Here is a 288,358-nt window from a genome sequence, read left to right on the forward strand (position 1 = left end):
TGGGGCTTTTTTCTTAGAATGAACATCATGCTCTTCTATTTTTAAGCACTTTTTTTCACCTTTTCTTTTTCACTTTCACGTCCCCAGGTTAGGGTGGACTATTAGAGTGTCCATACCGCCGGGGTATAGTCCTGAAGAATGCCTTGGTGAATCTATACCACTAGTACGGCAGAAACATGTTGACTGATTAAATTAACTCTGTGGTATTTAGCTGAATTTAACCAAATCCTAACAACCTTGGCACGTAAATTCAGACACATATACCACTTACCTGTGTCTTAGGGATCACTCATTAAAAAAGTTTTTTGATACCCTCTTAGGCACTTTTAATTATTTTTCACTCACATCACGCCCTCCCCACACGACCAGCTCCGCAGTCTTTCTGGCGTCGTAGCACACCGAAGAGGCACTCGGTCTCTTCGGTGGGGCCCGATGATGAAGCATGACACTGACTAGGTCGGTGTGTGAGGGCCTTCCTACTCAAATAGAGTGATTGTGTTACCCTTCTTTCATTTGCTCCAGCTCCATGGCAGTCTGATGACTGACCAGACCTCTCTTCTTTTGTTGAAATACATTTAACCGGGGATTAAGAGAGTGTCCTCGATTCTCCCTACCTCTCCCTTTGTTGAAATAAATATTTTAGTTTCACCACAATCCAGCCTCTACTTCTGCCCTCTCTTCTTTCCGACAATAGCTTGCCTGGCATGAAGTTAGAAAAAGTTATCTGCTGCCAGAATATACATTTTCACATATTTTTCATACTTTGTTGTTACTCTGAAAAGCTTATCCTGGTTTATCTATGGCTCCTTGTCTCTGGGGGCCCTGGGATATTTTCTTGTATGCTGACAAGTGTAATTCTTGCATCTGTGTAACCAATATTTCCAACATACCAGAGCCTTTCTGAGTGTTAAAGGGGCTAGAAGGTCTGTCAAACTCAAGGGACAGAGTTAGTAAGCTAAAGTCTTAGTTGCTGGCTCTACCACCTTCTCCAGCAGACCTGCAGTTGGGAGTTGTCAGATGTGGTATCAGACAATAATAATGGTGCATACACAGAGGACGTCTTGTACCTTTGCTCCTGCTCTCACCCTCTCTGTCTGCACTTAACAGGGAGTGGCCTTTTCCTCTTCCTTCTTTGTCTTTTTAATTTGCCCGCAGTTGCCTCACTTGGCCACAAACCACTTCTCGCCTCCTGACTTATTCACTTCTCTTGTTGGGTTAAAATGCACCATGCAATCAATCCAGTGTAAGGCCTCCTTGGAGTCTTAGATCAGTTATGGACCGAACTGCTAATTCCCTGACCCAAATAGTCTAATAAGTTTAGGGAGATGTAGGGGACAGGAAGTAACTTCAGCAGGGGTAATTGGGTAGGGCAACCCTCTAATAATTACTTAGTCAGTCTTGATGACAATGTGAATCAGATCTGCTGCCTGATGCAACTGTGACATCAAGTCACTGTTGCTGCTGACTGGGATGAGGTGGGCGAGCCAGAACTTTAGCAGAGAGAGTTGTGCCAGATCCAAGCATAAGGGTCTGGCTTGGTTCTAAAAGCCCATACACCAGCAGGGAAGTAAAAACATTTCAAATGTAAATCATGCAACAAACATAAAAATATGAGATTGTTGCTGTCAAAAAAAGTGTATTTGTTTAGTATGCGGACGCATTTCACCTTAGTTCTTCAGATTATATCTCTGCTTTGAGAGGTATTTATTTTAAGCAATTGTAAATAAAACTCAGAAATATTCATGCCTCCACCCACCCTGATGACAATGCCACAACTTAAATTAGAGGCAAGTCAGTTGTCATATGTACCCCTGTATGTGGCCTAGAATATTATTGGGGTAGCAACATTATAGTCTGTTAAACATAAGGCGTTTCTGTACTATGCACTTCAGGAACTCACATATGTGAAAGTACTCTCATTTGTGGTAATAAAGAAATAGAAGTTTCTGTGAAACCAAATATTTGCCTAGGATCACACAATATTTTCAAGTGGTGAAGCTGCATTTGACCAGAGATTTTCTTGCTTCACATTTTGCACTTCAACTACTAGATGGGCATCTTTTTCTCTAGCTCATTTTACATCAAAGATCACTGCTTTGTCATTAATTCTTGGCTCATCAGGTTAGAACATGGGGACAGGCAGACAACATATGCTCTCATTTGGGTTTCAAGTACTGTCATATGCAGACAATACTCAAATTATTGTTTCTATTTCCAACAACCTGCCTTTGGTGGCAGGGAGGTTCAACCAGTTCATGTCCAGCATTATCTGCTGGATGAAGGATAATTCCCTGAAGTTCAAGCACTTGGTGGCCTCTCCCAACCCCCCATCAAGTCAGCGAAAAACCTTGGGGTTATATTTGATAATTCTCTGAGTTTTGATGCACAGGTCAGTCTCATTATAAGCACTTGTTTTTACATCATTAGGACCCTGAAAAAGTACTTTCCTTACATTCCATCGGAATTGCACCAGACAGTCACTATAGGACTTGTCCCCTCGCGGTTGGGTCACTGTAATGCATTTTACCTGAACATCAATAGTTCCTCACTGAATAAACTTTAGGTTGTACAGAATGCAGCAGCTCGCCTCATTCTGAACATTTCCAAGCAGCACTCCATTGGAGATGGGATTCGTTCCCTTCATTGGCCCCCTGTCAGGAGGCATATTTCCTTTAAGGCCTTGCACCTAGCTTTTAAGGCTCTTCATCACAAGGGCCCCATTCAAATGAATGTTTTTTTCCCTGGCATACTCCTGGCAGACCACATAGATCCTCATTCTGTAAAAATGTAGGATCCCCAGATTTCAGAACACTAGATAGGGTGGGAGCTCTCTTTCGGGAGCAGTGGTCAAACTATGGAACACTGCCTACAACTGAGAAGTGGGATCCTTTTTTTCCTTTAAAAAACATCGGAAAATGTGACTCTTCTCATCTTAGAAACCTTGGTCTTGGCTGCGCTGCTCCTGCTGACTCATTAGGTCCTCTATAGCGCTTTGGCACCTTCGGGGTTTAGTGCACTCTATACATTCTATCCTTATTATTTTTATCGTCTTTTTATTATTCCATGTTTGTACTTTTATGTGTGATTTTATGGTGTGATACAAAACTGAATAAAGCTTTTCTGAAATGTAACATGTCCAACTTTTAATACACTGCACGCTGCCCTATGGGCTGATTAGGACCTACCCTAAGGGTGACTTTTATGTATTTAAAAGGGAGGTTTAGTTATGGCAAACAGTATATTTTGCAAGATAGAAATGGCTATTTAAAACTGCACACACACTGCAATGGCCGCCTAGGACATGTTTAAAAGGCTACTTGAGTCGGTGGCACAATCAGTGCTGCAGGCCAGTTAGTAGGGGACCCAGGCCCTCGGCCTGTAGTACCACTTTACTAGAGACTTACAAATAAATTAAAGGTGCCAATTGAGTGCAAGGCAATTTTACCATGTTTAAAGGAAAGAGTACAAGCACTTTAGCACTGGTTAGCAGTGGTAAAGAGCACAAAATTCTTACGTCAACAAAAACGAATTCAGCAAAACAAGCTGACAGGTCTTACAGTCCTACATTTACATCTATTAAGCAAGGCTTTAAGTAGGATGAAAAAATAGGAGTTCTCCAAGTGGGTTGAATTTGGGCATGGCTTAAGCAAATAAATGACATTTCTGTGATTCCCATAGAGTGCCACCCATCAGGTAATTTGCTTCCTCTCCAAGATTTCTGTTACTGAAGACAAAGGCATAACACAGCAAGCAACATACACCTTAAACCAGTCAGGATTATTGGCTTTGTCAATGGTCGTTAGAAGTTTAAGATAAATGAGTAACAGTGACTTTTTTTCTGAATAATATTGAAAATGTTTCAATTTTGAAATTGTGAGATTGTTAATTAAACATTACTGAGGGCTTGTGGAAGGTGTAGTGGTCTTCAGAGTGTCTCAATCACTTCTAGTATTGTCATTCTATGTTAAACCTGTACGCCCTTTTTCTTTCCACATCTCCTATGTCTGCATATCCTAAACCTCCTCTCTTTCATCTTCAACACCCTCTTTTTGATCTCTGTTGTATGTACTTCCTTGCATCTTCTTCACGTCATCACCTCCCAAACACCCTGCCCACCCACTCAACTGTAAGGAATGCATTATCTATTATTTTCACCTTGTCAATATTTTGACAGCTTTGTACCTCCTTCACACACATTTGCACACAATTACAACTGGAACTGGAATATGTGACCATTTCTCTATGTGCTCTGCAGAGAGGCCAAGGATTGGAAGGCTATGTATTTTTTAACACCTTTTGACCCACTGACAGGTAATGTGAGAAACTGACAGTTCCTGAAGTCTCAGTTACAGAGCTGTCAATCATGAACCGCTATAAACACATGGAGGCGACTCAGTTCAAAGTATGCACTATAATAAAGTAGTATGCTGCACAAAACAAAATACAAAGACTCAACATCCTGGAATTAGCTAACACCCCTAAGCAATGCAAGATTAATTGAAACGTGAAATATAAACAGAAATGTAATAATTTACATGAATTTCCTTAACGTTTTTACATTTTCAGTGCAGTGGTATAATGTGATGTGTTAATGTCAAACCTTCCACGTTATAAATAAATACACTTATTTGAATTTTGATGAGGTTGTATTATATTTTAGTTGGCTTATTGTATGATTCACATAGAAAACATCTCGGGGCTTGGCTCGTGCAGGGGCTCTCAGAGCCGAGCTAGACTCTTGGCTCTGCTCTCCTTGTTTATTTGTTGGCTCCCACCTCTAATGGTTCATCAGACACGTGCCACGTGTACCTCTCACGGTGATGGTTGAATAACAATTGTCAGGAAGATACATTAAGGGGAATTGATACAGAAACAACATTATATGACAGAAAGATAGGGGGCGGTATAAATCCAAGAGTAAGAAGGTAGGGTTTGGCCGTGCCCTATTGTCAGGAGCGTTCTGGAACTGCATTAGAGGGTAAAACCATCCTCAGGGCAATTCCAACGACCTTGGATATTTTTAATTCAAAAGAGCGTATTACGTTTTAATCAAGCTCGCTTCCCACCACCCCGCACTTCTGTTGAAATAATTTACATTCCAGCTGTGTCACGAGGGCAGTTGTGAGCCAGCTAAGCTCTCAAATATAATAAGTATCAGGAAATTGTCCTGCATTATTCATGTTAATTATGCAGATCCAAACACCGCGGACAGGGACATGTATTTCCCATTGAAATATTTTGCCTCGCGTAGATTTTTTAAATTGATTGTGGCGAGTTTCATGTCCCTGATTAAAGCTTAAGGCAGCTGGAGACGCAGGAATTCAGAGAGCTGCTGAGGGCAGAGCTGTTCTTATATGAAATAAATATTGTCATGCTTTAGGAACTTATGATGGGCAGTGTTTCTGAACGTCTGGGAGGGTTGGGACGGAGTCAGTTACAGTTTATCCACATTGGCGACATGGAGCAGAGTTCATTCTTACACTAATGTACTTATTTTTACATGGAATCTTTGGACCTGATTGAATCAGCCATTTATTTACGTGTGTAAATCTAACATATATTTGCACAAATGGCAGGGTCTACGGTTTGAAAGCATTTACCGAGCGTTACCTTGCGGTCGCAAATCCTTTTATTCATGTACAAAATGACCCATAGACGTAATCTGGTGCAGGATTAAATACCACTCACGTGGTGGAGCCTGGCTATTTTAGGGCCTGGTTTTACTGGAGCGTTTTTGCAAAGCATAAACACAGGAGTTTGTAGGTGACATGCGTAGCGCAAGAGTTTGGAAATGTTCGAATATTTGATTCTTTCAATGTTATGTTATGTTATGTTATATTGATTTTCAGGGTAGAGCAGAATTGATCCGAAGGGAAGGAGAAGATTTGCAAAATCTACAACACCCAAAATAAACACATTTTCCAAAACAACTTTTTTGAAAATAAATTTCACAAATTGATATCATGTTCAACAAGTCAAAATTAATTTGTACAATTTAGTATTAATAGGAGCTCCAAGATTGAGTGAAGGAAAGCAAGTGCTCATGCGAGGTAAGGGATGAAGATAAAGGATAACACAATATTAACATTTCGTAATAGAGACTTTTTTGTGGAGCACAAGGAGTAATATTTCATCCATAAAGAAAAAATTCCTGCCATTTCTCGAAAGTAATGGCATTTCCGAAGGTGTAATTGTACATCATGTACAACTACAGCTGCGAAAATATGAAAGAACAGGTAAAACCAGCAATTCACAACAGTTGTCCTGAGTAAGCCTCGAAATCTGTTACTGGCGAAGCTTTCCAGTTATACTTGAAGAAATCTTGATAATTCTTAAATGTTGTAAATCTGCACCAGCAGAATGGGACAAACTCTGTGGGTGTAGAGTTCTACATTTTCTGAGAACTATGCCCTTTGTTTGAAATCTGATAGTGATGCAAATTCAACATCCTACCCTTGGAGTTTCATAACAAAGAAATGTGGATGAAGCACCACATGCCTTGAGACACTTTGAACTGGAATTGAGGTCCCATTCCTGCTCAGGAGCAAATGGAAGACTAATCAGTTTAGACAAGCGTTTAACTATGAATACACAACTTGACAGGACATCCCCATAAAAGCCACAAATAAACCAGTCCTTACCAATCTTTGTGCTAGCCGCACAAGCCTATAGGATCCCTCAGGGTCAGTGTCCCATTATGGCATTCAAGGAAGTGCCCTACAGTTCTACCTCAAACACATGGAATGTAAATGCTCTAGGAGGCTCAAACGGAAAAAATATATATATTTTTAACAGAGGGCTCTGCAAAACGCTTGAGCCAGAGCTATCTGGCAAAAACCACATGGTTCATGCTTTAGGTTAGTAGGAAGATTCTGTAGGCTTTGGTGTCCACATTCACCTGTGGTGCACACTTCAACTATTTAATGCTGACTGCCTTCATTGCTTTCATTGCATTATGCCTATAACAGTATAGGCATTTATTTGGTTGTGTTTTGTATAGTATGAGGGGATGCTTCTCTGGCAAATATCCATATATATCATTGTGCTTAGCCTAGGTCTTATATTTTCTTATGCATATGTTAACATATAAGACTATATGTATTGTCATGAGATCCTTTACAGGCTGCATCACAAATTACAGGGACTCCTTCTCATGTTCGTCCAGCAAAACAGTTGAAAAACTATGCTTTGAGCTTTCTGAGACGCAGAGGTTTGGATCTATTTTTTTTGTTTCTCTAATTACAGTTGCTAATGAGCTAGCTGGCATCTCACAGACAAAGCCTGACCTTGGGAGCCAAGGGTGACTTGATCTTACCATGTATGCATGATGTATTCCACCTATCATAATTACAGGACTCTGTATATTTCTTTCATGACAAATATGTTCTTTTTATTGAGTATTGCCACCATAATTGGCATAGATGCTTCTGTTATTTTAGACTTATTCTGTACAAATTATTCTTCTGATAAAAGTCACTAATAATTCTAGCCAGGATATTTGTATGTGTTCACCATGTGAAAGGATGAGTAGAACCCAGAAAAGTATACATGTTGTTTGTGGCTGGTTTGCTTGTTCCCAATGAGAATGGTATAGGTCATTCTGGGAGAGGTTAATGAGGCAAATGGTAAGTTGGTGCACCTGCATTGCCTCGGGGCCAAACGAAATCTACAGGGTGTGACCAACACATGCTTAGTGACACAACATGTTGTCCCAAAAGTGGTCCAGACCTGAAATTAAGGCTCTATAAATTAAGTACCATGGGGGCCACACACAATGCTTAGGACCTGATTTAGAGTTTGAAAGCCACAACAGCAGAGTACCCTGACCTCTAAACTCTTGGTCGACCTATTCACCACATTTCGAGGCAGATGGACCATAGGGTTCTTGTTGATACCTTTGGTCAGGTAGCTTCTTCCGACAGCTCGATGGAGGAGCGGCCTTCAGAGGAAAGGCATTACACCGCCTGACCTATTAAGGGTGGGTAGTGTAATGTTCATTTTTATCTGTTTCCCTCACCTCCAGGAAAAACCTGGTGTTGAGGTACAGAAACAAATAGTAATGAACCCCACACTCTGGGAGAAAACTTCCAAGATCTGGCGGTCATTACTTTTTTGCTTTTCAAAAACAAACTCCCACCTTGGAAGTGTCACTTTGAACAGTAACAACATTTTTATTTTTCAATGTTTGGTGGATGGCTGTCAAACTTGACAGAGGCCGTCCACCTAGCCTTGTGTATCTTGAAGGGAACTGCTGTGCCGACTTATGAATCTTGATCATTAAACGGAACCCTCATTGTTCAATTAAGTTTTGAATTGAATCTTAAATCTGTTGTAAAATGGCAGATGGAAATGTAGTGATAAGGGCAAATTTGAGGTGTCCCTCGATTCATCATATGATGTCACAAGGCTTCTTGGCACATGGAGGAGAAATTAGTTACTTTAATAATGGTAAATGATAAATTAGTTGCTTTGTTGAGGAAATGTTTTGCATTTCAGTTTTTATGTATTAATAATAACATGAGCAATATGGTTTTACAATCAATAACACATGCACATGATAATAAATCCTGATGTCTTTTAAACAAGATTCTTATCATGTACAGAAGTCTGTTTTCCTGTCTCTTGTTAACTAGGCCTTTATTTGGGTCTAGCAGCCATCTTTTACTGAATGGATGTCTCTCTTTTCTTCCCCCTGGCATTTCACTGTTTGTTATTTCTACATCTCAAAGACAAGCAGAATCATATTGTTTCATTTGCAATGTCATTGTTCAAGCTATTCATTCGCGATGAATCTTTCTCTGCTCCTTTAAAACACAGTATCTGTTTCCAATGTCCTTCTGTTGGTTCACTGTACCCTATTTAATCATAAAAGTTTGTTATTGTCCTTGTATCTAGTTTGTTCTACCATCACCGGATGGCATTAGCATTGAGTGGGACGAATAATTATTCATGTAGTGGGATAGTGCTTAGGCGCTAAGGTAATATGACACTGACTGGAATTATGCTCTTATTTGCTATGAATGTAACATATTTGATCATACCGCGATTAATTCACAGTTTTACTAATTTCATATGCAAACATAATGTATAAAATACTTGATTTTGTGGGTGAACCAGAACTTCCCAGAGATCTTTCCTTTGCTGCCAGCGATACTGTCTGTTTCTCTCTTGATGTTGCTCCCCACTTAAGATTTAGAAAATGATGATCTTGCACTTTTCTGTAAAACCCTACTTGCTGAGAGCCTTCATGGCATTGACTCTGTATTGCCATACTTTTGAATTTTGTAATAAAACCATTTAACTATTCGGTTGATCTAGAATTCAGTTATTGAGTGGGGACTTTGGCCTCCTTTGGCCTTGCCACTATGTGATGGACTTGACTTTCAGCACTGGGAGGCCTGTTGAGGAGCCATGCACTTTACAAACCCCTAACATAATATAATATAGCATAACATAACTTTTATTAAATTAACTGTTTTGTAATATTTTGATGTGTTGGAAGGTGCCTTACCTCAGGGGGCCTCATGAATCAGCTTTTAACACTGTCTCTGGTTCATCCAATTGTGGGTGTCAAGTAAAGTAAATTCTTGGGGTGTCAAAATTGTGTGGCCCATGTGTAAGGTTTGACACAGTAGAGGTAGATACTGGCTTTTTTGCCAGATTTTAATATATAGGACCTCTTACAACATCTGTTCCTTATGAAAGTTCCCTTATATTTTCAACTGCCCATGCAGCGATTTAATCTTGAGTTACCTCCTGTTGCAGAATGACTTAGAATGACATGTCAAGCTTTCCAGAGCTCTCATTAGTGGGATAAACTCTAAAGTCCACATTTACTAACACTTTGCATCAGGTTTTTGTAACACAAACTCAGTGCAAAGTGTTGTAGGGCTATGAACTCCCCAACTCAAATCGAGATGTGCATTGGAAAGTTGTCCAAACTAAAACAAACTAGCCATATGCACTAGTGTGATTACTTTGCATCTAGAGGGTGTTCCATGGGTGTTAATAGAACCACTCAGGGGTTTTGATACAAATCCCTATCTACTGACAATTGTAGACAGGGAATTGTATCAAAACCTTTCAGCTGCTCGAGGCAGGACTAACAGAGGAGAACTGTTTTAATGTTGCCATACCTTTCAAACTTTGCATGTGTGCTGCATTGTATATCACACGTACACACTTGCTAAAGTTTTTAAGCATAGTTTTTGTATTGGAAGGATCCATTTCCAGTACAAAACCTATGCTTAATAGAATACACACACCCTTGTATATTATGTTTTAAGGGTGTCTGCGTGGCTGTATGGCTACCAAAAGTGAGTTCATGTGGGAGAGGGGAAGAGAAACAGCTACATCTCTTGGTAGATATGTTACTGTTTTACTTTCTCTCCCTTTCACTCAACACAGAGCAACAAGTTAGTAAACTTCTCATCTTCCTCCCCAACTGCAATGGGGCAGTTAAATGTAGATCAGTTGAGAGCCATTTTAATAAACACAAACTGATAACAGTTTAAAGGTGACTTTGACAAAGCATGTTGCAAGCACTGAGAACTAATGAGAACACAACAGTTACAAATGTGAACCAGCTATTGCGCTGGGTGCACCTGCACTTACAATAAACCTGTAGACTATTTATGTAGCAAAGGATAAGGTAATCACCAAGTAGGATTAAGCACCCTTCTTGATTGACGATAAACCCACCCAACTAGATGTGGTGCACCCTGAGATGACAGCCCATGAAATCATAGAGCATTGACTTTGGGTCCTATTCACTATTGACTTCCAAACTCCGAAATTTACTTCAGCACCTTGCTGGTGTAAATCCCTTCCAGGAAGGTAATGGGGAAATGATCCCCCAGATTTTTTGGGGGTGTAGCGTAAGAGCTTTTTCTATAGTAAAAAATATGTTCCCTTATGGAGAAGAAAAAAAAAAGAATTTGCACAGGAGATCTGCAGCTAGAGAGCAATAGGATCCTGGTGGAAAGATTCCATGATCTTCCCTGGATTACGGCTGTAAATCTTTACCTAATGAAGTTTCCCTGTGTATTGCAAAAATATTTTTTTTACATTTAGCAGGAGGCACAGATCTCAGCAAGTAATTTCATTACATTTTTTGTGACTCAGGCCCTGTTTATCTTGTCATGGAAGCTGGATTACCAGTTGAGGAATGTGCTACTTGAAAACGTGTATTTGGTAACATAGACGCCATTATGTACGGGACTCTCTCTATAGCGGTATTACAAGAGGGGTATACACCTGTTACAACGCATTTGTTACAACGCACTACCGTTATAACGCGACTTTTACAACGCATACCATTACAACGCATTGCGCTGGGGGGCGCTCTAGGATAGGGAATAAGTATAATTTACTATCCAACACCTTCCCTAGGGTCCACGGGGACTGGAGTTAGAATAGTAAATTATACTTACCACTATCCAGCACCTCAAAGCGCTATGCGTTGTAATGGTATGCGTTGTAATGGTCGCGTTGTAACGGTAGGTAGTTGTAACAGTATGCGGAGTAACATGGTACATCCTACAAGAGGTTCTGAAGTAAATACTGAACAAGCATGAAACAGCTCCAGCAGTCACATTGGGGAATGAAATAAATTATAATTTTTGATACTCTCTCTGAGAATATTCTTAATAATATTCTCTATGAGAGAGTGCTTTGGCTAAATACCAGGGGCTTTATTTATGAAGGCCTTGCGCCGCCGGTGCGTCACTTTTAAAATGGGAAAAAGTGACGCACTGGTAGCGCAAGGCCTTCATAAATAAGGCCCCAGCCTCTTACTATGGTACTGTTTAATCAGAAAGAACATAACTTGCCTAAAATAGTTCAGAAATGTGTACATCTATGAGCTGAGATACCTCAGGTTACATGTCTATTGAAACCACAACTCAAGTCGAAAGCAGAGGGGACCTCGAGAGATAAAAGTCAAGGGATAATAAAAAACAAAAGTGCGAACAAAAAACTCAACTGGATTGCCACATCAGAGAATATCCATGGGGAGTTATCAATTGAGGTTTTGTAGAACTTTTAACTAGCATGATTGATATAAGTATTCTGATGAAAGTTTTACATGTTATTCAGAAGAGCCTTTGGATAGCACATCCTCACATTGATGCTCTAAAGAAGAACTAAGGGGAATATTTACAAGAAGTGGCGGAGCGCGGTTTTAGCCTCCTTGGCTTAATGGTGCGCTCCGTCACTTCAGAAACGCAGGGCTGCACCATTTTTACAATATTGTACAGCCCTGCACTGGCGCTAAATTTAGCAGCCTAGAACCAATGGAGGCAACCTTGGACCATGGTGCAGGAGTGTCTGTATTGGGGGTAAGATTGTTTATGTGCAGGAACGTGTCCCTCCATGCACAAAAACAATCTTTAAATGGCGTTTTGTCATCTAAAGTAGCGCACATAAAAGTTACAAAATATCATTAAAAAATATTGTTTATATGCAGGAAGGGTCACCTTTTGCTGTTTCTATGTGTGCTAAACACATGAAAACAGCAACATTGAGGGGAAATAAAGTATTTCTCCTTGTTTCGCCTGTTTAGGAGCAGTTTTTCCCGGGTTAATTTTGGCGCTGCATTCTATTTACACTGTCCTTGTAAGTAGGGGGCCATCATCAAAATCAATGGGTGTTGCGGTGGAACGCCCACCATAACACCCATTGCCCTCCCCTTTTACACTCAGTACAGCATAAAAGGGTGTCTTATTTACAAGGCAATGGGAAGTTAAGTTAAGTGGCCTAACTCTGCCTTGTAAATAAGGTGAAGCACATATCGCCACAGGAACATCACTAAAAAGGATGTTCCTGTGGTGATAGGGACTTGTACATATGCCCCTAAAAGTGACATTGTGGGGACAATAGGGGCTTGTAACTATACCCCTAGGTATCATAGAAACTAAGAAAACTCTAGAGGGAAAGCTCACAAAAGTCAGCCTCAGTAGCAGGACTCCTATCAGATTTAAAAAACAAGGAGGTGAGGGGTTTGAGTCATAAGGCTCACTAAAAAAAACTGTGAAAGGCATCAGGAGAACCATCATTTCCCAGAGTAATATACTCCTTTGTTGAGTGGGAAATGAGCAATGGCACGTTTAGGGAGCACATTCACAGACCATAGGACAGAAAATCTATGAAGAATGTGAAAATACGTGGGAACTGTTAGCATGGAGGGCAATAGCACAAGCAGTAGCCAATACTGTTACAGAAATATGGAATTAAAACAACCAGTTAGTCATAGGGTCATCGAAAATGGGCAGTCTTTTTGTAGGTTACTTTAAATATGTTTAAAGCGAGCAAGCAATTTGAGAAAATAACAAACTAGGCAGTTTATAAGTACTTGTCTAATCTATAATAGACAAATAAGGGACCATATAATTAATAAAAAAGGAAGAGTTATTTATCATCCAATAACTCTTCCTTTTTTATTAATTATACGTTTTTGTAATAATTGATTTGTCCTTGTTTACGCATGTCCTTTTATGAATACACTATTGTATGTTTTTATTTAACTTTGTAATAAAAACATGAGTTTTTAACCAATTTTTGTTAACGTTCTGACATTTTGAATACTGTGCTCTTTCACCTGCATTTGGTCCCTTATTTGTCTATTATAGATTAGACAAGTACTTATAAACTGCCTAGGTTGTTATTTTCTCAAATTGTTTTTCCCTGACCTAGGAGTCTATTCATCTATTGTTCAGGGGGTCCTTTTTTTTACGATAAAGCGAGCAAGCAACCACTCTAGAAAGGGAAGATATGTACTTCTTGAAGGATATAGAAATAGCCTCACTCAGTCCTGTACAGGCAGCTCAATTAATAAGCCCAGTCACTTAGAATTCATGGCTGTAATGCGAAATATGGCCGAAGGGGAGGCCGTAATAGAAGACGAATGCCCGCAAAATGATATTCAAATAATATTTGCGGAGTTACAGAGGCCTCTTTCAAGTTTATTTAATTATATCTCAGCAGAGGGAATGTTCGAGAAACCTTTTTAAAAAGAGGTTTAGTTAGTATTCACAAGAAGGAGAGAAGCCCGCTTCTTCTCAATTCAGATATTTCTATAACATTATTAAATACCGACTACAACGTTTTCGCTAAAATATTGGGGAAACCGGCTTTCTGTCGTTATTTCACACCTAATTCACGCCGATCAAAACTGATATATTCCAGGCAATCAACTATACACACCAACACGCACGTCTTAGCAGAAGTGATAGATTTCTAAAGCTCAACCAAAACTGAAGCTATTGTTATTTTGATTGACGCATAAAAACTGTTTAATTTTGTTGGGTGGGAATTTTATGGCAAGTGTTACAGAAAAAGGAAATTCCCTATACAATGGGCCAGAGCCTTCAAAGCTAGTTACGAAGTGGGCTTAACATCACTGGCAGTAAATTGCATATCAATTAATCAAATTAAAACCACTTTGCTCTCTGCTACCTATATCGAACCCCCTCGTCATGCCAATACAGCCAATAGGTCCAGAGGCACCCAAATTAAAACTCTATGGGGATGATGTGGTTTTATAGTGTAATCTGTTGGGTATAAAATATAAGGAACTAGAACAGAGATCCTGCTGTTTAATACCATGTGTTAATACGTACAACCTTGTTGTGCAAAATTACAAAAGAACACTTAGGCATGAGGGTATCAAAAATACAGGCGAGATATTTAGATAACATTTTCAGCCTGTAAAAGAAAAGATACGAAAGCTTCCGGATAGGTGAAATAGTCTTCTACTAGCGATAGTCGGTAACATTGCCCTGTGGCTTCACTAGGGTTGGTGTCACCCGGTGCGGGTAACTCATGGTGTCACCCCCTCACAACTTACCGGATGGAGCAACTCACCCTCTGCCTGCACCATGTCCCCTCTGCCTGAACCATCTCTCCCTCTGTCTGCACCATCTCCCCTCCGCCTGCAGCTTTTCACCCCCTCCCTGCCCCATTGTTCCCTCAGCCTACACCATCTCACCCTCTGCCTGCACCATCTCCCCTCTGCCTCCACCATCTCCCCTCTGGTTGCACCATCTCTCCCTGTGTCCACACCATCTCCCCTCCGCCTGCACCATCTCTCCCTCTGCCTGCACCATCTCTCCCTCTGCCTGCACCATCTCCCCTCCACCTGCACGATTTCTCCCTCTGCCTGCCCCATCTCTCCCTCTGCCTGCACCATCTCTCCCTTTGTCTGCACTATCTCCCCTCTGCCTGCATCATCTCTCCCTCTGCCTGCACCATCTCTCCCTCTGCCTGCACCATCTCACCCTCTGCCTGCACCATCTCCCCTCTGCCTGCACCATCTCTCCCTTTTTCCACACTATCTCCCTCTCTGCCTGCACCATCTCCCTCTCTGCCTGCACCATCTATGGAACTCTCTGCCGCTGGCCCTGCGGGGTGCCACTAGCTTATTGGCTTTTAGGAAAGGCCTTAAGACGTGGCTCTTTATTCAGTAGCCGTTCTTTTTGGTATTTCTGGCTCACTACTCTTTTAGCTTTTCATTTGGTGTTATGTTATTATGTTGCAGTTTTCTTGCTTTCTCCAATAAAAGCGCCGGGACACTCTTTTTGAGTAGCCGTGCGCTATAAAAATGAACCAATAACATAACATAACATAACATAACATCTCCCCCTCTGCCTGCACCGTCTCCCCTCTGCCTGCACCATCTCTCCCTCTGTCTGCACCATCTTCCCTCCGCTGCACCATCTCACACCCGCCGGCACCATCTCTCTCTCTGCCTGCACCATCTCACCCTCTGCCTGCACCATCTCCCCTCTGCCTGCACCATCTCTCCCTCTGCCTGCACCATCTCCCCCCGCCTGCACCATCTCACCCTCTGCCTGCACCATCACCCTCTCTGCCTGCACCATCCCTCCCCCTCCGCCAGCACCCCCTCCCCCGCCTCCTGCTCTTTTAACCCTTTCCTCGTCACCTTCTCAACCCCCCCCCCATGGTTTCTCGCATGACCACAGCTGCTAGAACCTGCAACCTTCGAAAAGGAATGACTCATGGCACAATCCTTCTCAGGAAACGCTACCAGAAGACGCAGCTCCTCCCTCCCAGCCTACCTCCACTACATCACCGGCGAGTTCAAAACGTAGCTGTAGGCCTTTCTCCGTGAAAGACACTTAGGGGCATATTAACAAGGGCTCTATCTCTGCTTTTTTGGCATTAAAAGCCAAAAAAAGCAGAGATAAAACTAGAGCCCTATCAGCAACAGAGTGCTAACACGCAAATTTGCATGTTAACTCCCTTTTACTCTACGCCTCCCCTTGCATCTCTAATGAGATGCAAAGGGGGCGTTCCAGAGTAAAATAATAGGAGAAATGTCGCTTATTATCAAGGATATCGCTAACTATGGTTAACGCTGATTTTTAACATCTGGTATTTTTCTGACTTAGCCATGATATCCTATGTAAGGTGGATATCATGGCTAAGTATGTCTATCCCTATCAGCAAGCTATCGTCAAACCTTGTGGGATTATTTCTGAATTTCCAGTGATAATCTCACAATTTACAGCTTGCGCTCTGCATTTTATCGCTTTGGAGATAAGCGTTGCCGATACCACGCTATCTCCGTGATAAAATGCAGAGTTGGCCGGCGATAATTATCCTAGCGATAAGTGCGCTGAGTGATAATTATCGCCTGGCCTTGTTAATATGCTCCATAGTTAGTGACAACTTAGCTAAACTCTCCAGTGGGAACTTGTAATCTCGCTGCTATGGTTTAGCCTCTGACAATTGCCCTGGTATTCACTGCTCCACCACCATTGTATAAGTCATTTCACTGCCGCAACTCACACTGCCTACATCCTCAAACAGTTGTAATTCTAGGCCTAACATGATCTGCTTGTTTGCAAATTTGAAACATAACCACCTTATGTAATGATTGCATATTGTGTAAATTGGGGTCCTTATGTTACGACTTATGTTTTACTGTAAAGACCTTAACTTACCAAAGTGTGGGCCTTATGGAATGACCTATGTTTATTTTAAAGCGCTCGAGCACCTTAAGGAAATGTTTGCGCTGTATAAAAATGCATAAATAAAATAAATAGGAATATTCTAGTTCTTTTAAACATGTCCATCTGTGCAAGCGAAGCACCCCCTGCTTCCAAGCCTTCCTCGTACTCAGCGCCCAGACAACCTGTTGTGGCCTCGCAGCGCCTTTCTCCAAGTTTTCATCATCCCCAGCGCCTAAACACCCGTCGTGGCACCCAAGCACTGATTCTCTGGCCCTGCCTCGTGTGATATATGGGCGCTTCGGATATCTAGTTTCCCCTCTAGTTGACCGTGGTGGCGTGCGCTTGCGGCTTGCAATGCACTCATGTCACACACTCTCAGAACTGACTGAGCTCTCCTCGTTCATGTAACAGTCTAGGCAGAGGGGCCCGGCCCCCGGACCGTATATGACCAATGTCAGCTCTGCCCCGGGCCCGCGGTTTTAGAATAGGTAGGCAGGCTCAGGCTGCACTGCAGAGTGAGCCACGGAGCCAGCCAGCGTAACTAACCAGATTGGTGTCACCCCCAGATGGGGTGACACCCGATGCGGTCCGCACCCCCCGCACCCCCCTAGTGACGCCGCTGACATTGCCATCATTAAAATAAGTATCTTACCACTGCTAGTATATTTATTTTGCCTGTAAAATGTGAAAAGTTCTTAAAAGAAATAGACGGAATTATATTTGTTTTTTGTGGCAAAACTGTAGACTCCGAATCAGTTAAAACAACTGGAGTTATCTAAAGAAGGAGAACATTCTCTTCCAGACTTCAGGAGTTATAATCATGCAGCATATTTATTACTTTTCCCTGTTGGCATAAATGTAAATCAGCCACCACAAATTAATATTTGATTTCTTTTTTTTCATCAAACCCATCCCTGACCATACTAAGACTCTCACAAGAAATGGATACGGAACCCCCAAACTTATGAGATATCGACTTGAGAACATGTATCATATGAAATATAAACAGCTCATTCGGTTTTAAAAGTTGCCTAGCATACATGCTGAAATAGATCTCTTAGCCATTCATACATAAATTACATATAAGAGTTTAAAACATGGGAAGAAGATGGATTAAGCAAAGTGGGAACTTATTTAATCAATGGACGTATAGTACCATGAGAGGTGGTTAAGGGCAGAATTATTTCCAAAGTAGGGTGGTATCAATTTGCATATAGACAACTACAGAGTTCGATGTCAAAATTAGCAATTTCAGAGATTGCAAGTACTTGAAAAGTGGCGATGTGCCTCTTTAAGGAAGGTACAGTCCATCATGGCATAGGATATTGAGCTTCATCTGTTCTTTGATAGATAACCTTGGTATAATTCAAGGACAAATTACAAGGAGCTTCTATCATGAATCTTGTATTATGAATGGTGCAACATGGAAGGAGGCATCAGAGCATATTGTGAATGCGTTAAGAGGTGCAGCTTTTAAATGAAAGCAGTTGTTTGCCCAATAGCTACTATATTATACTCCTCTCTCTCGACATGAAAGATGCCTTACGATCTCTATCATTTGCCAGAGATGTCCAGGAACTGGGGACTGGGTACAAATGTTGTGGTCATGTCCTCAATCGAAAGACTAGTGGGACTAGTGGACTTAAAATCTGTAAAAAGTTAATGCAATCTTTAAAAATCCAGTTTAAACCAGACCTTATTTCTATACTGATAGAAGTACAACTCTTGTATTATCGATTACAAAAATATTGTTGTAAGAAATATCGTTTACAAAAATATAGTTGACAAAAACATCGATTTATTGATAATATTATGTATTTTAGTGTTTTTAATAAGAATTGTTTGTCATTTTATTATATGTTTTAGAATTTTACTAGTTATTAATTTATTTTAAATGTAATTCTGTGTTTTTAGTTCCGTAGCGGGTTGTGGGTTCATAGGAGAATAAGGTGGGAAGTAATTTAATTATATAGATTTAAATATTATTTTAGTAGTCATTTTTTTTTTATTTGAATTTTTCGTTTTTTTCAGTTCTGTAGCGGGTTGTGCGTTTACAGGGGAATAGGGTGGGAAGTAATTTAATTATATAATATGTATTGAATAATTAATGTGTTAATTGACTGATTAATATTAGTTTAATAATTCGTTGTTAATTAATTTCAAGTAGTCAATTATGAATTAATTATGGTAATTGTTTAATTAATTTTAGGCGTGTGTTGTATTTACATGTGTAAATAATGTAAAGGGTTGTAAGTAATTAATGTTTTATTGATTAATTATTAAATATTCTTAAATGAATTACCATTAATTAATTTGTAATTATTAATTGTAAATGTGTAATTAATTTTAGGTGTGTGTTGTGGTGTTTATATGCATAAATGGTGTGAAATCTGGTAAATAATTATTTTTTTTTATTGATTAATTAATACATAATACTATAATGTTTATAAAAAGCCACTGCCAGCAATACTATGTTGAGCGTGCTGGCTTTCAGCTTTTGCTTTCATACCATTTAGGCTTACGTCTTTACGAATTAAAAGACCCACTTCCCGTCGGTAAGTATGGTCTAGTCCTCCCTTATACTTTATCTGTGGAGAAGGCACGAGCGGCGTCTTCTCAACACCGGATCACCGAGCGTTTGGGGGGTGGCTTTTTATAATCATTTGCCCTGAAGAAATTGCCTGAAATCCTACCATGGCAATGAAACATGTCGGCAGTAAGCTGAAAGCGAATCGATAGGTAGTATTCGCTTCTCTCCTCTTTTAAGTATATATGTTTACTGTGGCAGACAAGAGGATACAAATAAAAAGGTTCTTGTTTCTTGTTTGCACAGTATCTGTTGCGTTATATGTTGAATGTTGTTAGTCCTTGTCACATATAAGTTTGTGTACACTGCACCATTCACTGTCTCTTTACTTTTGGGAGTTGGACACGTTTGCGTTAAGCTAGTTGACACCGATGATGAGAACAGGGCTAACCTGGTGAGTACCAACCAGGAGCCCCTTTGGTGGTGCGCCCGTGAGGTGTCTTCTAGCTATTCACACATTTTTTCAAATGTCGTCTTTCTAGTAAATGTTTGTACTGTGTTGTCTAGTGTTAGACTTATCAGAGAGTGGCTACTTTTATTACCTTTTTTGGCAAGTATCTTGAGCACGACACCTACTTCTATATTGAGGTGAGCTATTGGAATGATCAGTTGACAAATCCAAGCATGCCCATAGATTTATAATAATTATTGCCTTTGGGACTAGGTTTCTGTGATTTGTATTGATATTTTTACATCAATATTTTTTTCATCAATATTTGTTACATCGATATTTAAACATGGAACCCTGTTTACCAACCGACCAGGTGATATTGTACATTTATTTGCATTTATTCATTGATTATGCATTAGAAAGAGACTCTAACTGTTTACTGTAAATCTGCATAATTACAAGAGAATTTACAGACTGTGTTGATTCGATGGGGCCGATTACGATGGCGGTCGGATCGCCACAGCCGGCCCGGCAATGAGGACCGACGGCCTGGCGGTGGCGATCCGCCTGCCATCAACCTCAATATTTCCACCGCCAAATTAGGATGGCAGTGGGAATGGGAATGGTACCGCGGCGGACGGAAAGACCGTCCACTGTGGTCCCGCAAGGCGGTCCTTTTCTGCCCGCTTTCCGGGACATTGTTGAATGGGGGTATTCTGGCGGTGACTTTCAGGCACCGCCATGTGCATTTGGATGCCTGGATCCCACCGCAAAATGTCAGACGATGAATGCCTTTGGGGGACCGTTGTTGGCCCCCAGGGGGGTGGGAGGTGGGGTGCTGTATGTGGGGGGTACCTATGGTACCCCTGTACATTTGCATGTACAAGGTGGCAGGCACCGCACGGTGCCTGTCACATTGTACATACATATGCAAAATATGTATTTTTACATTGTGGCGGATGCTGCTGCCTGCCACAATGTGAAAATACGGGATGCGCCCACCAGTGTGGCGGGCGCATCCGAATTTGTATTGCGGGACTGCCACACCTATGGCGTGCGGTCCCTTTTGCCTATGCGATGGTGGGCGGACAACATCGTAATCGGCCCCTATGTTCTTTACTGCCATCCCAGATCGTGTATCAACTATAGAGGGTTAAACCAAATTATGGCCAAAGCTTTCATTCTGAAGGAAAATCTAGACACTTTCCAAGTACCTGTTACCGGCAGGGTGGCACCCTGACTCCTGCAAGTGTCACCCTTTCTTTGGGAAATCATGATGGTAACAAGAGGATGCTTCACTGTGCTCAGTCCTTGATAATGAGACTCTCAAACAAAGCCTGGTCTTGAGAGCTTAGGTTGGCCTGCCTTTAGCAAGCAGACGTGCAGTGGCGCCCCACACCTGTCACGATAGCAGAACTCTTTAGATTCTATTTCTTATTAGCAGAGACTGAACAGGAAAATTAATTCTTTAGAATACCATGGTATTTCTTCCCATAATATATGTATGTTATGCATATTTTGTATTGGCACTATAATTCCATTATAGGGTAGCATTCCTTCACACATGTTCTTTACTTGTTTGGCTTCTAATGAAGGCCTCTAATAACTCTAGTTCAGATGTTTCGTGTTTGTGCTGACTCTGAGAAAAGGGTTAGTGAAAGCTAGAACATTATAGTTGCTATGTTTGCCTGGGTAATCTGTGCATAATGTGGTTATCTTCTTGGTACGTTTGAGAGTGTCTCACGGGACTCATCTCCATTTTCCTGGCTCCACAAGGTAAGTTCTTATAACTGTATTTTCTCAGGCATAATAGAAATCTCCCATTTTGACCAAGATGGCTTTGATGAAATGGTGAGTTTATGAACACGAATTCTCCATAGTTCCATTCATTTCTATTAAGTACTGCCACATAAGTGCTCTAAAGCAACATGTGAGCTGCAAGATGTACTGTACAAGACTCTACAATAAATACATATTAGACTTTTCTGAAACTCATTTTTTAATAATGAACAAATAAAGATGACTACAATATTCTTATTCCGGGAACCTCACCAGGTCTCTTATTGAATTAATATTTAGCAGTGTTAAGGTTAAAAAACTTTCGGCCTGAACTAGAGTTTGGTGAATGTGCATAGGCCATCAAAAACCATCTGTTTACCCATCTGCCACCATGGAGGTCTGTCTGTCCGATTTAGAGTATGGCTAGTTGTTTTGGAGGATATAGATATATAACCTGCCCACAACAACCACAAAACCTCTCAAGAAACATGTCCCTGCTAATGCAAGGTTCGGGCCTCTATCTGGCAGTGCTAGATAAACAACAGCACAATCTCCCACACAATAGAAGATACGTGAAACTTTTCTAAATGCACCATGTTAAGTAGAAATGCAAGTACATGTAACTTTATGAACCCCAGAACGTTTCTGGCTGCAATTTACTCAGTCTCCCTGTTTGGATAAGTCTCACACCCATATGAAATACTCACCTAATGCAATTTTACTACCCTCCACCCTTCAAGTCCGTACATGTAAGTTAATTAAAAATAAAATATTTTCACAATTTCATGTACTTTAAACACCTTTTAACTACGTGTTTCCCAAAGAAATATGCTAATATTATTTAGCATTTAAATGTTTATTAGAAAACACAAAACTATTCAGTGTAAGCTTCACCCCACTTTACTCTCTTCACACACACTTCACTTTCACATCAATCAACCATGTACCCTTAGCACAGATTAACACTACCCAGTCACTGATATGTTGGTATGAAAATGTGCTACATTATATCAAGTGCTGGACAAACACTCACATGCAAGACATTGCACTCATATCCTTAACCAAGGTGTCGGAATACATAATCTATGGGATGGACTACATGTGAACCAAAATATCTAGCTATTCCTACATTCACTGCATAAACTATTGTTTTTAAAGTTGTCACACACACCCCAGTGTGCCTGTCACTTACAGTAGGACCACACAAAAACTCTACCACGTTTTTAATATATGTGGGAAAGAGTCTCAACTGCATCTCCCACAATGTAATGCATGTTAAACAGGAAGACCTGGGAATTATAGTAAATGCTTATTAATGTACCATATTGGAACCTGCAATCACGTGTGGTGAGAAAGTGGATTATTATTTGCAGTGGACAATCACCTACTTCAAAGAATAATAACACTAACTTGTCAGGATAACCTCATAGTTACTAAATCAACCTGAGCTCAACAACCTAGTAGATATGGCACACAGAAGACAGGCTTAACCTAGAGCATTCTTTAAAGTATATATGAATTATGAATACAGTAATGAAGTCAAAACATAAACCCAAAGAATTCCAAAACAAATCTTAAAAAAGTGAAAGTTCACAAACAAAATGAAACCAAAACAACAAACATCCAATAAGGGGAATTGGAGATAAGACGTCAATGATAGTCTACAGAAGTGGCTGCCCAAGCCGTAGGCGCGATTTCTGGCCGACTGCAACAGAGCATGAGTCAGATACAAGCAGGTTCATCCCATTCAATATTTTACCTTCTGTCTTAAAATAATGCAGTTATTTGCCCAATGTCTACTATAGTATACTCCTCTCTCTCTTTACATAAGAAAAATCCTAGTTTCTCTAGTATTTGCCTAAGATGTCCAAGAACTGGGCACTGGGTACATATCTTTTAAGCACAGCCTCAGTTGAAGGACTAATCGGATAACATCTGTGACCAGTTAATGTGATCTGCAAACATCCAGTTAAATCGAGACATAGTTTCTCTTCTGATAGGAAGTCCAACTCACTTGAGCATGAGTCTTAAAACTAAGCAAAGATGGAGCACAAACTCCACTCTCAGAACAAGCAGTGCAAGCCTGAATCTGTATCTGAAATAGTTGCTTCACAGAGTTGAGAGATCAGTTGTCTCAAGCTCTTACACATTAAGACCTGTCTCTTGATTCAGGACACACAGTGAAGGAAGACGTGAGAGATTTCACACAGATAAAAAAATAGAATTAATAAAGAGTGCAGAACCAGTTAAACTCCAGATTAAACTAGATACAGTTTATCCTGGAACTTGACAATATAGTTTTTTACGAGAAGCAGAAGAAAGAACGAAGCTCGCCACAGAAAAGATGTTAGAGCAGGTCTTGGTAGTCCTTTACAACTCAAACGTGCTGGGCATTCAAATAACAAGTGGAAAGTGGGGAGTAGTACAAGATTTTAGGAAAATAAATACGATTATAGTCCTATTTTGTCCAACCGTACAGAATCCTACAGTGATCTTGTTTCAAATTCCTGTAGATGCTGAATGGTATGAAGTCATTGACTTATGCCAATTGTTCATTTCCATTCCTCTTCACGAGGACAGTAGATATCTTTTTGCATTTCAATTCACCAATACAGTTTTCATTTGGTGTCGAATCCCACAGGGTTATAGAGAGAGTCCTTCAATCTTTAGTCAGGAAGTTAGAAAGACTTGGAAAGTTTGCAACTGCCTTGTAACTTAGTGCAGGTGCAATATATTGATGACCTTTTAGTAGCATCAAAGATAAATGAAGATTGCAAGTTGGATACAATTGTACTTTTGAACCATCGTGCTGCAATGGTCATTAAGTTTGACCTACAAAAATGCAGTTTTTAATTGTTGTAAAAGAGAAGTGATCTCTGTTGGTCACCATACTAAAAGGTGCAAGGAAGGTATCCAAAGAATGCATTTCTGCAATACTGAAGATACATTCTCTGACTACAGAGAGGGAAGAGAGGATTTTCTAGGGAATAGTTGACTATTGTTATCAGAGGATTCCAAAGTTTTCCCTGATTTTAACGCCTTTATGAAGGCCTATACGCAGCAATGTAGAGGATCTGGTGTCAATTGCTGAAGAATGTATGAAGACGTTCACAGAGCTCAGAGAGAATATCTGTAGCTCACATGTTCTAGGATTACCTAATTATGCTACAACATTTTTATTCACTGCCAAAAAAAGAAGGTTGAGCTCTCTCAGCCCTAGTTCAAAAGAGGTCTGTCACTTACTTCTCTGCTACATTACATCCAGTAGCTGAAGCTCTTTCTGGTTGTCCGGAGTCCCTAACAGCTGTTTACTTGGCAATTGAACAGTGAAAGAATTCTTACGGGTCATACACTTATTGTGTTAGTCTCTCTTTCATTTGATATTTTGCTTACTCAAACTCGAACTCAGAATCTGACAAGCAGACGTCTTACAAAGTATGAACAAACAATACTGGCAGCTGACAACATTTCAATAAGAAGATGTGATGACTTAAATCCTACTTATTCCAAAAATGACGAAGATGAAGAGGAAGTCCCAGATCATGATTATATCAATGTAAGAGAAATGTGTAGAAGGCCGGACTGGCCGTAGTGGGCACCAGGCGTTTCCCCTGTGGATTGGAAGGGTTGGGCCAGGTTTATTCTAGTGGGAGCCGTTTTGCTGCTGGGGGCTGCTCTTGCAGCAGTGTTGCAAAACTGGCCTATTGTAACAAAAGTGCAACAACAGTATAGCAGCAGTGTTCCCGCCCTGGCAATTATGTCCAACATCCCCCACCCAGGGCCTGTCAGACATAATTGCCAGGGCTGGTTTGTGATCCCTGTGCATCTGAGAGACTCATATTTGTCTGATACAATTTCAGCACAAGTAGCTGAATTATTTGCCCAGACAAGAGCCTGTCATCTAGCCAATGAATGGAGTGTGACAATTTATACAAACAGCCAATATGGATTTGGAGTGGCAAATGACTTCAAGCAATTTTGCTTACAAAGGTGCTAGATAATAACCTCTAGTACCCCTAAAAGCATTGATTCATATATTTGAATCTGTTAGAAGCCATACAGCAACTTTGACAGATATCAATTGTAAAGTGCATTATTCATTAACCTGGAGATGACATGGTCCCCATGAGCAATTACTATGCCCTCTGCCAACCAGGTTGAAAATGACTGTACTCTTGAAAACATATCTAATAAATAAAATGAGCAAAAATAAGAAAAAGAATCATAACAACGTGAAGCTAATATAAACGTTGAGGATGCAGGTAATGTGATTAGTTTTTTATTGAACCCATTACAGGCAATGTTGAGCGAGTCCGAGGGTTGTAAGAGGAGGTACCAGAGGATGAAAAGAAAGGGTGGGAAACAGCAATTTGTACGAGTAGGTATAATGATCGTTCGGCAACTCCAGATCATCAGTACGTTCTTCCAGATTCTGTGCTACAAGGAATGGCCAGACACCCCCATGGACAAACTTCCATATGGAGAGACCATTTGGTCAAGAACTATAAAACATAGTGGAACAACACAAAGTTCAGAAGTGTAGATAAAGATTTGTGTCAAAGGTGCATGACTTGTCAGAGAATTAACCAAGGTAAACGCTCATTAGTTACTATCAGTCATATAGGAAAATCTGAAGGGCCATTTACTAGAGTTCAGGTAGACTTCATAGAGATGGCTGTTTACAATGAGCTCAGATATATTCTTATGATTGTCTGATTGTTTTCTAAATGGGTTGATAACTATCCAACCAGGATAAGTGACAGTATGACTGTAGCCAAACTCTTATTGTTTTGAGGTTTCACATGCCTACTTCTATTGAGACAGATTGTGAAACTCATTTTAAAAATGTGTACAGCCTTACAAACATTCTACTGCAGTTACTGACCAGAAGCATCAAGCGTAGTTGAGATGATGTATGGCAGTAAGCTCCTCCTCTTGTTTTGATGAGCATTATGAGTACTCCTCATAAAATCCTCAGGAGCTGATCACAAACATTCCTTTAGCAGCATTTGTATCAATAACTGATGACATCATATTGGATTACTGTAAAGGTATGGCTGATGTGTCGAAATCTGTCTCTCATCATATGAATTTGACAACACCATCAACAAAATAAATGCAGGGCCATGCACTGTAGCTAGGAGACTGGGTCCTGCTGTAGAAACATGTCCACAAGAATTGCTTGGAGTCACAGTGTAAGGGGCCATATTTGTGACTAACAGTGCTGTCAAGTGTGCTGTATTTCTTCAGTTGATCCTTGCAGCTCACACGGAGAGAATGAAGAGTCCAGAAGAAGTTATAACAACAACCACTGATTCACAGTGTTAAACTGAGTTCTCTGCGTAGATCTGGGGGTGGGGCGGAGAGAAGATTGAGATCCTAGTGAAGGTTTGAGTTGCCAAATTGTAAATCAACGAATCGGAAATCAAGAAGAAACGCTGTTGCAAAGTCATGAGCAACAAGAAGAAATAGAGGCGGTTGTCCCAGTTCGTAAATAAGCCAAGTTGAAAATCTGAGTCCCAAAAACCCAAAAGGTAAGGCAGTTCACAGTGAGTCAATTTGCTGACATCAATCAAAGCACCAGTTTAGCTGTGAGTGGAGAAGATTCAGCAGCAGTCACCAGTGAGGAAATAGAATTTGAGAATACACACCGAGGAGACCAGTGGCCTGTATCTGTGGAAAGCAGCAATATTGCTCTGGAAGACTGAGAGATCAGAATGTACCGGAGAGGAACTGGAGACAACCAATGCTGATTCTGAGACTAGTGAAAGTTAATCATCTGTAGCTAAAAGACCAACAGGAAAAAGAGTGCAAAATAGAAATTATTCATCGACAAAGTGAAACTATCTGTCTACACATGAAGAGTCAGATATTGAAGTTATGATGTTATTTATGCAAGCTAAATGAGACTCATTTGTATATGGGTATGAATCTAAACATCAATATTTCGGAAACTGTTTTGCTTTCAGAATCCAGATCTTGGAGAAGACAAATACATTGTCAACATAAAGCAACAGCTTTTTATTGTTACTCCCCTTCTCTAAATTGCTTTTATCCCCATTAGGATTTTGGAAGTAAATTGATGTACAGCAATTGAGAGAGAACAATTCATTCCTACATGGTTGCCCTATGTAGATCAAACATCTTCAAGTGAGACTGAGTCATAATAATCATGTTATTGATTTGAATTAGAGTGGCCCAGTTTTACTAACTCTATGTGCCCTTCCAAAGTGAAATATAGTGATGCATTGCCATTTACTTTCCAGAGTAAAAGGTATTGTTTGCTAAAAAGGTGCCCTTTTCTAAACACAAAAATGTATTTTATGCCCATAGGTTTTGACAGTAAGACTGATCTACTACAATTGCCAAACTGGGTTTTGCATCAACATTCATAATTCTTCTTAAATTAGGTGTTAACAAGGATAAATGTGTTTTCTTGCACAGGCATGTTTATTCTTGAAATGAATTGTTGAGTTAGTCATATGTTCTCTCTTTGATAGAAAACCATATTGTATTGCCAAATAAAACATAGTCTAATTTTGCCTCACCTATTAGAGAACCCTCATAAGCTCGTATGATTCCCATCTGGAACATACCATTCTTAATTATTGGAATCATCGTACCCTCATACCAGGGAGTTAAACTACTGCCAATCTTTTCTTCTCTTTATAGTAACCAAATTTAGTCTGTCGTAAACTTTTTATCTAGCGCTCTCTTCAGCCCTCTTGTATATATCGACAACTGTATCAATCCCTGCTTGAAATCTGCTATTAATGGAGCCTCTTCCCAGTTTGGTCCATTATTGTAGACAATCATGAAAGTCACCGCTTCTCTTAAAGAAGGAGCACTAACTCTTCATCCTTGCACTTCACATTAATTAGGTAATAAATATGTCATATACAACTAAAATAGAAAACTATTTCGTTATGAGGAAGGAAGAGGTACATCATAAAAAGCTTGAGATTCAATCTCTGTTGCACAAATGTAAGTAGCTTAATCCTAAACGCCATTCGTGCAGGGACAATAAAAGTCCACAACCAATCCAGCAGCTGTGCCATCCCTGACACTTTTTGGTTTTGTCTAAGATTATCCTTGATCATTACTTATTTGCTTAGTTTACTGAGTCTCTAATCTTTAGGGACTCTTCAAACTGCACATCTCTTGCCACTTAGAGATGTCTTTTGGTTTCCATGAGGAGGCCCTGGATTGATATCCACACCTTGTACACTCAAGGAGGCAAGGAGGTAGCCCCCGTTCTTTTTTTCTCATGATACTAATTACAGATGTTTATTGTTACTCAGCAGCTAGGTACTCATTTTAATCCACCGTGATTCAAACCTGTGACCGAAGTGCCGAACACAGATCCCTCCAATGGAAACATTAATCCACAACTTAGCTTGCTTGGACTGGTGCTCATGGTGAGGGCCAATGCTAGTGAAAAGCTTTGCGGCACTCTAGGCAAAGTGACATTTTGGTGCCCCTCCTCTCACAACAGAACTATATTTAGTGCTTCCTTGGAGTAATCTGGCAGTCCAAAGCTGGTGGTACCCCAGGTGCTGCCTCGTATTGTCCTCCAGTAGCCAAGTTGGGTGGTAGAGAGGGCACCTCCGCATCCGCCCAATTTTTTTAATTGTCTTTTGGTCATGGATATTGCCATAGTTATTTATTAGAAACAATGTGCTTGGTTGTAGTGGTCTAGACAACCAGTAGAGTACACTGACAGCTTACGACTTGCCACTAATTGTTTTTTTAAATAAATTATTTTTATTAGTTTTGAACAGTGTTACAATACATGCCAGTTCATCCTTTTAAGTAACACACAATACATTTCACAATATAGCTGTGACCCCTTGATAACGGCACTTTCAGGTATATTTTCATCCGAGTCCTTCTCTATTTCTGTCCTCTCCTGCTAGTTCAGGGGATGGGGAGACGTAGATTTCTCCTCTGTATGAGTTCCATTTTCTCCATTTCTTATTCCACTTTTTGGGGCAGCTTCTACTATTAAAGACCTCTTTCTCTGCTACCATACATTTATCCATTTTTTTCGCCCAGTTTCTCATTGTTGTTAGGTTCCCAACTCCCCAACTCATAGCTATACTATGTTTAGCTAGTGTAAGCCCCAGGGTGGCCCATTGTTGTCCAGTGCTAGTGAGACCTGTGGCGTCCCATACATTGAGCAGTCCGAGTTTGGATGTGAGCGTGATTTCTTTTCCTATTGCGTTTTGCATTTGTTGTGCGATCTTTTCCCAGAATGGTGATATGTTGAGGCAGCTCCATAGCACATGATGGAATGTTGTTTCCCCATGCTTTGCCGGAGACAGTGTGCATTTTCCCTGCATTCAAGTTTCGTTAATATGGCTCGGTTAAATACGTTTTGTGTAGAATTTTTATGTTTTATCAGACGGAGTCTTAGTGGTCTGGCAGCTTCATGGGGATAATAGTGCAGTTTGCCCCTCGTCATCTTCGAGTGGCCCTATGGAATCCTGCCAGTGTTTTTAGAGTCGTGTTAGTGGGTCTGGTAGGCTATTGCACAGTTTTTGTATGTCATGGATATGGCCTTCTTAGTCATGGGCTTGGACAATAGTCTATCCTCTAGTTGGGACGCTTTTGGTACCTCCCCCTGTGTGGGTATGATCGCATTGAGTGCTTGTCGGATTTATTGGTACGCTTCCTGCTGGGCGAGATCGTATTCCATTTGCAGGTCAGAGAAACAGAGTATTGTTCCTTTTTTCCACAGATCACTAATGGCTGAAGTTCCGATGGTGTCCCACTTATCGAAACATGGCTGGGTGCACAACATGCCCAGTTGTTGTGTTGTCCAAAGTGGGGTAGCTTGATTTATTGTTTCATGCCATCCGAATATTTTGTTTGCCTGATGCCATATACTAACCATGAGGTCCGTGGAGGGTGTTTGGCATCTATTTTTTGGTTTGGAATATAGGGCCCCATTATATCCTTCCCTTCCCATGTGTAGTCTATCCAAGTTCTGTTCGGGGACTGGATGCCCATTTATTGATAACAACTAGCTTGGCTACCCAAAAATAGTCCTAAGTTGGGAAGTGGTATTCTGCCTTCATACCAACTTCTTGTGAGTTTATGTATGGCAATGCGTTGAGTCTTGACATCCCAAAGTAATGTTCTAAGTTCATTTTCCTTTTTTTAAATAGACATTGGGAACCTAGAATGGACTGTTTTGAAGGATATATAGGAAACACGGCAGAGCCAGCATTTTAAACAGTGCTACCCATCCGAGCAGCGACAATGTCAGCGTTCTCCAATATCGTACATCATTTTGCAGTCTGTTCAGGGGATTCGCTAGATTTTTTGTATAGAAAATTTCTGGGTCTTGGGTGATGTATATACCTAGGTATTGGAAACCCTCCTCTACAATTGTAACATCACATTCTTTTGGCAGTTTTGGATTTAACCCATGGAGTGCAAAGATTACTGATTTGGACCAGTTTATGGAATATCCAGAGTATTTGCAAAAATTTGTGAATATGTTGAGGACTCTGTTTATCGATCTCGCCGGCACCGCAAGATACAACAGGATATCGTCAGCATAGAGGTATATTCTGTCATCGTGTCCATCTGCCCCTTTTCAACAGAGGTTGGATCTACCCTGATTCAGGTTGCGAGTGGTTCCAACATCAGGGAGAAAATCAATGATGACAAGGGGCATCCCTGTTGAGGGAGCACCTTTTAATCCACCTAGAACAAGTCTTTGATGGCTGCAGCATTTTTGAAATTTTTTTGGGTTCAGTAGCTGTCTGACATCGAACGGGGTAAAGCAGTAGGCTTCAGATAATACATGAATTTTCAAGGTCTTCTTAAATAGAACTGGATCCTGGATGGTGCGCAAGACCAGAGGAATAGCATTCCATGCAACCACTGCATTCACTGCAAAGAGCTGCCTCCTATCTTCTGAGGCTTGAAACGTTGGACCTGAGCATAGCGCACGGTGGGCCAGAATCAGAAATTAAAATGTTACTCTAGCCACCATGGGCAGCCAGTGGAGAAAGCGCAGCGGATGATGCACACTCTCACTGGCCCACAAGCCCAAAAGGATTCTAGCTGCAGTATTTTGAAGCACCTGGAGCTTCTTCAAGAGGTAGCCCGGTATACCAGCAAAAAGGGCATTGACGTAATCCAGCCGAGACAAGATCAACGCTCAAGTGACCATTACCCTCGCCGCCTGCTGCAAAGGGGGAAAAAATCATCTAAATGATTTAAGCAGGCTGAAGCAACCGCCAGTCAGCTTCTTGATATGTACTGAGAAGGAAAGACCTTCATCGAACTGACATCCACGTTTTTTACTGGCTGCCCTGTTGAGGTCGGTAGTGAGTGCTCGGGAGGCCAGAGCTTCTCTCTGAAATCAGAAAGAAATTTGCCAAAAAGCAGAATATTCCTTCGTTACATTTGGCTGTGCCTCCCCCAGCCATTTGAAAATAGATGAGAGGCAATGTTGGACCAATAGAACAGAGCCCACGTCTTTGTACCAAGTAAAGAGCAGCTGGGTGTCATCAGCATAGGCCAACACCTTAGCCCACAACCCCTCTGCTAATTAGAGCAGAGGAGTAACATAGATATTAAATAAGAGGGGACTAAGGGAGGATCCCTGTGGGACACCCATTTTTACTGGCTGAGGGGAAGAGGAGGACGGCGGAATCCATATCTGCTCGGACCGCCCTTCCAGGAAAGATCGGAGCCAGCCCCACACAGTGCCCGATAGACCGATCTTGGCCAGACGTGACAAAAGAAGAGAGTGCGGGACCGTGTGAAACACCGCCGAGAGGTCGAGCAAAATCAGCGCTGCCCTCTCGCCAACATCCATACACTTCCGAATGGCCTCCGCCACCTCAACCAACACCGTTTCTGTGCTGTGTGATGCCCGGAGCCCAGACTTAGCTGGATATAGGAGTGCCTCCTTTTCCACAAAATCGGTGAGCTGTTTATTTACCAATGCAGGAAGGAGGGAAATAGGCCGGTAGTTCCCCAGGCAGAGGAGGTCCAATGACTGCTTTTTCAAAAGAGGCAGGATCTTGGCCACCTTCCACAATAGTGTAACCACCGCTTTCTGAAGGGACAAATTAATGATGGAGTTCACTTCTACGTTAGCAACCTCAGCCACCGCTGCCAGAATCCTAGCAGGACAGGGGTCCGAAGGCGATCCCGACTTTAGACCTTTAAGAACTTTGAGACATTCCAGAGGCTTGACTGGCCTAAACTCTGACAGTGCCTGGCCAGTATCAACAGGATGACACTCCAGCATTGTCTACGTATTGATACTGCAGGAGGTAAATGCTGCTTGAATAGCCAGGATCCTATCCCTGAAGTAGCAAGAGAGGATGTTACACCAAGAAGGTGAAGATGATGAGACACTTGCTTGGGCCACAGGAGACATAAAACTCTGGACAATTGCAAACATTTCCTTAGAGTTATTGTTGGCTGTTTCGATATGGGTTGAGTAGAATTGCCCTTTAGCCAGCTCGATAGCTGCTTATTATGTCTTCTGCTTATCTGTGAGCTTTCTCTTTACAGCTGAGCAATAACCACCCTTCCACCAGGCCCACTCAAGGGTTTTACAATCATGCTTCAAAGCTTTAAGAGATGGAATAAACCAAGGTTTGGACAGGGATTCTCTAACCAACCTGGTGGAACGAGGAGGGGCCACCGTAGCAACTGCATTCGAGACCCAGCTAGAAAACCTGCAAGACGTTCCTCAAGCTCTCCTGCCATTCTAGGCTTGAAGGCTGCTAGGCCATATGTAGCTCAAAAAGATCAATTTGGCTAAAAGCTGATTTGTAGCCTAAATATACTAAAGGCTCAGTATTGGGCACTTCCCATGAGAAGTGGGTTATAAAATGGTCCGACCAGGTGACCAGACAAGGATCCTTTAATTGAATCAGGAAGTTGATACGAATGGGGTCAGGTACATTTTCAGCTTGATGCATGGGAAGAGTGACGTGCTGGTTGAGCTGTGCCAATCTTAGCACATCAAGCAGGTCTCGTGCATCCTTACTGTCAGATTGGTCCAAATGAATATTAAGGTCACCCAGGACCATATAATGGGCAAATCTGACCTCTCTGGTGGGAACAACATCTTCCCAAGCCTGAAGAAAAGGCCCCACTGGGCCAGGAGGCCTAAAGAGCAATGAGCTTCCTAGTGTAAAGTGAGCTGAGAGGCGAATACTGAAGTCTAAGGCTTTGCAACTACCCCAAGAAGTAGCCTCTTCCCTACGGAGATCCCATTTATTTTTATATGTAATCACAACCCCACTCCCACACCCTACCGGGCGATCAACTTGGGAAATGTTATAGCCCACAGGAGTTGCAAGTGATCAGTCGGGTCTGAAGAGGGATCGAACCAGGTTTCAGTTAAAAACAATGGAGCAAATTTACAAGCCCCCTGGGCCACCAGTACGTCACTTTTGTGATGTACTGGTGGCGCAGGGGGCTCCTCCATATTTACAAGGAGAGGAAAAGCCACCCTGCATGACTTTTCCTCTCCTTGTAAATATGGCCCCTTCACACGCAGCACTGTGCCTGGAAGGGGCGTTCCATGGGTGTTGCTGTGGGTGTTACCAAGCAACACCCATGGAACAAAACACATCTCCAGATTTATGAGAAATCGTAAATCTGGAGATGCGTGTGAATGCCTAGAGGTGGCGTAGCGTAGCAAGGTGCAAAGAGGAGAAATGTTTTCATTTCTCCTAGTTTTTTCCTCTTTCAATGCGTGCTGCATTCTACAGCACGCATTGAAAAGGAAAAAGCCTTGTGTGAGTGTTTTTGTGCAGGAAGGTGTCCCTTCCTGCACAAAAACAATCTCCCCACGACGCAGGCATCCTTGCACCATGGTGAAAGGGTGCCTGCGCCGGTGCATGGCTGCAGTTTGTGCGCCAGCCCAGGGGAAGCACCGATATGCGACATATTCGTGTAAATATGTCGCTTCTCTTTGCTTTCCAAACTAACGCAGCACGGTGCAGCAAAATGACTTGCTGCACCGTGCTGCGTTCCTTTGTTGTAAATCTGCCCCAATAAGTCTAGTGAGTTGTCCTCCAACAGCTCAAAGAAATAGGCATGGTTTTTCCGAAGAGAGCGTACATTGATAGAGGCAGCCTGAAAAAAGGGAGCCTTGGACGGCTGCCCAGATGAGTTGTCAGTGTTATCTGAAGAGACATGACCCAATGCCAACTTAAACCCACAAGAGTGACACGCCTGTTTTGGTGTCCCAGCCACATCCCACCACCCAACATGGCAGTGAGGAGTGGAATCAACGGCCCGTAGAACGGCCGCTGTATAACTCAATCTAATCCCTGAGGGCTCCCAGGCAGCATGGCTGGCGCTGGCCGCTTCCGGGATGCTGACAGGAGCAGATGGGCTTGCCTTAGGCAGGCCTTTAGCGCTCCAGCTGCGTGCCCACGCAGCACGCATCGATATAGCCAGAGGAACTAGAACACCAACTGTCCAAGATGGCGGTTCCTTGTGGCACCAAGGGAAGGCAGTTAGAATCTGTGCAAACGAGCAGTAAGTATTTTTGTAGTGAGGGTATGAGGAAACAATTAAAACAGAGTAGCATGCAAAATTTAAAAAAATAGCAGCCTTCATCAGAGGAGCAGATTGAGTGCGAGGCACGAATACCCTCTAAGGCGCTCACCTCTGACTAGCTTGCAATGATATAACCCCAAGTGTCAGAGGAACTAGAACGCTAACTCTCCAAGAGAGGTGCCTACAGGTTTCCCTTTGAAACATCTAGTTATGATCAACAGAAAATGAGCGATTGGTCAATGTTTCACAACAACTATTGAGGCATCTGTTGACATGGTTACCAGTAGATATTCACAAATATTTCCTTTAGTAAGAATGATAATTGCCAGGTGGAGGAGAATAATATCTCCATCCTTCTTTTATTGCTGCTTTGTTTCCAGAGCTATCATAAGGGAATAATGAAGGTATCTTGAGAAAGTATTTTCCTTGCAATGTGTACCTGTTTTTCCAGCTGTAGACAGTAAACATTGCTCTACCTTCTGGTAAAAGTACCATCACAGATGGGGAGAAACCAGTCCTAGGTTGCTTGTGTTCTAGTTGAGGGAGGATATGGCCTGGCAGTTCGGGCAGGGCTGTCCCCATTGGAGCAAGGTCAAAATTGATTTGCAAATGGCTGGGTCCAGAGGGGTCATGGTATGCAAAATAGCAATTGACCCAGATGGTGCCCTGTGTAATTACCACTGACTTAGATTATTTCATGCATTCCATCCATCACTTTTTGTGTATTTTATTGTGGCCCTTTAAGTGTCACAGTTACACCCAGACATGGGTACTGTGCACGCTGTGTCCCTGGAATGAAGCTATACCTGACTGATGAGCCCTAATTTGGGTGAAGCTGGTCCTAAGTTGCTTGTGTTGCAGTTCAGGGAGGATCTGGCCTGACAGTTTGGATGGCACTGTTCCCACTGGTGCAGGGTCACGACTAATTTGCATATGGATGTGTCCTAACTGAGGTGGTTTGGTGTGCAAAATAATGATGAACTGGGATTCGCCAGAATAATGACCAGTGGCTGAGGTTAATAAAAGCACTACACCCATCACTTTATTTGCATACTTTCTTATCTCACCCTAAGTGGAATGTGTATGTCCAGATGTCGGTCCCGTGCACACTGTCACTGGAACCAAGCTATGCCTGGCTGATGATCCCTAATTAAGGAAAGCTGGCCCTTAGTTGCCTGTGCTCTGGTTAATGGAGGACCTGGCCTGACAGTGTGGGCCTGACTGTTCTCACTAGAGCAGGACAAGACTGATCTGCATATGTCTGGGTCCAAACCGAGGTGGTATGGTGTGCAAAATAATAATGGCCTGAGTGAAACCTTGATCTCCTGTCTAGGTCAGCTCTCTCCCCCGCAGCTCCGCATCTCTGACACCTCGTCGCTGCACCGAGTCCTCCCCCTGGTGAGGATTCGACCCGGCTATACCCTTCCTGACTCCTGCCTTGAGCCGCTCGCTCCTGGCTACGCTTCTCGCCCTCTCACTTCATTGTTTTGTCCCTCACCCTCTTTTCACTATTTCTCGCCTCTTAATTTATTTGATATTTTCTACCCTGCCCGCTATTCCTTTGCTCTGCTGTTTTCCCGCCGCTGCTGCCCCTGCAGACGTGCCCCCTACACAGCCCCTGCTCCCCCCTCCCTACCTCGTGTGCCACCCCTCTCCCCTACTTAATGGCAGCTGCTGCACGGTCACACAGTGGACATACGCAGCAGGCTTGCCAAAGGCAAGCCATCTGCACCCACCCGCCACCCAACTGTGGTCAGCACCAGGGAACCCCACTCCTACACCGCCACCGACCTCCTCGCACTCAACCCCGGGAGAAACAACCACTGTCAGAGATCGACACCAAACACCACCCACGGCCAGTTCTCCTGCCAACACTGCTGATTGTCCTTCATAATCAACAGCTCCCCCGCGACTTCAGAACCCACGATGCACACCCGTACCACCGAAGCCTTGATGTTTCTCCCCTCAGCGTACACTCCCTCCACAGACACGCCATTGAGATCTGGGACCTGCTCGACGGTCTCTCGCCTAACGTCGCCTTCTTCACGGAGACATGGACCAACGCCACCTCTGCCCCGACATCTCCACCACCATCCCTGATGGATGCACGATCCAAATAAAGGACCGCCCCCTCTGTCCAGGAGGAGAACTGGCATTGCACACAAGAGCTCCCTCCGACTCCCCACCTGAAGCATGAGCGACCCCCTCTCCAACACTGAACACCTCCACTTCCAGCCCTAGAACAAGGCTGCCCGGGACCCTCATCTACAGACCCTCCGGACCCGGAGCCCCTTCCACCACCACCATCACCATCACCGACCTTGCCACACCCCACGCCATTGCCTCCATGGACTACATTCTCATCAGAGACCTGAATTTCGACCTCGACAACCGCAGCAATCCAGACTCCACCACCCTCCTCGACATCCTTGATGACCTCGGACTGAAGCAGCTCGTCACCACCCCCACTCAGAGAGCCGGACACACCCTGGACCCCATCTTCACAGGAGGGACTACCATCCACTTCAGCCACACCAGGGAGGCCCTCCGGACAGACCATCACTGCGTACACTTCACCTTAACCACCACCGCTATCTCACCCAAACCTGCCCCTCACCTGTCATGGAGAAACTGGAGCAAGATTTAGAGTAACTCCTCAACACCACCCTCCTCCACAAACCCTCTCCGCCACGACTGACGCCAATGCTGCAGCCAAAGAACTAAACCGCTAGATCATCAGCTGCGCTGACAAGCTCGCACCCCTCCACCACCTGTCAAACAATGCCCCATGAAGGTCGCCTTGTTCACTACCGACCTCCAAGAAGCCAGGCGCTCCTGCAGACATATCGAGAAACTCTGACGGAACAGGAAAACCACCGAAGACCAGAACCACTACAGAAATGCCATGAACTAATACCACCAGCACATGGGAGCCACCAAGCGGACCTTTACCAAGAACAAAATCCACACCAAACCAAGCAACGTAAAATAACTCTTCAATGTCATGCAGCAGTTCACCAAACCTCCAGCACAACCACGGACGCACACCCTCTCAGGACCTCTGCAACAAGCTCAGCTCCTACATCCACTTGAAAATCAAGGCCCTCTACGACAACTTCAGCAAACAGACTCCGGACACCGCCCCCCACCACCCGCAACCAGACAACCATCACCACCTGGAAACCTGCTACCACTGAAGACACCACCACGACCATGAAGAACACCCACTCAGGAACCCCCTCGGACCCATGCCCAGCGCACATCTACCACAGAGCCGCCGCCATCATAGCACCCGAGCTAGGCCAGAACATCAATGCCTCCCTCGATTCTGGCATCTTCCCCAATGACTGCAAATGGGCAGAAGTCAAGCCCCTCCTCAAGAAACCCTTGGCGGACCCAACAGACCTGAAAAACTACCGGCTCATCTCTCTCCTTCCCTTTGCAGCCAAAGTCACTGAGAGATTCATCAATGCCCAACTGACCACCTTCATCAAAGAGTCCTGATTTTATAACAACCACAGCACGGAGACCTCCCTCCTTGCCACGACCGATGACATTCGCATGCTATTTGACCAGGGCCATATGGCGGCCCTCATCCTACTCGACCTAGACTAGAGATGGGGAGGAGCCACAGGGAGAAGATGGTCGCATCCTAAAGCGGCTCCGACCGAGCTCACCCGTAATTGGGAAAATCTGCATATAATCTGGTGAAACTGATGACCAAGTAGTTTATTGCGGCAGCTGAACACACTGGGGACCCCCCGTCAAGAAACTGAAAAAATCGGACTAGCTGAAGCGAAGATCAGCTTCACTGCGAGGCAGCATGATTCAGCAGTAATGTTCCTGAAGTGGGAGAGGGCGCTTGACTCCCCCTCATCGATAAGAACAACGGAGCTCCGATATAGACATGTGAGTGTGGCTGATGGGGAAGCAGATTTAAGATTGACCTGGTTGCTGCCCATAGCGACTTAAAATAAAGAGGCAGGGAAGAATCCAAGTCCCCGGTGGCCACGCGGAGCACTGGCCTATTCAGGAATGGCGCAGTTATCAACGCCCAGTGGGAGTGCGCATACGGGCTGACTTGCAGACAGTAGAATAGAGAAGGACCGAGAGTGCCGGGGTGGAGAAGACAGGCTGCAAGCTACCGGTGACAGGGTAGTGAAAGATCTTGACTAGCTGGAGATCGGAAAGAAGCGCCGGCTCACATGGATATATGACCACTATCGGGACCAGACACAAGCATCCCATGGAAGTCAGCAACCACCATCAGCGTGGAACCTGAGTGCGACGGAGGGAGTGAGGGCAGCTGCGGCGTGGCACTAGGGGTGCAATCTCCTACATTCCCCAAAACCAGTGGGTTGTCATAGCGAGAAGAGGGGTTGCACTGAATGTGGCAAGGTTAACCCACTCTTTGCCGCCTGACCCCAAGAGGGCGCTCAATATGCCCAGCAAGGGAATATCCACATGATGCGCCCAGTGAAGAGCCTGATGAAGCGTTCGGAATATGCACGGCCCCCCTGGGCCCCTTTAGGAGAAGTGGCAAGTAAAACTAATGTGCGAACAATCCTGGGCAACTACCCTTGCCTGACCTCAAGAAGATGGCATTTAGTACTGCTATCAAGTGCATATTATCCCAACAGCAGTTCTTAGCTTCCCAGTAACTCCGGGATGGGTGCTGCCAATTTGTCCTTGACAATACCCCCGGTCGGAAACCTTGATCATGGTACATTCCACGGAGCCGGAATCTACATAACCCATTCCTGATGGAACTTTCGATAGTCCATTCACGATGCCCCCTGGGCAGATACCAAAACTGTTGGTACTTACCTTGGTTCACGAGCAACTGTGGCCGATACCCGGTGGAGCTGTCATAAGCAGCTATAGAGGAGTCTAGCCCTGGTTTCACCCTTCGACTGTCACCTATCCAGCCGCACATCTGACACTGTTTTCCTTCATTTCCTCATTGTGTTCTCCTTCCCTCTCCCTCCTTCTCGCTAATTGATGTGTAACTATGTAACCGTACCTACCTCTGTGAACGAGCAACCTTAGCTGATGCCCGGTGGTGCTGTCCTATGCAGCTTTAGGGGAGTCTGGCCCTGGTTTCACCCCCTCGGCCATCACCTACCCAGCCGGTCATCTGACATTGTTTTTCTCATTTCCCCGTTGTGTTTTCCTTCCCTCCCCTCCTCCTCCGTCCACGATTCCTTGATTTAATTGAAGTAACTATGTTAACCTGTAACTCGCTAATCCCCATGTAAAGCACCCTGATACCTCTGTGCACGAGCAACCTTGGCTGATGCCCGGTGGAGCTGTCATATGCAACTAAAGAGGGGTCTGGCCCTGGTTTCCCCCCTCTGCCGTTACCTACCCAACCGGTCATCTGACATTGTTTTTCTCGTTTTCCCATTGTGCTTCCTTCCCTCCCCTCCTCCTCCCTCCATGATTCTCTGATTTAATTGATGTAACTATGTAACCAGTAACTCGCCGATTCTCATGTAAAGCGTTCTGATACCTCCGGGTCTAGCCGGCGCTATATAAAGCTTTTCAAATAAATAAATAAAATAAATAAAGAACTCACCGCAGCCTTTACCACCGTCTCCCACCGGACTCTTGCAACCAGACTCCATGATGCCGGTATGCAGGGAAACACCCTTGACTGGATGAGCTCCTTTCTCTCCAGCAGAACCCAAAGGATCAGACTCCCTCCCTTCCTCTCCAAACCTACTAAGATCAACTGCGGAGTACTCCAAGGATCCGCGCTCCGCCCCACGCTCTTCAACATCTACATGGACCCCCTCACCGCCATCATCAGACAGCATGGGCTCAGCATTGCATTCTACGCCGATGGCACCCAACTCATCCTTTCTCTCACAAAGAACCCCAAAGGCACCAGGCTCAGCTTCCAAGAAGGAATGAAAGATGTCTCAACCTGGATGAGCAACAGCTGCCTAAACCTCAACCCAGAGAAGACAGTGGTCCTTGACCTCGGACCCTTCCCCACTGCGTGTGACAGCTCCTAGTAGCCCCCTGCCCTCGAAAACCCTCTCACCCTGATGGACCACACCCGGAATCTCTGCATCATTCTAGACTCCTCCCTCATCTTGACCCACCAGATCAACGCTGTCGCCTCCACCTGTTTCAACTCCCTCCGCAGGACTTTCAAGTGGATCTCCCCGAATGCAGAAAGACCGTCAACCACGCACTCATAACCAGCGGATTGGACTATGGCAACACCCTCTACAACAGAGTCAACAAAACCCTGCTATACAAGCTCCAAACCATACAGAACACCGCAGCCAGACTCTTCCTCGGAACCCCACGACACAAGCACATGGCCCAGCACCTACAAGACTTACACTGGCTCCCCATCGAGAAGAGAGTGACCTTCAAGTTACTTAACCATGCCTACAAATCCCTCCACAAAATCGGACCGAAATGCCTCATTGAAAGAGTCTCCTTCCACGCACCCAAGAGGAACCTCCACACCAACGACCTTTCCCCTGACCCCAAACATATGCAGATCAGAGCAGGCAGAAGAGCTTTCTCCTACGTCACAGCAAAGACCCAGAACGAGCTCCCTGTCAACATCAGAGGCTACCCCACTCTGCACACCTTCAGGAAGTGCCTCAAGACCTGGCCCTTTAACAGATCTGGAGCTGCACCCCCCTCCAGTGCCTTGAGACCCTCGCGGGTGTGTAGCACGCTTTACAACCCCCTGATTGATTGATTGATTGATTGATTGTGGCCCAAGTAATTACCAGTGGCTGAGAACAATTCAAGGATACATAACATTTTTGTAAACTTTAATGTGTCATCCTACATGGGACTGGTAAGCCCAGATGTGAGTCCTGTGCACAGTGTGTCATTGGAATCAAGCTATACCTAGCCAATGAGTCCTCAATAGGGTGAAACCAGTCCCAGGTTGCTTATTTTTTGTTTCAGGGAGGACCTGGCCTGGCAGTTTTGGATGGACTCTTCCCATTCGAGCATTGTCAAGACTGATTTGCATATGGCTGGGTCCAAACTGAGGTAGCGTGATATGCAAAATAATGATGGACTGGGAGGCAGCCTGAGTAATTGCCATTTGCTGGCTTTTATTCAAGTATTCCATCCATCACATTTTTGTATATTTTAGGGAACTTTTGGTCCAGCTGAAACACACCTTCATCAAATATTTCCTTGTTCTCTGGAGGTCATTGGTGACAAAACGTGCCTAAGTTCCAGGTCTTTCAGGGTGTTAGGAGAAGTATACTTTGAAAACAGCCAAGGGTCTCAGGACCTCAAGGACAGCACTTAGGCATCCAGCAGATGCCAGCAGTAGTGTCCAGGGCAGGTCCAGTTGGAATTGATCTGCTGGGCTCTTCAGGAAAAGAGATTCTAGAAGCTTAGTATGTCCCTGTAGCTTAACAGGAGGTCAGTCAACCGACCCTTAGAGTCCACATTTCTTCCTGACAATAGATGAAAGTGAGGGTTACTGCTGGCCCCACCCTAACCAATAGGAACATTAATCCTTGGGGTAACCCTACAGAACTTTGCAACAGTTCATGTGTGCCCTACTGTATACATCTAACAGTGCCATTCTCTACCTAAATCCAACATGATGAAACCTTTGTTCCTGTGTGCAAAACTGGCTCTCCTGGAGCTCCTTTGCCACTGGAATTGATGCCTGGTTGACTAGAGGGAAAAGGGAGGAGCCAGGCCAGTTGTTAGCTACATTTCCCTGTGATAGAGTAGGCTTTTTTTTAAAGTCATTTCCGTTCCTGGGCACAGCCCAGATGGTCATACTACCAGAGGAAGAGAACGCCTCTTCAAACCCAAAGCCTTTGTCTCAGAAATGTCCAATGTTACTTGTTTGTTAAATAACCAATCTCAACTCAGGACATCTTTACATCATATTGAGAAAACTGTTGAATTTCAACGCGTTTTAGTTTTTTTCCCTCAGCACTGGGCTTTTGTCCTGGCTTGTGAAGTTTGTGGGACCACCCAGTAATAGCAAAGATGAGATTGTATACATTCCATAATGATACGCAAGCTGAGACCTCCAAAGCCTCCCTGACATACTTGGTAGCAAGGAGGTGCAGTTAGGGCTGGGCAAAGGAGAAGTTGGTGGTGTAAAGGTTGAGACTAGATTTAGCATAAGACAGTTGTTGTAGATTCAGTAAAGATGGAATGTGCCTAAGTAGTGTTACATAGCTATATAAAAAATATTTTATAACACGTTTAATATATACATAAATTCATGCCTATAGATAATAAAAAGTCAAACCAAACAGTAAACGTCACACAAAACAATACATACACAATGTATCAACAATGTATACACTCTTTCAACACTTGGTAGCAAAATTGCAAATAAAACCTATTGTTGTTGATCATTACAAAGATCAAAATCATTGTGTTGTTTGTAATCAAAGCCAAGACCAGTGAAAGAGGATCTCAGTTTTAATAGTCCCACTACAGACATAATTCCCTCTTTACTGTTCGTGATCGCCTCAGTGATTAAAAAACACTGTTCACCATATGCAGACTGTGATCTACTCTCTCAAAAAACACAAGTCTTATGTGTTGTGAGACAGTCTTAATCCCCACTCCACTCTTTGAAATCTTATATCTTTCATTCAAGTGTTTACGAATCACTGGGTGATCACCATCACTAGTAACAAAAGTCTAACCAAAAACATAATATAATGAGGGCAACCTGTGGGTAACCTTAACAAGACATTAACACTTTACGTTTCAGAGTTCTTGCTGCTTGCATTCAAGAGGTTTGTCCAGTGAATGTGTCTAGTACATTACTGAACCCAAAGTATTGTTTTTATCTGTTATTTCTTACACTATTTGTTACACTCTTTTTTCTTCTTGGTATGCTTGTGTTGATTGCCTGTTTGTTTCGATGGTTGCAATTTGAACCTATTGTTCTGGGCCTGAAGAAGTGACATTAAAGTTGTGAAACATGTGTGGGTCAGTGTTTGTTGATAGTAAAGATAGAGGATTCATAGCAAGGCATTTGGGTTTTTCCTTTCGCACCAGCATCTTTTGCTACAGACCTCAAATTGAGTTTTGTTTTTTGCATAGCCTACTAGTGACAGCAAAAGGGAAGGCACTGCACTTTATCGTGGTTGTTTCTGTCTTGACATAAGGGCCTCCTGTTTCCCCTCTCCAAGTATAGTATGAGATCGATCAGGCAGCTGTTATTATTATTATTATTATTACAGATTTGTACCGCGCTGGGAATCGACTCCCGAAGGAGTATCTCCGCGCCTCTGGCGTCATCTTTGAACAGAGCAGGTCCTGCAAAGTAGAGATATTACAATAAGGTGTATAACTAATATTGGAAGAAAAAAGTTTTTAGTTTCTTCCTAAAAGGAAGATGATCCCTACATTGTCTGATCTCTCTGGGGAGAATGTTCCACAGCCTCGGGCCAGCCACTGACAAGGCCCTACCCCCTTGCCTTGCCTTCTTAATCCTAGGAACACATAGGAGTTCTTGATCTCCCGATCTAAGAGATCGGGAGGGAACGTAGGCATTACATTTTTTTGTCAGGTATTCAGGGCCTTTCCCTGTAAGGCACTTATGGATGACACAACATGTCTTAAACAGTACTCTCTGTTTCACTGAAAGCCAGTGAAGCTTAGTTAACAGGGGTTTAGATGGAGTACGTGCAGGGACATTGAGGACAAGGCGTGCAGCAGTGTTTTGCACAACCTGCAGTCTGGATATGACCCCCTCATTGGCAGCTAACAGCAATCCATTGCAGTAATCAAGCCTGCTCAGCACAAGCGCCTGTACCAAGGTTTTTCTAGTGGTATCAGGGAGCAGGGGGAACACTCTACGGAGAAGCCCAATGACATGGAAACAGGAGCCCACCACTTGGTTTCCATGTTGTTTCAATGAAAGCTCCTGATCCAGCTTTACTCCAAGATTTTTCACACACTGTTTGGGTTCAGGGACTGGGCCTAGATCTTGCGGCCACCAGTCAGGAGTCCACAGGCATTTGGCTTCCCCAAAGAGCATCACCTCCGTTTTGGAAACGTTGCATTGTAGATAGTTTGAGGCCATCCAGTGGGCCACTTCTTTCATACCCCGGGCAAAGGAGTTTCGCACTTCAGATGTCAAAGTTTTAAATGGAAAGAGGAGTTGAGTATCGTCCGCATACGATACTGGACTAAAGCCGTGAGATCTCATGATGTTCGCCAGGGGGGCCACATAGATGTTAAATAAAGTGGGGCTCAAACATGAGCCCTGTGGCACCCCCTTAGAGATCTCCACCTCCTCTGACCGATACGTCCCCATGGTGACACTTTGGGTACGATTAGTGAGAAAACTCCTTAACCAGGACAGCACTCTGCCTCCCAGGCCGATGTCAATTAGTCTGGAGGTCATGATGTCATGAGACACCGTGTCGAACGCCGCTGACAAATCTAAAAGCACCAGGATAGCGTAAAAACCTGCATCCTGTAGCATACGAAGATCGTCAGCGACGGACAACAGGGCAGTCTCAGTGCTGTGCCTAGGTCTAAACCCAGACTGGGAGGGATCCAACCCCCCTGTACTTTCAATGAAATTTGATAAATGCCGATTGGCAAACTTCTCCGTCAGTTTTCCAAAATATGGAAGGAGTGAAATGGGTCTTTACCAGTGCCCGTTTCCAATCTAGGGGGACTTCCCCTGTACTCAGGGACAAGTTGATCACCTGCTGGATTCCTGTGGCCAAAACATCAGCCACGGATGGCATAATGCGTGCCTGGATGATGTCAGAGGGGCACCCGCTCTTAGTCTGGTTAATCAAAGTAATTACCTCCTCTGTTGTTATAGGAGGAAAATCTGTCATCTTATTGGGGTGGATAATATCTATATGTACTCCCGTGGCTAGGTGAGCCATGTTGTCCACTATGTTCTTATCTTTGGTAGCTAATATTTTGTCATATATACCCTTGATCTTATTATCAAAAAATCGGGATATATTGTCACAGAGTTCCTGGGATGCTATCTCGATGGTCTCACAGGCAGCAGGTTTAGTGAAGGTTTGAAGAACTTGATACAAAACCCTTGCGTTGTTTCCTGCTGCTGATAGTTGTGCTGCTATGTGTTGTTTTCGTGCAGCGCGGATGGCTTTGTGGTAGATATTTTGAGAGATATTATAGTTCACCCTATCCTCTGCCTTGTGAGTTCCCCTCCAGAGTTTTTCTAATTTTCTGGTAGTTAATTTTAATAATCTTAGGTCCTCTGTGAACCATACTTCTTGTTTAGAAGCAGGTCGAGATTTGAAAGTTCTCAAAGGTATGACCTCCTCTATGGCCACTGACAATGCTTCCTCGAAGTTACATAACGCAGTGGTTACGTTGGCTGCACACTTGCCACAACTGGGTTCAATGTATTTCCCCCTAAAACCATCTGATGTCAGTTTATGCCAGGGTCTCCTGGTATCTGCCATCACCCTCTGAGCGGGTTGCGGTTTGTGGTTAATGCTGGTATGAAATGTGATGATGGAATGGTCTGTCCATTCCACCTGAATGGGAGGTGTGCATATTATAGCATTTGAATTAGACAACACCAAGTCCAAAGTATGGCCTGCCCAGTGTGTTGGTCCCTGATTGATCTTTTTAAGCCCCAAAGTGTCCAGGTCTGTCAATAGGGTCATGGCCTCAACACAGTTATCTAGTTCGCTATGGATGTTGAAATCCCCTACCAGAAGAAAGTCTGAGTTCTCCTGTACATATGGTGGCAGGGCCTCAACCAACAGTATGGAGAAGTTTTCACATGGACCTGGGGGGCGATAAACTACCGCTCCCTTTCTATTTTCTTTAGAGCTAGAGTTGTGGTCAGTGAATTGGCTGATGATGAGATTGGCAAGTGGTATGCTGTTATATGTGATCTCACGATTTATAGGCTTTGGCTTTGGTACGAAAAAGTTTATGACTTCTAAGGAGATGTCCATTGCTCCGATGGAAATTTATGCATGCAAATTCAGAAAAGTCTGAATATTCAGTGGAAAAAATGTACCACTGTTGAAAGATTATTTAATTTGATATTGGAGAAAGGTTAGTTTTACACAGTGATAGTACTTCAGGTGTCCAGGGTGTGTAGATGCCGAGTGTGGATTCAGTTCCCTGAGGAATGTTTTCATCAAAGCTTAAACGTCACTTAGTAATCACTATTTTAAAAATGTAGTACATGTAAATTTGCAAATTTTTTTACTTTTGCAGCTTCACATAACTAAGAACCAGAAGAATGACTACCTAACCTCCAAAGGTGTCTACCAAAGGACAAATGGATGATTTTTTCAGACAAGTTAGCATCTGCAAAGTTTCTGAGCATTCTAGTTTGCCAGTGGACACAAACAGATGAGTCTTCACATTGGTATTAGTCAGAAAACGGGTTCCTAACTTCAATTTCTGTGTGGAAGATTGTGATAAAGACTGGCACATCACTCTTTACTCACTTGTAATCGGTGTCTACTTAGTTGGATTCACAACCAAACCTTGGGTCAGACTATTTCTGAATCTGACTGGTTATTGTAGGAAATGTAAGGGGGGCATGAGACCATAGTTGCTCCCCACCACCTCTAACTCTGACTACAAAGAAACAGCCACAGAAGGGTTAGGAACTGCTGAATATCAGAAGGCCTTTGAAACTCCTATATAACAGACTTCTTACTAAAGACAGCTCTACAGAACACCAACAGATGCCTTTGAGAAAGGAGATGGTGCCACTATGCCACAAGTCAGTGAAAAGGAAAGAGAATAAAGGGGGACTTTTGTCATTGTCTCATGCCTAAAACACAGACTGGGCTGAAATTGAAACAGCAAGCTTCACAATTGTTTGAGCTTCAAACCACTTCTATCTCTATTTTCTGGAATATTCTTTCAAAGTCTAGGTGGCCTCAAAATTGGACAATGAAAATGAAAACTGAAAATTAAAAGTTAGCGGACTTACCACTCAACTCCTACGGTGGTAAATCTCACTAGAAGGATGGGACTTCACTGTAGAACTTAGGGCAAGGCTATCACAAGCTTACAGTTAATTTATTTCTTGAGCGCTCATCAAATCACATGATGGGAATTTCGTTGATGGGAGTAAGCAGAGATCACTCTCATCTCATAGTTGGGATGAAAGATCTTTACGGCAATATGAATTGTGTTATCTTGCTTTCACTTTGTGCATTATGTATAGTGGGATAGAATACCAAGCACATTCGCAAGAGTTCTGTCTGGTTTCTGTAATTACTCTAACCATGGGTGGGATTTCTGTAAAGGGATGAAAACATTCCAAGTTGAGGATTGCCACTTTGGCTGTTTGTGGCAATCAATCATTGACAAATCGATCAATGGCTCATAACTGGGATCCCTCCAATGCCTTTGAGTGTTGTGTGGAGCATGTGGAGTGTTTTTCATAGTAACCATATGGTTGCTGTATTTTTAGAGACTTCTCCCCAAATATGTGTCCTGGTCTAGGCATTGTCCCTTGCAACACACTCTGAAACTCTGGTTTCACTTCCAAGGCTGATGTTCTCTTTCTGCCCATTGGATCCCAGTAGGCAGGTGTGCACCCTGAATATTGACCCCAGAATATCAATGAGATCTAATATTGAGGACAAAGTATTGAAAACAAAATATAAACAGATATGTTTATATAGATTTTCTATACCCAGCTACACATATATGTACCTACGTGGTACACATATCTTCAAGGTGAATAGATGTGGATTTTGTAATAGTAAATCTATACTTACCTGTATGCACTTACTTACCTTTCGATATTTTGAGCCTCAATATCATGTCCTCGACATTTATGTACCAGGATATTCTGGGGGTCAATAATCAGTAGTACAGTCCAGTATCCATAAACCGAAGGTTTCCTAACAGCAAGGAAACAGGAATCATGGGCACAGTTTAGTGTCCTTCTGAGTCCATGAGGACACAAGCAGAACAAAGACAACTAGAGCACAGACATAGTACTGTCTGGGTTGTGTAGTGAATACACATCCCAAAACATTTGATGCCGTCCCTCTTCTCCAGCACAGTATCATCCTTAGTGAAGAACCATAAAAATGCTCTTTCAAATGACTGGACCGTAACTTGTGTTTCAATGATGGTAACCCAAGTGACTGGGTTCTGGCCTCCCCTTTAGTGTGTGCATCTTTGGATATATGCAAGTGCCCATGGCCAAGTGTTTTAATTTACTTTGACCTTCGAATAGGCTCTTTGCATTTGCATTAAGGAAGGTGACCAAATACAGACCTTCAAAGCAGTGACCCTTTTAGCCATGGGCAGCTCTGGAAATGTGCAGCTGCCCCAGCTCATCCTGGTGTTATACATTGCGAGGAAAAATACTTTTGACATAGCTGACAGAGACCTCCTGGGCTCCAGTACAAATTATCCATCTATACCATGGAACCATTAGGGCAATCCCCCATGCACTGAGCCTTCTGGGGTGCTGGCTATTATCATACAGGGTCCACTGACAATTCTGTACTTTGGAAAAGACTACAACCAAGATCCATTAAGGATTTGTGATGCCAAGGCAAATCTTTTAAAGTGATTCACAAAGGTATGCAAGAGGCTATTTGCACTGCCTTGCATGATTTGTAAAGAAATGTAATAGAAAGCAGCCACTTGCCTTATGGTAGGTGTGAGCAATTGGGTTGTTGGTTGAGGGGGTAGAAGCTCCACTCAGTCAACACTCATAGTCCTAGTCATGGAGAACCACAAACTAAATTAACTTTACCTGTGCTTAACCCTCTAGTAGCTTTACACTAAATCAGTAAGTCTTAACTCAGAGGCAATGTGTTAAGTAGCACACAAACAGTAATAAAGTGACAACACAACACAAGAAAACTCCCCAGACCAGTTTAGAAAAATAGGGTATAGTTTAACCCCTTCGATGCTTGTGACGGAACCATTCCGTCATCAGTCACGGTTGGGCTGTGCTGATGACGGAATGGTTCCGTCACGGCCACACCCATTAACATAGGGGCCCAGCACAACAGGATAATCTCTTTAGCAGCCAAGGTGTTAATAAATAAAATATTCCAGAACAACAAAAGTCCAATCAGTAGAAGCAGATATATTTTATTTTAAAGTTTCAAAAGAAGATAGCACCTATTAGCACAAAGTGCCACTTGTGGTCATCTGGCCACGCAGGACCAGGGGACACAAGTTCAGGTCATCCGCAGTGGAGTGAGGGCAGATACAGGGACCAGGCTAGTCCAGCTGAAATCTTACCTTCCAAGTATAGTGCTAAGAGTCTGTCTGTGAAGAAGAGGCTGAACAACGCAGACTGTCATTGCTGTAGTGAGAAGAGCAGGTCAGGCGTCATGGACGGTCATTATTGTAGTGCGAAGTACAGGTCTTGCATTGCCAGTCACATCAGAAAGTCATCAGCGCAAATAGTAAATTTCACCTGAGCTTCATGTTGGTGGTCTACAGAGTTTCAGCGCGAACAGGCTCGTACTCAGTCGCAAGGGAATCAAACTTCAGGATTTTCACCTTCACTGCCGGAGAAGTACACTCTGGTGCCTGCCAAGGTTCCAGGACCTGTGGGGCACCTGTTTGGGAATTCAGACTCACTCCAGCAGAAATCTGCAGCAGGACTTGCACAGACCCAGTTGCAGTCCAGGCAGGTCAAGTTGCAGGAGGTTAGCTGGGCAGTTGCAGGGAGGCCTCTGAACATTGTTATTTTCCTATAGCTCACGCAGGAGGTAAGCTAACTGACCTTTGGGGTCTCTCTGGGTAGCTTGGAATGAAGGCAAGCAGGTCCAATCTTCCTTCTCAAACAGCAGTGCATCAGCATAGCATTCCTCTGGCAGCAGTGAAGCACCTCTTTTGTAACTTCAACAGGTCAAGGATATTCTGAGAAGTGGGTCCGGACGTCCAAAATGTATACCTGGTGTCAACCTGTGTGTGGTAGGATTCCCTGTCCTATCCTCAAATCTGGTTTCTGAAAGTTCTTCCCTTTCCCCTGTCAAGACTCCAACCCATCTGGGATGACAAAAGGCAGGACAAGCCTGGTGTTAGGTTAATTTCTGTGTGAATGAGGCAAAGCCATTTGAAGTGTAAATGGGTTTGAGTAAAACCTCTGCCCATTATCCTGTTAAATTGGTCTACCTTAGCCAAACCTAAGCCCCCTTTGTGTTACTATATGTAAGCAACACAGAACCCCTGACAATATAGCCAATCATATTCATATGATTCAGGACATTGGCAGAAAGCAAAGTTGGTTGGGGCAAGAAAATTCACATTTTCAAAAAGTGGCACTTTTTGAATTGTAACATAATACAACTTTATTATTAAAGAGGATTTTAAATTACAATCCATTTGAGTGTAAACCACATATCTCCATCTGCCACTTATCTGAAGTCTTCTCCATCTGCGCCTTATCTGAAGTCAGCATTAATTAAATGTAATAAGGTACCCAGTGTTAGTCAATTGGAGAGATAGGCCTTGAAACAGTAAAAATGACTTTAGGAGTTCTTCACTGCTAAGTCATGTAAACCTTAAGTACACATGTCCTACATTTTAAATATAATACATCCTGACCTCCGAGTTTTTAGGACCTAGTTAGGGTGACTTATAAGTATTAAAAAGGAAGGTTTAGGACTGGCAAAAGGTTTCTTTTGCCAGGTCAAAGTGGCAGTTTAGTACTGCCCTACATGCTGCAGCGGCAAGCCTGATATGCTTTACAGTGCTGCTGCCCAATAATATTCAATTTACAGGCCCTGAGTATATGTAGTACCCCTTACTAGGTACTTACAAGTAAATTACAATTTACCATTCAGGTATATGCCAATTGTAGCATGTTTTAGACAAAGAGAACAAGCATGTTACCGCTGGTTAGCAGGGAAAAAGTGCACAGTCCTAATGAAAAAAAAAACTAAACGGATTCAGCAACAGCAGGTAAAAGCTGGAGAGTGACCCTGCTAAAAGAGCCAGGTCTAACAGTAGGCTTTACATGGGTGGTGAATGGGCCTTCTCATGCATCTACCAATGGAATGTGACACAATCTCAGATTTTCTAAAGGTAATAAACCTGGGATTGCATCGAAATGGTGCGCCTCCCACAGAGAGGTACAACAACGAGGAATATGTTTATTTCTCCTTCTTACTTCCCCTTTCAATGCATGATGCATTTTGCATCACACATAGAAAGGCAAAATTGCTTCTTATTATTGATTTTGCGTCCCTTCTTGCACAAAAACAATTCTGCCTGAAATGCAGGCATCCTTGCAACATTACACTAGAGTATCTGTGTGGTGCTAAGCAGACTCAAGTGCATATGGTCCGGGATGCCCGCCACCCCTTCCACCACCAATCCCAATGGTAGGAGACAGACACAGTTTGAACTTTTTGAAGGCAGGGGGGCCTCACGACCCCCCCGGCCATATTTATTAAAATATGAAACAAAATGTAAAACTTTAAATTAACCGCATCGCTGCGGCGGTTATTTTTCCGCTGTGCGGATTTTTTCAAAAAGCCGCGTTAGATGACGAGCTCAGCTCGTCATCCGCACATGACCACCGTGGCTGATGACGAACTGAGCTGAGCTTGTCATCAGCAGTGAAGGGGTTAAAAATGTTTCATGTATCATGTACAAAATTCGACTTTCATTACATTTGATGAAGACAGGTATCCAGGCTAACCTTAACAAATCTCTAATACAAAGATTTTCCTAACCGAGTCTAACATCATGACATAATGCATTGCATACGAATTTTGTACATCCTATCGTTAGGGGCCAACGGCAAGGTCTTAACCGGTGTCAGATCCCTATCACCAAATTTCCACCCTCACGTGTGAGTGGCGTATGCGCAGAGGAATTTACCCTCGTAGCCAACTGTAACTTCCCTTGTCATGGGGGCCCCCTTTCACTCGGCGCCATCTTAAGGTCGTCCGAGTTCCCGTGCGGAGTATCCGTAAGAAGGACAGCGTGGACCCTACCCCCTTTCCCCGCACTCTCTTCCGCCGGAGCGGATGTCCGGCCCCCGGGAAATTCGTGGGAGGGGCATATAGCCGTCTCCCCCTGGGAGGGGCCTATGACCGTCTCCCCCTGGGTGATCCCATCCGTAATGGGTGCCGCCCCCCCGTGGGAGGGGCCAATGGCCGCCTCCCCCAGGCGCTCCCACCCATAATGGGTGGCGCCCCCACTAGGGACCTTGAAATCACTGCTCACCAATCATGACCTTACCGCCACAGGCCAGATAGTTGACTGACTATCTGGCCCCCCCACACCTTCTATAGGTCATGTCTCCTCAATCCCACTAGCCAAGCTATCATGTCTCCTATCAATAAGTCATTCCCCACCCTGGACAGGTGTACCCCATCATCTGAATAACAGTGGTCCCCCCAGATGCGCTCATGAGGTATGCTTTGAAGATGAGCAGAGTGAAACAATTTCTCCATTTTATTGTTGACCCTCTTTACCGAATGGTTTAACGCTGTTGTGGACGATCCACCCCTCCATACCCTCCTCGTAATCATGTGTGACCAAGCTATTGTGCACCCCGGGAGTGTCTTTGCTAACCAACTAACTGCTGAAAGTATGTGCTCGATTAAAGCTCGTCTGCCCAACCTTACCAAGTCATTGCCCCCAATGTGCACTATGACTACTGATGGCGGTGACCTGTGCCGCCCTAACAATTCTTCCACAAAACTTTGCAGTCGGTCAATACAAAGGCCGCCCTTCCCATGGAAGGACACCCTGAAACCATATTCCTCAGATGTGTGGATCGCATCACCTGCCTTGAATATGTCCGCTGCACGCCTCAGGTATGAGTGGCCCACGACCCAGACCACTCGTCTTCCATTCCTTGTTTCTGAAGTGGTGGTTAACTGATACTGGGCCGGTCCCAATTTCCGCACTGCGTCACAGGCTCGTGAAACTGTAATCCAAACAAAAGAAAACAAGCATGAGTGCACTTCTTCAGTAACTTACAACATGTGCAGCCGCACGTACCGCTTGAAACAATTCGAAGACCAGCGGCCTAATTGTTTAACATTGTCTGCCTGCAGACCCCCCGTCTGTAGCGGCCCCTATCCTAAATGAATGAGTCCCAAAATCACTCGGGTTCAAGCCTGCAGCTGCAATCGTGATTGCCAGCACCCTCTGGAACTGAAACTTTGTTAACTGGGTGCCGTCAGCATGTCGCAGCAAGGCCCCCCCCACGTTGTCAACCTTTGTTTTAGGTATGCCTCAACATGCCTCACTGGACAACAGGGACTACCTGGAGCGCGCTGCAACACAATGCTATTCCCCTGGGCCTCCTGGTCTGTCTTTGACCTGGCTATCGTGATCAGCAGGGAATTCCCCCTCACTTGCGTGTGGTCCCTGCGCAGACCCCCCTCGGTATCCTTTTTATTGGCAGCCACTAGTTCGCTTACCCGCAGGGCCCCATAAAACGCCAACGCAAATGCTGCCCGGAATAGGACGACCTCGCTAGGTGAGGAGCATGTCTCCTCCAGTTTAGCCAACAAGGAGGTCAATCTGTCAAATCCTATCCGGTGCCTGGTATCCTTTTTGCGACCCTCTAGGCGCCGCCAGCCGCGCAGCGCCTTTCTGACTATAAAGGAATCCGTCGGTCCCTGATCCCCTGGAGCTGAGCCATAAACGACATGGCGGCCTTAAACCGACTGGCGGCTGCCAGCGACCGGCCTTCCTCATGAAGTGCCACTAAAAATTGGGTAAAGGACCCCTCCTGACCCCATCTATGCTCCCATGCAGGGCCCAAAAAGGTGCAGTACGAGCAGAACGCCCCTTCATAAGCTTTTCTTGTCCTGGGCACTAAACTGGCTGCCACAAGGTTTTGTAGTCCGGGGCGCCGATTTGCCATAATGCTTCGGGAAATGGCGCTGCCACTAGCTCCGCTGAGGGTAAACAATCCCTGAAAGCCTGCATTTTGAAACGAGAGAGCGCATCAGCTGCATTATTCAGTACTCCCGGCACATGTTTTGCCCTGAATTGTACATTTAGTCTCAAGCATTTCAACACAATTTCTTTCAATAATCGCAATATCCACTTGCAGCGTGCTGCCTGCTGGTTAATGCACTCGACCACGGACATGTTATCAGACCAAAATATCACAGAGCGGTTTCGGAACTCTTCTGGCCAGGCCGACAGCGCTACCCAGATGGGGAATAGCTCTAGAAAACCAATGTTGCTCGTCAAACCACTTGTTTCCCACCATGCTGGCCATTTCTGGGCCGACCATCGGTTACCAAGGATCGCGCCAAACCCCACACTGCCCGCAGAGTCGGTCCATAAACCTAATTCTGCTGACGAGGCCGGGGCTTTGCACCAGACTACTCGGCCGTTGAAATCTACCAAGAATGCCAGCCAAATGAGCATGTCCTGGGGAGCCTCTGCCGACAGCCTCGTACAATGGTGCCCTTCCTTTAGGCCAACCATGGCCTGGGCAATCGATCGGGAGAAAGGGCGAGCCATCGGTATAACCCTCAATGCAAAGTTAAGCTGTCCCACTGTTTGCTGGAGTTGGTGCAGTGTCACTTTGTCGTTCCGGAGACATTGCAACAAGGAGGCCCTGAATTTGGCGATCTTCACCGCCGGCAAACGGAAGCAACCCTCCACGGAGTCTAGTTCGATACCCAGAAACTCCAGGGAGGTAGTTGGACCCATCCTCCTACCTGGTGCCAACGGTACCCCGAAACCCCTCATGAGCACGCAGAAATCTTGCAATGCCCGTGCACAGTCCCGAGAGCCCACTGGGCCGAGAAACAGGAAATCATCGAGATAATGCATCACATGTTGGTGCCCTGAGGCCTTCGAGAATACCCACTCCAGAAATTAGCTAAACATTTCAAAATAGGCACACGAAATTGAACAACCCATCGGCATGCACTTATCCATGTAGTACTTTCCCTGAAATGCAAAACCCAACAAGTGCTGATCCTGGGGATGCACCGGAAGCAACCTGAATGCGGATTCAATATCCAATTTTGCTAACAATGCACCGGGGCCTAGGCGATTCAACATTACCACTGCGTCATCGAATGATGCATACCTCACACTGCAAATGTCTGCGTCGATCGCCTCATTAACAGAAGCCCCCCTTGGTGCAGATAAATTATGAATGAGCCTGAATTCTCCCGGCTCCTTCTTGGGAAGTACCCCTAATGGGGAACACACAAAATTTGCCGTTGGTGGTTCACCGAACGGTCCTGCAACCCGCCCCAAGCGAACCTCTTTTGCGATTTTTGTGGCGGTTGTGCTTAACAGACAGTTGGTTTTTGCATGAGGGGGCCCCCTGAAAATCACCCGCCGGGATACTGAAGCCATACGAGAAGCCATCTCGCAGGATCCCAGCGGACACGATCAGGGTATTTGTTCAGCCAGGGAGTCAAAGCCAGAATATAGACTGGCGATTGTTTGGACCTCCGAGGCACCGTGTCAATCCTGCTTGGTACCCCCTTTTCCTCCAGTACTATTGTCTCTGGATCGGCAGCTAGTTTCGGGGTGGGAGGTGTTAGCACAACCTGCGCAGGCATGCCTGAACCTGCAGGCTCCCTGCGGCCTGCTACACGTTCCTTTGTTAAAACCCCAACATACTCCTCGCTTATTCCCATTCCCGCCCGATCTAGACGGAGTATCTCCCCCATAGGTTGGTCGAAAGGGCTGTGGATGATTCTGCTGAAAGGCCCTGGAGCCGTTTGCACTCGACCCTGATCCACCTGCCGCGCCCGGCAGGAACTGCGCATGCCAAGATACAGTATTTAAACAATCCCAAGTCAGTGTTTCATTAAACTCTTTGGCTTTTCTAAATGCCACGTCATACCCTTTCCATTCTTCCCCTCCATACTTCTCATGGAAGCCCGTGATCCTGCTCTGGTAGCAAGCAAGGTCTCCAAACAGTTCTGGTGATCGCTCACCCATAATTGCTACAAAAACAGAAAACGCCCTGATCCAGTTCATCATGGACTCTTCTACCCTGAATTCTGCCATCTTTGCCCTCCATACACTGGGGTGCCATAAATCCTTCTGAGTCTTGGCATATTCTAACTCACGATTGTCTGTCAACAATGAAAACATATTGATATATTTATTTGCCCACACCATCTCTTTTGTTGCCATAGGGACATGTAGCGCCAAGCATTCCCGCCTTGAGGGTACAGCGCCCTCCCTCATTATTGGGAGCGATCTCTTACCGGCTTCTGTTGTACCTACAGTCGTGTCCGTCGACTTATTCCGATTTTCGACCGCGGCCACGCTCGCCACCTGCGGAGAAATAGAAGGCACGTTCGCTGTCCCAGCGCCCCTTGTCTGCCTGAGCTGCTTGATAATCTGCCTAGCTTCTTCGGCTGGGTCTTCCACAGCCGCGGATCCCCCCGCTCCCTTCTTCAACCAGGGTAACACAGCCGCCAACTGAAGCGCTAGTTCGGGAGGCATTTGGTCGTCATCCAGCGGTGTGATAACCACAGGGATTGGCAATCCCCCATCCGGTGTGGGTACCGGGCTGGACGCTGGTGCTACTGGGACCAGTGGGACCTCCATCGGGACTGGGGCCTCGCTAGGACACGCTTTCCCCTTCCTCTTTTTCCCCTTATCCCCCCCGGGGTAATGTTTGGCAAAGCAGGCCCCACGATCCTCTTAGGTCTCCCTGAGGGCCCCGCTTGGGCCTCCACTTGTTTGCGGAGGGCCGCTAAGCCGCGACCCAGCTGGTCTACTTTACCAAATTTTCTGTCCATTGCCGACACTTGGTTCACCAGTGTGCGCAGCATTCGTTCCATCTCGGAGCTCTTTCCACTCTTCTTACCAGGCATATCTGCGTTCTGTTTTATCTCTGCCTGTTTTCCAGTAGCGACTCGAACTCCAGCTAGGCCTTGACGACTGAAACAGAAAAACAACGATTACACATTCAAAAACTGCAGCTTGTTCCCTTGAGGGCTCACGAGCGACGAGTGGTGCAGCCTTCAGAGCGCAGGAACAAGAGGACGCTTGCCTGGATTCCCGCGCCTTTTATCTTGCAGCAGGAAGGCGGGGCAGCGTCCCCATCCCGCCCAGAGGTGCACGGACTTCCGGGCGGGTGTTAGGACAACCCTTTTAGGTGGCGGGGGCGTGCTCCAACCACGCCACTATGGGCATACCGGCCGGGACACGCCCCCCGCCCGCAAAGGTTTACCGGGGGATCGGGGCACCCAGCCATACGTTCGGGGTGACCGAGTGGTCTCCCCTTTCCACCAGCACAGGTAGAGAGCTGAAGAGTGCCATAGCTAGGTAGCTATAGCACTCTTTAGATCTCTCCGGTTCACACACCACAACACTGCAACTTTGCTTCCTGTTGAGCCTTGCACGAACTTTTAGCAAATATACCCCTACATTGTGTCTTTAACTTTCATTTAGGGTCATGTGTGTTCTAAATTATCTTGGACCTTTATCAACCATAAAGGACTTGGGGTTATCAATTCCAGTTCAGTAGTAGGTTTTAGTAGTATTCAGGTGTTTGCAACCACCAAATTCTGCTACTTCAACTTACTGCCTATGATTTTGCTACAGACTCACAGAGACACTGTTGTGCCAATTCTGTTTTAAAGTCATAGCTGACAAAAAAACTAATGTTTGTATAACAATTGACATACACCATTGGGTGACTTCCTCTGATCTCCCGATGGACAGCTATGAGTGAAAGACAATTTCAATACACTCTTCTGCATTCCTGTTCCTGATGGATCTGTCTGGTTAACATTGCTTATAAGCACCATTTCCGTACAGTTTAAGTGGGACTTGGGCTCAATGTTACGGTGCCAGTAGGACCTAGAGGCGGGGACCAAGATTGTGCTAGGGCCTTCTGGCCTGCTTCATTGATCATTAGTTTTAGTGCACTATAGTATGCACTGTAATGAAAGAGCTGCGTATTTTTTAAACTGTAGCTTTGCTGAACAACAACCTTTACTGAGCAATATTTGAGTGTGCCAAATTGTTGAGCGTTCTTAACCCATGTATGTATCTGATATATCTTGATGCTCAATCATGTGACACCCAAATCCCAAATCTGAAACTTTGGCACTTTTGAGCAGTGTATTAGATCCAAAAACCTGTGACACAAGTGGTGAAAACTTTCACTCACTGTTGCATTACTTGGAGTAATTGCCAGATACTCAGAGCAAAGGTCTTTCTCCTGCTAGCTGACATTCCAGTTATTACCAGTGGCACACCGCAGTGGTCATAGCGACCATGCACCAGTTACTTTCAGATTAATTGTTTTGTTTCAAAGGTCCCCCTTGCAGACATGTCTGACAGAACTCCAGTTAAGGAACTAGGACATATCCTGGCCATAGGCACTGAAGCAAGCAAGACTGTCCATCCTCTTCGGGGCCCAAAAAGGCCTGTGGAGGGGGGCCGTAAGAACTCTCCCCTTTTATTACATGTTGGCCTTGGGGGCTGGGGCCCCATTGGCCTAATTAGGCACAGGGAGGAGGCTGCATGCCCCCTCCCTTTAATAATTACTCGGTCCTAGAGGAATTGTTCCCTGTGGCATAATGAAGCTTGGGGAGGGGGGCAGCATGCCGCCTCCCTTTTTTTTACATTTGCCCCCAAGGGATATGAGTTTCGGGGCCAGGGAGGCGGAGGAAAAGCCCAATCCCCTTTTTAATTAGCTTTGGCCTTGGAGGAAGGGATCCCCTGGGGCAATGAAGGCTTGGAGAATGAGGTCACACAGTCCTCTCCCCTTTTTTATTGGTAGGACCCAAGGGAAGAGATCCCTGGAGCCTACAAAGGTGTGCAGGTTGTATGGCCCCCTCCTCTTTTTTATTATATTTGGTGCATGGCATGGGGTCCCCTGGGACTACTAATGTTTGGGGAGGGTGCTGCATGGCCCCTCCCCTTTGAGTCTGGCCAAACGGGATGGGATCCTCCAGGGCCAAATAGGCTTGGGGAGGTAAGCTGAGCAGCCCCCTCCGCTTTTCTTATTGTAGTTGGCACTGTATGATGTGGTCCTTGAGGCCCATTAGGGCTCAGGGAGGGAGCTGCATGCCCTCCTCCCCAGTTTAATTGCATCGGGCCCCCGGGATAGGGTCCCCGGGACCTTTTAAGGAAGGAGGAGGGGGCCACAGCCTATCCCTAAAGGCCCATACACCACTTTGGATTTAGAAAGCAAACGTTCCTCCTTTCTATAACTCCAGTGCCTTCTGGGAGAAGCAGCAGCCATGTCAAATTGCTGACTGCGGCACAGTCCAGAGAGGTAGTCCTCACCAGAGAGCTCCTCCCCTGCTGACTCTACCATTCTGAGAGGCTCAGTCACCTCCCAATCAATGCCTGCCTGAACAGGCAAATTTTTTTGCTGCAGACATGGAGTCTGGGCTGAGTGTGATGGACGTGGTGGCATAACAATATGTTCCTCTTCCGTAGCTCTACGATTTTCTAGAAACTACTTGAAGTATTGGTATACCAATGCTCAGGCGTGACCCAATGAGGCTTCTTCCCAGGATCACTTATTGTTGCTACTCAGAAGTGGAGTCGTGGGGCTGACTTGGCTGGGCGCTTTTGTTCTTCGTGATTGACCTGCTCGTCGTTGGATTTAAACGCTTTTCCCTTTGGACGCGGCTCTCCTCAGAGAGTTGCTGCTGCTGACTCCAGGACCCGCCCTCACCGCCCACACCGCTGCGGGACTGCGAGGCAGTCTCTACACCTGTAGCCTCTTCCCGCAGCGGCCCCGCCCCCCACCCGGTGCTCCATAAACTTTCGCAGCACCCGCTGCGCGGGTGCTACTCAGAAGTGGAGTCGTGGGGCTGACTTGGCTGGGCGCTTTTGTTCTTCGTGATTGACCTGCTCGTCATTGGATTTAAACGCTTTTCCCTTTGGACGCGGCTCTCCTCAGAGAGTTGCTGCTGCTGACTCCAGGACCCGCCCTCACCGCCCACACCGCTGCGGGACTGCGAGGCAGTCTCTACACCTGTAGCCTCTTCCCGCAGCGGCCCCGCCCCCCACCCGGTGCTCCATAAACTTTCGCAGCACCCGCTGCGCGGGTGCTAATCAGAAGTGGAGTTGTGGGGCTGACTTGGCTGGGCGCTTTTGTTCTTCGTGATTGACCTGCTCGTCGTTGGATTTAAACGCTTTTCCCTTTGGACGCGGCTCTCCTCAGAGAGTTGCTGCTGCTGACTCCAGGACCCGCCCTCACCGCCCACACCGCTGCGGGACTGCGAGGCAGTCTCTACACCTGTAGCCTCTTCCCGCAGCGGCCCCGCCCCCCACCCGGTGCTCCATAAACTTTCGCAGCACCCGCTGCGCGGGTGCTAATCAGAAGTGGAGTTGTGGGGCTGACTTGGCTGGGCGCTTTTGTTCTTCGTGATTGACCTGCTCGTCGTTGGATTTAAACGCTTTTCCCTTTGGACTCGGTTCTCCTCAGAGAGTTGCTGCTGCTGACTCCAGGACCCGCCCTCACCGCCCACACCGCTGCGGGACTGCGAGGCAGTCTCTACACCTGTAGACTCTTCCCGCAGCGGCCCCGCCCCCCACCCGGTGCTCCATAAACTTTCGCAGCACCCACTGCGCGGGTGCTACTCAGAAGTGGAGTCGTGGGGCTTACTTGGCTGGGCGCTTTTGTTCTTTGTGATTGACCTGCTCGTCATTGGATTTAAACGCTTTTCCCCTTGGACGCGGCTCTCCTCAGAGAGTTGGTGCTGCTGACTCCAGGACCCGCCCTCACCGCCCACACCGCTGCGGGACTGCGAGGCAGTCTCTGCACCTGTAGCCTCTTCCCGCAGCGGCCCCGCCCCCCACCCGGTGCTCCATAAACTTTCGCAGCACCCGCTGCGCGGGTGCTACTCAGAAGTGGAGTCATGGGGCTGACTTGGCTGGGCGCTTTTGTTCTTCGTGATTGACCTGCTCGTTGTTGGATTTAAACGCTTTTCCTTTTGGACGCGGCTCTCCTCAGAGAGTTGCTGCTGCTGACTCCAGGACCCGCCCTCACCGCCCACACCGCTGCGGGACTGCGAGGCAGTCTCTACACCTGTAGCCTCTTCCCGCACCGGCCCCGCCCCCCACCCGGTGCTCCATAAACTTTCGCAGCACCCGCTGCGCGGGTGCTACTCAGAAGTGGAGTCGTGGGGCTGACTTGGCTGGGCGCTTTTGTTCTTCGTGATTGACCTGCTCGTCGTTGGATTTAAACGCTTTTCCCTTTGGACGCGGTTCTCCTCAGAGAGTTGCTGCTGCTGACTCCAGGACCCGCCCTCACCGCCCACACCGCTGCGGGACTGCGAGGCAGTCTCTACACCTATAGCCTCTTCCCGCAGCGGCCCCGCCCCCCACCCGGTGCTCCATAAACTATCGCAGCACCCGCTGCGCGGGTGCTACTCAGAAGTGGAGTTGTCGGGCTGACTTGGCTGGGCGCGTTTGTTCTTCGTGATTGACCTGCTCGTCGTTGGATTTAAACGCTTTTCCCTTTGGACGCAGCTCTCCTCAGAGAGTTGCTGCTGCTGACTCCAGGACCCACCCTCACCGCCCACACCGCTGCGGGACTGCGAGGCAGTCTCTACACCTGTAGCCTCTTCCCGCAGCGGCCCCGCCCCCCCACCCGGGAGGATATAAAGAGTCAACTCGTCTCGCGCAGCGGGACGCGCGCGGGACGAAGCTCGGGGCGAAGACCGGGCAAAGAGCGGGCCGTTTGAGGCCGTTCGAGAACGTTAGAGACTGGACTGGGACACTACACTATACTAGGATATCCCCAAGCATCCACTTTTGATTTCACTAAGCTATCGCCCTCTCCCCAGATATCCTTGAGCCATATTGCTCATTGCTCATTATGAGCAAAATGGAGACACGGAGTAAAGCCAGCTTGGCAGCTAATGGCCCCACAACAACTGCCCCCAATTAAGGTAAAATTGACAACTATTCTCTGAAGGCAGGTTCCCTCTTGATAGACGATATCACCCTTCTAGAAAGGCGAATTTCACAGGAAACAGAGTGGGTCAGGAGGTCATCGATGGGCGTTATAGCGCTGGCAAAAACCCCTGAGGATAGGAGGACCACAGATAGTTCACAGCTCGGTGCTTACGGTGGGGTACAGCGAACCACTAGTATAGGCCTCTCTGAGGAAACACTAAGCGACCTAGAGGACATGAGTCTTCTTTCACTGCCACTGACGCAAATCACCCAACCACCAAACATAATAAATACGGGGGAGGAAACTGACCTAACCACCCAAAGCCCCATACTATCGAGGGAAGAACCTCCCTTAACAACCGACATCCCAAATTTAGCAGGGACTTTGAGTGTAGATAGGGGCTTAAGGGAGGGTGCCATACAAAAGAGGAAAATGGGGAAACAGTGCAATAAGGAAAAGAAGCTGAAAAAACTAGGCAAAAGGCAGGGCCAACACACAACACATCTAGCACAGATCATACTATCCAGGAAAGAATTGCACCTGTCATATCGATTGACCCCTCCCAGGAACTCCCCAGTGACACCCTCACTGATCTGCCACCTCTCACTACTGAACACAATCCAGAGGCAGCAGAAGAGGATATAACACTAGCAGACATAGGTCATCTCCTCAAATCAATCTTAAGCCCCCTAGAAGCACGCCTGATGAAAATGGAGGCGAGACTAATTAAAATTGAGAAAACTGCCTCATAGTTTATGGACTGTTGTAAATCAGGGGCCCTCCCCCCCACAGTCCCCAACAACGATCCAAAACACAAAAGCAACTCGGATCCTCCTAAGCCTGCAAAAACAAGCGAGGCAGCAACAACTTCATCGGGCGTTAAAAACACTAAAGCACCTAGTAAACAACCAGCAAACCCAATAGCTAAATCATCAACGTTAGCGACTTCTGTAGGCGGCCCCAAAAAGCAACTTCCCACCCCACAACAACAACCATCTTTAGCTAATGATAACACGCAGTTCAATCCCAAACATAAAAGTCCCCTCAAACCCCCCTTGACTACCAATTAAAATGTACCAGATCTGGCCAATCCAGCGGTAAAACCACCCAGATCAGTCACTGTTAACCTCCCACCCGAGGTAGCTCCATATACTGTTACTCTAGTTGGGGTACCCAAATTAAAATCAGATTCAAACGAGACAGGGGAGTCATTAAAAAACAAAGTACTCAATTGGCTCTCAATACACAGACCTCTTCCCAGAGGTATGACCATCGACATTCGCATGGTTAGGAGAGTCTCGTGGGTAGGCAAGAGACCTAAAACAATCAGCGGTGACTGTATACTGGTGAGTTTTAAAGAACCAGGAACAGTTTCGTTCATCTGTAGTTCCTTTCTGGAGGACGAAGGAAGTACCATCCACCCAGTCCCACTTTCATTCTTTTATCCAGCTAATGACCACACAACTAGCGACCAGAGAAGAGGATACCACCAGAACTCACAGGGAAATTGGGAGGGTAGCCAGGGAAGGAGGAGACTCCCCTTAAACCAAATGAGAATTCCCCATGATCATCAGACCATGTATAACTACTGCAGGGGATGGGAACCTGTACAGCGCAGAGGAATGGGAAGGGATGGATTTGATAGAGAGGTGCCATGGCCCCCAAGATTTTACCAGCCACCATTTCTACCGCTGTCTAATCGTTACGACTGCCTTGAAATGGTGGACTGACAGCTGGCCTCTGTAGAAGGGGCACATGAACAACCACCAGGGGCGGAACAAGGCAACCATGACTCCCCAAACCACAGGGAGGAGGGGCCCACTACTGGGAACTTAGACCTACCCCATGAGACAAATAATAGGGAAATTGCCCCGGAAGGCCTACTCATGGTTGAAGGGCATACAGATAGTGCCCTACGGTTAGACCGCATAAGTCACACGGTTAATCAATCTGGTACGCAGATTGCCCCACAAACTTTAAAATTACTCTCCTGGAATGTGGCAGGCCTGGCCAACAAAATAGACTCGGAGTTATGGCTAGAACTAATACTCCCAAAAAGTGTTTGTCTCCTTCAAGAGACTTGGACAAGGGATGAGATTTCCTTCAGGGGCTTCCAGACATTCTCAATTCCAGCTACCTGGGGTGGGAAGGGCCGACCATCTGGAGGCTTGGCAACCTGGGTGGCTTCCGACTTAGGATGCCAAGCGTCAAGATATACAGTAGACTCGGAAGACATACTGGCCATCCTTCTCGAATGGCCGGGTCCTTTTAAACTACTAGTCATAAATATCTATTCCAGGCCAGTACAAATAGCGTCCATTTCCAAAACCATAGAGGCACTGTCGCTCCTACTAGAAACCATCCCTGGGGATATCTCTTACCTAATAGGAGGGGACTTCAATTCTCATTTTGAACCACTACCTGGACTACTTGATGGACCCTCCCTAGAGGAGGATTCAAGTTGGCAGGTCCCCCAGACAGAAGGGCCCCCTCCTAGAGCATGGACACTGCTGGCCATCCAAATAAATACATTAAATCTCACCTATGGCTTGAGAGCCTGTAACGGCCGCACTAGGTCTGACATCCCGTCCAAATGTACATTTAATAAAGTAGGGAGAGAATCCAGATTAGACTATTTTATGGTACAAATGCAGACATGGAAAAGGGTAGTGGATTTCAAAATAATACCCAGGCATGACAGTGACCACAATGCCCTGGAGTTAGAGTATGCCATCCCCTCTCAGTGGGTGACTGCATCTAGCGAACAGGAATTGATAGGGGGACACCTGTTGGACAACAACAGGAGGCGGATAAGATGGGAAAACCTTGTCTCTAGCGAAGTTAAGCTAGCCTCTCTCTATGCCGGAATTATCCCTATCCTCGAGGAGGCATTTGACCTATGGAATTTAGACTCCATACAAGAAAATAGCGAGGACTTAGCACAAGTACACGATCACCTAACTAAGAAGCTTGAAGTTGATCTTTTTAGTACAAGGCGACCAAAAATCCAGGGAACAACCAGGAACACTTGGTATAATAGCACATGTCGAGTGGCAAAACAAGACCTCCTATCCACTATAAAAGAAGGAGGTCCTAGGGAAGAGATTCGCTCCAAAAGGAGTGCTTACAAATCACTTATAGCTAACGTTAAAATAGAGTGGGACGTGCAGTATTGGGAGAATCTATCGGAGTCGCTAGCCAAAAAGGACTCCCGTAGATTCTGGAGATTAATCAACCATGGGAGTGGGGATCTTCCCTCGGCTATCGAACCCAACATTGCAGCAAACGTCTGGCAAGACCACTTCCAGCAGCTATACTCCCCCGAAAATAAGGACTTAGAAATAGCAACGCCTATTACTCTTGCCACACACACTGCTGTTCCCTTTACCATAAGAGAGATCAGGGCAGCAATAGCGGGGCTTTCCGCTGGAAAGGCGCCGGGCTTGGATGGGGTGCCGGGTGACCTCTTCAGGCAGGAACCTGGGATTCGGGCACCCTACTTGATGGTTTTATTCAATGCAGTGCTGGGAGGAATGAAAATACCGGATACTTGGCTGGGAGCAGAGGTGGTCCCGATATTTGAAAAAGGGTCGCCAATGCTCCCCGCCAACTATCGCCCAATCAGCCTCATTGATGTATCCCAGAAGTTGTTTGGCAGACTAATCCTAGATAGGCTGCAAAGCTGGATGGAGGAGACAGATATTTTAAGTCCCCTCCAGGCGGGATTTAGGAAGGGAGTCTCAATAGTTGATCAAATACTCAGACTGAACATCCTGTACTGGAAGACGGTGCATCTAGAAGGAGGGTCACATTATGCGGTCTTCGTGGCCTCCGTGCCGCCTTCGATTTGGTCCCTAGGGCCAAATTGTGGGCGGTACTGGCTGATCTGGGCGTCCCTGGAGACATCCTCCAGATCATAATCAGGCTACACACAGATAACTATGCCCGAGTAAGATACGGCAAGGGCGGTAGGCTGACAGATAGGTTTCCTGTCCAAAGAGGGGTAAGGCAGGGTTGAGTGTTGGCGCCGACCCTGTTCTGTCTATTCACGAACGGGGTGATAGAGCATCTGTGCAGGATCCCTAATATTGATGCGCCGCAATTGAACAGCAGCAGGGTGCCAGCGATAATGTTCGCGGATGACACCCTGCTGTTGTCAAAAACATCAATGGGGCTACAGAGAGTCCTGGATGGATTCTTGGAGTTTTGCAATGAAAGGGGACTGGAAATAAACCCCTCCAAGACTAAATTCATGATTCTCAATCATAAACCCAAAAGTTGCCCAAATCCCCGCTTGGGATCCACATCCCTAGAAAGAGTCCATGTAATTGAGTACCTTGGGATAACCCTCAATCAGAACCTATCTTGGCTGCCACATAAAACAAAGGCAACCACAAAACGAATTCAGAGGGCGGGTGCGATCACAAGAATCGCTAAAAAATCTCCTCTTCGCCCACTGGCCCCCGCCATACACATTTACAAAGCCCAAGCTAGGGGAGGCATTACCTACGGGGCCGAGTTGTGGGGACATACACCGCTACAGACTATACAGGTCGCAGAGAACAACTTTATTAGACAACTGGTGGCACTCCCACCGAGTACTCCTCTTCTCCCTCTGAGAATGGACTTGGCATTACGACCAATTACCGAGGAACTGGGCCTCAAACCTTTGACCCACTGGAGACGTTTGTGGAGTAGTCAGGATTTGGTCCACTACAGAAAAGAATTGCAGGAGCTTCTCAGGTCAATTCACGTGGCTAAAATCCCATGGCTGAAGTACATCCGGGACATGTGCACGACCCTTGGAGTCCCAGAGCTATGGAGTAACCCACAAGCAATGTCCGTAAGGCTCTCGAGGAAAGAACTTTCTAGACTGTTTCACAGCTTCATGCTCCAGAGAACTCTGAGCTCAATCCGGGAAGGTTCCCTAACCGATATGTTTATCAAAGTAAAAGACTCCTACAGTCCTGAGTACGTCTTAGATGCTATGACGTCAGTGTACGTGAGAAAGATCTTCTTGCAATGGAGATACGGCTCTCTCCCCCTGAGGTCCCTTACTAAATCCTGGGCCGGTAATTTGGATTTGGGTAATTGCCCAGCATGCAACTACAAGCTTGAAAGTGATCTGCATGTGGTACTGTTCTGCCGAGCCTACAGTAGAATCAGGAGCTATTGGCTGGTCCCCTATCTAAGGAACTTGGGCTTTCGAACTTATGCCCCAGCCTACAGAGTGCTCAAAACAGATTTAACACCTCCAACTGTGTTTGTAATGGCGAAATTTTTGACAGCAATGTGGAGAATACGCGCAAGAATTATAGGGGATTCTAATACTGCATGAACCATTAGTTCTTAAACTAAAATGTACTATTTTAAATTTGATTATAATCATGAACTTTTGTATTCTAAAACACTGAACTCTTTTTTAACGCTTTTATGTGGCATTTATTTGTACATCTTTTATGATCTCTAATGATCGAAATAAAGATTATTTGAATTGAATTGAATTATTGTTGAAATTTCCTGTCCAATTGTAGCTTTCCTTTAAAGAATTGAGAATCACAGATCTGCTACCTCTCAAATTTTGAACTGAAGGAGGAGAAAGCTAGGAACAGTATAAAGGACTAGCACGGAAGGTTTTAGTGGAGATGAGTGAAACATTGACTGAACATTTCAGGTTTGATGCAACTGATGTACGATGGCTACAGGATATATGCGCTGAACTATCTTGAAAGGCCAATAACATTGTGGTTTAAACTTGTTGGCAGTTAAGTAGGAAGGTGGCAATCTTGATGCGAGCCACGCCCTCTCTCTGGTTTTATACTGGATCCGGGAGTACAGCGAGAGTCAGCATGTTGCTTCAAAGTATTGTTCTAACTCCTAAGATTTTTCTGATTCTTAATGCTTACTGTTTTCAAGTTTTTGAGGAAATTAGTGGCCACAGACACCAGATGGTTTTTTAGAACTGTGGATGGAAGAATTTGAGGAGGAATACCATGGAAGCAGTAAAATAAAGACATCTGCGTGGCACTGTGAACAATCTTATTATTCAGCCTAGGCCAATTGTGACGACCAGTTGCTCTGAGAAGAATTACAGAAGTAGCATAGACATTGTTCCTAGCTGTGCTTCTCATGTTCAGTCTGGCTGTTAGTTCAGAAATGATATCCAAAGGCCATTCCAGTGTGAACTTGAAGAATTTTCCAGAATGCCTTCCAGAACTGTGAGCAGTACTGTGTACTCTGCCCATAAATTATTACTTGAGTGAGTCGATGAAACCTAAACATTTCTTGCAAGAAGATTTGTTGCATGAGTCTGGCAGAATGTCTACTCTTCAGAGCAGTGAGGTGGGCCACCTAGGAAAAGAATTCTACAGTAACCATACAGTGACCATAATGACTTGGTTACCATTGGACTGAGGTACAGCCGCAATAAAGTTTGTGAGCCAGGGTTCTGGGGGAAGTGGTAAAGGTTGAAGTTGTCTTGAAGGTTTGGAATGAAGAGACTTTCCTTTCCTTTGTGCCCAACAACATATGAATCCTGACATATCAGGATGACCTCCAATCTCAGAGTCTGGATAGGAATGAATAATGCTTGTTATTTTAGGCAAAGGTTATCTTGTTGAATCACTTTATTTCTGATACTTTTTCAGTCTTTGTTGGCACTTTGTATAATTCGTTGGCATTATTTTGACGAAGGAATGAACCACTCCCAAGACTTTCTCCGGTTGAATAATGTGCTGATTGCTGGAGGGGGGAAACTTTGATATCTGCAAGACATGGCACCAGCTAAGATTTGTTTTAAGCCAGGTATGTTTGTTATTGTGAAATCATATTGGTTTAGAGGTTATGCCTATCAGACTTGGTGACGTTTCCTAAATGCATGCTTCTTAGGCACTGTAAATTACAATGGTCTCCATATATTTCAAAAGCTTCTGGTGCCCCCATAAGTAAATGTCTCCACTAAGTACAAGCCACTAAGGAATCTGTCCTACAAACGGGGCCACACTAAATCAAATCGAAAATTCAATGAGGGAGGAAAATTCAGTAGTAGAAGAGCGTGTGGGTACTGGGATCCTAGATAACCCACCCCTTGTGGCAACGGGGCAAGGAAGTAGAGCAACTGAAGTCTGTGTGACCACTTGGCCCCTAGATAACCTACCCCTTACAGTATCGCAGCACGTAAAGCGAGAGAAAAAAGAAGAAAAAGTTCCAACTAATTCGATCCTTAAAAAAAGGATTGATGGGAGTCCAATTAAATCAACCCAATTGATAATTCCTCATCAAATTCATAGTGCAAATGTAATAACAGAAAAATATTCTGAAACAACGGTGAGGGAGGAGGTGATAAGGTCTTCAAAACTACCTGAATGGGAGCATCTGCTTATTGAAAACAGGGAAGAGGTAAAAAGAATTAGCTACAAACCTAAGCAATTTAAAGCAATTGAGGCCGATAACCATCAAGTACTCAAAAATAATGAACAACTTATATTCACACCGGAATTCGAATCTAGAGGTAGGCATGATATATTAAACCGTGGGAATTTACTTAGAATATTTAAAGCAATGACACCATTAACTAATATTGTAAGTGAAGATATTGTCTCAGTTGAGTTTATGCTAGGGAAAGAAAGCACACAGGCTCCCACACTAATAACATTAATATCTTCAACAATAGCCGAACATATTTTGAAGGAGCATACAACATTTAAGGCCTGGGGCATATCAGTAACTAAACAAATCCCAGAGGTCTACCCAACTCCGTTTACCAGGGAAGAAATAAAACCACATCACAAAAAATCAAACACACAGATAGCTCCAGTCCAAAAAAATGCACTTGGTAGATCCCCGATGAAATTAGGAGAGACAACTCCGCAGAGAAATATAAAAAGGAAGTTAGAAATAAATGAAAAATGGATAAACATGGCATAACATAATAATAGCAAACAATGAGCCGATAGAACTGAGCAAGTACCCGTTAATAACAATGACAGGGGAGAAATAAGAATGTGGTCGTGGAACATTAATGGTTTGGGAAGTAAGATTCATAATGCACAAATAAATTCTATAGTGTGTCCATGCCAGAAACATGGGAAACAAGCAATTTATGTTACATGGATACACAGGTTACTATCAATACGCGAATAAAACACACAATTTCGGATGCCCAAGTGGCGGCCAGGCAATTTTCATTTCTAACTCCATACAGGCATACCATGAGCAAATTGACTCAGGTAGTAAGAACATCTTAATAGTTAAACTGACCTATAAAACATCAAACCAAGAATACAAGTCTTTATATTTAATTAACATATATAAGCAGCCAACACGGATGAGTAGGGAAGCAACCAGCGTAACCATGAACAATATTTTAATAAACCAAATTGTGGATGATCCGATAGCAGACTATCTGATTACGGGGGATTTTAATCTAAACTTAATATCATCGCATATAAGAGATGATATAACACAATCACAAGACCACCAATGGTCAATTCCCCAGCAGGACCATGGAAAATAAATTACTTCCACTACGAACAAAATGGGTACCCAATTTGTTAAAGATATGGAAGCGATGGGTCTTCGTATTCTTAACGGCCGATTTAAAACAGATGTACCTCCAGCATATAGCTATTTTGGGAACAATGCAAAGTCCAGGATCGATTATACCATGACTTCGCTAAACATGTTTCAGAGCATTATCTCGTATCAGTTACAGAAAACAACAGAGAGTGATCATTGTCAACAGATAATAACACTGAATATTAAAAGCAATACAAATCAAGAATACCAAACCGTCCAGGGGTGCATTGGAAAAAAAAATTGGAATGTGGGAAACAGAAAAAGAATAAAAAATGAACAGGTTGAGAGTCTTTTGGAGAATTGTTTTAATGATATAACATCGGAAACAGTGATAGAACAATGGGTAAATGTTACAAAGAAGTTCGTTAAACCCCAATCGCAATCAAGAAGAAATTGGAATACTAAGCATCGTAAAGAGGAAAATAAGGAAAAGGAAAAATCTTTATAAACCTCCCATATACAATAACAAAGCTAAAAAGAGCCCGGAATAAAATCATCAGGCAAACAAAGAAACAAGGTGCAAAAGAAGAAACTTTGGGCAAATTGAAATCACTAAACCAAAATCTGAAAAAACTAATATGGAGTGAGAAAAACCAAGCAAAACAAGCAATTTGGGCTAAAGTTTTTCATGCTAGTAAACGAAAGAATCCAAGAGAATTCTGGAAAATCATCAACGGACTTGCAAGACCAAACAAACAGGTGGTCTCATCTCCATTAACTGAGCACCTAGTAAACAACCAGCAAACCCAATAGCTAAATCATCAACGTTAGCGACTTCTGTAGGCGGCCCCAAAAAGCAACTTCCCACCCCACAACAACAACCATCTTTAGCTAATGATAACACGCAGTTCAATCCCAAACATAAAAGTCCCCTCAAACCCCCCTTGACTACCAATTAAAATGTACCAGATCTGGCCAATCCAGCGGTAAAACCACCCAGATCAGTCACTGTTAACCTCCCACCCGAGTAGCTCCATATACTGTTACTCTAGTTGGGGTACCCGAATTAAAATCAGATTCAAACGAGACAGGGGAGTCATTAAAAAACAAAGTACTCAATTGGCTCTCAATACACAGACCTCTTCCCAGAGGTATGACCAGCGACATTCGCATGGTTAGGAGAGTCTCGTGGGTAGGCAAGAGACCTAAAACAATCAGCGGTGACTGTATACTGGTGAGTTTTAAAGAACCAGGAACAGTTTCGTTCATCTGTAGTTCCTTTCTGGAGGACGAAGGAAGTACCATCCACCCAGTCCCACTTTCATTCTTTTATCCAGCTAATGACCACACAACTAGCGACCAGAGAAGAGGATACCACCAGAACTCACAGGGAAATTGGGAGGGTAGCCAGGGAAGGAGGAGACTCCCCTTAAACCAAATGCGAATTCCCCATGATCATCAGACCATGTATAACTACTGCAGGGGATGGGAACCTGTACAGCGCAGAGGAATGGGAAGGGATGGATTTGATAGAGAGGTGCCATGGCTCCCAAGATTTTACCAGCCACCATTTCTACCGCTGTCTAATCGTTACGACTGCCTTGAAATGGTGGACTGACAGCTGGCCTCTGTAGAAGGGGCACATGAACAACCACCAGGGGCGGAACAAGGCAACCATGACTCCTCAAACCACAGGGAGGAGGGGCCCACTACTGGGAACTTAGACCTACCCCATGAGACAAATAATAGGGAAATTGCCCCGGAAGGCCTACTCATGGTTGAAGGGCATACAGATAGTGCACTACGGTTAGACCGCATAAGTCACACGGTTAATCAATCTGGTACGCAGATTGCCCCACAAACTTTAAAATTACTCTCCTGGAATGTGGCAGGCCTGGCCAACAAAATAGACTCGGAGTTATGGCTAGAACTAATACTCCCAAAAAGTGTTTGTCTCCTTCAAGAGACTTGGACAAGGGATGAGATTTCCTTCAGGGGCTTCCAGACATTCTCAATTCCAGCTACCTGGGGTGGGAAGGGCCGACCATCTGGAGGCTTGGCAACCTGGGTGGCTTCCGACTTAGGATGCCAAGCGTCAAGATATACAGTAGACTCGGAAGACATACTGGCCATCCTTCTCGAATGGCCGGGTCCTTTTAAACTACTAGTCATAAATATCTATTCCAGGCCAGTACAAATAGCGTCCATTTCCAAAACCATAGAGGCACTGTCGCTCCTACTAGAAACCATCCCGGGGGATATCTCTTACCTAATAGGAGGGGACTTCAATTCTCATTTTGAACCACTACCTGGACTACTTGATGGACCCTCCCTAGAGGAGGATTCAAGTTGGCAGGTCCCCCAGACAGAAGAGCCCCCTCCTAGAGCATGGACACCGCTGGCCATCCAAATAAATACATTAAATCTCACCTATGGCTTGAGAGCCTGTAACGGCCGCACTAGGTCTGACATCCCGTCCAAATGTACATTTAATAAAGTAGGGAGAGAATCCAGATTAGACTATTTTATGGTACAAATGCAGACATGGAAAAGGGTAGTGGATTTCAAAATAATACCCAGGCATGACAGTGACCACAATGCCCTGGAGTTAGAGTATGCCATCCCCTCTCAGTGGGTGACTGCATCTAGCGAACAGGAATTGATAGGGGGACACCTGTTGGACAACAACAGGAGGCGGATAAGATGGGAAAACCTTGTCTCTAGCGAAGTTAAGCTAGCCTCTCTCTATGCCGGAATTATCCCTATCCTCGAGGAGGCATTTGACCTATGGAATTTAGACTCCATACAAGAAAATAGCGAGGACTTAGCACAAGTACACGATCACCTAACTAAGAAGCTTGAAGTTGATCTTTTTAGTACAAGGAGACCAAAAATCCAGGGAACAACCAGGAACACTTGGTATAATAGCACATGTCGAGTGGCAAAACAAGACCTCCTATCCACTATAAAAGAAGGAGGTCCTAGGGAAGAGATTCGCTCCAAAAGGAGTGCTTACAAATCACTTATAGCTAACGTTAAAATAGAGTGGGACGTGCAGTATTGGGAGAATCTATCGGAGTCGCTAGCCAAAAAGGACTCCCGTAGATTCTGGAGATTAATCAACCATGGGAGTGGGGATCTTCCCTCGGCTATCGAACCCAACATTGCAGCAAACGTCTGGCAAGACCACTTCCAGCAGCTATACTCCCCCGAAAATAAGGACTTAGAAATAGCAACACCTATTACTCTTGCCACACACACTGCTGTTCCCTTTACCATAAGAGAGATCAGGGCAGCAATAGCGGGGCTTTCCGCTGGAAAGGCGCCGGGCTTGGATGGGGTGCCGGGTGACCTCTTCAGGCAGGAACCTGGGATTCGGGCACCCTACTTGATGGTTTTATTCAATGCAGTGCTGGGAGGAATGAAAATACCGGATACTTGGCTGGGAGCGGAGGTGGTCCCGATATTTAAAAAGGGTCGCCCCTGCTCCCCGCCAACTATCGCCCAATCAGCCTCATTGATGTATCCCAGAAGTTGTTTGGCAGACTAATCCTAGATAGGCTGCAAAGCTGGATGGAGGAGACAGATATTTTAAGTCCCCTCCAGGCGGGATTTAGGAAGGGAGTCTCAACAGTTGATCAAATACTCAGACTGAACATCCTGTACTGGAAGACGGTGCATCTAGAAGGGGGGTCACTCTATGCGGTCTTCGTGGACCTCCGTGCCACCTTCGATTTGGTCCCTAGGGCCAAATTGTGGGCGGTACTGGCTGATCTGGGCGTCCCTGGAGACATCCTCCAGATCATAATCAGGCTACACACAGATAACTATGCCCGAGTAAGATACGGCAAGGGCGGTAGGCTGACAGATAGGTTTCCTGTCCAAAGAGGGGTAAGGCAGGGTTGAGTGTTGGCGCCGACCCTGTTCTGTCTATTCACGAACGGGGTGATAGAGCATCTGTGCAGGATCCCTAATATTGATGCGCCGCAATTGAACAGCAGCAGGGTGCCAGCGATAATGTTCGCGGATGACACCCTGCTGTTGTCAAAAACATCAATGGGGCTACAGAGAGTCCTGGATGGATTCTTGGAGTTTTGCAATGAAAGGGGACTGGAAATAAACCCCTCCAAGACTAAATTCATGATTCTCAATCATAAACCCAAAAGTTGCCCAAATCCCCGCTTGGGATCCACATCCCTAGAAAGAGTCCATGTAAGTGAGTACCTTGGGATAACCCTCAATCAGAACCTATATTGGCTGCCACATAAAACAAAGGCAACCACAAAACGAATTCAGAGGGCGGGTGCGATCACAAGAATCGCTAAAAAATCTCCTCTTCGCCCACTGGCCCCCGCCATACACATTTACAAAGCCCAAGCTAGGGGAGGCATTACCTACGGGGCCGAGTTGTGGGGACATACACCGCTACAGACTATACAGGTCGCAGAGAACAACTTTATTAGACAACTGGTGGCACTCCCACCGAGTACTCCTCTTCTCCCTCTGAGAATGGACTTGGCATTACGACCAATTACCGAGGAACTGGGCCTCAAACCTTTGACCCACTGGAGACGTTTGTGGAGTAGTCAGGATTTGGTCCACTACAGAAAAGAATTGCAGGAGCTTCTCAGGTCAATTCACGTGGCTAAAATCCCATGGCTGAAGTACATCCGGGACATGTGCACGACCCTTGGAGTCCCAGAGCTATGGAGTAACCCACAAGCAATGTCCGTAAGGCTCTCGAGGAAAGAACTTTCTAGACTGTTTCACAGCTTCATGCTCCAGAGAACTCTGAGCTCAATCCGGGAAGGTTCCCTAACCGATATGTTTATCAAAGTAAAAGACTCCTACAGTCCTGAGTACGTCTTAGATGCTATGACGTCAGTGTACGTGAGAAAGATCTTCTTGCAATGGAGATACGGCTCTCTCCCCCTGAGGTCCCTTACTAAATCCTGGGCCGGTAATTTGGATTTGGGTAATTGCCCAGCATGCAACTACAAGCTTGAAAGTGATCTGCATGTGGTACTGTTATGCCGAGCCTACAGTAGAATCAGGAGCTATTGGCTGGTCCCCTATCTAAGGAACTTGGGCTTTCGAACTTATGCCCCAGCCTACAGAGTGCTCAAAACAGATTTAACACCTCCAACTGTGTTTGTAATGGCGAAATTTTTGACGGCAATGTGGAGAATACGCGCAAGAATTATAGGGGATTCTAATACTGCATGAACCATTAGTTCTTAAACTAAAATGTACTATTTTAAATTTGATTATAATCATGAACTTTTGTATTCTAAAACACTGAACTCTTTTTTAACGCTTTTATGTGGCATTTATTTGTACATCTTTTATGATCTCTAATGATCGAAATAAAGATTATTTGAATTGAATTGAATTATTGTTGAAATTTCCTGTCCAATTGTAGCTTTCCTTTAAAGAATTGAGAATCACAGATCTGCTACCTCTCAAATTTTGAACTGAAGGAGGAGAAAGCTAGGAACAGTATAAAGGACTAGCACGGAAGGTTTCAGTGGAGATGAGTGAAACATTGACTGAACATTTCAGGTTTGATGCAACTGATGTACGATGGCTACAGGATATATGCGCTGAACTATCTTGAAAGGCCAATAACATTGTGGTTTAAACTTGTTGGCAGTTAAGTAGGAAGGTGGCAATCTTGATGCGAGCCACGCCCTCTCTCTGGTTTTATACTGGATCCGGGAGTACAGCGAGAGTCAGCATGTTGCTTCAAAGTATTGTTCTAACTCCGAAGATTTTTCTGATTCTTAATGCTTACTGTTTTCAAGTTTTTGAGGAAATTAGTGGCCACAGACACCAGATGGTTTTTTAGAACTGTGGATGGAAGAATTTGAGGAGGAATACCATGGAAGCAGTAAAATAAAGACATCTGCGTGGCACTGTGAACAATCTTATTATTCAGCCTAGGCCAATTGTGACGACCAGTTGCTCTGAGAAGAATTACAGAAGTAGCATAGACATTGTTCCTAGCTGTGCTTCTCATGTTCAGTCTGGCTGTTAGTTCAGAAATGATATCCAAAGGCCATTCCAGTGTGAACTTGAAGAATTTTCCAGAATGCCTTCCAGAACTGTGAGCAGTACTGTGTACTCTGCCCATAAATTATTACTTGAGTGAGTCAATGAAACCTAAACATTTCTTGCAAGAAGATTTGTTGCATGAGTCTGGCAGAATGTCTACTCTTCAGAGCAGTGAGGTGGGCCACCTAGGAAAAGAATTCTACAGTAACCATACAGTGACCATAATGACTTGGTTACCATTGGACTGAGGTACAGCCGCAATAAAGTTTGTGAGCCAGGGTTCTGGGGGAAGTGGTAAAGGTTGAAGTTGTCTTGAAGGTTTGGAATGAAGAGACTTTCCTTTCCTTTGTGCCCACAACATATGAATCCTGACATATCAGGATGACCTCCAATCTCAGAGTCTGGATAGGAATGAATAATGCTTGTTATTTTAGGCAAAGGTTATCTTGTTGAATCACTTTATTTCTGATACTTTTTCAGTCTTTGTTGGCTACTTTGTATAATTCGTTGGCATTATTTTGACGAAGGAATGAACCACTCCCAAGACTTTCTCCGGTTGAATAATGTGCTGATTGCAGGAGGGGGGAAACTTTGATATCTGCAAGACATGGCACCAGCTAAGATTTGTTTTAAGCCAGGTATGTTTGTTATTGTGAAATCATATTGGTTTAGAGGTTATGCCTATCAGACTTGGTGACGTTTCCTAAATGCATGCTTCTTAGGCACTGTAAATTACAATGGTCTCCATATATTTCAAAAGCTTCTGGTGCCCCCATAAGTAAATGTCTCCACTAAGTACAAGCCACTAAGGAATCTGTCCTACAAACGGGGCCACACTAAATCAAATCGAAAATTCAATGAGGGAGGAAAATTCAGTAGTAGAAGAGCGTGTGGGTACTGGGATCCTAAATAACCCACCCCTTGTGGCAACGGGGCAAGGAAGTAGAGCAACTGAAGTCTGTGTGACCACTTGGCCCCTAGATAACCTACCCCTTACAGTATCGCAGCACGTAAAGCGAGAGAAAAAAGAAGAAAAAGTTCCAACTAATTCGATCCTTAAAAAAAGGATTGATGGGAGTCCAATTAAACCAACCCAATTGATAATTCCTCATCAAATTCATAGTGCAAATGTAATAACAGAAAAATATTCTGAAACAACGGTGAGGGAGGAGGTGATAAGGTCTTCAAAACTACCTGAATGGGAGCATCTGCTTATTGAAAACAGGGAAGAGGTAAAAAGAATTAGCTACAAACCTAAGCAATTTAAAGCAATTGAGGCCGATAACCATCAAGTACTCAAAAATAATGAACAACTTATATTCACACCGGAATTCGAATCTAGAGGTAGGCATGATATATTAAACCGTGGGAATTTACTTAGAATATTTAAAGCAATGACACCATTAACTAATATTGTAAGTGAAGATATTGTCTCAGTTGAGTTTATGCTAGGGAAAGAAAGCACACAGGCTCCCACACTAATAACATTAATATCTTCAACAATAGCCGAACATATTTTGAAGGAGCATACAACATTTAAGGCCTGGGGCATATCAGTAACTAAACAAATCCCAGAGGTCTACCCGACTCCGTTTACCAGGGAAGAAATAAAACCACATCACAAAAAATCAAACACACAGATAGCTCCAGTCCAAAAAAATGCACTTGGTAGATCCCCGATGAAATTAGGAGAGACAACTCCGCAGAGAAATATAAAAAGGAAGTTAGAAATAAATGAAAAATGGATAAACATGGCATAACATAATAATAGCAAACAATGAGCCGATAGAACTGAGCAAGTACCCGTTAATAACAATGACAGGGGAGAAATAAGAATGTGGTCGTGGAACATTAATGGTTTGGGAAGTAAGATTCATAATGCACAAATAAATTCTATAGTGTGTCCATGCCAGAAACACGGGAAACAAGCAATTTATGTTACATGGATACACAGGTTACTATCAATACGCGAATAAAACACACAATTTCGGATGCCCAAGTGGCGGCCAGGCAATTTTCATTTCTAACTCCATACAGGCATACCATGAGCAAATTGACTCAGGTAGTAAGAACATCTTAATAGTTAAACTGACCTATAAAACATCAAACCAAGAATACAAGTCTTTATATTTAATTAACATATATAAGCAGCCAACACGGATGAGTAGGGAAGCAACCAGCGTAACCATGAACAATATTTTAATAAACCAAATTGTGGATGATCCGATAGCAGACTATCTGATTACGGGGGATTTTAATCTAAACTTAATATCATCGCATATAAGAGATGATATAACACAATCACAAGACCACCAATGGTCAATTCCCCAGCAGGACCATGGAAAATAAATTACTTCCACTACGAACAAAATGGGTACCCAATTTGTTAAAGATATGGAAGCGATGGGTCTTCGTATTCTTAACGGCCGATTTAAAACAGATGTACCTCCAGCATATAGCTATTTTGGGAACAATGCAAAGTCCAGGATCGATTATACCATGACTTCGCTAAACATGTTTCAGAGCATTATCTCGTATCAGTTACAGAAAACAACAGAGAGTGATCATTGTCAACAGATAATAACACTGAATATTAAAAGCAATACAAATCAAGAATACCAAACCGTCCAGGGGTGCATTGGAAAAAAAAAATTGGAATGTGGGAAACAGAAAAAGAATAAAAAATGAACAGGTTGAGAGTCTTTTGGAGAATTGTTTTAATGATATAACATCGGAAACAGTGATAGAACAATGGGTAAATGTTACAAAGAAGTTCGTTAAACCCCAATCGAAATCAAGAAGAAATTGGAATACTAAGCATCGTAAAGAGGAAAATAAGGAAAAGGAAAAATCTTTATAAACCTCCCATATACAATAACAAAGCTAAAAAGAGCCCGGAATAAAATCATCAGGCAAACAAAGAAACAAGGTGCAAAAGAAGAAACTTTGGGCAAATTGAAATCACTAAACCAAAATCTGAAAAAACTAATATGGAGTGAGAAAAACCAAGCAAAACAAGCAATTTGGGCTAAAGTTTTCCATGCTAGTAAACAAAAGAATCCAAGAGAATTCTGGAAAATCATCAACGGACTTGCAAGACCAAACAAACAGGTGGTCTCATCTCCATTAACTGAGCATGAATGGGTCGCGTTTCTGAGAAATCATCTAAACCAAAACAATACCCGGACTAGGAAACCAGAAATGTACCTCAGTTGTACCATTAATACGGATCCAGAAATAAGAAGCAATTACAGTGACACGGAAATACCTATACAAATAACAAAGAAGGAAATAATAACATTAATAAAAGAACAGAAGGATGGAGCTCCTGGACCAAATGACATACCATTTGCACTTTATATAAAGAAAATCCGGAACTTTGGGCGTTGTATTTAGAAAAACTATATGGAGAAGTCATTCAAAAAGAAATCATACCTGAGTCATGGCGAGGATCTCTAATCACGCCAATCACGCAAATTGGGCACTCACAGAAAATTATAGGTTGATTACATTACAGGACACAGACACCAAGTTAATTGCCAGGATTTTGCTTACGAACCTTAGTGAATGGGTTCTCGAAAATAAGATACTGCCTTTGAACCAAACGGGCTTCATACAAGGTTTAGAAACAACGACAAACATATTAGTTCTGTCTCTGCTTATGGATAAGTCAATCAGAGTCAAACAACCACTCTACTTATGTTTTGTAGATTTCAAATCTGCATTTGACTGTGTCCAAAGAAACCTATTATGGAAAAAACTCCAGGAACAGAAAATACCAGTGGTCCTTCTTAGACTGATTCGTCTACTATACAGTAATTTGTGGGTCAGGGTGAGGATGGGGGATGGAGAAACGTTATCAACGGAAATCCCCGCAATTGAAGGACTAAAACAAGGATGTGTTTTAGCTCCTCTCCTTTTCAATTTGTTCCTGGCTGACCTCACTGGGATATTGGATGAATTGAACGTTCACCCACCCAAACTAGGTGGAAAGCACATCTCTAACTTGCTGTACGCAGACAATGTCATCCTTCTGAGCCACACTAAAGTTGGATTGCAATGTCTAATTACTCGGACACAAAAGTACGCAAAGGAAAACGGGATGGTGATCAATGAAACAAAAACCAAGATTATGGTAGTCACCAAGAATAAGAAAATAAGATATAAAAGCAAATGGTACATGGACAAAACCCAACTGGAGCAAGTAGATGTATATAAATACTTGGGTGTGCTTTTCGATGACAAGGGAAATTACCAATTACAAAAAAAGGACATACAACGGAAGGCTAACGCATTGACTGCAGTGTTTAGAATTGTACAAAAGTCACTTAGCAACCTTACATATGGGCCACTTCTGAACATTATAGGGGCAAGACTCCTACCAACTATTACATATGGTAGTGAAGCTTCAGTGGGAAAGGATACCGAAGTAATAAATAATGCCCTCACAAGAACATATAGGGGGCTATTCCAACTCCCAGGGAATGCATGATCTGCACACATTAGGTTGGAGTTTGGACTAACCAACCAACGCTATGCAAGAAAAGGTCACTTTATTAAAATTTGGAACCGTGGAAAAACAAACATTATAGTAGACTGTGCAATAAGGTTGAGGAGAATATTCTCCACCTATTATGTATTTGTCCTGAACTGCTAAATGAGAGAAGAGCTTTACTTAAATCACCACTGAATGTACATGGAATAAGGACATGCAGACAGGCCCTGATACGGTGCCTTTATTCAGATGACATAAGTTTGAACGCTAAGGTTCCTACTAAAAGTGGAAAGGAAATTAGGAGAATAATAGTTTTAAAATGTAATTTATTATGAAACAAACTAATTTTAATGATGTAATGCTACTTTTAACTGTTTTTAAACTTAATCTGGTTATTTCATTGCTTTTGCATCTGTAATATTGTAAGATTTTAAATAATCAAACAATAAAGATTTACTTACAAGCCACATCATTTCTTCCCAAGACTGAATAATTCCTTTCAAAAAATGTAATGAAATAGTTTTTTCAGTTTTTTCAGAGCTTGTTTATCTGTGGAATCACCAACAAAACCTTTGCCGAAGATTCTCCTTCTATACGATTAGAGTAATGTCACTAGTGATCTGGCATAACTTCCAATACATTGCTAGCAGAAAATGGCAAAGCCCACAACGCACTTGGTTTTCTTGATGTTGGAGGGAATGGGCCAACCTTTTGGGAATCCACCTTTATTAGTTCCGTCTGTAAACACATAGTGGCATTAAACAGGGCTGTGTACTTGCCCCAATGTCTTTTTACCTCTTCATGACTGACTACAATATTATCTGCAAAATGTTAATGTGCCCTCTCCATATTTCGAAGGCATTGCTGTAAAATACTTGCAATATGCAGACAACACCATATTGCTAAGCCACACACCAAGAGGGCTCCAAAGATTGATAGTCATTTAACCAATATATCGTAGCAAATTGTCTTCAAATGAATATTACAAAAACAAACATTTAGATGATAGGAGAAAATAAATTGGACAAGAAATTATGGAAAACCACTCGGTTAATCATCAAATCAGTAAAGCAGTGTAAATACTTACGAATTATGCTTGATGATTGAATGAAAATTAAACAACATTTTATTAAAGCTTAAGCAAATTCACTCTCCTTTGCCCTTAGATTACTGAGAAATAAACTATAATGCCTGAGGCATAAAGATTTATTGAAGGTAATGAAGGTAAAACTGACTACCTCGCTCTCTTATACGTCAATTATTTCCTGGGACAAAGATAGCAAACTTCTTGATAACTTAAGTAAAAGTTTTTAAATCAACATTTAGGGTTTGGAGAAACGCAGGGCATGCTAATGTTAGATTAGAGTTTGGCCTGTTGAATCAATCTTTGGTGAGACAATCTGCGTTTCTGAAAAATAAAATTCATTTTATATCCCAGATCCCGGCTCTCTTGTAGATTTGTACTAGCAAGAAATAAATAAGAAAAAGTATGCCAGCGCTTGGAGTTTATATTTAATGGAGAGTTTAAACACTTTTAAGCTCCTGCCATTCGAACATCTTGATAGAAATAAAATTGTTTTAAAACAAACTTTAACTCAATCTACTATAAATTTAAAATTTTTATTTAACCAGGAGACGATTGCACATAAAAAACATGCTTGGTCGATTATTAACTCATTTAATTAAATCAAGCCCCAACCCTACTTAATAACTCCTTTAAAACGGCTATGACGGATAGACTTCTCATGTTAAGGTTTGGCCGCTATCCATCAAAGGCTGGAATGCCAAGATGGGTACAAAATTGTCAATCACAACACTGTAGACTATGTGGTTATGTCAATGAAACGTTACTGCATTTTGTATGCATGTGCCCTAGATTGTGGCAAGAGAGGCCAACTCTGTTAAAATCAATTTTTAAGGAAATAGTAGTGGGAATGTCCCGCCAATCAATTATAGCATGCCTTTTAGGGCATAACATCAACCTAACAGTGCATTTTGTCAAGTTCATCCTGATAGCTGAGAAAAAATTTATCCAGGATGCTGTTTTGTCCACGCTATAGGAGTAAGCAGGATATGAACGCCCCCATGTTGATGTACCCGTGTTGCTGTTACACCAGTATACTATGGGCAGAAAATAAGGGAAATCCTTATTGCGTTCCATCAGTAATTCTTACTAGGATTAGTTATTCTTATTTCGTTAATATTATGAGAATGGAAGCACATAGACATTTGAAAGTTATTAAGGAGCACCAGTATGGGTAGTTTCCGTGAAATGTTTCGAAACATACTTTTTTCGTGTGTAAAACTTTCATAGGACTCAGTTGAACACTGAGAATAGGCACGAATGCACCTTATAGATTAAGTTATTCTTTATTATTACTATATTTGCTATGTGTTTGCACTAAATATAGCTCGTTAAAAGGGTCGGTGCAATGGCACTTTAATTGCCGGGCTGGGCAAGACAGTTAATGTTATTCGTATGGCAGGTAATATCTTGCCATAGACACATTATCACTAACAATTAAATTTGATGTTATTATTCATATGAACAGACTATTATTTTTATGATGTTCTCTGTGATTTCAATGGTTCTGTATGGCATGTTATCTCCGTTTTAAGAAAACTGCTGATTTTAATTTTCATGATTGTGATGATTTTCTTTAACTGAACAATACATATTTTCATTCAGTCACTTATACTACTTGTGTATTTAGTCTAAAACTCAAGTATTCAACCTATATATAATCAAATTTGCACTTTTCATATTTGCAATTGAGGTTCTTTTACTGCAATTTGCTGAGGGCTTGATTTAAGTGCTGATGGTTTTTCCATTCTTTAACATAGATTAAGATGTCAACAACTACAAATTGATTATACTGGAAAGAATGTAGTCCATAAATCTCCGGAATATTTCCTAGTTATTGCATAACCTGAAGGCTATGATCCTATGTTCATAATGACCAAGAGGAATTTGGAAGGCAGTCGTCCACTTGTCGCTGCCTTTTATGTTTAAAAGGTGGTAAGCACCCTGAAGAGCTAGTTTGATTAATATTCTGATTCCTCTAACAGATTCGAGGATATCCTTGATGAGTGGAAGAAGCTAACAAACCTTGATTGTGATCTTGTTTAACCCCCTGCATTCTGTATATAGCTTGACTTTATACAAAAACCATTGAAGCTCCAGCAGGAGAAAAACGATGTACAATCCGGCCGTTCATTAGATTTCCATCCAAGTATTGTCTCAAGGCTTCCTTTACAGCTTCAGATGAGGAGTAAATGCTGTCGAAGAATACTGAAACCTCTGGTTCCAAAAGCATGGTGCAACAGAACTCCAGGTAAAGGGGTCAAAACGAATTCTTCGGTATTACAAAGATATCTGAGTATTGTTGGTATGTAGCTTGTATGGACTGTAGAGCATTGATTGTGCTAGGACCCCATAGTTTATCCAGGACTTATTATTTGGGAGACCAGCAGTGTAGCATTTTCCTGCAAAAATAGTTGGTAAAAAGAGAAATTGTCCTGGTTATCCAATTAACTTATGGGTAGCCAGGAGATGCCCAGAGTTATAGCTGTAAGCAATCTTTAGTTTGGCATTGTGCTATAAAAGACAGAAAGCAAGTAAAAATGTAACAAGTACAAGATTGTATATAAAAAAACAGTGATAAATTAAAATTAGCATTCTTCTCCATAAGCATTAAAACAGTAAAGCGTTTAAAGCCTTTTAAAACACAATACAAATTAGGTCAAAACAACTTAACAATATGATTGTACATGTGTGTGTTAGGTGACCTATAGGCATTTACTTTCCAATAAACGATTTAAAATAACATATCCCTGTGCATATCTTAGACAGACTATATATTTTTCACACTATTTTCAGAATTATAGCATTAAAGGGAGTATCTATTATATGGAAAGACTATACTTCCATATAGCATCAGAAATCATAGCAAAAGTCCTTTCTTTGGTGAGGCCTGAAACCAAAGATCTATCATCCACAGTTTAGACCTGCTAAGGAGACTCCTTGAAAATGTGTGGAATTTTCTTCTCAGTGGCCCGCCTGTCATCCATGCAAAGTTCCCTGACACCACAATCCAAGAGCAGATCTATTTAAAAAGTTTTTTCTTCATATAGCATTGCCAAAACAGGAAGTAGCAATAAGTATGAATGGGAATCTCTGGGTATTCCAACAAAGAGGATTCAATGTTCCTCTATCCCAGCATTTCCCAAATTGTGGGTCACGACCCACTAGTGAGTCACAAGCTGATTTTTGCTGGATCAGGAAAGTCCAAGCAATAAATAAAGATGACTTTCAATTCTGTGTTCATCTTGCAAATGTCATCCTATGCCTGCTGACAAAATGGGGATTCATATTTTGTTTTCTTTCTCTGACTGTAAAGTGAGTGGAATGTTTAAAGTGAATTTATGTGAAAATCTTCGTGGAGTACAGGAAGTGTGAAATGAAAGGCTGTAGGATGTCATGTGTTTGCTAAATGCATCAAAATATAAATATCTGTATATAAACAATATTTATTCAGCATTTAGGAAAGCAAACATGAACCACGTGTTTTCGTAATTCTGATGGGTGATAGAAACAGAGATTTTAATAGGATCAAACTAAGTCAAGACATTTTACTTGGTGATGCACAAATGATAAATATTCAAAGTAACCCGATTTCTATATGCAATAATTTGTGTGCTATATATTTTTATCAATAAAAGTGTGTTTGTGCAAATTTAGTGGTCATTTCAATGAAAAATGTGCTGTCTATGAATGAGAATGCTGTACCAAACAATGCTTCAGTTACATTAAAAAATCACCTCGCCTTAAGTCCATTAAAGGTAGGTGGCTTGCAAAAGTTTGCTGTTCTAGAAAGTTTGGGAAGCACTGTTCCTTATAGAGCAAGAGGTTCCTGGGAAAGTCCTTGAATCACCTACAGTTGGATTGGTTCAAGACTTTTGTATTTCTGACCGCCGCTTTATTCAGGTCTCTAGAGAAGTTTGGAGCGGTAGAAAATAAGGCTGGAAGGCCAGCCACTCTTGCAATCAAGGCCTGTCTCAATGTCAAGTTTTCATCTCTCAATTGTTGCAGCTCCTGGGTTTGCTGCTGAATGGTCTGAGCTAAAGCTTGTGACAGACCCATTGAAACTCCGTACATAAGATCCCTATATACTTCATGACTATAGGCTTGTGGGTTCCGCAATCTGACAAACTTTTCAACCAGCTGGCGCTTTTGTGGTCCTATATTCTTAATTCTGGTCTCCCAAGGGTAAACCCTTTCCAATTGCCACAGTGCTACTGACGCTAGATAGTGCCTGGGAGCAGGTGCCTTCAAGAATGCAAGGAGGAAAAAGCCAGTCTGTAAAAAACCTTCAAATCAGATGAAGTCGATGAAAGCTTGGTGGAAGCGAGGAGCCTGCAGACCACAGAAGTGAAGAACTTCAGCAGGATTGAGTATGAAGTATCAGAGAAAAGATCCTGGAAGAAGAGTGGGACAAATTAACCAGGGACTGAAGCATGCAACACAAAATACTTCCTAAACGAGTTTCACCCAGGATAGTGCCAAGAAACTCCTCCTTATATAAAAAGTCATCAGGAAGCTATGTCACAATTCAGTTTTCTCCATCTTAATTTAGGATAACCGGTCTAGCCATAAAGGCTCATCCACTGTCTTGAATTGTGAAATCAAAAGCTCCTCCTTCCTGAAAATCCCAGTGCCTTCTGGGAGAAAGGCATCCAAGTCAGACTGCTGTATGTTGCCTGCTAGTAGGACTGCACTGTCCAAAGAGAGAGGGAGGCATGTAAGGGAGCCCACACGAGGCAGCCGACTGGTGCTGGGTATGTCCTCCACTGCTGACACCAGCATACTGCCAAGCTCATCACAATCCAATATGTGCCCAAGGCTGGTATTTATATACTATGGATGCAGAGTTTGGGCTTCGCAAGGCAGACGCAGTGGCATAACAGATTTAGCATTAGCACCTATATTAACTCTATTAATATCAGATGCCATGACATGCCAGCTGCATTCACCAGCTCATGATTCTTCTGATTGAGGAACACATGAATGTCTACAGGATAGATAGAGCATGTCTGCAGTAAATGATCATGTTGGATACAAATACAAAAGGTCTTAAGGCAACACAGTAGCCTTCACCAAGCACAATGCCACAGGTCCCCCATCAAACCCACTGCAGCACTCACATTCTACAACTCCTGCATGAATACATGACTCGAGAAACAGAACGTGAAAAAATAGGTGAGTAAAATAATGCGATGGAAGTCATTGTCAGATGTGGAAAATGAGGCCTACCACAGAGCACTGACACATCTGAGAGAAAGTGTAGACGCAGGGGTCAACCCGCTTGTTGAAATTGCCTACTAAATATAATTAGACTCTCTGTCCAGATGTCTGAAACTATCTTGCCTTACCCCTCCTGGCATAATCTGGGTGCACATATATCTTATTATGAGCAGAGACAGCACTGGCCCGTGTCTGTTACAGAAATTCTTTTCAGTAGTCAGTAATAGGAGCAGCAGAGAGGAAGTCAAGGCATGACCCACAGCATGCCTCCTTTCTTGTAAGAGAAAGTTTCAAGCACTGTACATATCCTACCATTTAGCTATGATTTGATCTCACCCACATTGACAATACCTTAGAACTGGGAAACATCAAAATGCAGCCCTAGGCCGCATGCAGCCCTCCTGAGCTTTATATGCGGTGCCCTGTTAAACAGCATAACTGGACTGCTGATTACTTGAAAGAGCACAAACATTCAGAAAGGGGGCAGCATGTCTTTAAACATCAACTAAAGTAATGGTAAGGAAACAAATAATGTGTCCTGTACAGCCTAACTTTAGGAATACTTTTATTGTTAAAGACATTTTGCACTAATTATGAATAAATATAAGAAATTCTCTACAAATTTAAAAACTTGTATTTTATTAACATGCAGAAGTGTGTCACCTTAAGACATCAGATTATAGCACTGCATTGAGAGGAATTTATCAGATGTGATAATTTTCAAACATGAACTTTGTCACAGTCAGTAAATTCATTCTTACTTTGTCGGAAGTTCTCCCTGATGAAGAGCAGGATATGCTCGAAATGCATTGGAGACAAAGTCAAGGGAAACACAATGAAACGATAACGATATGAGTTCAATCACTGCTTCAACATAAATTAAATGCTTGATATGAATGAATACATTCAACACAGAATTTCAATATAACTTTTTGTCATGAAATTATTTTGAAAATTTGATTGAAACCTAAAGAAAATCAATTTGCCAGGAGGGCCCCGAAGGGGGATGCGACCAGATTTCATGGAAGCACAAATATTCAGTTGAGTTTAAAGACGTTCCGGGACGGAAACGTCACCCCAGGGTGCACCCACTCAATAATTAGTATCCTATTGGTTAACCATTGAAAACTAAATTCTCAAAAACAAGGCTGTGCGCTAAATCCACTGTTCCATATATTAGAGTTCCCTTAGGTCAGCACACCAACATCTAATAGTCATACCTAACTGTCTCAGAGCCCGCCGCGGCGGCCGCTCATTTCAAGTGCAAGTGGCTAGATTTTGGAACAAGAAGCCACTTCCACTCAGGCAGGCCACAAACATACTAGCTTTCAGGAAACAACTGAAAACCTGGTTGTTCCAACAAACAGCATAATGGCTGACACGCCGGTATTGGAGTTTGCATTTCTGGTCCACGTATCTTCTGTCTCAGCGCCGGGACACTCTGTTGAGGAGCTGCGCGCGTTACAAGTCCTTTTTACCATGACATAACATAACATAACAAATGAGTTTTCCACATTTTACACCAAAAGTTAAGGCTTTTCCTTTCATTATTGGAGCATGAAGTTAGAGCATGGGTGGCTTCTCTCCCTCCTGTAAGCCGATAGGCTTGTTTTACTTTCAATGAATCAATGCTTGGGGGCATATCACAGCCCCGAGCACTGATTCTCCTGGGTGAGGTATTGTTGGAAGAAGGAAGATCACCCCTTTTCAAGTGTACCTCTGCACAGTGTATCTCTGTTTTGGGACCACCACAGGAGAGTGATCCCCAATAGCCACATGGGATGGGGGAAAGGTCCTTTGATGCAAAGGCGTGTTCTCCCCCTTGGCAAATCTATTGTCAGACTTTTTGCCCTCCCCGGGGGGGGCATATGGGAGCAATTGCCCCCAATCTGACCCTCCAGGGGGCTGAAAGCCCACTACATACTAGTTGTTTAAATATAGGCTTGGGGGATGCCCAGCATGGGCTTGACAAGGCGCCCACCCCCAAGTAAATAGAGCAATTGCCTTTTTGCCACCCTGCAGGGCAGATGAGGGTAATTAACTCCTATTTGTACCCAGAGGGGCCGAAAGTCCACTATGGGCATGGCTATGCCACCAACCCCAACAAAATGAGGCAATAGTCTTTCTGCCCTCCCTTAGGGATGGGGGTACTTACCTATGATCTGCCCCCCAGGGGAACAGAAATCCCACGAGATGCCAGGGAAATTTCTTATATGGGCAGTACTATGCTCCCACCCAACTTAATGAGGCAGCAGTCTTTCTTGCAAATGCAAGGAAAATGTGTGATTTCAGGCAAGGTTTCAGATTTGCATGCATTGTGGGTAAGAAAACCTCATGAGATCTATGCATGATGCTCCACTCTGAATTCCCCTAGTTGTCTAGTTGTAAACAATTGCGGATTTGCTGGATTTCGCGAGCTGCCAGCCGAGCTACCGTCCAAAATCCACAGCCACCCACATTGGAAGAAAAGGGTCAGTTTTTAGTGGAAAAATGGGATGCATCTATATTTTGCTTTGGCCGTTTTCTGCTGCAGGCCTTAGATCTACCCATAGAACGGTGGCACTATCATTTTCAGATTGGAAGGAAGTTTGTGGCTCCCCACAGATTCCAGAACTTCCTTCACAGAAATGTGAGGAAAATGTGTTATTTAGTCAAAGTTTGAGGTTTGCAAAGGGATTCTGGGAAAAAACAACATGGTGAGAGTCAGACATGTCCCCTTCCTGGATCCCTCCTGCTTCTAGTTTTCGAAAATGTGAAGGTTTGTCAGGTTTCCCTGGGTGCCCGCTGAGCTAGGGCCCAAAATCCACAACTACCGACTTTGCAAAAAAATGGTCTATTTTGAGTGGGAAAATGTGATGTAACCAAGTTGCGGTTTTGGCTGTATCCTGTCGTGGGCACTAGGCCTACCCACACACGTGAGGTACCATTTGTCATAGATGATTTGGGGAAATTGTCTGGGTGGAAGGAAGTTTGTGGCTCTTTGGAGATTCCAGAATTTCCATTCAAAGACATGTGAAGAAATGTGTTTTTTAGTCAAAGTTTGGGGTTTGCAAAACCTGGTTAAAGCCTCACACATCACCCCACCCTAGATGCCATTGGATGTCTAGTTTTCAAAATTGTGCAGGTTTGCTAGGTTTGCTTAGGAGCCAGCTGAGCTAGGTCCCAAAATCCACAGCTACCCTCTGCAAAAAGTGTCAGCCTTGAGTGATAAAACGTAGTGTATCCATGTTGCGTCGTGGGCTGTTTCCTGTCATGGGAACTAGGCCTACCATACAAGTGAGACCATTTTTATATGAAGACGTAGATGGAAGTTGGTGGCTGCCTGCAGATTTCAGAACTTTCCATCACAGCCGGGGACTTCTCCGGCAAGAAGGCACAAGAAGGCCTTTCAGTAACCACAGATGCAGCTCTGCACAATGCGCTAGAGTTTGCAAGGGCAAGGGGCATTAAGGTACTCCTTGGGGAGCACTGGGTGCACCGGTCCAGGAGTACAGCAGTAGTCCAGCACACAGGGCCCTTTTGGGCAGGTCATCACAAAAAGCAAAGTCCTATGATCGTTCCTCCTGGTAGCACAATAGCTTCTCCTGGCAATGTGCAGTTTGTAGAGCCAGCAGCATCTTGTTACAAGTGCGAAAGTGTCTGAAATCAATGGGTCACAGCCCCAGTATTTATAAACACAAAGTCTTTGTTCTGGGGCCACTTCAAACAACTTTAAAAGTGCACTACACCCCCATTCAATCCCCAGCCCTGACTCCAGAAACACTGTAGGGGGCAGAGACAGATTTGTGAAAGGCAGACACAGCCCTATTCCAGGGCAGGTGACAACTTCTCCCACCACTCTAAATGCAGCTTGGGTCTATTTAACCTGCTATGAGTCACACAGGAAAGGCAGGACGCACCTCAACCCTTCTTGTGACTGTCTAGAGTTAATACACATCCCCTGCTCCTGTCAGTCGAAACCAGTCGTTGAATACACAACCAGGCATGGCACAGAGAGTCATAAAGACACAGAAATGCACACTTCTAAAAGTTGCATATCTAAAATAAATCCGCTTTCACCAGTAAGCAGAATGTATCACCACTATTTCAAACATACTTGGCCATTGCCATATCAAAAATTATCACTGAAACACATATCAGAGAATTTCCAATGTAAACCTATGAGGTGAGCAGCCTCACAGCAATGAGAAACTAAATAGGCTATTTAAAACTACTAGGACATGCCAGATAATAAAGGCACATGTCCTACCTTTTACCTACACAGCACCCTGCCGAAAGATTTACCTGGGGCTTACCTTAGGGCTGACCTATATGGAGTAAAAGGAGATACTGCTCTGCGAACCTGCTAACCTGGACGGCGTAGCTGTGTGCTGAAGACTCCCTTCTTCGAACCCACGCCTTGCGGAACCCGCTCCGCGGGTCCCGCTTCGGATCTCTTTATACCCCTGGACTTTGCAGTGGGGTCTGTGCGAGGCAGCAGGGCTGCGAGCGTTACACCGGACTCACTTTCCCAGGAGTCCCGGTGGCAGTGGCCGAGTCACCTGGCCCTGCTCTCCCTGACCGCCTCGCCCCACCTCCATCACCTGAAAAGGGGCGAGGACTCACCGTTCTGAGGGATACTGCTCTGCGAACCTGCTAACCTGGACGGCGTAGCTGTGTGCTGAAGACTCCCTTCTTCGAACCCACGCCTTGCGGAACCCGCTCCGCGGGTCCCGCTTCGGATCTCTTTATACCCCTGGACTTTGCAGTGGGGTCTGTGCGAGGCAGCAGGGCTGCGAGCGTTACACCGGACTCACTTTCCCAGGAGTCCCAGTGGCAGTGGCCGAGTCACCTGGCCCCGCTCTCCACGACCGCCCCGCCCCACCTCCATCACCTGAAAAGGGGCGAGGACTCACCGTTCTGAGGGATACTGCTCTGCGAACCTGCTAACCTGGACGGCGTAGCTGTGTGCTGAAGACTCCCTTCTTCGAACCCACGCCTTGCGGAACCCGCTCCGCGGGTCCCGCTTCGGATCTCTTTATACCCCTGGACTTTGCAGTGGGGTCTGTGCGAGGCAGCAGGGCTGCGAGCGTTACACCGGACTCACTTTCCCAGGAGTCCCGGTGGCAGTGGCCAAGTCACCTGGCCCCGCTCTCCCTGACTGCCCCGCCCCACCTACATCACCTCCATTCATTGGACCAAGACCTACAAATAGTGGTGCGCCACGCTGCGCGGGAGCGCGCGGGAGCGACCGGGGCGAAGACCGGGCAAAGAGCGGGCCGTTTGAGGCCGTTCGAGTACGGCAGAGTCCGGCCTAGGCCCACTCCCCCTGGACGTCTAGAAAACCACCCAAAATGCCATTAAGATCAGGGAAGGAACGTACTGTTCAAATTAACACATCCAATGGCGTCGTTTCTGGTCCCCTGGACGCTTTTATCACACGGGCCACTGGTATCTTAGAAAAGGAAATTGCCATGGTTGAGAAAAGGCTGTCAATAGACCTAATTAGTGGAAAACGATCCTCACTGGGGGCTTTAGCTACATCGATCTCCCCTGCACCCTCTGTACCCCATGCTGCCTTCAACTGTGTCCATACTACCTCTACGGACGCTATAGTCCATATAGAAAATTTTGGGGGTAGCCAGACAACAAGGGACAAAATAAAGGAAGAAAGGAATAGTATTAACGACTCCAAAGATACACAGGGGGTTGGGATGGAGGATAATGACTCCGTGATTAGTGAGGAGCAGGATCTTAGCCAGTTATCCGGAACTCCTCTCCTCAATCAGTCCAATATTTCTAATCCTGTTGAAAAGGTTAATCCGCCTATATCCAACTCTGGCCCCAATACTAAAAAGAGAAAACAGGATTCTAGAATGTCAGGGGAAAGAAATCTGAAACCCAACGAAGCAAATATAGTTCAAGGGGAATGGTGTCAGGGGTCTGAGCCTCATCCAAACCCGCTAAAATCCTCTGTGCCTAACAATATGTTATGCCCCTCACTCTTGGCTTTGGGTTCCTCAACCACATGTCCCATGTGCCTCAATAGCGATGAGGTTTTGCTGGCAAAAATGGAGGCCATGTTTAAAACACTACTCTTACCAGTCCTGGAGCGGACTAGGCTCATGACCTCTAAAATCGATAGCATGGAGGATTTGATCAAATCAAACCATACGATGCTACAAGTATTATGTGGCTCTAATAATAAGGGTACTGTTAACGTACCAGCACCAAGTAAGGCACCCAGTAAGGTTACTAGTAAGAATATGGAAAACGACAAAAATTTCCCTAATAAAATAACAGGAATGAATAACACCACATCTAAAGGGGGACAAAAACTAATACTACCTCTACCACCTCTTCCAAATCAGGAGCTAGTTCTCAGACTCAGGTACTAAAGCCCCAAACGAAAACAGAGGTTAAACAAAATATGGTTGGGCGTAAAAACATGGGTCCCCAAATACAACCTAATTTAAATCGTCCTTCCCCAAGTACTTCAAGAACCCAAAATACTGCTTCCACCAATTACAGGGAGGGGGGGCGTAAAAGGCCAAATATTCCCAGTGTTGATCTTCCACCCGAAGCGGCCTTACACACCATCGTTCTGACAGGCGTAGCACCATTAAAACCAGGTTCAAGGGAATCCTATGGTGACCTTCGCAACAAAGTCACTTTTAGGCTAAACAAAAATCGCCCGCTACCCCCCTCCACCCCCACGGAGATATTGTATGTGAGGAGAGTAGATTGGGTTGGGCCGGAGGCAAAAGATCTAGAAGGAGACTGTATCCTTATATCATTCAAAGACTCATGGGTGGTAGATGCTATTAAACGAGAACCCAGATTTGCAAGGCAGGGGGATGTACAAACATTAGCTTTATCCTATTTTTACCCGCGCAGGCATATACCTTTTCAAACTTATCCTTTGTTTCGTAAAGGTCCTGCTGCGAGACATCCCCTGGCATTAACCCCGATTGACTGCCAGCGCCCCTTTCTCTTCAATCATTTTGGCCCCCTTTCTGGCTTGGAGGCTATAGATTGACTTAACGATCCCTCTAGCGAGTCTCTGGTTGGTAGTGTGATAGCCCAAGTGCCCAATGAGTATAATAGGGTGTGCCCAATCCAATTAACCAATCTAGAAGACGGGGAAGGAGGCCAAACATATCTGCCAATCAGCCCTAGACCACACGTAGTTACCCAGGGGTCTCTGACCGAGGAGAAAATTATTGCCCCTGTAGATTGTGTTAAGCACTTAGTGGTCAATGATGATATAGGGGTGTCTCATGGATCTGTACGGCCCCTACACCCTCTGTTGCCAGACAACTTGAACGACCATCTAAAAATTTTGTCCTGGAACATAGCAGGTATTAAGGCGCGCCTTGCGTCTACAGATTGGTCAAATTTTATGGACAATTACGACATTATCCTGTTGCAGGAAACATGGGCAACGGAGCCTGTCCATAAGTTGGGCTATATCAACTTTTACAAACCCGCAACCAAAGGAGGTAAAGGGCGGGCCGCAGGTGGCTTGCTAATCTGGGTGAAACAATCCCTGGGCTTCTACCCAACGGAGTTCCCGGTGGAGAATCAGGATCTCCTATCCATTGTAATAAACAAAGGGAACAAGCAAGTTATGAACATTATTAACATTTATGCTAGAGGCCTTCCTGGCGGTCGAAGCCCACCCCTGTTGAACCTTGTTGATCATATGATAACGAAAATGGACGGAGGCATCACTACCATTCTTGCTGGGGATCTAAATTGTACTATAGAACCCGTGCTAGATATGGGAGATACCTGGACTATGGCAGATGATTCTGTATGGGGTATCCCAGACTTACAAGTGGAGAAGAGGGCTAAAGCTACAGAGGCTGCAGTGTCCTGGATGGCCTTTTGCCTACAAAATGGGTTCCGTGCATTTAATGGCCGTTCCGCCTCTGATGTGAAGGGAAATTGTACTTTCGATAATGGCCAGAGGCAAAGCCGCATTGATTATATTTTACTGGACATGGAGCATTGGGCTCTGCTAATTGACATGGCAGTCTTAGAGCGCCCGGAAAGTGATCACAACCCACTGTCCCTATCATTGAAGACACCGGATTTAAATAGACACGAGGAACCATCTGCAACCATTACAGGGGACGTCCAACTTACCAACGACAGGAGGAGACTGAAGTGGTCACGGGTTATGGAAGATGAGTGCTTACTAATTAATATCAATGATGTGGTGGGAAATGCACTTAATGAAATGTTGCAAATAGATATGTCGGGGGTGGATACTGGAGCAGCAAATAGTGTGATGGGTATCCATATTAAGTGTTTTGACAGCTTAAAAACAATGCTATCTAAACCATGTGGGAAGGTTGCTACTAAAACTAATCCTTTACCCCAAAAATGGTACAATAGGGACTGTAGAGAGGCACATACAGCTCTTATTTCTACCATTAAATCTCGGGACATGGTTGGAGTGAGAGCTGCTAGACTCCATTACAAAAAAACCCTTAGTAAAGCTAAACGGGAGTGGGAGGCTGAGTTTTGGACAGATCTTCTAGAGGCATCATCCTCTAATAACCAGAAAAGGTTTTGGGATCTGGTTAAATGGGGTAAAAACACAGACTCTTCTGCCCCGGGAAATAATGTGCCACTTGAGGATTGGGTTTCATTTTACTCGGCCCAATTTAGAGCTGGGGACGATGAGACCACAAATTCCTTAGGTAATGCACCCATGCAGACCCCAGAAAGTGAAAAACTCACCTTTACGGTTGCTGAGGTTGAGCTGGCATTGGCACTTACTCTCCGAGGTAAGGCCCCCGGTATGGACCTGATCCCGGCTGATCTTTTTAAATCTAATCCCACTTTGTGGCTCCCGTATATTACTAAAATAGCTAATACTTTGGCTCTTGGAGCAACAGTCCCGAAATCTTGGAAAGGGGCCGAAATTGTTCCAGTCTATAAAAAGGGTGATAAATCCATTCCAGCAAACTACCGCCCTATCAGCTTAATCAATTCGATTCAAAAGATAGTGGCGCGTATGGTTTTGGGACGGGTCCAGGGTTGGATAGAAATGGAGAATATTCTGTCACCTATGCAGGTGGGCTTCAGATAGGGAATGAGCACCATAGATTAGGTTTTTAGATTCTGCCTGATCTATTGGAAGGAGGTTTGGTTAGGTGGTGGTAACATCTATGCTGCATTCATCGATCTGAAGTCCGCCTTTGATCTAGTGCCCAGGGACAGGCTATGGGGTGTGCTGGAAAATTTGGGGTGCCCACCAGAACTATTGGACCTTATTATAAGACTCCATGAGGACAACTTTGCGAGGGTGAGGTGGGGGGGTCAGGGACAAGTGACAGAAACATTCCCCGTAACCCGAGGTGTTCGCCAGGGGTGTGTCCTGGCCCCTACCCTCTTCCTCCTTTTTATCGATCAAGTTGTGAAATTCTTCTTGGATACCCCCACTGATGCACCAATGCTGGCAGGGATGAGGTTCCCGTTACTCATCTTCGCAGATGACACTCTAATCCTCTCAAAAACACGCAGCGGACTACAGCGGGCTTTGGACCGCTTTGAGGAGTTCTGTGCCATCAACAACTTGGTAGTCAACGTGGGGGAAACAAAATTTATGGTCTTTACAAAAAACCACTCAGTCCGGAGTTCAGTGAAGATGAATGGAGTAAACCTTGAACAGGTTGATACCATGACCTATCTAGGGGTCACCCTTGATAGCCGCTTAAGATGGAAAGATCAGATCAATATGCAACATCTTAAACTTGCTAGGCTGACTGGTTGTCTCGTTAAAGAGCAGAAGGAATCAATTACTAAACGGGTCCTGCCGGCCCTTAAGATTTATGATGTAAAAATCTCTACAGCCATCTTATATGGCGCGGATCTATGGGGCCACATGGACTTGTCTAATCTGTACAAAACTCAATGTAGATTCCTTCGAAACCTAGTGGGCCTTCCACAGTCTACACCCTTGCTCCCCCTCTGTTTGGATCTTGGTTCCCCCCCTATCAATGAGATGGCAAGATTTAGGTTAGTGGCATTGTGGAGACGAATATGGACATCCCCAGACCTATCCCTCTTTGCAAAAGAACTGTCGGAAGTTAGGTCTATCAGGGGATCTGGGAAAATACCATGGCTCTCTGCTGTCAAAACAATTCTGAAAGACATGGGTTTGGAACATCTCTGGTCATCCCCACAATCTAACTCTTTCCCACCCAAAGATGAATTCAAATCTCTATATTGGGCCACTATCCGCCTAAAAAGAGTGCTGTTGTCCAACAAAAACGGCCTTACAGGCAGGTTCTTAACATTCAAAATTGACCCATTGAGAGAGCCATACTGGGATGTTATATCTCGAACTCTGGATAAGAAACTGTACCATCAGTTTAGAGTGGGCGCTTTGCCATTAAACATCTTTCTGAACAAACGATCCACAGGGATATCACCTCACTGTACTTGCTGCTCAGGTCATATTGAATCAGAAGGCCACTTCCTTTTTGCCTGTCCTAGGTACGGAGCACCTCGAAAAAAATGGCTAAAACCCTTGTTTCAAAACTTACCATTTAAAACAGCGAAGGAAGCCATACAGGTACTCAGGACCAACACTTCAGAACTCTTTGTGGTAGCTTTGGCAAAGTATTTGGGATGGGCCTGGCTTCTTAGGCTAAAAAACCGTGCGATTTAGCGCCAAGTATAAAGGTTGTTCTGTAATCGGCCATAATTTGTTTAGCTTGAGTATGTAATTGCTAAACCACCCTACGACCATGTCTCATTATCTGCATTCATTGTTCGCAATATTGAACTGTAATCCTGACCTTTTTAATGCAATGTTTTTCCTTAATTTTATATAAAATATTCAGGTCTCTTTATTCATCAATTGAAATTTAATCCTGTTTTATCCATTTGTTACGAATGTTCCTTTGTTTGTACACTTATGTATTTTGTGAGTGCTTAAATATCTTCTATTGTATTGACTTTCTTTGGATATTTTAACTGAATCAGTTATATTCTTTTGTATTTTTATGTGTCTTTTATGATTTGCTAATAATCGAAATAAAGACTTTAAAACCTGAAACCTGAGTAAAAGGAGTGTTTCTGACTTCGCAAACACTATAAATGCCACATCACTGTGACAGTAAACTGTGCACGCAGGCCCTGCAGCGGCTGGCTGAGACAGGTTTGAACAGCTACTTCTGTGGGTGGAGCAAGCAGCCCTGCAGGCCCACTAGTGGCATTTAATTTACAGGCTCCTGGGTACATAGGATACCACTATACAAGGGACGTATAGGTAAATTAAATAAGTCAAACAGGTGTAGACTAATCTAACCAAGTTTACAGCAGAGAGTACATACACTTTAGCATTGATCAGCTGTGGTAAAGTACCCAGACTCGTAAAACTAACAAAAACAGGTCGGAAAAAAAAATACAGGCGGAAGGCAAAAAGTTCTGGGTTAACCCTGTAAAAAGGGCCAGATTTAACATTTCCCTAGGTTCCAGTTGAGCTAGCACCCAAATTCTATAGCAAACTACTTTGGAAAAAAGGGGTCAGTTTAGTGTGGGAAAATGTGAGGTATTCATGTTGCGTTTTGGGCCGTTTCCTGTCATGGGCACTAGGCCTACCCACAAAAGCAGGGTACCATTTTTATCAAAAATCTTGGAGCATTGCTGGGAGGAAGAAAGTTTGTGACTCACCACAGATTCCACAGAAATGTGAGGAAAATACATTTCTTTAGTCAAAGTTTGAGCTTTGCAAGGGTAAAAAGACCTGGTGAGAACCACACAAGGGCCTTCATCCTGGGTTCCCCGAGGTGTCTAGTTTTCATTAAAGTGCAAGTTTGCTAGGTTTCCTAGGTGCTGACTGAGCTAGAGTCAAAACTCCACAGCTACCCACATAGTGTTTTGGCCCGTTTCCTGTTGCGGACACTAAGCCTTCCCACATAAGTGAAGTACAAATGTAAGCCAGGGTGTAGGAAAGAAGACATTTAGAAAAATACCCTCTAAATCATGCTAGTACGGGTACCTACAAACTCAGAGATGCAAAAATAACCACGGCTCCTAAACTCCATATCTTGTGTCCATTTCAGAAATACATAGATTTCCTTGATAGCCATATTTCACTCAACACATTTCACCATGTCAACTCATCTATACTCTGTACATAATAAAAACCATTATACGGTGCAGCTCAGTTTTTGGCTTTGGGTGCCTTGTGTTTTGGAAGAACCTACACACCACATATAAACTTGCAACCGGAAGGGCCTAGGAGATCTAATGGTATGTTGCTTTTGTAAATCGGTCATTGTGAAAAAAGGTACAGATAAAAATGTCACAGATGGTAGATTATTCCTAATAATTTTCAATATTTCATTATTTCAACAGTTAGTTTATTTGGGAAATCCTTGAGCAATCTTCACATATGATCCCTTGTTGAAGTGAGAAGTTTGTCTACTTTTCAGAAATGTTTAGCTTTCCTGGATCACCCATGGGTTTCATAATGATTCCTCCACAACCTGGAAATACGTTGCACAGAAAATACCAAAAATGGGGTAACAAAATAGGTTTTTCATTCAGCTCCAAATGTTCCTGAAAGCTGGGAAAGTGGTGACTTTATCACATCAGACTGTTTGTTGATGCCATTTTTTAGAAGAAACCAGACACTTTTATTTTTCTATATTTTACCCAAAAACTTAAAATTTAGCTATATTTTACCTATTTTTTCCGTACCCTCGAGGGAAATCCACAAACCCTGGATACCTTTAATATACATAGGAATTTGGAAGAAAGCATGCAAATTTGGCATGGATAATTTATGGGTAAAACAGTTGTGGAGCCCTAACCGCAAACTAAGCCTACTAGCTAAAAAAGGGGGCTCAGCACCTGGGGGAATAGGAGAGAGGGGCAGTGCTTAATTTGTGCCTGTGGTTTCCGGTGCTTAGCACTAGCACTTATTCCTCCGGGCCATGTCTACTGAATTTTTCTCCCCCAGGAGGTGATCTCAGTCATTATTAAAAATACATGCATCTGTCCTGTTCAGTTTGGATGTTTGCCTGGTATGGACACTAGTTTATTGCCAATGCTTGATAGCCACCAAGTTACACTGGGCCTCATTTATGAAAAGTGACGCATCGCTGCATGAAAACAGCAATGCGTCACTTTCATTGCACCATCCTTGTGACATGGTGGATGCGTCATATTTACAATATGATGCATCATGTCGCAAGGAGTTACAGATACGTCAGTATTTCTGACGTATCTGTGGGCGAAAAAATGACGCATTGCTGGAGTGTGTCACAAAAGTGATGCAACTTCAGCAATGGGCCATTTAAAATGGGCAAGTCCCATTTAAATGTGCCTGCATCAGTCTCACGCCTGCTGTGAGGCAGGCGTAAGATAATGACGCATTTGCATCCTGAAAGTGACGCAGTGGAATCTCATAGATTTCACTGCGTCATTTCTATGAGGCTTACTTGCGTCAAAACGCCCACCCTGCATGCATTGTACCTAGCGCAGGTATAATGCGGGGCAAGGGTTTACAAAGTGACGCATCTACCTAGATGCGTCACTTTGTAAATATGACGCACCATGGCACATTTTTCCCCTTGCTGGTGTCACAAAAAGTGACGCACCAGCGGGGCAAAAGTGACGCAAGGGCTCATAAATAAGCCCAACTGTTTTTATGGTCTAATTTCTATTTCTCTTGTCTCACGATATTGTCTCTGCCTTAGAACAGTTCAGTTTTAACCAGGGGCGTAGCTTCATCCCTTCCCACTTTTGTCAGGGTAAGAAGCTGTACTCGGGCCCAGTGCTTGAGTAGCATGTAAAGTGTGCTGTCTCTGCATGCCAGTGATTTTATCCATAATTAGAATTTTACTTGTGCATTATGGGAGTGCTGTGCTTGCTTGTGAGAAGGCAGGAGGGCCAGGTAGGTGGGAGAGAAAAAAGCTCTTCAGGTGTGTGTTTTGTACATTTTTGTCTTCCAAAGGCCACGTTTTCACCTGCCATGTATATGAATTTGACTTATTTATGAACTTTGATTTTTGAGTTTCATGTATGTATGCATTGTGTTGTGCTTTGAAGTGGCTGTCAGTTATCAGCAGCAATGTAAGAAAGTCAGATAAAAAAAAGTGAATTCTTACATGATTCTGGGAACAGGCATTTAAATTCTAAAGCTTGAGCATGTTGTTTTTGATGAACAACAACTAGGCATCGGGCAGGGCCGGCTTTTACAGCGGTGAGCACCTAGCGCTGAGCTATGGGTGCTGAGTTGGGGCCACTGGGTTATGAAATAACTTGGATTACAAGTCCCTGCTGCAGAGTTCCTTGTGTGTTAATTCAGCTTTCAGGCAACAATAAAAAAAATGGCAAAATAACGTTGCACACTGTCGATAAAATGTTATGTTCCTTCTGGAGAGAGATCAGAGTTTTCTCTACTGGTAGTTCTGACTAAAGCGTAGAAGGTTAATGTGTCTTCTGCAAAGAATGTGTACCATGCAGATGACAGAACTGTATTTATGTGGACAGGTCAGTGGGTTTCAGTTTTTGTCACAGAGATTCTTTTGTTATTCACTGTTAATAAATAACAATCCTAACATAGCACAGACCGTAGACGCAATTGAAGCAGTGCTTTATTAGTTCAAAAGTGCATGTAGAAGCTTCTGTGAATGGAGTTGAATGTCTGACTTAATTTTGAAATAGGTGGCTGTGGGATTTTGTGTCTTTTAGCCTGATCATTTAATAGAACTATTTGTTTAAAGCATGCCAGACAGATTCTCCATCAAAGCTTAATCCCAAAGGTATAACTGGCACTTTGTTATCTTTTATCAGTAATACTTATTGTGATGACCAAAATACTTCTTTTGATGGCATAAAACCTTAACACTGTTAATGAATTGCTATTGTGTCTCTGATAAGACAGGATAGGAATGATACAGCCCTGTCACCCCTGAACTTTACATAATGAATTACTGTGGTGAGTCACAAACTTCCTTCCTCCCCTTCAGAACTCACCCCTTCCCTTCTCTCCAAACTTCCTTCACTTTCGGCCCTACATCTGTGTTTCCTCTCAATCGCCGCCTCCACTCATTAACTGCTTTTCATTTCTCCCCTTCCCATCTTTCCCTTCGACTCTCCTTTCATGCACTCCCACTGTCTTCAATTCTTCCCTTGCCCTTCTCATCTTTACACTTTTCATTCTCATCATGTTCCACTCTAATCTTGCTATCCCAATATATGCTTTACCCACTTCTCTTCACATTCTTTGTCTACCAAACCTATCTTTTCTGCAAACCTCTCCTCCTTCCTCACTCACTGTCCCTTTCTGGGTTTCCTTCTTGCACATATCTTTATATCCACTCTGGTAATCTATCTTTGATCTCAGGGTTATAAATGTAAATCTTGGTGTAGCCACTCAGTCTTTCATCTTCCTGAGGTTGATAAAATTAATGCCATTGAGCTGGATAACTTAGACATAACAACATTTTTGTGTCTCGCCTACGCAGCATGCATGCGCTGAATAAGAAAGAGTCCTTTTGCCATCGGCACAGCTTTGGGGGCAAAAACGTGCATGCGTTGCATTGCTTCCAATGGCAACGCGTGCAGGTCTGGCGATTCCCTTGCGGGAGCGAGTGGTGCCATATGGTGGCACCATATGGTCACAATCATCGCGCCATGCTGCTCGTTCCCACAAGGGAATCGTGCAGGCCCCCTCCCCCTGCTGCCGCACGAGGCGCGCCGTGCTGGTGTCAAATGTGCCATCCGCCTGCCTGTGCGCCTTCCCTTTCTTTCCGGCCATATAGAGGCCATGAGGCGCCTCGCGCCTTTGCTTCCCTGTACTTACGCCCATCCTTCTCTCTGGGTTTCCGACACTATCCCCTCCTGGGTGCCTCTCCTTCCACCCTTCCTCCCTCACCAAGCCCTTCCCCCTTCCTGGTAGTCCCTCCCCCTCCCTCCTGCCCTCCATTTCCTGCTCCTCCTCCTCCCCAGCCTGCCTCCATTTTACAGTTCCTGCCTCTTCCTGTGTAACCTGATCTCGGCTTTCTAGTGGTGGCGGTAGCGGCTGCGCAGCCCAGCCCCTTTAAAAGGCACAGCCTGCTGCTGGGAATCGGCATCAGCCTAAGAACTGTAACTCACCCCCGATCAATGAGCCAAGGGGGCTGCTACCTGCCTCAGAGCCGCTTTCAGTTTCTCTCTTCCAGGAAGGAAAACAAACAAAAAACATTACCACACACACTCTCAGAGCAGACGAGCAAACACCAGCCTGACGTCCTTCTCACTTTCCCAAACACTATAGGCTTCCTCCCCTCCAGGGAAAGGGGGCCTGCTTTGGTGGGGGATCAGGGATGCTCCTGAAACAACTTCTGTCGCCCCGGGATGCCCCTGAACTGAGGGTCCAGAGGCAGGAAAGTGCAAGAAAGTGCGACAACTTCCTGATTTCTGCGTGAGTCATGTCTGAGACAGCTGCTACCCACTTTTGCATCAAGGTAACTTCTCCCTCCTTGTTTTAATCCTCTGGTGTGTGGGAAAAAATGTGCGCCCCCCGAAAAAGGCTAGCAGGCGGAAGTTAGCATTTTGTAATCTGTGGATATGATTTTATGCAGAGCATGTGATGGTAAAGAAAGCCTTGCGTCTTTGCTGCAGCCTTGCAGCAAAAGCTAGAGTGTTTTTCACCCAATTGCAAAGGACTCTGTCTCGTGGAGACAGGATTGGTTTTTAACGTTTCTTTCATCGTAGGAATACTGAAACGGGGCGCTGTGGACCGAGTTGCGGAGGGGCTTTCGGTGGACGGCGGAATCAGAGGACACGGGCAGGCTTGCATTTCACTGCTTCTGGCGGGCCGCTTGGCTAGAGTTCGCTCGCCCAAACACCCAGGCTAGCTGGGTGTGCGGTCACAGTTGCGTGATGCTTACGGCCAGCCTGTGAGCCTCCAACTTGGATCAGGTACAAGGCACATTGTGCCCATAATTAACATATTGGGCTGTGCAGGTGCTAGAACAGTAGGTATGCCTGTAAACGTGGTGCAGGGAACTCGCGCATGGAGCTAATGTTTCAAACCATGATGCGCAGAATGTCAGCAATGGACAAGAGATTGGGGAAGGTGGATAAATTGGGAAAGACTGTGGCGGAATTGGGTGCGAGGGTTGAGGCGCAGGCAGGGCCATCTGGGAGGCACAAGCGGATAATAGTGCCACCTAGACCGAGGGGGGAGTTTGAGGCTCCACCCAAACGAGTCAGAGCTAAGAAGGGTGGTAGTCGCCCCCCAAGCCCCGTGTAGTAGGGGGTCCCTGGGGCCAGTCCCTAGCAGTGCGCCTACATCACCTGAGATGCTCACACCAGCCCCGCCTAACCCGAGAAGCGCACCAGTAGCACCGGCTCCAGCCACGCAGCCTATTAACATAGCCCCGACAGCGGTCCCGCCCGAAATTCCGGTCAGCCCGCCTCTTGGGGTGGGTCAAGTACCCCCAGAATTGGCTGCACAGATAGCGGCAGTGCTTCCATGGTTGGCGATTGGGGGAATGGTACCTTCCGCTGCTGACCCCACGGCCGAGGCCCAGAGAATGGTTGCAAAAAGCATGGTGGCTAGGGGCGAAGGTAGCGTGCCAAGCACACCAATTTCTCCCCAAACAGGTCCAGCGAGCAATGTGGGCACAGTCAAGACCGTAGAACCAACGCAACTCGCTGAAAGTGGTAAGGAGGTTGCCCTGCCGGTATTGGGCGAAGGCAAGATACCATCCAGGGGGGAGGATTTGGCACATCATGTATCACAGAGTGTGAAAGAGTTGACTTGGGCAGACACATATGTGAATATTTTCTCATTGCTGATTGACAACAGGGAGTGGGAGTATGCCAAATCACAGAAAGATATGATGTTGCCTAGTGAATGGCGGTCTCAGTTGTATAAATTCAGGGTGGAGGAGACACTCATCAACTGGACCAGGGCTTTTTCTGTGTTTATGGCGATTACCGCTGAACGTTCCCCCTCATTGATGGCGGATATGGCTTGTTACTAGAGTAGGATTACAATGTTCAGTGAGAATCATGGGGGGGACGCTTGGAAAGAATATGACATAGCTTTCAGGAAAGCTAGGGAATTTAACAGATCTTTAGCCTGGGACAAAGGAGACTCAATTTCCTGGCATTCTCAGTTTGAAAGGGGGCAATCTGCAGGCGCTAGCACTAACTGGAACAAAGGATATTCGCCCAAGCCACAGCAGCCCTTTCAGCAGCCCTTTCGGGCAAAACAAGGGGGGGAAGTAGCCAATAAAGCTAGAGGTAATATGGGCGAGAAGAGCATGTGCTGGGATTATAACAGGCGAACATGCACCAGGGCACCGGGCACGTGCAAATTCAGACAAGCGTGTTACATATACGGCCACCCTTCCCACCCAGAAATGACATGCCGGTCAAAGGGTAGCACTTCAGGTAACAGGGGGAGAAGGAAACCAGAATAGCGGAGAACAGCCCCAGGTCGCAAACTCCCCCATTGACGTGTCAGCAATGATTCCTTGGCTCAACAGATACCCAGATCATACCTCCGCAAGGATGCTGCAAGAAGGTTTCACACACGGTTTCCGGATTCCAGCTGGGGGTTATACTGGGACATTGCAGTGTAGAAACCAGTCATCAGGGGTGGTAGCAAAGAAAATCGAAAAAGAACTGCGCTTAGGTAGAGTAGCGGGTCCTTTTCTTGACATCCCAGTACCAAATGTTGTCTGTTCACCTCTGGGAGTGGTTCCAAAGAAAGAGAAAGGCAAATTTAGACTCATACACAATCTGTCAGCACCTAGGGGCTCATCACTGAATGATGCAATTGACAAGAGCATTTGTAGAGTGAAATATGCGTCGTTTTACCAGGCAGTAGAGATGTTGAGAGCACTGGTCCCCGGGGCATTGATGGCAAAATCAGATATTGAGTCAGCATTTAGACTACTGCCAGTGCATCCATCTGACCAACACCTGCTGGGTTTTTCTTTTCAAGGCAAATATTATATGGACATGTGTATGCTCCATTTCATGTGCTTACTTTGAGACATTCAGCTCTTTCCTAGAATGGGTTATGAGGCAATCTACGGGCCACCGTCATGTGATGCATTACCTTGATGACTTTCTTTTGCTGGGGGTGGCAGGCTCACAGGAATGCGTGTGGGCATTGCGTGAGTTTTGCGTGCTCATGCGTGCTTTTGGGGTCCCGCTGGCGCCTGGAAAAACAGTGGGGCCATCTACATGCCTAGAATTCTTGGGCATTGAACTTGACTCCGTAGAGGGTTGTTTCAATTTACCCGAGGAAAAAATTGCGAAGTTCAGGGCAGCCCTTCAACAATGTTTGGGGAAGGAGAAAGTCACATTACAGCAGTTGCAGCCAACAGTTGGCCAGCTGAATTTTGCATTGAGGGTCATCCCTATGGCACGCTAGGCGTGGGCGGAAAATCCGTTCCGCTCGCGGATTTTGCGGATTTTCGGGAAATCCGCAATCCGCGAGATTTGCGAATTTCCCGCAAAATCCGCAAATCCGCGAGCAGCGGATTTTGCTCGCACTGCTCGCACTGTTAGCGTGAGTTCGCGCCCCGCGAATAAGTGCAAAATTGCAGAAATACGATCTTGGCAAAACTGAAAGTAACTACTTACCAGGTTCAAAAGTTCAGGCACATCATTAGTAGCCATTTCCTGTAGTGCTTCCTGAGGGGCCCCTCCAGAGTTCAGTTGCCAGTTGAAACTATTATGTGACCCTGCTCTGAACCTCAGAATAGTTACACATATGCCACAAAGGTCCTGAATTACAGCTAAGGGAGACAAGCAGGAGCCAGGCTGGAAGTTAAAATCCATTAATCAGCCCCTAATTCATTATTGTCAGTTGGGGCAGGGCAGGTGTTGTAACTAATTTTGCAACAATGAAAGCACTTAGCAAGTGCAAAAGATCACTAATCAGGGCGCACTAAGGAAGCAGGTGCCAGCTAAAAAAATATTCTGTGACACATTAATCAGCCCCAAATTAATTCAGGTCACTTGAGGCAGGGAAGGTGTGCTTTGCTTTGCCGAAAATAATGTACACTGGACAACCAGAGGGTGTAGTGATGAAACAGAGGGTGGCATGGGTGGGCCAGAGGGTGGCATGAGTAGTCAGAGAGTGGCAGTGGTGACAGAGAGTGGCAGTGATGAAGAAGAGTGTCCCAAACAGGCTGGACACGTAGAAACAACAAGTTCGCAAAACTTGCGACCCGACAGGTAAGTTCGCAAATTGCGAAATTGTAAAAACCCTCGCGAACTGGCAGAAACACGGGCGAACACAAAAAAAAAAAAATCCGCAAATTCGCGGGAATTCGCGGATTTTGCGGATTGCGAATCCGCAAATCCGCAAAATTCGCGGATTGCCAATCCGCAAAATCCGCTCATGCTTATGGCACGCCCATTTTCCCACTCAATTGCGCAAGCCATGCAGGGCCTGCACGATAAGCACCACCACACGAGACTGTCAGTCGAGGTACGCCAGGACATGCGGATATGGATTGCATTTCTGGAGGATTTCAATGGCAGAGTACTGTGGGGTGCCCCCACTGTGACCTCAGCAGAGTTAGGACTATGGACCAACGCTGCTGGCAGTGTAGGGTTTGGCGCCATACTTGGCAACAAGTGGGTGGCATAAAGATGGCCCATTTGGTGGGAGGAAAGTGGTTTGACAGCAAACATTGGATTCCTTGAATTGTTCCCAATCTTGGTTGCTTTAAGGGTCTGGCCAGATCAATTGTCTAATCGATCTGTCATTTTCTGGTCGGACAACATGACTTAGTGGAATGCATCAATCAACAGGCAGCACGTTGTAAGTTAATACTCCGCCTTATGAAGGAGATTGTGCTAAGATGCATGAAGCTGAACATGCAATTCAGGGCCAAACATGTTCCAGGGGTCACGAATAATGCAGCAGACGCCCTTTCTCGCTTTAAGATGCAGGTATTCAGGGAACACCTACCGGCTGCAGAGGCCTCCCCAGCTCACTTCCCATCAACACTTTGGTAGATTGGTGCCCCCAACTACAGGACCTCGTGGCAGCCAGCCTAGCTCCGAGGACCAAGACAGCTTACGAAGGGGCGTTCAGGTCTTACTGTAATTTTCTGGGACAGGATTGGGAGACCAAATGGGATCAGGAGGCACATTTTACTGGGTACATGGACACATTGTACAGGGAGGGGCGCTCAGCTGCGACTGCTAGCAGACACAAGGCAGCTGTTTCCTTTTTCGCACAGACAAGGGGGGCCAGTGATTCGACGAAAAGCTTCTTAGTACAAAAGGTGATGAAGGGGTGGCGGCGCCTACAGGCAAACACCGCCGATGGCAGAAGGCCAATAGGCCTAGAACGGTTGGCAGTGGTATTGCTCGCCCTCCCTGACACATGCAGCTCTGCGGGAGAGGTACTCCTGTTCACAGGCGCTTTTTCCCTTGCATTTTATGGGGAACTGCGGGTAAGTGAACTAGTGGCTAGAAACAAACTCGACAGGTTAGGTGGCCTACAGCTGACAGATACCACTATACGGGGCGACTCAATGTGGATTACCATTTGTATTTGTATTTGTAATTGAATTTATAGGGCGCGCAGCTACCCACAGGGGGTCTCCCGGCACCAGTAGAGTTAGTGGTTATGCATCGCAGTTGTTATTGAGAGAAGAGCCAGGTTTTAAGGTCTTTGCGGAATTTTAACAGAGATGGTTCGCGTTTCAGTGTAGCCAGAAGAGAATTCCACAGCCTGGGGGCAACACAGGAGAAAGAGCGTCCGCCCATTCTCGTCAGTTTGAAGCGCAGAATCAGAAAGTTGCCATGAGCTGATGATCTGAGGAGACTGGATGGAGAGTATTGTTGGACAAGGGCCTGGAGGTAGCCTGGGGCCGACCCTTGCTTGATTTTATGCATAAGACAGAGGGCCTTGAATTTGACACGGTTAGCGATACGGAGCCAGTGAAGGTCTCTAAGAAAGGGGGAAATTGGAGATCTCCACTGGACCTTGCAAATTAGGCGGGCGGCTGAATTCTGAACAAGCTGAAGTCTCCTCTGAAGCTCCAAGGTAACTCCTAGGTAAAGCACATTGCCGTAGTCCAGGCGAGAGGTGATTAAAGCCTGGACCACCAAGCGTCTTGTCCATACTGGGAGCATCCATAAGATTTTACGGACCCACCCCAGGATGGAGAAGCAAGTGGCTGCCACCTTAACTACTTGACGTCGCATGGAGAGCGAATCGTCCAGGACAAAGCCAAGGTTGCGAACCTGGGTCACTGGAAGGGGTGGTGGGCCCATTTCTGACGGCCAGTGTGCAGGGCTCCAGAGGTGCTTTTGCTTGCCCAGAATGAGCACCTCCGTCTTATCTCCGTTCAGTTTCAGGAGGTTCGCCTGCATCCACTCTACCACTCGGCTAAGTCCTAGTTTAAGAGCAGATGGAGCGTTTGCTGCGGCCGAGGAGAGGGAAAAAAGGATCTGAGTGTCATCTGCGTATGAGTAGAGGGAGAGACCAGAGTCTTCCACGATGGTTGCTAGGGGTCTCACGTAGATATTAAAGAGAATAGGGCTCAGTGAAGACCCCTGCGGGACACCATACGCAGATGAGCGAACAAAGGAGGAAGAGCCGGAAGAGACAACCTGAAAAGTGCGGTGATTTAAGAAAGAGGCCAGCCAAGTAAGGGCAGGGCCAGTCACTCCAGCCGTTCTCAAAGCTCTCAGAAGAATGGAGTGTGAGACCGTGTCGAATGCGGCGCTTAAATCTAAAAGAATAAGCGCAGCGGTCTCACCGTGATCAAGACGGGTGCGCAAGTTCTCGGTAACCCCCAGGAGGGTTGTTTCCGTGGAGAAGTGGGAGCGAAATCCCGACTGGGATGGATGTAAAAAACCTATATTCTCCACATGAGAAGTGGGGTGTATGTTAATATGCCTCTCCAGGATTTTTGAGAACATAGGCAGCAAGGAGATGGGCCGGAAGTTGGCGAGCGTCTTGGGGTCTGCACCGGGTTTTTTTAAAAGTGGCATTACCAAGGCTCTTTTCCATTCATCCGGGACTATAGATTCCCACAATGAGGAATTCAGGAGCTATTGAATGACTAGTAGAGCGTCAGGGGAGAGCTGGCGAAGGATATTCATAGGAATTGGGTCCAGGGGGGAGCCTGAGTTGACCTTTGTTATGCAGGCGAGCAGCGAGTTGGAGTCTAGTAGGGGCCATTCAGAGATCTGTGTTTCCTGAGATTGCGGGCTCAGTGAGTCAAGTCAAGTCAAGTCAAGTCAAAGAATTTATATAGCGCACTACATACCCGGAGGGTTTCAAGGCGCTTAGGAAGGGGAGGAGGATTACTTGTCAAATATCCACGTTTTAAGTTGCTTTCTGAATGCTAGGTGGTTCTGGGTAAGGCGAAGGTAAGCGGGGAGTGAGTTCCATGTTTTAGCAGCCAGGTATGAAAAGGATCTGCCTCCCATGGTGGTCTTGTTGATGCGAGGTACAGTGGCGAGGGCTTGGCTGGAAGAACGTAGTTGGCGGGAGGGGGTGTAGAAGGACAGTCGTGATTTGAGGCATTCTGGACTGATGTCGTAGAGTGATTTGTGTGCGTGGGTGAGCAGTCGGAAGGTGATCCTCTTATTGACGGGTAGCCAGTGGAGGTCTTTAAGGTGACCAGAGATGTGATCGTTGCGTGGGATGTCTAATATGAGTCTGGCTGAGGCGTTTTGGATTCGTTGGAGTTTCTTCTGGAGTTTTGCGGTAGTACCTGCGTAGAGGGTGTTTCCGTAGTCCAGTCGGCTCGTGACCAGAGCGTGGGTGACTGTTTTCGTTGTTTCGGAGGGGATCCAGCGAAATGTTTTTCTGAGCATGCGAAGAATGTTGAAGCAGGAAGAGGATACGGCGCTGACTTGTCTGTTCATTGAGAGTGAAGAATCCAGGATGACGCCTAGGTTCCGTGCGTGGTCTGTCGGGATGGGTGCTTTTCCGAGGGCTTCCGGCCACCAGGAGTCGTCCCATGCGGAGGGGGATGTACCTAAGATGAGGACTTCTGTTTTGTCTGAGTTCAGTTTCAGACGGCTTTGTTTCATCCATTCGGCAACTTCTTTCATTCCTTCGTGTAGGTTGGTTTTGGCGGTGCTGGGGTCATTGGTGAGGGAAAGGATCAGTTGAGTGTCATCCGCGTATGAGATGATGTTGAGGTTGTGTTGGCGTGCGATGGCCGCGAGGGGGCTCATGTATACATTGAAGAGGGTGGGACTGAGTGAGGATCCTTGTGGTACGCCGCAGATGACTTCAGAGGCCTCGGACTTGAATGGTGGAAGGCGGACTCTCTGGGTTCTTCCGGTGAGGAACGAGGTGATCCATTCAAGTGCTTTTCCTTGGATTCCGATGTTATTGAGGCGTTGTAAAAAGGTGTTGTGGCAAACTGTGTCGAATGCTGCAGAGAGGTCGAGGAGGATGAGGGCGACTGTGTCTCCGTTGTCCAGTAGAGTTCGAATGTCGTCTGTTGCTGCGATGAGGGCGGTCTCAGTGCTGTGTTTTGCTCGAAAGCCAGATTGTGAGGGGTCGAGGGATTTGTTGGCTTCGAGGAAGGCGGCGAGCTGGTTGTTGACAGCTTTCTCGATGACTTTGGCCGGGAATGGAAGAAGCGAGATGGGGCGGTAATTTTTGAGCTCGGTGGGGTCCGCTGTGGGTTTTTTCAGAAGGGCGGTGAGTTCAGCGTGTTTCCAGTCTTCCGGGAAGGTGGCGGAGTTGAAGGAGCAGTTGATGACGTCTCGGAGGTGCGGTGCTATGACGGAGTCTGCTTTGTTGAAGATGTGGTGAGGACATGGGTCTGTGGGGGATCCTGAGTGGATGGAATTCATCAGGCGGATGGTGTCTTCAGTGGAGATTGGGTTCCAGTCGTTAAGGGTGTTCACGGGCGGAGAATGTTCAGCAAATGGTTGGGTGGGTTGGTCTCCGGGTTGGTTGTCGAAGCTGTTGTGGATGTCTGCAATCTTGTTGTGGAAGAATGAGGCAAGGGAGTCGCAGAGGGCTTGAGAGGGGGTGATGTCGTTGGAGTTGGCCGAGGGATTGGAAAATTCCTTGACGATGTTGAAAAGTTCCTTGCTGTTGTGGGCGTTGTTGTCAAGTCGATCCTTGAATGCTGTTTTCTTGGCCTTTCGGATTAGTTGGTGGTGAGTGCGGGTGGCGTTTTTGAAGGCGTCCTTGGTGCTGGTGGTTGGGTCTTTTTTCCAGGCCTTTTCAAGGGAGCGGCAGAGTTTCTTGGACTTCTTGAGATCATCGTTGAACCATGAGGCCTTCTTGCTGCCAGGTTTGTTTTGATGTTTTTTCAGTGGTGCTAAGGTGTCAGCGGTGTTGGATAACCATAGGGTGAGGTTGGCGGCAGCTTCGTTGGCGTTAGAAGAGAGGGCTGGGGTGTTTTGAAGGAGCGATGCGGAGATTTGGTCCGTGGTGATTTTGTTTCAGTTCCTTTGCAGGGTAGGTTGGAGGTGGATGCTGGGTTTTGGTTTGTTGTAGGTGAAGTGAACGCAGCTGTGGTCAGTCCAGAGGAGGTCCGTAGTGTGGCTGAAGGAGACATGGTTGCTGGATGTGAAGATGGGGTTGAGTGTGTGACCTGCGATGTGGGTGGGGGAAGTGACTAGTTGTTTAAGTCCGAGGTTGGCGAGGTTGTCCACGAGGGTGGCGGTGTTGCGGTCGTTGATCTTTTCGAGGTGAAAGTTGAGGTCTCCCAGAAGGATGTAGTCTTTGGAGGGGAGCGCGTGTGGGGTGATGAAGTCCGTAATGTCTTCACTGAATTTTGCGCGGGGTCCTGGTGGTCTGTAGAGGAGGGTGCCTCTGAGTGTGGTTTTGGGGTCGATGTGGATCTGGAAGTGAAGGTGTTCGGAGTTGGCGAGGTTGACGTCAGAGCTGGTTGATATGCGGATTGATTTCTTATGGACGATAGCGATTCCTCCTCCTGTGTGGCTGGTACGGTCTTTGCGAGTGATCTTATAGTCTTCAGGGATGGCGATGGTGATGTCTGGTGCGGAGGAAGCATTCATCCATGTTTCCGTAAGGAAGGCGATGTCCGGAGAAATGGTGTCTAGTAGATTCCATAGGTCAATGGCGTGCCTGTGGATTGATCGGGTGTTGAGAAGGATGCAATGTAGATGGTTGGGGTCGGGAATCTGTGGTGTGGTCGTAGCGGAGATGTAGTCGGTGCCGCTGAATTTGCAGGAGAAGCAGGAGAAAGGTCCATGGGTTTGTCCAGGGGCGGCTTGGACGCAGTTGGGAGTGTGACCGGGGTTAAGGGCTAGGAGGGTGGCGGCATCGTAGGTAATGCGGGAGGGCTGGGCAATGCGAGGGCCAGGGGGTATGGCGCTGGGCGCGGTCCAGGCGCGGACGGGCGTAGACGGGCTTACCTTTGGCGCACCTTCGGCGCGGATTGGGCGCGGTCGCTGCGCGTGAACGCTGCACGCGGGAACTCCTGTCATATATGGATAGTGGGGGGGGAGGGGCGAGGGCGTCTCAGCTGGGAGGCGGGGCGGGCTACGGAGGACAACAATCAACAAAATGGAGGCGGAGGGGTCTGAAAGCCGAGAGCGCTTGGGGGAGAACGCAAAAACAGGAATAAAGTTGGCAAATAAACAACAATGCAACTAACGCTGGCAATTAAACATGTAATTGGGCAAAGCGGCGGTCAGAGCACACAGCTGGCAGTCGGTAAAGGCAAAGCGCTGCAAGTAATGGAATAAAGTTGGCAAATAAACGACAATGCAACTAACGCTGGCAATTGAACATGTAATTGGGCAAAGCGGCGGTCAGAGCACACAGATGGCAGTCGGTAAAGGCAAAGCGCTGCAAGTAATGGAATAAAGTTGGCAAATAAACGACAATGCAACTAACGCTGGCAATTGAACATGTAATTGGGCAAAGCGGCGGTCAGAGCACACAGCTGGCAGTCGGTAAAGGCAAAGCGCTGCGAGTACGATACCACAGTCACAGGGGGAGCGACCACTCTGCTGGGAAGCGGAGATTGAGTCCAGAGTAGGGGGATCGGGAGGGGTATGGGGGAGGCTAGGGACAGGGCATTGTAGATGGTTTCGACTTTGGATATAAAAAAGTCAGCAATTTCATTGCATTCCACTTCCCCTAGCGCAGGTGGAGTGGGGGCGGTATTTGAGCCAGCTAGCTTCTTGACCATAGAGAAGAGGGCTTTCGGCCGGTTAATTGCCTTTTCAATAGACTCTGAGACAAATAGGGCTTTTGCCTTTCGACAGGCTTGATGGTATTGCCTGAGTGCTGAACAATAGGTTAATTTGTCATTCAGGGCGTAGGTTTTTTGCCAAGGTCTCTCCAGATGTTTGCATTCGGATTTAGTTGCTTTTAAATCGTCCGTGAACCATGGGGCTCGGGCGAGTTGCGGGATCGGTAGTCTAGGACGCGTAGGCAGGTGGTGATTAATGTTAGAAGTTAACCAGTGGGATACTTCCTGAGCCAAAGAGGTGCACCCAAGTTTGGTATCGGGGCGGGTGGCCATAAGAGAGGCGTTGAATGTCGAGATGTTCAGCTTAGACCAGGCTCTATGGTTGTTCCTAGTGCCAGGAAGGGGCATGCACTTTGTAGTATCAGCAGGCAGAGTGAAGTGAATGGCATAATGATCAGACCAATCGAGGGGGAGGGCAGGGGAGGTACAGTCAAACAGAATATTGGAGATGACAGGATCAAGTAAGTGGCCTGCCTGGTGGGTAGGGCCTCGGTTGCGCAATGTTAGGTTGATAGCCTCGCAGTCGGATAAAAACATTCTGCTTAGTCCGTTCTGCGAATCCTCTAGATGGAAATTTAGGTCTGCCAGGATGGTGAAATTTGCTGCCTTCATAGCGTGGGGGACTACGCGTTCAGCGAATGAAGTTAGCCACTGTGTAGGCTTGTCAGGGGGGCGAAAGATTAGGATGCCCGATAACGTCAGTCGAGGGGAGACTGCTATCTTGAATAGTGCGGCTTCACAGTTCGGGAAGGGAACTGCGTCCAGAGAGCAGGAGTAGATATCTTTAAAAATAATCGCTATCCCCCCACCATTTCCTGTGGCTCTGTCTTGCCTAACTATGACATATCCAGGTGTCAGGGCACTTGCCATGTCTGGACCGGAGCTCGCATGGAGCCAGGTTTCCATTAGGAACAGGGCATCTGGCTGGGTGGAAGTCAGTAGATCGACGACGTGGTCTCTGTTTTTAGGCAGAGATCGACAATTAATACTCCAGAATTTGTAGGGAGGGGTTAATGGCGCTGAAGGTGAGGTGTAGCAGGAATAAGCAAAGTTGCAATGTGGGCATTTTGACGACGTTTTGACGAGCAATCAAGATATATACAAGAGGGAAGGGTATTGTTCAGGCGACGAAGCTCCTCAGAGGAGTAAGTGATTAAGCTGCAGGATGTCGGCTCAGAATGGGCAGAGTGCCTGGCCGCCGGGTGCCTCAGGGCGCGGACGGGCGCAGACGGGCTTGCCTTTGGCGCGCCCGCTGCGCGGCCAGGAAGTAGCGTGTGTTATATAGGGGTAGGAGAGGGTGGGACTCATCCCAGCACAGGTGCGCTGAAAGACTCAACCCCCAGCGGCGGCAAGCCCTGCCTCCAACGTGTCAGATTCTAGTCGTCTGCGCGAGGAGCGGGCAATGAATGCGGCGGGGCAGGGTGAGTAAGAAGCTTGTATTTAAAAGACACAAATTACAAGTTTTACAGTGAGCAAAAGAAATCATACAAGTTAAAAGGTTGTGGCTGTCTGTCCTCCGGCTTCCGCCTCAGAGGAGTTGTAATCACTAAATCTAAGGCGAGCGGGGAAGCGGGAGATTAAGTAGGCGAGTGGGCGGGACTCGTCCCAGCACAGGTGCGCTGATAGACTCAACCCCCAGTGGCAGCAAGCCTTGCCTCCAACGTTCAGATTCTAGTCATCTGCGCGAGGAGCGGGCAATGAATGCGACGGGGCAGGGTGAGTAAGATGCTTGTATTTTAAAAGACACAAATTACAAGTTTTACAGTGCGCAAAAGAACTCATACAAGTGAAAAGTTTGTGGCTGTCTGTCCTCCGGCTTCCGCCTCAGAGGAGTCGTAATCACTAAATCTAAGGCGAGCGGGGAAGCGGGAGGTTAAGTAGGCGGGTGGGCGGGACTACCATTCGGAAATCTAAGACTGATCAGGAGGCCTAGGGGAGAGAGTTTGGTGCTACACCGGGCACCAAACAACCCGTGCTGCCCATTGTCGCATGTGGAAGCATTCATCAGACAAAAGGCGGGTGAGGCAATGGGGGCATTGTTAATACATGCAGATGGTACCCCATTGACCAGGTTTCAGTTCCAAAGAGTGTTAGCAATGACTATTGCCAGAGCAGGTTTGAACCCCAACGAATTTGGAACACATTCTTTCCGGATAGGGGCGGCCACCGAGGCCACTGCAAGAGGTTTGCATGCCAATAGTGTGAAGAGAATTGGGAGATGGTCTTCCAATGCCTATAAGCGTTATGTGCGGCTGCACATGTTGTAAGGGTCAGTTCACCTCCCCTGACACCTGTCTTGATTATGTTTATCTTTAAACGTGCTTAATTGGTTGTGTTGATGCATATTTACTGGTTTTCTCCTTAGGCCCTTTTCCCTTTACAGGTTTCTAATTGTCGTATTTATTGCGTTGGTCAGGCGGTAAGGTCATAATCGGTGAGCAGCAATTTAAGGTCCTTAGCGGGCGGCACCATTAGCGAATGTAGTTGCCCAGGGGGAGGGGCCACTGATCTCTCCTAAAACTTCAGGGGCAGGATATCCGCTTGCTTGGAAGGGTGCGGGGGAGGGAGTCACGCTTTCCTCGGGCTGGTAGCCACCCTGCACATACACTATAATGTCAGCTAATGGCGCAAGTGTAAGGCCCTCCTTTTTGGTTAAATGGAGTTCACGGAGCGTACAAGGGTAACCAGGAGAGGGCCGAACTCTCCCGGTAACCGGGCCCTTGTCGCGCATGCGCACTGAGACGTAAGGGCGTAGCTGGGGAAAGGATCTGACCAGGGCCGGACTGGGAACCAGAACCGGCCCTGGCAAAGTGCTCGGCCGGCCCCCCACCCCCCTCCGGGAGGAGGAGGGGGAAGGGGGGCACGACAGCGCTCTGTGCCCGGGACGGTTTTCGGCCGTTTTTGTTACAGGGCCGTTTTTGCTGCAAAAACGGCCCTGTAACAAAAACGGCCCCAGGGGGCCAAAACCGGCCCAAAACATGCGGCCCACCGGGGGATTGCCCGGTGCCCGCAACAGCCAGTCCGGGCCTGGATCTGACACCGGTTAACCGTAGGCCCAGAAATTATTAGAAGGCAGAATTGAATGTAGGATGTTAGATTCAGTTAGGAAACACGCTGTATTGGACATTTGTTAAGGTTAGCCCATCATACCCGTCTAACTTGCTGTAAATCTAATGTCTGAATTTAGCATTTAATAATTATGTAAATAATGTTTATTTGAATCATTTTTAATTTGTTTTCATATTTTAATAAATACGGCAGGGGGGGGGCATGCGACCCCCTGCCTTCCAAAAGAATTCTCTCGCTGACTGATTACTATGTGGATGGTAAATATTGTTGCATGATGAGGGGGGGGGGGGTGGTCGGTAGTCCCAGACCATGCTGTAACTCACCCCGATCAATGAGCCAAGGGGGCTGCTGCCTGCCTCAGAGCCGCCTTTCAGTTTCTCTCTTCCAGAAAGGAAAACAAACAAAAAACATTACCACACACACTCTCAGAGCAGGAGCAAACACAAGCCTGACATCCTCCTCCCTTTCCCAAACACTGTAGGCTTCCTCCCCTCCAGGGAAAAGGGGCCTGCTTTGGTGGGGGATCATGGATGCTCCCCGGGATGCCCCTGACCTGAGGATCCAGAGGCAGGAAAGTGCAAGAAAGTGCGACAACTTCCTGATTTGTGCTTGAGACATGTCTGAGACAGCTGCTACCCAGTTTTGCATCAAGGTAACTTCTCCCTCCTTGTTTTAATCCTCTGGTGTGTGGGAAAAAATGTGCGCTCCCCGAAAAAGGCTAGCAGGGGGAAGTTAGCATTTTGTAATCTGTGGATATGATGTTATGCAGAGCATGTTACGGTAAAGAAAGCCTCGGGTCTTTGCTGCAGCCTTGCAGGTGTGTTTCTTTTTTTCTCTAACCCTTCCGCCTCCACGTACGATTCCAAAGCCCTCCAATCTACGGGGAGGTATGCAGTTATTTTATTGCTCATCTGCAATTTACGCTGACTTTAGGAAATGTGCAATCTGCTCATCAACTTTTTACAACTCTTTCTAGAAAAAAATGGCCCTATTAGGAACAGAAGACGAGTTGTGATGTGTTTAGTGAAGAAAAGGCAAAGTGTTCTATTTTGGAAATTTGTTGTGGGCAGGAAGCCCTCGCCTCTGGACTCAGGAGAGTGACCTGTCGCTCAGCCTAAAGTACAGTGGCTCTGACAGCATCACTTTGCTTGCCAAGACTGGCCCACCAGTCTGTTTGTATTGGCTCCACTGTGGTCAGCCGTGGGCATTCTAATGTTTGCAGACAGGGTGATGATGTATATCATTCTGCTGTCACCGTGGCACAGGGGATATCTTTCTGTGTTCTCAGATTACGAGCTTTCAGTGTATCCATGTTAATGTGTAAAGAGGGTGTTTTGTGCAGCGTCAGACGCAGCACGAGCTCGTGGGTGGTCTGAATGTTATCATGGCTTTCTCCTCATAAAAGTTGCAGTTTCATTTCTCTGGTTTGTTGGGAGTTCGGAATTATCGGTTTTCCAAAAATACGTCATGAATTGTACATGTTTGGTGCACAAGTCACTTGCAGTCAGTAAGAAACACTTTGATTAGAATCAGTTCCCACCCGTGCTGTACAAATAAATGAATCCAGTCACAAGCAGTTCACATAGTCACATGCTAGTCTGTGGGGTAGGATGGGTAGGATCACCTTTGCATCACTGTTGGTTAATGTTACTTTGTGGTCTTGTCCCCCTAGCCTCATACCTCGGAATGCTTATTAATACAGGCTTGCCACCATTATTAAAGAATTCATATATTACAATACCAGTAAGGATGCTAAGATTTGACAGGTAAGCGAACAAGGAGACAAGAAAATAAAATCACTTGCCGAGGATCACACAGTTCTGATCAAGAGCTGCAGATATTGAATCTGGATGTGGGTATAGGGCACAGTTTGTGTTAGTGCTTTATACATGTTTACTCGCTCGCCAAACAGTATTAATGACAAGTATTTCAGGCTGCCCGGGTGCCACGTGGTCGGAGTGGCACAGAGGGAACCCACACTTGCCTCAGTTCCTCTTTAGGGAGTTCGGAGAAGGAGCGAGCTCTTCTCCTCTTGCCCAGCCCATGTCATAACAAGCATTTGCAATGCAATAGGCCTCACATTTGCGAGAGTTTAAGCTAAAAGTATTTTTAAATGACAATGCTTTTTATTTACATTTTAAAACCCAAAACCTAAATAAAAGGCATTGTCATTTACAATGCCAATAGCTCAAATTTACGTAAATGCGAGACCTATTGCCTTGCAAACGCTTGTTAATTCGGTGTCAAGGCCCCCTTTGGTGAATATGTGGTTTACAAACATATATGGTGTGTCAAGGACACAGAAATTAATTTTTTTTCAGTTCAAAAAGAATTTTATTAGTCATAAAATAAGGCATCAATACATAGTACATGAAAAGAATTGGGGGGAATAAGGGGAAGGGAAGGGGAAACAAAGAAAAAAACAAAAAATAATCAGGATATACTTTACAAGGGATTAAGTGCAAAAACTGATCATGGGGAGCAAGATTAAATATAAGGGGTGCAATAATTATACATCAAAAGCAGAGGCGAAAGAAAACATATCAGGTAGTAATGCAGAAAGAGAAAGGAAATGCAAAGGGTATCAGGGGGGATTGGGGACTTCCTGCTGGGCAGGTAGTGGGTAAAATGAACGAGTCGTACAGTTATCTAAATACATCGTAACAGGAAGCCATAAGTCTGCACGTTTTGCTGCCATTTGGGCAGGAAAAACAAAAGCAGAGTCTAGCCTGTGATTATGACAAACATTGTACCACCACGCTCTAAAAGAAATGTTAGAAGAAGCCTTCCAATTGATGGTAATCTGTTGGAATGCAACAGCCAATAGCAAGTCAACAATACGAACATGTAGGTCAGTCCCCTCCCAACAAGGTGAAAGACTCATTAGAAAGAGATGAGTGTGAGACAGGGGAATACATGTGTGGAAAATTAGATTAATTTGAGCCCAGACCTGCAACCAAAAATCATGTACATGCTTGCAAAGAAATAACATATGGAACAGGGTAGCGTGAGGCAAGGAGCAAGACCAACAAGCGCCCGAAACAGTAGAGAAGCTCTTATTAAGGGTAAAAGGAGTATGGAGCAATCTGTTGTAAAAGAAAAATAAGGATTGCGTCAAGGACGCCGCTCTAGACGTTTTACGAACCTTTGTCCATATCTTGTCCCATAGGGATACTGGCCATGATGTAGCAAGGTCATGTTCCCACTGCTCTTCCACCTTAGACTTAGGCCTAATAGAAGCATTGGCATGAAGGTGCTTGTAAATAACAGAGGCTTTAGGAGTAGTGTGTAGGAGAGAATGAAGTCGGAGAGCAAGATCAGGAGAAGTGGGGGGAGGTTGTGCCTGCAGGAGTCGAGTGTAGACTCCCATGACCGCTGCTTTAAGTAGAAGATACTTGGGAGCAAAGGAGAAGGGCAAATGAAAGGAGGAGCAGAGGGTGTGAAAAGGCAGCAAAGTGGAGCATGAGAATAACTGCAAGATCCAAATCAATACTCTGTTCCTCCAGGATCTCCAGTAAAAGGGTTTATAATGAATTAAAAGATACTTGTTATGCCAAATAGCGGAGGAAAGAGAGTCAGCAATGGTCGCAGGGGGGGGGAGGATTGGAGGATAAGAGAAGCTTGGCAGTAAATTTATGAATAGGAGTGGGAATCAAGGAGGGTTTGCGTGAAAAAGAGATGTATTCAGCAAAGGAGAATGGGGAGAGGAAAAGGCGCTCAACCTTAGCACACAATGGACAGGGGGAAGTGGGGTCTTGCAGCCAAAAGGAAGCTTGGCGTAACAAAAAGGCCTTTTGATAAGATGGAAAGTCCGGAAAATTAACTCCACCTTCAGAGGTAGGGCGAATTAGTCTAGGAAGGAACATTCTGGGTTTTTTGTTATGCCACAGAAAAGAGGATAATATCGAGTTGACATTTTGGAAAAATTTGGCTGGGATGAAACAGGGATATTGGAGATTGTGTAGAGAAGTATGGGGGATAACATCATCTTAATGGTGTTGAGACGACCACACCAGGACAAATAGAGAGGATGCCATCTAGCCGTAAGATCAGATATTTTTTAAGAGCATTTAGTCAAACAGAGGGAAATGGTGTCTGAGATGGAGGGGGTGATATGCAAACCTAAATATTTAATATGAGAGGGACTCCAGGTAAAGTTGGAAACAATGAAATCAGGTTTAAAAGTAAACTTAGTCAGGGGTAAAATCTCACATTTGTCGTTGTTTAGCTTGTAGCCAGAGATTGAGGAATAATTCTGTACTTCTTCCAGGAAAGCGGGGATGGAGTCTGTGGGGTTAGAGTTGAAGAGTAAAATATCATCCGCATAGGCAGCAAGTTTTATGGTAGACTCCGTGGTCTGAAAACCATGGATGTCGGGATTCTGACGGAGCTTGGACAAAAAGGGCTCTAAAGTGAGTTTGAAAAGGAAAGGTGAGAGGGGGCAAGCTTGGCGAACACCCCTACCAAGGTCAAAATAGGAGGAGATCTGACCATTTGCACAAACCGCAGTGCGCGGGTGAGAATACAACAGTGAGACTACGGAAACAAATTTGGGGCCAAAGCCAAACCAACTGAGAGTATGGAAAAGATATGGCCATTCAACCCTATCAAATGCCTTCTCGGCATCTAGGGCAATCGCTGCAAGGGAATGTTGGAGGCGCGATGACTTTGATAATATATTAAATAAAAGTCTGGTGTTATCGGTGATGTATCGACCTTCAACAAAACCAGACTGCTCTTCACCCAAGAGGTCAGGAAGTAAATGGTCCAGCCTTATCGCCAATGACTTAGCGAAGATTTTATAGTCAATGTTGACAAGGGAAATAGGCCTATAATTTTTGCAATGCTTCGCATCCTTTCCTTCTTTGGGTATTAAACAAATGTGTGCATCGGAAAAGGTCCCTGAGGAGTTGCCTAGAGGAGCAAAAGTGTTTAGGAGAGAATGGAGTTTTGGAATCAACAGCTTCGAAAAGTGAAGATAAAACTCAATGGTAAAACCGTCTGGCCCAGGGGCTTTGTTGAGTTTGAGATGCCGAAGTGTAGTAAGCAATTCCTTCTGCAAAATGTCAGTTTCCAAGAGGGAAAGATCAAGAGGGAAGTGTTCGGGTTTTTGAATAGTAGAGAAGAAGTGTGTGAGAGATTGGAGAGAGGGTTGGGTTTCAGAGGTGTAAAGAGTTTTGTAAAAGCGGGAGAACTCAGTAAGGATGTCGGCATCTTTGTGCTGTAGGTTAGAATTAGTATCATAAATGGATTCAATGTTCAGCTTGTTGTGCTTGACCTTCAAATAATTGGCAAGAATGTTTCCCGCTTTGTTCCTACCACCATAGAACTTAGCACTTGACTTTAGCAAATACAAGGAGGCATCCTCTGTAGATTTCTCATAAAATTTCATCTTGGCAGCGACAAGAGCCGTCAGACTATCTTTTGAATGCGAAGTGAAGTAGGCGTGTTCCAATCTCCTAATGTCACAGAGGAGATGTTTAGTGAATTGACGTGCAATCCTGTGCTTCTTTGCGACATAACCGATAACAAAGTCGCGTGCTGCTGCCTTAAAAGCATCCCAAATGGTATGTTTCGGGTTGGAAGGGGCATCATTAAACAAGAAAAATTCATCAAAAAAAGGCAGCAAAGGAAGCGGTGAATTTGGGATCCAGGAGGAGGGTATTGTTAAAGCGCTACCTTTTGGGCCCAGCAATCTTAGGAAGCACGTCAACACTAACTACAGCAGGGGCATGATCTGAGAGTAAAATCCGACCAATTTCAGCAACAGTAAGTGTTTGGGCAGGATTATGTGAAACAAAAATATAGTCGATCCACGACTGGGATCAATGAGACGGAGAGTAAAAAGTAAACTACCGCAAGGTCGGATTACACAGTCGCCAGGAGTCGACAAGCTTATGTTGGGAGATGGCTTGCGTAAAAAGCCTGTGTGATTTGTTGGGAACATAAGTGGCATCGGAATTCCTGTCACCAAAAGGATCTAGGGGTTGCTTACTATCCCCAGCGAGGATAACATTTTCATCCATAAATTGGGTGATACGTTAAGAGAAGTCAGCCCAAAAAAGAGGTTCACCATTGGTGGCAGCATAGACATTAAGAAGAGAGATTGGAACACCTCTAAGAGACAGTCTGACATATGTTCATCTGCCATTAGTATCCGACTCTTGAGAAATGATTGTGAGAGGGAGAGATCGGCAACATAAAATTGCTACACCTTATGAATAAAAAACATCACCCACCCAACCTCTCTTAAGCTTTGCAGACTCTATGTCAGAGAGGTGGGTTTCCTGGATGAACGCCACATCAACATTTAATTTGGCTAGGTGTGACAAAATGCGCTGACGCCTAATTGGAGAATTAATACCCTTAACATGCCACGATACTATGTTCAATGACATACTACAAACAGTAATACCTAGGAAACATAGTAGGCAAAATCAGGATAAAGACCCATGAATGAGGATGAAAAAAGAGAAGAGAAATATGTAGTAGAAGTTAGGAAAAGAGAAAGAAAGAAGAAATTAATGAGAATGTAATAATGTGCAGGAAAAGAGAGCAAAGTGGAATGTGGAGATAGGCTCAAGAGGGTCAGATTGAGAAGAGAGAAGGTATAAAGATAAGTACAACCTGAATTATCGCTCCTGCACAAACAAGGAAGCTGAAACACAAGAGGAAGGATAAAAACAACAACAACAAAAAATGAGATAAGAGGAAGAAACAAAGGAAGAACATACCTACAAAAGGAGAATACGAGAAGGAGCTGAGGGGGGAAGGGACCACATAGGTAAGGCAACACATCCGAGGTCGGCTGGGCAGGAAGCCAGGGAGACATCATCAGATGGGGAAGGATTCCTGTGGAAGCAAAGAGGGGAGAGACGAGAATGGATTACAAACAAAGGTCAAAAGAGAACAGAGAACAGTCAAAAACAATGCAGCTTAAGGGAAGCAACAGTCGAAACAGCAAAACGTCATAGAAAGGCGAAACATGGCCAGAAACAAGAGCATTAGAAAAACAAGCAAGACTTCAGCTCAGCCAGGACGAGAGGAGGACGGCCCAGAGGAGTCCATGGCGGTAGTCTTATGTGCTTCGATGAAGCTCTGTAGTTGCACTGGATCTTCATAGGTAGTCGTCTTGTTGTTGTAGGTGAATTTAAACAAGCAGGGATGATACAGGCCGTATCGAGCACCCATGGAACGAAGGTCCTTTCTCATGCCTAGGAAGGCCTTCCGACGATTGGCAGTAGCCTTTGCATCGTCCTGAGCGAAGAATAGAGAAGAGCCAGACCATGTTCATTTTGGAGAAGCCTTGGCAGCCGTTAGAACCTTCAGAAGGTCAGTGTACTCTAAAAAATAGAGAATGACGCCTCTTGGTTGTTGTGGTAAGGAAGCAGATGTAGTCGATGGGTACACTGAATGTTAAGAGTCGTACATTCTGGTAGATGGAGTAATTTCGGGAGGAAAGATTTGAAGAAAGCAAGTGAGTCCGAGCCCTCAAGACCTTCCGCCAGGCCATAAATGCGAAGGTTGTTCCGCCTGTTTCCATTTTCCAACTCCTCCACCTGCCTCTGGAGAGTGCCCACCTGTGAGGTTAGATAAGAAACTGTGGTGCTAGTTTCCTGAAATTATGCGATGTACTGTTCAATTGAAGAGACTCTCGTTTCAATTTGTGACCAATTGTCTGTAAGAGCTTGAAGCTTGATATTAGTTTCCTCCATAAAAGGATGCAGGGTTACGATTTCCTCCAGAAAAGGGCGAAAAGATCTTATCTCTTCCAGCAAGAGTTCCATGGAGACAGGCGAGGATTGTTTGAGTGGTGAAGGGGATCCTTTTTCAGTCTTTTGACGTTGGTTTTCCCCGGTATTGGCTGAGAAGGTTCCATGGCTATGTCTGAGCCAGACGAGGCGAGAGAATCCTCTAATTTAGAAAAAAAACAGAAAATACTTTGGAGTTTTTCACAAAGGCCACCTTTGTTGATGCTTTGGAAGGTATGTGCGACATAGATTTGAGTCGTCCCATAAAAAGCAAACTAGAATGGAACAGCTGCGCAACATGCGCTGTCTGCGCAATGGGATGGACGATGACACAGGGAGGAGTGAGAGAACTTTGAAGAGAGTCCCTGAAGCTAGGAGAAAAGCAATGTTGTCGTTGAGGGGAATCACTCATTGAAAATACCAAGGACAGGGCGCATATGGGCGACTGACAGGGTAGAAGCTGAGACTAAAAGGTGAAAATTATATCATCACCCTGAGCCAGAGGACGTCGTTAATGGGTGTATATCCAGAAGTAAACATGCGTAATTAAACACAGAGAGCCACACAATGGAGAGAAATAACAGCTCACAGGCAGAGATATGTGCAGTTCATCAGGGAGCTGAAGAAAAATAAGTAGTCCAGAAGGTACTCCTGGTATTGAGAAGTAAAGTGCCCAAATAACATTCAACATATGTAGGGAGGTACAATGGCAGTCATTCGTACATCTGAAAGCAACAGAGTCTTATTCAACATATACGCCAAAGTAAATGCTCCCCACAATGCTTAGAGTCGAAGTCATCATTCATCACGACATCAGCAGGGTCAGAGACAGCGCTAACCAATGATAATTGGGCAAGAGGCAGTAACTATTGGCAATCAAACTTGTGCACCATCATCAGGAACAGAATAGGAGGGTGTTGGAGGAGGCATAAAATGGCGAATAAGAATAGCGTTGAGGCGGTGAGAGTTTGTTGTATTCTTGAAGCGGTAGACCAGACAACATCCAAAGGGCAAGGAAAAATATCTTGGTGGCTCTGCCCACCTCTATATCCAGTGAGAGTAAACTAGGATAAGTAGCAGGGCAAAGGCGTGCTGTCGTGCTAAAGGACAGAGTAGTCAATCACCCCGTCACTAGTAAGCTCATAGCCAATGCTCTGCAACAAGTCATGAAGGAGAGGCATTGATCGTAGGCACTTATACGCCATACCAGTGAGCAATGCGAGAGAACACTAGAGGGCTCGCAAAATGGCGGTCGGGGAAGTGCAAAATGTAGCAGTCAGTCACAGTAATTCTGAGGTAAGGGGAGAGCCTGTCAGCGACACAAAAAAGTATTGTAAGGAGTCTCAATGAAGCTATGAAGCTCCAGTAGGAGAGTAAATTCAGTCACAAATAGAGCCTCATGAGGTGACAGGAAAAGGCTGGAAATGCGCGGCGCCTCAAAATGGCGGCCGCGCCGGTACCTGAAACGAAGTAATCCACTGTGGTAAAGTTCTCCGTCCCAGAGCCATGCAACGGAGATTCAGTGGTCGCGCTGGCATCCAGGAGTGGTCAGACGATAAAACATAGCCTCCAACCAGGAAAAAACGAGCTGCAGGCAGTGCGTCTCCCGGAGCTCCAGCCGAGCCTCGCACGGGCGCCGCCATTACCGTCGGGTGCCAAGCCATGCCCAACTCAGAAATGCAATTTAATCTTTTGTTTTTCAATTTCTTTGCGATAGTACACTGTCATTATTCCCTCTGTCCATCCTTGACCCAGTACCTTTCATACCCGTATCTATTCCCCTAGCATCCTGTCTTTCCTTTGTCCCATCTTTGTCCTGTCCTTTTTCTCATCCTCAGCAACTCCAGCCATGCCTCATTTCCTCTTTCTATTTCAGCTTCCTTACCTTCTCATTCATTCCCCATCCTTTGTCCATCGTTGCATTTCTTCCTTCTTCTGTTCGTTACTTACTTTCTTTTTTCCTGCTCCTTTCTTCATCCAATACAAAACTAGCCAGGTGGCACCCCTAGTTAGCAGGCATATCACCAAAATGCACTTGCTCTGTCATCTAGGGTCAGGGTACAGCTTTAGTGCTGCATGTTGTAGGCTCAATTGTCTCCACCGTCAGAAACCCTATACTAGAATCCCATCCACCACAGGTCCATTAGAGTCAGCATGTCAAAAGGCGTACACTGCGTAAGGCAGGTCTTTGGATGCATATTATTTTTCCTCCTGTGCCTGTTGGTAACAGACGGGGGAAATCATAAATGTTTTCCTGGGGCAGAGAGACAACGTCCTGCATTTCAGTGTTCTTGCTTTTCTTTTTTTTTTGTTCTTATTTACATTTAATTTTCTATTAGATTTGCACCAGTAACAACCGCCGGCGCCGGGCCCTGCACCTTTCTTTTTTTTTTATTTCTGTAATTTTTTATTGTATATAAAAAAAATATATATTTACATGGAGCATACATGAGTGGCGGAAAGAAAGAGGGAAAAGAGAAAAGAGAAAAAAGAAGGCGCCGGGGGGGGGGGGGGGTGGGTATATACATGCTTCAGAATGATAGAAAAGCATGCCAAGCAAACTCTCAAGATATGTGGGTGTGACAGGAATGCATTTTTCCACTACAAAGGCTTAGTTTGTGATGAAGAGGGCACTTTTGGTGAAAATTTCCCACCAACATTGAGGGGAATTTAAAATACAGCAAGTGGTTCTCTTCCAACATTGTGAACCACCCTTCCCTAGTGTCTCATTTATGATCATATTGAAGCACCACTACACATCTGAGTTATCCCTTACATAAACGCTCGCTATTTCTAGAAATGTATCTTATGGACATTTGAGAACAGGATCACAGACTCCAGAACTATATATACATTTTTTAAACATGTCTGAAAGATCATTTTATTACAAACTTGGCTGCATCTGTATGAAATGTTCTATCTATGGGGTGCTCTCCCATCAGCATTTACAAGATCCGAAAGGTTTACAGCTAATTAATTTTTTGAAATGCAAGCTGAAATCACACTCAAATTGAAGCTGATCATTGTAGGCGGACGAGGAGGTGGAAGGGCTTGTTGTCTCCTGTCCCCTTCGTAGCACAAAAAGATTTTGAAAAAGCAGCAAAATTCAGACAAATGTTCCTGACACATTTTGAGCGTGTCACCTTCTATCATAACACTGTTGGTGCAAGCGCGCATTACCGCAGACAACCCGCTCTCCAGCTCAGGCAAATAGGGCTGCGTGTTCACACCTTCCTTCCTGTATGTATCAAGTTAGAAAAGTCCTTGGGGTAAGACGTCAGGGGTCTGCTGGAGAGACGGGAGATAACGCAGTGTCTTTTTAATTGGCAGGACTTCCTGTGTCACGTCACAACGGGAAGCCTTAATGAGAAGGATATTATTAAAATCAAAGGAGCACATGACAATTCACGTATTCGTTTATTGAAAAAAAAAATCCTTTTCTCCGTGTGCGGCTCGTGGCCGGATGAGCAACTGATCTTAAGTTGTTATTTCAAAATAAAGTGTCGATGGATTACATGTTTAATGCGGATAAAGGTATCCTTAGATTGTTCTTTTTTCATGTTTATTACTTGTAGATGTTCTTAACACCGAAGACAAGAGATAGTATGCTAGCAAATATATATGTCAGACAGAGTTGCCACCTTTCCCAGAGAAAAATACCCAGCGATGGCAGCCGTGTACCGAGGGTGGGCGGGGGCACAACACATTTTTTTTAAAAATAAACATAACTTCCTTTCTTCACCGCAGCGATGTCCTCCTCCCTCCGGCGTCTTCTGGAAGCCTGGAAGCAGGAAACTGCACTACCCAATCCTGGCGCTACTTTCGCAGCATGAAAGCAGCGCCAGGATTAAATAGAGTGGCCTTTCTCAGCGCTCCTAAGAGCACTGGGGGCCTGCACTTTCTCTAACCCAACTGTCTTAGACAGCAACGTTAGAGAACTTTAAAATGCGCATGTCTGGCTGGCCGTCCCAAGATGGCCGGCCAAAGACACATGCACATTTTGAAGCGCATAGCTCTCTGCTACTGCCACCCAGCAGTGCTGGCCCCAACCCGTCCTGACACTTACTTCAGGACAGGTTGGTGAAAAATTAAACAGTAATAAATAAACTTAATTACCTTTTTATTTTTGAGCTCTGGGACTTGTGGGGTGACACTCCTCTGCACAAGTGGACCAATACCAGCCATACGTTCATGTTTAATATTCTGCAAAGGCCCAGACATGAAACTAAAGAGGAACTTTTTCAAAAAATTATGTTTTGATTATTAACATGGCCTTTCTGTCTTTCATTACTTTAGTTAGCATTCAGCGATCAGTAATGCACCTCCGGAAACACATTTTAAGGGCTCTCATCTTATATTTACAACTTTGAGTATGTGTGGACATGGGTGGCATGGGCAAAAATACCTGCTTTTAGGTGATTTCCCACATTTGTGTACCAGCCTGGATGTTAAAGTAGTTGTTATAAGGTAAAAGAAACACTCAGGTGGCACACAATATCCAAATTATGCAAGACTACTTGTATGTAAAATAATAATCGATCAACTTGTCAATTGCCACCAATTGCCTAATACACCCATATACTCTGGGATCCCTTAAATTGAAGGTCAAGGTCTTTCAGCAGGAAGGGTGTGGAGTCATGAGTGGCATAGTCATGAAAAACAGAGTTTTACAGTAATGTATATATTTATTTATTTTTAAACTTTTAAAACTAAATTGGCAACAAGGAGGCATGTGATACTAAATCTCTTCAGCTTACTTAATTGGTTAAAAAATATCTGCATTTTAAAATGTATTAAAGGGGATAAGACACATGCTTCATTATGGGACCAACAATTTTCAGGGAAAGGTAATGACAGCAGAAAGCGGCAAATACCGAGCGGACGGATAAGGACGTGACCTGGGGATTACACCCTGACAAACTGAAATTCTGAAACAAACCGGATATTTTGAAAAATAGCCCGCATTATGAAGATCTGTATATGAACACATGATATTGTAAATAGCCTTGAAAAATCCCCGACGCAAATCGCCATAGGGGGCGAAACACGTGTCGGCTGTTCATGTTTTAACCTAAATTAATAAAAAAGTAATTTTTCTACATTAAAATGGACTCTTGATTCTGATTACATGAGCAAGGATTCAGCCTAAGGATATCAACAATTTGGTCAAACACACTCATCACCCCCCTCAAAGACTTCATTGTTATAAAACTCAAGCGGTCCAGAGTTTTTTGAGTGTGTTTCCTCTAATAACAAAACGTGAAAACTGATATAGACTTGGCATTTCCTGTGGACCACTCCTCTTCCCTAGAAAGGTAATGACAGCAAAGTAACTCTGGAGATTAATGCACTTATTGGAGAGATCCGTGTTTTGTCTACTCACAGTTTTAACTCATCATAAGTCAAGAGAGGGTAATGAGCCTGCTGCAAACCACAACACATGAAATGCAGATTAAGGATTAGTATTTATATAGAAAGTTCAGAGAAATGCTTACTTTTGTCACAAAGGTCTTTTTGATGCTTGCAGTTCATAAATTATAATTCTTCTGATGTGTCATAGTGAGGCATGAAGCAGCATGAGGAGCTGAACAGAAACTGAACGACATAGGTTTAAGACCTTACTGTTTTTTTCTCAATCTTTCTGTAGGAAAATGCCCCTTTTTGTGTGGTCACCCCCACTTTTTGCTAGACTTTTCTGCTGGATTTTGGACTCTGCACGCTGGGGCACTGCTGTTCGGGGCTAAGTGTATTTGCTATGGCCTCTAAAAATGTGTCAAATTGGTATACACCTGTGTAATGTCAGTAAGGGACTGCAGCACATATTGTGCCACCACTAACATGACAATTCAAAACATGACTGCAAGCCTGGTTGTTCTTGGTTGTGCATGCTTAAACTTCAAATGTGACCTGTCATATTACAACCCCTTTTGGCAGGTCTAAACTCTCCTTTTAAATATGAATAAGTCACCCATAAGTAGGACTCAAATCCTCATTAGTCAGGTTGCATTATAACTAAACCTAGGACCTTTAAAAGTTTTATCTTGAACATTCCCCTACAGTGACAACATCCCAAAAGTTATTTTCACTGTAGTAGGCTACGCTGTTCAATCGGAAAGCACTGAGTTACATTTGTAAAAGTAAATAATGTTATCTCCACTTTGGAATCAGATAAAAATGTAATTCTTGGACTTTTAAAAAGTTTTATTATAAATCCAATTAATTGGTAACACCAGATTTGTACTACATATTTTAAAAAAGCTACTTTAAAAAAGTCACTGTCAACCTTCCTAAAGCCTATTGAAGACCAAGCGCCTTAGTTTCAAATGGTCACCCAGGAGCAGAATAGCGCCATGATGAGGTGTGAATGGGCTCTCAAAGCAGAAAGAAAGACCTTTGGTGAGGGAGTGGTTTTCCTTCCCATGACAGGATTTCCTGGGGGCTGTGACCAGCCACTTGAATATCTTCAAATTATGCCCACCCAATCATCGGGCAGATATAGTGCTCACCTATGTCTGTCTCCCAGTGAGATAGGAGCTGCCCCCAGAACCAGTTTTGAGTGACCACAGAGGAGGGGGATGCTCATTTCTCTGACCACACCAATAGGGTGGGCACAGGAACTCCAAACAGGGGAATAAAGGTGCTGCCATGTTGGATATAGGGAGAGAGCACACTCAGGAATTGTTTGCAATAGGGAACATAGGAGTTGCTGCATAAAAAGGGGTAGGGTTACCCCAAGGAAACGTGTTCCTATTGATAAGAGAGAAATCAGGAGTCACCCTAACCCACAGGTTAGTGTCAGGCATAAATGTGACACCACTAGATACCTTCTTCAGAACACTACTAGACCTGTGGAAGACAGCAGAAGCACTGCACCTGCTGTTTTAGATCTGTGGGCAGAACTATAACAGCTGGACCTGCTCCCACTTGTATTCAAGAAAAAGAAGTGGACTCAAAGGGTTAGATGGCTGACCTTCCCTTAAGCTACAGGGACTCAAAAGCTGCAAGAAACCCACTTTTCTGAAGGAGTCCAGCTGACCTGTTTCAACGGGACCTGTCTTAGAACTGACTGGTGGCTCCTGTTGGAATGAGTCCTAAGCCCCAAGTTGTGCTCTCTAGGTCCTGGACCCTTGTCTTCTGTTAAAGTGTGCTTCACCCGTTCCTACTTTGGAAGAAGTGGTGACTTAGAAACCTTTGGCCAGCACTCTGTCTGGAGAACTGATGGATACTGGGGTCAGCGCCGGAGCTACAGCCATCGACATCAAATCACCAATCAGCCTTAACTTGCCAGCTTGCCCCATTGCCAGTGATCCAACATTCAGAAATGTTTCTAAGTCCAAACGTGGAGGGGTTTACCAGGACCAATAGAAGTTGTGCCCTTCTTGCACACAGATTTTGGACTTCACCTGCTTTGAACTTTTCTCCCTTCATCAGCGCTGCACCAGGACCTCATTCTTCAGCAACCCAACATCGCCAAGCCCTGCTTTGCATTCAGCTTGGAACTTGCCCCACAGATGACTTACGGATAACCACTTTTTCTCAGTAAAGGCTTTCAAGTGAGAAGTAAACTTTCCACGGGGATGAACCTGATTCCAGTTTGTGGATGGCGATCCATTGCGGTCAACCTGGATGTTTGACTTTGACCCGGTCTAACACAACCAGTTGCTCGCGGTTGACTGTTGGCATTGTACTCTTTTTACTGCTACTTTTATTTAAATCTTTGAAAATCAATATCTTTACTTCCCCTTATTGGATTTTTGTCATCATTTGTGATGTTGTTTTGTTTATCACATATTCTATATTTTATTGACTTGTATTTTTGACTTTTTGACTGTTGTGGTACTTCTAAATGTTTTACACATTTTTTTATGTTAAGTCTGTCTGTTCTGTGTCATAGCTACCAGGGGTTGAACTCAAGTGTAAGTCATTCAAACCTTTACCAGACTTAATAATACTAGTACCATTACTACTTTTGGTGGTTACCATCCACCCTAACTATTTTTTTTTCTTTTTTCTTTTTTTTTTTTGTCCTCATTTGCCTTTTCTTCAGTAAGGAGCATACCAACCACCTTGCACGGCTTGTAGACGTGATTTGATATATTGGTAGTAGAGATGTCCCATAAGAAGAATTGGAGATGTTTTACTCAATCAAGGTGTCTTTCAACCTGTAGGACCTTTAACACGACTTGCCTGACCCTGGTCCAGGAGTATAAAAGGCATAATCATTGGACCCGGGAAAAAAAACCAAAAAAAAAAAACCCGGGTTTATTTCCAGTTAATTAATAGGTTCCAAAAAGCCATATGCCTCTTATTAGTTGTTCTTTTAAGGTCCATTTTAGAGGTTTCATATAAGGAGGAAAGCCATCGAGAGTGTGATGGAGGTGTTTTCTCTACCCACTTTATACAAATTTGTCTTCTCGCCAGCAAGATTGCGTGGAAGAGAAAGGACCTTGCCAATCCTTTGATGTTATCTTCTAATCCAGAGTTATTTCTAAAGAAGTATTTAAGATAGAGTTTAGAGTTTCCTTCACATTGCTCCAAAAATTCTGGATGTCTGGACATTCAAAAAACATGTGTTTGTCACAGGCCCCTGGCCAGTTGCATTTATTGCATTTTTTGTTTGGTAAGAATTTAGATAGTTTTAGTGGGGTTTTGTATGCACGATGTATAGAGAATAAATGGTTCCGTCTTAGCCATGAAGGCTTTACTGTTTTGTATAGTAGAGAAAAAGAATTTTGCCATCTCTCCTCACATGAGGTACCAATTGCCGTTCTCCATAGATCGTCTGGGAGTTGAAATTCCCCGTCAATTTCCTCTAGCAGCTGCCAATACCAGATTGTTACTTCCTTTCCCCCCATAGCTCTTTCTACCAAGTTTTGTTCTATTAAGCTCATTTTCCCTAGGTTCGCATCAGTACGAATCTGAGATCTCACCCAACTATTTAGTTGAATATATTTGAATCTTGACAATCCTACACCAACCAATTCATATAACTCTTCCCAGGTTATAAGTCTGCCTTCTTTGAGTAGTTGACCCCATCTTATAATACCTGATTGTTCAATTATGGTGGAAAGACTATTCCTCAGACAAAGTGGCAATCCTGGTGAATCCCAAATGGGGGCGTAGTTGGAATAGTATGAGAGACCCAGTTTCTTTCTGATGTTATACCATATTTCTGCCCATGATTGTACGACTTTTAATTTGATGTTCTTAAAGTATTTCTGACATCCAAATTTAAACATAAAACTATCCGATGTTAGATTAGCCCCGATTAGCATAACCCTATACATGGAGTTAGTTGCGAGGATAGATGGCATCTTTAAAAGCATTCTTGTATGTGATAGTTGGAATGCCCATGAATAGTAGAGTAGATCTGGCAGTGCTAGGCCTCCTTTCTCTCTCCTTCTCCTTAGCTTTTTCCACGCAATTCTTGTGGTTTTGTAGTTCCATATGAAGGAATTTATTTCTTTTTGTGAATTTTCAATCATTTTTGAGTCAAAGGCAGTAGGAATAGCATTGAATAAAAAGGTGCATTTTGGGAGGATACACATTTTAACCAGGTTCACCCTTCCAATGGTAGAGAGTGGAAGATGTGACCAAGATTTTAAGAGTTTTTTGGTCTCAATGTGTATCTTTTCCAAATTAAGGTGTCCAATTCTCGCCACGTCTTGGGTTATTCTAATTCCCAAATAGCGCATCGATGTGGATATTTTTGCCCACAGCTGGATATTGGGTATGTTCCAAACCATTATCTCACTTTTGCTGGAATTGATGTCATATCCCGATAGTCTTCCAAATTCTTCTGCCCGGTGGATAACTGCTCGATATGCTCTAGCTGGGTCAGATGTAAAGATCATGATATCATCAGCGTACATTGCTACCCGCCTTTCCCACTCTCCAAAGCTAAAGGATGGAATATTAGTTTCATCCCTTAAAAGCTGAGCGAATGGTTCAATATAAAGATTAAATAGGAGAGGGGAAAGCGGGCAGCCCTGTCTTGTGCCTCTTGATATTTCAAATGGTTCGGTTAAAGATCCGTTAACCAGTAACCTGGCAGAAGCAGTACTGTATAGCTGTTTAATTATCCTACAAAAGTTCTCCCCGAAGTTGAATTTTTTCAAGACAGCGTTAAGGTATAGCCAGTTAACCCTGTCAAATGCTTTAGTAGCATCTAGGGTCAATGTGGCTAATGGTAGCGAGAAAGCCGTAGCAATATCTATAGCTCCCACAGCTTCATGTGTAAGCTCCGCTAGTTGTCTGCCCTTGATAAAACCTTTTTGGTCAGGGTGAACGATTTTTCCAATGACACTAGCCAGTCTTGTAGCTATTATAGTTGTGAAGAGTTTGTAGTCGTTGTTTAGTAATGATATTGGTCTGTATGACCCACAGTCTAGTGTTGATTTCCCTGGTTTCGGGATAAGCACGATTGTTGCTTCTCCCCAGGTTTTTGGGGGCTGCTTCCCTTGTATCAATATGCCATTGAAGAGTGACGTATGCACTGGGGCTACTATATCTTCAAGAGTTCTATAAATTTCTCCCGGCAGTCCATCTGGACCGGCCGCCTTTCCTTTTTTTGAGTGGCGAATTGCTTTCTTGACCTCGTCTTCAGTGATCTCAGCCTCCAAAGAGTTGCTCTGGCTTATTGATAGAGCCGGGAGGTTTATGGCTTCTAGCCAACTATCCCTTGCTTTCTGATCATTAGGGAGATTTTCTTTATAAATCTCCAGTTTGTGGATGGCGATCCATTGCGGTCAACCTGGATGTTTGACTTTGACCCGGTCTAACACAACCAGTTGCTCGCGGTTGACTGTTGGCATTGTACTCTTTTTAGTGCTACTTTTATTTAAATCTTTGAAAATCAATATCTTTACTTCCCCTTATTGGATTTTTGTCATCATTTGTAATGCTGTTTTGTTTATCACATATTCTATATTTTATTGACTTGTATTTTTGACTTTTTGACTGTTGTGGTACTTCTAAATGTTTTACACATTTTTTATGTTAAGTCTGTCTGTTCTGTGTCATAGCTACCAGGGGTTGAACTCAAGTGTGAGTCATTCAAACCTTTACCAGACTTAATAATACTAGTACCATTACTACTTTTGGTGGTTACCATCCACCCTAACTATTAATTGACTTTCTCAAAGCATCAAAATCTGTCTCCAAATCATAGTTTGTCTTAAACAGGTGTTAAGTCATAACAAGCAAAGTGCCTTTGTTTCATCCACTGCATTGGCATCTTAGCATTAGGGTCTAGATAGCTCCCAACCAGGATGATACTCAAGTAAAAGGACTGATGTTCCTTTAAGTGAGGCATTTTTGTTGAGCTCAACTAGAAGGCAAATAAAAATCCACCCTCAAACCCTGCAAGTAGCTGCTCTGAATGGTAAGCAAACATGGGTGCACTACTGAATGAGTGTCGATGATGGCAAATTACATTAGAACAAATCCAGCATATTTCACTCAGGTTGACCCAGATCCTGAATCCATCATATGAGCTACAGGATCCTGCTGGACACCCCTCATTTTCTGCACTACCTTCACAAACAAGCATTTGCAATGCAATAGGTCTCGCATTTGTGAGATTTTGAGCTATTGGCATTGTAAATGACAATGCCTTTTATTTATGTGTTTAAAAACCTGCAATAATAAAAGGGATTGTCATTTACAATACCAATAGGTCAAAGTTTCGAAAATGCGAGACCTATTGCATTGCAAATGCTTTTTTCTTTTGTAACTGGTCTAGTTTCTGACACTTTTTGATTTTATCATGGCAGAGACTGCTGAATGAAACTAGTGGCACTACTTCCATCTTAAATGAGAGTTATTGCTCAGTCAACTTTTTCAAGTCAAGGGCATGTGCTTAAGGACTTGTGTCCCTAAACTCAAACAAAGTGACACCCACCAGTATTTGTCTGCTGACATCTGGGTGCGGCACGTCATTGTGCAAATGTAAGTACTGTCATGTTAGCCACCTGTGCTGATCCTGAGAATGCTGCAAAGAGGTATTTGTCCAGTTGGGGGCGAATTGCCTTTTGCAGGGTAGTAAACATCGCCAAAATAAAAAAAAAAGGGGACACCCTCTACACTGTATCATTATAGTGCGCTAAAATGAAATGTAAAAATTGGTGTGCTGTTGGAGATGTATTTTGCATAAATATAAGCAATAGCCTTTATTAAATGGCTTCCTGACCGATGACTCCCCTGCAAAAGTACCTATTGCAGTTTATGGATCATCATTTTCATACCAGTCCCTTATGCATGTACACCGACCCCTGTGCATGCACTCAAGTACGGAGTTAACTGTGCAGCTGAAACAATGGCAAGACAACTAACCAGATGGAACTATTTCGAAACGACTTATGGCATATGTTGCAGAAAGGAAGCTTTCTTTGACTCATGTTGCACATTTAAAGAGTACTCATGAAAAATGTGCTTTTTAAGTATGGTTAAAGTGTAATGCGCCTTTGTCTATGGCTGAGCTACACCTAGCAGTGCAGAAGGGTTGTTTGTTAAATTAATATACAGTTTCCTAAAAAGCAACTGGCATGAGAGAAGAAACAGCGAGAAACTTAAAAACATACCCTCGCTGTTCTTCAAGTTGCAAACAGGAAACTGCTGGAGTTCTTGGTCTCAGCAGTGGAGCAGACACTGTGCGGGGCAATAGACCAGGTCGGACCAGTCTCCAGTAAGTCAAGTCAAGTCAAGTCATAGAATTTATATAGCGCACTACATACCCAGAGGGTTTCAAGGCGCTTAGGAAGGGGCGGAGGATTACTTGTCAAATATCCACGTTTTAAGTTGCTTTCTGAATGCTAGGTGGTTCTGGGTAAGGCGAAGGTAAGCGGGGAGTGAATTCCATGTTTTAGCAGCCAGGTATGAAAAGGATCTGCCTCCCATGGTGGTCTTGTTGATGCGAGGTACGGTGGCGAGGGCTTGGCTGGAAGAACGTAGTTGGCGGGAGGGGGTGTAGAAGGACAGTCGTGAGTTGAGGCATTCTGGTCCGATGTCGTAGAGTGATTTGTGTGCGTGGGTAAGCAGTCGGAAAGTGATCCTCTTATTGACGGGTAGCCAGTGGAGGTCTTTAAGGTGACCAGAGATGTGTTCGTTGCGTGGGATGTCTAATATGAGCCTGGCTGAGGCGTTTTGGATTCGTTGGAGTTTCTTCTGGAGTTTTGCGGTAATGCCTGCGTAGAGGGTGTTTCCGTAGTCCAGTCGGCTCGTGACTAGAGCGTGGGTGACTGTTTTCCTTGTTTCGGAGGGGATCCAGCGAAATGTTTTTCTGAGCATGCGAAGAATGTTGAAGCAGGAAGAGGAAACGGCGCTGACTTGTCTGTTCATTGAGAGTGAGGAGTCCAGGATGACGCCTAGGTTCCGTGCGTGGTCTGTCGGGATGGGTGCTTTTCCGAGGGCTTCTGGCCACCAGGAGTCGTCCCAAGCACAGGGGGATGTACCTAAGATGAGGACTTCTGTTTTGTCTGAGTTCAGTTTCAGACGGCTTTGTTTCATCCATTCGGCAACTTCTTTCATTCCTTCGTGTAGGTTAGTTTTGGCGGTGCTGGGGTCGTTGGTGAGAGAAAGGATCAGTTGAGTGTCATCCGCGTAAGAGATGATGTTGAGGTTGTGTTGGCGTGTGATGGCCGCGAGGGGGCTCATGTATACGTTGAAGAGGGTGGGACTGAGTGAGGATCCTTGTGGTACGCCGCAGATGACTTCAGAGGCCTCGGACTTGAATGGTGGAAGGCGGACTCTCTGGGTTCTTCCGGTGAGGAACGAGGTGATCCATTCAAGTGCTTTTCCTTGGATTCCGATGTTATTGAGGCGTTGTAAAAGGGTGCTGTGGCAGACTGTGTCGAATGCTGCAGAGAGGTCAAGGAGGATGAGGGCGACTGTGTCTCCATTGTCCAGTAGAGTTCGAATGTCGTCTGTTGCTGCGATGAGGGCGGTCTCAGTGCTGTGTTTTGCTCGGAAGCCAGATTGTGAGGGGTCGAGGGATTTGTTGGCTTCGAGGAAGGCGGCGAGCTGGTTGTTGACAGCTTTCTCGATGACTTTGGCCGGGAATGGAAGAAGCGAGATGGGGCGGTAATTTTTGAGTTCGGTGGGGTCCGCTGTGGGTTTTTTCAGAAGGGCGGTGAGTTCAGCGTGTTTCCAGTCTTCCGGGAAGGTGGCGGAGTTGAAGGAGCAGTTCACGTGCAGAGCCGCCCGTGCGCCATGGAGAAGGAAACCAAAGCGGCAGCTGCCATAGTAAAGTCTAAGTGCCCTGTGTTTAAATAAACATGCATCATGCATGCATGGAAAGGTGAATCACTGCACCCGCCTGCAAATACAGGCAGCAAGGTGAAACATAGCATGGCGCCCGTCTTCATAAGACGTATGCATGGTAAGCGAGTGCCTTCCTCGCGGCATAGTTAAATTAGGGAGGGAGCCCACCCCTCTGGTGCCTTTAACTCACCACCGCAGCCCAGGAGTTTGTTGAAGTCCCCGCCGGGCCGCCGCACTGCCTGCGACGACCCGGAAGCGGTTGGGCAGCCGGCCAATCCCATCGCGGCCCCAACCGGAAGTCCCGCCCCATCGCGGTGAGAGAGAGAGAGAGAAACGACTGCCCGAAGAGCCACGAAGGCACCTGATTGAGTCCCGGTCCCGAGATGGGGGACCGGGGGAAGAGCGGCCGGGCGCATGGGGAAGGCGGGGCTCTCATGTGGTGAGAGAGCCCCGCAAAGCGCTACCGCCGCCCAAGAGGCAGAACCGCCGCCGAGCACCGCTAGAACCGGTGAGTGTGTTGAGGTAGAGGAGGGGTGAGTGGGGGTGGGGTGTACGCGTGTGTGTCTGTCTGTTTGAGTGTGTCTGTTCGTGCGTCCGTCTGTCTGTCTGTGTGCGCGTGTGTCTGTTTAAGGGGGGTGCGTCTGTGTATGCAGTGTGTGTATGTGCGCATGCGTGAGTGAGGCTTTCTTTGCGCATGGGAATATGAGGCACGGCGACGTGCGCGCTCACGAGGTACAATCTCGGCAAGAAAAAGCGCGTGGCACTTTGCTGTCCACATTCCCCCAAAAGTAACTACATAAGTTGTCTCACCCTAGACAGCAAAGCTTCGCTTTGCTTTCATCTAGGCGAGACCGAAAAATGTGGTAGTTGATATTTTGGTGACGTGCATACATTCAAAGTATGCAGACGTGGAGTTAAATATGATAAACTATACATAGATATCTATACTTACGTTCATGATGTTGTAGCTGTCTATGGTTCTAGAAAAAATATTTTATTTATTTTGGCACAGTTACCATCGACTCTTCTAACCATTTTACCAAGTTATTACAGCCCACATTGTGGCAGGACGCTTAGAAATGTAGTTTAGTATTAGCAGTTTAAATTGATAGATGTTTTGCTAGATCTATGAAAAAGTCCTCCCCGAGGTTTGTCAGTTTTATTTCACTTCCTCTCATCCATGCTGGACCTCCTCAGTGTGCATCGGCACTTGTCACTCTGTCAAAGTAGCTTATGTTCTCACAGTGTCTTTCCTTGAACTTGCCCATGATCTGCCTATGTACTCGAAGACCTTCACCTGCTGTTCACGACTGGAATACTCCTCACAGTCTTCAAACATTTGAAATGTTACATTTCTTTTCCATGCACTTCAACCTCTTTTCAGACAGTGTCTATTTTACTCAGTGGCCTTACACAGTATGTCACTGCACCCCAAGCTTCATACTCTGACCTTCTCACTCCGTATCCTGCACCCCAAACGTCTCACACTGTTGATCCATTGTCTTTATACTACATATAGTTTCTACTCATTTGTCTCAGCTCATTCAAATGCCCATGTGCCCATTATAACGTGCATGAAATTTCTTGCATTGTCCGTGTGGTACTCTGTTACCAGAGAAAGCCCAAGCAGTGCCTGCTCTAAAGAATGTTGTAATATTCGTCCATGTTTTCAAAAATGACCCAAAGCTCCTCAAGTTGTCCATTAATTATTTCAATGGGTACCAAACTCATACGACCTCTGCCTAGTGTGTAAGAGCTCCTCACTAACTTTTCACGTGCCACATCTTTATTCTGTATGAACACACAGCACCACTAACTGTTTGAGCAGTTGCCTCAAGTGTCTCCAATTGACTATCGGTGGGTCGGTCGCAAGCGCTCAACAGTGTCAGACCATATGCCTAAAGGTCCTTGTGCTGGCTCATAATGTGCAACAACCTAGTCAGATTCTCTTCCCATGGGGCCCTCGTGTCACACACTGTCTAAGTGCCCCAAGCTCCTCACACTGTCTGTCTATGTGCCCTAAGCTCCTCAAGGTCATCCTGCACTGGTCTGCTAAATCTATTTATAAGTCACAAAAGAAGTATTCAAGCTATCCTCGATAAGGCAGGTACCTTTATCTACCACTAGGTGTCTCCACAAACCCAATAAAGAGCAAACCATCACGTTTGTGACTGAGCTCCACAAAAGGTTCTGTCAAGCCTGCAGTGACAGAAGCGCATCACATGAAAGCCAGGTCCTCTCAGGTGGAAGGCTGGGCTGGGAGCAAGAATTAATCCTAGATTGAATCATTCAGATCAAAAGTACGATTTTCTTTATCCTGGCCAGTGTCCCGGGTGCCTCTGTTGGCACTAGGTTTGATTTGACCTCCAAAAAAGACACACAATAATTTAATGGGGAGGCAAGCGAAGTGGAAAATGTATTACTTTTGAGGCACTTGGCGATGTGATTTTCTTTAGAGATTTTTTAGGTTTTCCAAAGAACTCAAGAAATAAGAAGTTCAAATTATTGTTTGATCTGCAAGACTGAAATTGAAAGATTGACTATGATTCACGCAGAATAAACACGTCTTCTTTCTCTGACTTAAAATAAATTGAGCCTCGGGGCAGGACAGTTCCGAGAAAGAGCACAGGAAACCTGTCCAGAACTTCTCACATAAGAAAAGAGAAGAAGGCTCCCCGACTGTGCTCAGTGGGTACCTAAATAAAAGAAAAAATTATTATTCCTTTTTGATAATTAGCAGCAGCAGGTGTTTTTCTAACACTTACGTACGACCAGTCAAAAGGATATTACTTTGAGGGCTTAAAGATCTAGATTGATAGTGTTTTTTTTAATTTCAGGCTGATTTTCCATATATTAAAAAGCTTGTGAAGCGACAGAAATGCAAATAGTTTTTCAAAATAATTATTGGCAAGAACATGTAATGAAGAAAGCCTGGGATCAGATTGATGCACCCAAACCTCTCGGTTGGTGCAGTGAGGTGGCGCATCATGCAAGGAGATGCAAGGAAACACCCCTTCTCCTGAGAGAATCCTCGAATGTGAAAATAGGGACAAACAGTTTATCACAGTTCCATCTCTCCACTTAGTCCACAAGTCCCCACATGCTCTAGTAATTCTGAGCAGGAAGAGAAGATAAAAGAAAACAGTGGTTACAATTTTTAATAGCCTTGTTGCCTAGGAGTTATATCCATGCCCGACCACCTGCGATTTTAGACGAGATGGGAAAGTCCAACTGGTGTTTTAGTCATGTTATGTTCTTTTCAGTGCTTAGTTTGATTTAAAAAAAAATGTGCAGGGTCCAAGGTATTTCACGGGAGTGCGCTGCAGGGCCAACCTTCCATATTTCTCTTGATCCTGCAGTGGGTGCTCAATGGCGACCAATCCTGAACTAGCCAAGCCTGCGTGGGCTCCCGAGAAGGGTTCCAAGAAAGCCCAGTCGAAGCCACCCTAGAAGGAAGCGAATAAGCGCAAGAGGAACAGGAAGGAGAGCTAGGTCATCTACATTTACAAAGTGATGAAGCAAGTGCACTAGGACACTGGAATCCCCTCAAAAGCCGTGAGCATCATAAACTTCTTTGTAAATGACATCTTTGAGCGTGACTGTGGGGAAGACTCCTGTCTGAATCACTGCGGAGATCCAGACCGTCAAGCTTGCTTATCTGTGAGTACTAAGGCTTTACCAAGTACACTAGCTCCAACTAAAGCTTTTAGGCGGATCACCGACTACCAGCCACAGACAGCGCTGCCAAATGCCAGTGCCATTGATACCTAATGGCCATCACACTCCAACAAATGTGCCAGTTTCAATGATTTCATCTCAAGTAAAGCTGTGTAAAAGTCTTAGGCAACCTAGTATTTTTTTTTGTTCATATTGCATTCTTACACACTGTCCCTGATATGCTCTGCTAAACAATCAGACAGATAGCTCCACCATGTGGTAGACTGTAAAACATAAGTGCTGGTGTTAAGAAATAGGTGCCTGTGCCTGTGTCGAGCCCTGGAAAAAAGTATCACAAATTAAACACTGATTCTATTGTAACTTGTATATAGTACTTTCTCCTATCGATGCAAGTTAATTTGAAAGAGGTTATTTATTTTCTTGTGAAAAGGTGAAGATGTCCTACCTGCGGAAGTGTAATCAAACCTTAGATGTAGGCAAAGAATCTTGCAGAGAGAAGGCTTTGGAGAATAGCAGCGAGATAGCTAGAGTAACGCTGGGGCTCATGTGAGGGCTGTGAAGCACAGGAACGAAAAGGGAAAAAAGGAATGGCCCAGCAGGGCTTAGATTGTGCCAAGTTCTGTGTTTCTGTGAACCACGAATCTCTCTTTACTAAAAGCTCTGGATCCTGGGCACAAGAATGTTTGGGTGAAAACCACACACACTCTAAGAGCCAGAGAAACTATAAGTGAGGCTTGATGAGAATCTCTTGGAAACACATGCCAGAATCTGGTAATCGACCTAAATTCACTGCATGATCAATAGGGGTTAGGGGGTATTGTGGCAGGGAGAGGTCATCACTATCTAAAGAATGAAGCAAGCATTATTACAGGGAAGGATGCTCTGCAGAGACAACACTCCTAGGGATTGCACATCTGCACTCAAAAAAGGATCACTGTCAGTGTCCACAGTCTTTGGTGGAGGGTATCTAGAGGATTTCTGGACACACTGGGTCAAAGCTTTTGGTCTCCAGGTTCTTGCTGAGGGGTCTCTACACAAGTAAGTCGCCAGCACGGTTGCAGGTATAGTAGTAGGGCTTCAATCAGAGCCTCAATATTTGTCACAGTCTTTGGGAAAACGGGGAGCACTCAGCTCCAAAATGTCCTGGAAAAAGCATTTTCAAACAGCATGTGTCATGATGAGGTTATTCCATTCCAGAAGGCAATCCTCATGCTTTATACTCAGTCCTTGACCGCTGGGCGAGCAATCCACTACCAACCAAATATCAAGCAATGTTTAATGTGTGGGTGCGAGACAATCAAGTTCTAGCTGATTTTCTCTTTCTCTGAGGATTTTGCTCTGCGTTCCATGATAGCTCTCACACAGCATGGAAGTTGTAGCTGCACAGGAAGCCAATATTGTCCTATTACCTGCCCCAATGGCTGGCTTTGCGGCGTCCAGCTAGGTTGGCAGAACTGCAGAGGATGATTTTCTTGCTGGATGCTTTGGGAAAGTGTTGTATACTGAAGTGACCCTGTTTTTTTCTATAACCTACCTCTATTTTACACATTTATACAAAGGTAGGTGTCTGGACTTGTTCTTGGCTGCCTGTAGTTTTCATCCCTGTGATGCTACCATGTGGCATCCAAAATAAAACATGCATTGTCAACTGCAAGTACCCTTATATGGAGGAATTTTGGATTTTTCCTCAAAATAAAGTGGCAAATGTTTGCAGGATAGGAGTTGGTTGGTGGTAAGTTTAAAGGATTTCTCGGTATACTTCTTCTAAAGGGTGATCGTTAAACTAAGTTGTAGAAGGAAACACGGAGATACTGTATTTGTGAACTGGAAAGTAAGCACCCAGCAAGGACTTTCAAAATCAAATGAAGGTTGCAATCTCACCACGACAAGCACATTGTGATATACTAACCAGAAGAATCAACTTGAGGAAGTGTAATCTGACTAGGACCTACCTTGACTGTATAAAGGTCCTGAGGAAGACCTCCATAGAAACATACGGTCAGATGTACTAACCTCATGTTGGCAAAATGCACACCTACTTTTTGTAACCAACATTTTATTTTGTGAACCAACTTACATACCAATATGTCAGTTCTCAAAATGAGTAATCACAAGGTGTTGGAACCTGCAGTGTCTTGCTGACTGAAAATATGCCCCCAGCCAGACAGAACTACCGCTCCCATCAAGGGCAAGTGATTACACTCGCTGTATAACCCATGCTCACCCTTGAGTAGCTTGACACTAAGCAGTCAGGCACTATAGAGGCAATGTGTGAAGCAAAGGCACAACAGTCACTCGCAATAAATGCACTGAGCTTCACAAAAGGGACTTAACACAGGATGTATGTAAAAACGTACACACACATATTCAATCATTAGAACATGATTATCATATACTTTTGGTCATAAAATCCAATTGAAAATATTACTAGCAGTACTAGGCCCATTCGTATTGTTATGATTTCACTAGTTTGCACACTGTGGACAATTCCTAATCTAAGTCCCTCCCCCCGCCAATTGAGAGAGAGCACCCTTATGCAGTGGTGCACGATAGCAAGAATATGTACATACACAAAACATAGAACACTTTTCAGCAGAACAGCTGGGCGAAACCATGTGGGAGAAACCCAATGTCAAAAGGTATTGTGCTTTTGGCACCAATCAACGTGTAAGGCGGCACTGCTAGGCAGTGTTGTGAATCACAGGTGGTCCACACGCGATCGCTCCCACTCACACACACTCACCCTGCACACCTATGTGGTGCGAGAGGTATCAGCCGGTCTGTACAGCATGCTCTTACAAACACAAATACACTCAGCACCCTAATGCAGTACCACTAGTACCCAGCAGGGATATGATTCACCCTCTGCAGACTCAGTGGCTCAAGCCTCCCTCCACCCTCCAGTTCACCCCCATTGCCTTATATCCCCGGATGAAAGATACCCAGCCCCGCATCCCGGACACTGGGCTGGACATGGTCGAAGTCACACTGAGTCTGGGTCCTTGGGAAGCAGGTGGGAATATCTAACAGTTTTAAATAGGAGGTAAATGTAAACAAGGGCGAGGTTAGCAGCCACTCAGGAAGCTCACCCACAGGTCTCAAAACACAAAGGAGTAGTCTTTTGACCTGCTTACGAATTGTCTCAAAAGTTTTTTTCCACGACCAATTAGTCTCTCTTGCTACTACCTCATGCCAAGATGTCTTCGGGAATGGCCAGGTGTGGAGAGGGCAGTTGAATTTCTGCAATGAGGGTCAACAAGTGAACAATCAATGATTGGGGGGTAACACAGGAGAGCCTCTTAGTAAGATTGAGGCGCCCAATCAGTGCATAATGAACTAGGTCATGCCCAGGTGATCCCAGCACAGCAACTGATGTGCATAGTGGTGAATCACACCAGGCACTTAAAATTTACAACACGATGAGTTTCAAATTCTGCACCTCCCTGGTAAGGAGGCACAATGAACGGTCTATGTCGAGTTGGGTTGCACCAGGCAATTCCAGTCACCCACACACAGCAAAGAGTTCCAATTCCGTACCTCTCTGGAAATATTGTACAATGTCTGGTGCACGATGATACAGGTTACACCAGTCCAGTAACACGCAAACATGTGCAAGTTCAGCAGAGCCACATAAGGTAGAATGAGGCACTACTCTGTGTACACCCCCACCTCCGAGGGTTGAACCCTGAGAATCGGACACTGCATGCAATGAGCATGCAGTCAGCATGAGGCACAAGAGAAATGAGGCATGATCGACAAAATGGGCCATGCGTGATCAACATTTAATAGGAACACATCAGTCATACAGATTATTTTCTTTAGGCAGACGGATAGGACCCCTGCTGCATCCACGATTTAGAGGCAGAAGTGGATAAGTGCATGTACGGTGTGGCGACTAACATCGAGACAGAAATAACCACGTCTTAAAGGTAGAATCTAAGAGTGTTAATAGCGTTATGCCACAGGCAACGCGTTAGAGTTAATAATTAAACTTAGACTATTGGCATCTTGCAGGATCTTTAACAGACACAAAGAGAAGGAGTGAACCCCGGAAACCTGCTACAAACTAGAACGAAGGTACACCTTTTGTAACTAAGTAGCACAGTGCAATATAAAAGGGAGGCTAAGAAGGTATAGACCAACCTATTTCTTTTTTTGCACACAATTTGCAGATAACAAGTGATAAAGCCCTGATGAGAACCCGTAAAATGAGATAACGAGTTCGAAACGCGTCGGCAAAAAGGAGTCAATTAATTTCTAGCAGAAAGGAGCAAATTAATCTTTGGATTGACTAGAATATTGAATAATTCGTATAGTCAAATATATTTGTCTTTATTAAATTTGTTTCTATCTCCTTTTGAATGTAACTTTATCCTTTAAACATTTGTTGAAACACAATGCAAAGATTGAATATTTGCTGCATAATAATGGTGCATTGTATATAATGTGCATAGAATGAACTGTTGCTTTAATGTATGATGTTATGAATTAAGTATGTGTAATGTCTAAATGTTATGTTTTTCTCATGTAAATAACTTTCTATTGACCAAATGAAAAAGTAAAGAAAAAGTAAAGGGTATAAATAAACTATACCGAACAAATCTAGAAATAAGACTGATTTGGTGCTCTAACTAAAGAGCTCTAATAAACAAAAGGTAGGGCCAGCACCCTGTTTTTCAAAAAATATAATCTATAAGTAGCATTTCTAAGCAAGGTATGTCAAAATCCCCTTTACCAATGGAAATGGTTTGGCACTCCAAATCCATTGATATGAAACCCTGCAAACCACTATTGCAGTGCAAAGTATTGTCAACCACTACCCAATATTAACTTACGGGCAGAGCAGGGCTCATAGGTAGCGAAAACACACATAGGTATTCCTCACTACTTGGGCACACATGTACTATTGTGCACCCTGACCTGCAATGGCAGGCGAGACATAGTTCCCAGCACCAAAGGTGCCAGTGTGCCCCCAAGTCTGCACAGCACACTGGACATGGGTTTAACCGATACGTGTGTCTGTATGCACACACTAACCTGCATTTGCAGGTGGCACATCCAATCACGGGCACCATAGGTGCGGGTCACAGCTGCCTACACTGGCAAGCTGCTCATGCTTTTACCCACAATAGATACAAGTGCACCTGCTGGTAGACAATGACAGATTTGCCAGTGTTTCAGAAAATGGAATCAGTGACATTTCCCAACATGGATAGGAAGGGCTTGCACACTTTCACTTGGCAAAGAAAGCCGGGCACATGGCTTACCCAGGCCAGAGCACCTTTGGTGCCAGTACGCACATACCCCCCTGTTTTGCCCAGATGGGCATGGGTGAACCCCCTCACGGGTATGCCTGCACAGCAGATTGGGCGCCTTGCTGCTAACACCATTGATGCAAGAACGCAGATGGGCCTGCACCAGCAGACTTGTCCCACAGGTTAGAACACCAGGGTTGCACCTATACGCTCATCAGCCTGCGATGGCAGGCCAGGCACCAATACACCATGCCATTGGTGCCAGGGCACATCCTCCCGCCTGTCACAGCTGATGTGACATGTATTTAGTTATTTGCTTATATAGCTCCTGAATCACCCCCAAAGGGATATCTCTGCGCTTGCGGGCAGGTAGGGGAGGATGCCGATACTTAGGGAAACCTCTAGAATAAAAATGTTTTCAAGGACCTCCTATAGCGAAGGTAATCTGAGCACTGCCTAAGTGCTAACGGGAGCGAGTTCCAATTCCGAGGGGCAAGGTAGGAAAAAGCCTTCCCCCCCGGTCCTAGCTTTGTAAATGCGCCGGACTTTAAGAAGTGATTTTGTGCTGGATCGCAGGTCTCTATGGGGAGTGTAGTGACTCAGTTTCTCCGTCAAGTATGTTGGCCCGTTGCCATATACTGCTTTATGGTTAATGCAGCAGATCTTAAATAATATTCGCCTACGCACCGGGAGCCAGTGCAGTTTCTGAGGCAGCAGATTCAACGGAAATCTTAGGGGGCGTCCAATACCAGACGCGCGGCTGTGTTCTGCACTACTTGCAAACGATCCAGTGCAGCTTTCTTAGCTGAGATTAGTAATGCATTACAATAGTCCAGTCGACTTATAACAAGAGACTGGACAAGGGTCTTCCGTGTGTGATCAGGAAGATATGGAAACACACGCCTCAAAGGGCCTAATTCATAGAAGCATGAGCAAACTATTTGAGACTCCTGCTCCTTCATGTTTAGGCTCTGTTCGATGCGTACCCCAAGACTCTTTACTCATGACTTTGAAGCGGGGGGCACACAGCTCCCTGGGCCACCATTCTGGTGTCCATAACAAGGTGTATCTGGATCAGTATCAGGGCCGGTGTGCACGCTCCAGTTTGCATTGACTGACCAGCCCATGTTTCGAAACAGCGCATCAGCGCCTCTTCCAAAGCTGTGTAGGAAGGCGCACGCACGTCGCCATGGATTTGACAGTGAGGATGTGGGCGGGCCCAGAGTGTACTCCAGAGACTCGGTAACTCCCCAGGAGTATCCCTGGGGAGAGCCAAACTCCACGGTAGGGGAAGCTCCATTGAGTGGTTCTTCACTTCAAGGGCTGGAAACATCTTTATGTACCCACCCAGCTTTCAGCCTACCACCCCGGCAGTGTCTGTTATCCCCCGGGGGGGTGCCCTCATGGTATGGGATGACCCACTTCTGGTTGGGCGAAGTGTAAATAATGACAACTTAGGCAGGGGTACAATGGCACCCCACAGGCCTCCCATGGCAGACCCGATATAGGTTTGACAGCTATCCAGTGGGAGATGCACTCAGTGTTACTTACCTACCACTACTAAGGCCCAGGTCGGGCCTGCCACAGGGCACACTGAGGTACGGCACTAAAACCCCATTGTATTCGTACCTCCAGCCCAATGAAGGCAAGGCAGGCGTGCACACCTTCCCTCTGCCAAACAGGGGGAAGGTGCCCAGTTTTCTAAGGTTATGCAGAGAAAGGCAGCTAAGACTAGGAGGAAAAAGCAAAAGCTTTTGGGGCCATTTCCCCTAAGGAGGCCATGTCCAGCATAAGGGGTTGCATAATAACGTGCCTAATTAATGTTCATTAGATAGATTACAATTTGCAACCCCCTGCAGTTGGCTCAAATCACAGGGATGGCAGCCTGCAAGAGACAGCAGATCATCCATTTGATTGTATTTCAAAACTGCAAACTTAATTTTTTTATTAAATCAACCTGAGTTCCTTAAAAACAACGATGTTGCTTAAAACAAATGTTTTCCAAAAGTTTTCCAACTTGGGAAACTTCAGTGAGAGCAGGCAATAGTTCCAACGAGGATGCCATCCCAATTTACTAAGGGGCATGGTTCAAAGGGGACCTCTTAGTCTTTGTAAAGTTTTCTTAGACCTGGTTTTTCCAACGAGTTTATACCCAGACTTTTTTATGGGCAGCAGGATGGGCTATTGGTTCTGCCTGGAGGAAGGGTGCTTTCCACGGAGGGCAGCAGTGTGTCTTCAAGAGGTCTGTCTCCAGAGGAGCTGGAAGACAGAGACTGAGAGAAGCAGAGTGCATGAGTTGGAATATGACTCGTTATTTCGCATGCAATTAGCTTGCATGCCATTACTACGCGTTTTTTTCTTAGCAAAAACCGTTACTACGCAAGTTTTTAGTTTGCATACCATTACATTGAAAGTGTTAATGTATGCGAACTAAAAACTTGCCTTGTAATAATAAAACCCAACACTACATACAAATACACTACACTACACATCCCAAAGTTAAAAACACTTTCCACACCCTCAAAAATACACTACCCTACACTACTAAAACACCACTACACTACCCTAAATACTAAATCACTACCCCCTGCAAGACACTGCCCCTAGCATGAGTCCTGTCCCTACTCCCTAACACTACCCTGAACGACCCCCAACACTACCCTAAACCCTGAAACACTACCCTACACTACACAAACACTACTACTCTACCCTAAACCCTATACCATTACCCCCAGCACGACCCTACCCCTACTTCCAGTCCTTCCCCTTCTCTTAAACACTACCCTGCACGACCCCTGACACTACCCTAAACCTTAAAACACTACCTTACACTACACAAACACTACTACACTACCCTTAATCCTAAAACACTACCCCAGCACGACCATGCTCCTACCCCCAGTCCATTCCCTACACTGAAACAGTACACTGCACAACCCCCAACACTACCCTAAACCCTAAATCACTACCCTACACTACACAAACACGACTACACTACCCTAAACACTATACCATTACCCCCAGCACGACCTTATCCCTACTTCCAGTCCGTCCACTTCACTTAAACACTACCCTGCACGATTCCCTGACACTACCCGAAACCCTAAAACACTACCCTACACTACACAACACTACTACACTACCCTAAACCCTATACCATTACCCCCAGCATGACCCTACCCCTACTTCCAGTCCATCCCCTTCACTTAAACACTACCCATGCATGATCCCCTGACACTACCCTAAACCCAAAAACAGTACCTTACACTACACAAACACTACTACACCACCCTTAATCCTAAAACACTACCCCAGCACGGCCATACCCCTACCCCCAGTCCATCCCCTACACTGAAACACTGCACTGCATTACCCCCTGACACTACCCTAAACCCTAAAACACTACCCTACACTACACAAACACTACAAGACTACTCTAAACCCTAAAACACTACCCTAAGCACATCCCTGCCCCTACTCCCAGTCCTGCCCCTACACACAAACACTTCCCTACACGACCCCCTGACACTACCCTAAACCCTAAAACACTACTCTACACTTCACAAACACTACTTCAGTACTCTCAACCCAAAAGCAAAATCCCAAGAACGATCTTGCCCCAACCCCTAATCCGCTCCCTACACTTAACCCTTTCGATGCTGATGACGAGCTCAGCTCGTCATGATGCACGGTTGAGCTGTGCTGATGACGAGCTGAGCTCGTCATGAACAATGGAAAAGTGGAGCCTGCAGCACAGGAGGGGAAAACACCTAGCAGCCAAGGTGTTAAACACTACCCTGCACGATCCCCCGACACTTCCATACACTAAATAAACACCACAACACTACACTAATCCCTAAAACACTAACCCCTGCATGACCCTACCCCATCCCCCACTCCTGTATCTACACACAAACACTACCCTACACGACCCACAACACTTCCATTAAACTAAAAACACTACTCCTCAAACACAATCCCTACAAAATTAAACAGTCCCTTTTACCTGTATCTCTTCAGTGGGCGCCCAGAGCCGTCATTGCTGCCTCCTCGACTCCCATATTACTACGCATGTGTTGTAACAGCGCATGCGTAGTAATGGTACGCGGTGTAATGACCACGTACAAAAGGTTGTTTCCCATGAGTTGGAGTTTGTAAAGCTCAAGCTGGGGAACGAGGTTGGCATAGAGGATAAAAAACTGGAGTAAGAGGGGTAGAAATTGGTCCTAGAAGAAAAGAGGGTGATCTTTGAGCATGGGAAAAGTTTGAAGGAGCTGGACATAAAAGCCAAGAGTGTGGAGTCCAGTTCCAATGGGGGCAGCTTGTCGTCAGTGCCTGGGAAAGGGATGGTGTACATCTCTACAGAAGTGATCAAGGATTATGTGAATAGTGATGACATTAGTCAGTGGTTCAAGAGGTATGAGGTAGTTATGAGGTACCAAAGAATCACTGACACGGACCCCCATTTTTAACATTGGTGGCAGCGGTGGGATCGCAGTTGGAGGGATCAACGCAGTGTTGTTGATGCTGCATCGAGAACCAACCAACTCCTATCCTCATGCATCGCACCGGGTGGCAATTCTACATCAACCCTGGGACTGCAGTAAGAAACCGACACATCACCTCCCCTTCAGTAAGGAACCGATGCATCACTCCCCCGCATGGCAGCAAGGATCAGACTCATTACCTCCCCTGGAGCAAGCTACCAACGCATCACCTTCCCTAGGCATAAGGAACTGATGCATCACCTTCCCTGTGGCTGTTTTTGTTTATGATTTTGACACATCCAAGGTACTTTGTGTTGAAAGTGTCACATCTTTTGTTTGATATAGACAGAACTGCTTTTACCTTCTAAAAGTCATATTTTGATTATTGTTTGGGGATTTTTCTCGTTTGGTCTTGTTTGGTTTAGAAAAAGAATACGTATTTTTCTCGTGGAGTCCATTTGTAATGTTTTCACTGTATTACTGTATGTTTGCACAAATGCTTTACACATTGCCTCTGAGATACGCCTGTCTGCTCGTGCCAAGCTACCAAGGGGTTGAGCAGGGGATATTTTAGAAGTGTATTCCCCTTACCCTGATTATGAAGAATGGTCCCTACTTGGACTAAGGTGCAAACCATTGCCAACTGGAAACCACTATTTCCAATTCCATCCCACCTTGCGAGTCAGTAACTGATCAATAGTTTGTGAACAGAATTATGTCTGCAAACCGTTGATAAATAAAGGGACATAGCTTAGTAAATAATATTAGGGGTATGTCAGACTGAGACTTTCCAACAAGCGACTTAGTGTATCCAACTGACAAAGACAGTGGATGGCCTGGAACATGGTTTCATGTAAACTAAGTTAGTGGCATTTGTTTGGTGTTTGGAGAAGTAAGGACAAATCTTGGCAGCATTATTAAATGCATACAACCACAAGTAACAACATAATTTTGCACCCTAGAGTATATTACAAAGACCAGTTCAATAATAATAAATTAATGCTTGATAATTGTATAAGTCAAGTAGATGATACAGTGCTACTTTTTACAAAGTGACACAATGCTATGCTACTATCATTTGTAAGTAGGCACATAATGTAGAGCATTATGCTGCTCCAGTACTATATTGTGTGCTTTGCTTGAGCGATTGACTTTTGCATTTTTTGTACTACCTTCTTTAAAACAGATAGTAGTTTTAAAAAGGACCAATGCAAGTTCACAGGTCAAAAAACTGTGCTCGACATTTATGGGCTCCTGATGTATGCTAAGACAAATCTTTAATAAATGCACCTTGGGGTCTTTTCTCTAATGCTCATACCCTGCCTCCACCATCTCCTCTACAAATTCAAGGTATTGACCTAGGCATTCGGTCCTGCTTTGATATTTGCTATAGAAGTGTTTGCTGGCTAGACATTGATTCCTTCACTTTTCTGAACTCAGTTGAAGTCTGCCTCTAAGATCCCATTCTGGTGGTAGGCCGGCTAGGTAGCACAGGGCTCAATTGAAATAGTTTGGCAACAAAAGGATAGCCCTGCTCCCCACTGCTTGAAAACAGCAGAGTATTAAGGTGCTGGAGACCTGACTGAATGTTAGGTCAGGACAATACAGGAAGAACAGAGGAAGATGGATATCTCATCCCATGACTCCCTAGATTGGCTTCAAACAAAAGTCAGAATTTTTTATTCTGTCTGAGAAAAAAGCTATTTTGGTGAGAGATATAGGAAACCCCAATAGTCACATAAGTTTTGTTTGTGACTCAGACCATTGTTGGGTGTGGTATATTACATGGCGTCAATGTGACAGGGGTGTGTCTGTGCACAGCACTGATTTTAGATTACACCTGCCCCCTGCTAAGCCTGGGCGGAGTTCTGACAAGTGACCAAAAAACTCAGCTGCGATACGTGGAGTTCCACAAGTGGCAGGGTGCGCTTACTGACGCTTGTTGGCGTTGATTTTCAGTTCTGAGTGTTTGCTCTTCACTGGAAAATTAACACGAACGGCACAATGTGCAGAGCAAGAGGGTGCTGATTCTTTTTTGCTACTCATGTAGATTTTTTACTTGAGCGGCAACTGTTTCAACGTGAATAGAAGGTTTCTCAATGCGAGTGGTCGTGACCTCCCGCGACCTCCCACATTGAGAAATCCGACCACCGGCGTTAAAAAATCTCGCCGGGAGGTGGGTTTTTCTCGCTCGCCAACTTGACATTGGGGAGCGGGAGCAAGGAAAAAACTCCACTCCACTATGCAGAGCGGGGTTTTTCAGAACTCTGTGTGCTTCGCGGAGGACAGAGTGTGGAAAACTCTGCAAGCTCTGTGAACAGAGTGTTGTTTACCGCCCAGGCTTACTCCCTGCCTTTTCACAACATTGTACTCAGTTAAACAGTCACCCTGCGCGTAGTCAGACACCTGGGGCATGTCACCCAACTGACTGTAAATATTGGGGAGGTGTTACCTCCTCGGCCCCCCACAGCTAGGTCCTTGGATGATTGCCATACCAATTCGCAATTTGGAAAGAGCTCCCCTTACATGCCACTTCCAAATTAAGGTTCAGTATGTGTCTGTAACCCAATTTTGCAATACAGGAAGCCTTTTCTGAGTCATTGATAGAAATCTGGAGACCTCAGATAAATATATTTTTATTTGGTAAAAGGCTTTCTCAAATTTTCTTGAGGTTAATGAGGTTGTTCACTTTGGTATCTTTAGGCTGTGTCTAGGACTTTCAGAATCTGATTCACCAATGCCTGGAAGAGGCAGAAGTGGAGATTTACTCAAAATTACATAGACTAACAGTGATATGTGCCATTTAGAGTGAACAATAGTTTTTTCTTTTGCAGCAGGTGCCAAAATGAGCAGCCTCCAATTTATCAGTTATTGAATTTGCTCCAGGAAGGGGAAGGGTATCTCTTTTGGTGATGGCCTGAATCCCCAGCAAACAACAAAGAAACACAGTCCTTCAGCCTGCTTACGCACAACCTCCATTCAGATAGCGTATGTGTTCTGTGAGGGTCCAATAATCCATAAGTTTAGTATGTTCATTACGTTGATTCTAACAGATTCCAGGAACAAATCAGACATACAGTAGGTTTCAAATCTGGAAACAGTGTCAGATTTGAGGTTGCACAAGTCAGTCCTGTTGTGAGAAAAAATTATTCAAAGGATTGTCTTAGAAGGGCATTACATTTGCTGTTGAATGTCAATGTAAATGTATGAAACTTATATAGCGCAGGACTTACCCTGGGGCATCTCCACGCTTGCTTAGGGAACCCGTCCTGGTATTCCCCTGTGAGATAACCCTGGAAGGGTATCCACAAGGTGAAAGCCAGGCATCCCGCCGCGAAGGGCCAATGTGGAGATTAAGCAATCTATTGCCCAGAGTTGCAGAGTGTGAACCCGTGAGTCGAGAAGGCACCGGAGCGAGAATTATCGAGTCCATGGGATTATTGAGCCCAAGACCCGCCGAGGCAGGGAATTGAACCCTGGTCCAGGGCCGAAACTCAAGCTCCAGGTCTGCCGCCTCTAACCCCTGAGCCACACTTCTCCACTGTAGGCAGGATCTGTTATCCTGCTCTTGAGCTGTTGCAGTGAGGACGTCATGAGCTAATGTCAACAGAAATGTCCTTGGCATCTGAGCAAAATTAGTGATTGGTGCATTGAAGCTTTTATTCGATATTCAAGATATCTTGTAAGCGTACACAAAATACAGCAATTTACAAAACTAGAAAAAGCATTATTTTAAAAAGCAGTATTAAATGCACATTTAAGAATGCTAAAAGGACATATAATGCCAAAATAAATTAGCTAAAAATGAATTAAACCACTAGTGACAATCTCTTGCATCGGATCAACCAAAATTGGTTTAAGAATTTGGCTACACCACAAACAATGGGGGGGGGAAGTGTCCGTCATTAGGATGCGCAGGGCGACTAAATAGCTACGCGTGCCCATATTGCGACAGAGGGGTTTAAGCCAAAAACTCCTGGGTTTAGCATAGTCCGGACATTCGAACAAGATATGCGTAATGGACTCTATCCTAATGGAGCAACATGCACAAAAAGGGGACGTGTGAGCACCTGATTTCCACTTTGACACCAGAGCCCCAACTGGAAGGGAGCCCACTCTGAATTTAAAATACAATGCTCGATCAACTGGAAGGGTTATTAGGTCCAGATAAGGCTCGTAAACTACTGCATCTTTTACTGTTAAAAAGGCAGCTGTAGATTTACAATGTCCAGTGTTTTTAACTAACTGATCCGCAACCCAATTCCAGTATAGTCTTTTCAGAACCTCTTTTGGTGGAGCCGATCTTAATACTCAACAGTCCCCCAGTCCAAGTTCCTCCAAAAGTTTTTTGGTATCTCTGAACCACTTGATCTTTGCCCAACCGCCCAGGCTCATTATCTCAGCCAACCCTTCAGCATACGATTTTAGCTCTTCACCCCTCCAGATACGTGTCCATAGGAGGAGTGGGCGAAGCCGGGCTTGGTCTTTAATGTTCTTACATCCTGTGTCCAACAGCACAGGCACTGATGGAGTGCTCGGAGGGATGGCGATTAAGGATTTCAAGAGCTTGCTCTCTGCTGTTGCCAAGGAGTCCAGACAGCAATGCTCCCACAGTTCAGCCCCATACAAGGCTGATGTTACTACCTTAGCCTTGTAGATGTCAATTACTGGGGCAAGCGACCTCCTCGGTGATGCCCGGAATTCCCTCAGAAGGGCACCTCCTACTCTCTTATGGTTCAGGACCATCTTGGCAATGTGGGGTGACCAGTTCATGTTATCCGTGATCCGGATTCCAAGGTAATCAAATTCGGATACTTTCTCCAAGGCAACAGAATTGAGAATAGGAGGGCGGCCCAGTTTCCTTGGAGGATTTAGGACTAAAAACGTAGTTTTATCCACGTTGATTACTAAGCCCCTTGCAACACAGAAGTTTTGGAAACGGGTTAGCAATTTCTGGAGGCCTTGCGGAGTCTTAGAAATCAAGAGCGTGTCGTCCGCAAAAAGCAGGGTAGGGATCCGCACTCCTCCGAGACAGGGGGCGTCGGCTGGTTCTTGCTGGAGATATTCCACCACCCCATTCACATATAGTGAGAAGAGGGTGGGCGCTAGGACGCATCCCTGTCTCACACCCCTAGACACTGGGATTTTCTCTGTTAACTCTCCATTTCTTCCCCAGCGGACCTGAGCAAAGGTGTGGGCGTGAAGGCTAATAAGGAGGGACAAGATGTAGGGAGGCAAACCCAACCCATAAAGCACCCTCCATAACTCCTCTCGGGGAACTAGGTCAAAGGCAGTCCTCAGGTCTATAAAAGCCAGATATAGACTGCCCTTGCCTAGCTCCACCACCTTCCACCCAAGAAGTGCTAACCTGTTGCAGTGAGGACGTCATGAGCTAATGTCAACAGAAATGTCCTTGGCATCTGAGCAAAATTAGTCTCATGCAGGTTCTTGATTTGGAGAGGGGTAAGCTCATTTTACAGACCAGCTTCTTCCCCATTAGATTGATTTAAATTGAGGCAGATGCTGTAAAGGTTTTACTAATCAAGGAGGAATTTGCTTTGTCAAATATTGGTGAGGTTTTTGCAATTTAAATGGTCCAAATTTTTGGATGTGGAAGCAAAGCGACCAGACTCCCAACACTATCATTGAGAGTGAGAGTGGCTTTAGGAAAGCTTGAAACTTGAGGATGGATTGAAGTGCAAAGCCTGAGGGTGAATCATTAGTTAGCAGGTTCTTCTTTGAAGATATTTTTTGGCTCCAAGATACATGGTTAGCTATTCCTAGCGATATTTTATGGAATCTCATTTACCTGGTTAATTGATATAATTTGGTTCTATAGAGACAGTCAACCTTACTTGGAATCTATCTTTCTTATAGGACTCAGGAGAGATGGATCCTCCTTTCTTTAATGTTTAGAACCCTGTCAGCAATTGGCCACTGATTCTACTTGTAGTCAAACCTATCATGATTTGGATGTTCTAGTTTCTTTTTCAAACCATGTAAAACAATTCTAAATACTACCAACAAGAACAATTTAGTAGTGAAATTAGCATTTTATCATCTGTTTGGGCAGCCATTACAACACTTTGGAAATTGTGACTTTGTTATTGTTCATTTAATTGTGCAATACATTTAGGCAACAAAAGGTTTTCCACCACATGATCACTTCCTTAGGCTGAAATTCAAAATGAAACAGCGATCATAAACAGCTTCGACCTCAACATAATTTTGAAAACAACCATGAATAAACAAACTTTTATAACTATATTTTTAGTTTCATAAATCAAAACCTACAAACTGTAAATCAGAGATTGTTGGAGCAGGGTCATCCTCAAACATTTTGCCTTAACCCTCCTGTGTTCTAAATACTGTTTTGTAGGCCTTTAGGCCTCTGCTCCCTTTACCTTTGCTAATCAGTGCTAAATTGGTTGTGTTCTATCCTTTAAACATAGTAAAATTGGTGTACACCCAATATGCATATTTAATTTACTTGTATATCCCTAGTAAAGTGGTACTGCATGTACCCAGGGCTTGTAAATTAAATTCTACTAGTGGGCCTTCAGAATTTATTGTGCCACCCACTTTAGTAGCATTTTTAAACATGCCCCAGGCCTGTCACTGCTGTCTGTGCATGCAGGCTGAATACCCTTAATTCACCACTTGGTAAGGCCCAAACAGCCCTAAGGAGAGGGTGAATTGTAATTTAATCTTTGGACATTTACTCTATTGTGAAACTGTCTTGGAGGAGCACACAAAGGCCAACTACACCTGGCCATGTGTCCCAAGAACAGGCACTAAATGGTTAGAACATGAAAATACCAACTTTCTATAAGTGGTATTTTGGGAATTGTGACTTAAATTCCAACTTTACCGTAGGGTCCTAGTTCTAAAAAGGAGCCACCCCCCACTTTTGGACCCTATATATCTGACCTTCTTAAGAACTGCATACCGTTTCTTATTACGATGGAGCACTACCTACCCCTGGAAATGTCTAACTTCCACCACCAACTTTTGACTTTTTTTAGATTGGTAATATTTCACCTACGGTTGTTTGGGAATAGTGTGTGGCATAAAAAGTCAGAACTCCGTGGTGCGTGTGTAATAATACCTCTTTCTGTGGCACCATGCATATTGTGCTCATCTGCCCCAGATTGTTGAGCCTATTATTTCCTTGTCGAGTCATAAAGGGAACTTAATATATTAAAAAGGTGGAACTCCTAAGTGGTTGGAATTTAAGCAGCAGTTGTATAATCATTGGGTGAAATAATTTCTAAAAGAGTAAATACAAAGAGCTTGTAGTTTTGCAAAAGACGGGCTGTACTGTCTCCACTGGCATAATCGAGGTGGGAGAGAGACAACAACTATAAAAGCCTACAGTTGAGCTGTCGTAACATTCTCATCCACCTTTATTCACAAATAACTGCAGGCCAAGAATCATCCATGAGGTAATGCAGATGGAACTCAAGGAAAAACTCAATCAGACATACTAGGTGTGTAGACGTCAACAACCACAATGCAATATCATGATGAAATATATAATTGGAGATCCCAACTAAAACTGATTTAAAAAGAAGTAAACTGAATTAAATAGCAGCCCTGGAAAATATAGAAAATGGTTTTGCGAAAGTGTATTAAGTGGAAGTGGATGGTAGTTCTCTTCAAGTTATATTGTCACCATTCCTTACTAGGTCCAGTTAGGTCTGCATAATTTAAACCTGAGCTGAAGACTTGGCAGCTGTAGCACAGAGAAGATAGGCCTTAGATATGATTTTTCAAAGTTCTAGAAGTTTCTAGTGCCAAAAAGCGCAAAGCGCCATCCGAGAATCTCTGGGTCAAAGTCAAAAGTTAAGACGAAATGTGATGGATTTTGGGTCGGATACTGAGACAGGGTTTTGTCCGGTAGAAAGTTTTACCTTCTGATTTAATCTCTGGAATGGAAGTTGAAAATCCTCAGCGGGGTGAGGCAGCGAGCTGTAGAAATATGGTTTCTAGGAGGCCAGGTGGCTGTTGGACAAAGCTCTGGTAAAGCAGTTGACAGAGTGGGAGAAATGTGAAATTCACCCCAAGGAAGGTCCTTTGACGGCAGGATACTTTTGGCACCTTTGTCCAGTGAAGATTTTTGTTTTCAGGCGTAGAAATTTTTTGGAAGTCAGCATCTTTTCAGCGGGGCAAACCAGCAAAATGAACCCAACGGGCAGTGCGATGTAGGCTTAGGTAGGAATAGCACACTCTAACACTTATCCAAGTGCCCAGGACCTTAGGGTTACCACTTGGGGGTCAGGGCTCATTCCAGGGTCCAGTATAAATCCAGTTGGAACTATGTCAGCTTGACCTTAAGATAGGTGCATTTCTAGCAGATTTTTGTGTACCTATAGGTTCACAGGAGGCTAGCCAGATTGCCTTTGGAGTCGAATCTCTCTTCTGGGTTGAAGTGGGAGCAGGTCTAGCCCTTGGGGTTTTACTCCAAAAGTCACAGTAGGTGCCGTCCTCTCTCAGAAGTGTAAAGAGTTCAGCAGGCGCAGTCCTTCTTATGGCTTTCTCAGGGTAGCAGTGTTCTGAAGAAAGTATCCAAGGGTACCACTGTTACCACTCTAGCTTGTGGGTGGGATAAACTCCCTGGCCTATGGGTAAAAAGTTCCCAGGGGTATTCCTACTCACTTTTACATCATTTCCTGGGAAGATGGCCCAATCCCACATTTTCCTCCTCTGACAAATGGGCATTCAGGGCCTAATTTAGGGATGACATATACATATTAAAATGAAAGATGTAGGCCTGGCGAAATGTATATTTTGCCAGATCGAATTAGCAGTTTTAAAACTGTACACTTAGACAGCAATGGCAGGCCTAGAGTGATGTTTTCACTTTTCACTTTAACGGTGATGCAATACATGTTGCAGCTCTATTAGTGACATTTACCTTACCGGCTGTAGATGCACAGGATACCATATACTAGGGACTCATAGGCAGGGTAAATATGGCAATCAGGGATTAGCCATTCTACATGTTTTTGGGGGTCAGCGCACATACACAGGGCGACGGACGGGAGAGTCCCAGTCTTCAGAGTACATACACAGCAATAAAAGCTAGCAAACAGTGGGGGGATGACCATGCCACAAAGGGTATTTTCTTACATAAGTAAGAAAAAATGTAAATACAGACATATCGAAAGTAGTTCAATGGGGATGAAAATCCCACTTTGTGGTAGAAAGCATTCAGACTCTGCATCTAAAATAACAGACTCTAAGCACACAGTTGTTCTATTACCAGCATGATGAGCCCTGTGCCCTGATCCTTCAGTTGCATGAACAGTTATAAAAACCACAGTCCTTTGCTGCAAGGACCTCTTTTGTTGCTTCCCAAAAGAGCCACTTGCTGAGCAGGCAACTCTTCAGTTCCCCTCTGGATTAAAGTGGAGACTGCGAACATTCTTTTCTTTTCAGTGCTTCCAGGCACTTGTTCTTACAACATGGTGGACCGAAGTCTCCATAGAAAGGAAGTTGTACCCCACTGTTCCTCTGGATTTGCTACAGGATTGCCAATCAAGCCCTGCTATTAATCCTTCACTCAGAAGAGACCTAGCCAAGTAAGAAGGCTCTGATGCTAAGCAACCTATTGGATACCCCATCATTACTCAACACAGATGTTTTTGATGACGTTGCACAGCATGACACTAAATATCAATACTTATTATTTGGTTGGCATAAAGTTTAAGCTCATAGGCTAGAAGTAATGAGGGGTTGGGAATTTACTTTCTAGTAGTAACAATCACATGAAACACATCCTACATAGATTTAATCCTCGTTTCCATGAAGCTGCTACTACCCACTTTAGTACTCTGCTGGCTGTTGTCCTTCCAAGGCTTCTGAGACACCTCCTGCTTAATGAAAATGTAAGTATGTTACTCAACGATTTATGTATCAAAGGCAACTGAATGAAAATAATGTTATCAAAGGTAGCATTTGCATTTATATGGAAAGTTGGCCCCATCTGAGGACATGATGTGACTCTGTCGGCGAAAGACCGTTGGCCATGTGGATAAGGCAGTTATTGGTGGTGAATATTCAATCCCAGCAATTTTAACATTAGAGGAATTTCATTTTTTTCATAAACCTCAGTGGGTGAGGTGTCAATTGGAAGTCACTGGGTGCTTAGATTTTGTCTATATCTGCTGCACCAGAGAGGAACAGGTCTTAGATCATAAAATAGTTTTTGCATTAATACATTTATCCAATGAAATCTGAGGGAATTCAAAAAGTCACAGAGTTCCATTCTGCCCATACCAAGTCATAGTTTTTTCTTTTCTTAGTTGATACAATTAGTATTATTTAGATAGTCACCACCTCGTATATTGAAAAGTATAAAACAAATATTATCTCTCCTAAAATAGTGATCTAGAAATGTTGGCCTTGACTGTTCACATTTCTTTAACAATGTGTTTTGTTTGCCTGAGGTGGGTGGGGTTACAAATGAGTGTTCACCGTATCACCCACAAATGTGCTTAGAGGCAGTTTTCCGTGTTGAATAGGTAGTTATTTATGTGTAAAATTGTGTTGGACAAATTATTTTAGCCTGACCCTAACTTTGCCAAACAGGGGAAGGCATCTTGATTGTTGGAGCTAGTGGGTGTTGTGAACCATTATCGAAGGGTATATCAAAAGCGACTGGATTGATTGCAGAACCATGCTACACATGGAGGCATTTCTAATGTTTTACACTTCTCAGACTATCTGTGTAATTAATCATGGGCCTGGAAAACTTAGTGGCAGAATGGGAAGCTTAGCAGAAGGGTTGTTTCTGTTTTCTGCCTTCATAAATAATTACAGACAAATTATTTTCCAAATGTATTCATGAGTAAATCTGAAAGTCTTTATCATACAATATTGACGTACTGAAAGTCTACAGAACTTTCAGTTTTCCTGGTTCTATGTTTGAGTAGCTTTATAAGTTTATTTGTGTTCTGTACTTTAGAAAGGTTGTTGGAAAGTGGATTATTAGTAGTGGTAAATGTATATCTGCCACTGGCAATAAGGCTACTAACACAGGATAGGGCTCAGAATAGATTTAGAAAATTATTCCTATGCTCAACCCTTGGTAGCTTGGCTGCAAGCAGGTAGGCTAAACTTCAAAGACAGATATGTAAAGCATTTAAAACCACAAACTCAGTAAAGAATTAAGACAAAATGCATAATAAAAATCCAACACCAATTTATAAATAAAGGAAATATTTATTTTTAAAATGACACCAAAATGACAAAAATCCAATGTAGGGAACCGGAGATATGAATTTTCAAAGATTTAGCAATTTCTAGCACATAGAAACCTATAGCGCCTTATCGGGACATCTGGTTGTGATACACCGGGTCACAGTCAAAGTTTCAGGCCGACTGCAATGGAGCCCTGCTTGGCTACCACTTGCAGTAGGTATAGGTCACAGTTTTTACCTTCGGACTTAGGAACTTTTCTGGAGCTTTTCTTCACAGGGTCCTTCGATGCTCTTTACCAGGACGGATTCGGTGAGCGTTCAATGGCATTGGATTTTGCCTACTCCCAGTCAAACTCTGGAAATAGGACCTACGGAGCTTTTCAGGGGGATGAACCTAGATGGAAGGCCGGCTCGCCGTTGAAGGCAGGCAGCTTGGCTGGCCAGGTTGAGTCGGTCCCCTTATGAAGCTTTTTTCCAAAGTTGCTCCAAAGTTCTCCAAACTCCTGGAACCATTTCCTGAAGTTCCTCAAAGGGTCCAAAAGTGTCGCAAACACACTCCAAGGGTCTGGAATCTTCAACATGGTCCTTAAAAGTTGAGGACATCAGTTCCCACAATCCACTTGGACAAAGCCCTTACAAATCCCCTGGTAGTTCTCCAGGTTGAGGATTCTTGGTGGTGATGTTCCATGTGAGCTTGGTTAACCTGTAGCTTGCAGGGAGTCCACCCTTTAGTTCTTTTACAGCAATGTAATCCACAGGCTGTAGTTTCATATGGTGCAGAAGGTGCAATCTTCAGAGTGCAGGCCTTAGAAAATGCACATCAAACTTCTCAGCATGGTCCGTCTTGTTTTCTTTGGTTTCAAGCAGCAATTCTGAGAGGCTCTGCCCCTCTCAGATACTGATTCCAAGCTCTCTGGGTCAAGCAGGAGGTCACTCCTGCCCAATGGGGTTTAGGGTACTGCCCTAAGGTCTGAACACTTCCTGCAGAGTGTGGCACTAGTTTGTCCTAGAGTGCACCAATTCTTCTAAATTCACAATGGCTGATTTTCCAGCAGGGAGAGAAGAGCTGGCTAAACACACCCCTAGGATGTCTAATCTCCATAGTCTCTCCCCCTTGCACCTGCTCATTCCTCCCTTAATCTTAGCATCTGGATGGGTTAAAAGAGTAGAGTTGTAAATGACACTTGTGTCTTCCCCTTCCCTTGAAGTCAATTGTTTACAACTCCTACCCCTGCTTTGTCATTCCTGTGTAACAGAACAATGCCCTCCAAGCAGAGCTGGCTCAACCCCGGGGCTCGTTATCACCTCTTCAAAGAAGCATGGCTAATCCACTTAACTCTGACCAATCAGGAAGGCTGAATCAAGACTTACAAACAAGAAATTCTTATAACGTCCTGTATGTACATTTTAGAAGAAAGTCAACAATATCATATTGTTGAGTTAATTAATACCATTCTGGGATGTCTTTGAATGGCACTTTTAGCCTTCTCCTATCAAGAGTTATTAGTTAATAACTTCTTGCTATGTTAATCTATGTGGCAGGGGATTTGCAATGGGAAAAATGGCTTGGGCCATTTTTCCAGCACCAGGGCTTATGAATACATATTTTATAAGTACTCTGCCTATATCTACAGGACCCGCACCCCTAGTATTCCTAGGGTAGGCTTTAGAAGTTCTTAATATGCATTAATAGGGCAGATCCTCCATCCACAGTGCTCCTAGCACCAAAATCGAATTTGTGCAGCACTTTATCACAATGTGGGGAGTGAAATGTGCAATTTCACTTACCTCAAGGCATATAAAATTCATCTTTTAAGGGTCCTTCTTATAAGTACCTGACCCCCACCCCTGGGTCACGTAGGGGAGACCCTGGGGTACCTAATATGCCCAATCATTGTAGGTTGGGCACAATTTACATTTTAAAAGCAGTCCTGCAACACAGGCCTACTTTTAAACTGACCTCAGGCTCAGCAATGCACACATTCAAGCGCAGAAAAGGGCTGCTGGCTTCTGAACTGCCATGCCCTATTATTTACTAGGGACTGAATGGTAGTTTCAACCACCCTGCCCTGATATGTACTAGGGCCTTATAGGGTAGGTCATGCCAATCACAGGGGTACCACAACTTTTATTGTACCCTAAGGTATGGAGGTGTTTTCACTGTATTCTAAGTGTTTTTCAGCATAGCACTGGCCCTGGGTCTGGTTAGGCAGATCCCAGGGTTATTCAGAGTCAGTTACCACAAGAACCAGTCAGCAAAAAGTTGGGGGGTGCCCAGGTCACATGATGATTTTGCAACAAAGGGTAAACAGGATACAATTCTAGCATGCAGCAATAACATGAAAACCTGTAATGGTTGAAATGCTCACTTATGGAAATGGGAATTTTTAGAGGCCTGAATCTAAGAAGGGAGTGACAGTGCCTAACATCTTACATGAAGATTTCCAAAAATCTGAGTGAGTGAAAGTCAAGGGTTGCTATTATATGCATCCATCAAAATCCAGAAGCACTTATTTGATTCTTTCCAAGTTGTGTGTGTTCCACCGAAAAAGCATTTATACCTTAGTAGGTACAGCTATAGTTAAATTCCAACACACGCATCTTTTGCATCAACAGATTGTGACCCAGAATAAGAAATCAAAAGTGGAAAGGAAGGGGAAATAGAAAGATGAGTTTGAGGTAAACAGAACCGACTGTATGATGGTGTATGAAAGAGACTGAGATGCAATCATGACTAGACTACCTTAGTATCTGGCAACAAAGACATTTGGCAGCACTGGCATGGATGGCAGAAATTAATTTTGGTCCCCAGCACTTTTACAATTTAAGCTCTGTTCATAGCGGCAGAGCTTTACACAAGTGGGCCGGTAGCAGGGCTTTAAGTGGGCTGGGTCTCACCAGTGCAGTTTTTTTAAAGGGGGGGAGGTCAAAATGGGTCGCTATTGAGCTCTGTTTAGTGCCCTGGCACTTTTTTCCAGACTGCAGTGTCAGCTGTCACTGCAGTCCGAAAAAAAACGGACCGCCTGTACCAGGGCACAAAATAGAGCCCGCTAGAGACCCATTTCGAGACAGCAGGCACATCATATGCACGTGCTCACACTGCTCACTTCTCACTAGTGGAGAAATTACTGCATGACATCATGCCAGGCGTTGTAGGGGAAGGGAAATCCTTTAAGAGACATGTTCTCTCATGATTTCCCTTCTCTTTTTGAAACTCAGGAGCAGCAACGTTGTGGTTGTGTCATCAGGCTTTAAGTAGAAGCTTTATCAATATTATATACAAGCCATAGTTGCTGCTTATTTTTCTTATGCAACTAATAACCATTAGCAAAGCCAATAGTCCTGATTTGTTGTAGGTATGATAGTACTTGTTGTATCATATATCTAGATGCAATAACAGAAACAGCAAAATACTAGTTGGGTGGCACACTATGCTACCCACAGATTTGTAGCTTACATGTTTTTAAGCCATGCCCTTAATTACATTGGCCACACCCCTTTGAGAGACCCCCCCAGGGTAGGCAACCGCTTCTGTGACACAGAAGAAAAGGTCTGGTAACAGTAAGATTACAAATCTATTGCCACCAACCGCAACATGGTAGAACTCGTAACAGGGACAGTCTTCCAGTGGCATTAAGGATAGGACATTTGACATGCCCCTCTAAAACCAGGACAAGTCCAGACAGGCCTAGGCACCTGTGAAAACACTAGAGTAGTGTAAGGCTAGGGCTGAGACCAGGATACCAGATACTCACAGTGAGGCACTGAAGGCAGAAAACATGACTGTAACCATCCCAACATTAAATTAATGGCTTTTATGTATTTAACTGTTAACAATGAAGATTTATGTATGCCTTAAGAAACAATACATGCAAATGTGAATTTAGAAAGGGAATTTGAAAGGAATAACGTTACTTAGGCTTATATTCAACTCTACTCCTTTCTAGGAGAAACAGTGGTATGCAAAATAGAGTGCAAAATGATGACAGTTTTAGAAACATTATCTGAAATTGTCATGGATATATAACATTGCCTACTTCGTAGCATAGATATTAATGCATTTCAATATAGCACATAACTCGCCTGCAGTATTATATTTTGAAAATGTATGAGAGCAAGTTTATAATGTGTTACGTTTTTAAATTGCGCTATTTGGTATTTGATAACATAAAATTACTGTGGCAGCTGTCAGCCTAGGAACAAATTTGCATGAAATGTATTAGTATTCATAAGTATGCGGAACGCACAAATGGCGTTGCAGCAACTAAGAGGCATTGATGGAACTTGGGTGGAATTTCCGATCTTTAAAATATCGGTTACAGAGAAACTTGGATGAAATTTTTGAAACAGTTGGTCAGCAGTATTTGAATGTTTTGCTCTTAGAAATGTCATTTCACCTGTCGATTGTTTCTCTCATTCTTTGTATATCAGGGATGAGCTAGCTTTCATGGTTTATCGTTCATCTCTTTACATAGTTCTAGGCCGACCTGTTGTCACTCAGTATACTGATAAAGAAAATAAAAATGAAGGCATATAGTTGGACTTTCTTAAATTACAGATTAGGGCGAGAGGCTTGAAAGCCCTGGAGGTGGGGTAATGTCTGTGACTGAAAATGGGATGCTTAAAGAAATCTCTAGAGCTTTTCAAATTGCAGATTAAACCGCGGTGTGCTTGGATTGGTGGCTTTGACGTAAGGGAAACTCAAAGAGAAAAATAAATGAAAGAAAAAAAAAGAAGACAGAACTAAGACAAGGGCCGAGAAAATGAAAGATATCTATCGGACTGGCAGATGATTAAGGTTCGATGTAATGGAGAAAGTTTGAGGTGAAACCAGGAAGGTTATGTGTCCTATCCTGTTATTCCACCTACCGTACAGTTTACTGTGTGAAAGAATAAAGGGAACATGGGAAAGGCCTAAGTAAATGTCTGAATGTCTCTAGGTCATTTATTGACTCTGTCTATAACTGATTGACAGGTGATTCACAGGGTTAGTCCATGCAATAGGTAAAAGACCAGGGGGAATATTTACTAACATTTGTGCAGCTTGTTTACGTCACAAGAGTGATGCAAACAGGCACCAAAATTTATATTTGAAGTTTAATTTAGAGGACAAATGTGGTTTGCACTGGAAATGTGCATGAAAGTAATGCAAAGCTGTGCTTTTCACTGCTTTGCATTACTTTGTATCGGACCAGGGGGGAGAGGCATCCGATGGGTTGTACATAGGCATTTCCATGCACCCACCATTCATTTATGATGCAAAACCTACCTACTAATGATAGTAAACAAGCTTTAGCTCCACAAAATGATGCCCCTGTGAGCAGGGGCGCAACTAGGTCTTAATTTCGGGGGGGCTAACATGGCAAATGAAGGGGCGTGGCTAATGTTAATCAATGGGGCGGGGCTAAAATGGCAGATAATCAGGATCGATTAATGCTCAGGTCAAGCGGAGAAACATGCAACCCTAAAATTACCCCCTCGCACCCCAAAACCCATTACCACTCTGAACCCTGAAATCATCCCCCTAGAACCACAAACCCCATACCCGCGCTGATCCCTAAAATTACACCCTTACCCCCCCAAAACCCATACCCACCATGAACCCAAAAATTACCTCGGGCACCCCTAGACCCATACCCACACTGATCCCTAAAATGACACCCTTGCCCCCTCAAATCCATTACCACCCTGAACCCCAAAATTACCCCCTCACTCCCTAATACCCATACCCGCACTGAACCCTAAAATGAACCCAATGACACCCCAAAACCCATTACCACCCTAAACCCTAAAATTACCCCCTGGCACCCCAAAACCCATACACACCCTGAACCCTAAAATTGCCCCCCTGACACCCGAAAACCCCACACACTCTGAACCCTCAAATTCCCCCCTCACATCCAAAAACCATACCCACCCTGAACCCTAAAATTAACTCCATAGCACCCCAAAACCCTTAACCACCCTAAACCCTAAAATTACCCTCTGGCACCCCATAACCCATACCCACCCTGAACCCTAAAATTACCCCCTGGCACCCCAAATCCCATACCCACCCTGAACCCTAAAATTACCCCTGAAACCCCAAAACCCATGCCCTCCCTGAACCCTAAAATTACACCTGGCACCCCAAAACCCATTACCACTCTGACCCCAACATTTCCCCCGGTGCGCTAAAATTACACCCTTGCCCCACAAAACCCATACCCACCCTGAACCCTAAAATTACCCCTGGCACCCCAAAACCCATACCCACGCTGAACCCTAATATTACCCCTGGTTCCCCAAAACCCATACCCACCCTGAAGCCTAAAATTACCCCTGACAACCCAAAACCCACACCCACCCTGAACCCCTACATTACCCTCCTGGCCCCCATACCCGTCCTGAACCCTAAAATTGCCCCCTGGCACACCAAAACCCATTACTACCCTGAACCCTAAAATTACCCCTGGCACCCTAAAACCCATACCCACTCAGAACCCTAAAATTACCCCCTGGCACCCCAATCTGTAACCCACCCTGAACCCTAAAATTACTTCCTGGCACCCTAAAATCCACACTCACCCTGAACCCTAAAGTTACCCACTAGCACCCCAAAAAATGAACACTACAAACTTACACTACATTTGCATATTCGGAGGGGACTCTCCTCTTTAGAGAAAGATCCATGGCCCTGTTCACCATTTATCTGGGGCCATATGTATCAACAAACCCTTTTGCGATTCCTAAATAGCGATTTTTAAGGAATCGCTATTTAGAAATCGCAAAATGGTATGTATGAAGAAATTCGCTATATTTTAGCGATTCCTTAAAATTCCTTAATTGCGATTAGCAAATTGCTAATCGCAATTAAGGAATAATTTCCCATTCATTCCTATGGGCCATGAGGCCCATAGGAATGATTGTGAAGTAATTCTCAAATTGCGAATTCGCAATTTGCTAATCGCAATTTGAAAATTATTTCAACGCTGCAGGGGTGTCTCAAAGACACCCTGCTGCACCCCTGAAATGTACATGAGTGTGTATATGGTGCACATGCATGCCCTATGGGCATGTGTGTGCGTCACATGCCACCTTCAAAAATGCCAAATTGTGCATTTTTTAAAGATTTCGCAAATTACCATCAACTACAAGTTGGTGGTTATTTGCGAATTATTAACCAAAATTCGCAAACCAAAAATGCTACATACATAGCATTTAAGGAATCGCAAAATTGCGATTCCTTAAATGCTACGGCAAAATAAGGAATCGCAAATCTTTGCGATTCCTTATATGGCCGGGATGCCCGCCACCCCCTCCCAACACCAATCCCCAACGATGGGAGAAGTCGGACACAGGTTTGAACTTTTGGAAGTCGGGAGGGAGTCACCCTCCCGGCCGTATTTATTAAAATATGAAACAAAATTTAAAACATTAAATAAAAGTTTCATCATTATGTACAATTTTACATTTATTACATTTCGATGAAGACATGTTCTTTGGCTAACCTTAACAGATCTCTAATACAAAGGTTTCCTAGCCGAGTCTAACATCCTGAAAATGCATACATTCTAAATTAAAATTGTACATCCTAGCATTAAGGGCCAACGGCAAGGTCTTAACCGGTGTCAGATCCATACTACCAAAATCTCGCCCTCACGGTGTGAGTGGCGCATGCGCAGAGGACTCTACCCTCATTGCCAACTGTAACTTTCCTTGTCGTGGTGGGGGCCCCCTTTCCACTCGACGCCATCACGGATATCCAGCCCCCGGGAAATTAGTAGGAGGGGCATCTAGCTGCCTATGGCCGTCTCCCCCTAGGCGACTCATCCTTAGTGGGTGCCGCCTCCCCGTGGAAGGGGCCAATGGCCGCCTCCCCTCGGGCGCTCCCATCCATTCTGGGTGGCGCACCCCTCTAGGGACCTTGAAATTACTGCTCACCGATCATGACCTTACTGCCCGACCAAAAAATAAATACGACAGTTGTTTACCTACTAAGGAAGGAAAAAATTCTGACATAGCCTTGATGTGTCATCTACTGCTCTCTCCTACAAGGAAAAAACATTATCCTGCAGGCAGAAGTCACATCCTTATCTTAAACATTCCATTACTTTTTCTACTAAGGAAAAAAGGCCTATTTCAGCAAAACTTTATTCAAACCAAACATTGCCATAAGGGGCTGGTGGGTGGGTCAAAATTGCCGCTTATTCCGTCGAGGGCTCACGAGCAACGAGTGGGTGCAGCCTTCAGAGCACAGGAACAAGAGGACGCTTCTTCGGATTCTCGCTCTATTTATTCTTCTGCGGGAGGGCGTGTACCCTCCTCCGGTACGCCTACTGGGCATGGTCTTCTGTGTAGGTGTCTAGGACAACCCCTCTTGGGCGGGAAAAGGCGCGCCCCGGCTACGCCGCTTCTGGCATACCAGCCGAGCCACGCCCCCCGCCCAAAATGGTTTCCCGGGGGGATCGGGGCACCCAACCATACGTTCGGGGGGACCGAGTGGTCGCCCCTTTCCATATGGCCGGGATGCCCGCCACCCCCTCCCAACACCAATCCCCAAGGATGGGAGAAGTCGGACACAGGTTTGAACTTTTGGAAGGCGGGAGGGAGTCACCTTCCCGGCCGTATTTATTAAAATATGAAACAAAATTTAAAACATTAAATAAAAGTTTCATCATTATGTACAATTTTACATTTATTACATTTCGATGAAGACATGTTCTTTGGCTAACCTTAACAGATCTCTAATACAAAGGTTTCCTAGCCGAGTCTAACATCCTGAAAATGCATACATTCTAAATTAAAATTGTACATCCTAGCATTAAGGGCCAACGGCAAGGTCTTAACCGGTGTCAGATCCCTACTACCAAAATCTCGCCCTCACGGTGTGAGTGGCGCATTCGCAGAGGACTCTACCCTCATTGCCAACTGTAACTTCCCTTGTCGTGGTGGGGGCCCCCTTTCCACTCGACGTCATCTTAAAGGTCGTCCGAGTTCCCGTGTGAGGTATCTGTAGGAAGGACAGCGTGGACTCCCCCCCATCCCCACACTCTCTATCAGCAGTCGCGGATATCCGGCCCCCGGGAAATTAGTAGGAGGGGCATCTAGCCGCCTCCCCCCTCGGAGGGGCCTATGGCTGTCTCCCCCTAGGCGACCCATCCTTAGTGGGTGCCGCCTCCCCGTGGAAGGGGCCAATGGCCGCCTCCCCCCGGGCGCTCCCATCCATTCTGGGTGGCGCCCCCCTCTAGGGACCTTGAAATTACTGCTCACCGATCATGACCTTACCGCCACAGGCCGGATAGTTGACCGACTATCCGGCCCCCCCCCTACTCCTCCTAAAGGTCATGTTTCCTCAAACCCCTTAGCCAAGATATGAAGTCTCCTATGAGTAAGTCATTCCCCTCCCTGGACAGATGAACCCCATCATTCAGATACATGTGATCACCTCGAATACACCCGTGAGGAATGCTATGCAACTGCGAAGAGCAAAATAATTTAGCAATTTTATTGTTAACCCTTTTCACCGAATGGTTCAGTGCTGACACCGAAAGGCCCCCCCGCCATACCTTCCTGGGAATCATGTGAGACCAGGCAATCGTGCACCCCGGGATTCTTTTAGCCAACCAGCTAACCGCCGACAGGATGTGTTCTAATAACACTCGTCTACCCAGTGTCACCAAGTCATTGCCCCCCAGGTGTACTATGACTACAGATGGCGGTGACCTTTGCCGCCCTAAGATACCCTCAAAAAATGATTCGAATTGGTCAAAACAGAGCCCGCCCTTCCCATGGAAGGCCACTCTGTACCCGTATTCCCCAGCTGCGTGAGTCGCGTCACCTGCTTTGAATACGTCCCCGGCACGCCTCATGTATGAGTGGCCCACGACCCATACCACTCCCTCTCCAGTCGGTGATCCTTGACCGCTGGTCTCCTGGTGCTGGGTCGACTGCAAATTCCGCCCCGCGTGACAGGCTCGCGAAACTGTAACTGAAACAAAAGACAAGAAGCGTGAGTGCATGTCAATTGATCCTTACAACATGTGCAATCGCACATACCTTTTGAAGCAATTCGAGGACCAACGTCCCAACTGTTTTATTTCCTCCGCACTCTGACCCCTGGCTGTAGCCTCAGTAGCAGCCCCTATCCTAAAGGAGTGGGTCCCAAAATCGCACGGGTCCATGCCCGCAGCAGAGATTGTCAGTGCTAGCACCCTTGGAACTGAAATCTCGTCAGAAGGGTGCCATCCTTGTGCCTCAGGAAACTCCCCCCCCCATGTATCCGCCCTCAGTGCCAGGTATTCCTCCATACACTTTATCAGGCACGTGGGGGACCCTCGCAAGCACTGCACAACAACACTATTTCCAATAGCTCCCTGGTCAGTTTTGGAACTGGCTATCGAGATCACCATTAAATCACCCCTAATCTGGACGTGATCCCTGCGCAAGCCTCCCTCCACCTCTTTCTTGTTCCTTGCGACAAGTTCGCTCACTCGCATAGCCCCATGGAATGCCAATGCGAAGGCTGCCCGGAACAGAACTGCTTCGAAATGGGAGGAGCACGTCTCGTCCAGTTTTGCTATGAGTAGAGATAACCTGTCTAAGCCAATCGGGTGCCTCGCATCCTGCTTGCGACCCTCAAGGCGCTGCCAGCCGCGAAGGGCTTTCTTAACCAAAAAGGAACCCGTCGGGTCTTTGATGCCATGCACCTGCGCCATGAATGAAATGGCCGCCCTATGCCTACTAGCCGTTGCCGCTGATCGGCCATCTCTGTGCAGCGCTACCAGGAACCCCAGGAAGGATTCCTCCTGACCCCAGCTCTGTCTCCCTGTCGGACCCAAAAATGTGCAGTAGGAACGAAACTCTCCTTCGTAAGCCTTCCTTGTCCTGGGGGCTAAGCTTGCTGCCAGGAGGTCTTGTAATCCGGGGCACCGATTAGCCATAGCGCTTCGGGAACGGTGCCGCCACTAGGTCCGCTGTAGGTAGATAGCCCCTGAACGCCTGCGTATGTGAACGAGAGAGTGCATCAGCTGCATGATTCAGTACGCCTGGCACATGTTTCGCCCTGAACTGTACATTCAATCTCATGCAAAGCAGTACAACTTCTTTCAACAATCTCAAGATCCATTTGCAGCGTGCTGCCTGTTGGTTAATGCACTCGACAACAGTCATGTTATCAGACCAAAACACCACTGAGCGGTCCCTGAAGTCATCTGGCCATGCCATCAGAGCAACCCAAATGGGGAATAACTCCGAGAACCCAATGTTACCTGTGAGACCACTGGAGTGCCACCACGTCGGCCATGCTTGCGCCGACCATCGGTTACCAAAGATGGCCCCAAATCCCACGCTCTCAGCTGAGTCGGTCCACAGACCAAGTTCGTCTGAAGACGCTGGTGGCTTGTTCCACACTACTCGACCGTTGAAGTCCGCCAGAAATGCCAACCAAATGCGCATATCCTGGCGAACCTCTGCCGACAGTCTTGTACGGTGGTGTCCCTCCTTGAGACCCACCATAGCTTGTGCAATAGAGCGTGAGAAGGGGCGGGCCATTGGCATTACCCTCAAGGCAAAGTTTAGCTGACCCACTGTTTGCTGTAACTGGTGCAGGGTCACTTTCTCCTTGCCCAGGCATTGTATCAGGGAAGCCCTGAATTTGGCTACCTTTTCCATCGAAACGGAAACATCCTTCCATGGAATCGAGCTCAATTCCGAGAAACTCGAGCGAGGTAGATGTTCCCACCGTCTTACCTGGTGCCAGTGGGACTCCGAACTCCCGCATGAGAATGCAGAAGTCCCCTAGCGCCTGCGCACAACTCGTATCGCCTGCTGCCCCCAAAAAAAGGAAGTCATCTAAATAGTGCATCACCTGCTTATGGCCTGTGGCCTCAGTGAATACCCATTGTAGAAAACAGCTGAACATTTCGAAATAGGCACAAGAAATGGAGCAACCCATCGGCATGCATTTATCCATACAATAACTCCCTTGAAATGCAAAACCTAGCAAGCGCTGATCCTGTGGGTGTACCGGGAGCAACCGGAACGCCGATTCGATATCTGATTTCGCCATCAGCGCCCCAGGGCCCAGGCGATTTAACATGGCCACGGCATCATCGAACGATGCGTACCGTACTGAACAAACTTCTGGGTCGATGGCTTCATTCACCGAGGAACCCCTTGGAGCAGACAGGTTATGAATAAGTCTAAACTCCCCAGGGTCTTTCTTCGGGACAACCCCTAATGGGGAACAGATGAACTCCGCCACCGGCGGGCGATGAAAAGGCCCTGCCACCCGCCCCAAGCTGACTTCTTTTGCAATTTTCTTTTCTGCAACGCTTGGGTTGTGCTGTACCGATAACTGGTTTTTACAAAAGGAGACCCCCCGAAAATCCCCCGCCGGGATGCGGAAGCCATGTAAGAATCCCTTCCTCAACACCCCAGCGGATACATGATCAGGGTATTTGTTCAACCAAGGAGTCAGAGCCATGATATCAACAGGTGTAGGCAATCAGGTACAAAGTCCTACCTCACTCCTGCTTAGACCCCCCTTTACCTCCCGTCCCGCTGTTTTTAGATCTACAGCTACTCTCCGGGTGTGAGGAGTTCCCACAGCCCGCACACGCATGCTTGAACCTACATGTTCCCTGGGGTCTGTTACAGTTGCCTCGATTGAAGCCCCAACAAACCCTGCGCTTGCCGCCATTCCCGCCGGTCTTGGGCTGATAATCCCCACCGGCGGCCGCTCGAAAGGGCACAGCGGGTTTTTGGCGGACAAAACCTGACCCGCTCCCGCCTGGCGAGGACGTACCTGCCGCCCCTGGCAAGAGCTGTTTGTGCCATGACACCGAGTCCAGGCAATCCCAAGTCAAAGTAGCATCGAATTCTTTCGCTTTCCGAAATTTCATGTCATAACCTTTCCATTCATCCCCTTCATACATTGAATAAAAGTCCATAATCCGATTTTGATAGCAAGTTAACTCCGTCATTAGTTCAGGTTTTCGTTCCCCCATGACTGCAATAAATATAGAAAAGGCCTTAACCCAGTTCGTTACCTACTCATCAACCCTGAACTCCGCCATCTTGGCGCGCCAGACGCTCGGTTGCCATAAATCCTTCTGGGTTTTAGCATATTCCATCTCGCGATGGTCAGTCAATAACGAAAACATGTTAACATATTTGTCTCCCCATATTAATTCTTTCGTAGCCACAGGGATGTGCTGTGCCACCCTTTCCCGCCTCGAGGGTAATGAACCCTCCCCCGCCATTGGCAATGCGAGCTTACCAGGTTCGGCCGTTGTTTCCGCCGTCTTCTCGCGACCAACTGCAGGTCCTCCCGGTGCCACCTGTGGGGAAACAAGAGGAACATTCGCCGTTGCGGCCTCTCTCGACTGCCGCAATTGCTCGATTATTAGTCTGGCCTCCTCGGCCGGGTCTCCCGCGGCCACTGCTCCCCCTGCTTTTTTCTTGAGCCATGGCAACACCGCTGCCAACTGGATGGCCAATTCGGGAGGCATCTCCTCATCATTAGCGGGAGTAATTACAACCGGGATCGGCAGACCTATATCTGGGCTTGGTACCGGGATGTCTGCCGGCGTGACGGGGGCGACTGGGGGTACCTCTGGAACCGGGACCTCCCCCGAAACCGCCCTCCTCTTGACCCGTTTCCCTCTACCCTCGGGGATGACTCCCGGCAAGGCCGGGCCTATTACCTTTTTAGGGCGACCTGAGTTGCTCAGTGCCGCCAGCTGTTTTTTAACCTCCGACAAACCTCGACCGATCGATTCCACTTTTCCGAGTTTTCGATCCATGCAAGCCATCCGGTTCGACAATAGGCGTAATACCTTATCCGTCTCGGAACCCTTTCCTGCTTTCTTGCCAGCCATGGTATCGAGTATTCCGCTCCTAGTCAATTAACGAGGTCCTGGATCCTTCGTACTCCAAATAACTGAAAGAGAAACAACAAAAATTACACGTTCTCAAAATTGCCGCTTTTTCCGTCGAGGGCTCACGAGCAACGAGTGGGTGCAGCCTTCAGAGCACAGGAACAAGAGGACGCTTCTTCGGATTCTCGCTCTATTTATTCTTCTGCGGGAGGGCGTGTACCCTTCTCCGGTACGCCTACTGGGTTTGGTCTTCTGTGTAGGTGTCTAGGACAACCCCTCTTGGGCGGGAAAAGGCGCGCCCCGGCTACGCCGCTTCGGGCATACCAGCCGAGCCACGCCCCCCACCCAAAATGGTTTCCCGGGTGGATCGGGGCACCCAACCATACGTTCGGGGGGACCGAGTGGTCGCCCCTTTCCATTTTGCTAATTTTTGATACATGCCAAAACATGCAAATAGACCGTTTGAGATTCGCAAAGGCCGAAATTCTACGACTTTCGGCCTTTGTGATTCGCAAAAGGCTTGATACATATAGCCCCTGGTGAGCTGCGCTGTGGATGTGAATTCCCTACAAGTGCATGGACAGCAGGGGGAAAGGGATGTCCAGTGCATGTGAAGCTTTTCCTTTGTAAATTAATTCCTGCTGGCGTCATAGCCCAGGGTTTGCTGTCTGTGCACTTGTATGGAATACACATCCATACAAGTGCACAGACAGCAAACCCTGGGCTATGACACCAGCAGAAATTCCTTTACAAAGGAAAAGCATCACCTGCACTGGCCGTCCCTTTCCCCCTGCTGTGTGCATCTTCCCACTCCCACCCCATGCTGAACACATCAAGAACTTAGGTGAAATCCCTGCCTTCAGGCAAGGATATCACCTCGGCGCCAGTAAAGGAAAACAAGGGGTGGGGGCTGGGGGTTCACTGACACTGTTTAGAGGCTGGCTGGCTCGGGCTGCATCAATAAAAATGACATTCTCAGCTCTGATGCGCAGTCATTTCAGTGCGTGTCAAATTAGCCCGGGCTGAAGAAGACGACGGGGGGGGGCTGAAGCCCGGTGAGCCCAATGGGTGTTGCGCGCCTGCCTGTGAGGTAGGAGTTAAAAGGAAAAGTGCTTTTATTTCTTCAAACGTTTCAAACTTTTCATGTGCGCTGAACTGTACAGCTTGCATCGAAAGTTTGTATAGGCATAGCTTAGTTGTCATGGCTCTTTTGCAATCTCTCTCTCGAGTCTTACATGTTGGGTTCTAAACTCTGTGCTCATCCAAGCGAAAACTATATCTTACCATCATTTGTTTTTCATGTGGGTCTCCGCTATGGGAAACAGAGTTGCGCACAACGCCGGAAACACACTGTGCCTTTTGTGTAGGCAATTGAACAAATGTGCCATTAACACACATTCATTTAGCATGCAAGTCATTACGTCGACCTGCTTTAGGGGGACGCATTAGGGCAGAGGTGTTGGATTTAAATTCCAACTCCTTACCGACTGATGCGCAGACTGGAGTTGTATTTGTTTATTTGTTTATTTGAAAGGTTTTATATAGCTCTGGCTAGAAACGGGGGGGGGGGGGCGGGGGTATCAGAGCGCTTTACATGAACAGAGGAAATCAAGAAAAACAGTTGTTCAGGATCAACAAAAACCAAGCGAGTACATCTCATATAAAGTTAGAAGGGGGCAAAAATAACTTTAGCAATTTTTAGGGTAACAAAAACACGCTAGTACATCTCAATACTGAGAAAAGGGGTGCAGGATCGAAAAGTCGACGAACACCCCACACCACTAAGGGCCTGGACCCTGAACCCACGCCCCACGTGCTATACAAATGATACATTTCATGTATATCAGGAATCATTACAAAAAATAGTGAATGTAAATTGATTGTGGCCAGGCTCTGTAGGACGGTGAATTACAAACAGTCCAATTGTTAAAATGATAAAAAGTCTTTTGATTTTTCTATGTCACTACTTCGAGCTTGATGATTTTGGTCCTGTAAGGGGCAATGATGTGGTTAAGATTGTGAACTAGGGAAGAAGGGAGAGGGTCTTTGGTGTGCGGAGGCGGCTTTAGTTTAGTTAGCTTGGTCATAAGACGAAAATTATGCCAGGAGGCGGGTTTTTTTCAGTTGTAAGTTAGGAAGGATGATAAAGGGAGAGGTTGGAATGGGTAAGTGGTTGGTAGTATTAGGTGGTAGGGGTGGTGCCAACCAAGGAGGTATGTCTAAGGCAGCATCAAAGGGAGTTGGGGGTTGAGCGGGTCTTGGATTAGAGGGATGGATTGGTCAATTTTGGCAATTTTGTCTGAGAGGAAGTTGGCAATTTCCTCACATCTCTCGATTGACGTCGTCATCCCTGGCGGGGCGGATCGGGCCTGTTTTTGGCTCAATCAAGTTGAGCGCGAAAGAAGGAAGCCTTTTCATTGAAAATGTGCTTCTTATAAGTTGATCTAGCAGCTCTGAGGAGGGCAAGGTGGGATGGAGAAAGGTGTTGTCTCCATGTTCTTTCTGCCAGTCTAAGTTGTCGTCTTTCGTTATTCAATTCAGGATAGACCCAAGATTTTGATTGAATTTCTCTTTGATGTTTTAGTTTAAGAGGGGCAACTTAGTCTAGGACTTCACTAATGGTCTTATTGAAAGGTTCGGTGGGCTAAGCAGAATTTTAGGAGAGGGGGGTGAGATGACATTGAGCTGGGAGTTTAGATTCAAGTTCACCAGGAGGATTTTGTTTAAGGTTTCTGATCCACTGCATGGGTGTGTTATTTGTTATAGGGGGGTAGGGCATTGATTGTAATCTTAAACAGAATGAGGTGATAGTCAGACCAGTCAATGGGGATGATGTTGGAAAGGGAGGCCAAGCCAGTGTTGGAGATGATCGCGTCAAGTGTGGCCCCTTGGTAATGAGTTGGATTGTGGCATAATTGCTTGAGTCCATTCAACTCTAGAAGGTTGATGAGGGGCATGACAGTGGGATCAAATAAATTATTCTAGTGCATGTTAAAGTCTTCTAAAAAGAGATTTTATGCATCTGAAAGGGAGGAGTGTGTGAGAAGATCCGATAGTTTGTCGGCGAAGAGGGGAGGTTCACCCGGCGGGTGGTAGATGTTATGTAGTCTAATCGGAGAGCAGCCCTTGACCATGAGTTCTGCGCCAAGGTATTCAAAAGTTAAGTGATCCCTGCTCTGTAAAAGTAAGAGCTGAAATTCATTTTTATGGATTATTGCTAGTCCACCCCCTTTCTGTCGGGTCTGTCTTGCCTAATGATGGCGTAGCCGGGTGGGGTAAGTCAACAATAGCCGTTGAGTGGTCATTGAGCCAGGTTTCAGTGATAAAGGCAATGTCAATAGCCTCGCTGAGGATCGTTTCTGATAATTCAGTCACATGTCGGACTGCCGATCTGCAGTTGGTAAGCATGCAAGAAAGGTGCTTTAGGTTGTCTTTGACGGGCTTAAGAGAGTGGGTAGTGGTAAGTTGTGATGGATGTCTAAGTGAGCTGGGTGAGGCAGGGACTCTATTAATGCCCAAAATAACTGGGATGTTGGAGTAAGTGAGGGGGGATTAATTATCAGAGGCTTAGGTATGTAGGAGTTACATAGGTTTATTAGGTCAGAAGTGGAGAGGTAGCTAACAGTGCGTAGTGGTCTATGTGTTCAACTGCAAAGGGTTGAAGTCAATCTTCGAGTGTGTTGGTAAAAGGTATGGGAGCAAGAGGTATCAGTGTGATTGGGGAAGGTGCTGGCATTGAGGGAGTTGAAATCCCCTCTAAGTCAAGTTCAATAGTCATAGCTGATAGTTTGGATTCTATGATGATAAGAGTGTGAGCTATGAGATTGGGGAGGAAATCAGCTGAAAATAATGAAGGGGATGAGGAAGGGTTAGTGTTGACCAGGGAGGCAATCCTACAAGCGGTGTTCCAGGGGTTAGGTATGGGAGTATGGGAGGTGTTTTGGGGGGTTTTGGCAATCCTACAAGTGGTGTTCCAGGGGAGGTGTGTGAGTATGGGGGGGGGTCATTGAGGGAGATTCTGGGACTATGGAAAGGTTAGGGGGGAGTCGGTTGAAGGAAAGAGGAGAGTACAAGGTGTCTCTTAAATTATTCTAATCCAATGTCCAGTGCCCCCCTAGGGCAAGTCTTTGTAATGACGTACGTGCGAAACAAAAGCATCATTATGACGCGTTTGTACTAAAGATGGCGTTAAAAAGGCATGCATTCTGAATACATGCATAATTCCAATATACAATCCTTCACTAAAGCAATATTTTTTCTCTTCTAGTATCCACTTATGCCCTGATTATGAGTTGTACACTCCGTGGGGGGTGCAAACTCTGCATGCAAAGTATATGATAACGTGCAGTGGTACCACACTAGTGCTGTGCAATTATGAGTTACACTGCATGGAATGGAGAATAACTGCATGGATCCGGATTTATCGGTTGTAAAACCACATGGAATTCTCAATTGTGTGGGGTTTAATTAAGCCTCCCAGTTTTCAATTTTTACTGATATTTACAGATAAGCACAGAAAACAGTGTGTTTCCTGTCTGTATTTAACTTTAGTGACTCTCATTGCTGTGCTTTATGAATTTCACTCCAACAGCTGAACAGATAAACATCATGTGGTAGGTAAATAAAACAGGATAAGATTTCTCAAATACAGTCATATGTTATGATATATTTGTATGAATTCAAATTCGTTCGACCCTAAAAGTACATAAAATACAATACAAATCCATGATCTCTCAATTTAAAAAAAAAACTATTGAACATGTGATCAAAATGGTTACAAATATATACGCATTGATGTGCTTTGAGACTCCACATTCCAATCAGGATTACCAGTACCTGGAGGGGAAGAAATCAGTGGGGTTTGTGTTTAAATCATGGAAATCTGATCAACAGTTCCCATACTACCCAATAACTACCTTAGAAATTAAGTTTTAAGATTACGTATAAGATTACGTATAGGAATCAATCCGTATTATGTGAATGACGGGATAAAAGAGGTTATGATGGATCCCGAAGGCAAATGCACCTGCAACTTAGGCATGAAGGGCCCAATGTAGGTAGGCATTTACCGGTCGGTAACGGCCTAATTCGGCCGTTACCGACTGGTAAATGTCTTTTCCAATGTAGGGGGCTTATTTTTTACCGATTCGGTAAATTTACCGATTTGGTATAATACCGAATGGGTATAGTAATCCAGATGTAGCTGGCACTTCAAAGAGTGCCACAGGCCCTTTAGGAGTCGGTATTTTCCACCCAATCCTATTGGGTGGTAAAATACCGAATTCAGGTGTACATGCACATCTGTGCATGTACACCTGTGCCATGTGACACACAGACATGCCCTTAGGGCATGTATGTGTGCCACATGGCACACAAGCCTGGAATTGGGGTGCTACAGGGTGTCAAAGTGACACCCCGTTCCCCCTTGCAGGAATCGGTATTTACCGATTCGGTAAATACCGATTCGGTATTTCCCATTGATTCCTATGGGCTTCAAGGCCCATAGAAATCAATGGGATATACCAATTCGGTATTTACCGAATCAGTAAATACCGAATCTTACAGATTCGGTAATGGTTAAATAAAAATTACCTACATCTGCCTCCTTCCAATTTACCTACTCTTAAATACCGAATTAGTATGATTCGGTATTTAAGAGTAGGTAAATCGGAATTACCTACATCAGGCTCCTGATGCGATATTTTGCACATATTATTAGATTGTTTCAGGGTCCTTGATGCACGGTAATTGTTTTTACAACCAATATTTTTAAAATATGGCATTAAGAACCGTGCACAGGCAGCTTTTTTTTCAGAAAATACCTATTTGCACTGCAGAGATTTATGTTAGAAGTTAAAAAGTTTTGAAGTGTTTATAAATTTGGGATTTTATTAATAATCCACATTTGGATTTAATATTATTCAAGGATAATAGAATGAGATTAGACGATGAAATAACTATTTATTATGGTATTGTAATTGTATTGTTTATAAAGTATTATGTATTATGGAAAGATGGGAATTCTTTCTTATGTTTTAGGACCGAAGGTCTAAATAAACATTATTTTTGACTGGCCTTGACTCCACATTTCAATGAATAACCATATTCATAAAGGATCAAAGGTGCAATTAATATTTAACATTTAATGCATCATTACACTCATATCCCAATCAGCTGAGGCTAAAAAAAACAAATAGGGTCTGCTATGTGCTCTTAATAGCACAAGAGTTAAAAGAGACACCTCAGCGTAGCACCACCTGTAGAAGGTAGGCTTAGTCCAAGTCATGACTACCTAAACATGAGCAGATAAGCAAAAGGAGAAAGGAGCTCACACAGAAATTCACTCTCCTCCCATAGGTAAAAAGTATATTGGAGTCTTCCTAAAACCCACAACCTGCATACAATTAAGGAAATACAATGACAAGTTTTTAAAAAAATGCAAAGAGCAGAGTTCAATTATCCTATCATAGTTTTTCTAGCTCAAATGGCTGCCTTCAAAAAGGCACAGACATGGTAGGAAATTTCAGGTGAACTCTACAACATTGAAATTCTAGTTTGCGTAGCAGGGATTTTTCAAAATGTGCTTGTGCTTGTGTGTTAAACTGTGCAAATTGCAAAAGTTATTGTGCAGATTGATTGTCACAGGGGCAAGTATATATTGTCTTTCCCACTAGGTCAAACGAGCTTTGAAAAAACAGTACATTGACCCCGCCCTGAAGCCAAACAGGAATTATTGCTCCCATTATGTAAGATCTAGAGATAAATACATGGGGGGTTCACCTGTGACTAAACATCTGTAATAGTTCAAGACTGAGGGTTTTGCTGACTCATTTTTCATTCTTGTGTCTACACAGTGCTCCAGGAATAATGATTTTGCCTCTGTCTTATTCATTTTAGAAATACTGCTGGGTTCAGTAAATCATGAAGATAAACCAGGGTTGCTAAAGTATTCTGTATGTATCTCAGCCATGGAATAGAGAAAGCCTTGTCCAGCATGCGACTGTCAAGAATGATATCCCTACATAAATGTTCTGCTGTGCTCCGTGAGATGCTAACCCATAATAAGAGTGGCACCAAACGTACCTTATCAGAAATAAAACCCTTGGGGGGGCGTGGCTTGGCACCCAATGGTGATGGCGGAGCTGGCGTGAGGCTCTGCAGAGGCTCGGGAGCTTCGCTATATGAATCACCACTCTTCTCCTGCTGGAAGGCATTTCCTGCCGTCGGAGCATCCCTGGAGGCTGGCGCGGCTGTTCTTGACCTGAAATAATGCCCTGACAATTCAAATTACGCATTTGTGAGTTTCGCCGCTTCAGGTACGATCTGCCCACCATTTTGTGACGACGCTCTCTCTATGCTCTGACTCCGTTTCAGAGTGCGTCCTTCTTCATTTTCACCCTTATTGGCACGCAAACTTCATACTTCGCCATCGCACTTCAGATGTTAATTTAAATCTGCGCTCTATTTCCTCGCCTTATCTCTGACACTAAACCAGCCTGATATTCAAAACCCGGGTTCTAATATCCGCCATTTTGAGTTTCTCTCTTCATCTTCCTTTTCTCAAAGATATGGTGGTGTGGCAATACTAGAGCAAGTGGTGTTATCATCTCCCTAATGATTAAATGGCATGCTAACCTTTCGCCCCCAGATATCTAGGTGATTCACTACCCGGATTTCGTTGCTGTGTTAGCTGGCTGTTACTGTGATACTTACCATTTAATTACCTCACTACTTGCGCAGCTGTTGTCAGATGGAGTGTCCGCTTACCCTCTTTCTCGGACTTTTACCATGAACTTGGTCTACAGTTCTGAAATTGGGATGATTTACCATATTTTCAAGGGCATTTCCTTTATCTGATATGCGCATATTCTTCTGCCTTCATGCTTGCTCTATGGGGACAACGCTCAAACAATTTCTTTCATAATGCTACCCACCGAATAATAACCATCGTTCTTATCAACTCTATGGCCTCTTGAGCTCGTTTACGCCAATTCTATTCTATGGCCGTACATCCAATGATGTTTACCTCCTTTCTGCCTATTACCTTACATTGCTGTTTGTGATGTCAGAGTTGATGTGCTGAATTCTCAATTGCGACTTACTGCATAGCTTCACACCCTCAGGATTTGCCTTTTTGGATTGTTCTTACCTCATGCTCTTCTGTGCCTCCTTGACCTGATTTCATACCTACTATACCCGCAATACGCATTCCATAGACTGAAATAGTTCCACGTACCTTTTATGGGACGACTGAAATCCATGTCCCGTTTACCCTCTAAAACCAACACCAAGCCAACCTTTGTGAAAAACTCCAAAGTGTTCTCAGAGTTTTCCAAATTAGAAGATTCTCTTACTTCTTCCAGCTCTGACACTGTCATGGATCCTCCTCAGTCGGCATCAGGGAAAGCTACCACCAAGAGAGTAAAAAAAGATCCTCCCTCACCTCTCAAATCATCTACACCTATTTCCTTTTTTTTTTTTTTAAATATTTTTATTGATGTGCAGGATAACAAAATAAGACGAAAGACAGCAAAAGTTCATAGACAAGTTCATGAAAAAGTACATATTAAAAACCAGTAAATTATAATTGCAATAGATAAAGTAATTATGAAAAAAAACACAGTAGAAAAGGAGTTCCATTTGTAGAGTTAAACCAAGGAGGCTTAAGAACATGCAAAATTATAACAATATGAAGTTTTTAATCTAGAAAGGTGCCCCAAATTCTATTAAACTTAATCAATGAACGTGTTCCCCTGAGATTTGCTAAAGCTAGCTCCATAGCGTGTATTTCTATTACTAAAATCCACCACTTCCAAACCGTAGGTGGTTCTGGGTCTATCCAAGCCCTAGCCAGAGTTAGTTTAGCACATGAAAAAAGTATAGTGATTAGAGATGATTGTGAAGATAAAGAGGTGTTAAGGTCTAGTAGGACCGAAGCAGCTGTAATGATGGGATACAAAATATTTTTTAGTCTCAGTACACTCAGTATATCGCCCCAAAAGTTCTTAAGTTTGGGGCAGGAGTACAAAATATGAACTAAATTAGCTGCTTCCAAATAGCATTTGGGGCATTTGGTGCGGCTACTAAAAGAGGGGTTCGAGGACTATTTGGTAATTCTTTCCGGTGTGTAATATAACATGCAGGTCGTTCTGTATTGTTGTAGCCGGAGGCTAGATGATCGCACAAGATTATTTATATTGGTAAGGGAGTGCTCTATCTGGTTAGGAGTGATATTTAGGTTTAGCTCAGTACTCCATTTCGCAGCCAGTTTATCACTATCGTTAGTTCTAAAGAGGCTGAGTATTTTATAAGATTCGCTGATAACTGATTTATTCTTATTTGAATAAAGGCATGTCCAAATATCGCAGTCAGAAATATTTTGTATCTTTTTATTATTGATCAGATAGTCATGAATTTGCATGTATTTGAACCTTGAGGTTTCCGGTAGGTCATACAACTGCTTAAGTGTATTAAATTCTAGAAACCCCTGCGAGCCGTATAGATCCTCCAAAGTCTTAATCCCAGAAGATGCCCAGCTATTAGTGAAAGAATCTGTAAAGATAGCCGGAAGACCTGGGTTACCCCACAACGGAAGTTTTGGATGATAGAAATTTGTTTTTCAGAATTTTAGTATATTATTCCAAATCCTAGCGATATCTCTGGCAGACTTGAATTTTACCCTTTTGTAGTAGTTCGGGTCATTGATTCTGAACAGGAAAAGTAGGGAATCTTGTTTCAGCATAAAAGAGTGAAAAAAAAGAGTGCTATCTCCATGTAATAAAGAACGTATGCGAGTAAAGAATGAGGACCAAAAATATAGTTTAAAATCTGGGACATTCAGCCCTCCTTTGTTTAAATTATTTTTCATTATTTTTAATGACCTTCTGGCCCTTTTGTAGCCCCATATAAAGCTACTCAGGAGCCCGTCTAGATGTTGAAAAAATGTATTATTTAATGCCAGCGGAATAGATCGAAATAGGTATACAAATTTTGGTAGGACTTTCATTTTAATAAGGTTGATTCTACTAATCATATTTAAGGGCAATTTGTTCCATTTTTTCAAGATAAGAGTAGCTTTTTGGGTCAAATCATTATAGTTTATATTATTAATATTTTGTAGTCTAGCTGTTAATTTAACCCCTAAATATGTGCCCTCTTTGCAAATCTCGGGTATAGGGACGGTTGGGGTATAATTCGATAAGACTTGCGTCTTCTGAATTGCGACTTACTGCATAGCTTCACACCCTCAGGATTTGCCTTTTTGGATTGTTCTTACCTCATGCTCTTCTGTGCCTCCTTGACCTGACTTCATACCTACTATACCCGCAGTACGCATTCCATAGACTGAAATAGTTCCACGTACCTTTTATGGGACGACTGAAATCCATGTCCCGTTTACCCTCTAAAACCAACACCAAGCCAACCTTTGTGAAAAACTCCAAAGTGTTCTCAGAGTTTTCCAAATTAGAAGATTCTCTTACTTCTTCCAGCTCTGACACTGTCATGGATCCTCCTCAGTCGACATCAGGGAAAGCTACCACCAAGAGAGTAAAAAAAGATCCTCCGTCACCTCTCAAATCATCTACACCTATTTCCATTGAACTTTTGTTGGAGGAGATAAGATCCTTCCGCCCTTTTCTGGTGGAAATTGGGACCTTGCGTCCCTTTATGGAGGAAACTAATGTTAAGCTTCAGACTCCTACGGACAATTGGTCACAAAATGAAACCAGAGTCTCTTCAGTCGAGCAGTCTGTTGCTTCATTTCAAGAAACCCGTACCACAGTTTCTCACTTAACTTGACAGGTTGGCGCCCTCCAGAAGCAGGTGGAGGAATTGGAAAACAGGAACAGACGAAATACCCTACGCATTTACGGCCTAGGGGAGGGCCTTGAGGGTTCAGACTCAATCGCTTTCTTAAGCTCCTTTCTCCCGAAATTGCTTCATCTACCAGAAGGGACGTCTCTCAACATTCAACAAGCTCATCGATTGGGTCGTTTGCCGACGTCTGCCTCAATGTCGCAACGCCCAAGAGGTGTCATCCTTTATTTTTTGGAATACACTGATCTCCTGAAAGTCCTTATGGCGTCTAAGGCTTCACCAAAACTGACATGGTCTGGTTCTCCTTTGTTCTTTGCCCAAGACTATGCTAAGGCGACTGCTAATCGACGGAAGGCTTTCTTATGCTTGAGGGATGTTCTTCGCTCCATGGGCGCCAGATATGGACTGTATCATACCTGCCTGTTCAAAGTCACCTACAATAATAAGATGACTACCTACGAAGACCCGGTGCAGCTACAAAGTTTCATCAATGCACAAAAAACCACTGCTATGGACTCTTCGGGCCTTTCTCATCTCATCCTGGCTGATTCACTTCTCTGATGGCTTTTGCTATGTTGATGTTCATGTTTTGACCATGTTTGCCTTTACTCCTCGTCTGTTCCCCGGTCTTGTTTTCTCTTTTTCATATTGTTGTTAATTACTTCTCTCTTCTATGTTCCCCATGTGTAATTGTTCATATTTCCCCATTTTGCTTCCACAGGTTTCCTTCCCTGTTTGATGATGTCTCCCCAGCTCTCTGCTTGGCCGTGCACAATGTTGCTGCCTTGCCTAGGCGGCTCCCCCCACCCCGGCTTCATTCTTGTCTTCTCCTTTTGTGGGTATGTTTTCCCCTTATTCCTATTTGTTCTTTTATTCCCTTTTTTCCTTACCCTTCCCTTTATGTCTGAGTTCCCTTGTTCGTATGAAGGTCATTACTTCTTCTTATACAGGTTGTAATTTTCTTCAAACTATCTCTTTACTTTCATTTCTTTTCTTGAGCTTTTTAATGCTTTTCACATCGTTATTCACACGTTGTTGCTCCATTTCTCCTTAAGATGTATTCTTTGCATATTTGTTTACACCATGTCTTTTTGTCCTTGCTCATTTCCTTTTTCCTTTTTCTTTCCTACTCTCTACTCCTCCCTTTTCCCTTTCTTTCTTCATGGTTTTTTATCTTACTCTGATATACGTTATATTTTATAGCCTATTTTTTATACAATATTCTTGTAATTCTTATGAACTCGCTATTTTAATGTACATGTTATGTCACTGAATATAACTTCATGGAATGTTAAGGGTATTAATTCCCCAATTAAGCGTCAACGCATTTTATCACACCTAGCCAAATTAAACGTTGACATTGCGTTTCTTCAAGAAACTCACCTTTCTGACATAGAATCTGCCAAGCTTAAGAAAGGTTGGGTGGGTGAAGTCTTTTATTCGCAAGGTGATGGTAAATGCAATGGTGTTGCAATTTTATGTCGTAGGTCTCTCCCTTTTACAATTATTTCCCAAGAATCTAATACCAATGGCAGATGGACGCATGTCAAACTATCGCTTAGAGGTGCTCCAATCTTTCTCCTTAATGTTTATGGTCCAACAACTGGTGAACCCCTTTTTTGGGAAGAATTTTCACCACGCATTACCCAATTTATGGATGATAATTTCATCCTTGCAGGGGATTGGAACCAACCTCTAGATCCATTTGTTGATGGGGGGCGTGGTTTGGACGCCGATCGGGATGGCGGCGTGAGCTTGCAGCTCCGCGCAGGATCCCGCTATTTCTCCTGAAAACCTCGCCTGGGGCGACCCCTGGTCGGCGCAACTTGTCCGCGAAGTGTTGGGGAACCACTGATGAGCGGAGGAGCCCTCTTCGGGGTCCGTTAGCCCCACGGAGACCTAGTCGGACGACGTCCGAGGTGTCGCCCGGAGTGTGAAGAAAATGGCGGCGGCGAGGGTCGATGGTCTCTGAACCGAAACTGAGCGGATTTGGCATCGTAACGGGGTGGCCCGCCTGTGCGAGATCGGAGTTGCAGGATCTGCTGGCACGGACCTGGGGAGTGGGGGAGATTGGTGGTCACCATTGGATTGGATCATTGGGGGCCGCGCTCATCTCTACTTTACCCCCCCCCCCTCCCCCCTCCACCCCGGATCTGGCGACAGTGGGAAGGACAGAGCTCGAACTTTTGATCCCTGGCGTGACGGACATCGCAGAGGCTCTCTATCACGTTCGCTGCTGAGGCGCACGTCCCCTGGGTAGAGACTATCGGGACCTGGTGAGGCCCGGCCTGCCCGTGTAGCTGCGACAGAGACACCTAAGATGGCGGCTGAGAGTGGAGCGGCCATCACGGGGCAGAGCCGGGAGGATTCGGCCGCGCTATCCCAGGTTGGCGAGGCCTCCCCACCGATGATGGATCAGGAGCAGAGACTGAATCGGCGCCTGGATGTTATTCTGGAAGCCATCACCTCGACCAAGGAGGCATTGCAGCAGGACATTGCTCAGGTCGCAACGGGGCTGGGGCTCCTGAGAGCGGATCATGCTAAGTTGGCGGACAAGGTTAAGGACCATGAACAGCTGTTGTTGGACCTGAAACCAGCAGTGGTGACCGCGGAGCATAAGATAACGGATATTTTGGCCCGGCTGGACTCGTTGGAGCGGAGAGCGGAGGATGCTGAAAGCCGCAATAGGCGGAACAACGTGCGGGCCGTCGGCCTGCCGGAAAGAATTGAGGGGGAGGATGCGGTGGCCTATATGGAGGACTGGTTCCGGACAGTAGTGGCACCGGAGGGTCTTACTCCCTTCTTTACGTTGGAGCAGGCGCACAGGGTGCCTGCTCGACCGCCAGCGCTTGGCCGCCCCCCCAGACCGATGGTGGTGAAGCTCCTTCATTACAAGGATCGGGACCTCCTCATCCAGAGAGCTCGGGCCTCGGGCCCATATGAGGTGGAGAACAGCCGGGTCACGATCTTCCCGGACTATACTCAGGCGGTCCAGAAGAATAGGGCATCCTTCTTGGCGTTGAAAAAGGAGCTGCGGGAGGAAGGCATCCAATATTCCTTGCTCTTCCCGGCCAAGCTGCGGATAATCCTGGATGGGACCACTCATTTTTTTCAAACTCCGGATGAAGTGTGGCTGTGGCTGGAATCATACCGAGCTGGTACGGACAGGAATAGCAAGAGTCAACGTGCGAAGCCTAACCCGCCCAAGCTTCAACGAGAGAAACGAGAGGCCCAAATGGCTGCGGACAAGAGAGGGGCGCTGGCGGCGACGGCGGCCATTCGAGGTCGCAGCGGGAGAGTGACTTGGCGGCAACGGACTCTGGAGAAGACGGCGGCAGGACTGGAGAGGAACTTTCGGAGTCGGTGAGCTTAAAGGGGCCGGTGGTCACCCCCCAAACGTCTGATGAGATTTTTCATGGCTGATTCTTCTATGGGACTTGGGACACTGTGTCTGGTAGGGTGGCATCCTGTTGGCGCTGGGTGGGTCGCCTGGTAGGGTGCAGCATCAGATTTGCGGGATGGAAGGCGCGGGGTGCGGGCTCCGCCTGCCCGGGGTCGGCGGTAACTCACCCCCTCAGGGCCCTTAAGGCCTTCTGTGGTGGCGACCACAGGCTAGTCGGATGTGTGTGTTGTTTGAGGTTTGGATCGGGGCTCACACTGGGTTTGTAGGCTCTGTCCTGGGGAGTAGGGTTTGGGGTGTTTTTATTTTGGCTTGTTTGGGGGGGGCAACCGCTGTGATGTGGGCATGGAATGGCTATACCTGAACTGGATTGCTCAATGTTGGTATGGGGACGTTACCTAACTTGAAATGCCTAACGTGGAATGTCCGAGGACTGCGGACTGTGGTCAAACGTCACAAAGTGCATGCTTATTTTGTGCGGCGGGGGGTCCAGGCTGCCATGTTGCAGGAGACTCATCTCACGAAACAGGAATGCATTGCACTACAGAAGAGGTGGCACTACTTACTCCGCGTTTGCTAGAGGGGTACTGATATGGGTGCGGGCGGGGATACCGTTCCAGGCGCTGAATCAATTGGTGGATCCTGAGGGCAGATATGTGGGGGTGGAGGGGAGGTTCAATGACCGGGATGTGGTATTCAGCTGCATTTACGCTCCAAATGTTGATCAGGCCCGCTTCTTTGATGGTCTGTCCGGCTCCTTGGCCTCTTTCTTAGCGGGGCCTCTGATACTGGGGGGGGACTTTAACTCGATCACAGATGTGGCCTTAGATAGATCCCACCCACCACTTGTTGATTCCCCTGTACGTAAGTTAGCCGCACACAGGAAGGATTGGCAGGAAAGATGGGGATTGTTGGATGTGTGGCGGGAACAGCACCGGGATAGTAGGGACTATTCCTTTTTTTCCGCCCTCCACGCCTTGCACGTGAGGATTGATTCGGTACTGTGTAGCGGGTCCTTAGCCCCATTGGTCTCCCATACGGAGTATCTGGCCAGGACCATATCGGATCATAATCCTTTGCTGATGCATATCCAATGGCAGAGAGTGCGCTCCGCGATTCCAACATGGAGGCTCCGGCCCGACACCCTGGAGGACTCGGTGTTCAGTGACGCAGTCCAGCGGGGCATAGATCAGTATTTTGGCGAGAATGAGGGGACAGCTTCTTGTAGGTCCACTGAATGGGACGCTATGAAAGTGGTGGTGAGAGGAGTATGCTTGGGGAGGTTTTCGAATGCTCGAACGTCGGTGCTGAGTGCGCTTGCCAGTGCGGAAGAGAAACTGAGGGATTTGGAGCGGCGTAGGCCAGACCGGCCGGATCTACAGACCCGGCTGCTGGAAGCTAAAGAGGTGGTGGCCACTGAAACAGACCGGTTACGGAGCTATGACTATAGACAATATGCCATTAGAGCTCATGATGAGAGGGATAAGGTGGGCACGTTACTGGCTAGACTCGCTAATCCTGAACTCAGAGGCTGCCCGGTCTTGAGCATCAAAAATGATCTGGGGGAGACGGTCTACTCCCAAACGGCGGTACTGGAGTGCTTTAGGGCCTACTATGCAGAGTTGTACGAGAGTCAGTTAGGAGTGGGGGCGTGCGAAATAGCGGAATATATGGAGTCAGTGCAGCTTCCGGTGCTTGATGACGACGATGCGAAGGTTTTGGGAGGACCTGTCACGCCGGCCGAGATTCGGGCGGCCATTAAACACATGGAGAGGAATAAGACACCTGGGGTGGACGGTCTTCCCATAGAATTTTACCAGAAGTATGCTGATAGCTTGGCGCCCAGGCTACTGGAGGTATATGAGGAGGCTCACAGATTAGGAAATCTGCCAGGATCGCTGAGGGAGGCATTGATAGTGCCGTTGCTGAAACCCAACAGGGAAGCGACCGATGTGAGGTCTTATAGGCCCCTGTCCATGCTGACGGTGGACTATAAGATATTAAGCCGGATCTTGGCCACCAGGTTGGCCCCACATATGACCAGCCTCGTGCACAGGGACCAAGCGGGGTTTATCCCCACGAGGAGTACGGCATTGAATATTCGCCGTCTGATAGGGATACTGGACGGCACGGTGGAAACGGACGGTACCCAGGCGGTGCTGTCTGTGGACATTGAGAAGGCTTTTGATAGTTTAGAATGGGTCTATTTGGATGAAGTCCTAGTGAGGTTCGGCATAGGTGAAGGGTTCCGCAAATGGACAAAGGTGTTATATTCCTCGGCGACGGCGCGAGTACGACTGGGCAATCTGGTGTCAGCGGCTTATCCTGTTGGTAGAGGGACGAGACAGGGGTGCTCCCTTTCCCCTCTTCTGTTTGCACTGGCGATGGAACCACTAGCGGTACGAGCCAGGTCGGGAGACTTGTACGCAGGGATTGCGAGAGGTGGCCAGTTGCACTACATATCATTGTACGCGGACGATTTGCTACTGTATATGGAGGATACGGAACGGGCTCTGGAAGGAGCGGTGGAGATGCTGTCTGAGTTTGGCCGGTTGTCGGGCCTCAGGGTCAATTGGACGAAGACGTGTGTCTTCCCGCTTAGAGCGACCACGCCCTGCCCCGCCCGTGATATAGGGTTGGTTTGGGAGCCATCTTGTTTGACTTATCTGGGAGTCCGTATTTACCACGAGGTCGCGGACTTATTAGAGGGCAATATCGGGCGGTGCGTACGGGCCCTGAGGGGTTGCATGTCTTTCTGGGCGTCCCTCCCCCTATCGGTGTTGGGTAGGGTGGCTCTGCTGAAGATGGTGGCGCTTCCGCGGCTCCTGTACTATTTTCGCACGCTGCCCATTTGGATTCCCCAGAGGGTCTTTAGGGATCTGCGGACGATGGTCATTGACTTCCTTTGGGGGCACGGCCGCCGTAGAGTGGCACTTAATGCGTTGCTCCGTCCTAAGCTTGAGGGGGGGATGGCTGTCCCGGACTTTGAGTTGTATTATTTGGCCGCGCAGCTTCAGGTTCCCACACAGCATGTGGCTAGGGTGTATAGAGGACCGGAACATGACCGAGAGCAGGGGATACAGCGCCATGTCTTGGCCTATATCATTATGCAGCAGAGACTGGACTTGCGAGGTCTTACTATGGAGGAGCGGACGCTCAGGTTGTGCTGGCAGAGGAGTCTGAGGAGGGCGAAGGCGGCCCGGCCGTATGCACAGGAGATACCGATAGGCATGCTGACTGCACTGCCGCATGGGGCGACTGGTCTCCATTGTCGGAGTGGGAGGAGCTGGGACTGCAAGTGGTGGGGGACTTGTACGTTGATGGTACGTTGGTACCCTTCCGCACGCTACAAGAACAGTTTGGGCTGCCGGAGGGGAGCTTCCTCTTGCATGCGGCTGTGGTGGCGGCCATGCAAAAGCATTGGAGAGAGGGGCTCATTGAACCGGGCACGACTATGGCTTGCCAATATGTAGTGATGACCGCCGGCACCTTTAAAGCGGTGACCTACCTCCATAATAGGATGTTGCATGAGGGGTTGGAACCGCTCCTGGGCCTGAAAGCGAAATTGGAGGTGAGCATAGGCAGACCCATTCCGGACACGGTGTGGGGTCATATCCTTAAGCGTACGTGGAAGGGCACGAGGAACGCGCGCTTTCAGCAGGTGCACTTTTATGTTTTGCATAGGGCCTATTTGACGCCGGAGAAAATCAAACGATACTTTCAGGTACAGGAGGCGCGGTGTCCGAGGTGCATGGCGTCGGAGGCGGATCTGGATCATCTGTTATGGGGCTGCCCGAAACTGGAGGACTACTGGGAGGAGGTTGGGGGACTCCTCAATGCAGTGACCGACAGGGAAGTGGAGTTTGATATGGCGGCGTGCTTGTTGCTCTGGTTCCCACATACAAAAAACACTAAGGTGACAAGCAAATATATTGACCTGGGGCTGATATTAGCGCAAAGGGAGATCACCTGGCACTGGAAGTCCAGGGAGGGGCCGTCGGTGAGGAGGTGGACGAACGAATTGCTGAGGTGGTCTGAATGCGAGAGTGTGCTCCATATGAGACAAGCAGTCAAGCGTGACAACGAAAAGAGCCTAGAATCAGCACGGGCGTGGGAATTGATAGTGCAAGCTCTGCGCGACTCCCTGGTGGAAGATGAGGATTGAATGGTTGAGGCATGAGGACACTGCGAGGCTTACGAGGGTGGAGGTATATATAGATCTGTAGCGGGACCCATACCGGAGTTAGCGGCACGGCACACATCATTAGCGGTTGCTGGGGGGGAGGGCGTGGGTGTTGTTCTAGGGCTGTTGAGAGGTTAGACACCGGGATCCAGGTTGGGAACGGAGGAACTACTGGGCCGTGACCGCCTCTAAGGTCGTGGCGCATGAACAGATAGCGGAGCAGGGGCGGAGGCGCATGGCTTTGTCGCGACAGGACCCCACATGGTCTGGGGGGCGGGACCGCAGTATCGCCATGAGACCGGGCTGCTAGCTTGTGATGGACGGTGTTGGGGTTGGGTTAAGGGTTGGTGGGGTAAAATGCAGATACATTAAAGGTTTTCGACCATTGTCCCTCAGGGATGCGCACTGTGATGTCTTACTGGCAATCTAGAACATTATGCCGCCCGGCCCCCGGGATACGGGCTGAATGGCTGTGTATACACTATTACTCGAACTATGCGGGGGGACACCATGAGTGAGCTGGTTGATTTATTGTATGCAATGGTTTCTAATTCTGCAATAAAAACAAATTTGAAAAAAAGGAAAAAAAAAAATAGATCCATTTGTTGATAGAAAATCTGATGCCACCTATATCCCTACTAAGTCACACAAACTTTTCACCCAAGCTATTTCTCAGCATAAGCTTGTTGACTCCTGGTGACTTTGTAACCCGACTTTGCAGGAGTATACCTTCTATTCACCATACCACTGTTCACAGTCACGAATTGATTACATTTTTGTCTCCCATGATCTTGCTCAAACACTTCACTCGGCGGATATTGGTCCGATTTTGCTTTCGGATCATGCCCCTGTTAAGATTAGTCTTGATGTGCTTGCTAAACTTGATGAGCCCAGAAGATGACGTTTTAACAATTCCCTCCTTTTGGATCCCAAATCTTCCCCTTCTTTCACCGCATTCTTTGACGAATTTCTTTCTATTGAACAATATTCCGCCCATTTCTAAACATATCGTTTGGGATACTTTCAAAGCAGCTGCTCGTCACTTCATTATCAACTATGTTGCTAAGAAGCGCAGAACTGCTCGCCACTCTACTAAAAACCTCCTTCTTGACATTAAGCGATTGGAACACGTCTATTACATCTCACATTCCAAGGAAAGTTAGACATCTCTGGTCGCTGCCAAACTCAAGTTTAATGAAAAATCTACTGAAGATGCTTCCTTATACTTACTTAAGTCAAGTGCTAAATTTTATGGGGGTAGAAATAAAGCCTGGAAAATCCTTGCTAATTACCTGAAGGTTAAGCATAACAAAATGAATATTGAATCTGTTTATGACACTAATTTGCATTTGCAACACAAAGATGCTGATATTCTTGCTACTTTTTCCCGCTTTTATGAGACCTTATACACCTCTGATACCCAACCTTCTCTTCATTCTCTTACACATTTCTTCTCATCTATTCAAAAACCAACACATTTCCCTCTTGACCTTACCTCTTTGGAGACTAATATTTCACAGAAGGAGCTGCTAACTGCACTTCAACGTCTTAAATTCAACAAAGCTCCTGGCCCAGACGGTTTCAAAGTTGAATTTTACCTTCATTTCTCCAAAATACTAATTCCAAAGCTATATTCCCTTCTTCACTCCTTTGCTCAGTCAGGAGCCTCCTCAGGGACTTTCTCAGATGCACACATTTGTTTAATACCCAAACCCGGAAAAGATGTGCAATATTGTAAAAACTATAGACCCATATCTCTTGTCAATATTGATTATAAAATTTTCGCTAAATCTTTAGCAACAAGTTTAATCATTTACTCCCTGACCTCTTAGGTGAGGAGCAATCTGGCTTTGTTAAAGGTCGTTACATTACTGATAATACCAGACTTTTATCAAAATTCTCCCATCTCCAACATTCCCTCGCAGCATTTGCCCTAGATGCCGAGAAGGCCTTTGATAGGGTTGAATGGCCTTACCTCTTTCATACTCTTGGTTGGTTCGGGTTTGGCCCTAAATTTATCTCTCTAATCTCACTACTCTATTCTCACCCAAGAGCTGCAGTTTATGCCAATGGTCAGATCTCACCCTACTTTGATCTCAGCAGAGGAGTCCGCCAAGGTTGCCCTCTCTCCCCTTTTCTTTTTAACCTTGCCTTAGCACCCTTCTTGTCCAAACTACGCCAGAACCCTGACATCCACGGCTTTCAGGCCATGGAATCCTCTCTCACACTTGCCGCTTATGCAGATGATATTTTACTCTTCATCTCAAACCCATTAGTTTCCATTCCTGCTTTCCTGGAGGAAGTTCGGCAATATTCCTCAATTTCTGGTTACAAACTTAATGATGATAAATGCGAGATCCTCCCCCTAACAAAATTCACTTTTAAGCCTGATTTCAGTGCCCCTAATTTTACCTGGAGCCCTTCCCACATTGAATGTTTGGGTTTGCACATTACCCCTTCCATTCCTGACACTATTTCTCTATGTCTCTCTAAGTGCACTCAGAAGCTTTCTGACCTTACAGCCAGGTGGCACCCCTCTATTTGTCCTGGTGGGTCGCTTGGACACTATCAAAATGATGTTATCCCCATTGTTCTGTACACACTCTCCAATATCCCGGTTTCTGTTCCAGCAAAATTCTTAAAGAAAATTAATTCAATTTTATCCTCCTTTCTATGGCATAATAAAAAACCAAGAATGTCCCTTGCTAGACTTATATGCCCAGCTTCTGAAGGAGGAGTTAACTTTCCTAATTTTCCAGCATACCATAAAGCCTTTCTTTTACGTCAAGCTTCCTTTTGGCTACAAGACTCTGATTCCCCTTGCCCTTTATGGACCAAGATTGAGTGTCTCTTTCTTTCCCCTTTTTCTTTTGCTAAATATCTCTCTTTTTCTCGTAAGCCCTCCTTGATTCCTACTCCCATTCATAAATACACTGTTAAACTCCTCCTATCTTCCGATCCTCCTCCGCCTACGACGGTTGCTGATTTTCTCTCCTCCCCTATTTGGCACAATAAATATCCTCTAATTCGAGGTAAACCCTTTTACTGGAAATCTTGGAGGTCCAAGGGATTGCTCTGGATTTCGCAGCTTTTTTCCCATTCCGTATTTTTGACTTTTTCTGCTCTAAGTTCCACTTTTGATTTACCTTCCTCATTTTCTTCCAAATATCCTCTTCTCAAAGCAGCTTTTATGGAGTTTTATACGAAGCTCTTGCATGCGTCCTCTTCCCCTACTCCACCTAACCCTACCCTTCATCTTCACACTATTCTGCAAGCTACTCCTAAAGCTTCTGCTATTTACAAGCACCTTCATACGCACACACTCCGCAGACCTAAATACAAGGTGGAGGAACAATGGGAGAATGATTTTTCTACATCGTGGCCGATATCTCTATGGGACAAGATTTGGACAAAAATCCGTAAATTTTCTAGAGCGGCGTCCTTGACGCAATCTATATTTTTCATTTACAATAGGCTACTTCACACACCTAGTACTCTTCATTAGCGATTTCCTGTCACTCCAAACTCCTGTTGGTCTTGCTCTTTACCCAATGCTAACCTATTTTATATGTTATTTCTCTGCAAGAATGTACATGCTTTTTTGGTTACAGGTTTGGGCACAAATTAATGTTATTTTTCACAATTGTATTCCTTTTTCCCCCACCCATGTCTTCTTGGGAAGTCTTTCACCCTGCTGGGATGTTACTGATTCTTCTGTTCGTATTGTTGATTTGTTGTTAGCAGTTGCGTTGAGGAAATATAAATTTTATGGTCAAGAAATGTTCCCTAACGTGTACCCCACCGTCTCCATGTACGAGTTTAAAGTGCATGTAACTTCCCTCCTGTGCCAGCTATAAAGACGCAAATACATTTGCGTTCAACGTTAACATGTCCTCTTTCAGACCCGCCATGAACGGGTTCAATATTCAGTTCCTAAGTATGCTATGCCAACGTCTTTTTGTGGTGTACTTTACACGTTTTTCAGCTCTGGCGAAGCAGGCCCCGAATTCTGCCATCGAGCCTTTTTTCTGTCCTCTGACTCCGAACGCCTCAGCCTGGGCTGCCTCTGTACCCGTGACCTCTGCCTTACTCCCTGCGCGGCCCATGGCCCTTAGCTCAGCCTGCTGCCTGCCAAGACTGTATTCAACCTTCGAATTATCTGTTCCGCTCCTCGAAAATGCATTCCTGCCTACTAGTTTAAGTAAACATCCCCCCAGCTGCAGAGCAAAGGGCCCGGCCTCACTGTCTCCGTGCAAGTAATTCATAGCCTCTGTTACCATGGAAGGCCCATGCCCCCACGCTTCTCATGCAGACACTTAGACGCTTATACACGCACTCACAGTCAGTATAGAATAGTTTCTGCCCCAGAGACCTTTTCCGTCCAGATAATATGGTTCCTAAACATCAGATATCAGATATGATAGTGGTACAAGTTGATCTGACATGCCAGACTTCTGTCACTTTCCGCTGGTGTAAATGTCAAGTCCCCTGCACCCTCCAGTCATACGTCATGCACACGTCATGCAGCTGCGCGCGCAGCCAAGCCTCAGATTTCTGCTGACATTGCAAGATTCAGCTTTTGTTGCCACCCACTTATGACACTTACATGTGACGTTTCTAGCACACACCTCTATGTTCCCGCCTAGTTCACGCCTTCTAATTACGTATCACTACCACGTGTGTGTCTTATCTTGTCTCTCTCAGCTGTTACGCCTACTGTATTGGTTCCTATAATACGATTCAAGTATATAAGCTATGTATTGTCAATAAAATATTGCTCTATCCCTTCCTGCACCCCTGTGGTGGCAGGAATATGATATCCGGTCTGGTACCATTCCTTTTTAAGGAATAAAACCCCTAAGAACTCTAACACCACGGACTCTGTTTCTTTCTTTCCGATTGAGTTATTTTTGTTTAAGTACTTACCTGCATAGAAATTAGGACGGTAAATCAAATATTTACCACAGCGTTTCAACAAATTACTGTTAATTGGAAGTCCTCCTCAGCTATTACTTTCCAAGCATGGTGGTATAATGTTTGCCATAATCACAGGCTTGATACTGCTTTTGTATTTTGTGCCCAGATGGCAGCTAAACGTGCAGATTTGTGGCTTCCTGTTACGATATATTTAGATAATTGTACAACCCGTTCATTTTGTCCACGACCTGCCCAGCAAGAAGTTTCCAAACCCCCTTGATTCCCCCTTTTCATTCCATTCCTCATGTTAACATAATTACTTGCATAACATTATTTGCATTTGATGTTTATTTTTAATGATTATACCCTTTTTATTCCTTTTCTTCATACATAGAATGAGTTCATTGTTTACTCTCCATCCTCCTATTGCATACTGATTTCCTTTTATGCCTCCCCCCTCATCCCTCCCCTCCCATGTCTCTTTCCTCACAATTATTTTATTGTATTATGTATTATTACCTTTTCTTATGATTAATAAACTTTTCTTGGACAAAAAAAAGAAATAAAACCCTTATTTGGCTCAGAATGAATTATGAGACTAGAGGTGGTGGGTGGTAAACTAAACAACCGCCGTAGAAAAAAATGTCCTCGACCTGTAAGGAGCAACATTTGTTAAAACACCACATTCCTGAACCATATGTAAAGTGAGAATTAGACACCTTCAGTGGTGGTAGAACGGTCCATCTAAAACATGGTCTGATAAGGTTACAAACTGCCCCTGCAGTTGTACTAAGTTTGAGACCGGCGTGAGTTAGGTGGCGTTCCCAAGACCCTGAAGAACTAAAGGATAGGCCTAGGTAACACAAATTGTCAACACTCATTATTGTTTGCCCATTGATTTTGATTTTTTTTAACCCTGATTTGCCAGGTCCGCAAAACAGGATATGCAACTTTGTGTAATTGGTTTTCAAATCAAGATTTTGCAAAAAAGTGGCAAAATGGCCCATCTGGAGTCTCAGTGTGTTCAATGTAAGGGCTAACAGCACAGTGTAATCTGCCTAAAGTAACGTGGGAACCGGAGTGCCTGCTATTCCTGGTAAGTCTATTTGGGAAGAAGTTACATAAGCTCGTAATACATTTATAGAAAGGATAAAGAGTAGAGGTGACAGTATGTACCCCTGTCACACTCTTCTCTTTGATGGGAAGACAGACGAAGGCTCGGTGTGTGGATTTAAGCACATTCTAGCTGAGAGATCTGTATGTAATGAGTACAGAAAGTTCACCAGTGGGAAGTCCACTCCATGATCCAGCAACATTAACCGTAACTTGGTTCTGTTCAAGGCAGTGGACAAATCCATGAAGGCAAGATAAATAGGAGACCGTCTGGGGTTGGTATACTTGTAATTTGTCAGGGCCAGGTTCAGACATTGTTCGTTGGTTCCTAAATTTGGATGAAAATAAATTAAAAAGGAGACAGAATTTTGGTGATAGCTGCCAATTTAACGGTCATGAATAACTTTGCCAATAATTTTGATTGTGCTATTGACAAGCAAGATAGGGCAACAGCACTTAGGGGTCATGCGGCCGCCCTTTTTGAATATTGGCACAACTATTGCTGTGGTCCAGGAGTGAGGAATGTTAGTTGTTAGCACGAGTTGAATGTGTTGGTTATGAGGAGACCCCATATCTCATGCATGGATTTCAACAAATCTATTGGTACCCCATTGTGTTGAATGGCCAGTTCCACTTCCTGCTATGATATTGAGAGGGGTAAGGAGTTCTGTAATGTGTTGCACAGAGCATGAGCATACTCTGGTCTACCTCAAAATGTGAGATAGAGACACAGTGAGTGACCTAATCTGAGCCTAAGATGTTATAAAAAAAATAGGTTTAGTAGGGGAGTTCTTGATCTGATTAGTTTTACTAATTCCCTATAGATTGACTGTCCTTCCCCAGGGTTGGATCTTCCAGCAGCTCTCAATGTCATTTATATAATCCCCACTTCCTGTGTAAGAGCATAGTTTTATACTCACAGCTCACCTGTAGTGTCTCTAGCCTTACCCTGGGCCATGCGTTTAAGGGCTTTCTTAAGTTTTAATTTCCCATAGACTAATCCCCATCAAACCATCTAGGGTCCATGCTGGATGTGTGGATTGGCTTGAGCATAGAATCCCTGATAATACATATTAATGCAAGACCAGTGACTCCTGTTCACTATCAGCTAGGCAAATGAGGAGTACGCCTGAGTAACTGAAGTAAAACTGATAGTGATTCTATGGGTTTTTTCAAGTGCCATGCCAGACTTAAGCCATCCGTCGAGTGTTGTGTGATGGAGACTATCAGCCAGATTCATGAAGGTACCATTCTGCGATTAGCAAATTGTGAAAAATAGCGATTCGCATTTTGAAAATCGCAGAATGGCATTCATGTAGAAATGCGATGTAAAAAAGCGAATTGCAATCAATCGCAATTGCGATCTTGCCACAATCGCATATTAATCACAGAATCGGCTATTTTCAATGTAGAAATTGCGACCTCGCAATTAGCGAAAATCGCATTTTGCGATCTCGCTGACTGCAAGATCGCAAAAACGGGAAGTCGCATTTAGAGCCCACTGATGACGTCACAACCAGGAAGTAGGCTTACCACACCCATAAACAGAACACAGAGCCAGGGAGTGGTAGCAGGGTCTGAAGAGCACCAAACCTTACACTGTGCAGCACCCCAGCAGGAAAAAAGTTCACCAAGATGTCCCAGGATGCAGCAGGGAGCAGTGGGCAGGAGAGAAAGCGCAAAATCAAGTTTTCTGAACTTGAACTGGAGCATCTAATTGAGGGGGTCTCCAAGGATCATGCCCGGCTCTTCAGAAAAGACTCTTAGAGGGTGCCAGAGGCAGATAAGCGCAGGATCTGGCAGCGCATCCGCGCTAAGGTCAATTCGGTTGGGGTGACCCAGCGGTCAATTGATGACCTTAAAAAGTGCTGGTACGACCTGAGAGGTCGTTTTAAGGAGCGTATCGCAGAGAGGCTTGGGGAGCGACTGGCCACCGGTGGAGGGGAACCTGTAGCCACACCGAACACCCCATTGGAGAACCTGATAGAGGACACCATTGCACCAGAAGCCTGCGTGGGGGTTATGCAGCTGGACTCGTCTCGACCCAGCCAACAATCTGAAGGTAAGTGCCATGCGACTGCGACCCTGTCCCCCAACAATGACCATGACTCCTGAGCTAGCAATATGACATCCCCAACAATGCAGGCCATGCACACCAGAAATGCCCCATTGCATTGTGGTAGTTGTAGTGAAATCATCTACCCCCAGTTAGCTCAACACAGCCTGAGCAGTAAATTCAAAGTAAGTCCAAAAGCCAGTCAGGGAAAGCAAGCCTGCATGCATGTTTCAACATTGCTTGTGCAAGATACATAACATTAATCATGCACCCTTTCACATTACAGGTGCAGTTGAGCAAGCCAGCACAGATAGCGAGGCCCTGCATATCGCAGAGACCCAGGAGGACACTGAGGGTGAGGGCCAGTCCTCCCTACGACCCGGCCCATCACAGCAACCAGCAGTTCTCCCACCACCACCACCCCGTGCGGACAGGGCCACCCCTGCAGCCACAGCCTTGCAGCCAACACCCCAGCAAACAGCCACAGCAGTGGTACAGGCCCTACCACCAGCGCCTAGGAGGCAGGCGAGGCGCACAGCTGGAGCCAGATCACACACCAGCGCACTGAGGCGCCAGCAGCGTCAGGGCCCAGCTGGCACCGGCAGGGCACTCCTAATACCTAATCCTGGCCTGGCCATCGAACGCCGCATGCTGGCGGTGCATCGTACACAGGCGCGCCACCTGGCAGCGATTCTCACCTAGCTGCAGGCGACAGGCCAAAACATTGCCCAGATGACCGCTGCTGTCCGAGAGAGCCCAGCAGGACATGACCCGCCGACGCCACCGCCAACTACTGGCCCGCCTATCGGCCTACACAAGATCTAACCATGTAGTTGGGAATGCAACATAACAGCTGGCACGCAGGTCACTCGCCATGCAGGGCCAGATGGTGCAGTGTTGACAGGATGTGGCCAGGTCTCTAGATCTGCTTACGGCAGCAGTGCTCGGCAGCCAGGCCACTGCCCATGGAGAAGCAGAGGGGCCTGACGACGTGAGTGAGGCAGCGTCAACCAACAGCAGTGCATCCTTGCCACTGATGCCTGCACGTCGCCGCAGCAGCAGGCCTACAGCAGCAACTAGGGCCAAAAGCGTCCCTCAGGACACAGAGAGACGACTTGGGGCGTCTCGTCGTAACCGACAGTGAGGACTCAGACACTCTGAGGGAGGCCATGCAGTACACCCCTGCAAACCCACTACCCCAGCATGGGGAGGTATGGAGTAATACTCTCTTCATGAGACACCAGAATTACTAGAGGCCAATTTATTGTGCATGAACAATAAAGATTAATGGTCTAACTTGATTCACACTCATGTCATTATTACATTTGTCATGCATGAGTGCAGTGTTTTATGAGGGGAATGGGTGCACTAGAATAAGTTAATAGTGATGTGGTTGCGGTGCCTGTGTCCTTCAGCAGGATTTTCTCCGCGTGCATGACGCACATGTGGAGGTGGCCGGTTGTCCCCTTCAGACTCACTGCCAGATATCTCCACTGGTATCCTGCGCTTGGTAGCAATGTTGTGGAGTATTGCACACACGGTCACGATGCGGCAGCAGACCTCAGGTGTGTATTTGATGGCCCCACCAGTCTTGTGCAGTATGCGGAAACGGCTCTTTAATAGGCCAAATGTCCTCTCAATGCAATTTCTTGTTCGTATGTGTGCAGCATTGTAACGCCGTTGCTGTGGTCTGTCAGGGTTGGGGTATGGGGTGAGGAGGTACTCATGTAGACCGTAGGCGCAGTCACCTGAGGGTAATAAGCACAGGGTGAGTGCATATTCTGCGCAGATACATGCTCACAGTGTACTATTTGTGGGCATGTGTACTTACATAGTAGGTGTCTGTTAGACCTGACACCCTTGGTGTGGTTTTCTCCCCATCTTTTTGCCTCTGCCTCCTGTATTTTTGATGCTGTGCTGGATTTCGTTTTTGCTGGTTTAGATGCTTTGGACACTCTGCCACTGCTGATCAGGGCCAGAGTGTAAGTGCTCCCTATGTAAATTGTCATATTGATTGGGTATACCTGATTGGCATATTTGTATCACCATGAAGTCCCTAGTAAAGTGCACTGGTGTGCCAGGGCTGGTGTTGACAGATGCTGCTAGTGGGCCTGCAGTGCAGATTGCGCCACCCCCATTAGTAGCCCTAAAATGGTGTCTCAGGCCTGCCAGCGCGGGGCCTGTGGGCAGTCAGTGGACTGCCATGTCCGCCTGGCCAGTGTCCCCACTGGCTGGGACTAACCCTTCCCTGTCCGTGCACATCAGTCACCCCTATGAAAGGCTCAAGGTACCCCCCTGGGCAGGGTGCAGTACATGGTTAAGGTAGAGCATGTACTAGTGCAGGTAACATGCTCTGGTAGTGAGCAGCAGCCATTTTGTGTGCTCACTGCTGCAAGGTTATCTTGCTCCATAGATTAACATAGGGGAGGCTGGTCACAATGGATACCAGCCTATCTTCCCATCGGAACAAGATGGGACATAAGTGACTGATATCCCTGAACTCAGAATTTAATAACACATCTTTTAGGAAAGGTTGGTTTTAAATTCTGTGTTTGAGAATAGTACTTTTAGAAAGTGGCTGTTCTCTTGTCTAACCTTTCTGTGTGCCTGGGACTGTTTGTGGATTGACTGTCTGGTTTGAGGGTGACAGGGACTGCAGAGTGTCTGAGGTTGTCTGAGTAAGCCCGTGGATGAAAGGCAGCATCTGCTGCCAAGGAAGTGGGAGGAGATAGCACCTGGGAGTGACTAGGGATGTGCCTGCCTGACCACAATGCTGGCTCCACCTCCCGCTGGGCGACTGTCACCTCTGTCCCTGATACTGAAAGAAAGGAGGAAGCCAGGAAACCCCCAGTGCCTCAGCAACACCCAGAACTGGTTTAGACCGGGCTCAGGGCCCACTTGCACAAAGACTTCAAAGAACTTCAAAGACTTTTAGGGGTATAAGAGAAGGACCCCTGACAACAGAAAATCAGATTCTACAATCAAGAGGAACCTCTGCTGGAAGAAGGACTGCTGAAGAACCGAAGGAAGATTGCCTTGCTGTGTGCTCTAAGGGCTGACCTGTTCTGCTGACCAACTAAAGCTGAGGAGAAGAGGGACTTTGCTGTGTGCTGTGCCCCTGCTTACTTGAACTAAGGAGACTTTGCTGTGTGCTGTGTCTTCAACTTGAATCTCCAAGGGCCTGAGAAGAGCTGGCCCCCTGTTTTGCAACCCAGGGACATAAAGGTTGGCCAAGGACTACAAAACTCTGCTGTGCCCCCTGAAGCTGCTGTGTGCTGAGGAGATCGTGAACACTGTTGTTTGGTCGTGTATCGCGCTGGCTGCTCTCTAACCCGAGTGAGAGTGCTGCGCTGACCACGCTTGCCGTGTGGCAGAGATCGGCGTGTTCATCGACACATGTTGGGTGAATACCGGAGGTTTGTGGGCCTTCCCAGTGCAGGACGCACTAAAAGCAACTGTGTGCCGCTTCACCATCGCGGCCCGGGGTCAATAAACACCCGCCGAAGTGCCCCGTACCTTGCCGGTACCGACGCTGCAAAGATCGAGCCCGCTGCTCTCTGATTGGGCGAGAGGGCCGAGCCCCCTCACCATCGCCGCGACCAGATTGGCCCGTGCGCCGTAGCGTCATCGATGAGGCCGTGCTGTGGTTGGTTGACGGCCCCGCGTCATCAGAGGCTGGTCCCGGGAGCCGCACTGCCATTGGCTGACTCCCGGGTAAACAAGGAGGCTCATCGCAAGTGCCGCGACGTGATTGGCTGGTCCGGAGAAGCCTGAGGAGGAGAAGAGCCGCGCCCACAGCGAGAAGGAGACCCGTCCTCGCCGCGGGAGCAACGCGAATGCTGGCAGCCCCTGGCCTGTGTCCTGTAGAGCTGTGCTAGCTCCCCGCCGCTCCTTGGAAGTGCAGAGAGCGGGCGGAGAGCAGCAGGGACTGGCCAGGCCTGGGAGTCAGTCCGTTCTGATCGGCGCGGTGCGCCCGAAGCTCATGGTAAGGCGCGCTCCCATGGTGTGGGCCCGGTAGAGTGAAGGGCTGATTTTAAAAATAAATCACATGCGGGCATTATTTGAACAGTGCATATTGAGGGCATTTTAGGAGCAGTATCATTTCTACTGATACTAGAGACTTGAGACTATTTTCTTTATTGATAAGAACTTCCTACTCACGTGCAACCATTAAGATTATGTGCAACATTTTCCTAAAAACAAGTAATTATCGTATATTGTTGATTTTTACTGCTGCAATTAGATAAAGATGTATTTTTATAAATATACTTACCTGTGTGGTCTCAGTTTGTGGTGGATTGGGAATTATTGTTATGTTAAGTGCATTTATTACACACATTGCCTTAGGGATAAGCCTGCCTGTTCGCACCAAGCTACCTAGAGGGGGAGCAGGGGTTATCTATTGTGTGTACTCCGTCACCCTGACTAGAAGCAAGGGTCCCTTCTTGGTCTAAGGTACTTACCTCTGCCAATTAGAGACCCCCAGATCTAACAGTGTCCTTCGCCAAAGTCTCCCCTGGCCAGTCGTGTGTGAATGCCGCTGTGCCGGAAGATGAAGGAGTCATGCGTGCTGCTCGGATATTGTGCCACTATGTCTGTGATGTAATTCTTTGCGTTGCACACCATCTGGATATTGAGGGAGTGGTAGGACTTGCGGTTGCGGTACATGTATTCTGTTTGTGCTGGTGGGCAGTTGTGGATATGGGTACAGTCAATGCATCCAATTACATTTGGGAAATGTGCAATGTTGTAGAATTTCAGCTTGGTGTCATTTATGTCCTTTTGGGTGGTGGGGAATGATATGTAGTGGTGTAGCCGGGTCAGCATTGCATCCAGGAAACTCCTTAGGCAGCGGGACATGGTGGGCTGGGATATCCCCCCTGCGACAGCAACTATCCCCTGGAAGCTTCCGGAGGCCAGTAGGTGCAGGCTGCACAATACCTGCACATGGGTGGGAACGGCATTGGTCCTCCTTGTTGGATGCTGCAGCAGTGGGTCTAGGTCCTGGATCAGCTTAATGACCATTGGCCCATGTAGGCGGTACTTAGCATAGATTTGCTCCCTGGTTTGGCCCTGAAGGGTGACCCGCTGCCGGAATATCCGCTCCTGGATCCTACGCCTGATCCGTGCTGCTCACTGTAGCCTACACCGCCTGACCACCATGTAGAGTCCTGGCATTGTGAGAGTCATCAGGCTCCAGCTGCATGTCCTTTAGTGTGTTTGGTCAGGCCTGCACCTGTTTGTAGTTAACATTTTTTTCTTTTTTTTTTTTTCTTTGCTGGTTACCACCTGGTTTGGGTTCTCCTTAAATTGCGCTTCGCAAATAGCGATTATCGTGTTTTTCGCAATCTACGATTTTTCTTGAATGGCGATTGCGATTATTTAGCGAGTTCGCAATTGATTTCGCAGAATCCATGGTTTCTCGCTATTTCTAAATCGCGAATGGGCTGGTTCCAGGATTCTGCGATTTTCTTTGCGAAATCACAATTTGGATTTAGCGATTTCGCTATTTTGCTATTTTCACTATCATGAATTGCTTTTACTCAATTTGCGATCGCAATTGCTAATTCGCAGCTATTGCAATCGCAATTTGGCTTCATGAATCTGGCTGTATGTTACTATTACATAGATGTCTCTTGATCGGTAACAGCATGGATTCACAAAGGGCATATTGATCTCTACACCCTGAAGGTAAAATCTCTCTCTTTTAAGAGAACCAGGATATAAAGTTAGGGCTTACAAACATATAATCTATTAGTAAGGCTCCCCCTCCCCCAAAAAGACAGAACCATACAATTGGCCCCTCCTAGTGTCTCAAGTAAATCGACCAAGCCGTAGGCGACAAGGTATTTAGAGAGGTCTGCCCCCCATGCATCCTGGGTGGTAACAAGCCCACCTTTACGGTCATCTTGGTTCCAAGCCCAGTTTAGCTTTGCACTAAAATTGCATCAAAGATTTTTTTTATTTCAGGTGACTATTTTCTGCCTTAAATTGTAGATCAGATATAAAATTGAACAAACTGATATAGTGTGTACAAGTCATATTAGTAAAGTCATTATTATAAAACTTTATGAAATAGATAACAATATTTGTCTTGGGAACACAAATTGTTATCACTAGGAAAGATGGTGACTCAGATTTAACCTGTGAGACCTCTACCTTGAGACTTAGACTGACCCAAATGGCTAGCCCCCCCATAGCCCAGTACGGAATCTATGGAATAGCGAGGTGGGAATAACAAGCATAGCCTTAAAAATGTGGGGCAACAGTAAGCCAGGTTTCATTCAGTACAATTATGTAATACCTTGAAACAAACACCTACTAAATCAAGTTATAGATCTTCCCCTGAAGGCCTGCTAGGTTCCAGCTAAGTATAGAAAAAGTTCATTGTGTGTTGTCAAGATGTGAAGAGTGTTTGCTGGTTGCTGTGTAACAGTGGAAACAATACGTATTACGCTTATCCTTATCAGACGCAGGTGTATTAGAGGAAACAGCTGGTGTTACAAGGAACTTTTACGCTCGTAGGTCAATCCTAATCAGAAAGTGAATCGTACCTATTGGATATAGGTACAGAAAAAGGGTCAGTAAATGTGTGCCACGAAACCAAAGAGCTGGCTATAACATCAATGGGAGATGTACTGACTATGCCTGGCTGATTAGAATTGACCAAGGGCAATTTGTCAGGCCCACAGTGCTAAATGTACTGGTACCCAGTGAGCACTCTCCAAGGTCTAAAGAAAAATTACTTAATTGCTCTATCTGGAAGAAAGGGGTCTATAGAAACAGGCAAGCATGACCAGAGTAATGGAACTACTTGGCAGAATACTACACCTGGGGTTAAATAGCAAATGATGTACGAGCCTTGGGTATCTGAAATGTACCACAATACAATCTCCCAAAAGTTCTGGCTGGTGTGACCCTATCCATGTACATTTCCTTACATGTAAAATGTCTCTTGCGTGGAAAAGAGACATGTGTCTATGGCAAACCAGCCTGTCTAAGGTTTTATTAAAGAGTTCTTCTGAAGTTTCACACTGATCATTTCTTACACCCACAACACAGACACATAGGGGCAAGCAGCTGGAGGTAGATTGATAACAGGTAGTTGGATAGATGATTTTCCTAGTAGGACTTTTCCTTCAAGACTCTTCACTGGATGTGTAACTTTAGGAACTGAAGTAGGCAAAAAATCAGTATTTTTCCTAATACATTTGTGTTTGTTATGGGATTGATCTAGGGGAACTACTATGTTACAGGGAACGGGTGGTGCATATGCGATAAGCTAGGGTCCTCCAGGGGTGTGTCATGGAGTTTGGCTAAAGTGCCTTGCCTGTTAGGTCCGTTATTGATGGTGCCTGGCAGGGATGGCAGATGGCTGCCACCAAGTGAAGAAAGGACCAATTTAGATTCAATAACGTCCAAACGCAAGAGCAGGGATGAAAGTACTGTACTAAGCATAGCGCTCTACTTGTCTGAAAAAGTAGTGCCATGAGTTCATTAATTGAGTTGGTAATCCAGGTCTTCTCTAAGAAGATGGAATCCCTGGGTTAGTGTTGGTACAGTCTTAGGCTCATGCTGGATATCGGAGAAGAAAGGAGCAGGGCTACCTGACTTCTTACGACCGTTCCTGAGTTTGGATTTCTTTTGCGGTTTGGGATCGGCGGCCTTTTTGCTTGAAACAATCGAGGGAGTTAGGGGTATTGGGGGTGGGGGAATATCCTCGCATCTTGTAAGTGATCCTTGGGAGGTGGTAGAACGTACACCAATAGAGGGTGGGGCAGAGGACATGCCCAAAAGAGATCAGGGTGAAAGATTAGGTTGACCATCACTGCCACCATCTGGTTTTAAAGAAAGCCTCCAGTCTGTCTGAGCAATTTCATTACAGGTGCCGCTAACAGCTCGATCTAGCATCTGATTGATTGGAGTGTGTTTTGTTGCGGTTGGAGACAGAGCCACTGCCTCCCACTGCTTTCTGCCCAAGAGCAAGGACATGTCACTTAAATGCTGGGGCCAAAATGGTGAACTCACAAAATTAGACTGTGAAAAAAATACCTTTGAGCTGTTGGTCTGGCTCAGAAGCAGCCGGGTGGTTGACTTGACATCAGCGACCTGAGTGTCTGTGACAGAATATGAAAGCACAATGGCAGGGGGCTCAGAGAGTGAGCCCAGCCGCAAACGGGCACAGACGGGCTCGCTGTTGGCGCTGCAGGAGATCCACGGTGATTTAGTAAATGGCTCCGGCTGCTGAAAATTACATCTGAGGCTTTCCTGCTACCAAGTTGCATAGGGCCTGAAGGCCTACCCTCTAAGCACCACACCACAGCACTCTTCCCACACTGCGGGAGACCCACGGTGAATTAGTAGGTGCCCCTGGGTGCTGAAAATTGCGTTGAGGCTTTCCTGCCATAAAGTTGCCTGGGGCCTTAAGGCCTGCCCACTCAGCACCATAGGCACTCTTCCCGCACTGCGGGAGACCTTCGGTGAATTAGTAGGCACCACTGGGTGCTGAAAATTATGTTGGTGACTTGATATACTCGATATAAAGCTAATATTTACTTGTGGGTGTAGTGTTTTGTTATATTATGCTGGTTAACGCAGCAAGCACCAAAGTATGAGTGGATGTTTAGCAATTAAATAAATGTGGTAATGTATCATTTTACATCTCCCTTTATTCTCAAAACACAAAATAGACATGGATAAATGCTAATAATATGGCCCAAAAATAAATATGAATAATAATTTACCCAAATGTTAAAAAAATAAATACCATGAAACCGTAAGCCCAAGATCCAATACATACATTTCCCCTATGCTCTGAGCAGGCGTTAGATGTATGCTGCGCCCTGATGGGGGTGAAGAGGGGGAGGTGGGTATTAAGGGAGGGAAAGGGAAGCTAAGTTCTGGCATTGTATGCTCCCCGCGAGAAAAAACAAGGAAAAGGGCATGGCTCCTGCTGTAGCAAAAGCTCTATTTGATTTTTCCATGCAGAAATGCCACCACTATAATTCGGGGCCAATGTTCCAACACATGGAAACACCATGTACATCTTCTTGCATGTGACCCTCCCCTAGAGCACAGCCCAAGTATGCGTGTCCTTACAATGCTCACGATTTTTGCAGCTATTTTTTTCTCTTTGTTGAGCCACTTTACAGAGAGCATGTTTTGTACTTGGCTCTGCTGGCTGCTCCCTCCGACCATCTGTGTTTGCTTCTTCCCCTCTGTGTTGCCCCTCCCTCCCTCCCATTGCCATGTTGGCCTCCCACCCAGCACAATAATAATCAGAAAGCCCATATCCCTTTGTCCCACCCAGCTTGTGTTGGCATGGGAAGATGAAGTGATGTGCCCAGAGTCACAGGAGGTGGAGACTGTGACGAGAATCAAACTTGATTTTCCAGCTGCAAAGTCTGCAGCTTTTTCGGAGCTGCTTCATCTTGCTATGGTGGATCGCATAGTGTAATGAAGACGCTTTCTGTTCTAATCTTAGTGTTATCTTTTGGATAACGATTGTAAGTGCCGTAGGTGACATGTAGCACTTTCTAACACTTCTTATGAATAAACAGGCTCTTACGTTTATGTTAGCATGGACAAGGCGTTATATGCTTATTTCAGGTCTGCTCTTGTTGTTTTCATACATCGTCACTGTTTTTTTCAAAATAACCAAAACGCCTTACTTTGAATAAAGCATCTAATTTATTTATTTTTGTATTTTCTGTGGCTTTTTTTGCAACTTCACTGCAACAAGGATGCCCCCCCTCTCCCTGCCAGCTTCTATAAGTGGCAGAGAAATGCCTTGAATGTGGAGCAGGCCTCGGAAGTGCAGTCTGTGTTTGCCTACAACAAGAAACTAGGCAATTGCTGTTTACGAGCACCCTTGTGAATCGGCATGCAGCCTTTCCATTACTTCTGTCACGACAAACATGTTATCATTATGGCTGAATGTCTGCTAGGTAGTCATGTAAAATAAAATAAATATGGAGCTTGACTGGAATGCAAATATAATGTTTCAGGGATGTTCGGTTAAGTGTGCGCGCATTTATCATCGATTAATCCACTCTCCTGTTCACCACCCTCAACAGATTGCCAAAGCCAATTGCTCGCCCGTAGGTGAGACCCATTGGCTTTGCGCATATATGCAGAATCCAATTTATGCAGTAAACTAAGGGGCAGATTTACAAGCCCCCTGTTTCACTTTTTGTGACGTACTGGAGGCCCATTTCATTTCTCCATATTTACAAGGAGAGGAAAAGCGCCACCCTGCGTGACTGTTCCTTTCCTTGTAAATATGGCCCCTTCACACGTAGCACTTTGCGTGGAAGGTGTGTTCCATGGGTGTTGCTGTGGGTGTTCCCACGCAGCACCCATGGAACAAGACACATTGCCAGATTTACGAGGAATCGTAAATCTGGAAATGCGTGTCAATGCTACGATTCCCCAGGGGAGACGTAGTGAGGCGCAACGAGGAGCAATGTTTTTATTTCGTATCTTTTTTCCTCTTTCAAAGCATGCTGCATTCTACAGCACGCATTGAAAGAGGAAATGCCTGTAGTGATTGTTTTTGTGCAGGAAGGGGCACAATCTTCCCTTGACGCAGGCATCCATGCACCATGGTGCAAGGGTGCCTGCGCCGGGCAATGGCAGCTGTTTGTTCGCCAGGGTAGAGCACAGGAATGCAACATATTATTGAACATATTTTGCTTTCCTGTGCTTCAGAAGTGCTGCAGCATGGCACAGCCGAAGGGCTTGCATTGCCGCCCTGCAGCACTTCCTTGTAGCTCTGCCCCTAGGTGTCCTTGTGGGTGGCCCTAGGCAAAAGTTTCCATTCTATGTGCCTTTTTTACATAGTTTCCCACAGACTTTTGTAAAATGTGTGGAATCAAAACCTTGTGAATGTGCACACTTTTATTGGCAAACAATATATTTGAACAAGGAAATAAAATTCTTATTATCTGATCCTGTCTGAAGAATGAAACTTGCACTTGGTGTGAATGACCATGCTCTAAAAATAGAACACTTAAATGAATAGCTTTTTCATGCAAAAAATAAATTTCATTTAATGGCCCACTATCAATTTTGGCAGGGCCTTCATCTACTGGTTACATCTCCCTATTATCGACCTCTTCGTTATACAGACTAGAAGTGATTAATTTTAATTTGGTTTCTATGACAACATCTTCGCGTTGTCCATGTCAGCTTAATGACTTCTGTGAAAGAGATAATGTTACTCAGGCAGTGGCCTTTGAGATGTCTGCTATGCGGCGCCTGAATTAATGTCGGCCACTGCGCGGCAACATATTCCGTGAGCCTAATGAGGCACAGACTTGCTAATGCATTTGTACAGAATATTGGCTCTAATGTAGACATGATTGAGGTTTTTTGTGCACATCCAGATATGTATCAGGCTTCAACTATGAAAGGAGCTTTAAAAATGAAAAGTTCCTGAGTCTCTTGCTGCTAGTGCTTGTTGAGATCAGCCTCCATGCAAGAATTATGGAAGCTGCAGGCAAAATTACATTTTGTTGTTGGGTACTCCCATTCTCCCCATTACAAATCCGTTTAAGATCATTTATTCAGTGGCGTTGCAAGGGGGCGGGGGGGCGCTCCACCTTGGGCGGCATGAATTTTGGGGGTGGTGGCTGCCCCATCTTACCTGCAGCATCTCCAGTAACCCCTCCCGCTTATACACGCAGCTGCCACAGGTATCGCAAGCACCCAGCTCTTATATACAGCAGTGGGGCTTCCACCGCAGGGACCGCCAAGGGCAGCAACTAGTCTAGCTATGCAACTGTATTTGTTGCAATCACGTGCTTTTATGTGGCTTATTTGGTGGCATCATATAGTATCTGCTAATATGAGTTTTATATTTGTCAGGATCTGTCCGGGAATATGTCGGGACACAGTCAGGGACTTGGGCAAGGACTGGGAACTGGGTAGAAAACGTATCGTGCACAGAAAGAGTTGAACAGTACTGCCCAGGATCACACAAGGAGTCAGAGATGAAAAAGGGATCCAAGAGGGAAGCCTGTACAAGATGGCTAAGACTCAGAAAGCAAGGGCACTCACAAGGCAATTTAGTATTCAGACTGACTACACCCAGGACGGACGTGAAAGACATATGTATAACACAACATTAATAATAAAGCACTCAGGAGCTCCACACGGTAAGACTGAAGCTCAGTAAGTTCCTCACCCACAATTGCTGTTAGAGACACTGACTAAAAATACTCATATATAGGATATGCATGCAGAGGTAGGGTCTACGGAGCGTATACCTATCTTATAAATGTAACTCAAAGACAATGCTCACAGTGAACAAGAAACACCACCTAGGTAGTCAGCTGTGCCCAAGGATCCTGGCGATCAAACAGGAACAAACAAGTCAGTAACAGCACAAGGCGGTAGAACTAAACACAAGCACAATAGACAAGGAGCTAGCAAGGAGGAGTGCTCACCAGGAAAGAAAGGAAATCACAGAGTACTCTTGGTAGGAAGTAGGTAGCAAACATACAAGGTAACAGAAGCAAGACAGTAGAATAGAAAGACAGCAAACTAGAACTGGAACCAAGGAAATGGGGAGAAGGGCAGGGACTGGAAAAGGATATACAGAAGGGGAAGCTAAAAGAGCATACTAGAATAGTGCAGGTTAAGAAATCAAGAAAACAAAGTAGCATAGAAGGTAGTGCTGGGGCAGGAACAAGAATTGAGCTAATGCTCAAGCGTCAAGGTAGCACTACAGGCAGTGCTGGTTCAGGTATAGGAAATTACTAAAACTTCAGGAGTCAAGGTAGCACTGCAGGCAGTGCTAGTTCAGGAACAGGTAATTACTAAAGCTTCAGGAGTCAAGGTAGCACAGCAGGCAGTACTGGTTCAAGGAAACAGGAAATAGCTACAGCTCAGGAAACAAGGAGTCAAGATAACACTGCAAGCAGTGCAAATCAGGAACAAGAACTAGCTGAAGTCCAGGAACAGGACGAAAGAATAACTATAGCTCAGGAACTAAGGAAACAAGAATAGTTCAGGTTAAGAAATCAAGAAAACAAAGTAGCATAGAAGATAGTGCTGGGGCAGGAACAAGAATTGAGCTAATGCTCAAGAGTCAAGGTAGCACTACAGGCAGTGCTGGTTCAGGTATATGAAATTACTAAAACTTCAGGAGTCAAGGTAGCACTGCAGGCAGTGCTAGTTCAGGAACAGGTAATTACTAAAGCTTCGGGAGTCAAGGTAGCACAGCAGGCAGTACTGGTTCAAGGAAACAGGAAATAGCTACAGCACAGGAAACAAGGAGTCAAGATAACACTGCAAGCAGTGCAAATCAGGAACAAGAACTAGCTGAAGTCCAGGAACAGGACGAAAGAATAACTATAGCTCAGGAACTAAGGAAACAAGGTAGCACTCCTGGTAGTGCTAATTCAGGCACAAGGAATAACTATAGCTCAGGAATCAAGGAACAAGGATTAACTATAGCTCAGCAATCAAGGTATTTCAAAAGCTCAGAAAACAAGGATTGGGTTTACTGGAAAACAGCTACAATGACTAACCTTGGCCTGAAGGGAGTTGGGGCTTAAAAGAGCTCACAGTAATCATATGCATCAGGTGTGAGCAGGCTAGCAGCAGCCAGCCACAGGTGAGCTGAATTCCTCCACCCATCCTTGGCTTGCCGGGGTGGAGATGAAGCAGAGGTCAGGAAATGCTAGGTAATAGAGTTTCCAGCAGGAGCAAACTGACTGCACAGGTCATGGACTTGAGTGGGGCTTCACTGCCCCAGATTACCCCAGGCCTTGACCCCAAACAGTCAGTGAGGCGTGTTGTGCTGGCCTCGCAGAAATTGGTTCATACACCATTTGAGATCATCATTCTTTGAATCCCTAGTTCTTATTGTCTTATTAAGAGTTCTCACGAATCGCCAGGCTTTCCCATTGGTTTGAGGCCGCTGAGGCATTATTCTCCTGTGGATCACCCTGAGGGACTGGACTTATTCCTTGAGCTCCTGACTCTGAAATGGGGGACCATTGTCAGTTCTGATTACACATGGTACCCGAAAAGTTTCAAAGACTTTCTCCAAAATCGCCCAGAGTGTGGAAAAAGCTGTTGAGGTGATTACCTCCACCACAGGGTAGCTGTCCATAAGCACAACCATTTGATATGTATCCGGGAGGACACAAAAATCCATACTCAGCTCCAGAGCTCATTGCTGGCTTCCTCTGTCTGAATTATGGCCAGGGCTGGCTGGGTGCCAGTGATTTGGCATGGGCGACACACCTAGATCCTCTCTTCTAATATTGTGTCCATCCCTGGGAACCACACCTTTTCACAGAGCCTAGTTTTTGTCTTGACAATGCCTTGGTGACCTTGATTAGCCAGGTACAATGTCCATTCCCAGAGTGCTTGAGGCATGACAATGCACCATCCACGCATGATGACACCCTCTGCTGTGGTACACAGTTTGTCTCTTACTCTCCAAAGCTGGGACATGAATATCATTCCATCGGTGTTGGAAGGTGTATGATTGGTAGGGGTAAGTATGCATCCACCACTAGCACTAAGACCACCAACGCAATATAAGGTCGAGTCAAGCTCTCAATACATCAGCCCCTGGCTCAACCGTTGGTAGTTGGCTGCGAGCAGGCAGGCTTACCTTACGAGAACGGTGTGTAAAGCATTTCAAACACCAATACATTAAATAAGTAAGTCACATCACAAAATAAAAATCTACACCCAATTAATAAAAATAGGTAACTTTTTTATGGTTAAAATGACACCTAACAACAAAAATCCAATGTAGTGAACTGGAGATATGAATAAACACTTTGCAGTGCTTAAAAACATATAACTCCAACTTGGGACATCTGGGTGTGCTTTACCGGGGCAATGTCAAAGCTTGAGGCAATTTGCGATGGAGCCCTGGTTGGATACACTAAGCAAAATTCTACCTTCACACTTCGAAGCACTTCTGGGGCATTTTCTCTTGTCCTCGAGTGAGGCTCTTCCTCAAACCAGGGTTTGAGTCGACCGTGGTAACTTGGCTCAATGCGAGGACTTGATGCTTTCAGTGGGTTGAACCTGATATCCAAGCTGGGTTGCGGTTCGAAGTCAGCGGCTTGACTCTTGTTGACTGGTCGGTCACCTTATGGAGCTTTTTCCAAACGTTGTTCCTAACTTCTAGAACATCTTCCTGAAGTTCTTTGCGAGAGTTCAAATTGTCCAAAACACAGATCCAAGGGTCTAGAAGCTCTGAGATGGTCCTTGGAAGTTTGAGACTAAAATTTCCACAATGCACCTGGCCAAATCCGTAAAAGTCCATTGGATGCACTCCAAGCTGGAAACTTCTTAGGGGAGATCGAACAAGTGAGCTCTGTTAACTGTTGCTCTCAAGGAGTACACTACTTAATCCTTTTTGAAGCAAAGCAAAGTCCTTGGGGCTATAGTTCGAAGTGTGCAGCAGGAACAAGTTCAATTCTTGTGGGTGCAGACAAGGGCTTCAGCAGGCCAGTCATTCTCCTTGTAGTCTCAGGCAGCAGATCTGCATTGTTATGCAGCTCTCATATATTTATCCAATGCTCTGTGGTAACAAGTTGGAGGACACCCCTTACCAATGGGGTACATGGTGCCACCCAAAAGCACAACATCTTCCTTCAAAGTGTGGCATATTTGCGTCCCACAAAGCACTGTACTTTTCAAAATTCAAGATTGAGAATTACTCTCCTTGCGAGTAAGATTCTTGCTAAGCCAACCTAATTGGGTGTATCATTTCCCTTAACACCACCTTTGCAGATCTGTAAATTCCATTCATTTGAAGTCCAGTTTGTTGATCCAGATCCTTCCTGGCCTGTGCTCTGAAGGTGCAGAGGTTCTCCCACCCTATAACCTCTTTGTCTATACATGCCACTTATCAACTCATCAAAGCAGTTTGGCTAAGTCTATTGGGCTGGCCAATCAGGCAAAGCGGCTAGAAGGCTGGATTTCGGAGCACAAAAAATAAAGTTTTATAACTTATTTTCTGTATTAGTTATGATAAATTCAACAGTGGCAAGTAGTTGGATTTATCAATACAAACCTATTAAGTCTTTGAAATATTATTTTAGCTCACTCCTGTCAATAGTTACACTGTATTATAATATTCCCATGTTAGCATATGAAGCTAAAATGCTACAATGGGGAAAAACAGGGCATATAAAACATCTTTTAAAATGTCCTGCTCATTTTTACATGCCCCATACCCATGGGGCTCCTAGGGTTTCCCTTAGGGTTGACCTATATATAAAAATAAGGTTGTTCAATACTTTGGAAGTACCTTTAAATCCCAAGTCAAATGTGCATATAATTTCAGTTAAAAGATGCTTGCAAAGCAGTTCTGACTTTTACAATGACAGCAGGCAACACAGTGGTGCACTCTTAAGTGATTCAAAGCTGCTGGGCCTCTAAACCTACATGCCCTACCATACACTAGGGACCTATAGGTAGGCTGTTAGTGCCAATTGTATTTACACCTAATTACCATATACTATTTTAACCAGAGCACCAGTCCTGGGCCTGGTTAGCAGAGCTGGGGCACAGTCAGAGTCAGGTAGCACCAGTATCAGTCAAACAAATGGGGGCGATCAAGGCAAAAATATTGACTTTCTCACAATCGGGCTCCAGTGTTTTGCTTCCTCCAGTAAGCTCCTCCACTGATAGTTCTGAAGCACTTTAGCGACCTTCTGCAGACAGCTGCCTTCTGCCATGTCTTCCTTGATTTCCTCTATAGATAATGTCTTGGGGCGGGTTGCTTGCAGAGCCATGTTCACAAAACCCTTAGCAGCTTCGGTTTCCTGACTCCCCGTGGCCTGGTTGAGTTGAGGGTGCCAGGAGAGATAGTCCCCTGGGTTGGCAGCACCTGGTCAGTAGATAACAGTGGAGTTGTGGATCTGCTACTGTACCGCCCCATCATTCAATCCAGGATGGTGGATTTCTGGACATGCCAGCTAAAAGGGATACCAGCACCAATCTCAATTCTCGCCCACACAGGTAAAAGTGAAAAATCTTCATGCTTAATCTGAGCATATCTGGCTTAAGTTACCGTTAACACCCAGCTTGCATATGAGATCGGCACTCACTCGTCTGGGACCGGTCCTTGGATGAGCACCGCCCCAAGACCCACAGGACTGGCATCCATGATTAACTCAGTATGCGATGTGGGTCAAAATAGGACATTGCTGCATCTCTGAGAAACACCTTCTTAACTTCCTCAATTGCCCTTTCAGCCTAGTAAGTCCATGCCCACAGGGCATCTATTTTCATCAGTGCTCAGAAAGGCTCCAAAATGACCCCAAGATTTGGCACAAATCTTCCACAGTATGTCACCATGTCTAAGTAGCTTCTGACTTTCGGTGGTGTTGGGGGGCCTGCTGGATGGCATCAGCCTTACGAAGGTTCACATGAAGGCCTTCACACAATACAAATTACCCAAATAACTCAACATTGGATTCAAAAACAAAAATGTGCTCTTATGTAGGGTCAACCCTGCTCAGTCAGCCTCTGGAGTGTTTCTCGGAGTCTGCAGCGATACTCCTCCAATGTTGTGTAGTAGATAAGAATTTCATCACCAGAGTACACCTTCAAGATCTGACAGAGCCTCGCAGATAGTATTCTGAAAAACCACAGACACTAAGGAGATGTCTAAACTTAGGTGCCGATACCTCTGCAGTCTGATGTACGTTGAGAATGTCGTTATGTACCTGTTCTCTTAGATGAGCTTCAGCTCCAGCTGGTGGTCCCTCACAATCAAATCCAGCTTGGAGAACCAGAAGGTACCATTGACATTAGCAATACTGTCATCGATGATGGGTGTTATATGACTCTCTCACCGGATCCCCTTATTTGGCAGCCTCGTGTCTATGCACAATCTGATGGCCCATGGGTGCTTCAGTTTTGGAGTGACCACTAATGGAGAGACTCATTGCGTTGGCCCCAAGACTTTCTCAATGACTCCTTGGTGTTCTCATTAATTTAATTATTCTTCCACCAATGGGTGGAGACTAAATGGCACTGTCCTATGGCGTATCAATGTGGAGCTTTTCCTTGGTGCCTTTGTGGTATCCTTGCTCTTGAAACAGCTGCTGAGAGTCTCCCAGGATTTCATGGGCAGGTGTATCATGGATATCTCGAGCAAAGAATAACAACTCCAGTTCTTTTGCTGTCTAGCATCCTAGCAGTGTACCACTGCCCTCATCCGTGATCTGAAACTTAGTTAGCCTCTGAATTCTCCATTGGCCACTTCCACTTAAAGGACTTCATTTTCTGCCCAACGAAGCACAGATATTCACAGGGCAGGGTGATAGGGATTATGGGCCGTGCCAGCGGAAATTGATGCCAGTCCATTATATCAATAGGCACCCTAATGTTGATAGTGGAGATAAACTTGCATCCTGCAAAGATGACATCACACATCAGTGAAGGGTGTGCATTCTTCTGCGCCACTCCAGGATATTAGATCAAGAATCTCGCAAGGTTTTTTGAGAGATTAACATCCCAAGTTGGGTATGGTCAACGCAGTGAGTGCAACTCAAATTTTTAGTTCAGACGCGGTATCCGCCAAGGCTGTGTTTTAGCTCCATTGCTGTATTTATAAATGAGGTTGACACAATCCTTAAATTAGTGCAGGCAGATGCACCCCAAGCTGCAGGTCAAGCCATACCGGTTCTGCTCTATGCAGACGATTCAGTGCTCCAACCTAGAACTTTGGTCAGCCTACAGCAGCTAATAGACTGAGTGCCTTTATTATTAGTAGAAAGTTGTTATTAACAAAGCAAAACATTCACTCTGGTATGTGGTTAGAAACCTTTTTTATAGACAGCACCAGGGGGGGAACAGTTAAAAATTTCTTTTATCTGGGAATAACTTTTTCAAGCAAGAGTACCTGGTCACACAAATTAACTAATGTCCATACAAATATGTTAAAGAGCATACACGGAGTCTTCCGGTTTGCATCCAAACTGGGAGATCGCTGTATTAAGGACATGATCAATATCTATAAGGCCAGAAGTGCTCCCATCACATTAGATGGGGCTGTGGTATGGGGTCATACTACAAGTTCGGTATTACTACTGGAGGAAAATTCTTTCCTAAAACATCTATTGTGTCTGCCCCAGTCAACATCTACAGAGATTGATTACCAAGAAAAGGGAATAAGATACCTATTGGATTTGATCGCTATGCGACCCTTAATGCTCTGGAGATCTATTTGGGCCAGGGTCGAGACTAAATTTACACAAACAATTATCCAGGATTGTTTACAATTAAACAAAATTCTATCCATCCCCTGGATCAAAAATTTTACAGATCTACATATTTAATTACTTAAGATTAGGATCTATGAAAATCCAGCATATTTTACAGGTTTGTCTAAGCAGGAAACAAGGGGTAAATTCCTGGCCCAAAAAAATGAGACCCGCATTAGAATAGTTGGAAGCAAACTACATTTTTGTTTTACAAAACAATCGGAGACAATGGTGGTTTCCAAGGTTATCTGTCTTTAGTCACTAAACCCTCGCATCGCTTTGTATTAATAAGGCTGAGACTAGGTTTTGCTCATCATTTAGTTGCCTTTCCTGAAATGAAAATGCGACCTGTAACCCTATGCCCATGTGATGAGTATTCCAAACAGAGCACTATGCACTTTCTACTTTTTTGTGATTTTTACCGGAATTTCTGAAGTTTTTATTTGAAGCCACTGTCCATGAAACACAATGTAAGAACAACAAATGATGATATAAACTTATTAATTGCACTAAATAGTCCGGAGATATGTTTTTATGTTGCATTATTTATTTTAAAATCAATTTATGTGAGGAAAAGCATTTTGAGTCCCAACTGATTTTATCGTAATAATTAATTGGATTGTTTCTGTGTAACTATATTTGAATTTTAGCAATAAGATTTATTTGACTGTATATATATTTGTCGCTTTTCTGGTTGTAGCACATACCGAAATAAGCTTGCTGAACCAAACCAAACTAGTTAATTAACATGAATTAATGAATAATTAATAATGTTTATTTTGTAATTTTAATAGGTACGGGTTGTGGGATTATAGGGGTAAATGTTGGAAAGTAAGTTATTTCCAATTAATTAATTAATTAACATTATGTTAATTGTGTCATTGTTTTTGGTACAGGTTGTGGGATTATAGGGGTAAAGAGTGGGAAGTAATATTTTTAATTAATTAATAAGTAGTTGATTAATAATAATGTACTATGTTAATTGTGTATTTTTTAGGTACGGGCTGTTTGGTTATCGGGATAAAGGGTGGGAAGTGATTTATTTTTCATTCATTTACAATTCATTTTTAATTAATATTAATAATTAATTGATAATTATGCAAATTGACAAATTATTTTAGGTAGGGGTAGTGGGATTTATAGGGGTAAAGGGTGGCAAGTAATTTATTTTTAATTAAATGCTAATTAGTTGTCAACTAATATTAATTAAATAAATGTTAATTATGTTAATTGTTTAACGAAATTTTTCTAGGCACAGGTTGTGGGGTTTATAGGGGTAAAGTGTGAGGCGTAAATTAGTTTTAACTAATTAATGATTATTTGTAATTTATGTTAATTATTAGTTTGCTAATTAATTATTTTAATATTTGTTGGTAAAGTTTTATGTGGGTGTTGTGTATTTTGGGGGAATATTGTGGGAAGTACAATAACTGTAATGAGTTAATAATTAATATTTATTTATTTATAATTAGTTTGTTGAAAAATATTTATATTCACAGCTTAAATAATTTGTTTTTAAATAGAAAAATGCACAGGTTGTGTGCGTTTAATCCAGAATGTAAAGTGGAACGAGAAATGTCTAATGATGTGCCTAGACGTCAATAGCTTATACACTAGCATTCCCCTCGATTTGGCAATTAAAGCTTGTAGGCATTTCCTTGGAGAAAGATCATTATCTTATCTTCTTCATACATAAATGCAGATCCATATGATGTATACATGCCTTACCAAAAACTTCTTTATCTTTGATGACCAGGTATACCTCCAGGTCCTTGGAACTGCAAAGGGAACTGCTTTGCCCCCAGTTTTGCATGTCTCTACCTAGACTGATGGGAGGAGGAGCAGGTGGTCCGGGTCCTAGAAACCTACCAAGAACATGTCAAAGTTTGGTCTAGATATATTGATGACGTTTTTTGTATCTGGGAGGGCACACAAACTGAAGCTGAAAGTTTTGTGGCTGCATTAAACATCAATGATTTAAATTTGACTTTTACATGCCAACTGAGTGTGAATAAAATTGAATTCCTCAATGTGATGTTAGAGGTTAAAAATGAAAGAATTGAGATCACACTATACCGCAAAAGTACAGCTGGTAATAGTATGTTACACGCCCGCAGTTGACATCCAAAAAACCTCATTAAGAGTATCCCTTATGGGTAGTTACTGCGAACAAAGAGAAATTTCAGTACTCAGGAGGCCTACTTTGAAGAAAAGGGAACTATGACTAAACGATTTCAGGAGAGAGGATACAGTGAGGCATGTATCGCGACGGCATGTAAAAAGGTCGAAGCAAGAAGAAGGGATGGATTGTTATTGATTAAGGACAGTGACTCAAATGATGAAGAGTCAAACAAGATAAGATTTATCACCACATTCAATAATAAGTCCTATGATATGAGGAAGTGTCTAGGCAAATTCTGGAACGTTCTGCAAACTGATGCTGATCTGGAAAAATACGTAGGCTACTCCCCGCAGGTTACTTATAGGAGAGCACAGTCCTTTAAAGACATGATGGGTCCTGCTCTTCTGCCAAAACCAACAAAAACACAGGGTGGGGCTGTGCAAGGGCTCTTTGTATGTGGCAGATGCAAGGCATGTAAGTTCAGCTCCAGCTGTAAAGCGGTAAGATTGTCTGCTGACTGCAGTATTTTCAGAATCACGAAACATGTATAGTGTAAAACTGAGTATGTGATTTATGCTCTCAGATGCCCCTGCAATAAGTATTACATTGGCAGTACGATCCATAAGGCTAAAAAACGAGTGTTAGTGCATCTGAGGGTCGTTACTCATCACGACAGACAGTATCCTATAGCACACCACTTCTTTTCGGACCACAGACAAAATACTAGCTTATTGTCATTTGTTGTTTTGGACTGTATCTCTAGACGTGAGAGGGAGGGAGACAGACTCAAAGAGTTAAGACGTTTCGAGTCCAAGATGATAATAAAATACCATACATTGCAACCATCAGGCCACAATGGTAACGAGGCGCTTGCTGTACTTTTAGGCTAACTAAGACCTGCTATTGCTTGTTATTTTAAGATATTTTCGGAAAAAGCTTTTAGCCGATGTTTTATTCTGACCTCCTCTAGTACGTATGTAAATTTGGGTGTATGTTATTAATGTATTCACTATGTAGTAATTTGTACATTCTTTCTTTAATTTCAGATTATTTGTTGTCAGAAGGATGAACATGAAGATGTTAAAGAGTGAAAGTATCTGCAATCTTATGTGATTTATAGGTGCCCAATGCACAACTGCCCACTTGGGCTCAATGAACTGTGGTCCGGATATGTCCGAATAGTATGGGGAAATTTATTACTATGGATATGGACTTGCGAATCGTCTTATTGATTAGCCCACTTGTGCTCAATGTGAAATCCACAGACCGATGAAGTTGGGTCACTCAGTTGATATCATGACGTTTGTAGCAATGAAATACTTATTGCGAAAAGGAAGGGAATATACAGTATGCAGTGCGATTTAAACGCGACTACTGGTATTCTTGCCCAGTGTGGCTTGTCATAGAATGTCCGTGAACTCTTTTCTGCCCGTGTTGCTGCCGTAGCTGTAACCTGCTGAATCCACAACTCACTACTGAGCAATAGTGCCTCCCGCGGACCCGCCCGCCAGTCTCCCGCTGCTCTACCGCTCTTTGACCAACTGGAGCGGGAGCCGCCGAGAGGAGACCGGCGAGGGGCAGGACTACAATACCCAGAAGCCCTACTGGGGATCCGCGTCACCTCTAAGCGCCAGGAGGCGCTTAAAAACGACACTAGCACCATTGTGGGTGGGAACTCTTTTCTGCCCGTGTTGCTGCCGTAGCTGTAACCTGCTGAATCCACAACTCACTACTGAGCAATAGTGCCTCCCGCAGGCCCGCCCGCCAGTCTCCCGCTGCTCTGCCGCTCTTTGACCAACTGGAGCGGGAGCCGCCGAGAGGAGACCGACGAGGGGCAGGACTACAATACCCAGAAGCCCTACTGGGGATCCGCGTCACCTCTAAGCGCCAGGAGGCGCTTAAAAACGACACTAGCACCATCTTGCGGGACGCCGGGCGAAGCCCAGGCCAAGGGTGGGCCCGTCCTATCCCGTCACAGACCGGAAGAGACTGGACTGGGGCCCCCCTCTAACAGCGCATATAAGGTAAATTTTCATCTCGCCTGAAACACTGTCACTTTACTCGCTGTCCCCAGACATCCCGCTACTACAATACAAAGATATATGAGACTGCTGTCGCTTATAATCTGTCTTTTTACAATTGCTCGACCATTTTCCCCTACAATAAATGTCACCAAGGGGTACTGGAAGTAAAACACTTTTAAATATGGCTAAAACTGTTGGCCCTATCGATCAATTTATCACTAAAGCCAATCAAACCATCGATCAGGGTATAATCTTGCTAGACCGTCGAGTATCATATGAACTGGCACAAGCAAGACGATCTTCCTTGGGTCCCCTGACATTAGCGCAAACACCTCTGACTCAGCCAGAGAAGGTAACTGCTCTAGAAACACGTGCCGACATTCACAGCATCCCAAATCTGGTCGACTTGTCCGCGTCCTTGTCATTGCTGGACTCGCAATTAACCCAGGCGCTTGAAAAAACGCCTGCTATCTTCGCAAGCCCGCCTCAACAGGTCAATGTCTCAGACCAGAATGAAGAAAGGGGGCAAAGGGAGGGAGCAATCCCAAAACAGAAGACCATAAGCAATAAAACTCCGAAAGTCACCAAAACTCCAAAAATGAGTGAGTTACAACAAACAACACGTCCCAAGAATCAGAGAAAGGGAAGAAAATTAGAAGAGCAAAACCAGAAAAATAATATTTCTAATGAAGCTGGAGCTGACAACAGTGCCATCAATTCCCATTTTACTGTCGTCGATCTCAGCGTTAATGAAAGCAATGATGACACCGCCCATAAAGAAGATTCTGATCATGACACGGACAAAATATCTAAATCAGTTAATAAAGCACCAGCTACAGCCCATTCAAAGGAGTTTTTAAGTTATAGAGAAACAAATAGCAGTATTAACCGCCCCTTTAAAAAATCCTGCGAATATAAAGAATCTAGGCCTGGCAAATACGGGAGGATTAAAAACTGTCAAACATATGCCCGGACAACCTCTCAAAAATACTACCAGTGTAAGTAGTACTACTACCATCAAGGCAGGAGAAATTGTTAAAGACACAACTAAGGGCCCTGCAACTCCATCTCTAAAAATTAAGTCCCCCCAAAAGCCCCTTAAGAAAGCTCCAGATACACAAAAAAACCCACCCTCAATATATATCCCCCCGAAACCACTCCCAACAAATACTCCTCATCATGAACAGTCACAAAGGCATAACACACAGGGAGAACGGATAAAGAAGGGATGGACTAAGCCCATAAACCTCCCTCCTGAAGCAACCCCGTTTGTAGTTATTTTGACGGGGGTGCCTGAACTGAGTCATGAGATAGATGAACCAACCTGGTCCCTATTAAATAAAGTTCGGTATTGGTTGAACTCCAACAGACCAAATCCGCAAAATTATGTCACCAGAATTACTACAGCACGAAGGGTTCCATGGATAGGACATCAACAAAAAACAATTCTAGGTGACTGCGTAAGAGTTAACTTTGAAAATCCTCGCGCAGTGGATTATATTTGCTCCTGGGATACAGCGGACAGGAACGGAGGTATAAATACCAAACGTCTATCCTTTTTCTACCCCCCCAATATCCCACTACCCTGAAGGTTTAAACTGGTCCTCAAATTGGTCTTGGAATCAGGTAGATAACAGGCAAAGAGGGTAGAATCAGGGAGGATGGGGGCATGAAAACAGAGATTGTTCTGGCTGGAACAATAGTGGCAGGAGAGTCCAATTACAACCACAGAGGGAATTTTGGGGTGGAATACCAACTTTTAACAGTTACAGCTGTCTAGAGATGGTAGATTGACCATCATCACAAAGGGAGTATGATAAGATTGGTCTAACAGACACCGGAGATACAACCACAAATATATCAGAAACCCATAGATATAACTGTCTCCAGGAAAGAGGTAGCACATCAGCTAAAGGAACAACTGGTTTAAAAGGTCCAATTCCACACTCAATCATGGTAGACTTAACACACGAGACCCTCGACTATCCCGAGTTTTCCGAGGGTATTGTCTCTCTTACGCAAGATAGCCTAGAAGGACGGGGTATCAATTCAAATTTAAATTGTGAACCACAGTTAAGACACCTTAACGAAACTAGTACCCAGGGTAGGATGTCAATCATGACAACTCCCGACTCCGAACTAAGGCTATTATTCTGGAATGTGGCGGGACTAGCCTCTAAACTCCGAACGCAGTTTCCTCTATTTGGTAAATTCAAGTAACTTAATCTGTCTCCAGGAAACTTGGCCTAATGACCCTATACATCTCCTGGGATACAAAACATATTTCTCTGCAGCCATAAGATCAAACGCAGGTAGGAGCAAGGGAGGACTACTAACATATGTTTCGAATCTTTGGCCCTGCTGTGAAATAACTCCCGTAAAGTTAGAGCAGAATTATCAGCTCATTACTTTACGTAGAACTAGACAAGAGATCTACACCATCATAAATTTTTATAATAACATGACCCTATTCGACCTAACCAAGGTTCTAAATGAGATTTACCATCTGGTACTCGATCTCGCAGTAAAATATGTAAAGCAATCCCATACTGTAGTTTCGTAGGAGATTTTAATGTCCACTTATGTAATAAGAGCGATACCCCTAACTGCGGGATAACAGATGAAAACGGAAACTGCATAACCCACTTCACGCATACATCCGAGGGTAATAACATGCAGATGATGATGGTTGAACTGGATATGGGTTTCGCCAATAAATTAAAATCCCCCATAACTGAATTTAGGCCAACATTTCATGGACGGGGACTTAAAAGCCTGATAGATTATGTTTTAGTGTCAACAAATTAAGCTTCAAACATTAAGACCTTTGAAGTACTCAACAACGCACTTAGTGATCATTCCCCTATTAGTATGACACTCAAGGAACATAAACTACAGAAGAGAGGTGATACGGTTCAGCTAAGCCTGTTACATCAACAGACACTAACATTGGATAGGCTAAATGGCTTCACAATAAAGTGGGGGAAATTAGATCAGGAAGCCACGATCACAAAAATAATAAAATCAAACAGAAAAGAGATAGAAAGATGTCTAGACCCCTCTACAACCCCAACAGAGATTTTGGCCAATTATGGTGAGATTGTGGAAAACATTAGGAAAGAACTAACTAGAGACTGTAAAAAAATAATAAGAGCAGCAAAAAGGGATGGTTTAGCACAGAATGCACGAAAGCTCACACTAATCTAAAGAAGGCTCTAGCTAAAGTAGAGAGAGATAGAGAGGAGATCATCAAATTAAGGAAGGCCTATGCATCCGCAATCCGGATCAGGAAAAAGGAACTACAAACAAATCTATGGGCCCAACTACAGAGAAGCAGCATCCTAAAGGATAGTACAGCCTTTTGGCAGATAGTGAAGTCACCCTTCCTAACAGATAAAGTAGCCACACCATCTCTAGACGTCGCAATTGATGCAGAGGTATGGGTACAATACTTCTCTGAAGTTATTAGCTGGAAAAAAGTTCCCGAATCAGAACACTTGGATCCCCTGACACCAGTGAAATACCCACTAGACCTACATTTCAGATTAAATGAGATGGAAAAGGAAAGAAAAACTGCCAAATCCGGTAAGGCACCAGGACCAGATTCAGTCCCTGTGGACCTTTTTAAAAACAATCCAGACCTGTGGTCCCCGCTACTTACCAAAGTATTGAATGCGGCCAACGAGATCGGCTTGGTTGACTCATGGTCATCTTGGATACTGATTCCCATCTTTAAAAAGGGAGATAGAGACAGTCCTGCCTGCTATCGTCCCATTTCACTCCTGGATTCGCTCGGGAAGATGGCAGTGCGTATTCTTCTCGATCGGCTCCAGGAGTGGACGACTGACCATGAGTCAATCTCGGACCTTCAATATGGGTTCAGGGCAGGATTGAGTACGGTGGACCAGGCCCTAAACTTGACGCTACTGGCCGGAAAATACGTAGATGCAAAAAACTCCTGTCTACATATGGTATATCTGGACCTAACAGCAGCGTTTGACTGCGTTGTTCATTCAAGACTATGGTCAATTATGTTGCAAATGGGAATTGACCCCCCAATAGTTGACTTCCTACGTGAACTATATTCAGGGGCAACGGGAAGAGTGAGATTTGGGACTGGAGGCCAGCTAACCGATAGTTTCTCAATAGAGAAGGGGGTCAGACAAGGGTGTGTGCTGGCCATCTTCTTATTTACCTTGTATACTAACGGGTTAGAGGCTACAATGTTAGAAGGCGCAGAAGATCTTCCAGCAGCCGGTCGTCGGCAGATACCAGCCTTATTATACGCCGATGACGCGGTGATCCTAGCCAGAACCCCAGTCCAGCTCTAACGGGTTTTGAACAAGTACTGCTCGTTTATGGCCAGCTTGAACCTCAAAGTAAACATAAAAAAGACCTATGTGATGCATGCTGGCATAAAGCACAAAAAACCCAAGAAAATCTACATGGATAATTCCCCACTTGAAAGAACAGAAACATATCCCTATTTAGGGATTCTAATTGACGAGACTTTTAAATGGAAAGAAGCTGTCAATTCCCGTACATTGGCGTTTTTAAGGGCCGTTGGGGCACTGAAGGCTTTTTCACTTCGCTTAGGGAAAAGACCACCGACAGAGCTGCTCAAAATATATAACGCAAAGTGTCTCAGCATTGCGACTTATGGAGCCGGGGTCTGGGGTGGGGTGAACGTAGAACAGCTCCAAAAAATTGAAAATTCTTTTTTAAGGTTTGTGCTGGCAGTTCCAAAAAGTACCACAACATATGGTTGCCATCTCGAACTTGGTTTGGATTATATTTCGGACATTATTAAAATCCAACCAGTTATGCTGTGGCGAAGGATTTAGGCAACGGAACAATGCCATCTTACGAGAACAATTGTCCAAGATTGCATGAAACTTGATAATATGGGAAAGATAAGATGGCTGGTCTACGTTAAAACATTCCATACTGACATTGGTCTAGAAAGATTTTTTGAAGATCCCCCATCAGTAGCAGACCTTTCAAAAAAAGATTTAAAAATAGCATGTTTGTGGCACCTGTCCCAAATACGCCTGCTAAGCGAAATAAGGAAAACAACTGTGCAGAAATGTTTACTTATACAACTTGTTCCTACTATCCAACCATACTTACAGCTTAATTTAAATCCTTATGGTACACTTTTGTTGACCCGTTTCAGGTTTAATATATTCCATCATATGATTTCATTCCCTTCCCAAAATGATTGGTCTGTAAAACTTCCCCCTTGCCGTTGTGATTCTATTTCTTTACAATCAACTATACACGTACTTTTTTTCTGTAAGTTTTATGTTACACCACGCAGGCGATGGATAGTACCAATTCTAAAGGCTTTGAAGTTGCGCCAGTGTCGTCCAGCCTATTTGGCCTTACAGTTCTTGGATAACGAACTTATAACAAAGTCCATAGTGCATTTTCTTAAATTTTGTGCTAGGCATCGCACTAATCTATGATAAGGGGATCAAATTGTTTTAAGTATATATGAATTCTGGTAAAGTAAAAAAAATATATAGTTTTTAATATTTGAAATTCAAAAATATGAATTTTTATAATGCATTTAACATGTTTTTATATGAAAATGTAACTGATTTACTTTTATGAACTTTTATGGTTTTTTAAAATAACGGAAACCGAATAAAGATGATTTGATTTGATTCGAGAATGTCCGTTAAAACTTTACTGAAATGTAAATATATAAAGGAAAAGCAGTGAGGTATCCTCATGTTGAATGGTTTTTGAACCAGACTGCCATAAAACTACAATGATGCATTATTGGTATTGCAGTTTAAGTATAATGCGCCGTTTTTCTTTTAGCCGCAAATATGAGATTAAATGCGCTACAAAGTACGACAAATATGAGATTAATTAATTGGTTTAAAATGTTGCAGTTACATGCCTCTTTATGTGTTATAAATCCTAAAAGGGACAACAAAATGTATAGTCTGTTTACACTGTCGGGTGAACTGAATGTCACATGCATTGTATATAACTGTATTGTTTCTGATATATCCTTACTCGTGATCAAGCAGCGGACGCTGCAAAATGCGTAGGGTAGACTTTGCTGATTAAACTCACTTTGGAAGCAATTTTGGGCCAAGGCTTCTTGTCATTATACAAAGAAGATGATCGTTTCTTGCTGGATACCTCTATATATATATATATATATATATATATATATATATATATATATATATATATATATATATATATATATATATATATATATATATATATATATATATATATATATATATATATATTGTGGGATGATTGATATATATATATATATATATATATATATATATATATATATATCAATCATCCCACAATTCTAGTGTTCTGTACCAGAAAAAACGGCCAGCACTCGGGTGAGGTGTTATTCTTTTTTATTTTGTTTCCGAACCCCCTACACCCCCGACAGACGCGTTTCGCTCAAGGCTTCGTCAGTGTCTATATATATATATCGTCATCATTCACAACAATGCATAACGACAGCCTCAGTTTTTCTGTTACTTTGCTTTTATTTATTTTCTCTGTAAGCATATTGAATGGTCAAACAAATACACAGCATTGAATCTGAATTCCCACACAAGAATATATTTCAGGTAATCACTGTAACATCTCAATTAAGGAGCATGAGTTGAGTGGATAGGGTAAGAGTCAAAAGAGTATTATCAATAGGATTAATGTAAATACAGAATTTCATAAAACCTAGAAAACTGTAGCACAGCGTGCTAATAGCTGGAAATGCTAGCCCTCTGCCGGAAGGGAAAGCTGGGGCTATCGTCTCAAGAGATGAGGAGCAAAGTTAAGGAGTCAGCTCACAGACAGCATCAACTGAGAAATCTGAAAGAAACAGCTCACACGAGAACCTCGTACTAAAGTATAGCACTCTCTCTCCTACTCTCTCTTCTCCTTTTTGAACAGAATCTATCACTAATAATTATAACCTAATGTTAATCAGTTCAGACTTATTCCTGTAACAAAGTCCGGGAAATTTTCCACTGATTAGTCCATAAGCATAGGGTGTTAAGTCACACCACTTACGACGCTCTTTCCTTTAAAACGTCCATTGTTTTATTTTCACGCTGTCATCATCGTCCTTCAGCAGAGGAAATCAAATCTTGTCCTTCCTTGACACACGCACTTTCGAATGCATCTTTGCAACATTTACCAGTACAGTTATTCACAAGAGTACAATTTCTTTGGACAGTCGGAAGCGTCCTAGATACACGGAACACGTAGCAGTCATTCTACAAGACAGAAAGAATACAATAGACTGCTTTGAACAATAAAACTCATTTTCTGCATTTCAACATTTTTTAAAGCAAAATTAACCCTAACGTCAGAGTTGAGGCCTTCTTGCAAAACGTGCAGTTTTCTCTAGGAGTAATAAACAGTTTTTAGTTGTTTTGTTGTTTTGTTCAACTATAAAAGCACCATTACATCAATGTATTTGAATCTTTCATTAGTCTGATAAAAACCAAATCATTTAAAACTATTATTCGATGTAATTAATGTTGCTGTGAAATTGATAAACAACACATATTCTTTTTTGTATTTTTGCTCATGGTACAGAAATTGATTAGTGCCCTACTTAAGCATTGTGTCATTTTCCTGCATCTTCTCTCTTTCTTTTTCCTAAACCATAGGTTAATATTTTTCGATTAATCTCAAACTTTGTTAATGATTTTCACACCATGGAAGGTTTAATCCGAGCAGGTTTTATTTACGGAAAACCCTGCTCCTTCACTTTCTTTCTTCAATCCAACACTTTCATTAATATTATGGGGCTAATTATGATCGCGGACGGACTTTAGTCCGTCCGCGACCATCGAGGAGGAGGGAACCTCTGCATGGCCTGGGGAGTTCCCTCCTGTCCAATTAGGATGTGACCGCCACCCTGGCAGTCACATCCTTATTTTTAACATTGCGCGGGTGCGGGTTCAGGCTGCACCCGCCGCAATGTTAAACATGCATACATTGCATTTGTATGCAGGAAGCGGCAGGCACCGCGCGGTGCCTGCCAATTACTGTATACAAATGCAGTGTACCCCCCATGTGCACCCTCCACCCCCCCTTCACCCAGGGGGCCCGCAACAGGCCCCCGCGGTGAAGCTCCGTATGCTTTTCCATGGCCGAAAACCCGCCGTGGAAAAGCATTTCTTTTTAGGCATCCTAATATGGCTGGCGGTGTCTGAGAGACACCGCCACCATATTAGGGCTTTTCCGCTGCGGTTGTAAGCCAACCGCGGCAGAAAAGCTGTGGACAGAAACCAGGACCCACCAGCCATCCTAATGTGTCGGTGGGTCTTTGGTGAGCCCCCTGCGGTTTTTCCGTATCCTCTGGGCCGGCGGTGGCTTCCGCGGCCCGGAGGATGCGGAAAAACCGCAATCCTAATCTGCCCCTAAATTTACTTGGAGAGTTGTAACTTTTAGTTCATTTTTTTAGTTTTTTATTTGTGTAAAGTGGGAGTAGTAAATTTATATATATTTACAGTAATAAGTTTTGTGGTTTTGTATACATTGTCATTATAATAGTATATGTATTACATATTATATTTAATAATTTATTTTAAAATGCAGTAATGTATATTGTTGTTTTTGTTAATTTAAAATTATAATATTTTTTATTAATTATGTTTCTAATGTGTAAAATAATTGTTACCAAATTTTAAGATTTATAGGTGGTGTACTTTTTAAATTTAATTAAATTGGTTTGTTTTTTAAATCTTTGGGGGCTTAGTACAATATTGGTCGGATACCATCTCGGACTCAGACCGACCAACCTCCGTTCAGTGGTTCTGATTGCCTGATTATGATGTGACCGAACACTGTTCGGTCACATACTCACTTTACTCTCTGGGAGCTTGTGTTACGGCCATAAACCAGCAGTAATTCAGACTCCTAGAGAGAAATGGGTGTGTGTGCAAAACCCTGCACTGCGTAGCAGGCACCCCCTGGAGCCTACCAAACAGTGCAGGGTTTTACAGGGGAGTACCCTAGTTACCTCCTCGGCCACCAACCATTGACTGGGGTGGCAATGAGCTTCCAAAGTTGCTTTCCGACAGCCTTTCCATGTCGGAAAGTCCGGTAGGGAAAGGCTGTGGGAAACTGACATTGTAATCTCGATGGCAGAAACGCAGGTCATAGAGGATTTTGGTGCGGTTCCGACCGGACGGAAGACTCCGAGAGCTGGTCCGGACCGTGTCGGAATGACCGGTCGGTTTACGTTCCGACTGTCGACATCGTAATTGGGCGGTCAACGGCAAACCAACCGTGTCGGCCCCTTAATTTTATTGGTATATATATATATATACCAGCTACCGAACTTTGCAAGAACAGTGCATGCTGGGAATGGGAGTCCGCAACAATCAAAACGGACTACCAATGCTGTGCAGACTGCATGGGGGAGGGAACTCAGTGCCTGAAGGTATTTAACGCAGGAGGAGCTTATTCGGATGAAGGTCGTTTAAGAGGAAGGCGCTGAAGAAGGCCAACGCCGAAATGCATTCGCCTTGTTCTGGATTACTGAATAAAACGGCAAGCTTGTTCCCTAATCCCCTTGTGGCCTCTCATCTTTTCGTCAGGAAGGATTGTTGGTGATATGTACTGCGCAGCCAGACGCGCAGAAGAGTTGGCCCTGCGGCATTAAGAGACTTTGGGGAATAACTGGCAACACGCTGCTTGCAGCCTATCTACAAAATCGAGGGATCGATATCCCCAGAAGTCCGCCAAGCATCCCGGATCGGATGGAACAGACAGAGATATTTTACCTCGACAGGGCTTCCCGCCTCGCATTTGGCCGCTCCTGTTCCATAACTGACCTGGGAGAATGGGCGCTGCAGTCAGAGGGGACACAGGAACCGGCACCGGATTGTTTGGTGCTCTTCAACCACCCCGCCCTCCTGCTACGGGCATTAAACTACGCTTACTCCACTCCCCTATACCAGCTACCGAACTTTGCCAGAACAGTGCATGCTGGGAATGGGAGTCCGCAACAATCAAAACGGACTACCAATGCTGTGCAGACTGCATGGGGGAGGGAACTCAGTGCCTGAAGGTATTTAACGCAGGAGGAGCTTATTGGGACGAAGGTCGTTTAAGAGGAAGGCGCTGAAGAAGGCCAACGCCGAAATGCATTCGCCTTGTTCTGGATTACTGAATAAAACGGCAAGCTTGTTCCCTAATCCCCTTGTGGCCTCTCATCTTTTCGTCAGGAAGGATTGTTGGTGATATGTACTGCGAAACCAGACGCGCAGAAGAGTTGGCCCTGCTGCATTAAGAGACTTTGGGGAATAACTGGCAACACGCTGCTTGCAGCCTATCTACAAAATCGATGGATCGATATCCCCAGAAGTCCGCCAAGCATCCCGGATCGGATGGAACAGACAGAGATATTTTACCTCGACAGGGCTTCCCGCCTCGCATTTGGCCGCTCCTGTTCCATAACTGACCTGGGAGAACGGGCGCTGCAGTCAGAGGGGACACAGGAACCGGCACCGGATTGTTTGGTGCTCTTCAACCACCCCGCCCTTCTGCTACGGGCATTAAACTACGCTTACTCCACTCCCCTATACCAGCTACCGAACTTTGCCAGAACAGTGCATGCTGGGAATGGGAGTCCGCAACAATCAAAACGGACTAACAATGCTGTGCAGACTGCATGGGGGAGGGAACTCAGTGCCTGAAGGTATTTAACGCAGGAGGACTTATTGGGACGAAGGTCGTTTAAGAGGAAGGCGCTGAAGAAGGCCAACGCCGAAATGCATTCGCCTTGTTCTGGATTACTGAATAAAACGGCAAGCTTGTTCCCTAATCCCCTTGTGGCCTCTCATCTTTTCATCAGGAAGGATTGTTGGTGATATGTACTGCGTAGCCAGACGCGCAGAAGAGTTGGCCCTGCGGCATTAAGAGACTTTGGGGAATAACTGGCAACACGCTGCTTGCAGCCTATCTACAAAATCGAGGGATCGATATTCCCAGAAGTCCGCCAAGCATCCCGGATCGGATGGAACAGACAGAGATATTTTACCTCGACAGGGCTTCCCGCCTCGCATTTGGCCGCTCCTGTTCCATAACTGACCTGGGAGAACGGGCGCTGCAGTCAGAGGGGACACAGGAACCGGCATCGGATTGTTTGGTGCTCTTCAACCACCCCGCCCTCCTGCTACGGGCACTAAACTACGCTTACTCCACTCCCCTATACCAGCTACCGAACTTTGCCAGAACAGTGCATGCTGGGAAAGGGAGTCCGCAACAATCAAAACGGACTACCAATGCTGTGCAGACTGCATGGGGGAGGGAACTCAGTGCCTGAAGGTATTTAACGCAGGAGGAGCTTATTGGGACGAAGGTCGTTTAAGAGGAAGGCGCTGAAGAAGGCCAATGCCGAAATGCATTCGCCTTGTTCTGGATTACTGAATAAAACGGCAAGCTTGTTCCCTAATCCCCTTGTGGCCTCTCATCTTTTCGTCAAGAAGGATTGTTGGTGATATGTACTGCGCAGCCAGACGCGCAGAAGAGTTGGCCCTGCGGCATTAAGAGACTTTGGGGAATAACAGGCAACACGCTGCTTGCAGCCTATCTACAAAATCGAGGGATCGATATCCCCAGAAGTCCGCCAAGCATCCCGGATCGGATGGAACAGACAGAGATATTTTACCTCGACAGGGCTTCCCGCCTCACATTTGGCCGCTCCTGTTCCATAACTGACCTGGGAGAACGGGCGCTGCAGTCAGAGGGGACACAGGAACCGGCATCGGATTGTTTGGTGCTCTTCAACCACCCCGCCCTCCTGCTACGGGCACTAAACTACGCTTACTCCACTCCCCTATACCAGCTACCGAACTTTGCCAGAACAGTGCATGCTGGGAATGGGAGTCCGCAACAATCAAAACGGACTACCAATGCTGTGCAGACTGCATGGGGGAGGGAACTCAGTGCCTGAAGGTATTTAACGCAGGAGGAGCTTATTGGGACGAAGGTCGTTTAAGAGGAAGGCGCTGAAGAAGGCCAATGCCGAAATGCATCCGCCTTGTTCTGGATTACTGAATAAAACGGCAAGCTTGTTCCCTAATCCCCTTGTGGCCTCTCATCTTTTCGTCAGGAAGGATTGTTGGTGATATGTACTGCGCAGCCAGACGCGCAGAAGAGTTGGCCCTGCGGCATTAAGAGACTTTGGGGAATAACTGGCAACACGCTGCTTGCAGCCTATCTACAAAATCGAGGGATCGATATCCCCAGAAGTCCGCCAAGCATCCCGGATCGGATGGAACAGACAGAGATATTTTACCTCAACAGGGCTTCCCGCCTCGCATTTGGCCGCTCCTGTTCCATAACTGACCTGGGAGAACGGGCGCTGCAGTCAGAGGGGACACAGGAACCGGCACCGGATTGTTTGGTGCTCTTCAACCACCCCGCCCTCCTGCTACGGGCACTAAACTACGCTTACTCCACTCCCCTATACCAGCTACCGAACTTTGCCAGAACATTGCATGCTGGGAATGGGAGTCCGCAACAATCAAAACGGACTACCAATGCTGTGCAGACTGCATGGGGGAGGGAACTCAGTGCCTGAAGGTATTTAACGCAGGAGGAGCTTATTGGGACGAAGGTCGTTTAAGAGGAAGGCGCTGAAGAAGGCCAACGCCGAAATGCATTCGCCTTGTTCTGGATTACTGAATAAAACGGCAAGCTTGTTCCCTAATCCCCTTGTGGCCTCTCATCTTTTTGTCAGGAAGGGTTGTTGGTGATATATATATATATATAACGAAACCATTATCCCAAAGTCTTTCCTCACCAGAAAAGAACAACGCTGAGTAAGCCCAGATTTGGTGAAAATCTTCAGTGATTTATTGTGTAAATCATTTGCCAGCCATCCGCCATGACGCGTTTCGCCTCCGAGTCGAGGCTTGATCACATGACGTGGCAATGAAACAAACAAGGGTTTAAATACTCAAAATGAGCGCGTAGTGGGCAGGGCTTCATTTAAAGTGAACAATGCATATTAAAACCATTTCACAATGTCCCGAAACATGATTGACGGCGCAGTGCCCAATTACTCAATCCCCACATATATATATATATATATATATATATATATATATATATATATATATATATATATATATATATATATATATATATATATATATATATATATATATATATATATATATATATATATATATATATATATATATATATATATATATATATATATATATATATATATATATGAAAGACATATTTTAACTTTACAGAAACATACAGTCACTGGATGTTGTCATCAGTGATGTCATTTGAGTTGTCATCTAATTCTTAACTATATATGGTCTATAACCTATGGTTTTTTAAGTGAATTTTCAAGGTTTTGTAAATGCTAATTCCTAACTTTATATGGTCTTTAACCTATGGTTTTTTCAGTGAATTTTCAAGGTTTTGTAAATGCTAATTCCTAACTATATATGGTCTATAACCTATGGTTTTTTTCAGTGAATTTCAATGGTTTTTTAGTAGCAAATATCTAAAGCTGTAAAATGTATTCTTCTTTTAAAGGAAAAATATATTTTATATGTATTTAATATAATTTTTTATGTATACATTTTTTTTATAGTTACATCCAGTGGGCTCACAGGTATGCTGATAACAGAAATTTACACAACCTCAATTTACAAAATGTGGAAATCAACTGGATTGGCCAGAGAGGATTGAGATGTCACCAATTGATTCCATTGGTGAAAACCTTTTTGCATCTACCAAACCTTGACCTCTTAATAGTGCACTGTGGTGGAAATGATTTGGGCACTATGACTGGGGTTGGTCTGGAAATGCTTTTAAAAGATACCTTTCATCAATTCATGACACTTTTTCCACAAACTGCCTTGGTATATTCCAATATATGCCAAAGACAGAAATGGAACTGGTCCAACCAATTTTGTCCACAATTTGAGAAAGCACGGAAACATGTGAATAAATCTGTTTCTGCTTACATGAAAGACTTTAGAATGGGTTCAATATACGACAACAACTTGCGTTACAACATGCAAGACATCTACAGAGGAGATGGTGTGCACTTCTCAGATGAGGGGAATAGAATATTCCTCCTGAATTTAGGACTGTGCATTGGAACCTACTTGTAGGTACCTAAATCAGCCACAGAACCCAAAAGCTCTTTTCAGAGCTACCCTACCTCTGATCTTTCAAAACGTTTATCTTTTTCTATCTTTTTTCACTATTTTTCACCAAAGTACGCTCTCCGGTACGCTTACCGGTGCGCGTACAGGGTGCTCCCCCCGCGTTTAAAAAAAAATATATATTTTTGCCTATATGAGCGTCCTAAGCCCCCCTCAGAAAACCTAGAGGGTCAGGAAGTGTCTACCGTGCCCCCTTCTACCCATTCCAAACATTGTTTGCCCTCCATCTTGTGTCTCAATTCTACAACGCTTTATTTGTATTTGACTTGCCAAAAGCGTCAACTCGTAACCGGACAACCTTGCGCTCGTCAAGTGTTGAGTTTTCGTTCGATTTAAGAGAGTGTCAACTGCATGCGGAACCATCACCGTAAGCATATTATCCATGATCAGTCCTGCAGATTGTCGGATGGACACCGCAGCTGCCGCTGTCGCTCTTAGACAACTTGGCAAGGCTTTAGCTACTGGGTCCAAGGTCGAGGAAAAATATGCACATGGACGCTGCTTACCGCCAAATTGTTGCGTCAAACCACTCAACGCACAACCCTCTCTCTCGTGAATGTATAGTGTAAACGGCTTACTGTAGTCAGGAGTACCTAACACAGGAGCCGAACACAACGCATCACGCAATTCAGAAAAACTTCTCTGACACTCTTCAGTCCATGGCAAAGGAGTCGGAACATCCTTGCACGTGAGGGCCAACAATGGCTTCGCTAGCAATGAAAAATTAGGAATCCATTGCCTGCAGTATGACATGATACCTAGAAAGGCACTCACATCTCTCTGAGTTGTTGGCACAGTCATTCGAGCGATCGCTGCAATTCTCTCTGGGGTCAACCTTCTTCCCTCCTTTGACAATAAGTGACCTAGATAGGTTACTTCTTGACAACAATATTGCAGCTTAGAAGGTGACACCTTGTGATGTAAGTCACATAAATGCTGTAACAGCGATACCGTAGCTGTTTTGCAAATCTGCTTAGTGTCAGCAGCCACTAACAGATCATCAACGTACTGAATCAAGGCTGCACCAGCCGGTAACACAAACTTATCAAGTTGACTCTTAAGGGCTTGGCTGTAGATCGATGGACTCTCACAGTAGCCCTGAGAAGCGTGTTTAAACCTGAAGCTGCGACCACCTAATGAGAAACCGAATAGGTCTCTGCTTTCCTCAGCAATCGGTATGCTAAAGAAGGCCTTCTTCAAATCGATTACCGAGAACCAAGAGGCAGATGCTGGAATCAGAGTCAGTAAAGCCGTAATGTCAGGCACCACAGGAAATTGTGGAATCACAATTTTATTTACCTCTCTTAAATCAATGGCAAAACGGTACACAGGAGGCTTGGATGGATCAGTTCGTTTCAAAATAGGTAACACAGGACTATTACACACATTTCCCCGAGTTTCCTCGATAACATCCTTCTTGATCAAGTCATAGATGATCGCTAACAGCGCTCGTTCACCGTCAAGAGAGATGCGATACTGAGGAATGCGTGGTAATCGCACATTCGATTTCAATTGAACAACATAAGGTGATATGTCCAGCAGGCCCACATCATTGGGGCCTGTTGCCCACAAAGACCCAGGAAGAGAACTCAATTCCGGTGGGAGCTTATCAGTTGACAAATACATAAGAGAGATCACTCTCTGACCCAATGTAAGCTCCACTCCCGCAGGAGAACAATACAGAGTCGCATATAACCGCTTCAACAAATCCAAGCCCAAAAGATTCTCACCACAACCAGTAGTCAAAATCAAAGGAGCTTCTAGCTCACGAGGCCCAATGGTGAGGGGCAAAGGGCTAGAGACCGGATTGCTAACGGGGGCGCCAGAGAATCCAGAGGAAACATTAGTTAAGCCAGACAAAGGTGCGCCAGGGAGTTTCGAATGCATGATGGAACTTTTCGCTGCACCAGTGTCCAACAGAAAAGGCTCAACTACGCCCGATGTGGCAACTGCGACGTAAGGCCCTCTCTGATCAACCGGAACTGATACTACTCCCTCTCTTTGTCTGTGGCTGTCCTAGTAATTACCGTCATCAATGTCATGCTCAACATAATAGTCGTCCACATGATACTGTGCAGATCTACCTGTTGATGAATCGCGCTGATCAAAGCAATTGTCCGAGTCCGATGAAGTAGTAGAACGCTCATTCTGATTTTGAGTGACACCGCGACCTATACCGCGAGATGCCTGTTGAGGACCACTACGACCTCCTCGAGCCGAAACACCATTGTTTCGGTCACCAAAAACCGGACAATTAAACTTCAAATGGCCTTCACCTCTACAGTATGCGCATTGATTATACCCAAGCATAGATCTCGGTGTAGAGGAGTCAGTACGCGACTGAGTCCTAGAAGACTGTGACTGTGATCGATTTTGCTGCTGTGAATCATTTTGATTCGAGCGCGGAGGATACGCTTGCTGTAACAAAACCTTAGTTTTAAGATCCTTCGTTTTCTTATCTGCACGATCATTTTCTTCCTTTTCTCTTTTTTCATAATATTGAGCCGTGGCTAATATTTGAGCAGAGGTAGAAACAGCCCACGAACTTTCGGAATTTTTCAATTTGTTGCTGAGTTCAGGCAACAGATTCGACACAAATTTATCAACAAACAGTCGCTGACCTCCCTCAGTGCTCATATCCTGACCACTGTGATCGATGAATGCCTCCTCAAATCTGGTAAAGAAATCAGAGACACTCTCGTCTTTCTTTTGCTTGCACGCAGACAGTTTATCCCAGTTAACTCTCATTGCTGGCATAAGTGTCTTCATAAGTGTAATAATCCTCTGGGGCAGATCCGTAATGAGCTGTTCAGGTTTAGCCCCACCAACTTGTCGTCCGTCTGCCGCCGCAAGAGCAGCCCAATCACCGCCTAACTCGGCTATGTGATTCTCTTGACGGATTTTTGCCCAAATTGGTTGAGGTACTACATTACCGAACAACATGTCAATATCGGCAAGGTTCATAATAGTAGCATCCACTAATTGGGATAACTCCTTATAATAACCTGCCGGATTCTTGCGAGGGTCAGGTAAAGATTGTTTCACCTGTAAAACTTCTGATCGTTTCCATGGGAGGTGTATCCAAACTCTCTGGAAGTGTGGTAAAATTGGAGGGTTAGCACCAGGATTACCTGGCATCCACACTGGAGGAACTTCTCGCATGGGATACTGACCAGGTTGTGCCATCCACTCCTTGGTGGCGTCATTAAACAATGCTCGAGGTTGTACTGTAGATCGGAAGGATAGGAGACGCTCTAAAGCACGTCGAACATTACTACCCACAATCATACCGTTCGAAAACTGATTCTGGAGTTCAGTCATTTAGGGCGGTACATTGTCTACCTCATCATTATCCCACTCCTCTCGTAAGGATTTACACATTTCCTCAAACACAAATCTTTGTGTGGGCTCATTAAATTGAGAGAACGTCTCGAAAACTATGTGCGGGGTGTACTTGGCAGGATGCCAAATCCATTTGCGCGTCATTTTCACTAAGGTATCACTCTCCCTACCACCAGGAATTTGACTTCGTCTCTGAGAGACATCAGAAACATCGGACCCAAGAATCGGTCCAAATGGAGAGTAAAGATTAGCAACAGCATTTGGTATGCGACTACGGACAGAAGGAGAAGAGGGGAGAAGTACAGGGGCCACAACATGAGGGCTGAACATAGGAGCAGTAGGAGCAGTAGGAGTAGCCAAGAGAGCAGAAGTAGCAGGAACAATAGACTGAGAAGGTATAGGCAGTGGAGCAGTAAGAAGAAGGGCAGGCAAGGAAGCAGGGACAACTTGAGGAGCAAGAGGATTCGGAAGAACAGGACCAACGGCAGGCTGACCAGCAGCTGCCAGAACAACAGGTTGAGGAACAGGATGAACCACAGGGGCTGTAGTATCCTGTGCGTACGGAGGTGGTGATTTCAGTAGATAGGACAGCAAAGGGTCCTCTACCGCTTCTTCTCCCTTCCTATCAGAACTTGGCGTTAAAACGGGATAACACTTATCCACCGCCATATGTTGCAGTCTTCTTTGTCTCGCTGAAACTGCTCTGCATTTCTCATCACCGTAATGATACCTTCTCTCTTATTTTTCTTAATCTGTTTGATTTCTTTCTGCTTGGCCTCTTTTCGCCATAACCGAAAGGAATCAAACATGGCCGGCCTAGATTTCTTTTTAAACAATTTTGCCTCAAGATTGTCCAAAATTGCAGTTTCGAAACTACCATGAGGTGGCCAACTAAGGACACCGTCATCTTTAGTATAACGGATCCAATAATCATTATATACAATAGGACCCACTCCATGGCGACTATAGAGCTCATAGATCGGAGTTCCAACTGGAGGTATCGGACATGAGTTCTCCAATCGGGAATCCGTACCGCAACATTTAAGGAAACCAAACAAAGTACTACGGCCAGGCATCATGCACACTAACCGAGTTTACAAACTTCAAGGGTTATCGAATTACGATGTCCTCGCAAAAATGCAAGACCCTCGGTTTGTGGCAATTGCAATCGTCAAATAAAACCAAACAACTAAGAACCAACAACTAAGAACCACAAATGCAATGGAACCATGCAAACAACCAAGTTTCAACAACAACGATCAAGGACTCTGGGAGCGACCCACAAATACTTAACTGAAAGAGCAATGGCGTCACCAGGAAGGCCCGTCTATCGTCTCGCTGTACAAAGGACTACGCCAGGCACCAAAACAGGTCGACAGTCAGGGCATCAGTCCGTCGCAGCCGCCAGGAGGCGGGAATCTTCGCGGGAAAAGTCTTCGGACCACTTATTTCGACAACAGGATCGATGAAGCGGGGTGCACCTTCCCTCGGAGATTTCACACGAAGTTCCTCACGATCGTCGGGCTTTGGACCGGTACCGCTGATGTCGCCCCACATTGGGCGCCAACTGAAGGACCGGGCTATTCTAAGGCCCAGCGGTGCCAGGGACAACACCTGAAACCTTCGTGGGTTACCTGTTCCGGCGTACAAATGACAGAGACACGGGACACTTCCTTCGGCGTCAAAGATCAGCGTTTATTTACTGCAGGGATACAGAAGTCACAAGAAGTACACTACGTGTAGGTTCTGGGAGACTGCTTCAAATTGCAACAGTGGATCGCTCCTTTTATATATATTTTAGTCATAGCACAACATGGCGAACAAAAGATAACAACTCAGTTCCCACAGTAAACTTCAAAAGGGTTGCTTTCATGTATTCAAGAGCCCAGAACATAATTACAGTAGCATAGCCGGTTCCCAACTGTAAAAGTACGTTATCCCACCATTAAGTACATTCCATTCTGGCTGTAAACGAGTTAAGAAAAGAGACAGAAACAGGTGCAAGGAAGACGAAGATAGACAACAGATTGAAAAAGAGTGTAAGGGGCAATATCGGAAGCACGATTGCAGGATCAAAGGATTCGTGCCTAATGCATGCACGACTGAAACAATAGACCGGCACGGCAAGATGAGCCTCGAGCGGGCCATCTGCTTTGTAGTGTCATCCCCCTCATCATAAAGACTCCCTCAAAGGAACACGTGTCTTCCGCAAGAGCTTGGGAATCCCAGGGTCACGAAGCGGACAGTGTCCGTTCGCTGGCTACTTGAGGGCAAGAGACAAAATGGATGCCGTATCTAAAATGGAACCCGTGGGTTCAGATGGAGAAACCCATGAATAAGACGAACGGTTCAGGCCAGCGTAGCGAAAACGCGTACACCCACTAAACCCGTCATTTGCGGTTCATAGATACCAAACTCGTCCATATTCAAACGAGTCAGAAACACCATTATGATTGTCACGTAACCTCAGGCGGCGGCCACACCCAGAGCCATGGCGGAGTTACAGGGCGATCCAACGCTAAAACGTACAGAAGGGTACCCTCTACAGGAGCACAGTAAGGGTGCGAGAGTCAATTATCCCCAGGGAGATCCTCGGTGGGATACTGGAGGAGTGACGGCGCCTCGTTAGTCCTTCGGGCGGTTGTGGACCCGAGCAACCGGGGTTGCCTGCAACGCTCCACCCCCGAAGGGGAAGGCGTGAGTAAGGGGTGGACTGGAGGTCCGCCGGGGGAGGGGGTTAGACCTTCCCCCCAAAATTGACAACACCCCCGCAGTTAATACGACAGGGGGTTTATGGCTCATCAGGTGGACAGGTCGCGAGGGGCGGACTGACCCAGGATCGCCCGTAAGATAACCCAACATGTTTTCATAATGTTTATGCAAATAAAGCTGTTCAACCTTCTCCAACCAAAACATTGTGTGGTGTCTGTTATTTGGGAAATTTTTGTGAGCGGTTTGGGGTATGGGCGGATGTTGGCACTATGTGTGTTCACCGAAGTTTAGACGGGCACAATAAAATGGGGTTTCTCCTGCTATTGTTTAAAAGGCATATTTACGATAACACGCTTAGAACAATATTTGTGTTTCTATGCAGAAGAGTAGTATCGTACCTACATGCATACATTTCAAGGCATTGGGGATTGGGGCTAGTTTGAGCTTGGAAATCACAATGCATGTCTTTCTTGCAAAACTGCTGTAAATTCATTAGAGGCGGTTTCCTTGTGGTTCTGTCTGCAGAGCTCTAAACGGCCAAAGGTGGCAGGGAGTGATGCCTTCTCGAACGGGGTCTGGTCTGGTTGCAGTAAGGCATGAGCCTGAGAATCGCAACGTGCGGCAATAGATTGTAATTAGGAATATTATTTTAGGTAGCCAAAACAATTTCCGATGTTTAGCGGAAAGACACTGGACCAAGCCATTCCGTGTGAAAGGTAACAAGCCCTCATGTAAGCAAGTCAAATATTTTGTCAAGTTGGGAGGGGGAGGGGCACCCAGAATGGTTTGGGATCCCTTGGGCTGTTGTGCCCTCCGACTATCGCACAGTGCGCCTACTCAACTGAAATAATTTATTGTACCTTTTGCACTTGCACTACATATCATGTGTAATGGGGGGATGAGGTATCGGCAGGGTGGCCACAAAGGTATCTAACTTATGTTAAATTTTCCAGACAGCGATTCGAACTAGTGACACTACATACAGCAAGTAGGTCTCCAGCACGGAGCCCATCGCTTGTTAGCTATGCACGTATTTAGGCCGCAAGAGGGCCATGCAACTGTTTCACATGTTGTTTTACAGGGGCGGTAACTCCCTCTCAAGGTCAGTGTCAACCTCTTTCGGGAGAGACCTGGGGGCGGGGGGCTTTGGCCTGCGCTTAAAGTTTTTTTGTTTTTTTTTAATTCTTTTTTTTCAAAACCTCTATTGTTTTCATCATCACGTACACAGCTATTCAGCCTACAACCCAGAGGCAGGCAGCTTATCGATAATGCGGGTCTCGCCAAGGCAAATGTATGATTTACACATGTGCAATTTCTCTACATTTATACAAAACTAAACAACCAATGGAAACAATACTCAGCGAGTGTCACGTTTCAGCAAGCAGTGTCTAGATGAAATGTACAGTAACACGTCGTCGTCTACCATCTGTCGTTTGTATGGCTTGTAATGTAACCCACGTCACCCACACACGTAAACCAGCCCAGCGCAGTCTACACAGTTCAATCACTATCATACTCCGTCCCCCCTGCCAGCCAGTCCACTAACGGCTGCCATACGTCTACCGGTCTAGATCTCTGCGGCATCACGTCCCAGTACGCAGACAGTTGATCTTTGCAGTATATTGCCGATTTTATCCAGCCTGAAATTGTCGGTGGTGACCTGCGCTTCCAGTGTATCGCTATCTGCCTCTTGGCCAGTAACAGAAGAAGGGCCACCAGTTGCCTGGAGGCACTTGGCACCGGCAGCACAAATCCCAGTAGTGCCATCAGTGGGTCTGGGTCAAGATGTGTATCTACTATCTTCCCTATATTGCGGAATATTTTCTCCCAAAAGCTATGTGTTGGTTCGCAAACCCAAGTAAGATGGAAGAATGTAGCCTCACGCTCGCCCCATCTCCAACACGTTGCGTCTGCCTGCAACCCCATTTTAAAGAGCTGTGTGGGCGTGCGGTATGTTCTATGTAAATAGTTGAAATGTATAAGTCGCAGTCTATAGTTGGGCGACAGGTGCTCAAGTTGTGTACAGCAGAATGTCCATTGTTTTTCTGAAATGCCAATGCCTGCTTCTATTTCCCATTGTGTTCGGGAGTCTACATGCAGGACTGGTGTTGCATTCTGCGTAGCCCTGTAGATGCGCGTTATCAATTTATGTGAGGAGGCATTCGAGAGAACATCCTCCAATGCCGCTAACGAAGGTGGTGCCTCAGGGAACGAGGGATACCTGCTTTTACAGGCCGCCCCTCAACTGATAGTATAACAGCAGTTCAGAGGCAGTCGGTGCAGCCGACGTCACCATGTCTTGTAGTGTAAGGAACATGTCGTCTGGATATAGGTCACTCGCCACCAGTTGTGCGCCCTCTTCACCACTGCCGCGTCTGTCAATGGGCCCAGTAGCGGGTTGCCTTCCAGCGGCATGCTCGGGGCATACAATTCGGTTAATCCCGCTCTATGTGCAATCCTTGACCATGCCCATCGCACCACCTCCACAGTGTCTATGTCCCCTTGTGGTCATTTGTATTGCTGGTATGCAGCCGCCTTCAGAAGGCAGGGTGAGGCCACATCTGTCTCTATAGCAACGTGCGGTTGGTAGGGTTTTGGGTGTTGCCAGTAGTGCAAATATTGGGCCTGCGCACTGTACGCGTAAAGCTCGAAATCAGGGGCTGCTAGTCCTCCCTGGTGAAAGGGGAGTGTGAGAAGGTTCCAGGCAACTCTGGGTTGTCTGCCTGCCCAGACCAGTGTGATGACCGCCGACCGAAGGCAACGAAAAAACTGCATTGTCAAGGGCAAGGGAATGTTTATGAACAAGTAGAGAAATTTGGGAACCACCACCTTCTTTGTGATTGCTATGCGGCCCGTTAGAGATAGTGGTAGTTGTTTCCACCTCTCCACTTTGACTTCGAGCCAGTCCATAGCCACCCCGTAATTCGATAACCATACGTCTTGGATGGTGCGACTTATTTTGATTCCCAGGTATTTGACTTCGTCGGTAACCCATTCTATTGGGAATTCGGTGTGGAATTCTAGCGTACCATCTGTCAAGGGCAGCATCGTTGACTTCGACCAGTTTATATTTATGCCAGTGAGCCCACTGTATCTCACTACCTCCCTCATCAGCGGGTCAAAGTTCTCCGCCGGATTCTTCATGTATATGGTGATATCGTCTGCATACATTGATATAAGGAGACCTCGGGACGTGATGCCAACGCTCCGCTGGGTATGGTGTTGCCTCATGCGTACTGCCAGTGGCTCAGTCGCAATAGCAAACAATAACAGCGACAGTGGGCAACCCTGCCTAGTCCCCCTGGTGATAGCAATAGGAGTGAATATCTGTCCATTCACCCGCACTCTAGCAGTCGGCCATTATATAGTATACCAATTCTCTTAGCGAATAATGGGCTAAAGCCCATACGGGTAAGAAGAGTAAGCAAAAATTTCCATTCAAGAGAATCAAATGCCTTTGTCGCATCTAGTAGGGCGGCTGCAGCCTGTACTTTCGGGTCCAGGTAGTGTAGGAGTCCGAACAACACTCTCAGGTTATGTGAAGTGGATCTCTCCATCATGAAACCGGACTGATCAGAGAGCGCAATGTGCAGCAGCATGTACTTAAGTCGATCTGCCAGTAGCTTTGCATAGATTTTGGCATCCAAATTAATTAACGAAAGTAGGCGATAGGAGTCCGGGTCAATGGGATTTTTATCCGGCTTGAGCAGCGTGATAATTAGTGCCTTGCGCATCGACTGAGGGAGTACACCCACGTCCAACGCCTCCTGAAAGACCCGGTGGAGCCTGGGGACCAGCACATCAGCGTATTCCTTATAGAAGTCTGCCGTCAGGCCATCCGGGCCTGGCGCTTTACCAGGCTGCAGGGCCGAGATTATTGCTCTGATATCCTCTTGCGTGAAAGGTAGGTCCATATACTGCCTGGCCCCATCATTGAACCAAGCTAAGGCTATAGTGTCTAGGTAGTCTGTAAGGACCTGATCCGACGGCGTCACCCTGGAAGTGTACAGTGCCTGGTAGTAGTTAGTCATGGACTCAAGTATGGCTTGTGGCTCTCTAACTATGTTGCCCTCTGCTTTTCTCAGTTCCAGTACATAGTCCGTTCCTCTTGGCGGTCTCAGCATGTTTGCCAGTGTGCGCCCAGCTCGATCGCCCTCACCATATCTCCTGGTCTGGCAGTCCTTAGCCAGATATGCCACTTCCCTGTCCGCTTCCTCTTGATACTGATTAAGCTTCATTCTAAAGTCGGCGCGCACCCTGTCAGTCGGTGCGTCCTGCAATGCCAGTTCAATCTGCGCTAGTTCAGCCTCCAATTCACTTAAGGTGTTCCTTATTGACCTCAGTACCCCCGCTTTCAACGACATGCAGTAGCCCCTCGTCACAACCTTGCAGGCCTCTCAGAGGATGCCCGGGGAGTCCACTGTACCCTCATTGAGCTCAAAGTATTCCCCTAGTTTTTCTCTAAGTTCCTGTTTGAAAACCTGGTGCCTTAATGCTCGGGAGGGGAACCTCCAGCTAATGGGCTGGATATATTGCGGTGGTGTATTCAAAGAAAGGCAGACTGGGGCGTGGTCAGACAGCGACCGTGGCCAGTGTTTGACCTCAGTTGCTAGGGCATGGACATCTCTGGACAGCAACCAGTAATCTAATCTCGACCAGGCAGCCCTGTGGGACGTGACGCATGTACCCTCCCTGTGTCCTGGATGCAACACCGGCCATGAGTCAACTAGTTGTGCATCTGTAATGATGTTGCCCATCATGTCAGCGGCCCTCGGGTGATGCTCAGTATCTGCTCCCTGTCTGTCCAGCGTGCCAGATAGTACAACATTATAGTCCCCTCCCCACATGATTGCTGCCGGGCCAAGCGCTTTTTTTTGTATGCCATAGATCGCTAAAAAATTCAGGATTGTCGTCGTTCGGGTCATATATATTGACCAACACCATTTTCACACCACACAGGGACCCCACTATCAGTATGTACCTTCCGCCATTGTCCCTAACTGTCTCATACGTCTTCCACTGTAAGCCTCGTTTTATTAAGATCGCCACCCCTCGTGAGTAGTTAGAGTATGTGGCATGGATTATCTCACCCCATCTTTAGTGCCTAAGTAGGTGTGTGGCATCAGCAGTGAGGGGAGTTTCTTGTAGGAAGCATATATCAATCTCCTTCCGCAGAAGGAGTGCCTGCACCAGTCTGACCTCATGTCTATCATTCAACCCTCTCACATTCCAGGTGAGGCAATGTATGTGCTTCACAATGTCGGTTGCGGGTGGGAAGCGTCCCCCAGTATGTGATCTACATATGTCCTGGTATATCTCCGGGTACATGTGTGTGGTGTGGCCCAATTCGGCTGTTTTACTGGTGTCAGAACAACCGACTCGTTGTGGTGTATAGCATGACGGTGTATCTGATTGTGTACTGTAGTACCCCAATTGTTAAGCACGACGTACTCATTCGCTGCAGTGTACATATCGCTTCGAAACAAACCTAGAACATTTGAACATCCCAAAACCACATCCACCCGGATCCCTACCGCTCCAACCAACCAATCAGGTTGTGCAATTCCCCCTCTGCCCACCTCCCCACAGAACAGATCCTTAAATCTAAACACCCACGGTAAACAGTGTCCGCGAATCTTCCCCTGGGGTGCGAAGGTCGGACTACTAATGACCCTGTACTCTTGCCAGGGTGATCGAGCGCTGGCCTGATGCCGCGCTCTCTAGGACCCGCCCCCCCCCCACATGCACACCTCTACATAGTCTCTACGGATCTTCTGGTTAGCCCCCAGCAGAACAGACTCACTCAGTGTCTCTTGTATGGCCCCTATACCTTGATCACAGTGCATTGTCAGGGTCTTACCTCGGCCTTCACTCAGCATCACTCAGCCGTTCTTGCAAGTCCGGTTCCGCAGTTCACGCCTGATTTTTCTGGTCTTTCGCCAGTTGCTTCGCATATTGCAGAGCTGCTTTAGCGTCAACAAAAAAGGAGGGTCTGCCCGGGCCTTGCACTCGAAGCTTCGCCGGGTATATCAGCGAGTATTTTGTTCCTATTTGCTGGAAGATCTTCTTCGCTGGAAGAAATTCCCTCCGGGCAGCTTGGACTAGCATGGTGAAGTCCGGGTATATCGCGATATTATAGCCTTTGTACTGCAACTCTTTCTTGTCTCTCGCCGTGTGCAGTATCGAATCTCGGTCCCTGTAGTTTAGGACTTTTGCAATGATGGGCCTAGGTGGTGCACCCAGCTGGGGCTTCGGACCCAATGTTCTGTGCGCCCTCTCAACCAGGAACATCTGAGAGAGACCCGATCCAAACAGTTTCTTCATAATTTCCTCGATAAACATTTCCATGTTCGTTATATCTGTCGATTCCGCTACGCCCGTGACGCGGACGTTATTGCGCCTCAAGCGCGCCTCCAAATCCTCGTTCTTTTGTTGGATCAGCGCCAGCACTCTGTCCATACCACGGACTTTTTTATCCAACTCAGCTTGGCTCTCCTCCGTCTCAGTCACTTGCGTTTCCAGCACCCCTACTCTTCCCTCCTGCTTGTCCATTCTTCTCGTGATGCTGTCCATACATGCGGCCAGATCATCCATCTTTTGGTCTATGCCCTGTAAGCTCGTTTTCAGGTCTTCGAAACATAGCTTTTATGTCTACATCTTGAGAGCCACCTTGAGGCTCCCTATGCGCCGCATCCTCTTGCTGCTCCTGGCCCGCCGTTTTCTGTTTGGATTTGTCGAAAGTGAGCCGCGGCTGTCTAGTGTCCGGCTTGCCCATTGCAGGTTGTTGATGCAGTCTCCAGGCCAATAAAACTGTATCTCTCTCTAAGCAACACCAGGAATTTAGTTTTCCCACGGAGAACTCGCCACACACTGTGCCCCCGGATTGCGTTTGCGTCTCCTGGATTATCCAGCCGTTAGCCCGCGGAGATATCGCTGTTCCTCTGCAGTATCGAGCTTCCATTGCCTCGCTTGCGACACTCGTGGGTCCCTGGTCCATCGCAGTACCCCCTGTCCAGGCCTGGCGCCACAGCTCGCTGTGTGTCTGTACAGATATCGCAAAGCCGGGTGTTAGGGCGGCCACTCGCAAAAAGGGCGCCTCGGTTTATCGCTACCTAGTCCACGTGGCCGGGTCAAAATGGAGGCTTGCGCCTTCGCCTGGTCTGTGTGAGTCCCTACCACTCCACTGTGCGCCTCGACGCCGCCCGCTCAGTCCTCACCTTACTCAGAAGTATCGCGCTAGCGGCGCCCAAGTGTGGGAGCTGAATGCCCCATGTAGCAGTCTGCCAAGTGGGCACCGCAGCGTGGTCGCTGCAGAGTGCTGAGTCTCCACCACCAATAGGGCCGCCCAACCCCCTTTCTCGCCGTACCTGGGTCCGCTTTGACTGTCCGGCGATCAGTTAGGTGTCACGGTGTTGCATGGCCAGATATCAGAACCTGTCCTCATACAGTTAGTGCCACTGTCCGCTTTACAGGTGTTTACCGCTTCCCGGTGATGTCGAGTCCAGTTCTCCAGGCCTCAGCTCCGGTCACGATCTCCCACTTAGTCGTTAACTGCAAGGCGCAGTGTCGTTCGCTTGTCCGCTATCACTTCCAGCAGTACGGGACCACAGCCGTTATTTCAAGGCGGCCCCTCCGAGATCCCGCAAACCACTCGCGCGGTGGCCCCCTGCCCGGCCGTGGATCTCGTTCTGGGCAGAAGCCTTATGCAAGCTCCCGGCTTTCGCGCCTGTACTAGGCCTCCGCCGCTGTCTGCCTCCCGCCTGCGGTTATCTCCTGGCACAAGGCGTTTCTCGCCGCAGGGGTTCGCCTAGCAGGTCTCGCGGTGTGCACCCGCTCGGGGGATCAGGGGGCCCGAGTCCTCGCCCCAGATTAGCTGATAATTGCCGGATTAATGGGCTCGATCAGCGGAGCCGCGATTTCAGGCAGTCATTCCGCTCTGTAGCCAAGCCATGCCCCCGGCATGCGCTTTAAGTTATTATATAAGAGAATTTATGAGTGTTTGTACACATATCCCAACTGGTAGTCTAGCGACCGGGGGCTACGAACACAGTATGACCAACCACGTTGACCAGGTTGGAAGTATAGGTAGGGGGGGTTTTGGTAATGCCTGTTTGTTTTCTGTTCCAGTTACCCGCATGGTGATGAACCGTTCACCGTCAAGCGCCCAAAAGACACAGCGGGTCAAGGCTCAGCAACAGGTACAGGTTTAAAGGGTTGCAGTGTGGTGCTTCAGTCAGTGATGCAGGGTATCAGGAGGCAGGAATACCCAGAAATAGAGTTTAACGTAAAGCTATAATTGTGGCTTATTTTTCTTATTCAGCCAATAGGCATCGACAAAGCCAATATATGGGATTGTTGTAGGTATAGTGCTCCTTTTGTTAGAGGTGGAAGTGAAGGGTAGTGTTCACGTTTTCTCCAGTTTTTGGCTTTAACATCCTGGTCACCCAATGCTGAGGGCAAGGGCAAGCAGCCAAGGATGAAGCATCAGAAGAGATGTGTGTATCCCGCCATTGATTTGCACTGATCATCAGTAGGTTTGGGGTGAGCCCAGCCATCTCCGGCATAGGGGCTGTGACTCCTGAAGTGACTTTTGAGGTGATTAGCACACACCTCCTGGTGTGTGTGACTGGCTTGGGCTTGAAATCTTCTTGGAAGCATTTTCAATATTCTCCCAACTAAACCATTGTTCTTATTTACGCATGCAACCAACAACCACTGACAATGTCACTAGCTCTGCCTTGCTATAGGTGCAATGTTATGGGTGAGAAAGTGTGGCAATGGGTCACTCATGCTGAATTACAGCATCAAGTTTACCTGTGTAATTTGACCGGGTGGTTTCTGGTGTGCTGCACGTCACTTAATTGTCACACCGGCGTTTGTGACAGTCTGCCACGAGTTGGCGCTGTCTGTCTAATTTAGAGATGACCACAACAGACATTGATTAAAGCAATTCACATCAAACTCACTATTGCCTGCTGACCAAGCCATTCTTCTAGCTTTGAGGGCTTGGAATGGGCGCGCAATTGTCACACTTGCACGAGTGTCAGGCTTAGTAGTTGTGGTGTTACAATGATTGGCAGCACTGCAGGAGCAAGGTGTGGTGCAAAAGGAAGTGACCGCCTGACGTGAGTCCTGCAGTATAGTGGCACAAGTGTCAGGTTTTCCGTAGAACAGCCTTGCTGTATGTCGCGCAGGCGTTTGCTGATTCTAGTTTCGTGCAATATTGGGCGTCTCTATGTATGTGTCGCCGTGAACAGCTCTATGTCAAAACTTGTGTTTTTACCTTCAGTTGGCGTTGCAGTGCTTCTGCCTTGGCGGTGACAGGACAGGGTGCCCTGGGTGGGGCAAAACAGCATATCAGTTTAGTGTTGATTATTGGTGCGCTAAACCAATTTGTACTGCCAGGGTGCCATAAAGTGGGACGGCCACTTGGGGGCAGTGTTTCTCACTTTGGCTGAACATGAATGAATATTGTCTTCATGCACCAATACGGATAACGAGCATTGCTCCAACCTTCTCAGCAAGGTAGACCGAAGCAGTTTGATATGTCCTTTAACGTTGATCAGGGATTCATTCAATGCTAGAACTATTTTCCTCAATTTTAATTCAGTAGTTTGGATGGTGCCTGTGTCTCAAATCCATCAATATTTAATTGACGATCTGGTGACTCGCATTTAAGGGGATGTCCATGGATCTTTGCGTGGCTAATTCATGTTTCCAGTACACAAGGACACCCGTTGCTTAAGGCCTCATGCTGCTACTGCTTCAGCCTTGGTTTGGTCGTTCCATAATGGGGGCCAGTCACTTACGTATAAACAGTCGGTTGGTTACGTTAGAAAGACTTTTCTCATACCTGAGATTATCTGGAGCCCCTATAGCTGAGAATTCGGAGGAGAACAGGACAGACCACTGCCTTCAGTGGGCCGGCTGTCCACCGGTTCTTGTGCAAGACCCTGTCTCATGGCGCCCGAGTGAAATTGTGGAACATGTAGGTTTCAATTGTTTCAATACCAGTTCTGTCTGGGCAATCAACCCAATTGGTGTCACGAGTGACCACTCAGTTGGTCATTGTTTCTCCCCCCAATAGCACTCGTGCTTGTCAGGGGGCCAAGGTGGGGCACTCTAGAGAGGTCCACCTTCTCTTTAGTTTATTGGTTTCAATGTAGGCGGGAACTGTACTTTTCCCTGAAGACATGTAAACCTCCTAAAGGGTTCACTGATACACCAGGTTCATTTAACCAACAAAGAAGAGATTAGCACAGAAGCTGTAATATAAAAATATTGAATTTATTAACCTCAGATGAGAGAGACTATGTTACCCAGTACCCTCAGGCCACTGTAGGAGGCATTCTAAGGAGTACAGAGAACAGGGGCCTTATACATGCATAGGTTACATAGGCAGCATAAAACCAAGGGGAGGTCCTGGCACATGTAAGCATGCTTACTGACTAATATGGCTATACAAAATTTGCTTGCTCAACAAAGTGGGAGAGGAGATATTTCTTCTTACATAAGCAAGAATAGCCTGACAGTTCTATACTAGGAGCAGGTGCATTCTATCAGCTAGGCCTTTCTGAGCATGTGCAAGGTTCTGGAAGAGGGAGAAAGCACATGGCAAGCACATGGCTAACTAAGATGGCTGCCAAGTACAAAATGGTTTTCAGCTCATGCTAAAAGATTCCTGCAATTTGTAACATCCCCTCAGTGGGCTTTAAACCGTGGAGGGTTCCTCTTGGATGTGGCACAGCTGTGTCAGACTGTCCTTTTGTTTGTTTATATTGATGTGCAGTTCTAACTAAGTATTATGCCCGGGTTGCAAGGACGGAATTTGCACGTTCTTTCACCTTTACCAGATCTGCCTGTTTGCCCCCCTGGGTGTATGTCTGGATTGCAGTGTTATGGGGGTTACTGGTTTGTGGACTATTTTCGGGGAAGTGGCCCCATTGGCTAGTTCCTGCATGATGCAGAGTTTTCCTTGAGCTTCTTAATATGCACTAAGCTTTAGACCTCTATTCCGCCCCACAAGTCCTAGTAGTGCCCTCACTAAGTGGGACGATATTGATAAGTTGAATACATGGCATCTAGTATTGGGACTATCGCTGAACCTCACGTGCACCTTACAAATCCAGGTTCAGCATCATAGGATGAGTGGAGAAATCCCGGCGGATGGTATTTTGTTGACCACAAAGGCAGAATGGGTTGATATGCCACCTATGTCATTGAATTGGATGACATCTGCATAGCAACCGGTGAATAGCGCATTGGGTGCTTTTGAAAAATTTGATAATGGTGCAGGATAATTATTGTTTTACTCTAGGAAATGGGGATCTTATGCTCAGGTTCTGTCTTTCTTTGCCGTCGGCTACCAGCCTATTGGGGGAAAGTACAATTTTATACTTACTGTGTACAATCACAATGCAAAGAGAGGTGCTGCGAAGCAATGCCTCGGCCCTTGATAGACTATGTTTAATTTTAGTTGTGTGGGAGTGGGGCTCGCAAGCTCGTCTTGTCTTGCTATGTCTGGTTGATGCAGCTAAAATGTGCCCTCTGCAAACAAGGGCAGGTTACAAGTCGCTTCAGTTAGGACATATTCACCCACTCTTTTGCCAGGTCAGCAGGCGGGTTGTGGTAGTTGTCATCTAACAAGTGTGCTGAAGTGCAAAAAAGTTTGTTAAACACTACTTTCAAGCCAAATGGTGACAGGGTATTATAGACCATGTGGCATTCCCAATATTCAGGAAAGGGCAGGTATCTGCACATAATGTTCCCCTCTGGTTTCCACAGACTTGTCTGACCCTGGGTTATCCATCTATGGGCTACAACCAGAGACTGGAAGGGGCATCTTCTGCAACATGTGTCCCAAATACGTTGATAGTCAATGGTGGGGTAGATTTACCTTGAGGGGCATGATTACTTCTTGGGTTGTCCCAAAATTTTGGGGTCAAACTGGGTTGGAGTATTAAGTACACAGTCCTTAGGAATCATCCAGCATCCCTTCAATCCAAGTAAGGGCAGTTAGCGATACATAAGTATCAGCGAGTGGGTAACATACACCGGTTATTCAGAGTCAGCATGCCCCGGGGACAAGCATGGTTCACGAAAACACAGAGCTGCAACCAGAAGGGTGCCATGTGGCAAAAACCAGTAAATAGTGTTAATATATGTGTGTGTATGGCCTTACAGCTGTGTGGAGCCTGTCTCATTTAGAGGTACGCCCAGGTGAAAATTGTGTACTTCTTAAGGTTTTCTTGACCAATGCGGTTTGTGGTATCTCCCAGCGGATCCACTGAAGGTGCAGTGCAGCTAAACATGAAACTGGGAATCTGGGACTCTGACAATTTTGCAGGTTTAAGCATCCAGGGTCAGAGATGGATAGTAGGTACTGGCATCTGTGATCAACGTCAAGTTAGACAAGCGGGGTGCGCTGTGTAAGTCACTACACAAAAGGGTGAGATGTCACCAACAGTGAGCAAAATACATATATTGTTTCAAACCAGATTTCACACCAATAAGGTGTTCACCAGGATTTAGCAAACAAAGGGGTCTGTGCAATTGTCTGGTCAACGGGGCGAAGTAAGTGCACCCCTGAACCAAGGGTTGGTGGCATGTTGCTTCAGTTAAGCTCTAATGCCCCGCCCGGTTAGCTATATTAGCCACGCTGGGTGGGGACACTGTCACTAGAAAACAAGGGGGAGAGCAAGGGATGGTGTTCACCCGTGGAGAACAGAGAATACTCCTATTCCCCTGGTCAAGGACTAAGTAAAACAAATAGAGGAGTATCACCCGAAGTAAAGCTGAAGGTTTCCTAAAGGGGGGTTTTCAATGATGAAAGGAAAGGATTCATCCTTTTGTAAGAAACCCCTCACTCACCAACCTAGTGGTGGCATGCTTCATCATCCGGGTCCACCCTGGTGGCCTAGCGTCACCAGGGTGTGCTTCGACACCTGTAGTACAGTGGAGCAGGTTGTGAATGTAGGTGCAAAAAAAGAAATGTTAAAAATTGTCCTGGTTTAACTTGTAAAAATATACATTTTATTTTAAAGCAACTGGACAATGTTAAAAAAGAGTGGCGAGATACTGGGAGGGGAGTTTCGACCAAGGTATCTCTATATGTGTAGTGGTGGGTTGGTCAACATGTTTCTACCTTATGGGTGAGTACCCGGTATTCATCAGGACCATGAACAAGGAGATGGACGGTGTAGGCCCCCTAAAAGGCACACCCTATCCTAACTGTCAGCCAACACAGTGTGCTGCTGTCCCAATAAATGGGATAGCAGGGAGAAAAAAAGATGGCAGCAAGGGATAGTCAAAAGCCGCACCACCTAGTTTGAATGGTGCCATACGGAGGTTGGAAATGAAGTGCTGACAGCTCACTGCTTTGAACTTTAGTAGTATCACCTATCATAGTGAACACAAGAAATTAGAACTTGGATTGCAATACATATTTGGGAGACTTAATACATTGTTTTAGAGTAATTTTGCACTTTTGAGGAGTGTGGAAGACACATTGAAAGTTTTTCCATGAGGATAATTGCAATCATGTAATAATTATGTACCAACTAGAAGTATATGACAAAATGATTCTGGGACTTCAGTAACCATCAACAATTGGAGCGCTTATTTACTGCTCTGAGGAAGCCCTATTTAGGGTGAAACGCGTTGGCTGCACTGTTGGTTGTACTATTCCATCACCTTACGCCATATGTGGTCCAAGAACTCATTATAGGATCATCATCAATATCAACATAGAGTCCGGATTATTTAATATACTGTGCATTTGTGCATTCTGCAATATTTATTTTGCCTCTCTGTGCTTTTTTAAATGGGATAACAGGGTGTCAAGTACAAAAGGCTACTAGGTAAAAATATTTGGCACGTCCAGGATTAAAAAAAAATTATAATAATTAAAATTTAACAGGGCAGGAAATGTTGCCACTGCTTGGGCTGCACAGGATGGGCAGTTTGAACTCCCCCCTATTGGGGAATAATCTAAAATGGGAGAAGGTAGGACTGAGTCAATCCTGAATGTTGGGCACCATATCGCAGACAGTGCGTACTGTATTAATGCAGACAGGTTAACTAAGCTGGTATGCCAAGGGGGTTTTACCCCTAGAGGGAGCTGAGCAGGCGAAATTCCCATAAGGAATAGGGAATGCATGGCAAGGGCAGTGGGACACCCGTGCTCAGAGATTGGTCCAAGGGGGTCCCACAATTTCTTAGTGATACACCTAGGGGGCAACAACCTCATTGCCATGGGAGGAGGTCACTCTTACAAGCCATGAAGGCTGCCCTAGGTGAGATCAGCAAAGACATGGTTCAATGTGAGCTCTGGTGGTCTGAGATGATCCCCGCAGAGGTGGCACAGAGCTAAGTTAGAGGAGGCAGTTGAACATCCCTGTAAGAGTGAAAAGTTCATGGCGTAAGTTCACAGACCAGAGGGGGCTGGGTTTCATCAGACACAGGTGGATCCAGGCTAATGTTAAAGTCTGCTTTGATAAAGAAGGGGTCCATTGCCACCTTTGGGAATGGATTTGTTCCCTCTGCCTTGCAGGGGCCCTTGAAATGAGAGGTGGCAAGTGAGAAGACAGCTGTCTTGGTGGCACAGGCCATACAGGCGTATGCCTAAGGTTAAGTAGACAAACATGAGGTGCATTTGTCACAGGTGGGCATGGACATGCAGGAGGACCAAGAAAGCAGGTTGCAGGTGGGAAATGAGCTGTTTTGGTGGGGGTCTCTGGCGGCGATGGGGCCGCCTCCATAGCTGTGGCAGAGTTACAGGGCGATCTGGAAGCAGACTCGGTACAGTAAGGGTACTTCTGTGGCAGACTGGTACAGTAAGGGTACCTCTGTGCGGCACAATAGGGGTGCCAGAGTCAAAGACCAGGATCCTCAGGGCAGGTTCCTTGAAAGCCGGGACAGCACCCCGTTAGTCCTTTGGTCGGTTGGGGCCTTGACCTACCGGGGGTTTGCCCTGCTACACTCCGCCCTGAAAAGGGCATGAGTATAAGGGACCAACGGGTCATGTTATCTGGAGGAGGATCACCCAAAGGTGTAACACTGATTGGGTTCCCCAAAGTGCTGGCTCATCAGGCGGGTGGGGCAGCATAGGTTGGTACAGCTGCCTGCCCTTGGATCGCCCGTAAGATAACCCACCATATAGCATACTTTTGTATGGAATAATCCTGCAGCAATATTTTTCCATAACAAAAGTTGTCTTGTGTCTTTATTTATTCATGCATGCTCAGACTGTGGGTGGGGGAAATTGCTGATAATGGCACTATGCAGCTGTCCGCGGTCCCCACAGTGGTGTGGTAGTGAGCTTCAGCAAGGCCTACCAGTGCAAGGGGTTCGCCCTTCTCTGCGCAAGTCCTCAGACCAATGGGGTAGAAGTTGGCACAGAAACTGGAATAGAAAATACAAAGTTTATTACTCTCATGAGGTGGAACTACATTCACACAACACCCTTCGGCAATGTATGAAGTAGCTCCCTGAATGGAAGGAGCTTGGTCCTTTTATACCCACACAGGGGCTCAAAAGAAGGCGGTACAAGTACAAGAACTAGGTTTTAGGCACATATAAGGTCTTACAGAAAATGCACAGTCAACAAGTGGGAGGAGCTAACAGTTGCTAATTCTGGTGAACACAACCTGACATTGTCAGACTAACAGCAGCTGCATGGACAGCTGCAAGCTCAACTGAGCATGTGCAAAGTGGAAGAGGCTTAAACCTGTCCCTAGGCAGATTTCAAGAGCAGACAACAACAAGGTAGGATAGAGCACATGGTACGCACGTGGTAGCACATGTCAAACAAAATGGCTGCTAGAAATACAAAATGGATTCCACAAAACGGACAAGATAGCCTCTAAATGCAGGATGGCTTCTGCTAATGCTAACCCAATTGCTGCCAAATTACAACAGACGACCCTTTTAGCATTAGCTGAAGACATTCGTTCATCTGGGGTAATCTAGATATGCATCCTGTACATCGATGCTCATCAGTTCAGTTGACCTCTTTATTTAACCCCTTCAGCGCTGATGACAAAGCCAGCTCGTCATGGGTGTTACCTGCCCTGCGCTTATGACGAGCTGGCTTTGTCATGAACAATGGGATTTCAAAGGATCCAGCATGCAGCGGGAAAACCCCTAGCAGCCAAGGTGTTAACATTTGTTTTATTTAACATTGTGTACAAGCAGTGATGCAAATAGAGCAAAGCATGGGATCACATTGTATACATATACAACATGTAAATAATATCACCAATAGTATACATAGCATAGTCAGTAGCTTCCAGCCCCAAGTAATAAAGAGTGTCCACAACCAGTTCGAAAAAGTCCATTTACCAGTCTCTGGGTGAAATCTCCGCAGCAATCTTATGTAGTTTAGAGATTGCATCATATACTGAAGGCGAGTGATTCGGAATGAAAGCACAGCAGCTGCTGCTGATGATTAACCCTGGGCGGAGTTGGCGGAGTGGGGCTTCGCGGAGCTACGCGAAGTGGGCGAGAAACTACGCCCACCTCCGCACTCCGCGTAGCCCCACTCCGCAAACACCACTGGCCGCCAGCCCCGCCACCCGCCTCCCTCCCGCCCTCCCTAAATACTTTCAAAGAAAGGAGTCAAATAATTTAAAAAGCACTTACCTTGCCGCCGCTGCCCGCCGCATCCCCGGGGCTCGCTATCTTCCGTCTTCCGTCTTCTTTAGTAATGCGCATGCGCGGGCAGCCGCGCATGCGCATTTTCTCATGAAAATGCGCATGCGTGGCCGCCCGCGCATGCGCATTACTAAAGAAGACGGAAGACGGGAGATAGCGAGCCCCGGGAACGCGGCGGGCAGTGGCGGCAAGGTAAGTGCTTTTTAAATTATTTGATTCCTTTCTTTGAAAGTATTTAGGGAGGGCGGGAGGGAGGCGGGTGGCGGCCAGCTACGCTCCGTCTGCGGAGCATGCGTAGTGCCGCCTGGCTACGCCAGCTCCGCAAAATGCGGAGTAGGCGGCACTACGCACACTCCGTGCACGGAGCGTAGCTGGCCGCCCACCGTTACTGATGATAGGACATGCACCACCTCAATCAGCCAAAACCACATCAAGTACCATACAATTTTGGAGTGCTACAATCCTCGCAACTTGTAGCTCTTCCGTAATGATCCCAAGTGCCATTGCTGTCTGATTGGTAACAACTTCCACAACACGAGTCAATTGCCTTATCTTTCTACTGTTCAATGCAGCACCCACAAAAAAGAATAAACCCAAGTTAAAGTCGACATATTGTTGCAAAGCAGTGTCAGTTTGGTCAACTTCATCCATAATTATTGCCCTCTTATTTCTGTTCTTGGAAATGTCATTGTATAGCTTGAAGTTGAGATGATAAGATGCAGGTGCCAGAAACACAGGGGGCAAGAGAAAGGACAAGTAGCACATCCCAGATCACCCCACAGGTAGTTGGTAGTATCCCTTATTATGACAAACGAAGTATGTATTATGCGAAGACGTAAAACTGCTGTTATTGGTACCTTCAATTGTCAGAATTACCGTACATTCACTTCTCCCCACTGGAATTCTCCCAACACTACTAATGCATAAGTCTGCTTGAGCTCTAGTCACAGAAATCCCAAAAGGTCCATTGATCTTCATGGTCCTTGTATTTGTGAAGACATGTGGCATGGAAATATTGTCAGGTTGGTACCCCTCCCATTCCCATTTTGTTCCTCTAGCTCAACCATTCTCATCAGGTTAACACTCTTTATTAAGGTGATAATGGATAGGTCCCACTGTCAACTCTGTAATATTGGCCCTTTCAGAGGCAAACAAAAGTGCAAACCAGGCTTGACAAGAACCGGTATGAGAGAACGGAAGAGGAATAAAAGGTGTTCCTCCTTTCTTTTGGTGTGCAGGTATCATCCCACACCCCCAACAGTCGGTAGTATTCGTGACATTATATGTTTGATGCAACATCTGGATAAATGTATTGTTTAGGTAGGATTGTCGATGCTTCTGCTCATGGTAGGGAAGCATAAAGTAGTGGTGCTCAACTGGAACTGGAGTAGTGGCGATCAAAAGCTCTCGAACAGGGGCCTCTTTCGTAAACATACCATGTAATTGCTGCCATAACCACAATAGCACAAACAAACCCTACAGCACAAATGATTTTCTTACTGCTAATCTTAGCAACCTTTGAACTTTCAGCAGACATGAATATTTAGTCGTAAAAAAAAACATTTGTTGGAGCTCTTATCCCTGGGCAGCCATTGATTTCTTCACCGAGGGTCAAGACGGGTGTTACTTCGCAGGACTGATCCCCCCTAGTCATACCGGCACTCCGTTTCGCCAACCCAGGGTGGTAGCTCAACCAGTCCATTTTGACAATGCAGGCTCTTTCCTTGGTCTCAGTTGGTATCGTGATGCTCCCGAAATCGTGTGGTCCGGGAAGACTCCCTCAGATTCGTCAGGTGAGATAGCGTGGCCCTTCTCCCTTTCCAAGATCACTCGATGATCAGTCAGCACAGCAGGTTCCACCAAGCCAGGCGACACTCGCTTACAGTGAGTGGTATGGACCCAGTTCTTCCTGTTCATCACTCGAACTGCTGTCCTCGTCGTAAGGAGCCCTTGCTCTGGTCCTCGCCAACTCGGCTCCAAACTGTTCGACCTCTCGAAAATTCTGACCATAACCTGGTCACCAGGTCGGAGATCGTGGGTCTCGCCTGTAGATCTGTCAGGAAGAAGTTCTCGAACCTGTTGATGAATAGAGATCAAACTGTTGGTTAACTGTGCCAAATAAGCATTCATCAGAACACGTGGTACATCATGTACAGGGCGTGGCTTAGGAACTCCCCAAATGTTCATCGGTCTCCCAAATACCACTTCATGTGGTGTAAGGCCAGATCGTGAATGTGGCACCGATCTTATGGACAGCAATGCCAAAGGTAGTGCATCTGGCTACTTAAAAGACGTGGAAGCCAGTATTATTGCAAATTTCAGCTTCAATGTAGCATTGTACCTCTCCACTAATCCTGCTGATTGCGGGTGGAAGACGGCATGGAATTTCAATTTGACCCCTAATCCTTTCAGGACATGCTCAACAACTTGCCCAATAAAATGAGGTCTGTAGTCACTCCACAAAAGTTTACAAACAACATATCTAGGGAAAACTCCTTTAGAAGCACCTTCGCTGTAGTGAGAGCTGTATTATCCTTTGTAGGGTATGCCTCTATCCATTTATTGAAGGCACATACCACCACTAGGACATACTTTAAATTATTGCAGCGTTCAAGTTGGATGTAATCCATCTGCAAAACTTTAAAAGGTGCAGTCGGTGTAGCAAACCCTCCTGTTGGAGTTTGTGCCCCCTTACCAGGATTGTACTGCCAACAGATCAAACAGGACTGTACCACTCTCTTAGCTGTGCAGGCCATTTCAGCATGCTCCCAAACTCGAGTAAGCAATTTCGTTATTGCTAGAGCTCCAACATGTGCCAGCCCATGTGCCATTTGAACCATAGCTTGTAAATAGGCTGCAGGCAGTTTCCACTTATCCATGTCTTTGTTGCGCCAACAACCCTCATCGTCTAACATTCCTTCATTAGACCATTGATCCAGCTCTTTCACAGCGGCAGATCTCTGTATATCTAATACTTCTTCTCTAGCATCATGTCAACGTTCAACTTGTGATTTCACTACATACATGGATGTAGTGTTTCGTATGCATCGCAGTCTCACGATCTATGCGATCTGCAAAGGCGTTGCCTTGTCCTATCTTATCAGTTACTTTCTTGTGTGCACTACACTTCACAATAGCTATCTTCTTTGGATATGTTAGTGCAGTCAAGAGATTATGCACTAATTCTCCATGCATTATCTGCATCCCGTGGGATATAAGGACGCCTCTTTCTTTCCAGAGTAGGCCAAAATCATGGGCCACTCCAAAAGCATAGCGGCTGTCTGTATAGATGTTCACACGCAAGTCAGTGCTAAGTTCACACGCTTGTGTTAAAGCTATTAGCTCAGCTGCTTGAGCTGACTTCTGTGGTATGGGAGCTGTCTCCACTACTGTTTTAAGTGTCGTAATTGCATATGCAGCTGAGGTCGTACCATCTGGTAACTTCAAACAGGACCCATCAACCCACAGTTCCCCACTTACATATGAAAGGGGCGTATCTTGCAAATCGACACAACCCTTTGTCTGTTCCTCAGTAAGGAAGATACAATCGTAAGACTCCTGTGACTGAGCCTGAGTCACTGGATATGGCAACAAAGTAGCTGTGTTTAGTATCGCACATCTCTTTAGTGTAATGTGAGGGGCCAACAGTGTCAACTCGTATCCTGTTAACTGAGCACTAGTCAAATGTTGCGTCTTCGTCTGATTCAAAAGGGCATCTACCGCATGGGGTACTAGCACCAACAGTTTATGTGACAAAACTATCCCTTCACTCTGACGTATGGACACAGCTGTTGCTGCAACTGAACGAAAGCACCCAGGCAATGCTCGAGCAACAGCATCAAGAACTGCTGAAAAGTATGCACAGGGACGCTGCTTGTCACTGTGTGTCTGTACTAAAACCGACAATGCACACCCATCTTTCTTTTGTACATAGAGTGTAAAGGCCTTCGTGTAATCTGGAGTGCCTAACACTGGTGCTTAACAAAGAGCTTGTCGTAAGTGACAAAAAGCATCCTGGCATTCATCTGTCCATGGAAGGGGCATTGGAGTATCTTTAGTCAAAAGCGCTAGCAGGGGTTTAACAATCTGTGAAAATCCTAATATCCATTGCCTGCAGAACAAAGTCAAACCAATGAATGCACAACATCTTTCTGAGTGGAAGATACTGGTGTATCTGAAATTGCTTGTATGCAATCTGGTGTCAGTGCACGACCCTCCTTAGACAGAAGGTGACGTAAATAGGTTACCTTCAATCTACAATATTGCAACTTCTTCCGTGACACTTTATGGTTGTGTGTAGTAAGAAAAGAAAGTAGAGCCAAAGTACATTTTTCACACTGCTCAGGCATATCTGCTGCCAACAAGATGTCATCAACATATTGTATGAGAGCCACTCTTTCAGACAAAGTAAAGGAACCAAGTTGTCATTTCAACGCTTGACTATAAATGCTCGGACTCTCAGTGTACCCTTGAGGAATTCTACAAAATCTGTACGATCTATTACTCAAAGTGAAACGGAACAAATATCGGCTATCAGGATGAACAGGAATCGAGAATAAATCATTCTTCAAGTCAATCACAGAAAATGTAGTTGCTGTTGGAGGAACTAAGGTAAGCAGTATTGTTGTGTCCGAAACCACAGGGTACTGCGGTACTACAATCTTATTAACTTCTCGCAAATCAATGATGAATCTGTAAATCCTAGTGTCAGTATCTTTTTTCAAAATGGGAAGGATAGGACTGTTGCAAACATTATAAGGAACTTCTTCCACAATCCCCTGTTTAATCAAATCATGGACAATTCGTATAAGTGCTTCTTTGCCTTCTTGAGAAATTTTATATTGAGGCAATAGTGGCAATGAAGCGCCCTCCTTGACACTAATATGCACTGATGGGATAATGATCTGACCTACATCGGTGTCTGAAGTAGCCCACAAAGTACTATGGAGGGAAGCTATTGCAATGTCCTCTTTAACAATACAGGATCTCTCCATCACAGGGTAGTTGTCATACGAGATTAACCGGTACTTCTTGTGGAGAACATCGTATCGTAGCCCTGAAATATTCCAGCATATCAAGACCCACAATATTGTCTGGTGTGTTCGGAGAAAGCAAAAATGGACATGGAGCAGTGAATTTATCAACATTGAATGCAAGTGGTTGTGATAGCGGGCTAAGGGAAGGTGTTCCATCGAAACCTATCGATGTAATTGTTAAGCCTAGACAGGGGAGCCCTTGGAACCAAGTTTTTAGATAAGGCATTATAAGTATCTCCTGTATCAACCAGAAACTGATCAGTAGAACCCAAAACATGTGCTGTAACATAGGGACCCTTCTGATCTACTGGAACTTCAACTGATTCCTTACCCCATCCTAGGCAATCCTATGCATAAACAGAATTTTTCAAATCAGACGGCACATAATCAGACTTTTGATATTGATTTTGTCTATCAAAAGTGTTAAACCCATCCTGTCCACGCGTATTCGCATCAAACCTAGCACGATCATCCATGCTTCCTCTAGGCCCTGAATATCCTGAACGATTCGCATTTGTCCTTGACCACATGAATACTGCTGAGCACGTAGTGCCGGACAATCAGAAGCCCAATGTCAACATTTCTTACAGTACACACACTGGTCAACAGACAAATTCAAATGAGCATAAGAAGGACAAGTTGAACCATAAGATCCACGTCCACCTCTATCATTACCTCTAGAAGGCGGACCATAAGCCTGAACCAACATAACCTTCATTTTCTAATTCTTTAGTCTTTTTATACTCATTGCCTTTCGCTTCTAATTCCTGTCGTTCGTAATACTGAGCCATGGTTAAAAGAGAAACTGGAGAAGAGGTAGTCCATGAACTCTCGCTGCCTTTAGGCGACTAGCTATTCCTGGCAACAAGTTTGCGACATATTTATCGACGTACAGATGCCTGCCTGTGTCATCTGTCAATGACTGGCCACTAAAATCGTGGAATATCTCTTCAAAGCGCGTGGAGAAGTCAGAAACCGATTCATCTGTCTTTTGCTTACAAGACACTAATACAGTCCAATCTATTTTTTTAGGGGGATAATCATGTTTAACTTTACTATAATAGCTGCTGGAAGATCTAGAATGAACTGACACGGTTTCTAAGCAGGTTCTCTTTCTTCATCTAATTGTTCTAAATCTTTCCATAATGCCCCAAAAGTCGCACGATCATCAACTTTACGCACAGTTCTCCACATATCAGGGGGTAGTATCAAACCGAAAAACAGGTCAATATCGGGTACAGTCATAGTACAAGAGCTAATAGCACCCTCAACTTCCTCATAAAAGGCTGCTGGATTCTTTTGTTAATCAGGTAATGCAGTTTTAAGGGCCATGACATCTGCTCTGTTCCAAGGAGTATAAAGCCAATTATAAACAAAATAACCCTTTGCATCAGTAGAATTTTTATAGTCGCTAGTTCTTGCACCTCTATGACGAACATGCAAAGGTGCAGCCTCCCGCATAGGTTTCACATGAACTACAACATTCTTATCTGTTTCGGGAGTATAAGCTTGTGTCATGTTAATCCGGGATGTTTGTGCATCTGCTTCTGCTGCCTTTTCCTCCTCTTGCAAACAGACTGCATCAGCACGCAGTTTAACCAAATGTCTGATTTTATCAGCCACCTGAGAGAAAACAAAAATACCATCACGCAGTAGCTTATAATCATTTGCTATAAAAACGGGCTCCAATTCTTCCGAATATTTCCTAAACCGCTCAAGGACTTCTGCGGCAAGAACCTCAGTAAAATATAATTGCTCCCTTTCAAGCCAATCCTTTGTGCTCTCTAATAGGTCAGAAGCAGGCGCAACACTACCAACGGTTTTGCGAGCAGCAGCTCTAATGTCAGACACACGCTCAGCGGACAACATAGAACAAGTTTCTCGTGCTTTGTCCTGGTCCGTAGGAGAGTCCTCATCTGAGTCATGAGGAGCAGAAGGAAGAGTATACGGAGGTGGAGAATGATTTAACAAGAGAGAATCATCTTGGGGTTTATTAAGAATAGGATAAAGAGGTCTACGAACAGCGTATTGGTCATTTACCTGTAAATGACACTCCCTATCTTCTCTCTCTTTAAGTTCTTTAATGTCTTTATTTTTCATTTCCAATGCTTTCGCATGAATGCTCTTACGCTGTTCTTTTTCAATCAAGGCTTGCTCACGCTTCATTCGCTCACGCACTTCTTTCTCCCACATTCGTACACAGTCAAACATGCCTTGTTTAGCCTTTAGCTTAAACATTCGTTGTTCCACATACTGAATCTTTCGCAAATTAAATGACCCATGCATAGGCCAATGCAACTCAGGATCCTTACGAGCCTATTTATTCCATAACGTGCTGTACATTATAGAAGAAATACCATATTTAATATACATGTCTCTATTATGCGTCCCCTCCGGGGGGGGCCGCTTGTGCTTCATCGAGTCTCAAATTGGTAACACTACGAAAGCAACATATCCTACGAAGTGTGCTAGAAACAGGCATGCCAAAAATAGTGCAGAATATGCAGTATTATAACCAAAGTAGCACTTAAGGTACTGTAATACGTTGTGCTGTTCAAATCAATTCAAAACAGAGGAAATTCTCCTCATTACCTGCCTATAAAAATTGCAATTTATATGTCAATTCCATACAAATCCAAGTTGGCCAACACATATTCCAAAATTCCAAAGCAACAGTAAGCGTTAATAAACTACCTAACCAATCCCAGGCATCAAAACCAACAGCAAGTGCTACATAACGACTCTTACCAATCACTTGGTGTCCAGGTTCCAACTACCAAGTTCTCAAAATTGACCAAATGGTCACTGCACAGCGAATCAACAGAAGAGATCTCAGTCGAGGACCAGCACCACCTGGAGGGTCAGATCAGAAAGAGAGGAAAACGCCTTGGTTGCCAAGACGCGGGTCTTCTTGGGCAGTGATCGTCCAAAGCGAGATTCCAATCCTCTGTTTCGACCACTCCTTCGGGCATCCGAGTCGCCGATGAGCCCCACGTGTCGTGCGCCAATTTGAGGTGGTGAGCCTCAGCAAGGCCTACCAGTGCAAGGGGTTTGGCCTTCTCTGCACATGTCATCAGACCAATAGGATAGAAGTTGGCACAGAAACTGGAATAGAAAATACAAAGTTTATTAAACTCATGAGGTGGAACTACATTCACACAACACCCTTCGGCAATGTATGAAGTAGCACCCTGAATGGAAGGAGCTTGGTCATTTTATACCCAAACAGGGGCTCAAAAGAAGGCGGTACAAGTGCAAGAAGTAGGTTTTAGGCACATATAAGGTCATACAAAAAATGCACAGTCAATAAGTGGGAGGAGCTAACAGTTGCTAATTCTGGTGAACACATCCCGACATTTACAGACTAACAGCAGCTGCATGGATAGGTGCAAGCTCAACTGAGCATGTGCAAAGTGGAAGAGGCTTAAATATAACCTGTCTCTAGGCAGATTTCAAGAGCAGACAACAGCAAGGTAGGACAGAGTACATGGCACGCACGTGGTAGCTTATGGCAAACAAAATAGCTGCCAGAAATTCAAAATGGATTCCACAAAACGGACAAGATAGCCTCTAAATACTGGATGGCTTCTGCTAATTCTAACCCAATCGCTGCCAAATTACAACAGTGGGCCATCCCAAAAGGACGGCCCTTTAGTTCCGTTTGGGCACCAGCTCACCCCTCTCTAGTGGTTGGGCTCCTGTAGGAGTCCGCTTGACAGGGCGCCATACGGGCATCCCATCCGGTGCGCCGAGGTGGGGGAAGGGTATATATGCCTCCCCGCCCCACCTGACGCCCTCTGTTGCACCAGCCACGCCGTCTCCCACCCCACCTCTTACCCAGCAGACAGGCTGGTGCTAAATGTACTCAAAATGTATTAATGTTTTCTTTTTGTGTTGCAGGTGGAGTTACAGGGCGATCTGGAAGCAGACGGGTACAGTAAGAGTACCTCTGTGGCAGACCGGTACTGTAAGAGTACCTCTTTGTGGCTCAATAGGGGTGCCAGAGCCAAAGACCAGGAGCCTCAGGGTAGGTTCCTGTAAAACCACAATGGCGCTCCGTTAGTCCTTCGGGTGGTTGGGGGCCTGACCAACTTGGGGTTTGCCCTGCTACGCTCCACCCTGAAAAGGGCGTGAGTATAAGGGACCAATGGATCACGTGATATGGAGGAGGATCACCCAAAGGCGTAGCACTGATTGCGTTCCCCTCAGTACTGGCTCATCAGGTGGGTGGGGCAGCATAGGTTGGTACAGTTGCCTGCCCTTGGATCACCCGTAAGATAACTCACCATATTGCATACTTTTGTATGGAATAAACATGCAGCAATATTTTCCCATAACAAAAGTTGTCTTTTGTCTTTATTTATTCATGCATGCTCAGACTGTGGGTGGGGGAAGTTGCTGATAATGGCACTATGAGTATCAATACTTGAAAAGCATATAAAGACAAAAGGACGAGGTGGTCAGAGCAGGGAGTGGTAGAGTGGTAGTGGTAATTTTTTATTGTTTGATTATTTGAAATCTTTACAAAACGAAAAACACAATTAAGAACATTTCAGATTAAGATAACTCATTAAAAATGTTTTTTAGATAACAGTAAGTCTTTAAAATTGTACACACACATTGTGAGAGCTATTTTGAATAAAACAAATTCATAAGTTTAAAAAGATTGGCTAGGAATACAGTCAGTATGAGGATTAATATTATCTCATTCTAATTTTTTCCATGCAATTGTTAAAAATGTTGTAAAAGCAGAATTAATAGATACATCATCTGGGGAAAGACACTGAAGCAATGCTTGTCTACAAGTCCTTATCACTCTTTCATTAAATAGCCTTTTTAGTAAAGTTAGTCTTTCATTTTTTAGTTCTGGACAGAGGCACAGAAGATGTATAATGTTTTCCTCTCCAGCTTTACACAACCTACACAATGTATTATTTTTCAGTTTTTTCCACGGTAGTACATGGGATTCTCCTGGCAGAATTCCGAATCGTGCTTTCATGAATATAGTTTTACTTCTCCACGACCATGCTGTGTCCAGATACTGCTGTGGCCTCTTTTTTTTGTAGCCATTTATTATGGTCCAGGCATGTTTCCTCTTAACGAAGGTCTCTTTATCGCTTACCAATGATAGGTTATCTGTTGTTTTGTTCACAACTTTTTTGAAAGATTCCTGGGTTATGGTAGAAGCCCAAATACTCCTGACCCCAAATTTGTCCAGAGCCTTGTCCAGATATTACCAGGCAGATGATTTCTTATTGCCCTCAATTTCTTTCCATAGAACCTGCGAAAGTAAGTTTTCCTTGTCATTGTTCACTCTGTTCCATACTTTGATTGTATGACCTTTTCGTGCATACAGTTGGTTATTCAAACCGAATTCCAGTCTAACTTGGGCTTGGGAGGCATTGTTTGGTAAAAAAAAGAGAGATCGGAAAGTTTTGAGACAGCTTTGTTTATAATTATTGCATCTTTTCCATTTAATGCCTCACTACCATAGGTTAGTGAAGGTAACAATTTCGCCGATATCACCTTAAGTAGCGGTCGGTAAGTTAAATTGCTTATAGTTTTTTTAATTATTCCGAACGCACCTGTTAGTGCATCTGCTTTCCTGGTGAGATCCAGTTTCTGAGGGTTAAAGTTACCATTATCATTAAATATAACTCCTAAGTATCTATATGCTTTGACTTGCTCCAACTTTTCCTTTCCCAAGAACCATTTACGATTGTACTTCCTTCTTAAGTTTTTTGTGACAACCATAACTTTGGATTTGGATTCATTTATTATGATTTTGTTTTCTATGGCATATTCCTGTATGCATGTTATTAACCGTTGTAGGCCCACCCTTGTCTTACTTAAAAGGATAACGTCGTCTGCATACAGAGCAGGGAGTGGGCGAGACAATGCGCCCTTCTCCTTTATGTAATGACATTTAGAGCATTTAATGAAACATGCAGGTTGTTGGTTTCACCCAAGTTGCACTTTGGTCAAATATACACAGAATCAAACCCCCAGTTTAGCACAAAACGAAGAAGAGAAAAGCAAATAACCTAGGGGTGCAGTAAAGGACAGAATGATCTCTTAAAGAGAGGCAAGAAGGTTCTGGAAGAATGCTGCGATGATGTCTGCGAAGGGCGCTGAACTATAAGAGAGATAAAAAGACATAGAATACTGCTGGGGAATGGAGGGGGGTGGGAGCAAAGTAGAGCACTTGATATGAGTGGAAGAAGGGGGTTTGATGATAATAGAGTAAAACTGGAAAAGGATTGGCGCATGAAGCAGAGGATTAATACCGGAGGAGACAGAGACATCCAGGTCACTATCCAGGGGACTTCAGGCCCCATAACCAGCCATGCCAGGTGGCGCCGAAGCAGCTCATCTGAAAGGGGGAGAGGCCCTCGACCCTCGTAAACGCTATTTAGCGCCTACACTTAACTCGAGCAGAGGCCAATATCTATGGGACTTCAGGCCCCATAACCAGCCATTTCAGGAGGTGCTATGGCAGCTCACCTGATAGGGGTGAGCCCTCAACCTGCTGCACGGGACATGGGACACTATTTAGGGGACTTCAGGCAACATAACCAGCTGCACTAGGAGATGCCACAGCAGAGGGAAGTGCCCTCAACCCTGTAAGCCCTATTTAGTGCCAACACTTCATCTGCTGCACCAGACACTAACCAGGGGACTTTAGGCCTCATAACCAGCCGTGCCCTCAACCCCCATGAGTGATATTTAGTGCCAGTGATCACCCACTGCATGGGACATGCCCAGGCGGCCCATTCTGTGACCTTTTATCGCCAATATGAGAAAGGGCTGTCCCCGATGGCCTTGCTCCAGGCTTCCTCTGACCTAATTTGTTACATCTGGGGGTGAACCGTCTGCCCTACTTCTTGAGTATCCAGGTGTCTGTGGCCTACTTTTTCAGTGAGACCTTTTGGGCTTTCTGCAAGGACATTTCTTCTGTGTGGTCTTTTGACATGAACCTCCAGTGTAGTACACTGGAGGGACTGCCTTTTTATTGCACAGGCTCTTGTCCTATTGGGTTCCAGGGGTTGCTTCTTTCTCAGTGTTCCCTCTTGTATTCACTTGTTCACACTTGTGGTACCTTATGGGGAGGTGTTCATCAGTGGTGGAGCAAGCCCACTTACTCAGATTTGAGGGCACTATGATGGGGATAAACAAAATCAAATGGGCCCAATCCTAGGTACCACCAGGTCACCCCTGTATGACTACCATTGAGGGGTTCCTGACACATGCAGTGAGCATCGCCTCTAAAGAGATCGAGCTGACGGAAAGAAAGCTATCCTTATCTAGGGACGGCCTTGTCTTTCCCTATTGGGAAATGCAAGTCCTTAGGTGGGGCCCGATATCCCCTTGGGGGTCCCCTGATCTCTCAGTAGCTTGGGACCGTGGTTGCTAGCAGACTCAATCTCACATAGCGGAATCTTTACCACTGGGGGAGGGAGGGGGAAGTGGGGTGGCTACATTTTATCGCCCAGTCCTGTTATCAGCCCGAGGTACAAGCGCTGGAGGTGAGTGGGTGCCCTGAAGAAGGAAAATGTGTATGTCAGCGTGGGTCTGCAGGTGGAGCCCCCAGTACACCTGCCTGCATCTGACCCAGACACTTTCAGACACAATATGATAGAAATCATATTACATTTCTAGATATTGAGCTTTTTGTGGACAATGGCAGACTTTGTAGCAGGATGTATAGAAAAGCTACGAGTTGTAATGCATTACTGCATGCGAAGAGTTGCCATCCCAGTAGTCAAATTAAGGCCATACCATACGGCGAAATGGAACGTGCCAGGAGGAATTGCATGAATGAGCGTGACTTTGAAAATAATCTTACAGACATGTCACACAGATTTTTGATGAGGGGCTATGATAAGGGATTAATGTACAAGGCTGTTACTAGAGCTAGGAGCCTGAAACGAATGAGAACTCTAGAAACTAAGGCATCTAGTGTCAAGAAACAAGATGAGGTGACTTTACGCTTAAATAATTACCAATTATAGTGCTGACAGTGAGAAACTTTATTTGATCCTGAGGAAACATTGGTATCTACTAAGGACAAACAGTGACCTATTGCCTTACCTAACAAAGAAGCCCAGCCTGACATTTAGGAGAGGTGTGACACTGGCTAATCGAGTCAGCCCTAGTTATCCAAACAAACCTGAACAAACAACATGGTTAACAAATAAACTGAAAGGTTTCTACAAATGTGGAATATGTAGTTCTTGTAGATGGGCCGTGAGCAAGGTGACTAACTTTAGTTACAATAACACAGGGAACCATATAATCAATATGTTTATTAACTGCAATACAACATATGTGATTTATGTAATAGCTTGCTCGTGTGGAATGATCTATGTGGGAAGCACGATTAGAAGGCTCAGAGACAGAATGTTGGAGCACTTTAGGGCCTTGAAAAATGGAGATGCCCGTTACCCTATTGCATGCCATGATATTCGTAATCATGAGAACAGGGACCAACATGTTTTTCAGTTTTCATAGTATTGATCATGGGGATCAAGAACCTAGAGGAGGCAATAGGCAACTTAGACTAAGGAGACGGGAAGTTCTATGGCTGATGAAACTCAAAGCTGTCGAACAGGGTTTGAATGTAGATAATGAATTCCAGTATTTTTTTTAGGTAAGGACTAATTAACCTCCTGGTTATGTACTATATTGCTGTACACAGATTATGGTGTGAATCAACTTCTAAGCTATACAGTATTAGAGAGTAGAATGAGGACCAATTATTTACTTGGAAGCTTTGGTCGTCTATGTAACAAACATGTGACTTTATTTATGTGATATAACAACAATGGAGGAGTGCCCCCAGGAAAAGAGAATACAGAGAAGGATTACTTCTGTATCTAGAGCTTAAGGCTCAGGTTAGCACTAAGTGCCCCAGCCCTGTACTCAAGATGAGCAGAAGCCGCAAGTTAGTGCTTGTTTGAAATAACTGCATGATAACAGATCATGCGGTAAGATACGTCTGCCCGACACTGGATGTATCAAATTGAGGCGGAATCTAACTGTATTTTCGCCCGTTACTTTTCTAACTTTGCAGGTGACGGATACTTGCCGTCTTGGATTACCCGATGCCCATGAAGCGATAGTTACCGCTTCGAGTGCAAGCTGAGCAAGAAGCTCACTCTTTCGTAATTTTCATTAAGACAGTAACCCGCTTAACTGCGGCACATTTCCTTAGTTGTCGATCACTTCCAGCAGTGCCTGAGTGTGCTTAGACACCACGTTCTAGTGGTGATCGCTCTCCCACACCTCCTCCTCACTTTTCCTGGTAAAACGGCACATTTACAAAATGTTGTTTGTTTTTACTTTTAAACATATCTATGCTCCAATAATTACCGTTCGAGCACTACCGTCTATCACTATTGATAGACCACGGGTACGACCTGATATATAAGGTGTTCTCCTGTCACCTTACCTTTGGTGAATCCACCAAGCACATTACTTGTTAATCGTGTACCCTTGTTTTGTCTTCCCCAGTACGTTAACCCAACCCTATACGTTTTTTTCTCCTACAGGTTTTTTCCTGAACCAGGATCAAACACCCTTTTACACAAGACCACAATTTGTGGTCTTCATTTGAACGAGGGCTGGACGCGCCTTAGCGTGTGCGGACCACCCCGCTCATAACTCACGGTCCTGACGAAAACCAAAGAATTTTTTAAATGGTTGAAACATGTAGACCTACTTTTAATTAATTCACATAGCACACTTCGCTATTTTTAACTTTATCACACTTCTCGAGACACCGAAGCCTTCCTAAATAGGCACAGGTGCCACATTGCTTTTAACAGGGTCTAAGCACTCAAGAATAAAGTCTTGGAGTGAGTAGTCTTGGCCCTTTTTAATACACATATCACAGTAATTTTTTCTGCACATATAATCAAGAAACCCGCTCCACTGTAATCAGGTGTCGCAGCACACCCTATGGGCACTCGGCCTATGGGGTGGGACCCCGATGATGAAGCATGTCACCAACCAGGTTGGTGAGTGAGGGGTCTTCTACAAGGACAAACACTGTCCGGTATAGGGCTGGGGCACTTAGTGCTAACCTGAGCCTTAAGCTCTAGATACAGAAGTAATCCTTCTCTGTATTCTCTTTTCCTGGAGGCACTCCTCCATTGTTGTTATATCCTTCTACGGGGACCAGGAGTTCCCACCACACATAGCCTGTGCAATTTCCCTGACTCTCTCCATTGTTATACACACACTTTATTTATGTGACCTGATGATTTCTGTAATGAAGTATGTTAAAAGATGGATATTGATGTGACTCTGTATAGGGGATGATTGTTACTATTTACTATCGTACTGTTAATACTCTCATGGTTGTATCCTTACTTTCCGTTTCACCTTCCCTCTCTTGACTACTTTTCTCTTACATAGGCACTATTGTCAGGATCTCTTTTGTTTAGGAATAGCTAATTAGAGGGGCTTATTAGCCTGACTGGTAATCGTAATTATGGAGATGTGCATAGATATGACTGGCTTGTTTACACGTTGGCTGTGTCTGTTAAAGCTCACCTTATCTATGATTTACCAGAATACTTTTATTAGAAGGGTTCCAAACTTTTATTTATGGGCGTGAATATTAAGAATAAATTATAGTGGCTGTATACGAAGCGACTTTTAGATAGAATAAAAGAAGGGGCAACCCTGCAGCTACTTACATTGATAGTTGTTCTTGAGTGCATAATTGGGATATGAAATTACTTATTTTACTTGAGACGTGTTCGAGATTTGATGGATCTATACATAGGAGCTGATCGTGAGCACTCACTGTATTGATAACTTCCATAATGACTTATACAAGTAGGTACTGCATTATAGACTTACTGATTTTAATTTGTGAGTGCTAAGATTTAGTACTCATCTTGAATCTCGTTACGTTTTGCTTTGATTAAATACTCATGAGAGATAGTATACGGACAGGGAACTACTGAACGAGATTTGTTCAGGGCTCAAAACATGTTATCGCGATACCTCGCGAATAGGATGTAAGCATTGGAAATACTTTATAATTACTGGTAGTTTATTTAAAAGACTTGAATGAGAACTGAGTTATGAGGACGAGGTTTTGGATAGGGTGCCGAGGGATGATATCGAAATAATCCCGTTTTGGTAATATTAGCCGGAACTACGCTAATATGGTGCCCACGGAAAAGAATACAAACAGCCATTCTAAGATAGCGCTGGCGATATACGCCAGCGCTAATTTTCAGGGATAGAGCGGAGATACTGCAGTAAGTTTGATGACTTGGAGGGGGGGGGGGGCGGTAATGCGGTTTTAATCTTTGAATAGTTCTTAATACTTGTTATTTGATACTTACAGATCACGTACTCGTGAGCGCATTGGGGATTAGATTGGAGGTTGAAAAACCCGAGGGCAATTACGAGAATGGTTTGTGGAGGACGTTATTGGTGTGTGACAGTTAGTCAAGTCAAGTCAAATAATTTATATAGCGCGCTACATACCCAGAGGGTCTCAAGGCGCTTGAAGAGGGGTGGGGAATTATTTGTCGAAAATCCAAGTTTTAAGTTGCTTTCTGAATGCTAGGTGGTTCTGAGTGAGGCGAAGGTGAGTGGGAAGTGAGTTCCAGGTTTTAGCTGCCAGGTAGGAGAAGGATCTTCCTCCCATGGTTGTTTTGTTGATGCGAGGTACAGTGGCAAGGGCTTGGTTGGAGGAGCGTAGTTGGCGGGAGGGGGTGTAGAAGGAAAGTCGAGTGTTGAGGCATTCGGGACCAAGATCGTAAAGTGCTTTGTGTGCGTGGGTCAGGAGGCGGAATGTTATCCTCTTGTTGACGGGGAGCCAGTGGAGGTATTTCAGGTGGCTAGAGATGTGTTCTTTACGCGGGATGTCTTGTATGAGTCTGGCTGATGCGTTCTGGATGCGTTGGAGTTTTTTCTGAAGTTTTGCGGTGGTACCGGCGTATAGGGTGTTACCGTAGTCCAGGCGGCTCGTGACCAGTGCGTGGGTGACCGTTTTTCTAGTTTCGGTTGGGATCCCGCGAAATGTTTTTTTGAGCATGCGAAGAATGTTGAAGCAGGACGATGAAACGGCGTTGACTTGTCTGTTCATCGAGAGTGTGGGGTCCAGGATGACGCCCAGGTTTCGTGCGTGGTCCGTCAGGATGGGTGCTTTTCCAAGGGCCTCAGGCCACCAAGAGTTATCCCAGGCAGAGGGGGAGGTACCTAAGATAAGGACTTCTGTTTTGTCTGAGTTCAGTTTCAGACGGCTGTGCTTCATCCACTCGGCAACTTCTTTCATTCCTTCATGTAGGTTGGTTTTGGCAGTGTTTGGGTCTTTGGTGAGGGAGAGGATCAGCTGTGTGACATCAGCGTAGGAGATGATGTTGAGGTTGTGTTGGCGTGCGATGGTCGCGAGAGGGCTCATGTATACGTTGAAGAGGGTGGGGCTGAGTGAAGATCCTTGTGGTACGCTGCAGGTGACTTCAGTGGCCTTTGACTTGAATGGTGGAAGGCGGACTCTCTGAGTTCTACCGGTAAGGAACGAGGTGATCCATTCCAGTGCTTTTCCTTGGATTCCGATGTTTCTGAGGCATTGTAGGAGGGTGCTATGACAGACTGTGTCGAAGGCTGCGGAGAGGTCAAGGAGGATGAGGGCGACTGTGTCTCCATTGTCCAGTAAAGTTCGAATGTCGTCTGTTGCTGCGATGAGGGCGGTCTCAGTGCTGTGTTTGGCTCGGAAGCCGGACAGTGAGGAGTCGAGGGATTTGTTGGTTTCGAGGAAGGCGGCGAGCTGGTTGTTGACAGCTTTCTCGATGACTTTGGCCGGGAATGGTAGGAGAGAGATGGGGGCGGTAGTTTTTGAGATCGGTGGGGTCAGCTGTGGTTTTTTTCAGAAGGGCGCTGAGTTCGGCGTGTTTCCAGCTTTCCGGGAAGGTGGCGGCGTTGAGGGAGCAGTTGATGATGTCCCGGAGGTGTGGTGCTATGATGGAGTCTGCTTTGTTGAAGATATGGTTAGGATATGGGTCTGTAGGGGATCCAGAGTGAATGGAGTTCATCAGGCGGATGGTGTCTTCGGTGGAGATAGGGTTCCAGTCGTTGATGATGTTCGAGGGGGGTGAGGGTGCGGTAGAAGGTTGGGAGGGTTGGTCTTCGGGTAGGTTGTCGAAGCTGTTGTGGATGTTTGCGATTTTGTCGTGGAAGAACGAGGCTAGGGAGTTGCAAAGGGTTTGGGAGGGAGTGATGTCATTTGAGTTGGCTGAGGGGTTGGTAAATTCTTTGATGATGTTGAATAATTCCTTGCTGTTGTGGGCGTTGTTGTCTAGCCGGTCTTTAAAGGCAGTTTTCCTGGCAGTTCGGATCAGTTGGTGGTGTGTGCGTGTGGCGTTTTTGAAGGCGTCCTTGGTGCTGGTGTTTGGGTCTTTTTTCCAGGCCTTCTCGAGGGAGCGACAGAGTTTCTTGGATTTCTTAAGATCATCGTTGAACCAGGGAGCGTTTTTGCTGCCTAGTTTATTTTGACGTTTTTTCAAAGGTGCTAGGTTGTCGGCGCAGTTGGTTAGCCATTGAGTGAAGTTAATGGTTGCTTGGTTGGGGTTCGATGAGTGGGCAGGGGGGTTTTGGAGAAGCGATGAGGATAGCTGGTCGATGGTAATTTTGTTCCAGTTTCTTCGCAGAGTAGGTTGAGGTTGGTTGTGGGTTGTGGTCTTTTTGTAGACAAAGTGAACGCAGCTGTGGTCTGTCCAATGGAGAACCGTGGTGTGGCTGAAGGATATATGTTTGCTGGAGGTGAAGATAGGGTCGAGTGTGTGACCTGCGTAGTGAGTGGGGGTGTTAACAAGTTGTTTGAGTCCAAGGGTGGCGAGATTGTCCAGTAGAGTGGTGGCGTTGCTGTCGTTGCTCTTTTCCAGATGAAAGTTGAGGTCTCCCAGTAGAATGTAGTCCTCCGAGGGGAGGGCGTGTGGGGTGATAAAGTCAGTGATGTCATCACTGAATTGTGCACAGGGTCCAGGCGGCCTGTATAGGAGGGTGCCTCTGAGTGTGGTCTTGGGGTCGGTGTGGATCTGGAAGTGAAGGTGTTCGGCGCTAGCGAGGTTGACGTCTGAGCTGGTAGAGATGTGGATGGAATTCTTATGGACGAGGGCGATGCCTCCTCCTGTTTGCTTGGTGCGGTCCTTACGGATCATCTTGTATCCTTCCGGGATGGCAATGGTGATGTCTGGGGCTGAGGAGGCGTTCATCCATGTTTCTGTTAGTAAGGCGACATCCGGAGAGATGGTGTCTAGTAGATTCCAAAGGTCGATGGCGTGTCTGTGGACCGAGCGGGTGTTGAGCAGGATGCATTTTAGGTGGTTGGTGTCTGATCTCGGTTTGGTGTTCGTGGATGTGGAGTTGCTCTTGGTGCTGTCATACTTGCAGGAGTTGCATGTGAAGGGTCCATGGGTGTGTCCGGGAGCGGCTTGGGCGCAGTTGGGGAGGCGGCCGGGATTTAGGGCTAAGAGGGTGGAGGCGTCATATGTAATGCGGGAGGGGTGGGAGAAGCGGGGACCAGGGGGTCTGGCGCTGGGCGCGGTCCAGGCGCAGACGGGCGTAGACGGGCTTACCTTTGGCGCACCTTCTGCGCGACCGCTGCGCGTAACCGCTGTGCGCAAATGCATCTGTCATATGTGGATAGTGGAAGGGGAGGGGCGAGGGCGGGTCAGCTGGGAAGGCGGGAGCGGGGCAGAGACTCGTGCAGGGCGACAACAATAATATCAACAACAAAATGGCCGGCGGGACGGAGCAAGCAGGCAAAGTAATGCAAAGTGTGCAAAAGACACGAAATAGAATGTCAGTCAAGGCAACACAGCGATGGCACAATAATCTCAGCAGCTACTTAGCAGGCGAGGTGGTTCAGCGCTGTAAGGCACATTAATTATAAAGATAACGATATTTGAATCTTGAGATCTGAAGAAGGACTTCTTATTACAGTTTACTACCGAATTAGAGTGCTCGGAGTACTTTTTCTTGTATTTCTGTGCTGATTGTTATTTGGACGAGAACTCACCTGTAGATAGCAACCTGGAGGGAACGGGATCAGGCTCATTCAAAACACACTACCTTAGGCTACATGTTAAGCACATTGTTTGTAGACTTTTCCCTTATGAATCTTTTCAATAGCTGTGAAAATCACAGTACAGGGCAGATCCCAACTTTCAAGGGGCAGGCTCTAGTTCTATTATTATCATATTTGTGTTTCTAACTGCCTCTTTCGATCCTTAATTGATTTCAAGGTAATATGGCATGCCCAGAGCAAACACATTCCGCTTTTGGGCTTCGTCAGGTGGTACCTGGCCCTGCCGGATGATTTATTTCAGGGACCGGTTCTTCCATAGCACAGGGTAGAAGACTTAAATGGGCCAACGTGGTCCAAGTGGACCTCCTTAGCTCTCTCTTATCCTCTCGTCATCAGGACTTCTGCACCTGTCTGGATGAGGGGGCCTCAGATTCAAACATTTTGCAGGCCTTTGCCAACATTGCTGATTTAATTAAGACTGCCCTTATTACCCCAATGTATCTTACGTGGTTGCCCTCAGTAGATGGTTTTATAAGGTGTGTTCCCAGGCCTATAGTGCACTCATGGACTGCATGAACAGGCAGTATCAAAACAGGAAGGAAGTGAGGAGGTGTCTGAACCCCGGGAGGAGTGGGAAGGATACATGCAGGTGGGCCCTCAGCTTTCCAAACTATAAACTCTAACTCACAAAAGAGAGATGCACCACATTGATCATCTATACCACTAATTGTGGAGGGCCAAAGCCCATTATTTCCTGGACCACTTGGAGAGGCAGAAGTCACATAAGAGGGAGTTATGGGATAAGTTGCTTGGGCCTGCGTGTTAGAGAGAGTTTGGGAGGGCTGTGAAATGTCCTCTTTTTTCCTTAGATCAAGCAAGTGTGCAGGCCCTGACCATTTCCCCCAAGTCCTGAAGGATCACTTAGGCACCAATAATGATCTTGAGTCCGGCTCGGTTCCTCTGCCTGCTGTGCATGCAGTTACTGGTCTCCGCTTTCAGTAAGAGGAGGTCAGGAAGGTCATTATGGTTCTCCCAGATGGCAAGGCCCTGGGCCTGGATGGTATCTGGGGGATTTATTTAAATCAGAAGTGGATCTCTGGGCCCCCACATTGACCCAGTACCTCAATGCGGCCTCCAGGGGGCGCTTCCTCCGAGCTGGAAGTACTCCATTGTTATCCGGATCTTTAATAAAGGTAGTAGGGCTGATTTCTTCTTGAAAGGGCTTCTCGGGTCCCCCAAAGCACCCCCTCTGAGATGCTCCATGAAGATTTGAGACTAGGGCACATCTCTGACCTATTTGAATTACGTCCTCCGTTACTCTTGCTGTCAATTTGGCTAAAGGAGTACCTGTCTTTTAACAGGTTCATCGTTCGTGACTGTCTGACCCTGGATGGTATGTATGTCACACATCCATTGGCTCAATCAGACAAACTCTCACTTTCCTGGGCCGCCCCACATTATTTGCCTAGCCTGACCGTATAGTATGGAGGGACATTCCCTGAATAAAGCTGGCTTTTCTCACAAGAGTGGTAGACTCGCGTGAGGCTGCGGCCCTCCATAAGTGTTCTATGTGCCATTCCATTATGATGAAAACTGTTCTAGGGTTGGAACCATATTTGATGTTAGAGATATCCAATTTTTATCCCAGGCTTTTAACTTACTTGAGATGTAACTTGTTTCATCAACTGTTGTTACCTAAAGGGTCTTGACTTAAAGTTGTGGACCTTCTGGCATGTTTGTGTGATGATGTTTCGTCCCGACACTTCTCATTGATATGACATGCCCAAGATTAACAGTCTCCGCTATATTCACATAAGTCCGAATCTTTTGCACATGAATTTTAACCAAGTGAGACTCGCCTTCTTGTCCCTTCAAATGTTAAAGTCATACACTATCTGTTTATTTTGTCCCGTTTTTTATCTGGGATTATGCTTGGGCGCTCAACGCTTGTATTGTGTTAATAATATGATGTATGTTCCTTTTATGTAGCACTGTTTTTAGCATGGTTGTAGGCTGTGTTTTTGCTAAGTCTCTGGACTTTTATAGCCCACTAACATGTTGTTTCATCTGTTTTTGTAAACTGTGGAAGCTGGCATTTAGAGCTCCTTTTTCTTGGTTGCCTAATTTTATCATGTACACTGTTATCATTTTCATGAAAAAGCGAATAATGTTTAGCTTACTTACTTACTTATTTACTTACTGTATGTTTTCGCATGCAGGTTCAGGTCTCG

The sequence above is a fragment of the Lissotriton vulgaris genome, chromosome 11, assembly GCF_964263255.1.
Source record: "Lissotriton vulgaris chromosome 11, aLisVul1.2, whole genome shotgun sequence".
NCBI classification, from domain to species: domain Eukaryota; kingdom Metazoa; phylum Chordata; class Amphibia; order Caudata; family Salamandridae; genus Lissotriton; species Lissotriton vulgaris.